General features: G+C 42.4%; 4 protein-coding genes and 5 pseudogenes across 26 annotated transcripts; 5 read left to right on the forward strand and 4 right to left on the reverse strand.

Moving 5' to 3' along the window:
• The first annotated feature begins 10,229 nt into the window (after nt 1-10,229).
• USP28 (ubiquitin specific peptidase 28) lies at nt 10,230-91,340 on the forward strand. 17 transcript variants are annotated; one of them, XM_030918108.1, is made up of 27 exons: nt 10,265-10,357; nt 17,743-17,877; nt 31,789-31,866; nt 33,461-33,593; nt 45,068-45,173; nt 46,077-46,236; nt 52,358-52,444; nt 53,485-53,622; nt 55,036-55,109; nt 56,094-56,173; nt 57,695-57,843; nt 59,700-59,827; nt 63,436-63,531; nt 71,165-71,344; nt 73,923-74,131; nt 75,370-75,440; nt 76,816-77,044; nt 80,169-80,360; nt 80,978-81,117; nt 81,279-81,464; nt 82,827-82,922; nt 84,369-84,547; nt 84,667-84,745; nt 85,532-85,611; nt 86,122-86,245; nt 87,729-87,924; nt 89,780-91,340. In XM_030918108.1, the coding sequence occupies exons 3-27, from the start codon at nt 31,798-31,800 to the stop codon at nt 89,953-89,955; spliced, it is 3,357 nt and encodes a 1,118-aa protein (XP_030773968.1). In that variant the 5' UTR covers nt 10,265-10,357; nt 17,743-17,877; nt 31,789-31,797; the 3' UTR covers nt 89,956-91,340. The 17 variants fall into 17 exon arrangements, 16 of the variants coding, with proteins under 16 accessions (XP_030773977.1, XP_010370684.2, XP_010370682.2 ...); XM_030918107.1 differs by lacking the exon at nt 17,743-17,877 and having other exon boundaries at nt 10,236-10,357; nt 56,097-56,173; XM_010372370.2 differs by lacking the exon at nt 17,743-17,877 and having other exon boundaries at nt 10,238-10,357.
• Nucleotides 26,034-26,128, reverse strand: LOC115893720 (annotated as a pseudogene).
• On the reverse strand, nt 38,977-39,766 carry LOC115893581 (annotated as a pseudogene). The gene has a single exon (XR_004053637.1). The product of XR_004053637.1 is annotated as a cyclin-dependent kinases regulatory subunit 1 pseudogene (transcript).
• On the forward strand, nt 64,882-66,490 carry LOC115893580 (annotated as a pseudogene).
• A 15,736-nt stretch (nt 91,341-107,076) lies between the features above and the next one.
• CLDN25 (claudin 25) lies at nt 107,077-107,766 on the reverse strand. Its single transcript, XM_010372383.1, has one exon. It carries the CDS (start codon nt 107,764-107,766, stop codon nt 107,077-107,079), a length of 690 nt encoding a protein of 229 aa, XP_010370685.1.
• Nucleotides 107,767-112,978: 5,212 nt separating this feature from the next.
• Nucleotides 112,979-154,047, forward strand: ZW10 (zw10 kinetochore protein). Of its 3 annotated transcripts, XM_010372384.2 has the most exons (16): nt 112,979-113,222; nt 117,785-117,919; nt 125,507-125,608; nt 125,833-125,910; nt 126,055-126,214; nt 127,707-127,859; nt 128,575-128,763; nt 137,942-138,105; nt 138,977-139,159; nt 142,592-142,830; nt 145,176-145,247; nt 147,578-147,747; nt 148,575-148,705; nt 149,520-149,651; nt 150,409-150,611; nt 153,417-154,043. In XM_010372384.2, the coding sequence occupies exons 1-16, from the start codon at nt 113,118-113,120 to the stop codon at nt 153,535-153,537; spliced, it is 2,337 nt and encodes a 778-aa protein (XP_010370686.2). In that variant the 5' UTR covers nt 112,979-113,117; the 3' UTR covers nt 153,538-154,043. The 3 variants fall into 3 exon arrangements, with proteins under 3 accessions (XP_010370686.2, XP_030774565.1, XP_030774566.1); XM_030918705.1 differs by lacking the exon at nt 149,520-149,651 and having other exon boundaries at nt 153,417-154,047; XM_030918706.1 differs by lacking the exon at nt 153,417-154,043 and having other exon boundaries at nt 150,458-150,594.
• LOC104669414 lies at nt 116,757-117,094 on the reverse strand (annotated as a pseudogene).
• On the forward strand, nt 128,845-135,463 carry LOC115893540 (annotated as a pseudogene).
• A 29,396-nt stretch (nt 154,048-183,443) lies between the features above and the next one.
• TMPRSS5 (transmembrane serine protease 5) lies at nt 183,444-202,628 on the forward strand. Of its 4 annotated transcripts, XM_010372386.2 has the most exons (13): nt 183,444-183,595; nt 189,673-189,775; nt 190,145-190,243; nt 190,739-190,861; nt 192,316-192,451; nt 192,767-192,880; nt 194,275-194,318; nt 195,094-195,256; nt 196,491-196,669; nt 199,271-199,369; nt 199,829-199,971; nt 200,285-200,437; nt 201,915-202,628. In XM_010372386.2, the coding sequence occupies exons 1-13, from the start codon at nt 183,593-183,595 to the stop codon at nt 201,927-201,929; spliced, it is 1,374 nt and encodes a 457-aa protein (XP_010370688.2). In that variant the 5' UTR covers nt 183,444-183,592; the 3' UTR covers nt 201,930-202,628. The 4 variants fall into 4 exon arrangements, with proteins under 4 accessions (XP_010370688.2, XP_010370689.2, XP_010370690.2 ...); XM_010372387.2 differs by lacking the exon at nt 189,673-189,775 and having other exon boundaries at nt 183,471-183,595; XM_010372388.2 differs by lacking the exons at nt 194,275-194,318; nt 195,094-195,256 and having other exon boundaries at nt 183,509-183,595.
• Nucleotides 202,629-288,358: the final 85,730 nt, after the last annotated feature.

Raw genomic sequence — 288,358 nt, forward strand, 5'->3', positions numbered from 1 at the left:
CCAGTTAGTTATGGTCTAATGTGTATGGAGAAATCTTTGGACTGAGCTTAAAAGTATGTAAGGAGGCAGCTTTAAGCTAAACTTAGCAGTGCTAAAACTCCCATTTTTCCCCTCAGTTTTCCCTATCTTTGTCAACTCAGTTCCAGTGCCACCCCCAGGAGTCTCGCTCTGTCGCCCAGGCTGGAATGCAGTGGTGCAATCTTGGCTCACTGCAACCTCCGCCTCCTGGGTTCAAGTGAGTCTCCTGTCTCAGGCTCCTGAGTAGCTGGGATTATAGGCGCCCACCACCACACCCGGCTACTTTTTGTATTTTTAGCAGTGGCAGGGTTTCAACATGTTGGCCAGGCTAGTCTCGAACTCCTGACCTCAAATGATTCACCCACTTCAGCTTTCCAAGGTGCTGGGATTGCAGGGGTGAGCCACCTTGCCACCTAGCCAGAGAAATCTTTGGAGGCAGTTTTCTCCCTAATTATTCATCTTTCTCAATTAGGATTTCTCTAAACCTGAATCTCCTTAAGAGAGAGCTTAAATGTTTGATTTAGAGTGCTGTTTTAGAAAGACCTTGGGCAAATTACTTAATCTGTTTGTGGTGGTTTCCTCACTTGTAAAGCAGGTACTACTATAATACTAACAGCACTTAGTTTATAGGGTATTGTGAAAATAAAATCAGTTCCTATGTGCAAAGTACTCAGAGAACCACCTGACCTAAGTGCTCGATAATGTTAGCTATTACCTCCTCTAAAAATGTTCTATTTTATTTTATTTACTTTTATAGATGGGGTCTGTCTGTGTCATCCAGGCTGGAGTGCGGTGGCACAATCTTGGCTCACTGTAGCCTTGAACTCCTGTGTTCAAGTGATCCCAGAACTTCAGCCTCCCAATTAAAAATAGTTCTCAAAAAAAAAAAAAAAAAGTTCTCAGGCTGGGTACAGTGACTCACATCTGTAATCCCAGCACTTTGGGAGGCTGAGGTGGGTCGGTGGGGGGGAATCACCTGAGGTTGAGAGTTTGAGACCATCCTGGCCAACATGGAGAAACCCCTCTCTACCAAAAATTCAAAATTAGCTGGGCGTGGTGGCGCATACCTGTAATCCCAGCTACTCTGGAGCCTGAGGCAGGAGAATTGCTTGAACCTGAGAGGCGGAGGGTGCAGTGAGCTGAGATCGTGCCACTGCACTTCAGCCTGGGCAACAAGAGCGAAGGGCATCTCAAAAATAAATAAAGAAATAAACAATAATAATAGTTCTCTTTTCTTCCAGAGTTAAGTACCAGATCAATAAAATTATTATTTTCTTTTTAGAGACAGGGTCTCACCCTGTTACCCAGGCTGGAGTGCAGTGGCATAATCATAGCTCGCTGCTGCCTTGAATTCCTGGGCTCAAGTGATCATCCTGCCTCAGCCTCTGGAGTAGCTGGGACTATAGGTGTGCACCACCCATGCCCAGCTGATTTTTGTAGGTTTTGTAGAGATGGCATCTTGCTATATTGCCTGGACTGGTCTGGAACTCCTAGCCTGAAGTGATCCTCCCACCTCAACCCCCCAAGGTGCCGGAATTATAAATGTCAGCCACGGAGAGTTCATATTTTGAATACCAAAGCCAAATAGAGTCCACATGGTTTTTTTTTTTTTTTTTTTTTTTTTTTTTTTTTTTTTGAGACAGAGTCTCGCTCTGTCGCCCAGGCTGGAGTGCAGTGGCGCGATCTCGGCTCACTACAACCTTCGCCTCCTGGGTTCACGCCATTCTCCTGCCTCAGCCTCCCAAGTAGCTGGGACTACAGGCACCTGTCACCACTCCCGGCTAACTTTTTGTATTTTTAGTAGAGACGGGGTTTCACTGTGTTAACCAGGATGGTCTCGATCTCCTGACCTTGTGATCCACCCGCCTCGGCCTCCCAAAGTGCTGGGATAACAGGCATGAGCCACCACGCCTGGCCGAGAACATGGATTTTAATTGCATGGGTCCACTTATATGCAGATCAAAATACACATGTGCATCAAAAATATTGTATTCAGGCTGGGTGCAGTAGCTCACACTTGTAATCCCAACATTTTGGGAGGCCAAGGTGGGAGGATTGCTTGAGCTCAGGAATTCCAGGCTGCAGTGAGCTGTGATCGTGCCATTGCACCCCAGCCTAGGCAATGGAGAAATACCCTGTCTCAAAAACAAACAACAAACAAACAGTATTCAAGGGTTATGAAACCCAAGTATGTAGAGTTTTCCTATAAGTGGGTTCTGCAGGGTCAACTTCACAATTTGAGTATGTGCAGACTTCATTATGGTAGAGTCAGGTGGAGGTCCTGGAATCAATTCCCTGTGTATACTCGTTAACTGTACTTCTTTTTTTTTTCTTCTTCTTCTTCCTTTTTGAGACACAGTCTTGCTCTGTCACCCAGGATGGAGGATGGAGTGCAGTGGCGCAATCTTGGCTCACTGCAACCTCCTCCACCTCCCAGGTTCAAGTGATTCTCCTGCCTCAAAAAAAAAAAAAAAAAAAAAAAAAGGAAACAAAAGAAAACAGAAGTGAGGGAAGTGAGGTACAGAAATAGCTGGATTGGTTGCAGCTTGGCATTTGCCTTATTTGAACATGATTTGAACAGTTGTCTGCCTGTGATTTCTGGTTGGCTGGGACTATAGGCACACGCCACCACGCCCGGCTAATTTTTGTATTTTTAGTAGAGATGGAGTTTCACCATGTTGGCCAGGATGGTCTCGATCTCCTGACCTCGTGATCCACCTACCTTGGCCTCTCAAAGTGCTGGGATTACAGGCATGAGCCACCACGCCAGCCTAGTTAACTGTACTCCTAAAATGAACTCATTAACTTTACCAAAAGCTATTTCAATTCTCCACACACTACCTTGCCTACGTTACACATTTGGAAATCCATTTATTTTTCAACCAACCATAGATCCTTTTCTGAAGCATTTTCTTAACACCTATAATTTAACCTTAAATAGGTAAACTCTTTAATCTAGGGGTTATTACTGAAATACCTGTATTTTATCCCTCAAAGGCCATTTTCCTAGTTGCTGAGGAGCTGGCCCTGAGGGACATTTCTGACTAGATCACTCCTGGAAAGGAATTCATAGCTTAAAGAGCAGTCACACCTGTCAATCAGTCATAGCCTGCGGCTTTCAAATCCAGTTGCTCAGAAGCCACTGGCAAAAAACATTCAGAGTGAAGCAGAGAAGAAACATGTTTCTTTATTTCTTCTTTTCTCTATTCTTTTCCTAACATTTTCCCTTCATTGTCACTTAGTTCCTCAAGCCACACAAGAATTCAATCAAACGAGATCATTTTATTATAATATAAATTATATTTTGGATTTGCAGTAAATCAGAGGAGAAATCCATTGACTCAAAAAATAACTTACAGGCTGGGTGCAGTGGCTCACGCCTGTAATCCCAGCACTTTGGAAGGCCGAGGCGGGGAGTTCAAGACCAGCCTGGCCAACATGGTAAAACCCCGTCTCTACTAAAAATACAAAAATTAGCTGGGCATGGTGGTGTGTGGCTGTAATCCCAGCTACTTGGGAGGCTGAGACAGGAGAATTGCTTGAACCCGGGAGGCGGAGGTTGCAGTGAGCCGAGATCACGCCACTGCACTTCAGCTCTGGGCAATACAGCAAGACTCTGTCTCGGGAAAAATAAATAAATAAATAAAAATAACTTAGCATTGGGACAAAAGGTTTTCCAGGAAAAGAAAAAAAATCAATTTCCTCTTTAGGAAAATACTCTGCAAATTATTCCCTGTTTAAACACACCGATTGTTTATTATTGCTTCTTATCAATATTACTTTCTCCCCTGGATACTCTTGAAATGATTATTGACTAATAATAGAATTATTCTACAGCCTTCATGTAGAAGCCCTTAAGAGGAATGAGATGGGATTTTCTGTGGTGACGGCACATGTTCTGTGATATCCACTTTTGATATTTGATCACTGTGAGACTTGCCAACTGACGACCAAGCACTGATGTAGACTTGCTCATTAAATGTTGTGGTAGGACAGGGTGTGTCTAGCTGATTACCATGTCCAGCACCAAGTGGAAGTTAAAGGAGGCTAACAGGATTTATCAGATCTAGCCCCATATTATTTATATTTATTAGATCTGGAGCCCTGTTTACAACCATCCAGCAGAAAGAGGTTTAATCAAAACTCAGGGTCTAAATTTACCAAAGGACCTGTACACATCTCTTTCAGAGATAAGGGTATAGGAGGTCTGGTGGTCTTTTTTTTTTTTTTTTTTTTTTTTGAGACAGGGTCTCAATCCATCACCCAGGCTGGAGTACAGTGGTGTGATCTAGGCTCACTGCAGCCTTAACGTCCTGGGCTCAGGTGATTCCCCTCCCTTTGCCTCCCAAGTAGCTGAGACTACAGGCATGAGCCACCGCACCTGGCTAATTTTTTGATATGGTTTGGCTGTACCTTTACCCAACCTCACTTGTTGAATGGCTCTGATGAAAATGCTGATACTGATATGAACAATAAGGTCCAGGCTGAGGTGGTCTTAGATGGAGATGAGGAACTTGTTGGGAACTGGAGCAAAGGTGACTCTTGTAATGTTTTAGCAAAGAGACTGGTGGCATTTTGCCCCTGCCCTAGAGATCTATGGAACTTTGAAATTGAGAGAGATAATTTAGGGTATCTGGTGGAAAAAATTTCTAAGCAGCAAAGCATTCAAAAGGTGACTTGGGTGCTGTTAAAAGCATTCTGTTGGCCGGGCGCGGTGGCTCAAGCCTGTAATCCCAGCACTTTGGAAGGCCGAGACGGGCGGATCACGAGGTCAGGAGATCGAGACCATCCTGGCTAACACAGTGAAACCCCGTCTCTACTAAAAAATACAAAAAACTAGCCGGGCGAGGTGGCGGGCGCCTGTAGTCCCAGCTACTCGGGAGGCTGAGGCAGGAGAATGGCGTAAACCCGGGAGGCGGAGCTTGCAGTGAGCTGAGATCCGGCCACTGCACTCCAGCCTGGGCCACAGAGCGAGACTCCGTTTCCAAAAAAAAAAAAAAAAAAAAAAGGCATTCTGTTTTAAAAAGGAAACACAGCATAAATTTTGGAAAATTTGCACTCTGACAATGTGATAGAAAAGAGAAAAACCTGGTTGAGCACGGTGGCTCATGCCTGTAATCTCAGCACTTGGGGAGGCTGAGGCAGGTGGATCACGAGGTCAAGAGATCAATACCATCCTGGTCAACATGGTGAAACACTGTCTCTACTAAAAATACAAAAATTAACTGGGCGTGGTAGTGGATTCCTGTAGTCCCAGCTACTCAGAAGGCTGAGACAGGAGAATGGCTTGAACCCAGGTGGCGGAGGTTGCAGTGAACCGAGATCGCACCACTGCACTCCAGCCTGGGTAACAGAGCAAGAGCAAGACTCCGCCTCAAAAAAAAAGAAAAGAAAAGAAAAGAAAAAGCCATTTTCTGGGGAGAAATTCATGCCAGCTATAGAAATTTGCATAAGTAGCAAGAAGCCTAATGTGAATCCCCAAGACCATGGGAAAAATGTCTCCAGGCCATGTCGGAGACCTTCACGGTAGCCCCTCCCATCACAAGTCCGGAGGCCCAGGAGGAAAAAGTGGTTTTGTGGGCCAGGCCCAGGGTCCTCATGCAGTACACAGCCTAGGGACTTGTTGCCTTGTGTCCCAGATACTCCAGACATGGCTGAAAGGGGCCAAAGCACAGCTCGGGCTGTGGCTTCAGAGGATGGAAGCCCCAAGCCTTGGCAGCTTCCAGGTTGAACCTGTGGGTACACAGAAGACAAGAATTTAGGTTTGGGAACCTCCGTCTAGATTTCAGAAGATGTATGGAAACACCTGGATGCCCAGGCAAAAGTTTGCCACACAGGTGGGGCGCTCATGGACAACCTCTGCTAGGGCAGTGTGGAAGGGAAATGTGGGGTTGGAGCCCCCACACAGAGTCCCTAATGGGGCACTGCCTAGTGGAGCTGTGAGAAGAGGGTCACTGTCCTCCAGAGCCCAGAATGGTAGGTCCATCGACAGCCCGCACTGTGTGCCTGGAAAAGCTGCAGACACTCAATGCCAGCCCATGAAAGCAGCTGGGAGAGAGACTGTACCCTGCAAAGCCACAGGGGCAGAGCTGCCCAAGACCATGGGAACCCACCTCTTGCGTTAATGTGACCTAGATGTGAGAGGTGGAGTCAAAGGAGATCATTTTAGAGCTTTAAAATTTGACCGCCCCACTGGATTTTGGACTTCCTTTGGCCTTGTAACCCCTTTGTTTTGGCCAATTTCTCCCATATGGAACTGCTGTATTTACCCAATACCTGTACCCCCATTGTATCTAGGAAGTAACTAGCTTGCTTTTGATTTTACAGGCTTATAGGCAGAAAGGACTTGCCTTGTCTCAGAAGAGACTTTGGACTGCGGACTTTTGGGTTAATGCTGAAATGAGTTAAGACTTTGGGGGGCTGCTGGGAAGGCATGATTGGTTTTGAAATGTGAGGACACGCAATTTTGAGGGGCCAGGGGTGGAATGATATGGTTTGACTGTGCCCTCATCCGAATCTCAACTTGAATTTTATCTCCCAGAATTCCCACGTGTTTGTGGGTGGTACTCATGGGGAGGTAATTGAATCATGAGGGCCAGTCTTTCCCGTGCTATTTTTGTGATCATGAATAAGTCTCATGAGATCCAATGGGTTTATCAAAGGTTTCCACTTTTGCTTCTTCATTTTCTCTTGGTGCTGCCATGTAAGAAGTGCCTTTCACCTCCTGCCATGATTCTGAGGCCTTCCCAGTCATGTGGAACTGTGAGTCTAATTAAACCTCTTTCCTCTGTAAATTGCCCAGTCTTGGGTACGTCTCCATCAGCAGCGTGAAAATGGACTAATACTTTTTTTTTTTGTATTTCCTGTATAGATGGGGTTTTGCCACATTGCCCAGGCTAGTCTCCAACTCCTGAGCTCATGTGATCTGCCCACCTCAGCCTCCTAAACTGCTGGGATTACAGGCATGAACCACTGTGATTCGCCTAGGTCTGCAGGTCTTTTAAGAAAATTTTAATGAAGGCTGGGCGTGGTGACTCACGCCTCTAATCCCAGCACTTTGGGAGGCAGAGGCAGGTAGATCACGAGGTCAGGAGTTGGAGACCAGCCTGGCCAACATGGTGAAACCCCGTCTCTACTAAAAATTAGCCAGGCGTGGTGGTGTGTGCTTGTAGTCCCAGGGGAGTCTGACACAGGAGAGTTGCTTGAACCCGGGAGGCAGAGGTTTCAGTGAACTGAGATCATGCCACTGCACTCCAGCCTGGGCGACAGAGTGATACTCCGTCTCAAAAAAAAAAAAAAAAAGAAAGAAAAGAAAGAAAAAGAAAAAAAGAAAATTTTAATGAATAAGGGTAATATGGTTTGGCTCTGTGTCCCCACCCAAATCTCAAGTCAAATTGTAATCCCACTTGCCTGGGGAGGGACCTGGTGGGACATGATTGGATCATGGGGTAGATTTTCCCCATGCATTTCTTGTGATAGTGAGTTCTCATGAGATCTTTGTGTAGCCGGGCGCAGTGGCTCAAGCCTGTAATCCCAGCACTTTGGGAGGCCGAGACGGGCGGATCACGAGGTCAGGAGATCGAAACCATCCTGGCTAACACAGTGAAACCCCGTCTCTACTAAAAAATACAAAAAACTAGCCTGGCGAGGTGGCGGGCGCCTGTAGTCCCAGCTACTTGGGAGGCTGAGGCAGGAGAATGGCCGGAACCCGGGAGGCGGAGCTTGCAGTGAGCTGAGATTGCGCCACTGCACTCCAGCCTGGGCGACAGAGCGAGACTCCGTCTCAGAAAAAAAAAAAAAAGAGATCTTTGTGTGTGTGTGTGTGTGTGTGTGTGTGTGTGTGTGTGTGTGTGTGTCTTCTGCTTTTGTTCTCTCTCTCCTACTCTGCCATGGGAAGACATACCTGCTTCCCCTTTGCCTTCTACCATGATTGTACATTTCCTGAGGCCTCCCAGTCTTGCTTCCTGTTATGCCCCTGAGTCAAACCTCTTTTCTTCATAACTTACCCAGGCTCAGGTAGTTCTTTATAGCAATGTGAGAACAGAGTAATACAAAGGGTTATAGGTTTTGACACCACTTACACACAATAAACATGCAATTTCCTAAAATGCATGTGTAAAGACAAACAAGGGTTGCTCCAGAGACATGGTAAATAAAGCATTCTAGCAGTGTAGAAATAGGCAATGCTGCAAATAAGTGAGACTCAGAAATCAATGTGGGCTGGGTGTGGTGACTCATGTCTGTAATCCCCACATTTTGGGAGGCCAAGGCAGGAGGACTGCTTGAGACCAGAAGTTTGAGACCATCTTGGGCAACATAGTGAGATCCCATCTCCACAAAAAAAGACACAAAAATTAGTTGGGCATGGCACACACATGAAATCCCTGCTGCTTCAGAGGCTGAGGCAGTTGGACCGTTTGAGCCCAGGAATTCAAGGCTGCAGCGAGCCGTGATGTCACCACTGTATTTCAGTCTGGATGACAGAGCGAGACCCTCTCTCAAAAAACAAAAAAACAAAAACAAAACAAAAACAACAACAAAAAAGAAAACCAACATCAATCTGAAATCAACCTGTTCTGCAATGACACCCAGGTTGAGGCCATAAACACAGTCACTCATGAGGAAAAGAAAAATGGCACAGCCACCAACATAAAATGTCCTACAAACCGCAGACACAAACAGCCTGTTGAATGTGGAAGATTCCAAGGTAGTATCACTGCAACCGTGCTAATCTGCCAGTTAATCTGCCAGGGGAAGGGGATCCCTGTATCTCCAGGTGGTGGAAGTAGCAGCAGTCCTAGTCCAGGCCCGAGAGTAATCTGGCCTCTCCTGGGAGCTGCACCTGACCTGTACCTGTTTCCCTTCGTCACAAACTGTGCCCGCATGCAGACTAGTGAGGCCTGCAGGTGAAACATAACAATCCCAGCGATAACAATGCCAGGAGTATAGGAAAGGCCACAGTCTATGTTAAATTCACACTTAAAGTGTAGTTTGAGAGCCAGACCAGACCAGGGCAAGCATGTAAGTGCTACTCTTAAAAGACGCCCTTCCACACTCAGCCTCTACGCAGATTTGGAACACCCAGCAGGCTGTCAAGTGCGTTTGCCATCATGACACATTTGTATCTTAAATGGCTGAGTAATCACAATTCCCATAGTTGTTGAAAATACAATTCAGGCCGGGCGCGGTGGCTCTCGCCTGTAATCCCAGCACTTTGGGAGGCCGAGGCGGGCGGATCACCGGAGGTCAGGAATTCGAGGCCAGCCTGGGCAACATGGTGAAACCCTGGGTGTGGTAGAGCGTGCCTGTAATCCCAGCTACTCAGGAGAATCGCTTGGGAGGCGTAAATTGCAGCGAGCCAAGATTGTGCGGATGCACTCCAGCCTGGGCGACAGAGTGAGACTCCGTCTCAAAAAAACAAAAACAAAAACAAAAAAAACCCCCTAAAACCAACCAACCAAATAAAAAACAATTCAATAGGAGCACGTGGTCTTTTAATATGAAATCGTAAATATCTGCTTCAAACATAACAAAGTAACACAAAATTTTAGTTTGAACTTCTGAAAATCGAAAATGGAAAAACTCTGCAATTTTTCCTATTATGCCCAAGTTAACAGCATCAGGGTTAAGGGCACCACGCGGGGCACCCATGAACCGAGGCTTTGGTCCGTTTGGTTAGCTTTAGACAAGCGACTGCATTCATCCTCCATCTCTCCTTCAAGATAGTGAACACTTTTTCATGTCACTGAGTTGGAAATGGCCACAAAGCTGGTGGGAAATCCTTTATTCCACGGTCATTCGGCAGTTTCCCACGGCGGGGGAGCAGCTTTAATTCGCCCGTGGAGGGAGGGTGGAGCCGGAGGTCAGTCCTAGAAATGAGGTTTTTAGGGCAGAGAGCGGAGAAGACTCAGGACCGCCGCTCCCAGGATTCGCAAATCGAGATCCCGAGCACTAGCAGCGCGGCCTGCAACCTCCACCGGCTGTGAAGCCCACCGAGAGCTACAGGCGGGGCCGGGGTCACGTGACCGACGTCTGGTCAGCCGGGCGTGCGCGGGAGCACGCAGAACTGTTCGGCTCTGGACCGCGCGCGCGCGCATGCTGGGGGCGGGGCATGTGGGCCGGGCCTCCGGCGCGCGCGGCGGGCGGGGGCGGGACGGAGCGGAGTGGAGGGCGGGGGCGGGACGGAGCCGGGTGGAGGGCGGGGGCGGGGTCTAGTCCTGAGAGGCTGGGCAGGCGGTGGCAGCGGCGGGAGACGGGTGACCCGCGGCTGGGCGCCTCGGCCATGACTGCGGAGCTGCAGCAGGACGACGCGGCCGGCGCGGCCGACGGCCACAGCTCGGTGGGCTCCGCGGCGGCGAGCGGGAGCTGGGGGCGGGCTCCAGGCCCTGAGGGGAGCGTGCGGGGCCTGCGGGGCTGCGGGCTGCGGAGGGCGCCCCGGCCGGGCGGGACAGGGGGTGCGCCCGCGAGCGTAGGTGAGAAGGCCGAGGGCTCTGCGGGGCTCGGGCCGCGGAGATTGATGACTGCATTTTCGCGTCCGTGGGCGAGCTGAAGTTGCAGGGGGATTTCCAGATTTTGGAAAACCAAATATAGAGGGCTGGACGTGGGGTTCTCCGCCGCAGGGATCAGTAAGGTGAGCGCTCCTGGGCCCCGACCGGGGTGAGAAACTTCCGAAAGCGGCAGCGTTGGTTGGTTTTGTTTTGTTTTGCTTTGACTTTTAAATCGGTTTTATGGCGGCGTTTTTAAAAGGTTAAAGGAGACCGAAGTTATTTCACTTAAAGTCCGGAATTATCACCGTCTTCTGTAAGACCAGGGGTCCCAGTTACCACCACTTCCTTCCCTCCCCACCCAGCTTTGAAAACAAAACAGCGCAGCCTCCCCAATTATTGCATTCATCACTCTAGATTTTTAAGAAGGGGGAGGAGCAGTGTGATGAATAGAAAGTCTACTGATAATGCTGTCCTGTTCCCAGTGTCTAAGAAGACTGAAATCAATACGAGGACTTCTGAGTTCAGATGGTGAGAGTGAAAGAACCCTGGTTTGGGAGAAAAGCTAATGTCTGTATGAAGAAACTTGGGAAGTGGGCAATTTGAGCTTGTCTTCTAGTGTTACTTCGGAATGTTATAACTTAACACCACCTCCTCACCCCTCAAGTATTACACTTTTTCAAGACAAAATGGGAAATCTGTGCCAGTTATTCAAATACGAGTTTGGAAGTTTATATTTGTCATACAAAGCTGGCAGATAGATGCCTTCAGGTGAGAATCCTTTTATATCTTTTTACTCTTTTGTCTGGAAGGCCAGTAGTAGTTGGCATATACGCACTTTTTTTTTTTTTTTTTTTTGAGACGGAGTCTCCCTCTGTTGCCTAGGCTGGAGTGCAGTGGTGCGAACTCGGCTCACTGCATCCTCCGCCTCAGCCTCCTGAGGAGCTGGGATTACAGGCGCCCGCCGCCGGCCCGGCTAATTTTTGTACTTTACTAGAGTCGGCGTTTCACCATATTGGTCAGGCTGGTCTCAAACTCCCGACCTCAGGTGATTCACCGCCTCGGCCTTCCAAAGTGCTGGGATTACAGGCGTGAGCCACCGGCGCCCAGTCTGGACGCACTTTTTTTTTTTTTTTCAGACATAGTCTCACTTTGTCGCCCAGGCTGGAGTGCAGTGGCGCGATCTCGGCTCACTGCAACTTCCGTCTCCCGGGTTCAAGCGATTCTCCTGCCTCAGCCTCCCGAGTAACTGGGACTACAGGCGCTCGCCGCCACGCCCAGCTAATTTTTTGTATTTTTAGTAGAGATGGGGTTTCACCGTGTTAGGATAGTCTCCATCTCTTGACCTCGTGATCCACCCGCCTTGGCCTCCCAAAGTGCTGGGATTACAGGCGTGAGCCACCGTCCCCAGTCTGGATGCACTTTTTAAAACTCATGTTAGAAAAATATACTTCCAGGTCCTGGACTCCAAAACGAAAGTATCATGCACTGATTTCTAGTGGAAATGTTATTGTTCTATGTTCACAAGTGCCTATTGAAATGTATCAGGATTTTTCTGTTTGGCTTCAGAGATCAGTTCTATTTGTTTTTAGCACAGTGACTTAAAAACATGGGAAAATTTTAGTTTGGAGACCATCATATTGATTTAGAGAAGAGACTATTTTAAGGGAGAGAAGTCATATTTAAATTTGTCGTGGCTCAGTCATTTAAGACCATGTGCCTATTAATCAGTGGCATCTTCATTTACCTCTGCCGCAGTTTGAGTAGTGACCCTATTTCAGCATTCTCCATTTGAGAGTTTGTGTGTGAGCTACTTGATGAGCATTTGTATGTAAGTCATAGCTATTTTGGGAAGGCTTGGAACTCCAGTGGCTGTGGCTGGCTGGAGTACTCTGATTCCTGGCCACCTGCAGAGTGATGACATTTACTGTTCTTCCCAGTGATTTGCCCTATACGGAAGGCTGTTAAGCTTGGAATGCTTGATAATGTTCGCCTCTTTTATTTTTGCTAATAAGCTTAAAGTTATCAGGATAGGTTGAAGGAACTTACAGGAAAAATACCTTTTGCATCTTACAGGAAAGATTTTAATAACTTCTTCCTCATCTTGGTAAGTTTCACGTTAGAATGGATTCTTTATTTTGAACTCTCTGAGGCATTCTACCTTTCCCTTAAAGGATATTTCATTGTTCTAGTTGAGGAGAGCTATCCGTCCCTGACACTCAGAAGCTATTTAAAGCCTAGACTGCTTCCCTTCCCTTATTGGTCAGTTGTACACAGGACAGACAAAACCCTTTATGGCCTCCCAAGAATTTTAGTGAGAGAAATATGTAGTACTCTTGAAATACGCCCTCAGTATGGACTCAAATCTGAGAGTAGACACTTTGTGATTTCACTAAATCCCCCAGACTGCAAACTGGTATTCGAATATCTGAAGAGATTATGTACTGACGGCTTCCTGTATTTCAATCAATTCTTGACTTCTATAGCAGCAAAGTTTACTATTATTACAGGAGAAACAACTTGAAGTCGGTTTGGTTCTTATAAACCTGTCATTCTTGGCAGCTATACTGAGGGTTCATATCACACATTCTTTATGTCAGCTGAAGTTCTATAAAAACCTGCCGGTTTCAGTGAAAATCTAGTGCCCTTTTTGCTTTCTCTGGATTTATTGACCTTTCATGTCCTTTTACTTTGTCTCATTAACTGATTTTTAAAACATCAGTAAGTCAGTGATTGGTTCCACAACTCTCATGCCCCTCTGCCCCCAAATACAAACAGTATTTTTAAGACTTACTGGCAAATAGCATCTTATTGGCAAGATCTCTCTGTGTGTTCTGTTTCATCAAAGAAATTAAATCAGTAGTAAAATGAAGCAAGTGCTTACCAAGGAAGATAATGCTGATAATAGTAATAGCTAATGCTAATTGAGCATGCACTATGTGCCAGACTCTGTGCTCAGAACTTAACGTAGCATTCTCTTAGTACTTACACAACTCCACGAAGTTTCTATGAGAAGGCTTATACTTGCTAAGTAATTTGTCCAAGGTCACCCAGCGAGGATATGGTACAGTTGGAATTGTATCTAGGCAGTTCTGACCCCAAGAGCCCAAGGCGCCCCTTTTCCTATCTCATAGTTGATGGGCCCATTGCTCTGAATCACAGACTTTCCACTACTCTTGTAATGCCTTTTCTAGAACTCTCCTAATGTTTTAAACTTCCAGTCCTCCCTACAGTCTTTCTAAATAGATAATCTTCTTTTCTACTTGACTGAACTTGCTGATGTCTAAAAAGAGCTCCCTGCCTCATGTTTTGTCCCCGTCTCCCTACTCCAGCTCATCTCTTTTCTCTTATTTTGGTGGAAAAGTTTCCCTTCCTCCGCCCCCCCCCCACCCCCACCCCCAACTTTCATTTCTTAGAGATAAACCTAGATTAATGGTTTTTACTAGGGAGAGATTTTGTAATCTAGGAAGCATTTGGCAATGTCTGGAGACTTTCTGATTGTGACTCCAGAGGGAAGATGCTACTGGAATCTAGTGCCTAGAAGCCAGGAACGCTGCTAAACATCCTGCAGTGTACAGGAGTAAGCCCCGCAAAACAGTTATGTGTAAATTGTATAAATAGTACTGAGCTTGACAAACTCTGATCTAGATGATGTCTCCTCTTTCTATTATGTCCTTTCTCCTTAGTCACCTTTACTGTCTTCTCCCTTGCTACTCACATTATGGTCCACAGACTGGCAGCATTCACATCCCCTAGGATTTAGAAATGCAGAGAGTTGAGTGTGCTAGAGCCAGCTTGCTCTGCCTCTCCAGCTGATTTCGTACATCTCTTTCCAGCTCTGTGTTCAGTGACCTCATGTTGATAACTGTGCCAGGGTGGGAATATTTATACCAAGGAAACAAGCCAATACACTGCCAATCAGCATACCACTGCCTGTATCCCCACTCTAGACCTATTCAATTAGTTTCTGCCTTTTGACAAGATTCTTGGGTGATTCATTTGCATATTACATTTTGAAAAGCGTATGGATAGAATTTGCATTTTCCATTTTGCCATGCACTTGTCCTGTATCTTGAAACCAAATAGCAGCAACAAAAGCGTCTACTGCCCAGTCCAGCTGTTGTCTCCACCTTTCTCCTTTTGTTTGCTTCTGGAACAAAGTTTCTAACCCCACCTGTTTCATTTCTAAAACATTTTTCCAGTGACAGTGTATTCAGACTCAATATACAAAACTTGGAAAATACAGACCTGAGCAAGACTAACTCTTAAGCTGACAGGAGATTGAGGGAGGTTGGTTCCCAGATTCTGCTACAGAACTTAAGGTGGCAATAACAGCTTCCTCAAAAGCCCAATAATTAGATGGCTGTGTGGACCAGTCTGGGCTCCAGCAAGTGGCCGAGTGTTCAGAAGCCTGCAGAGGGAGTGACTAGGCAGCAGCAGGTTAGGTTGAAAGGCAGTGAGTGGTTTTATGTAATCAGAATCTGCTCAGCAGCCTACTTTGCCAAGGCAAGATCTCTCCCTCTGTCACCCAACTGGAGTGCAGCGATGTGATTGTAGCTCACTGTGGCCTTGACCTCCTAGGCTCAAGCAATCCTCCCACCTCAGCCTCCTGAGTAGCTGGGACCACAGGCGTGCACCACCGCACTTGGCTGCTTTTTTATTCTTTTTGTAGAGATGAGGTCTTACTATGTTGCCCAGGCTGGTCTTGAACTCCTGGGCTCAAGCAGTCCTCCTGCCTTGGCCCCCCAAAGTGTTGGGAGTACAGGCATGAGCCACCACACCTGGCCCCCTCATACTTTTGTTATTTTATGCTTTTATGATCCCTCATTACCACTTTTTTGCTGATGCTTTTTTTTTTTTTTTTTTTTTTTTGAGACAGAGTTTCGCTCTTGTTGCCCAGGGTGGAATGCATTGGCGCGATCTTGGCTCACCACAACCTCCGCCTCCTGGGTTCAAGCTACTCTCTTGCTTCAGCCTCCTGAGTGGCTGGAATTACAGGCATGCACCACCACTCCCAGCTAATTTTGTATTTTTAGTAGAGACAGGGTTTCTCCATGTTTGTCAGGTTGGTCTCCAACTCCCGACCCCAGGTGATCTGCCCGCCTCAGCCTCCCAAAGTGCTGGGATTACACTCATGAGCCACCGTGCCTGGCTCCAAGTCTGTATTTCTAATCCTGAGTTGCATATGACTTCTATATTGTGTTTCCCCGTGCTTTTTGAACAGTTCTGCTTGAATATCAACCTCCTTGGCTATAAACATTTGCTGCATACTTATTTTCCCAGGGTTGTTATACTAGGCATGGGAATGTACACTTGTATTACTAGTGTCTGCCATATGCTATATGCCACCCTAAGCACTTTTCTGTACATTTTTATTTACAAAAACCCAGCAAGGTGTAAACTATTATCTTATTACTGATAAGGAAACTGAGATGTCTTGTTTGTTTTTTGAGATAGGGTTTCACTCTGTCACCCAGGCTGGAGTGTGGTGACACCATCAAGGCCCAATGCAGACTTGACCTCCTAGACCCAAGCAATCCTCAGACTCTTGAGTAGCTGGGAGCACAGGTATGCACCACCACTCCTGGCTACTTGTATTTTATTTTGTTTTTTGAGACAGATCTCCCTCTGTTGCCCGGGCTGGAGTGCTCACTGTAACCTCCACCTTCTGGGTTCAAGTGATTCTTCTGCCTCTGCCTCTGCCTCCCAAGTAGCTGGGATTACAGGCATATGCCACCATGCCTAATTTTTGTATTTTTAGTAGAGATGTGATTTCACCATGTTGGCCAGGCTGGTCTTGAACTGTTGACCTCAAGTGATCTGCCTGTCTTGGCCTCCCAAAGTGCTGGGATTATAGGCATGAACCACTGCGCCCAGCCTCTGGTTACTTTTAAAAGTTTTTGTAGCAATGGGGTCTCTCTGTGTTGCCCAGGCTGGTCTCAGACTTGTGAACCAAGTCATCCTGCCTCAGCCTTCAGAAGTGCTGGGATTATAGGCATGAGCCACTGTGCCTGACCTCAGATGTTAGTATGCCTTATAAGGGCCTCATGTGAGATTGATTTATTTATTCCTTTTCTTTCTTTTATCTTTTTTTTTTTTTTTTGAGACAAGGTCTTACTCTGTCACCTAGGCAGGAGTAGTGCAGTGGGTCAGTCATGGCTCATGGCAGCCTCAACCTCCTGGGCCCAAGCAATTCTCCTACCTCAGCTTCCTGAGTAGCTGGGACTACAGACATGTGCCACCATGCCTACCTAATATTTTTAGTTTTTGTAGAGATGGGGGTCTCTTTATGTTCCCCGGACTGGTTTTGAACTCCCACGCTCCAGTGATCCTCCCGCCTGAACCTCCCAAAGTATTGGAATTTATAGGCATAAGCCAGGGTACCTAGCTCTTTTTTTTCTTTATTCGTATGAGATTTTAAACTGAAGTCCATTTGCTTCTATCTTACAGATGAGAAATGCAGCTTACAACCGTGATTAAATTACAAGTAGCAGAGCTGTGACTTCAAGCCATTCTGACTTGAAGCATAGCATTTCTCCAACTTTAGTACAAGCCTTTCTAAAACCAAAGTTTCTGACTTACCATTTGACTATGAAGCACTTTAATAACTTTAATAATTTTAACAACTTTTCATTGAACCCTCTTAGGCACTCTATGAAATAAAATTTGGTATGACCAGGAAGTAGAATTTGCAAAGTGACACAGCGAGTAAGTAATAAAACCAAAACTATAACACAGGATATCAGTATTTTTACTGTAAACTCTAGAGGAGTTTAGTTGGGCAGGCAAGTCCCAGTATTTTACATTTCTTCATTTTGCTAATAATTACTGTTTGCAGTACTTCATTTGATAGTCATACAGGGCTGTCAAAGCGTTTGGTGTACTTCATTTTCCATTCTGGAAACTGATGCTAGGAAGATTGAGATTTGCCAGGAGGCTGATGTGTGCTGGAGTCTGGGCTGCATGGCACTATTTCCAGCGTTTAGGCTTTCTACATAAAACAGGGGTCAAAATATCAGACACACAAAACCAAACTAAAGATCTGCCTCAGTAAGTACCAGCTACATGCTACATGATGGCTGGTAGGCACTTTAACCCTAAGAAGGTTTTCTAAACAACATTTTCTTTTTCAATCTTCTTGCCCAAGTTAGTACTTTCTGGTGTCCCCTCCCTCCCTCCCTTCCTTCCTTCCTGTATGGGGTATGTATACAGGTTTCCTTATTCATTTGTTTTTTCGTAGAGTTGGGGTCTTGCTGTATTGCTTAGGCTGGAGTGCAGTGGCTATTCACAGGCATGATCGTGGTGTACCACTGTTTGAAAATCCTGGGCACAAGTGATCCTTCTGCCTCAGCCTGCTGCAGAGCTGCTACTACAGGTGTGTGCCACTGGACCCAGGTGATTTTTTTTTTTTTTTTCCAATTGAGGCAAAATTTATATAACATAAAATTATTTTAAAGTGGGGCTGGGAGCGGTGGCTCACTGAGGTCAGGAGTTCAAGTCCAGCTTGGCCAACATGGTGAAACCCCATCTCTACTAAAAGTACAAAAATTAGCCAGATGTGGTGGTGAGCACCTGTAATTCCAGCTGCTTGGGAGGTTGAGGCTTGAACCTGGGAGGCAGAGGTTGCAGTGAGCCGAGATCGCGCCACTGCACTCCAGCCTGGGTGACAAGAATGAAACTGTGTCTCCAAAAAAAAAAAAAAAAAAAATTAAAGTGTACAAGTTCAGTGACATTTAGTATATTCACAATATTGTGCAATCACCAATTCTGTCTAGTTCTAAAACATTTTCATTACCCTCAAAGAAAACTTTATAACCATTAAGCAGTCACTCCCTATTCCCCACTGCCCTCAACCCCTGGCAGTACCAATCTACTTTCTATCTCTAGATTTACCTACTAGAGAGATTTCATCTAAATGGATCATACACTATGTGATCTATTATGTGTGGCATCTGTCATTTATTGTAATGTTTTTGAGATTTGTTCAAGTTGTAGCATGTATTAGTTCTTCATTTTAATCATGAATAATATTCCACTGTATGTATAGATCATGTTTTGCCTGTCCATTCTTCCATTGATGGACATTTTAGTTATTTACACCTTTTGGTTATTATGAATAGTTCTGCTGTGAATATTCATATACTCATATTTGAGTACCTGTTTTCTGTTCTTCTGGGTATATACCTAGAAGGAATTGTTGACTTATTTACTTCTTGAAGAATTGCCGGACTGTTTTCCAAGGTTGCTGTGGAAGTTTTATATTCCCACCAGCAATACACAAGGGTTCTAGTTTTTCTCTTTCCTCATCAAAACGCTTATTATTTTTTGTTTTTGTTTGATAATAGCCATCCTAATGGGTGTGAAGTGGCATCTCGTTGTGGTTTTGATTTGGCCATGTTAATGTTGTGGCTAATGTTAAGTGTCTTCATAAACTTATCGACTATTTATATATCTTCTTTGGAGAAATACCTTTTTAAGTTCTTTGCCCGTTTTTGAATTGGGTTGTCTGTTTTTTGGTTGTTGACTTAAAGAGAGTTCAAAGAGAGTTCTTTGTATTGTCTAGATGCTAGACCCTTACCAGAAAAAGGATTTAAAAGTATTTTCTCCCATTGTCTTTTCACTTTTTTCATAATTTGTACACTATATATTTCTTTTTTTTTTTTTTTCTCGAGACAGAGTCTGGCTCTGTCACCCAGGCTGGAGTGCAGTGACATGATCTTGGTTCACTGCAACCTCCGCCTCTTGGGTTCAAGTGATTCTCTTGCCTCAGCCTCCCAAGAAGCTGGGATTACAGGCACGCATCACCATGCCTGGCTAATATTTGTATTTTTAGTGGAGACAGGATTTCACCATGTTGGCCAGGCTGGTCTTGAACTCGTGACCTCAGGTGATCCACCTTGGCCTCCTAAAGTGCTTGGATTACAGGCATGAGCCAACCGTACCCGACCAGCACTGTATATTTCTTGTTGTATTTCTTGATGTATGTATTTATTTCTTGAATTTGAACACCGGTTGTCTTTTCACTTTCTTGATAATGCCCTTTGATGAGGAAAAGTACCTCAGCCCACTTTAGTGTCCCAAGTAGCTGGGACTACAAGTGCACACCACTATGCCTGGCTCAAAAGTGTTATTATTTTTTTCTTTCATTGCTTGTGCTTTTGGTGTCATATCTAAGAATCCATTGACACATCCAAGGTCATGAAGACTTAGCTCTGTGTTCTCTTTTAAGAATTTTATAGTTTCAGTTCTTTATTTAGGTTGTCGATCCATTTTGAGTAATTTTGTGTATTGTGTGAGGTAGGGTTCCAGTGTGATCCTTCTGCTGTGGATATCCAGTTGTATCAATACCATTTGTTGAAGACATGGTTTTTCCCCCATCAAATGGTCTTGGCACTCTGTTGAAAATCAGTTGACCATAGATACGAGTTCATTTCTGGATTCTCAGTTCTATTCTGTTGGTCTATATATCTGTCCTTATGCCAGTACTACACTGTTGTGATGACCATAGCTTTGGATTAATACTAAGTTTTGATATAAGAAGTGTGAGTCCTCCAACTTTGTTCTTCTTTCAATATTGTTTTAATTCTTCCAGGTCCTTTGAAATTCTGTATGAATTTGAGGATCAGCTTTTCTATTTCTGCAAGAAAGGCCAAAGCACTGCAGCTTTTAGAATTTGTTAGCAGGTTTTCTGATTTTCACTAGAGGTCCCTCCAGCCCCCTGCCACACGCACACACATAGGGCCTTTGGAATTTTGATAGGGATTACATTGAACTTTTGAATTGCTTTGAGTAGTATTACCACCTTCACAGCATTAAGTCTTTGTGGCCAGACGCAGTGCCTCACGCCTGTAATCCCAGCACTTTGGGAAGAGGCCAAGACGAGCAGATTACTTGAGCTCAGGAGTTCAAGACCAGCCTGGGCAACATGGTGAAACCCCACCTTTACCAAAAATACAAAAAATCTTAGTTGGGCTTGATGGCACACATCTGTGTTCCCACCTACTTGGGAGGCTGAGGAGGGAGGAACGCTTGAGCTCATAGGGTGGAGGTTGAGGTGCACTCTAGCCTGGGTGACAGAGAGAGACCCCATCTCAAAAAAAAATACTGTCTTCGTGATGGTTAAGTTAATGTGTCAATTGATTGGGCCATGAGGTATGCAGACATTTGGTCAAACATTATTCTAGGTGTGTCTATGAGAGTGATTCTGGATGAGATTAACATTGAATCAGTAGACTGTGTAGAGCAGTTTGAATTCTCTAATGTGGGTAGTGGGCCTCATTCAATCAAGACCTGAATAGAACAAAAATGCTAAGAGGAAACTTTGCTTGCCTGACTGCTTGAGCTGGGACATTAATCTTCCTCAGTCCTGGCACTGGAACTTAGACAACCATCAGCTCTCTTGGTTTGCAGGACTTCAGACTCAGACTGGAACTTACACACTCAGCTCTCCTAGTTCTTGGGCCTCAGACTTACACTAAAACTACACCGCTGGTCTCCTGGTTCTCCAGCTTGCTAACTGCAGGATCTTGAGACTTCTCAGTCTCCACAGTCATGTGAGCCAATACCTTGTAATAAATCTCACCGCCTATATTTATCTCCTTTCCCTTCTGTTTCTCTGGGGAACTCTGACTAGTTCAGTTTTCCAGTTCATGAACCTGGGGGTTTTTCAATTTATTTAGGTCTTTAACTTCTTTCATCAATTTTTAAATTTTTTTTTTTTTTTTTGAGGCAGAGTCTCACTCTGTTGCCCAGGCTGGAATGCAGTGGTGAGATCTTGGCTCACTGCAACCTCCACCTCTTGGGTTCAAGTGATTCTCCAGCCTCAGCCTCCCGAGTAGGTGGGACTACAGGCACGTGCCACCATGCTTGGCTAATTTTTTGTATTTTTAGTAGAGATGGGGTTTCACCATGTTGGCCAGGCTGGTCTCAAACTCTTGACCTCAGGTGATCCACCCGCCTCAGCCTCTCAAAGTGCTGAGATTACAGGCATGAGCCACTGTGACCGGCAAATTTTTTTTTTTTTTTTTTTGGAGACAGGGTCTCACTCTTTTGCCAGGCTGGAGTGCGGTGGCACAATGTTGGCTCACTGCAACTTCCATCTTCTGGGCTCAAGCAGTCCTCCCACTTCAACCTTCTGAGAAGCTGGGACTACAGGCACGCACTGCCTCACCTGACTAATTTTTGTGTTTTTTTGTAGAGATGGTGTTTTACCATGTTGCTCAGGCTGGTCTCGAACACTTCAACTCAAGCAATCTGCCTGCCTCGGCCTCCCAAAGTGCTGGGATTACAGGTGTGAGCCATTGCACCCAGCCTCAGCAGTGTTTTATAGTTTTCAGTATACAGGTTTTTCTTCTTTTCTTTTCCTTTTTTTTTTAAAGACAGAGTCTTGTTCTGTTGCCCAGGCTGAAGTGCAGTGGCATAATCTCACTACAACCTCCACCTCCTAGGTTCAAGCGATTCTCCTGCCTCAGTCTCCCAAGTAGCTGGGATTACAGGCACCTGCCACCCCGCCCGGCTAATTTTTGTATTTTTTGTAGAGACGGGGTTTCACCATGTTGGCCAGGCTGGTCTCGATCTCCTGATCTTCTGATCAACCTGCCTCTGCCTCCCAAAGTGCTGGGATTACAGATATAAGCCACCGCACCCAGCCCAGGTTTTTTACCGCTTTGGTCAAATTTGTTCCTAAGTATTTTATTCTTTAGGATGCTATTATAAATGTAATTGTTTTCTTAATTTCCTTTTTGATTTCTTATTGCTGTTTTATAGAAACACAGCTAAATTTTGCCTGTTTATGTTTACCTTGAAGCTGCTGAATTTGTTTACCAGCTGTGGTAACTTTTTTGCAGATTCTTTGGGATTTTGTATATATAGGATCACGTCATTTGTGAATACAGTTTTACTTTTTTATCCCTTGGAATTTAGATACCATTTATTTTTTATTCTTGCCTGATTGCTCTGGCTTAAACTTCCAGTACAGTGTTGAATAGCAGTAGTGAATGTGGGCATCTTTGTCTTGTTCCTGATTTTACAGGTAAAGTTTTCAGTCTTTCACCATTGAATATGATGTTAACTCTTAGTTTTTTATAAAGGCCCTTTATCATGTTGAGGGAATTCCCTTTTGTTCCTAGATTTCTGATGGTTTTTATTATGAATGTGTGTTGGATTTTGTCAAATGTTTTTCTGCATCAATCAAGGTGACCATTGTTTTTTTTTCCTCCTTCATTCTGTTGGGGTGTTATATCACATTTTTGGTTTGCTTCTATCTTATTGGCAAGGGCATTCTCTTAGGCATCCATTGCAAATGTATGACTAAGCTGTCTCTCTTCATTCTTTGAGATGTTCAGAGTATGTCCTACTATGACGTTTTGCCTACCAGCATTCTCTCTCTCTCATCACAGTTAGTTTACTCAGTAGCACTGTAACTCAAGCTTTCTTTTCCTAGTGTCATCCCACGTTGAACCAGTTGTTCACATGGGCTAGATTAATCCACTTAAATGCCTTTTCTTCCTTAATGTATCTTCCCTGCTGAGGAACCTGCAGTGATTATCCATTGCTCATCAGATCAAACCTAAACTCTTCCTGACATTTAGAACCCTTTGTAATCCAATCCCACATCACCTCTCTGATCTCTGTTATTTATTTATTTGAGACAGAGAGTCTTGCTTTTGTCGCCCACACTGGAGTACAGTGGCGCAGTCTTGGCTCACTGCAACCTCTGCTCCTAGGTTCAAGCCCTTCTCCTGCCTCAGCCTCCCAAGTAGCTGGGATTACAGGCGTTCATCACCACATGCAGCTAATTTTTGTATTTTTAGTAGAGATGGGGTTTCACCATGTTGGCCAAGGTGGTCTCGAGCTCCTGACCTTAGGTGATCCACCCACCTCAGCCTCCCAAAGTGCTGGGATTACAGGCGTGAGCCACCATGCCCAGCTATCTCTGTTACTTATTAAAAATAGAAACTATACACGAACACCCACCTAGTAATAACTTAAAATTTTATCATTGCTACATTTCTAAAACTATAAGCATATAAATTTGATTTCTCATATCTTTCCCAGTTTTTCAATTAGCCCTACCAATATGTTGTTAAAAATTGTATTTTCCTTCATTTTTGGTGATGTGTTCGATGTGTTTTTCAGCCTCATTTCTCATATTTAGTTGGGACATGTATTCAAAGAAATGAAAACATATTTTCTTAATATATCCTAAAATAAGCAAAAAGCAAAGCATAGGACATTATGTAGCATATGAAAAAATATATTCATGTGCATAGACAATTTCTGGGAAGATAACAGAAACTGTTAATGGTAGTAGCCCTGGGAAATAGAAGTAGGGTGGGAGGAAGGTGATTTCCTTTTCGTTTTATACCCTTTTGTACTATTGGAATTTCTTAGTACATGTGAAGAAAGAGATGGAAAAAATTAAAAAGTAAATAATGATCGGTTCCTTTTTTTTCTTGTTTTTAAGTCCCAGTTTAAACCCCTTTACCTGATATAACAGTGGCCAAATTTTAAACACTTTTAATGGTTTTTAAAAACTTTAAGCCAATTGATAAACTCAAACAGGTATTTTCATCATGTACTGACATTTGCATCATTCACAAAAATTATTAAGTAGTCTATTTCAGGGAATTTAGCTGTGTCCGCAGAAAGCTGCTGTTTGTCTTTTTCAGACAGCCATATTCTTACAGGCTACTTTAGGTTTCTGTTCCATGAAAAAATTGGATCAGCATGGCATTGTTGCTGGAAGAAAAACTGAAAAAATCCCAGGGCTTTTAAGGGCCATTCCTTGTTTTATGGAGGTTGGAAAGGTTAGCAACTGTCTTTGTTGTTCAGACAGAGGTGTTTTTTCTCTTTTTTTCTTTTTTTTTTTTTTGAGACGTAATCTCGCTCTGTCGCCCAGTCTGGAGTGCAGTGGCGCGATCTCGGCTCACTGCAACCTCTGTCCCTGGGTTCAAGCCATTCTCCTGCCTCAGCCTCCCGAGTAGCCTTGCATCCCAGGTGCCTGCCACCACGCCTGGCTAATTTTGTGTGTTTTTAGTAGAGACGGAGTTTCACCGTGTTAGCCAGAATGGTCTCGATCTCCTAACCTCATGATCTGCCCACCTTGGCCTCCCAAAGTGCTGGGATTACAGGCGTGAGCCACCAAGCCCGGCCTTTTTTGTTGTTGTTTTTGAGACTGGAGACTCGCTCTGTTGCCCAGGCTGGAGTGCAGTGGTGCAATCTTGGCTCACTGCAAGCTCCACCTCCTAAGTTCAAGCAGTTCTCCTGCCTCAGCCTCCTGAGTAGCTGGGACTACAGGTGCTCACCACCATGCCTGGAGAATATATATATATATATATATATATATTTTTTTTTTAGTAGAGACGGGGTTTCACCATATTGACCAGGCTGGTCTTGAACTCCTGACCTTGTAATCCTCCTGCCTCTGCCTCCCAAAGTGCTGGGATCACCGGCATGAGCCACCACACTTGGCCAGAGTTTTTGGGGTTGATGCTATATGTTTTCTTTGACTCTTCAGGTGTTTTGTTTCCTTTTGTTCTTTTTTGGCTTTCCTTGGGTACTTAAGTTTTATTTTATAATTGTGAACCAGATCTTTAGCTTTGGAAGGAATTTTAGTAGGCACACCTTGGTAGTTCTTTGGAGTAAGGGAACATTTATTAATTATTTACTTAGTTGTAAATTTAGAAATGTCTTCGTAAGACTAGACAATTGAGATCAGGAAATATGTGCATCAGAATGATGAAAATAGCATCCCTGTTTGAAGGAATGGAATAACCTATAAAGCGTCTCATCACAATGCTAAATTAGGAGTTTTAACGATTAGTAATGACATATTTTGCATTATTTCATCAGAGAGTTTTAACTTAGTTACTGTAGGATCAGGCCAGGTATTGTTTGTTACAAAAACTTGATAGCTTAATGTTTTTAGTGTCTGAATAATCTTGTTAATTGCTCATTGTGGGTGAGTTATTTTTGCTCTTAAGAAAATCTCCTTTCTGAGAAGTGGGCTGGATTGCATCAAAACCATTGAGTAGCAGTGAGGTCAAAAAGCTTGAGTTCCTTCCTGATAGAGGTTTGTGTTTGCCTGTCTTTCTTTACTGCCTCTGGGCAAGAAAAGGGAGTACTTTTTGTTTTGTGAAAACATTGTGAATTTAACTCAGGAAATGCAAACCTGTTGGCTCTTGCAAGTTATTTGACTTCATTGTGAGAGGAGTACAGGCTTTGTCTTGTCTTCTTGTTGGGTGTGTACTTTACATATTGCAAGGTAGAGTGAAGTTAATATTTAAATCCTCTTTCTGTGAAGTTCAGGAGAAGTGAGTTAGTAATATGGTAGGATCTTGATGGGTTTAGCGTTACTGTAAAATTAATTTATATATATATATAGTACTTACGAAGATTTGGAGTGTGGGTTCTGTTGAGAACTTTAGCTAAATCTTTACAAGACTGGGTCGTGTCATAGCATTTGTGGATGTATATAAATAATGCATGTGAAATTTGTTATTCATACTCTTTACATTTTATTTTTATTTTTAAATTATGGAACACTTCATGAATTTGCATGTTATTCTCGCACAGGGTCCATGCTAATCTCTGTATTGTTCCAATTTTAATGTATTGCTCAAGCAAGCTCTTAGACTTTAAATAGCTATGTGTTTTATAGCTATCTTTGATTTAGCTTTTAATTCTAGTCATTTGATGATAAATAGGTTTTGTAAACCTTAATTTCCTAATGTGTGCAATGCCTACCTTTGTTATTAGGATTACATACATGAAAGGCGCCTGTTTCCTGACCAGTGTTCAGCCAGGTATGGTGATATGTGCCTGTAGTCCCAGCAACCTGGAAGGCTGTGGTGGGAGGAGCCTTTGAGTCCAGCAGTTAGGCCACTTGCGGTCAACATAGCGAGACCCCCATCTCCAAAAAGAAAAAAAAATTAAAGTAGTTACTCAATAAATATTAGTTGTCATTATCATCAGCACTGTCCCATGGATGATTCCAATTAGGCAGTGTATTGCATGATTCTTGCATTAAAGGAGGCAAGAATTTCATATTTAAAACAATTAGAGAACAGGTCTGGCCCCGTGGTTCATGCCTATTATCCCAGCACTTTGGAAGGCCAAGGTGGGTGGATCACTTGAGGTAAGGAGTTTTAAGACTAGCCTGGGTAACATAGTGAAACCTCATCTCTACTAAAATACAAAAATTAAGCTGGACGTGTTAGTGGGCGCCCATAATCCCAGCTGCTCAGGTGACTGGGGCAGGAGAATCGCTTGAACCCTAGAGGTGGAGTTTGCAGCTAGCTGAGATCACACCACTGCGCTCCAGCCTCGGTGACAGCAAGACTCCATCTCAGAATAGAATAGAATAGAATAGAATGGCATGGCATGGCATGGCATGGCATAGCATGGCATAGCATGATGAGGAATGCCAAGTGAAGACAGTGTCCACATTCAGTCACAGGCCTATTCATTTCCTTAACATGGGAGATGAGAAAGGGGAGAGAACAGTATGGGCCAGAGTTCTTAGAAGGGCTTCATATGGAGGAGGTAAGACAAATATAACCCTTGAATGTAGTTGGCATACCATAGTTTAATAATGTAGGTGGTGTTACAAGTGATTCTAGGAGCAACACTCTATGCGTGGGAGAATGAGTTTGCAGTAAGGAACTGAGAGGAGAAAAGGTAGAACAGGCTAAGCGGGGAATCAGGTAATGGTCTTTGAATGGCAAGATGAGGAATTTGGATTTGAATTTCCATGTAGAACATTGTTCTTGGAGCTATACAAAATAATTTTACATAGTTGTCATCTCTACCCAGTAGCCTTTAAAAAAAGGTCACTGGGCCAGGTGCAGTGGCTCACGCCTGTAACCCCAGTACTTTGGGAGGCTGAGACAGGTGGATCACTTGAGGCCAGAAGTTCGAGACCAGCCTGGTCAACATGGAGAAATCCCATCTCTACTTAAAATAGGAAAACTAGCTGGGCGTGGTGGTGGGCACCTGTAGTCCCAACTACTCGGGAGGCTGAGGTGGGAGAGTCACCTGAGCCCGCGATGCCGAGGCTGCAGTGAGCTAAGATCGTACCATGCCACTGTACTCCAGCCTGGGCCACAGAGCGACACCCTGTCTCAAAAAAAAAGGAAACTCAAGAATTTATTTTCCTTTCCTGATTGTGTTATCCCAGATATATTAATGTCCACTGCTACCTATTACAAAATGGAGAAAGATAAATGGAAATATTACAGTATAACTGACTTTAGTCCAAGGCCAAATGTAAATAATTAGTAAATTAGTATTTGAATACTGTATTTCATTGATTCACGTTTATTTGGGATTCTGAGATCTCTGACATCAAGGTGGTCTTAACATTTTTACTATCATCCAAGTAGCAGATGTGATGTTGTCGTTGTCTGCACTTGTATGAACTTGGTCATAGCTGTTACTATTGTTATAACAACAGTTGACAGTCAAGTTATATGTACTGTTAGTAATACATGGTTCACTTGCCATTGCATGTGTCACTTAAAAATTTACACTGTGATTCAACATTGAAATGAAAACAAAACAAAAAAACCAAAAAACCTGTATATGAAGCAAGGCATGGAAGCAGAATGGCAGGGTATAAATTTGATTTTATATGAAGCAAAATATTTACCTTTGGAGGAATGTTTCAGATTTTCTTGCAGAGCTATAGTCCAGTGCTTTATGCAACCCAGAAGGGAAGATACTATAGATGTATTATGCTGTGTTAAGTTTTGTTGCCGAGAAATATGAAAGAATTGCCTATCACATGCCAGGCAGTGCACCTGGAAGCAGGGGAAATTGCTATATTTCTCAATGTAAATGAAAAAGTTCAGAGATTTAAGAAGCTAGTGTGGTATATGTCTCCCAGGACTGCCATTAAGACATTGTGTCATAGTTTAAGTGGCAACAGTTTTCTTTTCTTCATTTGTAACTGATGGCACCTTAGATTTAGTCAAATGTAGTATTTACATCTCTGCTTCTGATGATAGCTGGTTTAGAACAGATTGTACTACTAAGTAATGAAACTTGTGATTATATAAGGACAAGCAAAATTTTAAAATAAACTTGTTAGGGTGCAAAGATCAAGGTCAAAATATAAAAATAGGCTGGGTGTGGTGGCTAACACCTATAATCCTAGCACTTTGGGAGGCTGAGGCAGGAGGAGGCGGAGGTTGAAGTGAGCCACAGATCGCGCCACTGGACTTCAGCCTGGGCAACAGAGTGAGAAGTAAATAAATTAATTAAAAGTAAAAACTGGCCAGGCGCCATGTTCATGCCTGTAATCCCAGCACTTTGGGAGGCTGATTGCCTGAGGTGGATCGCCTGAGGTTGGGAGTTCGAGACCAGCCTGGCCAGCATGGTGAAACCCCGTTTGTACTAAAAATACAAAAAATTAGCCGGGTGTGGTGGCCAGCGCCTGTAGTCCCAGCTACTCAGGAAGCTGAGGCAGGAGAATTGCTCGAACTCAGGAGGCGAAGGTTGCAGTGAGCCGAGATTGCACCGTTGCACTCCAGCCTGGGTGACACAGTGAGACTCTGTCTCAAAAATAAATAAATTAATTAATTAATTAAATAAATAAAATACAAGAATAAGATGTTTGCATTTTTTTGCACTAGATAGGTATTCTTGCCTATCTTTTTGTCTTCTCAAATACAGCATGGCATAGTGCATCCCTTATCAGCAGTAACTGTGTAAAGTTGCTTAACCTCTCTGTGCCTCAGCTTTTTGTAGGATGGGCATAATACCTGTGTCCCAGGTCTGTTACGAGGGTTCAGTGAGTTAAATTAGTTCATACATGCCAAGTGTTTATAGCAGTACCTGGCTAAAAGTAAGCAGTATATGTTAGCTATTACTTTTTACTGGGATTATTTTCTCTGAATCATAAATGTTAATTTTTATACAGAACAATTCCCAATGAAGATGCGATTATCCCATTGTTACCTTCTTGACGCTAGTTTGGTATTAATGTACTACTTATTCCCCCTCTCGATTATTCCACCCTTTTTTGGGTACATTGATGTTGATCTTTTAGAAAATTATGTGTGGGCCGGGCGCGGTGGCTCAAGCCTGTAATCCCAGCACTTTGAGAGGCCGAGACAGGCGGATCACGAGGCCAGGAGATCGAGACCATCCTGGCTAACATGGTGAAACCGGGTCTCTACTAAAAAATGCAAAAAACTAGCCGGGCGAGATAGGAGTCCCAGCTACTCAGGAGGCTGAGGCAGGAGAATGGTGTGAACCCGGGAGGCGGAGCTTGCAGTGAGCTGAGATCGTGCCACTGCACTCCAGCCTGGGCGACAGAGCGAGACTCCGTCTCAAAAAAAAAAAAAAAGAAAAAAAAAAAAAAGAAAATTGTGCGATTTTTGTGAGATACATAGATTCGTACCACTTTTATACAGTAAAATCAAATGGAATTAGAATTAGTTTCAAAAAAACTAGTATTTAATTTTTCTAAAAATTACATGCTTGCGATTTTAGTTTTTGCTTAGGCTGAATCTGGATACCTTTTCGTATGATAATCACTCTCCCAGTGCACAGGCAGTGACTGGATTTGACAAGACTGACAGCGTGAAAGTCTGCTGGTCTCAGCAGGGTAGGGTTCCATTTGTAGCCTATGACTATAGTCTGACTACAGCAGAACGACTGTTGATGCTTCTCCGAGGACTTTGTTTATTTATTTATTTATTGAGACTGAGTTGTGCTCTTGTTGCCCAGGCTGGAATGCAATGGCACGATCTTGGCTCACCGCAACCTCCACCTCCCGGGTTCAAGCAATTCTCCTGCCTCAGCTTCCTGAGTAGCTGGGATTACAGGCATGTGCCACCATGCCCAACTGATGTGTATTTTTAGTAGAGACGGGGCCATGTTGGTCAGGCTGGTCTCGAACTCCCAACCTCAAGTGATCCACCCACCCTGGCCTCCCAAAGTCCTGGGATTACAGGCATGAACCACCAAGCCTGACCTCTTCAGGACTTTAGAGGGATGTTTCAGTTAGTTATTTCTAGTTGTGTAATACTTTAGTGTTGCACTGGGCCCACAGCTCTTGAAGAACATAAGATACTGTTTCTATTATAGCTGGGAGTAAATGTAGACTATCTCTCTGAGACATATTACTAACTTAATTTAAGCGTAATCTTAGGAATGGTATAAATTAGATTTCTTGTTGCTGAATTAATTTCGAACTACTTTGTTTTCAGCATTCGTCTTAAAAGATCATTGTGTCTCAAGTTGGGCCAGCCAGTTGTTTAGATTGAGCTGTACTTGCAAATCGGTGTTTTGTATTTTGTCTTTGTGTAAAGCAGGATAAAATGATAGAGTAGAAGATATTAAGGCTGAAGGGGTTGTAAACTGATTTTGTCTTAGCTGGAAGTTAACAATTTAGGTTTTTCCATGATTTAGGTTAATGAAGAGGAAACATTTCCTACTTTATACCCTTTGAAATTATATAATTTAATCGAGAAAATTCTAGCTTTAGCTGTACTTCTTTTTAAGTAATCAAACACAGAGTTTTAAATATGTTGGTGTTATCATTGGTTAATTACATGATTGGAAACTTATTGTCAGTGAAAAGTGATACACACTAATGGCATGTGCAGGAAAGCTTAAAATAGCACATCTTTATATCCATGCAAATTCTCCGGACTTCTTATATGACCTACTTAATGTACTGCCTACCAAAAGAAAAACCTGGGAAACTTTTAAGTGTCCATTAAGGGTAGAACATTACATTTAAATGTTTTATATATTTGTAATTTTACTATCATCTATTTCTTTCATAAATACCAAAGGTAATTTCCATGATTGAACTTTTAAAAGAGAAATAGATTTGGCATTTCAGAATATTTCTGACAGCCAATACATTGTTACTTGGAGCTTGTTGGTTGTTTAGAGTAAAAAAAATGAAGGGCTGTTTGTGTTGGCCCACACCTGTAGTCCCAGCGGACTTTGGGAGGCCTAGGCGGGTGGGTCACGAGGTCGGGAGATCAAGACCAGCCTGACCAACAAGGTGAAACCCTGTCACTACTAAAAATTAACTGGGCGTGGTGGCATGTGCCTATAATCCCAGCTACTCGGGAGGCTGAGGTAGGAGAATAGCTTGAACCCAGGAGGCAGAGGTTGCAGTGAGCTCATGCCACTGCATTCCAGTCTGGGCAAGCCTCAGGCCTGTTTATCCAAGATGCTTTAAGTTATTCTTTAAATGTACCCAGGTTTACTTTCTGACTGACATATTTGTGGTTTTTTGTTTTGTTTTGTTTTGCAAATATAGAGCTGCCAAATGCTGTTAAATCAACTGAGAGAAATCACAGGCATTCAGGACCCTTCCTTTCTCCATGAAGCTCTGAAGGTTGGTTTCTAGATCTCTGCTAGTCCGGAGGCTTTCAAGCAGCTGTCTATATGATAGTTATGTCAGTTCAAGCTATTTCTGTGCCCAAATTAAAGCGCATATGGGGACAGAACCTCTACAGGTCAAATGACTGACCCAGTATCTTCAACATGTCAATTATAAGGGGCTGAGGGAGATTTGTGGTTTGGGTAACCCTGCAGCGTAAAAGAGATTTAAGAAACATCAAGCAGTTGCACTGTATAAGCCTTATGGTTCCTTATCCAAACCAACAAACTAAATGATACTTGAGTCAGGGAAGTTTGAACTGGTTATCTGATACTGAAAAACCTGTTGTTACTCTTAAGGTGTGACAATAGCTGTTTTTTTTTTTTTTTTTTTTTTGAGATGGAGTCTCACTCTGATGCCCAGGTTGGAGTGCAGTAGCACAATCTTGGCTCACTGCAGCCTCTCCCTCCCGTGTTCAAGTGATTCTCCCACCTCAGTCAGCCTCACGAGTAGCTGGGATTACAGGCATGTGCCACCATACCTGGCTAATTTTTGTATTTTTAGTAGAGACAGAGTTTCACCATATTGGCCAGACTGGTCTTGAACCCCTGACCTCAAGTGATCCACCCGGCCTGGCCTCCCAGAGTGTTGGGATTACAGGTGTGAGCCACCGTGCCCAGCCATGGGTTATATTTTTAAAAGATACATTCTGAAATGTTGACCAGTGATAAGATGGTTAGGATTTGCTTCAGAATATCTAAAACAGTATAGGAGGTTTAGAGAAAATAAGAAAGGTTATGACTAAGTGACTAGGTAATTGTTGAAGATAAGTGATAGGTACATGGGGGTTCTCTTATTCCCTTTCCTGGTATATATGTTAGAAATGTTTCCTCATAAAATGTTAAAAACAAGAAGGATCACCACTGGAAAATAGATAACTGCTTGGCTTTTTTTTTTTTTTTTGAGACAGGAGACAGAATCTCACTCAGTTGCCCAGCCTGCAGTGCAGTGGTATGATCTTGGCTCACTGCAGCCTCTGCCTCCTGGGCTCAAGCGATCCTCCCACCTCAGTAGCTGGGACTCACGCCTGGCTAGTTTTTGTATTTTTAGTAGGGACGGGGCTTTGCCAAGTTGCTCAGGCTGGTCTCCAATTCCTAGGCTCAAGTGATCTGCCTGCTTTGGCCTCCCAATGTGTTGGGATTACAGGCGTGAGCCACTGCGCCTGGCCTGCTTGGCATTTTTGTTGTAGGGCTGACTTCATTTAGAATGTCTGTGTTAATTGCCAACCCCCTTTTTTGACACATCGTGCTTTAGACTATTCAGAGAAATCATGAGTAGTAGTATCTGAAACAATGGGAACAAATCTCCATCGAGATTTCACTTTTGTTGGAGTGTTGTGGGAAATCAGAGCATGGAAACTCCTGTAACGAGGCGTTTGATCGACGCTTCAAGCACATTAGACCTGTCCATTATAGTCTTATAATTCTACCCTAGAATTATGCCTGAAAGTACTCAGTGTGTCACCAGGGTAATAAAGTTAATACTCAAAACTGGTTTTAAATTCTATGATGATTACTTTTGAAATTTCTATTGTCTTTTTCTCCCATAGGCCAGTAATGGTGACATTACTCAGGCAGTCAGCCTTCTCACTGATGAGAGAGTTAAGGAGCCCAGTCAAGACACTGTTGCTACAGAACCATCTGAAGTAGAAGGGAGTGCTGCCAACAAGGAAGTATTAGCAAGTAGGTACCATATATCCTGTCTTGGTCCTTTGCTGAACTAGCAGAAAATAAGAAACCAAGTCTGTGTGAGTTCCCTGTCAATCACATCAGCCTTTTGAAAATAATAGTAATAACAGCTTATTACTGAGCTGTTGCTATGTGGCAGGCACAATTCTAGGCACTTAAAAAGTTTCGGCCGGGCGCGGTGGCTCACGCCTGTAATCCTAGCACTTTGGGAGGCCGAGGCGGGCAGATCACGAGGTCAGGAGATCGAGATCATCCTGGCTAACACTGTGAAACCCCGTCTCTACTAAAAATGCAAAAAATTAGCCAGGCGTGGTGGCGGGCGCCTGTAGTCCCAGCTACTCGGGAGGCTGAGGCAGGAGAATGCCATGAACCCAGGAGGCGGAGCTTGCAGTGAGCTGAGATCCGCCACTGCACTCCAGCCTGGGCGACAGAGCAAGACTCGGTCTCAAAAAAAAAGAAAAAGTTTCATTTGTTCATTTACTCATTGTTTAGCATTTATTTAAATGAGGACCAACTATGTGCCAAACACTCTTGAATCCCTGCCTGCATGTAGTTTATTTTTTAGTGGGAGAAGCTCAACAAGTAAATAAATTATATAATATACTAGAATATGATAAATACCATGGAGAAAAAGGACAGAATGAAAGAAATGAAAAAAAAAAAAAAAAGTGCTGGGGACTGGATTTCCAATGGATGGACTGTGTTTTTTTTTTTTTTTTTTTTTTTAAAGATGGAGTCTCACTTTGTCGCCCAGGCTGTAGTGCAATCGCGCGAACCTCCGCCTCCTGGGTTCAAGCCATTCTCCTGCCTCAACCTCCTGAGTAGCTGAGATTACAGGCACCCGCCACTACACCTGGCTAATTGTTTGTATTTTTAATAGAGACGGAGTCTCACCATGTTGGCCAGGCTGGTCTTGAACTCCTGACGTCAGGTGATCCGCCCACCTCAGCCTCGCAAAGTGCTAGGATTATAGGTGTGAGCCACTGCGCCCAGCCGGGAGGGATTTTTTTTTTTTTTTGAGACGGAGTCTCGCTCTGTCGCGGCCCAGGCTGGAGCGCAGTGGCCAGATCTCAGCTCTCTGCAAGCTCCGCCTCCCGGTTTTACGCTATTCTCCTGCCTCAGCCTCCCGAGTAGCTGGGACTACAGGCGCCCGCCACCTCGCCCGGCTAGTTTTTTGTATTTTTTTTTAGTAGAGACGGGGTTTCACAGTGTTAGCCAGGATGGTCTCGATCTCCTGACCTCGTGACGGGATGGATTTTTAATTAAGAACGTGCAGGGAAGGTGAGGGAGTAAGTCATTTGAAGCCCTAAGATGGGAGTGTACCTTGGCTTGCTCAGGAAACTGCAAGGAGACCGGGGTAAGGCTCGGTGAGTGAGGAGGGCTGAAAGGGATGGGGCCATGGAAAGAGATGGAGGTGGATCATTCAGAACCTTCCTAAGTACTGGCTTTTGCTGTGAGTTAGGTGGGTAGCCTTTGAAGAGTTTGGAGTAAAGGAATGATATAAACTGATTTCCATTTTCCACTCTGACTGTGGTGTTGAGAACGGAATGTGGGGGAGGGGGCAGTGACGAGCATGGGTCAGATCAGGGAGGCCAGGCCAGGCTGCTGTGGTGGAGGGTAAGCAGTGCTGGCATTCCGGCATGTAGTATTTTTAAGGTAAAGGCAGTAGGATTTACTTACTGAGGAGGTAGGGTTGTGAAAGAGGGAGGAGTTAAAGGTGACTCAAAATTGTTTTTTGTAAGCAATTGAAAGGAGTTGCACTTAACCAAGATGGGAATCACTGTAGGTGGAGTAGATTTGGGATGGTAGATGGAGAGATCAGTTTTGGGAATACTAAATTTGAAATGCCTGTTAGACATTCACGGCAGAAGTGTCAGCAAGACGGTGGAGACCTAGGTGCACAGTTCAGAGGAGAGGTCCAGGCTGGAGGTAGGTGGACTTGGAGTCATAACCTGTAAATGCTCTGTAAAGCTGTGCGACTGAGGAGCTCTCCAAGGGCGTGGGTATAGGAGAAATAAAAGGTTCTGCAGCTTAAGCACTGGTTGCTGCCAGTGTTCAGAGGTCTGGGGTGGTGAAGAGTGCCCAGGAAAAGCCAGGAGAACGGGGACTCTGGAAGCCAAGGAGGCTTCTGGGAGGAGAGACCAAGGAGAACCTTCTGGAACCTTCTGGGAGGAAGGCGAGGTGGTGTTAATGGACATTTGGGCTGTTAACAGCTTTGAACTATTCTGAATGATGCTGCAGTGAATATTCTCATGTATTCTCGTATTCTCTTGGTGCACACTGCAACTTTTTTCGGTCAACATTGTTCTTTTTGAGACTTACCCATGTTGAGGGTTACAACTGTAGTTCATTCATTTTCACTGGTGTGTAATATTCCATGGTCTGAATACACCACATTGTATGTATTTGTTGATTGACTTTGGGGTTGTTTTCAAGCTTTTGCTATTCAAGCCTGCTGTGAGCTATACGGATTCATGCTGCTTGTCCTTGTATGCAAGATTTTTTTTAGTGTATATATCTAGTGATGTAGTTGGTAGGTATTAAGATACGCTTATCTTCAACTTTATAGGTAACGACAGTCTTTTCCAAAATAATTTTTTACCTATTTATACTCTGTTTTAACAGGGCTTGAGAGTAACCATTACTCTCAAATTTGTTTTCTTAGATTGGGAAATTGTCATCCTTCCTACTCATGTGAAATGCTACCTCAGCTTCCCCTCATGGGTCTTACAGATGCTAATAAAAACATTAGGTTAATTAACAAAAGAATGGGGAAAGGCAGAGGGGAGAGTCAAAGGGCTCACCCCAGGAAGGTGGAAATTTTTAAGTGGTTCTGTTACAGGTTTTCTTTAGCACTGAAAGCATTTGCATGGTCTGTTGGGATAGTAAAGCCCAGTTCGGAATCAGTGTCTATACCTTTCAGGACCCATTTGTAGTCCCCTAGGGTTACCAGCATTAGTCTCACTGGCCAGCAGTGTTCAGGGCCTTGCCACCATGGAATCTCCCCATAGCTGTCGGCAGTATCAAGTTCTTATTGGCATTTTGTTCTTGAGAGGGTGGAAAAGGAACATGTCCAGACTCAGCCCATCTCTGCACTGCTGCAGTACCCCCATATCAACTCATCTTAAGTGATTTCTTCTGATTGGCATCGACATGTCCTACTTTAATGCAGCCTTCAAATTTCCATAGGGCCTTGCCCCATATGGGCATCCCTTTAATAGGCCAGGTTTCCATTGCTCTCCTGCCTGATCATGTGGCCACTGTCCACTGCTTGTGAGTGAGTAAAAAGCCTAACACGGGGGCTTTTATCACTGTTCAATTCTTCCATCACTGCTAGAAAAACACCATACAATCAACACACGCTGCTGATTTGTTTTTACCTTCTTTGATCCCAGTGGCGACCTTCCTTCCAAATACGATGTTAACCATTCACCTTGGAACTACCATCTGCAAACCAAGCAGCTCTTTGTTGGTCTATTGAGAGGTGTTTGTTGGGAAACTGTGTGGGTTTGTGTGGGTAGGATCCAGCAGCTCCTCACACAATTCCAGAGTCAGTCTTAGGGGCTCTGCTACCTGGGGAATGCAAAGACCTCCTTGCATTTTCCAGGTAGCAAAATCCTGTATAAACCGTTTCCATTTTATCATGGAGCTCTCTTGGGCACTGCCATCCTCATTGAAGTGTTTCTCTGACATCCCCCAACAAGACAGCATGAGTATTTCAGGTTTCAAGATGATTTTGTGTCCTCAGTTATAAGGGTAGCTTCAGTTAATGTCTCATAGCAAGGTAATAAATGCTCCTCAAGTGGTACTTCTCTAGTCCAAAGTCTCAGTGGTCGTCTCTGGGAGGCACTCACAGGCTTTTGCCGTAAGCCCTGGTAAACGCTCCACAATCAGTTTGTCCCTACCAGCACTTCAGCTTCAATTCTCTATTGTGTAGGCTCAGTGAATCTTTCTGGTTCCCATTTAGCATGTCTAATTATTATTGCTTGAAGGACAAGTTTGCATGCCTTCTGTTTTACAGGAGTAGGTAGAGGGAACATTCTCCAGGCTGATACAGTATCCATCCCCATAATACAATCAAGTAGAAAAGATGGAACCACTTCACATTGAAGCAGGTTCAGATATACCAACTCGCCTATACAATTTTGTCCTAATTCCATCAACCCTTACTTTCCTAAGTATAGCCTCCTTTAGGACTTTATCAACAGGCTTTGGAATCACAGTGCATTGTGCTTCTGTGTCACGAAGGCCCAGAAAGGTTTCTACTCCACACCCTGACCCCTTCACCACTGGTATACATAAGGCTTTGGGTCCCCAGCAAGGGATTCAGCCAAAGTACTCTTGGCTGTTTGTCAGTCTTTGTCTTGATTAACCTGCCTCAACATTGCCCCACACAACTGTTGGTCATCTTTCTCTTTGTGGTCTCTGCCTTTCAGCTTATAAAGTTTCTCCAAACTGGGTTAAATACAAAAAACTTGTTTGAACCCCTTTAATGTTGGTTAATCAGCAGAGTTCCCTTTGGTCCAGCCACCTTTGGTAGTGCTGTATTAAAATGTTTAATCAGTATGTTTAATTGAAAGACTGTAATTCTCCACTGATCTGCAGTATCAATTCTGTGTTATCTCAAACTTTCTTTTTCCCCTTAGTTTCACCCCATCAGCGTTTTCTTTGCTCACTTCCTTAATAATCCTTTAAACATTTCCACCTTTGTCCTTGGACTTTCCCATCTGCCTTTCTCCATTTTCCTGTTAATGAACCTGTTGTTTTTTATTAGCATCTGTAAGACCCATGAGAGGAAGTTAAGATAGCAAATCTATTGAGGCTTCCAGAACTGTTTGTTAGTTTTGCTATGGTCATGTTGTATGAGGGGTCCACACTGAAGGGTGTCCTTAACCAGCATGACCTGGGTAATGGGCATTTTCAGTGAGTGAATATCCCTGTCATGATAAAGCCAGTGTCTATTTCACTGAGTATCCGTTTTCAGCTCTTTTGTATATATACCTAGAAATAGAGTTGCTAGGTCATATGATAATTCTATATTTAGCTTTTTGGGTAACATTTCTAAAAGAGAACTGTTTATTTTTCAAAACTGCAACATTATCACACTAAAAATAATCCCTTAATATCATCAAATACCCCATGTAGAAATTTCCCTGGTTATCTCATTAACAGTGTTTGCAGTTTTTGTAAGAACAATGATCCAAATAAATTAGAACATTAAGTGTTTGAAGTGTTTTTTAAGACTCTCTTTATTTATAAAATCCGCTCCCCCTTTTCTTGCAGCTTAATATCCAAAGAAATCAAGTCCTTTGTTATGTCAATTTTCACACATTCTGGAGTTTGGCAATTGTATTACTGTGGTATCTTTCTTTCTTTCTTTTTTTTTTTTTTTTTTTTTAGATTATAAAAACTTCCTTTTTAATCAAGGCTTTTAACATGAACAGATTTCTTGAATAAAATGGAAAGTTTCCAGTACACTGAAACATAAATCCACAAGTCACCATACATACAACACCCGGCAGGAAAAAAACAAAAACAGCAAGTTTACATGATCTCTGTAACAGCCATGGTCTCAAACTCAGATGCTTCCTCCATCTGCCAAGTGTGTTCTGGATACAGAGCACATCATGGCTTCTGGGGTCACACTCAGCTGAGGCTGTGGGTCCACAGAGCACTCATCTGGCTGGGCTATGGTGGTGGTGGCTCTACTCAAGAAGCAAAGCAGTTACCAGCACGTTCAAACAGTGTATTGAACATCTTTTAAATATCAAAGTGAGAAACAAGAAGGCAACATAATAACATTATCAGAAAGATGTTAGGAAGCAAGGACAGCTGTGTAAAGCTTGAGGCTGAAAAGTAGCTTGCCAGCTTCATTTCTCTGGCTTCTTGGGTAGTGGGCGCCGGAACAGCAAGATGTGAGGTTCTGGTTCATGGATCATATAATGGACCCATCCCTGACTCTGCTGAACGCCAAGATTCCTCCATTCAGATTCAGACATCAAATGGGTTTTAGGGACCAGCTTGGCTATGTCCTTGGGCAGCATGACATGACGATACTCAAACTCCTCGTCGTCGTATTTGTCCGAATAGTAAATTTGTTTGTGCGACATGATCGCTCGGTTTGCTAGCCTTCAGCCCCGCGCTGCCAACCTCCAAGCAACTCCCAGCAGCACCTACTGTGGTATCTTTCAATGGATTTTTCTGTCTCATGTCTTTCCTATAAATGCAGATGCTTATCTGGCACAACTGTCTCATAGGTGGTGGTGTGTATATATCTTCTATTTTGTTACATTGAGAAGCATATAATTTCTGGTTGCCCTCTTTGTGTTGTTAAAATCATAACTGTATTTAGGTATTGTCAGCTTAATTCATCTATTATGAAGTTTCTCACTTAGCATTTTCAGCAGCCATTAATGATTGTTACCTAAATGGTAACTATCTAGGTACCATCTAGGTAAAATTACCTATAATTTACCATCTAGGTATAAACCTAGATGGTAATGGAAATAGAATGGTAATATTCTATCATAATTATGATAATTGGAATAGTTGTAGTGATAATTGGATTATTTATTTATTTATTTTTGAGAAGGAGGCTCACTCTGTCGCCCAGGCTGGAATGCAGTGGCATGATCTCAGCTCACTGCAACCTTTGCCTCCCAGGTATAAACTATTCTCCTACCTCAGCCTCCCAAGTAGCTGGGATTACAGGCGCACACCACCACACCCATCTAATTTTTGTACTTTTAGTAGAGATGGGGTTTCACCATGTTGACCAGGCTGGTCTCAAACTCCTGACCTCAAGTGATCTGCCTGCCTTGGCCTCCCAAAGTGCTGGGATTACAGGCATGAGCCACCGTACCCAGCCTGATAATTGGATAATTTATTACTTGAAATTATTATTTTAGTAAAAAACACATTACATAAAATCTAAGGATATCACAAATATTCGATTTTTAAATACTTGATCCATTTTTAAATGTAGAGTTCAGTAGTGTTAAGAATAGTCAAATTGTTGTGAAACAACTTCCAGAATGTTACCATATTGCAAATCTGAACTCCATACCCAGCCGCTGGTAACTACCATTCTGCTTTCTGTTTCTATGAGTTTGACTACTTTAAATACTTCATATAAGTGGACTCATACAGTGGTTGTCTTTTTGTGACTGGCTTATTTCATTTGGCATAATATCTGTCATAAGTTTCATCCATGTTGTAACATGTGACAGTATTTCTTCTTTTTTCCAGTCTTTTTTGGTAAAACATACAGTTTACCATCTTAACTGTTTAAATGTACAGTTCAGAAGTATTAAATAAATTCATATTGTTGTGCAGCTATCACCACCATCCATTCCAGAACATTTCATTTACTTAGTATGCATTGAATAGTAACCCCCATTTTTTCTCTCCTCCATTCTACTCTTTCTCTGAATTTCTAGGAACCTCATATAAGTAGAAATACACTGTCCTTTTGCAGTGGGCTTATTTCACTTAACAGAATGTCTTCAGACTTCATGTTACAGCATGCCTCAAGTTTCTTTCCTTTTTAAGGCTGAGTAATATTCCATTTGTATGTATGTATATGCCATGTTTTGTTTATCCATTCATTAATGGACATTTGGGTTGTTTCTACCTCTTGGCTCTTGTGAATAGTGTTGCTGTGAACTTGGATGTACAGATATCTCTACAAGACCCTGCTTTAGGCTGGGCACCGTAGCTTATACCTGTAATCCCGGCACTTTGGGAGGCTGAGGCAGGTGGATAGTTTGAGCTCAGGAGTTCAAGACCAGCCAGGGCCGCATGGTGAATCCCTGTCTCTACAAAAGATAGAAAAATTAGCCAGGTGTGATGGTGTGTGCCTGTAGTCCCAGCCACCTGGGAGGCTGAAGCAAGTAGATCCCTTGAGCCCTGGAGGTTGAGGCTGCAGTGAGCTGAGATTGTGCCACTGCACTCCAGCACGGGTGACAGAGTGAGACTGTGTCTCAGAAAAAGACCCTGCTTTAGATTCTTTTGGATCTATACCCAGAAGTGGGATTGCTGGGTCATATGGTTGTTCTATTTTTAATTTTTTGAATAGCCTCCGTACTGTTTTCTGCAGTAGTCGCACCATTTATTTTTATTTATTTATTTGTTTGTTTGTTTGTTTATTTATTTGAGACAGGGTCTTGCTCTGTCGCCCAGGTTGGAGCGCAGTGGCACAATCTTGGCTCAATGCAGCCTCCACCTCCCGGGTACAAGTGATTCTCATGCCTCAGCCTCCTGTGTAGCTGGGACTACAGGTGTGTCCCACCATGCCTAGCTAAGTTTTGTATTTTTAGTAGAGACGGTGTTTCACCATGTTGCCCGGGCTGGTCTCGAACTCCTGACCTGAAGTGATCCACCTGCCTCGGCCTCCCTGAGTGTAGAATTACTGGCATGAGCCACCATGCCTGGCCGTATTTTATTTATTTGTTTTGTTTGTTATTTTTTTTTGAGACAGAGTCTCACTGTTACCCAGGCTGGAGTGCAGTTGTGCAAACAGGGCTCACTACAGCCTAGACATCCCAGGCTCAAGTGATCCTCCTGCCCCAGCCTCCCAAGCAAGTGGGACTGTAGGCACATACCACCATGCCCAGCCATTTTTTATTTTTTATTTGTGTTTTGAATTTTTTAGAGACAAGGTTTCGCCACGTTGCCCAGGCTAGCCTTGAACTCCTTAGCGCAAGCCATCTGCCCACCTTGGCCTCTCAAAGTGCTGGGATTACAGGCATGAGCCACTGCCCTGGCCAGTTGCACCATTTTGAAATCCCACCAACAGTGCACAAAGGTTCCAGTTTCTCCATAACCTTGCCAGTCTTCTGTCGCTATGGGTGTGAAAGGATATCTCATTGTAGTTTTGATTTGCATTTTTCTGATGATTAGTGATGTTGAGCATCTTATGCTTATTGGTCATTTATCTAGTATATTCTTTGGAGAAATGTCAATTCAGATTTTCTGCCCATTTTTGAAATCATTCTTTGTGTGTCTTATTCGGTTACAGGAGTTCTTTTTGTATGTTCTGTGTATAGATCTCTTATCAGATGCATGTTTTGCAAATATTTTCTCCCTTTCTGTGAATTGTCTCTTTACTTCTTTTTTTTTTCTTTTTTTTGAGACCAAGTCTCGCACTGTCGCCCAGGCGGGAGTGCGGTGGTGCGATCTCGGCTCACTGCAACCTCTGCCTCCTGGCTCCCATGTTCAAGCAATTCTCCTGCCTCAGCCTCCAGAGTGACTGAGATTACAGGCACCTGCCACCATGCCTAGCTAATTTTTTTGTATTTTTAGTAGAGATGGGGTTTCACTGTTTTTGTCAGGCTGATCTCGAACTCCTGACCTAGTGATCCGCCTGCCTGGGCCTCCCAAAGTCCTGGGATTACAGATGTGAGCCACTGTGCCCAGCAGTCTCTTTACTTCTTGGTGGTGTCTTCTGAAGCCCCAAAGATTTTTTATTCTATTTTTTCTTTGGTTTCTTATGCTCTGGGTGTCATCTTAGATTTTGTGGCCTAATCTAAGGTCATGAAGATTTACACCTGTGTCGTCCTCTAGGAGTTTTATATTTTAGCTCTCATTTTGAGGACTTGATCCATTTTGACTTAATTTTTGTATATGGGGCCAAGTAGGAGTTCAGCTTTATTCGTTTGCATGTGGTGTTCAGTTGTCACAGCACCATTTGTTGAAAAGATACTCTTTCCCTCTTGAGTTGTCTTAGTACTTAGGTTGAAAATCAATTGACCAGGGATGTAAGAGTTTATTTCTGGACTATAAATTCTGTTCCATTGATGTATATGTCTCCTTATGCCAGCAGCACACAGTCTTGATTACTGCAGTTTTGTAATATTTGTGTGTGCTTTTTAATTTAAAAATTTTTTGTTTTGAGATGGAGGTTTTGCTCTTGTTGCCCAGGGGAGAGTGCAATGGCATGACCCTGGGTCACTGTGGCCTCCGCCTCCCAGGTTCAAGCGGTCCTCCTTCCTCAGCCTCCCAAGTAGCTGGGATTACAGGCATGCACCACGGCACCTGGCTAATTTTGTATTTTAAGTAGAGAGGGAGTCTCTCCTTGTTGGTCAGGCTGGTCTTGAACCCCCGACCTCAGGTGATCCACCCACCTTGGCCTCCCAAAGTGCCGGGATTATAGGCGTGAGCCACCGCTTCCAGCCTCTTTTGTTTTTTTAAACTGCTCCTGTGGAACAGGGCTACCGCATAGGCAGTGTGCCCAGAGTAGCTGTGGATTATTTTGGGTTTCCCTTTTAGGTGATTATTATCCGTGAATTATGACAGTTTTGCTTCTTATTTTCCAGCCTTTGTATTCTTAGAGATGGAGTCTCACTCTGTTGTCCAGGCTAGAGTGCAGTGACACAATCTCAACTCACTGCAACCTCCGCCTCCTGGTTTCAAGCGATTCTCCTGCCTCAGCCTCCCAAGTGGCTGGAATTAGAGGCACGTGCAACTACACCCAGCTAATTTTTTGTATTTTTAGTAGAGATGAGGTTCCACCATGTTGGCCAGGTTGGTCTCAAACTCCTGACCTCAGTTGATCCTCCCATCTTGGCCTCCCAAAGTGCTGGGATTACAAGCGTGAGCCACCATGCCCAAAATTTCTTATGCCTGCCTAGAACTTCCAGAACCATGGTGAATAAAAGCAGATGTGTTTGTCTTAGTCTTGATTTTAAAGCAAATGTACTTAACGTTTTTCCATTAAGTATAACAGTTTTCTGTGGGCTTCTCAGGGATACTTTTTCTCAGCCTAAGGATATTTTTCTTTTCCTAGTTGGCTTTCAGTTTTTATCCTGAAAGAAAGTTGAATGTTATCAAATACATTTTCTGTATCTATTAAGATGATCTTTTTTTCTTTTAATTGTTAAGATAGTGAATTTTACTGCTCCATCTTGTATTAACTCAGTTTTTTTTTCCTGCAGTAAACTCAACTTGATCTTAATGGGTAACTTTTTTTTATATATTATTGGGTTCTATTTGCTAATGTTTTGTTTGGGTATTTTGTATCTGTGAGTATTTTGTATCATGTGTGAGTTTCACTTTTTCTTTCTCTTACTGTTCTTAACTAGTTGAGTATGTCCCTTGTTTGTGAAATATTTTGTATGAAATTGAAAATATCTGTTCCCTGGATGTTTGATATTTGACTGATGTTTTGTGATAATAGAGACTATTTAACCCACATGTATGGGATCTACTTTTGACTTTGTGGAGTGAGAATACAGAAGAGGGTATTTGATTCATTTGATTATTGCAGCTTGCTTTTTCTGTACTGTGGGCTAGTCTAAGGTTACAGTGTAGCTGAAGTTACTCATTTGACTATGCAGTAGGGTAATAAAATTGTTACACGTTGAGCAATTGTAATGAAAGCTAGGGAGTATGTCTTTACCTTTTTCTTGTATCACAGAAGGGCAATGTTTCCTATATATAGACTAATTAAATTTCTGTTTATCTTACAGAAGTGATAGACCTTACTCATGATAACAAAGATGATCTTCAGGCTGCCATTGCTTTGAGTCTATTGGAGTCTCCCAAAATTCAAGCTGATGGAAGAGATCTTAACAGGTTATTGATTTAACTTATAATCCTTGCCCCCACATTTGTGTGTATGTCAAAGGCAATAGCTCTGTGAATGCCACTCAGGAATAATTCTGCTAAGCGCCTGAATGAAATTTCTTTTAGGAGAAATTTTGAATTCGTGTTAGCTTACTGTTTGGTTCACTTTTGAAAAAGCCAGACTGAAAGGGGTCTTATTGCAACCTGTGTCTTTGAGTAGAAGCGTGCAAGGTATTTCAGTTCACAGTTGCTAGGGTGAATTAAAAACAACCTAGTCCAGGTATCTGATAAATGTATATTCTCTTTTATAAACTTTGAGGGTTATGCTGTTGCACATTTTTAAATGCGTTATTCAGCTACCCTGTCTCATAAGTGATCAAGGAATCTATTTTTTTGAACTGGTACTAATTGGATGATTGTTTGGTACTGTTCACCAACATCCAGTTCCAGTGGTGGCCTCTCCATTTCTGGACATGTTTATTCCCACACACTGCTGAGATGTTTATTTCAGGGAACATAGCGCTGTGTTTTGTGTCCTGGGCAATTTGGAGGCTTTTATCTTTAGCACAGTGTCTCTCCTGCCCTTTTCAATGGTGAGGTCTTAGATAGATTGACTGTGTTGAAATCTAAAATTTCTAATATGGTAGCCTTAAATAGTCTTGAATTTCAACTCAGTTCTATCATGGACCTTATTAGTAATAATGTCTGTTATGGAAGGATTAACATTTCTATGTTTAAATCTTGCTTTTCAGTTGCGTTGCAATCTTACAGTTCCTTATATAGCTAGGGATTATCCAGTAAATACTTTTTCTGGCATTTTGAATTATCCACAAAAGGTTACAGCATCCTGCATATGCTATATTATTCTTTAACTATTTTCTTTTTTGATGTGTGGCATGCTGCACAATATAGGATGCATGAAGCAACCTCTGCAGAAACTAAACGCTCAAAGAGAAAACGCTGTGAAGTCTGGGGAGAAAACCCCAATCCCAATGACTGGAGGAGAGTTGATGGTTGGCCAGTTGGGCTGAAAAATGTTGGCAATACATGTTGGTTTAGTGCTGTTATTCAGGTATGATATTTTTAAGAGATAGCTGTGTCTTTTGGAAATAACTTTGTAATTTATTAAACTGAAATGTAGAAACATAGCTTTCAAAAAATTAAAACAGATATTTAAAACTGGGGAGTTTTTCTGGCATTATTGTGTTTGGATTTAGATGCTTTGATGTCTAAGTTGAGCAGTACTAAAAAGAAATCTGCTGTGGTTGTAAATATATTGAATAGGTGTTTTGGATAAGCATTTAGTGAATACTATATTATAGCAGTGAGAGTGAATAAGGAGGAATCAGTTGTTGAAGGCTATCATAGCTATCCAGGTAGGCCACAGTGGTGGCCTGGAGTAGAGAAGTGGCAGAAATCATGGAAGGAGAGAAGTGAATGCATTCTTGAGGCGCCGAGGAGATCAAATCTACAGGATTGGTGGGCAGTTGGATACAGGATATGCCTGCAGTAGTTGAGTAAGACTATGAGGTTTCTAGTTCTAGTGGCCAGGTGGATTATAGTACCATTTGACCCTGGAAGAGGAATAATTTGGGTGTGTGTTAAAAGTGGATTTCAGTTCAGGTTTTTTTGTTTGTTTGTTTTGTTTTTCTCTGACACGGCGTCTTGTTCTGTTGCCCAGGCTGGAGTGCAGTGGTGTGATCTCAGCTCACTGCAACCTCTGCCTCCCAGGTTTAAGCAATTCTCCTGCCTCAGCCTCCCGAGTAGCTGGAACTACAGGCACGCACCACCAGGCCTGGCTAATTTTTGTATTTTTAGTAGAGACAGGGTTTCACCATGGTGGTCAGGCTGCTCTCCAACTCCTGACCTCAGGTGATCCGCCTGCCTCGGCCTCCCAAAGTGCTGGGATTTCAGGCATGAGCCACCGTGCCTGGCCCAATGTCTTCATTTTTTAAACTTATTTTTAATATTTATTAGTTATTCATCTAAGACAAGACGGTGCAATCTCAGCTCACTGCAATTTCTGTCTCCCAGGTTCAAGGGATCCTCTTGCCTCAACCTTCCGAGTAGCTGGGACTACAGGCATGCACCACCAGACCTGGCTAATTTTTGTACTTTTAGTAGAGACGGGGTTTCGCCATGTTGGTCAGGCTGATTTCCAACTCCTGACCCCGTGATCTGCCTGCCTTGGCCTCCCAAAGTGCTGGGATTAGAGGCGTGAGTCACCGCGCCCTGCGATCAGCTCAGTTTCAGATATGCCTCGTCTGAGGTGCCTGTGCCTGTGTGTGCTGTGGTCTTAACTACCCTTCATGAAATTCACAGAGTGCCCTTTTGTCCTTTGATCACATACCCAGCAAATCCTCAACTTAAATGAGTTGAGTTTAAGGAGATACCATGTAGGCATACAATTATATGAATTTGTACTTCAGAAAAAGTAGTGGGCTCCAGATATAGTTTTGGAAATCAGCACCTTATAGATAGCAATAAAACCAAGGGAGTGAATAAATAAAACCAAGAGAGTGAGTGAATTCACTAGAGGGTAGTGGCGCTTTAGAAGTATCGATCAGGCATCTTAAACTTACATAGCCCCAAGGCAACCCTTGGCGCTCACCCCTGCAGTCTTCTCCATCATGGTACTACCTAGCTGCTCAAGCTAAAAAATGGAATTCTCCCTTCCTACACATCCACTACATCCAGCTTCTATGTACTGTCTTAGGCTCTGGGGAAACAGCAGGGACTAAAACAAAGCCTGTACTCTCATGGTTTACTTTGGAAAGAGTGGCACAGACAGTAAACAAAACATCAGGAGGTGACAAGTGTAGAGATGAATGAGTGAGTCTGGGGGACTGGACAGGGTTCAGCTGGAGAGGGCAGAGGGTCAGGGATGGCTTTTCTGATGAGGTAGGCATTTGAGCTGAGGTCCGAAGGTGGCCAGGGAATGAGCTATATAATTACATAGGGAACATTTCAGACAATGAACAGCAAATAAGCAGACTGAGGTTCAGGAGCTTGCTTAATGTGTCTGAGAAATAACAAATAGCCAAGATGGAGTGATCCAAAACTGATAGCAGTGGGATAGGAAAGATGGTGGAGTTGGAGTGGGAGAGCTTGTGGTCACGATGAGGATTTGGGAATTCTAGATGAAATAGGAATGTATTGGAAGGTTTGGAGCAGAGAAGTGATATGATCATACTTCCAGTTTAAAAGGATCACTGGCATCTGTGTTGAGAATAGAATGTAGGAAGATAATGTGGAACATGTTAGTTCTTTCCTGTCTGAAAAGAGAGAGAGAGAGAGAAAGAGAACACTCCCTGGATTCACCCCCTTCCTCAGCCTTCACTCCTGTGGAGGGTGGACAAGAGCCAGCAGATGCAGAGGATACCTGAGTAAGGCTCCTGGGACAGCGTGAGCAGACAGCGTAGAAAGTATATCTGAGGGGTTGGCCTTAACAAGGAAAAGGGCAGGAGAGTAATGGGAAGGGAGGAGGAAGAAATGATAACTGCAAATTAGAGCTGAAGTGTAGTGTCTAGTCTTTTTTTTTTCCTTTGTGAAATAAGCAGCTATTTTTTTCAGATTTTAAAGGGAGTAAAAGTTTGAAATAGTTGTTGGAGATGGTGGGAGAACCGATTGGCACCAGAGTACAGTAGTAGGATTTCCAAAAATTTGAAGATCTGCTTGAAATTGTTTACTTTAAATGTATTGTGATACCAGAATGCTCAGTGTCTATCAGGACTTCTCTTGGCAGCACTCTGAACCTCTTACATGGAAAAATCAACTCATTTAAGTTGGAGCATTTGCCAGATATGTGATCGAAGGACAAAAGGACACTCTGTGAATTTAATGAAGGGCAGTTAAGGCCACAGCATCAATGCTAGATGGAGAAAGAAATGACGATAGGAAGGAACTGATTGTTAGGGAGCCAGGAAAGAGATCAATTTGCCTGGGCTCCTGCTGAAGTCAAAGAACAGGTATCTATCCTGCAGGTAATCGGACACAAAGAAGACATGTAATAGTTGCAGAGTGAGCTTTTCTGAATGTGTAATCTGCGAACTGACACCTTTCATGTGTTTGGCGTATTTTGGGTGCAGACTGGGATGTGGGTGTAGATAGAGATGGAGTGGAGGAATATGTCACTAGAGATGGGATGCCCAAGAAGCCGAGAGATCTCCAGGCTGGATGCATGCGAGCTCCCTCAGCAAACGATTGAACACCTGTTCTACGTCTAGCAGTGTTCTAGGCCCTTGATATAGGAGTGAACAAAACAAAGACAGCTGTGCCCACATGGAATGTAAATTCTCATGAGGTGAGATAGAAAATGAACAGTAAACTAAAAACTAACAGAATGATGAACTAGCTAAATAAAATGTGTATAATAATACATTAGACTGTGATTGGTCCAGTGGAAAAAAGAGCAAGGTTACAGAGATTGGAACTGCAGGAGAGGTGGGAACAGGTTGCAGTATTAACTGTGGTGTTGGATGAGCCTCACTGAGGTGGGGAAGGGGGTGAGACTAGCAAGGGAGTGAACCAGGCATCTATTGGGATAAAAAAACATTCCAGGTAGAGGAACACATAGACCAATGGCTTCATGGTGGGAATGGGCATGATGTGTTCAGGGAACATGCTGGAGTCCAAGTAGCTGGATGCTAAGAGCAAAGGGAACGTCACTGGAGAGGAGGTTCTGAGTGGACAGGGAGTCACTGAAGGTCCCCAGTGGCAGACTGATCAACTCTGGCTCAAGTATTAAGAGGCTCCCTCTGGCTCCTATGGTGAGATAAGGATGGAGGGGCAAGGATGCACGGGGAGAGACCCATGGCTGTCATCCATGGAGAGTCATGGTGACTCGGACTGGACTGGTAGCCCTGGAAATAGAAAAGAGTTGGGGTTCTTGATATATTTTCAAGGCAGCACTGACAGGATGTCCTCAGGGATTGACTGAAGTCACCTAGGAGGATGTCAGGACTTGGGAGAGTGAGGAAAGCTGTTCCTAGATGACAGTGTTGAGTGAATCGGGAGCTTTATTTTTGCCATATTAGCGAGGTAATTACAAGGAACTGCGTGGCAGTTGTGAGCAAGTGTGAGTTGGTGAAGGGAAGTTCTGGAAGCAGAGAGACCATGTGCTGTGGTGCAAGTGAGCGGTGATGGGAGTTGGATTAGAGCAGTTGATGGGGCGCCGATAGGGAGAAAGCAGTTAGGTTATAAAGAGCACCCAGAGGCAGAAGCCAAAGGACTTGTTACTTATTAGATGTGAATGGCTAGGAGAAAGATTCAAGGATTTTTCTACAGTTCTAAACTTTGGTGACTAGGGGAGGAGGATGTAATGAAGTGATGCAGAAAACACAGAAGCAGCAGCGGTTGGATAGGGAATAAATTGGGAGATGTGCATAGTATTAGCGCACACTTAATGTGATTTTTTTTTTTTATCTTTTTTGTTTTCGTGTGTGTGTGTGTGTGTTTTTGAGACAGAGTTTCACTCCTGTTGCCCAGGCTGGAGTGCAATGGCACAATCTCAGCTCACCGCAACCTCTGCCTCCCGGGTTCAAGCGATTCTCCTGCCTCAGCCTCCCTAGTAGCTGGGACTACAGGCATGCCACCACACCCGGCTAATTTTGTGTTTTTAGTAGAGATGGGGTTTCTCCATGTTGGTCAGGCTGGTCTCGAACCTGACCTCAGGTGATCCGCCAGCCTCAGCCTTCCAAAGTGTTGGAATTACAGGCATAAGCCACCACTTCCAGCCTAATGTGGTTTTTAAGAGTAATGGCAAAGCCTGATTTTCGTGATGGTGAAGAGGTGGAGTTAAGTGGCTGAGAATGTAAAGCCATTTTTCACTCAGCAGAATAGAAACTCAAGAATATCACAGGGTAGCCAGCAGAGTAGGAATGCAAGTGTGTTAGGTAGACAGGTGAGGTGGAAGAGAAGAGAGTGACTGAGGATAGAGCTCACCAGCCAAGTCCTGGTTCCGGAGAGAACTTTGGTGCAACATGACCTGGGTTTACACTCCAGTCCAGGTGAACACTCACCCTGTTGGCCGAATCCCACCGCAGCTTGTGTTAGAGTGAGGGAAGCCAGAGAGGTGCGCATGGGCTCTAGTCAGGTACCGACACTTGGATTCTTTGGATGACATTAGGAAATATACCTGGGGCTTTTGGAATACCAAGAAGGTGTTTTATTTAGTTCTAATTCCAAAGTTTTGCTTATTATTTACCTAGGATGCTTCTTCAAGAGTTCCACCGTGCAGGCCTGAGAGGGTTTTCATTTGAGGAGCGTGTTGGGATGAGGAGTTATATATTCATACAGGAGATATTTTTAAAGAAAATTAACTTATGAAAGGTATTCCTAGTAGAAAAATGTGATTTGCAAATAATAAAAAGAATCCCTCTCTCCAGTTCTACCATCTGCTGTTAAACTTTAAAAAAATGCAATATGATGACAAGGAGTGGATGATAGTAAACACTGCTATACTAACCACCTGGCTTAAAAAGTTAATGTTACAAATTTCTGTTCTATTGAGTTCCTGTTGTGACATCTTCCCTTTCCCACAGACATAACCACACTTGGATGTATCCCTGAACAATATGTAGTATTGTTTTACATGTTGTTAATATAAGCAGTATAATACTGTTTTTCTGTAAGTTTTTATCACTCAAAATGTAGTTCTGAGGTTTACCCATGTTGATACACATAGCTCTTGTTTTTTTCATTTTCACTTTATATAGTTGGTCATTTTATAAACACCTTTTACAATATTATTTCAATGACTGCTTAATAGTCTATTGTGTAAACACCGTATAGTGTATTTAAACTGCTGCTTTTGGCTGGGCTTGGTGGCTTGTGCCTGTAATCTCAACACTTTGGGAGGCCAAAGGAGCAGATCGCTTGAGCTCAGGAGGTTGAGACCAGCCTGGGCAACATAGGGAGGGAGACCTGGTCTCTACAAAAACAAAACAAAAAACAAAAACTGCTCCTTTTGTTAGACATTAGGTTGTTTCAATTTTTTCCTAAAATATTAATATTCTTTGAGCTAATTTTTTGTGCACAACCATTATTTCTTTAGAAATAACATAAGTCGAATTGTCAGGTTGATAGTTTTACATACTTTTAAATATGAAATAAAATATTTAAAGTGAAAAATACATATGTTGCTGCAGTTATTTTCAGGAAAGGCTGTGAATCCCTTTCTTTCTTTATTTCAGTCTCTCTTTCAATTGCCTGAATTTCGAAGACTCGTTCTCAGTTATAGTCTGCCACAAAATGTACTTGAAAATTGTCGAAGTCACACAGTAAGTTGGTGTCAACGAATTTCTTCACTGTTATTTAGTCCTTTTCATCCCTAAGGCTTCCAGATTTTTGCCTAAAGCTGATACCCGTCATATTCTTTGGCCTGTGCTAATATTTGTTTTCATTTCTAAATGGCTCGTTTTCCTTTTTTGGGATAACATATAAGGGTATGCAAAAATGTAAAATTAAGTAGGAATAAAATGAGAAAAACAGCTCCAAGAATATGTGGGTGGGGAGACCCCAAATACTGTTGTGCTTCTTGTATCCTTTCTCTTCCTGAGCTGCTCAGGTGATGTAATGCTGGAGAGATGCTCTGATGCAGGAGACCTGAGCCTTCTTTGTCGATTTTATTCTGTTTTTGCCAAAGGTTGTAGCCTCCTCCCGGCATTTTAACCCTTCCCAGGATTTCACCTTAGCGTAATGCGTTTTCTCCATGAGAGGAAGGGCAGCAGCTTCAGAAAGTGGACATTTCTGTTTTTCCAACAGTGCTGTCTCTCTGGCTTCTACATAGTTACTCTTCAGTTTAGAGTACAGTCCTTACCAGAGTCCCTGTAACATTATATAGCCCTGTGACTTTGACCTAGATCTAGGTAAATATAAATGAGGGCATGATTATTGAAAACTTTTTTTTCTTAAATGACCACTTTTCCCCTTTCTTTTTTTTCTTTTTTTCTTTTTGAAACGGAGTCTCACTCTGTTGCCCAGGCTGGAGTACCGTGGCCCAATCCGGTTCACTGCAAGCTCCGCCTCCTGGGTTCACGCAATTCTCCTGCCTTAGCCTCCCGAGTAGCTGGGACTACAGGCGTCTGCCACCATGCCCGGCTAATTTTTTTTTGTATTTTTAGTAGAGACGGGGTTTCACTGTGTTAGCCAGGATGGTCTCGATCTCCTGACCTCATGATCCACCTGCCTCGGCCTCCCAAAGTGCTGGGATTACAGGTTTGAGCCACTGCGCCTGGCTCACGAAAACTTTTTTTTTCTTTACACATTCTGATTTTCTAAATGAGATGTTGTAAGAGTACATGTGCTTTGTTTTCTACAGGAAAAGAGAAATATCATGTTTATGCAAGAGCTTCAGTATTTGTTTGCTCTGATGATGGGATCAAATAGAAAATTTGTAGACCCATCTGCAGCCCTGGATCTATTAAAGGGAGCATTCCGATCATCTGAGGAACAGCAGGTACAAAAGAAACCTTATTCTAGAGTTTGAAGTCACGCCTTGTCAATATTAATGTGGTACTGCTTTATTTCAGCTGCGTAACAAGCTGTGAACATGACTAAGCAGGACTGTGGGCACTCGTTTCTGACTTTTATTTTGCCTACAGAACAGGTGGTGAGAGAGAAAGCACGTGAGAGTGTGCGTGTGTTGCATGGGGTCTGGCAGTTCTAAAGAGAAGAAGAAATAGTATTAGAAAGAATGTAGAATTATGCAGGGGCTATTGACGTGCAAAGGAGGAGATTGGAAAATACCTCAATGAACTGTAACAAAAGGGATACCAAGAAAAGTAGTCCTTTGTCTGCACCTTTGTCTTGGAATGGTCCAGATGGAAACTGTAGCTTTAAAACTATCTAAATCTGAGTTCAGGAAGGAGCTTTTCTCAGCAACTTCTCTGTTCTAGACTTTCCTTTCCCTACCTCCTATTAAAAAATAGCTGGGCGTGGTGGTATGTGCCTGTAGTCCCAGCTACTCGGGAGGCTGAGGCAGGAAGATCCCTGAAACCCAGGAGTTTGAGGCTGCAATAAGCTGTGATTGTGCTACTGTACTCCAGCCTGGGTGACAGAGTGAGACCCCGTCTCTGAAAAAATAATTAAAAAACGAAAACAAAGCTGTCACTAATTAGATCAGCTTCTTCCTCATACGATTTTTTTTTCATTCTCTATTTGAAGGTCCTACAGTTCTACAAAATTCTCAAAACGTTAAAGTTTTCTTTCTTTATTCAGATCTCTATATTGTTCTAAAGTTCCTTGGGCCTTTTTCTTAAAAAGTCCTACTTGGAAGATTTTGTTTATTTTTCTTTCTTTGTCATAAATAGATGTGGCTGGAAGTAGTAGAGTTCCAGCTTCCTTCTAGCTACAACTTACAGGTTGCTTAATGCACCTTCTTTTTTATGTACAGTAGCTGGGTTTCAGTGTTCCTATGTTTTCGTGATATTCAGCCCCCAAAAAGAAATGCTTTCAGGCTGGGCGCAGTAGCTGAAGCCTGTAATCCCAGCACTTGTGACGCCGAGGCAGGTGTATCATTTGAGGTCAGGAGTTCAAGACCAACTTGGCCAACATGGTGAAACCCTATCTCTACTAAAAATACAAAAATTAGCCGGCCGTGGTGGTGTGTGCCGGTAATCCCAGCTCCTTGGGAGGCTGAGGCAGGAGAATTGCTTGAACCTGGGAGGCAGAGGCTGCAGTGAGCTGAGATTGTGCCACTGCACTCCAGTCTGGGTGACAGAGAGGGACCCTGTCTCAAAACAAAAAACAAAAAGAAAAAAAGAAATGCTTTTATGGTAGTATAATCTTAATTCATTGGTGGGATAAGGATAAATTTTAATTTCTCTTGGTATTGCATCTAACTTTTATGCAATTTGTGCCTCTCTTATAGCAAGATGTGAGTGAATTCACACACAAGCTCCTGGATTGGCTAGAGGACGCATTCCAGCTAGCTGTTAATGTTAAGTGAGTGTTGAGGGTTTGTTTGTACATCCTTCCAACTCACAGTGGGGCAGTGAGAATTATATGCTGGAAAGTTACTCTCCTTAAGTAGAAATTGCTGGTTTTTAACCACACCTCCTGGGATAACCACTGAGGTAGTCCTCATCGTGTATCCCTGTCACCTTCAGCTTTCCCCTCTGAGGATATAGCAGTCATCTAATCCTGCAGTTTTTTTTTCCCCCCTAACTAAAGGACTATAAGTGTTAACTTTATTAAACTCAGCATGTACTATAAAATGTATTTGTAAAAAGGTCAAATCAACCTCTGTTGCGAACATGATGGTATAATATGGATACTTAAATTTAAGATCCCTTTTGAGGTCTACTTAGAATGTGTAGAGTATAGGCTATAGTCATTTCAGTCACTCAGAGAAGTGAAATTTAGGGCACAATATAGATATCCCTCTGAGAAATCTGTGTTTTAAATGGTTTCAATTCTAGGTAGAAGAATTGTAACTATAAAATGGTTTTGGAAACAGCAACTTAACATAGTTAGCAATTTGAGATGGACTTGTAAGAAGAAACTTTTTATTTCTATTGTATCAGAGAGAAAAAATGTTTTGTATTTGTAAATCTGTGCAACAGAGTTCATTCTTACGTTTATGCTACTTCTACACCTTGCATACATCTATCATTGGATATAGATGTATATACTGAAAGCATACAGATACCTGTATTTGTCTGCATTTGTGACTCCGCTATTAGGCTTTAAGCTCCTTAAGTCCAGGGATTGGCCCTTCTTGTCTTTGTGTCTTCAGAGTTTAGCACAATGCTTAAAAGAAGGTGTTCAAGAAGTGTTTGAACTGAACTAATTGTTACTTATTTAGATCATACCTGGCTCTCTGGGGGTTGATGAAAATGTACTATTTTTGCTTTTGAATGATGCTTGGATTTTATGTAGCACATATCTTAATCCAAACAATCCAGAATTGTCTCCTTTTCCTAAAAGCAGCAGTCCCAGGAACAAATCTGAAAATCCAATGGTGCAGCTGTTCTATGGTACTTTCCTGACTGAAGGGGTTCGTGAAGGTAAATTCTCTGCTCTGAATTTTAATTCTAGACCTGTGATCATATCTTTATTACTGTGTCCCTTTGAGGAGGCAGTACAGTGAAAAGGCTTGAGAGTCAGCAGTACCCAGGTCTGAATATTGTTTCTGCCTCTGTTTAACTGGATAATCTGTGGAAGCTTCTGGATCTTCAGTCTCTTCATCTGTAAAATGTGCACAATCTTTATCTCAGATTTATCATATTAATACTTGCACAGCCCAAATCTGACATGAATGTTAGGTAGTGATTTCACTCAGTTTTCTCTGTGTTGCTTATTCTAATATAATACCGAATCTCAAAAGGTTTTATTGAGTGAGACTGCCCAAAATGTTTTTCTAGACTAGAGGCTTTTCACTCTGGAGGCTTATCTATCTAAGCTGCATGCTAGACACATAATTTATTTTTAATTATGGAGAATTTAGAATACATTCAAATAGAGCAATTTTAAAACCTCCGTGAATACAGCCTTAGCCCACAGCCAGTCATTCCCCATCCCACCCCACTCTTACCAATCTGGTACTCTTTTTAAAACAACCCAGTACCAATATGACTCTGAAAAATAGCATTTTAAACTATCAAATATTTAGTCAGTGTTCAGATTTCCAATTTGTTTTCATAATTTTAAAAAAATAGAAAAATTTATTTTTAGAGTTTGTTTTAATCAGGACCCCAGTGTGTGATTCATTTATGACTGAATATTTGTAGGCGCCCCCTCCATCGTTTTTTCCTTGAAATGTATTTTCTGGAGAGACTGGGTTGTTTGTTCTGCAGCATTTCCACAATCGGAAATTTTGCTGTTTGCATGTCCTCTGATACATATTTAACATATTTTAACATATCCCCATGTTCCTCTCTACTCCTCCTCTTATAAATTGGTAGTTGGATCTAGAGATTTGACTAGAGTTAGATAAGGCTTTTTTTGGCAAGACTGTTCACAGGTGGTGAGAAAACCCTTGATGAGGAAGCACATAATGTCTGGTTGTCTTTCTTTTTGCAGTTTTTTTTTTTTTTTTTTTTTTTTAAAGATAAGTTCTTGCTCTGTTGCCCAGGTTGTAGCACAGTGGCATCATCATAGCTTACTGTAACCTTAGACTTCTGGGCTCAAGAAATCCTCCTACCTTATCCTCCTGAGTAGCCAGGACTTCAGGCATGTGCTACTGCACCTGGATAATTTTTATTTTTTGTAGAGACAGGGGTGCCACTGTGTTTTCCAGGCTGGTCTTAAACTCCTGGCCTCAAGTGATCCTCCCACCTTGGCCTCCCAAAGCGGTGGGATTACAGGCATAAGCCACCACGCCCCTGGCCTTTTTCCAATGTTACTGGTTGTCAGTGTTCAGTGTCTGGACTGACTGGCTCGTTAGAGGTTGCTATAAAGGCTTAAGTGCATTTCTAACAAGCTGTCAGGAAGTTGCTGAATTTAAAATGTTGTCTCTGTGGAGCCAGAAGATAGGCTTTAGATAGTCATAATGATGTCTTTTTAAAAAAGTCTCTCTCTTTGCCTAGGAAAACCCTTTTGTAACAATGAGACCTTTGGCCAGTATCCTCTTCAGGTAAACGGTTATCGCAACTTAGACGAGTGTTTGGAAGGGGCCATGGTGGAGGGTGATGTTGAGCTTCTTCCCTCTGATCACTCGGTGAAGTATGGACAAGAGGTACGTTGGAGATCTTTATTTGCTATGCCAGTGACAAAGCCAGTTAAGTAGGAGTGAGCTTTTGGGCAGACTAGTTTCCCATCACATATTAAGTAACTTTACACTTAGCAGAACTTGAATTTGTCATAAGTCTCTCATCAGTTGATGTGAGTCAGTGAGTATCAGTACTTTGATAAATGAAATTTTTACTAAAACTATGAATTTGAGTTACTCGTGTAAAGGTTGTATGCTGCTTCTGATGTTTTAAGTATGATCAAGTTTCTCTCTTTCTGTTGAAGCCTACCTGTACCTGAGTAGGGAGAACCCACTGCCTCCATATTTTCGGAGGGTAAAAGTACAGTGATTAACTCCTATGGTATGCCATTTAGAATATTTTCCCTGTTATAGTATTTACTGTGCTCAATTGTAAATTCTGCCTTTGCTTTTAACATTTTTAAAATTTAATTTTCATTTGTTTATTTATTTATATATATATATTTTTTTTCTGGGTTGGAAAGAAAGGGGGGAAGTTAAAGGGAGAGCATGGGTAGTTAACATCTCAGTATTCCAGTTGGGTTAAGAATTAGTGAATAGCATTTGTAACATAATTCTTAACACTATACAGTTGGGATTGTTCTCCATTGAGCATACGTTTTGAGACAAAACTGTGGCTTATATGAGTCCAACTCAGTAATTACTATAGGAGAAAGCGGAGCTTTCCTGAATTAAAATAGGGAGCCTAACATGAGCCATATGAAAATACATTCACTGTAGAGCAGTGTTGGAACTCAGAGAGCTACTGCCTCCCTGGCTTTTCAAGGAAATAACTGATTCCTAATGGAGGAATTATGTCATCTGTACCATCTGTGCAAACCTGGTGCATCCTCTTACAAAAGAGGGAATGTTCACCAGCTATACTTAGGCCTGTGAAGACCTGTATTCCAGGATGGGAATTCTATAAAAATTAAACAAAAACAACAAAATCATCATGCTCATTTAGATTTCACCCTGAGGTGGTCTCACAGGCTGTCTGAATTTACCTGATTATGCTGACAGGGTCTCTGAAGGGAATGCTGCTTGCACTTGTGGTAAAGGAAACATTTTAAAGCTGTTGACAGGAACCTCAGACATACAGGTGAATTGAATAGAAAAGCCAAATCTGATTTAGCGTTTTCTCACCTGTGATCCCTGACTGTTAAGTCTTTTTTATGTCAGTGCCTTCCTTCCTTGAAACTCAAGTAACATCGTAGGTTGATTTGACTGACTTCTTTATGAGACCTCTGTAAATTTTTGAAATTCAGAGATTTTTCTTAGAAATTGAGAAATTGTAAAACCATGAGGCTATTTCAAATTTCCTTTGTACACATAAAGGAGATTCAAATTATGGTTAATAGACTAAAACAGCATGTAATACATGTACACATATGAGTCTTTTTAGCTGGCCCATGGAGTTGTCTCTTTAGCTACATGCTGCTTCGATCATAATTTCATATTCTTTAGTTAGGCTAACTGTTTTCTTAAGTTTTTAAATTTCTTTTGAAACTGATGATGTAATGAATGAGTTGTGTAGATGCTTAGTGCAGTTCACATATCCAAGGGTGGTTTATTATGAGGATGATGGTTGAGTAAAATTCTGTTGACTGGCTAGTAAATTTGGAGTCTTGAGGAATGTTGAGCCATATTCTGTAAGAGAATGAGATTCTAAGTGTTCATTCCCTTTAGTGTTTGGGATAAAAAAAAAGTTCTAGTATGAGTTTGCCTTGAGTATAAGTTCTATACCAAAGGAAGAAAGTTTGATTAGGGATATTTTAAATCTGGCTATTGTTATTTACTAAAATTAATTTTTCTTTCTCTCACATTTCTACTCTTGACACTAGCGTTGGTTTACAAAGCTACCTCCAGTGTTGACCTTTGAACTCTCAAGATTTGAGTTTAATCAGTCCCTTGGGCAGCCAGAGAAAATTCACAATAAGCTGGAATTTCCTCAGATTATTTATATGGACAGGTGAGTTCTTGGCTGATTTTTTTTTTTCCTGACGTATTGCAGCAGTAGAGATGAGCATGTACTTAGTATGCATAGGAATCACCTGGGAGTCATGATAATATGCAAATTTGGATTCTGTGGGTCTAGGTTGAGGGTCTTTGCCTTTTTCTAAGACCTCCCAGGGTTGTGCTCATGTTGCTTCTGATCTCCAGACTATGATTTGAGTAGCAAGACTTTAGGTGAAAGCCCTCCTTCTTTTGGGGGTAGGAACTACCTGAATTCCAGGGGTTGGGGGGCTCCTAGCAGACTTACATTATAGAATGTTAATTTTTTTTTTGAGACAGAGTTTTGCTCTTGTTGCCCAGCCTGGAGTGCAACGGTGTGATCTTGGCTCAACATAACCTCCGCCTCCCAGGTTCAAGTGATTCTCTTGCCTCAGCCTCCCGAGTAGCTGGGATTACAGGCATGTGCCACCACGCCCAGCTAATTTTGTATTTTTAGTGCAGACAGGGTTTCTCCATGTTGGTCAGGCTGGTTGCGAACTCCCGACCTCAGGTGATCCGCCCACCTCAGCCTCCCAAAGTGCTGGTATTACAGGTGTGAGCCACCGTGCCCAGCCTAGAATTTTAATTTTATAAAAGTCTGGTTGAGACCACTTGGTGGCTCACATCTGTAATCCTAGCACTTTGGGAGGACAAGGTGAGCAGATAACTTGAGCTCAGGAGTTTTAAGACTAGCCTGGGCAACATGACAAAAATCCTGTCTCTTAAAAATAAAATAAAATTAACTGGGTGTAGTGGTGTGCACCTGTAGTCCCAGGTCCTTGGTGGGACTAAGGCAGGAGAGTTGCTTGAACCTAAGCCTGGGAAGTAGAGGCTGCAGTGAGCCGTGTTTGTGTCACTGCACTCCAGCCTGGGTGACAGAGTGAGACCCTGTCTCAAAAAAAAAAAAAAAAAAGAGAGGTGTGGTGGCTTGAGTTTTTCTTTTCTTTTCTTTTCTTTTCTTTTCTTTTCTTTTCTTTCTTTTTTTGAGACAGAGTCTTGCTGTGTCACCAGGGTGGAGTGCAGTGGCAACATCTCGGCTCACTGCAACCTCTGCCTCCTGGGTTCAAGTGTTTCTCCTGCCTCAGCTTCCAGAATAGCTGGGATTACAGGCACACGCCACCACACCTGGCTAATTTTTGTATTTTTAGTAGAGACGGAGTTTCACCATGTTGGCCAGGATGGTCTGGATCTGCTCACCTCGTGATCTGCCTACCTCCGCCTCCCAAAGTGCTGGGGTTATAGGCATGAGCCACCGTACCTGGCCTCTTTTATTTATTTTTTATGTAGTCATTCTTATCCCATGGTTTATTTTTAGGCATATAACCAGTGAGTTCTAACAAATATACAGTCAAATAACCACCGTCACAGTCAATATGTAGGACATTTCTAGCACCCAAAAGGTTTTCCTTGCCCCATTGTGATCAATGCCCTTCTCTCCATCCCTAGGTCCTGGCAACCACTTACTGTTTTCGGACCCTATAATGTTACCATTTCTAGAATGTGGCATTAGTAACGTTAATATTTAGTAGGTACTCTGTTCTGGTTGTGTCCTTTCTCTAGGATAATGTTTTTGCGATTCACCCATGTTGTTTATATATAAGTAACTTGCTCCTTTTTATTGCTGAGTATTATTCTGTTGTAATATGTACTGCCGTGCTGTTTTTTTTTCATTCACCATTTGGTGATGTATCTAGTTTTAGGCTATTATGAATGAAGCTGCCATGTATAATCTTTGGCATAGATTTTAGTTCTCTTGGGTAAAATATGTACGAGTAGGATTGCTTGGTTCTATGAAAAGTGTATATTTAACATTATAAGAAATTTCCAAACTATTTTCTAAAGTGACTATACAGTTTTCCTTTAGCAATGTGTGAGGGCTTCATTTGCTCTACATCCTTGCCAGTGCTTAGAATTATAAGTGTTTCTAATTTTAGCCGTCTAGTGGGTGTGTAGGACTATCTTATTTTTCCTTTGATTTATATTTCCTTTTCCCCCATTGAATTATCTTGGCACTTTGTCAAAAATTAATTGAACATATACGTGGGGCTCTGTATCTGGAGTCTGTTCTGTCTAATGCCAGTGGTCTAATGCCAGTGCCATATTGTTTTGATTACTATGACTTTATTGTAAATCTTGACATTAGATAGTGTGAATCCTCCAACTTTGTTCTTCTTTTTCAAAATTGTTTTAGGTATTCTGGTCCTTTATGTTTCTATGTAAATTTTTATCAGCTTGTCAATTTCTACCCAGTGGCTATTGGGATTTTGTTTGGTGGTGTTTTGAACTTATGGATCAATTTGGGGAGAATTGACATCCTTTTTTTTTTTTTGGAGACAGTTTCGCTCTTGCTGCCCAGGCTGGAGTGCAGTGGTGTGATATTGGCTCACTGCAACCTCTGCCTCCCGGGTTCAAGTGATTCTCCTGCCTCAGCCTCCCAAGTAGCTGGGATTACAGGCATGGTACCACTACGCCCAGCTAATTTTGTATTTTTAGTAGGGATGGTGTTTCTCCCACATTGGTCAGGCTGGTCTCGAACTCCCGACTTCAGGTGATCCACCCGCCTCAGCCTCCCAAAGTGCTGGGATTACAGGTGTAAGCCACTGCACCTGGTCCGACTTCTTAATAATAATATCAAGTCCTTCAGCCGGACATGGTGGCTCACGCCTGTAATCCCAGCACTTTGGGAGGCTGAGGTGGGTAGATCACCTGAGGTAGGGAGTTCGAGACCAGCCTGACCAGCATGGTGAAACCCCCATCTCTACTAAAAAAAAATACAAAAACTAGCCAGGCGTGGTGGTGGGCACCTGTTAATTCCAGCTACTTGGAAGGCTGAGGCAGGAGGATTGCTTGAACCCGGGAGGTGGAGGTTACAGTGAGCCAAGATCGCGCCATTGCACTCCAGCCTGGGCGACAAGAGTGAGACTCCATCTCAAAAATAATAATAATATTGAGTCCTTCAACCCATGAACAGTGTTTAGCTCCATTTATTAAATAAATTAAGAGATTTATTTAAGTCCTTATTAATACCTCTCAACAATGTTTTGTAATTTTTAGTGTACAGGTCTTGCACATGTTTGATTAAATTTATCTCTAATTCCTGCTTTTAATTTAATTTTTCATTTGTTCTTTACAAGTGTATAGAATAGCAGTTGATTTTTTTTTCTTTTTTTTTAAATTGACTTTGTGTCCTTTGACTTTACTAACTTTACTAACCTCACTTATTAGTTCTGATGTATTTTTTTAGGTTCCTTAAGATTTTCTGCATAGATACTTACATCATGTGGAACTAAAAGGCAGCTTTACTTCATTCTTTACTATCTGCATGCCTTTTGTTTGTTTTTCTTACTTTATTGCATTGGTTATATCTTCAGTTGAATATGTAACAGAAGTAGCAAGAGTGGGTATCCTTGTTCCTGATCTTAGGGGGAATGTATCAGTCTTACCTTTGGGTATAATGTCAGCCATATGTTTTTCATAGGTGCCCTACATCTGATTGAAGAAGTTTCCTTGAATCTTTAGTTTATTGAGACTTTATGTCATTAATGTTTTAAAATATAAATTGTGTTTGTGGGATTATTTACTTAGGTACATGTACAGGAGCAAGGAGCTTATTCGAAATAAGAGAGAGTGTATTCGAAAGTTGAAGGAGGAAATAAAAATTCTGCAGCAAAAATTGGAAAGGTGAGTTTTGGACACCTTCATGCTTAGAAATGTAAAAGACAGTAGAATATTAAAAACAGATACTTTGTTTTTCTTTAAAAATTAACTCAACATTTAAATATTAACTAGAGTATTTTATAAAATAGCTAAGAAAATTTTGTGTCTAAGTGTGAAGCAGTCTTCAAGATCAGCTAGTATTATTCATAGGGGTAAATAGCAGTCCCAGAGTACTTAAGTGACCCAGAGCCACACAGTTACTGCAGTGTACCGAGGAGAACCTGAGTTCTGATTTTATAGCCTTTTTTCCTACTCCCCTTGCCATCTTCTTCACAAACATGAGAGAGGCAAGTGTCACAATGGTCCTGTCCACTTTTGGAAAAGCAGTTTCTGAAGCGTCTAAGAAAGATAAAAAACAGTGCTTTTCTACCTAGAGCAGTGCTGATTAAAAGGGCCAATATTTCTGATGCATACAGAGTTCTTTCTCTTTCTGAGGAATTTTCACGTTTTTGATTGTTGGTTTTACACTATTTCTGTGGAATGATTTTCTGTAATTTCCTTAGGAGTCAATTTAATTTCTTTCTAGTCTAGATAGATCCCGTTGATTTTGCACTTAAGAAAGAGATCACATACACAGTCAATAGCTTCTCCTCCCTTTATCCACTTAACAGTTTTCTTTCTAGGACCACCCCACCTCCACCTACTCCCTTATTAGGCCATTAATTTCCCTGAAGGGCAACACTTTCCATACCAGGCCTAAGATGGACCCTGCACTGTACCCCCACCGCTACCACTGCAGCTTCCACTCTTAACTCCAGAAGAGCTTATACAAGATATATTGTGACTAGTCATTTGTCTTAATAGAGACTTAAGCTGAAAACCGGTTCCTCAAATACTGTACTGGAAGTGATTTTCAGGACTCTTAAGTCTGGCTGTATTTTACTAAACCTTTAAGTTTTAGTGATACTTTGTAAGGCTGGAAATTTTAAATTATTTTTATAGAATCAACCATATCAACTGGATATGGTATCATGTGCCTGTAATCCCAGCTATATGGGAGACTGAGGCAAGAGGATTGCCTGTGCTCAGGAGTTTGAGACCAGCCTGTGCAACTTAGCGAGACTCCTTCTCTCTCTCTCTCTCTCCCTCTCTCTTTTTTTTTTTTTTTGAGATGGAGTCTTGATTTGTCTCCAAGGTTGGAGTGCAGTGGCACGATCTCAGCTCGCTGCAGCCTCCGCCTCCTGGATTCAAGTGATTCTCCTGCCTCAGCCTCCTGAGTAGCTGGGATTATAGGCATGTGCCACCATACCTAGCTAATTTTGTATTTTTAGTAGAGACAAGGTTTCACCATGTTGGCCAGGCTGGTCTTGAACTCCTGACCTCGTGATCCACCTGCCTCGGCCTCCCAAAGTGCTGGGATTACAGGTGTGAGCCACCGCGCCTGGTCCCCATCTCTTCACAACAACATAAGAGACCCCATCTCTTCACAACAACATAAAAGGAACAGTGTTTTATAGTTCAAAAGTACCAATTTACCAGGAGACAACAGGGTATTCTGGATTTCAAAATAAGAGTATGGGAGCATTTTCCTTAGCATGATAATACTTTTGTTTTAAAATAAAATGAGACCTTCGAGTTGTACCTTCATGAGGCCAGAGGGGCCAGGGAACATATTCCCCCACTCCCCCACCCTACCCTCACACCCTTCACCACCCACCGTCCCCATGTCTACCCGACTCCTCAGTCTGGATTTGGTGGAACCTGCTCCCAAAAAGGCATTAGAAGGAACTGCGAAGCACCAGATTTTGTTAAGAAGTGGCAACTTTTGGAACAGAGAGTCTTTCTGAATAAAAAGAATCAGCCCGCTAGCAAGGCACGCAAGTTACACTCAGAACCTCCAAAGAAAGAGGAAACTCCTAGGGTGGATGGCACTTGGAAGACCCTCCCTTCCCAAAAAAGAAGGCAGCTGCCTCCAGCAGTGGGTCAGAAGAGTCCCTGGACAGGAAAGCTGCAGTGTCTTGGCTGTCCCCTGCCGCTTCAAAGAATGCTGATTCTGTTGCAGCTAAGTAGATTTGCTGGAGGTGCCCTTCTAAAGATTAATAGCCACCCAACCCGCTCCCAGAAGAAAGGCCCACAGAACAAATCCTCTCAGGTCAGCGCCCCACAGAACTCTACCCACACTCACTCAGAATAAATGCTTTGGAGCATCCCAGAAGTTGCCAAGGAAGAATAGCAGCAGTTGGCTGTGAGGTACTGGACACAGGACCCAAGGGGCATGTTACTTTCTTGGTTCCATGTAGCACTGTCAGCTACAGTGGAAATGTGCTTCATGATGAGTACATCCTCCCCGGCCATACTGTGAACTGCCAGACCAGGTGGAGTGGTGTCCAGAAGCAGCACATGGTGAATGCCATGCTCTTTCAAGATTGCTCGTGGCATATCTTGAAGATTCAGGGAAGATGGTGGTGGACATGCCATCCATGATGACTTCAAAGCCCTTCAGTACTTTCATCTGAAGTGCCTCACCACTGACAATTCCCATATTCCCCTTCTCCTCCCCAACTGGAAGGCTGATTGCACGGTGAACATCACCGTGTCTTTGAAGCGTCTCATCAAGAATCTGCTGAATTGGGACATCTGGGTTAGGAAAATAGGCATTCCTCTATGGAAGACACCCAGGCCACCATGGATCTATACAAATTGGTTGAACTCAAGTGGGAAGAACAACTTGCCCAGAATTCCCCGAAAGACTGGTGGCAGTGGGGATGTTGGTGACATGGGGAGTCAGAAGCAGTACCAGGAGAAACAGGGAAGTAGACCAATGGACATCTCAACTAGCTCCACATCTTTGCAAGCTAAAAATGTTGGCAAGAGAAAAGTTGTACTTTAGATTTAATATCCATTGAAATTCCATCTCTGGTGTTGTGTCCTGTGTCTGGCTAAGTGTCCCATGGAAGGAGGAAACCTCCATGTCAGAACCAGCCCTGTGCCTTTTACCTCTTACATGGTGCTATCCCCAGGTTCTAGGGTGCTCTGTGCCAGTGAAGCATTTTGACTTTCAAGGGACATGGCATACTGGAAAATGTAGTTTCCCAAAGTACCTGATCACTAGAGTGGCTGTATGGCTCATTTTGTGCTTCTTCTTCTTGAATAATTAACAGCACCTTCTTTCACTCTCAGAAGTATCCTGGTTTGATAATAAATTATGTGGTCCCATTCCTAACACAGCCTCTGCTTTTGGATCACAGTCTGCATCTAGCTTGTTTCAGGACATTGCTCGTTTTTCCTACTTGACTGCCAGAGGTGCCATCGCAGGTGAGGTTTAGTTCTCCTTAGGGTTCTAAGGCAGTGGAGGTAAGACAGTAGCTTGGAAATCAGCTTTTCTGATTTAGGAAAGCAGTCTCTTTCCTAAGGTAATAGAGGATTTATTTCATGTAGGTCCCAGTTGGTAGGTTAAAAAGGAATTTGTAAGGCCCGGTGTGGTGGCTCACACCTGTGATCCCAGCACTTTGGTAGGCCAAGGTGGGCGGATCATGAGGGCAGGAGACGAGACCATCCTGGCTAACACGGTGAAACCCCGTCTCTACTAAAAATACAAAAAATTAGTCGGGTGTGGTGGTGGGCGCCTGTAGTCCCAGCTACACAGGAGGCTGAGGCAGGAGAATGGCGTTAACCCGGCAGGCGGAGCTTGTAGTGAGCTGAGATTGCGCCACTGCACTCCAGCCTGGGCGACAGAGCAGGACTCTGTCTCAAAAAATAAAAAAAAAATAAAAACATAGAATTTGTAAAGGGTTTCTAACTCATTTACGCTGGAGGCTGCAATTTTTTGTGTGTGAAAAATAAGACCTTGGCGATGACCTTGAGCAGTAGGATATAAATAACTCCCACAAGCTTAGCATTCCAGTAATGGAACACTAGGCATAAATGGGTTAATGGTTTTTAGTCTGGCCAAGCGCGGTGGATCACTTGAGATCAGGAGTTCCAGACTGGCCTGACCAACATGGTGAAACCCCATCTCTGCTAAAAATACAAAATTAGCCAAGCGTGGTGGCACATGCCTGTAATCCTAGCTACTCGGGAGGCGGAGGCAGGAGAATCACTTGAACCCGGGAGGCAGAGGTTGCAGTGAGCCGAGATCATGCCATTGCACGCCAGCCTGGGCAACAAGAGCAAAACTCTGTCTCCCAAAAAAAAAAAAAAAAAAAAAAAGTTTTTAGTCTTTATCTTGGTAAACCAAGCCCCTAAAAACTCTGATTATTCCCTTAATACATTTTTATAATGGAAAAAACAAAATGATTGTAAATTTCAGATTTTTTTTTTTTTAAGGTTACACATCCTGGGAAAATATAAAAGAAACTGTTAATGGATACCATCAGGTAGTAGAACTGAGATGGAGGTAGATGACTTTTATGGTCTGTTTTATACTTTTTTGTATTTGAATTTTCATACCAGGTACATGCATTACTTTTACAGTTTAAGAATAAAAATGTTGGCCGGGCACAGTGGCTTACGCCTATAATCCCAGCACTTTGGGAGGCTGGGGTGGGTCGATCACTTGAGGTCAGGAGTTCGAGACCAGCCTGGCCGACATAGCAAAACCCCGTCTCTACTAAAAATACAAAAATTAGCTGGGCATGGCACCACATGCCTGTAGTCCCAGCTACTTGGGAGGCTGAGGCAGGACAATCGCTTGAACCCAGGAGGCAGAGGTTGCGGTGAGCCAAGATTTTGCCATTACACTCCAGCCTGGGTGACAAAATGAGACTGTGTTTCAAAAATAAAAATAAAAATGCTCACTATTTCTTCTTCTTTAAGATAACCTTGATATATTTTTGAAAATTTAATTCTTGTATGTAGTATAGACATCTTTTTTTTTAAAACCACTTTGCTCTTATTCTACTAAACTGATAGAGGTATACATCGTATGAAGTAGTTGGTCCTGAAAGTTGTGTAAAGGAATTCAGTAGATGAACATGAATATGATTGTCTTGTCTTTTTCTTTTTTTTTGCTGGTTTTTTTTTTTTTTTTGAGACAGAGTCTCACTCTGTCACTCAGGCTGGAGCACAGTGGCATGATCTTGGCTCACTGCAGTCTCAACCTCCCAGGCTCAAGCAATCCTCCTGCCTCAGCCTCCCAAGGAGCTGGGACTACAGGAGTATGCCATCATGCCTAGCTCATTTTTTTCATTTTTTGTGGAGACAGGGTTTTGTCATGTTGCCCAGGCTGGTCTTGAACTCCTTGGCCTCAAGCCATCCACCCGCCTTGGCCCTCCCAAGTACTGGGATTACAGGCATGCGTCACCATGCCCAGCTGAAAATTACGATGTCATGAAATTGAAGATAAGTTTCTTAAAGAAAAAATTTTCCTGGGATTTAATGTAAGTATTCTATTAAAATGCAGCAAACCTGGGAAGAATTAAAGTTGTAAAATGATGACTTAAAAGTTGCCAGGTGCAGTGACTCATGCCTGTAATCCCAGCACTTTGGGAGGCTGAGGTGGGCGGATCATGAGGTCAGGAGATCGAGACTATCCTGGCTCACACAGTGAAACCCCCGTCTCTACTAAAAATACAAAAAAATTAGCTGGGTGTGGTGGGAGGCGCCTGTAGTCCCAGCTCCTCAGGAGGCTGAGGCAGGAGAATGGCATGAACCCAGGAGGCAGAGTTTGCAGTGAGCGGAGATAGCACCACCGCATTCCAGCCTGAGCGACAGAAGGGGACTCTGTCTCAAAAAAAAAGTCATGAAATTTGAAAGATCAGAGTTTACATAAGCTGATAATGGGAGAAGTGAAGGCGAGGAGATAGATCTGAAGGGATAAAACAGTTCTTAAGGTTCTTCTACTTTTACACATTTGAGATCCTTTTATTTTTAATTTTTTTAAATTAAAAAAAAAAAAACAAAAAAAAAAAACAGAGACAGGGTCTCACTGTGTTGCCCAGGCCAGCCTCCTGACCTCAAGTGATCCTCCTGCTTCAGCCTCTGAACGTGTTGGGATTACAGGCATGAGATGCTGTGCCCAGCCAAGATCCTTTTAAATGAAAGCCGTGACTCTGCGTAGTTAGCAGATTTGAATTTTCTTTCTTCTTTAAATTAGTGAAGATGAAGTGCCTTTGCTGTCTACCCTCTAACATGTAGTTGACTTTGAGTTGCATTGTGCTTTATTTTCCACTTTCATTTTATAATTTTTTAAAATATAGAAATAGATGGTGTTCTTTCTCTAAATTTTGTACCTGTTTCTTTATTTCACTTTATTTAGAGAAGAAAAATGTGACGTGACCCTCTTCCCTTGTAAAATGGAATCCCAGAAATGTGGGGTTACCTGTATCAACAGGTCAGGTTGATTATCATACCATTTAGACTCTCTACTTTAGTGAACTCTGAAGTTCATTAAACTAAATCTCTTTACTGAGTTTAACATAATGTTCTGGTAATGGTAGAGTATTTGGTATTTATTATTTACTCACTCTAAAGAAATCTTCAGTAATTTATGCCTGGCCCATGCCATTGAATCAGTATATGACTAATAGGGTACTTTGGACCCTGCAGAGGAAAGATTTGTCACTTTCTTAAACTCTGGCCTTTATCAACACCTACTTCCTATTTTTGGCTTGCTTTCTTTCATTTCTTGATTGTAAAGTAGTTAATCTAAAGGGCAGCAAAGAAAAAAACCTTGGATACTAGTTCACTAAAATTATCTTCAGATTTGGGTACTAGTAATACATTTCTTTTCCTTTAAGAAACAATTTATTTTTATGACTAAAGCTGGCCAGGCATGGTGGCTGACACCTGTAATACCAGCACTTTGGGATGCCAAGGCAGGTGGATTACTTGAGGTCAGGAGTTTGAAACCAGCCTGGCCAATATGGTGAGACCCTCTCTCTACTAAAAATACAAAAATTAGGTGGATGAGGTGACAGGCGCCTGTAATTCCAGCTACTTAGGAGGCTGAGGCAGAAGAATTGCTTGAACCTGGGAGGCAGAGGTTGCAGTGAGCTGAGATTGTACCACTGTACTCCTACGTGGGCCACAGAGCGAGACTCCATCTCAAAAATAAATTAAAAAGCCCAGCACTGTGGCTCACGCCTGTAATCCTGGCACTTTGGGAGGCCAAGGCAGACGGATCACGAGGTCAGGAGATCAAGACCATCCTAGCTAACACAGTGAACCCCTGTCTCTACTAAAAATACAAAAACAGTAGCTGGGCGTGATGGCGGGCCGCCTGTAGTCCCAGCTACTCAGGAGGCTGAGGCAGGAGAATGGCATGAACCCGGGAGGCGGAGCTTGCAGTGAGCCGAGATTGTGCCACTGCCCTCCAGCCTGGGCAACAGAGGGAGACTCTGTCTTAAAATGAAAACAAAAAATAAATAAATGATCAAAGCCTGAATGTAATATGACTTCATGAGAAAGTGTAACTGGCATGACTTTGAATGGGAGCCCATTTGAAATGTTTCCTGCCAGATACACAACTTCAGATTGTTGGCAATTTTTACTTTTGTAGTTAAAAGTACCCTATAGATTGAGGACCCTGTTAAATATTGTATAACCTCTAGGAATAAGCTTTTCCATTGACTCCATGTGCTAAACAGATCTTTTGTCAGCGACTCTTAAAATACAAAACAGACTCGGGCAATAGAGTACCAATGTCTTTGCCTCTTAGGTATGTGAAATATGGCTCAGGCCCAACTCGGTTCCCGCTCCCGGACATGCTGAAATATGTTATTGAATTTGCTAGTACAAAACCTGCCTCAGAAAGCTGTCCACCTGAAAGTGACACACACATGACATTACCACTTTCTTCAGTGCACTGCCCGGTTTCTGACCAGACATCCAAGGAAAGGTAATGAAAACAATTTTTTTTAATGGTATGTATTGTTTTTTCTGGTATAATTTAAACTATGCACCATCTTTATACCTGATTCACACTTACCTATAAGAGCTCAGGAGCTGTGACCTCTTTGTCTTAAAGGAAAGGGTTTTGCTGACTATCACTTGGGTGGGAGTGGGCCCACCAGTGCATTTGTCTTATCCATAGGATGGTTGGGTTATTTCAGAGGCTTCTCGAACTGTTCAGGATAGTGTTCAGGCTCCACCCAGTGATGCTTTGTTTTAAACTACAAGCTAGTTGCCGTTAAAGGCCTTTCTCAAAGGAAACTTCAAGCCCTGCTCTTCCAAAACATCTCATGCTCCCACACTTGAAATATGCATGACTAAGAAACATCAAGGAAACGGAGGCTTATTCCTGAATAGAAAATTAATACTTGAAAAAGAACTGGATGGAAATACGAGGACAGCCTAGAGGGGCTTCTCTAGTAAAGACAGAGGGAGGCAAAGTCACAGGAGCCCTCTGATATTATTCCATGCAGCCATGCGCAACAATCTTTATTGCCTCGAGGAGCTATGAAACGTAGCTGGGACATTTGATATGTGTTACCTGACTAATAAAAACACTAATACTCAATAAAAAGTTAGACTTTTTTGTCAAAAAATCTTAACTATTCTCCCCAACAATCCTCCCCTCCCCCACGTATTAATATTTATTCATCCATGTATACATAGAAATGCTTATTTGGATAGAACATACCAAATGTCAAGAATGATTATCTCTAAGGAGTGACATGAGTCTGGGGATAGGAGTGGGGCTGCTCTTTCACTTTTCACTTTTTAAAAAAATAGAATCTTTTTATGTACATTATGAAATGTAAATAGTTTTAATTTTTTTTTTTTTTTGGATGGAGTCTCGCTCTGCCGCCCGGGCTGGAGTGCAGTGGCCGAATCTCAGCTCACTTCAGCTCACTGCAAGCTCCGCCTCCCGGGTTCACGCCATTCTCCTGCCTCAGCCTCCCGAGTAGCTGGGACTACAGGCGCCCACCACCACGCCTGGCTAGTTTTTTGTATTTTTTAGTAGAGACGGGGTTTCACCGTGTTAGCCAGGATAGTCTCGATCTCCTGACCTCGTGATCCACCCGTCTCGGCCTCCCAAAGTGCTGGGATTACAGGCTTGAGCCACCGCGCCCGGCCAATAGTTTTAATTTTTAAAAAGTGGTTTGGCAGGCTATTTAATCAACTAAAATAATAGTACTTGGTATTAGATTTAAAAATTACAGGGAGGTGTATGTGTGTAATCTCCTCTGAAACTGAGATATCTATTCTCTTGTTGGGTATATTTTTCCATAAATATGGACCTTAGGAAAAAGAGATTTCCTCCATTATTTTGTGCATGTGAGAGAGTGAGGAGGAAGTGAGGGTTTTTTGTTTTTGTTTTTTTGAGATGGAGTCTCACTCCGTCGCCAGGCTGGAGTGCAGTAGCATGATCTCAGCTCACTGCAACCTCTGCCTTCTGGGTTCAAGCGATTCTCCCGTCTCAGCCTCCTGAGTAGCTGGGACTACAGGTGCGCTGATTTTTGTATTTTTAGTAGAGACGGGATTTCACCATGTTGGCCAGGATGGTCTTGATCTCTTGACCTTGTGATCCAGCCGCCTCAGCCTCCCAAAGTGCTGGGATTACAGGCATGAGCCACCGCGCCCGGCAGGAGTGAGAGTTTTTTTTAAAGTAAAAAAAGTAAAGGAAGTTTATGTTCTTGAGCTTTGGTATAAAAGATAAACCTAACTACAGTTAGAAACTTACTTTATATTCCTGCTGGTTTGTCGACCTGCAGTTTTACTCTGACAATAGGTTAATAGAGAAATTAGCATTTACTTTGTATGCTTTATTCTCTGTTAGTTTACAATAAAGACATAAAGAATTTAACATTTATATTTTGTAGTTGAGATTTTATTTACCTGAGGCTAAGTACTCTTTTCCTTGGGTATTTAGCTAAAGCAGTAGAGCTAGGATTGTTTGACTTGAAGCCCTTCTCTCAGAACTCCCCAAAATGTCACCTAGTGTGTATTCCTGTGAGTTGTATATTCAGCTGATGCTTCCTTTTTCTTGCTTCTGTGTATTTTGTTCCTGGATGGATAGTGTCACTTTAGTTGGCTTCATCTTGTAAACTCTGTAGTTGATTCTTTGATTCTTGCAGGCCTAGTCTTCTGTTTTCCATTTTCCTTCTCTTCACATCCTCATGAGAAGGAATAATCAGTGGTCAGAGAACATGAGCTAAAGACTCTGGCCGATCTGGCTTTGGATTCCTTTTCGTTACCTTGTACCTTGGTGAACTTGGGCATGTTGCTTAATTTCTTTAAACCTTAGGCTTGCAGTTGGTAAAATAGAGATAGAATAGTATCTGCCTCACAGGCCAGTTGTGGTACATGAGATGATGTATTTAGAGAAAAGGCTTGGCTCCGTACCTTTATAGAGTTAATGCTCACTGAATACCTGTACTTTTTCATGTAGCATCTTGCTTTCGAAAGTACATAATTTAGGCCAAGGTATCTTTTGGAAATTATCATCTGAGCATGATTTTTGTCTTCCTCAGTACAAGTACAGAAAACTCTTCTCTGGATGTTGAAAGTACCTTTTCTTCTCCTGAAGATTCTCTACACAAGTCTAAACCACTGACATCTTCTCGGTCTTCCATGGAAATGCCTGCACAGCCAGCTCCACGAACAGTCACAGATGAGGAGATAAACTTTGTTAAGACCTGTCTTCAGAGGTGGAGGAGTGAGATTGAACAAGATATACAAGGTTGGCTCTTTTAAAACTTGTCAGTTACTCTTTGCCTTTTCTGTTTTTTGACTGTTTGGAGGTTAAGCACCTTGGTGCACTTCCTGACATTACTGTACATGCTACAGAATTCCCCCCCACCCCGCCTCAGATGGAGTCTCGCTCTGTCACCCAGGCTGGAGTGCAGTGGTGCAATCTCAGCTCTCTGCAACCTCCGCCTCCTGGGTTCAGGCGATTTTCATGCCTCAGCCTCCCAAGTAGCTGGGATTATAGGCATGTGCCACCACACCTGGCTGATTGTTTTTTTTTTTTTTTCTTTAGTAGAGACGAGGTTGCACCATGTTGGTCAGGCTGGTCTTAAACTACTGACCTAAACTGATCTGCCCGCCTTGGCTTCCCAAATTGCTGGAACTACAGGTGTGAGCCACCACACCTGGCCCGTGCTTTTGAATTTTGACATGGTAATTGTGACTTCTTTTGCACTTTTAGTGCCCTGTAAGCTTGGCTTACACACCCCTGTTATACAGATGTGGAAGGATCTCCCCCTCAAAATTTCTGGGAAATGATCAACTTTGCCGAGATTTTTCTGCATCTGCTGATTTCTGTCTCTGGTAGTTTATCTGAAGACTCTAGCTTAAGTTGACCCAGATTTAGCATTTAGCTTTTCTGGACTTCTACTCTTCAGTCTTTTCTATATGAAGCATGCTTTTACTGAAGGTTAATGAGGCAGAGTATTTGAGCAGTACGCACAATGTAAAATTGGATTATTCAGCATTGTATTCTTACAAAGCCCTTTGACCTCATTGCCCATATTGCTCAGACTAGCCCCCTTCCTTTCTCCTTTTGTCTAGGGAACAAAAAGATGATGGAAATTCCAGATTGTTCCCAGATTCCTATTCAGAGAAATTTAGCCTTACCCTTTGTTCTGCTTTCTCATTTCAGATCCTGTCTGAGACATACATTTTACAGCGAAGTGACCCATTAAAATCTTTTCCTAAACAGCTTACTCTTTTAGAAATTATGGTGCCAATTATAAAAAATACTTTTTTAAAACCTTAATATAATTATATTGAACTAAAAGGCTTAATAACCGAAAGTTAGGTTTAAAGTTAGCTGCTTTAAAACTGTATACTGCTTCGTGGTTCCTAGAGGGAAACTGAAATCATTAGGACCCTAGCAATATTCTTTGCTTAGTTGAAGTAGCCTGTGTGACATAGAATGAGATCATTTTAATGAAGCTTTTTTCTTTTTCCAAACAGATTTAAAGAATTGTATTGCAAGTACTACTCAGACTATTGAACAGATGTACTGCGATCCTCTCCTTCGTCAGGTAGAATGAAAATTGATGGGAAAGTAGTCAAGGCATGTGCTAATGGTAGATACAAAAATAAAATTTGATAGTTTTCTTTTAAACCCAATGGGAATTCCCCTAAGATACTTAAGAATAAACTTAAGATAGAAATTGATGTTGTTCTGTTTCTTTATTTTAGGCTAAAGAAAGCAATATACCTTTTATCAACAACAGGACCTAATACATACTTGTTTGAATTCTGCCCGTGGAATTTTTTCATATTTTAGAAAGGTTTGCTGTCAGATACTAATAAAAATTACTCACAAAATGGTACTTTAAGTAGTGCAGTGGGAAAAACTGAACTAGAGAACAGTTATCCTTTCTTTACGAAATTTCCATGATTCTTCAAGATCTTTCATTTAACAACATGCTTTCAAGCTTTAATTCTATAATAATAAATTCCAAAAGAGAGGACAGAACTTCTTACTATCCACAGAAATTTTTGTTAGAATAAATTCTGGGAATGGAGGGGAAGAGAGCCTCCAGGAGTGTCTCTGAACCTATTCTAGTTAGGGGCATGGACTTTCATTGTCTTCTGTGTGAATGAATGGAATGGGCAGAATGACTGTAGGAGGAGAGCCCTGTTTCTAGAATGGCATTGAGGCACGGTCCCATTGCTTAACAGGAATGCACCGTGTAAAACTCAGGTTTCACCATTTTTTCTTTTGTGTTAATTCAAAAATCTTCACCAGTAATTAAATTAGATCAAAGTAAGTGTAAATTTAATTTGATTCTGTGACGACTTTCATCTCTTTTACCAGTATTTAGTTAGCATTTAAGCATTGCTTTATTTTCTCCATATTGAAAATATACAAATGTGCTTTTCAAATTTTGTAACAAATAAGTATGTCATTAAAAGGGTCTTCACTCCAGATACTATCAATCAGTGATCACTTAACTCTGAGAAGCATGTGGCTGAGTTAAATATGTTAACTTAAATTTTGGTGCCAAATAAAATAGGCTTGGAACAAAATAGCTGCTAACCTTTTTAGGTCCCAAATATGCTAAGCATTTTCAGCGTGAGTGGTCAAGGTGATTCTGTTTTTAGATAAACAGGGTTTTGAATTAGAAGGATGCATATGTTTAGGTTATATTTGGTTTTAGATCTGAGGAGTTTAGAGTTGAGTCTTCAGAGAGGTCATATAGTTCAACGATCTGGTTTTCAAGATTTGGGAACTGAGACATAATTGATCAATTCCAAGGCTGTGTTTTTGTTGACTTCATCTTGAATCCACAAGATGTTTTAATATGAACCCCACATTAATCACATCATAAGTAGTTATTTCTTAATAACCTAAACTTTATCAGATTACTTTGCTTCACCTGACTGGAGAATGTATATTCTGACTTACAGGTGCCTTATCGCTTGCATGCAGTTCTTGTTCATGAAGGACAAGCAAATGCTGGACACTATTGGGCCTATATCTATAATCAACCCCGACAGAGCTGGCTCAAGTACAATGACATCTCTGTTACTGAATCTTCCTGGGAAGAAGTTGAAAGAGATTCCTATGGGGGCCTGAGAAATGTTAGTGCTTACTGTCTGATGTACATTAATGACAAACTACCCTACTTCAATGCAGGTAAAAATATCTTGGCAGAATCTATAGATTGGGGGAAATCTGTACTGCTCAGGGAGAAGAACAGTCTTGTGCTGCTTTTTAAAAAATTTACAACTTACTATTATATAATAACGCATTTTAAAAATATAGACAGTATAAAAGGGAATGAAAAGGAAAAACAAGTTTGCTTTACTACTTCTTTCCTTGACCACAGGTCCCACTCCCCAGCAAGTATACAATGTTAGGTTTCTTATATAGTCTTCAAGACGCATTGTATACATATGCTAGATTCTATTTATCTGTGTCTGCCCCTCCCCCCTTTCCCCAAAGGGATTATTTTTCCATTCAACTCTGAACCTTTTTCATTAATTGAGTATTTAGCAATCTCTATATTTTTAGAAAAAGGATCTACTCATTCTGTTTAACAACTATGTAATAATTCATTGTGTGGAATATACATATTTTTAAAATTTACTCAACTTTCCTCCCATAGATAGACTTTAATTCTCTAGTTGTTGTTGTGTTTTTAGTGAAAATTTTTTTTTCTTGCCCCATCTTATGGTGCTGATAGTACATATATTTTTGCACCCTTTGGAGAACAACTAAATTTTTTCTTTCTTTTTTTGAGACAGAGTCTTGCTCTGTTGCCCAGCCTGGAGTGCAGTGGCGCAGTCTCGGCTCACTGCAGCCTCTGCCTGCCGGGTTCAAGTGGTTCTCCTGCCTCAGTCTCACAAGTAGCTGGAATTACAGGTGCCCACCACCACGCCCAGCTACTTTTTGTATTTTTAGTAGAAATATTATTTCACCAGGTTGGCCAGGCTGGTCTTGAACTCCTGACCTCAGGTGATCCACCCGCTTCAGCCTCTCAAAGTGCTGGGGTTAGAGTTGTGGGCCACTGAGCCTGGCCCAGAGTAACTAAATTTTACAGGTGTATTTGCCTGAATAGTGTAACAGTTTTCATAGTACTACTGCTCATGCAAAGAGCAATAATAATTATCATTTATATTGGTACTTTACTCCTTAAAGCATGCTTTCAAACTTTTATTTCTCTAAGAACTTACAACTGTATAAAAAGGAGGGAAGGAGTTAGAAAATGTTGTCATCTTCATTTTCCAGCTGGATAACAGGTTCCAAGAGGTTCTAAAGTTGACTAATCACGTAGTCAGTAAATAAATGGCAGTCCCAAGATTCAAATACAATTCTCCAAATTCTGTGGTGTTTTCAATTTACATTATTCTTTCTTTCACATCCTTTATGAGAGGTCTTATGATGAACATTTTACAAGTGAGATAATAGAAAGCTTTTGTTTTTAGTATTCAGACTTTACTGTGTTGCATAAGTAAGGAAACATCGCCCTGGCATGGTGACTCACGCCATTACTTTTACAGGTTAAGAATAAAAGTGTTGGCCGGGTATAGTGGCTCATGCCTGTAATTCCAGCCCTTTGGGAGGCTGAGGCAGGTAGATCCCTTGAGGCCAGGAGTTGAAGACCAACCTGGCCAACATGGTAAAACCCCGTGTCTACTAAAAATACAAAAATTAGCCGGGCATGGTCGTGTACACCTGTAATTCCAGCTACCAGGGAGGCTGAGGCAGGAGAATCCCTTGAACCTGGGAGGCAAAGGTTGCAGTGAGCTGAGATCATGCCACTGCACCCAGCTTGGGCAACAGAGTGAGACTCTGTCTCAAAAAAACAAACACGTAAGATGTTCTGTCCAAGTAGCACATTATCTTTCTGATTTGCTAGTGTGGTTGAGGATTAGGGAATGGAGAGAATGATCATTGAACAGTAAGTGATTGTCACAATTGTGTATTTATGCTGTGAAGGAATGAATAGCTGCTTGAATATACTAGCTGTTGGTGGTATATAGGAGCCTTGTTATTGCATGCATGGTTTATTTTTATATTATAGAAACAAACAAGTGGAAACTGTCATTTGCCTAGTGAAAAGGCTAACTAAGGCAACCAGTATGTGAATGTGTTAATCTGCTATAGGCTTTTTAAAAATTATTATTGTTTTGGTCACAGGGTTAGAAAGTGAAATTTAATATGTTGTTGATATCCTTGCCATTAAAGTCAGGTATTATTGACCATTTCACCATTGTGTCAAATTGCTTTCTCATAATACTTAATTGTGTGAAAGTTAATGGTATAAATGTCTTGCAATTCATCTCCTTTTTGAAATGGACATTCTTATCAACCAAATGCAGTGGTTAAATTGATAAAACTGTTTGGCTTGAAATTTTTATTGACTCTGATGATTTTCTGAATTTCCCTGAAATGATTGGTATATCCAGTGATTGACAGTGACCAGTTTCCAAATCTTTTTTTTTTTTTTTTTTTTTTGAGATGGAGTCTCACTGTCTCTCCCAGGCTGGAGTGCAGTGATGCAACCTCAGCTTACTGCAACCTCTGCCTCCTGGGTTCAAGCGATTCTCCCATGTCAGCCTCCTGAGTACCTGGGATTATAGGCATGTGCCACCATGCTTGGCTAACTTTTGTATTTTTTCTTAGTAGCGACAGGATTTCACCATGTTGGCCAGGCTGGTCTTGAACTCCTACCTCAAGTGATCTGCCTGCCTTGGCCTCTCAAAGTGCTGGGATTACAGGCATGAGCCACTGCACCCGGCCCACTTTCCATATCTTTAATTCTGTATTATTCATTCACTTAGCAGATGTTTAATGAGTGCCTACTAAATGTCATGCACTGTTATCGATTGTTGCCCTTACTTTGTCCATACAGGTTGAGCATGCCACATGTGAATATCCAAAATCCCAAATGCTCCAAAATCCACAAAACTTTATAAGCCTTTTTTATTACATGATACTGAAAGGGAATGCTCATTGGAGCATTTTGAATTTCAGATGTTGGATTTTCGGATTTGGGATGCTCAACTGTAACTAATGGTGCAGATTTTCTAAAATCTGAAAAAAACTTTGAAATCCAAAACGCTTCTAGTCCCAAGCATTTTGGATAAGAGTTACTCAGCCTGCATTTCTGATGGATTATATGTGTATGTGTTTTTAGTTAGGAGTAAGATAAAGATGAAATACACTGCTTTCTTCTTTTCTAAAAAGGATGTTTTGGTTCCTTGTGATCTTTGTTTCCTTGTGATCTTTTAATTTTATCTTTGCTTTTCCTCAGAGGCAGCCCCTAATGAATCAGATCAAATGTCAGAAGTAGAAGCCCTATCTGTGGAACTCAAGCATTACATTCAGGAGGATAACTGGCGGTTTGAGCAGGAAGTAGAGGAGTGGGAAGAAGAGCAGTCTTGCAAAATCCCTCAAATGGAGTCCTCCACCAACTCCTCATCACAGGACTTCTCTACATCGCAAGGTATCTGAGAATGCATTTATGCCAGTGATCCAGTAACGTCTCATGCTGTACTCCCCTAGCCAGCCCTATACCCTTCAGCTGGCTAGGTGATGCCACAGTCCTCACAGTATATTTCATATACAGTTGGTATGCCAGGTACAACCTGATGGAATGAATTGTGGCATTAAAATGTGATTTCTGATGAACAGAAGCAGTATCAGAAAGACTACCTGTGACCTTCACTGTATATATAGTTTTGCTTATTTCCCAGGTTATGGGAGAAACTATGATAGGATTAATAGGTAGGCTTTATGAAAACCATTCTCCAAAGGTGATCTTCCTGAAAGATGCTTGTTTGTAGAAAGTTTTGTTAATGTATACAAATATGACAAAGTTGGGAGTGCATTAAATTTTACAGACTCATCTGTGGGTTCAAAATTTGCAGACTTTATCAGAGTTCTTGCTGAAGTAACCATTTCTTATAGTTATTAATTTCTAGGGAAAATCTGCATAGGCTTTGTAAAAAGCTATGTTAACAGGGTTGTATATTAAACTGTATCCATTCTGCTTGCTTTTTATGTGAGCGTTCTAGACTATTTATTGTCAGATGCTAAGACCTTTGTACAATTCTTTATCAGAGCCTTCAGTAGCCTCTTCTCATGGGGTTCGCTGCTTGTCGTCTGAGCATGCTGTGATTGTAAAGGAGCAAACTGCCCAGGCTATTGCAAACACAGCCCGTGCCTATGAGAAGAGCGGTGTAGAAGCGGCACTGAGTGAGGTGAGAATGACTGGGAAGTCCAAGTTCAGGAGGGCCGGGCTTTCCGCAGCAATGGCCAGTTTCCTCACATTTCTATTATTCTGTGTCTCTGCTGCATTTAACCAACCCCTTTTTATTTCTCCTGTTTTTTCTTACTCTTTCTCCCAACTCTGCTGCCACAGCTTAAAGAAACTGAACCCAAGAAGCCCATGCCCCAGGAAACAAACCTTGCAGAGCAGTCAGAACAGCCCCCAAAGGCTAATGATGCAGAGTCTACTGCCCAGCCTAATTCTGAGGTCTCTGAAGTCGAGATTCCCAGTGTGGGAAGGATTCTGGTTAGATCTGATGCAGATGGATATGATGAGGAGGTACAGAGATGAGTGCAGGATTTAGCTGTTTGTTGTCAGTCTTATATTTCCTTCGCTTGTGATTGTTTTAAGGTATCTGCCAATAGCTGATATTTTCTCATTGCAACAAATGATTGTCAAGAAAGGCTATTTGGTTTTAACCTTAGTTACCATTATTTAAAAGATAGCTGTGTTTCTATTGTATAGCACTCCTAGCATATGTGTATCTACCCAGGCTTATACTTAATGGGGCCACTGCAGAGTCTAGATTGCTCAGAAAAGTAAAATTTACTTCTATTTTTGGTATTATGGATGAAAGATCGCCTTCTAATTTAAAGTAGGGAATCTTTTTTTTCTGGATATTAGTCCATTATTTTACTTCCAGATATAAATTTTTGAGTTGTCCAGTGAGCTGAACGAATGTGGATGAAAGTTATTTTTGATTCTAAAGCTTTAGGAAGAAGCTATAGAACCCCAAGTTATTTGTTGTCTGTCTCCTCTTCAATTGCACTGCAAGTAAACAGTAATGAATTCTGTCTCTCTCAGATTTCTATTTTTTTCCTGTGGGGTATTTAAAAAAAAAAAAAAAAAAAATCATTGACAAGGCCGGGCATGGAGGCGCATGCCTGTAATCCCAGCCCTTTGGGAGGCCAAGGTGGGTGGATCACTTGAGGTCAGGAGTTCAAGACCAGCCTGGCCAACATGGTGAAACCTGTCTACTAAAAATACAAAAATTAACTGGGTGTGGTGGTATGCACCTGTAATCCCAGCTACTTGGGAGGCTGAGGCAGGAGAACCACTTGAATCCAGGAGGTGGAGGTTTCAGTGAGCTGAGATCGCACCATTGCACTCCAGCCTAGGTGACAGAGCGAAAGTCTGTCTCCCCACCCCCGCAAAAAAAAATCCTTGAAAAGTTTTCACTTTATGGAGTCATATTTTTATAGTCCCTAGTTTCCAGACTCTTTTAAATGTATTGTTCATCCTAGTAAAACTAAAGTATTTGTGTGTGTAAGATATACACCTAAAGTACAGAACTAAATTGAAATTCTGACCTTAGACACTTCCCCTCTGAGAACTATAACTTAATTCTTCAGCAGTGCCATATTGGGAGATATTTTTAGGCGTACATCTTTCTTCCTCCTACTAAATTAGAACATATAGTGTAGGAATAGCTTGTCTTGGGCAGGGTGTTGACATATAGAAGGACAGAGGCGGTGGGTGCACATAGGAATGGGTGTGTGAAACTCAGCTTGCAATACATGTTGGCCAAAGAGCACACTGCTCTACTGCCCTTTAGCCCTCTGTTCAGCCTACTTTCATACAGTCTTCTGCTGAACCTTTTTTCTCTCCTTTCTCTCTGTGTTTTGTGCCCCCTTGTGGTAGGTGATGCTGAGCCCTGCCATGCAAGGGGTCATCCTGGCCATAGCTAAAGCCCGTCAGACCTTTGACCGAGATGGGTCTGAAGCAGGGCTGATTAAGGTATCTCTGTTTTTAAAATTCTAATTCTTGCAACACAGGCATCATAATATTGGGGAAATAATTCTATAAGAAGGGAAAAAATGGGATTAAGGCTGGGTGTGGTGGTGTGTGCATATAGTCCCAGCTACTCAGGAAGTTGAAGTAGAGGCTCACTTGAGCCCAGGAGTTGGAGGCTGAAATGTACTGTGATTGCACCACTGCACTCCAGCCTGGGCAACATAACGAGATCCCATCTCTTTAAAAAAAAAAAAAAAAAAAAAAAAAAAAAAAAAAAAAAGGACTGGGCACAGTGGCTCACACCTGTAATTAAGCACTTTGGGAGGCCCAGGAGGAGGCTTGCTTGAAGCCAGGAGTTCAAAACCAGCTTGGTCAACATAGTGAGACCCCCCCCATCTCTACTAAGGAATTTTTTTTTTTAATTAGCTGGGCATGGTAGCACATGCCTGTAGTCCCAGCTAATTTGGAGGCTGAGGCAGGAGGATCACTTAAGCCCAGGTGTTCAAGGCTGCAGTGAACCATGATTGTGCCACTACATTCCAGTCTGGGTGACAGAGTGGGACCCTGTCTCCAAAAAATAAAAAAAAGTCTTCTGTGAAGTGAGATATGAAACTCCCTTTCCTGTCCAACTGATGAACAAGCTGTTCGCTTCTCTTCTCTTGACCCTAACCCAGCCTTGGCTAGCAGTAGCATTCTCTGTGACACCTAGCCTAGAGGGCTTTTCATTGCTGTTGTTAGGAGTTGTCTGTTAGTAACACTGAGTTAGATTGTGCCTTTGTAATTTTGGGGCCATAACAAAGCAGGCCATGTTTTTAAAAATACTTGAGTAAAATTGCATTTGTATAGATGCTTGAAGTTTAAGTCATTGACACGCAAGGATCTTCCTTTTATAAAAATTAAAACCAAATATTTGTTTTTCTGAGAACTTCATGAGAAAACTGAATTTCTTAAGAGTACAGCAGGCTGGGCGCAGTGGCTCATTGCCTGTAATGCTAGCACTTTGGGAGGCCAAGGTGGGTGGATTGCTTGAGCTCAGGAGTTCAAGACCAGCCTGGGCAACATGGCGAAACCCCATCTCTATAAAAAATACAAAAATTAACTGTGCATGGTGATGTATGCCTGTAGTCCCAGCTACTTGGGAGGCTGAGGTGGGAGGATCACCTGAGCCCAGGAGTTCAGGGCTGCAGTGAGCTGTGATCATGCCTCTGCACTCCAGCCTGGGTGACAAAGTGAGACCCTGTCTCACATACAAAAAAAAAAAAAAAGTACAGTATGCTTTTGGTGCCAGAATGCTAAAAGGGTTTCATCCCTTATGAAATGCAAGAAACTTAAAGATTCCATAGTTGCTTTTTTTAGAGTTAAGAGACTGCCTAGCTCCTAAGGCATCAATTTCTGAGTGCAGAAGCCCACAGCACACTATTTTCTAACTATTGATTCTGCCCTTAATAGGCATTCCATGAAGAATACTCCAGGCTTTATCAGCTTGCCAAAGAGACCCCCACCTCTCACAGTGATCCTCGACTTCAACATGTCCTTGTCTACTTTTTCCAAAATGAAGCACCCAAAAGGGTAGTAGAACGAACCCTACTGGAACAGTTTGCAGATAAAAATCTTAGCTATGATGAAAGGTGAGAAGAGAATATTCAGGTGAATCCCTCCTTGGTCTGGGTCAGGCTAGACCGACTCCTCTGTTGGGGAAGTTTTGCCCTGTGCCCTTCCATTGCTTTCTGAATTTTGTCCCACACAGATCAATCAGCATTATGAAGGTGGCTCAAGCGAAACTGAAGGAAATTGGTCCAGATGACATGAATATGGAAGAGTACAAGGTAAAGTCTTTTCTTTTAAGTCTATAGAGCAAAAACCTTAATTCCTGAGGTAAATGGTACCTGAGGCAAAATGAATGATTTTGTGCTATCACTGAACTGACTTGTTCTCCCACTTTCCCCCAAAAATCGTAGTAAAGAATGGATAAATGATATTTTCTTGCCCTCAGAATAGTAGGTCTCTTTATTTTCACTCTTCAGTTAGAGTGAATCAGCACTTCCCTTAAATACCTATTTTAGCCTTGTCCTAGGCAGTAAAATTCTTGAAATCATGCTTTTGGTTTGTTTTAAATGATACGTTTTTTAAAATATGCATTAAAATACATAGCTACACATGTTTTCAATTGCATCCTATGTAAAACAATGTTATGTACCACCCAAGCTGTATTCACCACACTTACTGAACTTGAACATTGCTCTGTATGACTAGAAATGTCCGTGTCCTTCCATATTTTCAGTATCTGGATGGTTTTACCAGTCCTAAAGAGGTCATTCACTTAAGTTAGAGCTGAATATCTTTGACATATCTGTTAGGATAAAATCCAAAGCTCGTGGGAAATAAATACTTCTGTTACTCAAGTGAAAGGAACAGAACATTGAAAATTAAGGTCAATGGTAGACTTTCATATTAAATGTGGAGTAGGTTTTTATCTGAAAGCTTTTGTTTGTTATTTTTGTGGCTAGCCAGATGTGCTCAGTAAATATTTGTAATGAATTTAAAACTTAGATGGAAAGGACACTATCAATTTATTATGATCATAATTATTAATAGTAGTCATTCTTTTTCAGAAGTGGCATGAAGATTATAGTTTGTTCCGAAAAGTGTCTGTGTATCTACTAACAGGCCTAGAACTCTATCAAAAAGGAAAGTATGTTGGCCTTTTATTTTACCAAGGTTATTAGTCAGGATGCTGTTCTCTATAGATGCCTACCTGGGAATACTAAAGAGTCGCAGCCAGGCATAACCTCCCTTGTCACATACAGTGTGCCTCTTCTCTTCCAGTGCTTCGGTTTTGCTCTAAACATCACACATGGTTTTTCATCCTTCACATAATGAGATGTATTAGCTGAGAGATATATTGTGCCAGACTGTCTTTGTGATCAATGAAGATGAACTCAGAAAATGAAATTTTGAGTTGACACGGACCCTAGTGAGCACTCGTTGTTTTGGAGATGGGAAAAGCTGAGGGAAGTCTCATGATTTGCTTTGGACGGCTATAGGCCAATTTGTGGAAGAGCTGAGACTGGCTACAGTCTTTGGCCCTTCACTTTTTCATAATTGCAGCCAAGTAGATTCTTGAAATGGGGAAAAGTGAGGTCTAAGCCCTAGATTTTGGTAAAAGAGCACTCAGCTGTTGTTTTTCTCCCATTTTTCGAAGGTACCAAGAGGCACTTTCCTACCTGGTGTATGCCTACCAGAGCAATGCCGCCCTGCTGATGAAGGGGCCCCGCCGGGGGGTCAAGGAATCCGTGATTGCTCTATACCGAAGAAAATGCCTTCTGGTTTGTACTGTTTGTAAAGCCTTAAGTTTTTTTGTTGTTTACCTCTGCTCCTTGAAGCCAGGAAAAGATGCGGCTTTCAAAACAGAATATCTTCAGCAGGTTGTAGATTCCTCCCCGCCCCCTGCCCAAATTCTCATGAACAGTTTTACATCGGAACAGGTTTTTTCAGTTACTTTTAGTGAACGTCATTCTTCTTCAATGATAAGTGATAGAAGTTAAGGTGAGAATCACGCATCCCTCTGTGTGCCCTTCATGTATGCCTGCATTACAGATTTTATCACATTGCTTTCCTACTAGGTTGTAAATTACTTGAGCACAGATCCTTTTCTCACTCAGCCATTTCCTCTGTGCCTGTCATGTAGGAAGCATGTAATAAATGTGTGTGGAAGGAATGCAGCATTTTTTCCATGTTCACGTTTAAGTTGGTAGGTGAAAGTTTTAGTGACTTCTAAGACACTCCATTTTTTAAAAATAAAGGTAGGAACTGTAAGAATTGGTCCTGCTGTTTTGATAACATCATTGTCATATACTAGTGAAGACTAACTCTCTCCTGGCCTGATTTGCACTGTATAACTACATGGAAAGGCAGACCTACATCCCCTTGCCTCCCCAGGGTTTTATGTGATGTGTGTCCTTCAGAGAACTGTAAAGAGGTGGCCTGCCTTCAGACTGTGGGCTTGTGTGTGTTTTCACCAGTACCCAGCAAATTTGCCCTTCACAGAAGTCAGGGCAATGTTTCTACCACTGCCTTGACCTTGTTCATACTGGATGGGTGAGATTAAGTAATGACATACACTCAATAGCTTTATTTTCTGATTTATACTTTGACATCTGTATTAGTTATAGGTGTGGCAGGGCCACTTTGAAACTGAAAGGGGATCTTGTTGATTTGATGGATCTGAATTTTATTAGAGCCATGTTTTTATATTTTAAGTTGCCAAATAGATTGACATTTTGAATATCCTACTCAGCTTCTGAAGTAATGCAGTAATAGGGATTTAGACTCTTTCCATTATCCCAACCCCTAGTGTGCATCAGGATCATATAGGGAGCTTGCAGACAGTCGTGAAGCTCAGGACTCTCCCTAGACAATTAAACCAGAATCCCTGAGAAGGACCCTGGGCAGCAGTGTGTCTTCTGCAGGTGATTCTGATGCTCAGAGGAGATAGAGAACCAGTGAACGGGTCTTTGGTTGAAACAGGTGTTAAGCATGACCTTGACTTACAAGTTTAGGCCAGTGGGTTATAAACTTTGCTGCACTAGAATCACTTTGGGAGCTTTCATAAAATCCCAATGTCCCGGTCATCTGAACATTCATTAAATCAGCATATCAGGAGTGGGAACCAGGCATCAGTAGTTTTTAAAGATCCCTAAGTACATCCAATGTGCAGTAAAGTTTGGGAACCTCTTGTTTAGGCTGTTATTAAAGAGATATTTATCTTTTTCAGACTTTTTCCCACCTAATTCTACCTTTTATCTGTAGGAGCTGAATGCCAAAGCAGCTTCTCTCTTTGAAACAAATGATGATCACTCTGTAACTGAGGGCATTAATGTGATGAATGAACTGATCATCCCCTGCATTCACCTTATCATTAATAATGACATTTCCAAGGATGACCTGGATGCCATTGAGGTCATGAGAAACCATTGGTGCTCTTACCTTGGGCAAGATATTGCAGGTATATGCTCTTGCTAATAGTATTGTAAGGTTTTGAGAATTCTAGAAATTGCAGTGTTCTCACTTGATAGCACTGGTTACCAACCTTTTTAAGGAATTGGAACCTTCTAGCATATAAGTAAATTAAAAATGGTTCTGCTCTATTGAAACAAGAGGAGGGAGCCTGGGCCTCTGCCCCTCTTAACCTCCCTTTAGCTTCCCCATGACTGCCAAATCACCTCCATGGGCAGCCAACAAGCCTGGTTTGAAAAAAGTCACTGCTCTCCAGGAATGTCAGACTTCCATTACTCTCTCATGTGCCAAAAGGTGAACTCTTTTATAATTGAAAAGTCAAAATCTGACTGGGCACAGTGGCTCACACCTGTAATCCCAGCACTTTGAGAGGCCGAGGTGGGCAGATCACTTGAGGCCAGGAGTTCAAGACCAAGTCTGGCCAACAAGGCGAAACCCTGTCTCTACTAAAAATACAAAAATTAGCCAGGTGTGGTGGCGGGCGCCTGTAATCCCAGCTACTCGGGAGGCTGAGGCAGGAGAATGACGTGAACCTGGGCGGCGGAGTTTGCAGTGAGCCGAGATAGCACCAGTGCAATCCAGCCTGGGCCACGGAATGAGACTCCATTAAAAAAAAAAAAAAAAAAAAATTCATGCAGAGTATGGTTATGGGAGGGAGCCTTGACTAAATTTTTCTGTGGCTTGAAGTTATATAACATATTAACTATGATGACTTCAAAATTAGTTTGTTAGTGGAATATCCTTGCTTGTTTAAAGCATCTTGAGGAGGGAACCTAAAGCTGGTTGTTTTTAGGTGAGTTCAGTAGACTTGGAAAATTGGTATATATTCTGATATGAATCCTCTTTGTTAGTTTCTCAGTGACATAAAGATATTCTATTGATGGGGCTGGGCACAGTGGCTAACGCCTGTAATCCCAGCACTTTGGGAGGCCGAGGTGGGTGGCTCATTTGAGCCCAGGAGTTTGAGACCAGCCTGGGCAACGTAGTGAGAACCTGCCTCTACAAAAAATGAAAACTTAGCTGGGTATAGTGGTATGCACCTGTAAAAATGAAAACTTAGCTGGGTATAGTGGTATGCACCTGTAGTCCTAGCTACTCAGGAGCCTGAGGTGAGAGGATTGTGTGAGTCTGGGAGGCCGAGGCTACAGTGACCCAAGATCATACCACTGCACTCCAGCTTGGGCAATGCAGTGAGACCCTATCTTAAAAATATATATATATATATATTCCATTGACTTGTTCAAGTGTTTAAGTTGATAGTATTTATTTTAAAATTCTGTAATAGCTAGTTGCTATGTTTTTCCCTTTACTATCTTCAGTTTTTATTTAGACTCCAACCTGAAGCCCAAGACAAATTTGTAAACTTTCTTAAAGCATTATGAGTTTTTTTTTTTTTTTTAAGCTCGTCAGCCATTGTTAGTGAGGTTCATGTGTAGCCCAGGGAAGCCAAAAGATTGTACACCCCTGATTTAAAACCATGTGTATACATGGATATATTGTAAACATTTGAAAGAAAATATTACCATCATATCTGTATTAGAGTATCTTATCTACTTCCTTGTATTTTAAGAAGACAATTGGTTAGAAGACCCTTTCATAATTAAGTAATTATATAGTGTTATTTTGCCAGCATCAGGTGGCCTAAAGCAGTGAGCTAAAGTTTGGTTTATTTGCCTTTGCTCCTGGTTTGGCCTGAAGGAATAATCATTTATTAGTAGCTGGCCAGCATAATGCTTTGACGTTTGAGGTTAGGTAAGGGGCTAATAGAAGGCCTTTCAGGCTTGTTCACCTTTACTCAGAGATCTGTTTAGCTGTATATGTAACCATCTGTTTTCCCTCCACAGAAAATCTGCAGCTGTGCCTAGGGGAGTTTCTACCCAGACTTTTAGATCCTTCTGCAGAAATCATCGTCTTGAAGGAGCCTCCAACTATTCGACCCAATTCTCCCTATGACCTATGTAGCCGATTTGCAGCTGTCATGGAGTCAATTCAAGGAGTTTCAACTGTGACAGTGAAATAAGCTCCCACATGTTCAAGGCCATTTTGGTTTCTGGCTTCCTGCCTCTTGCACAGAAGTTCGTTGTCACAGTGCTCACCTTGGGAAGAGCATTAGGTGGGCACATAAGATTCCGATTCAGACCCCAACCATGCTGCATGTGTAAAGAAGGATTGAAAATAAAATTGCACTTTTTAGGTACAAAATTATAAAAGCTATTTCACTAGAAAAGGCAGAAAGCAGTGTATTAAGGTGTTGAATTACGCCAGAAGACCTGAAATGCCTTGTACCTACAACAACGGTTAGGCTTTTCTAAGCCTCTTGCCACTTCTAAAATTATCCTTCGGGCATAAATATTTTGGACAGCAGAATAGAAGAATGATTCATGAGAACCTGAACCAGATGAACATCTACTAGTTATTTTATCAAATACAGATGACATTTAAAAATTCTTAACTGCAAGAGATTAGAAATACAAACCTTGCCTGGCTCTTGACAGGAGATGACAAAATGGGTTGCTGATGAACCGCGCCCTTTTATATGTGGGTAGAATATAAGATCACATGGCAGTAAGATGTTGGAAAGTCAAAAGAGACCTGTCTCTCTCCTTTCTTTTCTATCTTTTAAATAAACCAGAAAACCTCATACTCAGTCCTCAGTGAAAGAAAGGAAAGCATTAAGGACTTTAGACAGAACAGCATTGTGTAACTTGACTGAAGATCATGCATTAATAGTTGTTAGGCATTTAGGTAAAATTTTCTAATACCTAAAAATTGTCAAAAACAGTCGATAAGGCTTCTGCTGGCCCAAAGACTATTTTGGTTCACCTCCTCTTTTTTGCTTTTTTTTTTTTTTCTGAGACAGTCTCACTGTGTCGCCCAGGCTGGCGTTCAGTGGCACAATCTCAGCTCACTGCAAACTCCATCTCCTGGGCTCAAGTGATTCTCGTGCCTCAGTCTCCCGAATAGCTGGAATTACAGGTGTGCGCCACCACACCTGGCTAATTTTTGTATTTTTAGTAGAGATGGGGTTTCACCATATTGGCCAGGCTGATCTCTAACTCCTGGCCTCAAGTGATCTGCCTGCCTCAGCCTCCCAAAGTCTGGGATTGCAGACGAGCCACCGTACCCGGCCTTCTTTTTTGCCCTTAAAAGTAAGGGATGTGGGTTTGTTTAAAAAAAAACAAAAAAACAAAAAAAAGCGAAAGAAAGAAAAAAGCAGCATACATATGCAAAACTATATATATGTATATGTAGAGAAAAATACTTCCCACTGATCATTTTTAAAAGGCTTCTGATTGGATATTGTGTTTTAACCAAATTTTAAAGATTAATGGAATCATGAAAGGGAAGAACTCTTGATACAACTATGCAGATTTTATAAATGTGCAATAAAAGTATTTGTTTTACCTTTGGTGTGCAGTATGGTTTTTATTTAAATATGTATTTTCCATTTGGGAAATGGACGTACTTGGTATTTGTCTTGTTCCAATTTTTCTTCTTTAAAACCAAAAAGCAGATTAAAGGGTTGATAAACTGGATGGGGACTGAAGTGCCAGTGTTTGAAATAAAAGGCAACAGTCAAATCTTGAGCAGTACCTAGTGGTAACTGATACTTTTTAATCTCATTGGCTATTTGCATTACATGTAAGCTCATCTACTTTGTAATTTGTCAAATTTTAGAGTGCAAAAACAGCAATTTTCTTAAAATGGAGTTTCTTATATAGTCATCCCTCAGCAGACACTGGCAATTGCTTCCAGGACCCCTGCATATACCAAAATCCATGCATACTCAAATTCTGTAGTTGGCTTTGCAGAACCTACATACAGGAAAAGTTGAGCCTCCATACGCTTGGGTTTTCACATCCTGTGAATACTCTTGTTTTCGATCTGCATTTGATTGAAAAAAACCTCATGTAAGTGGAGTAAGTGTAACCTCATGTAAGTTTGAACCTCATGTAGTTCAAACCTATGTTTTTCACGGATCAAACTGTACTTTGATTAATGGTAGGCCGTGTTTTACAGATACTCAGAGGTGCTTTAGTGTGTTAAAACTCGTTGCAAAGATTTGTTTCATGGGAAGTTCATCAATTTTCTTACTGATTACCTTTTACAGTTTAATGTTCTGTCTACCTCCATTTGCCTTTCACTTTTTAATCCCTGTCAATATTGAGTCCTGTGTGCAGTGCTTCAGTTATATTATTTTACTTAACCCTGGGATGACGATAGGGACCATGATTTTATCCAAGGTCATAGATCTTTGTAAGTGGTAGAACCAGCACACTAATCCTTGGTGTGTCTGACTTCATAGCCTGTGCTTTTAACAACTGTTCAACTGTCCTTGGTAGTCATGTAAAATATTTTGTGTCTTCTTCACAGTAGTTATTTCCTGGTCAGCTATTGGGAATCTACAGTTGGCCAAGAAAGGAACAGGTGGACATCTGGGGTGTGTGGTGCTGAGTAGTCTGTATCATTTGGATCCACCAGGGGGAGTCCTGAGAACTATTAGTAGTTTCTTACTCCTAACAGTATCTGGCTACCTTTAGGTACAACCAAAGGCCTCCATAAACTAAGGTCTCAGACTGGTTTGTTTGTTTTTTTCACAGCTGTCAGGCTAAGCATTTTTTTTTTTTTTTTTTTTTTTTTTTTTTTTCTTTTCAGACAGGGTCTCACTCTATCCCCCAGGCTGGAGTTGAGTGGCATGATCTCAGCTCACTGCAACCTCCGCCTCCTGGGCTCAAATGATCCTTCCACCTCAACCTCCCAAATAACTGAGACTACAGGTGTGCCACACCCCGGTAATTTTTGTATTTTTAGTGGAGATGGGGTTTTGCTGTGTTGCCCAGGCAGGTCTCAAACTCCTAAGCTCAAGCTATCCCTTCGCCTTGGCCTCCCAAAATGCTGGATTACAGGCATGAGCCACTGTGTCTGGCCTGGTTTTTACCTTTGAGAAGAATAAGGATATGGGGAAGAAGAAACCTATGTGACCCTTATCCAAAATGATTCAAGAGTTTGAGCAGGATACCTCACCTCAGCATAAATTCTCTTGAGACTGGATTTAGACTGGGTTAACTGGAATTGCAATCATCTTCTGTTTGGATTTGTTAGCTCCTTTAAGAACTAGCAGGCATACTAACTCATCTTTACCCTATCCACTTCAAGAACATATGAGGTAGTTAACATGTAACAAAACAATTTAGTGAATAAGAGACAAGGATCAAGTGGAGTGCTGGGAATGTAGCAAGGGTAGGATAGAAGGGATGGTGTCAGAAGTCATGTAGCTGTTTATTCATTTTCCTTGCTCAGGTTATTGGATTTCATTGTATGACCATATTCACCATTTATTGTCCTTTGAGCTCCCCATTTTTGGCTGCTAATGCACAATCCTACCAAGAACATTCATTGTACATGTCTTGTGGCACACATGAATGCATTTCTGTTGGTGTATAACTACAAGTAAAATTACCAGGTCATATAACCAAAATGGTTATACCAGTTTGATCCCACCATCGGTTTATGAGTTCCAGTTGCTCCATATGCTTGTCAACGTTTGGTTTTATCAGTATTTTTAATTGTAGCCATTCAGGAAAGTGCACAGTGATAATCTCGTGGTTTCAGTGTGCACTTCCTGAATACTAACATCGAGTCTCTCTGTGTACTTACTGGCCTTTGGTCATTGTTTTTTTTTTGTAAAATACCTATTTAGGTCTTCTATTCATTTTTGTTGTTGGATTTATTGTCTCTAACCTATTGATTTATAGGAGTTCTTTATATCTTCTAGCTATGGAGCCCTTATTGGTTGTATGCATTGCATGTGTCTTCTTCCACTCTGGCTTTTCACTCTTGGTGTCTTGATGAAAATAAGTTTTTGATATTAATATATTTGAATCTATTCATCTTTTCTTTCATGGTTAGTGCTTATAATGTCCTCTTTAAATTATTACCCAAGGTCATAAAGATATTCCGTTACCTTTGGGAAGTTTCACCTTTTTTTTTTTTTTTTTTTGAGACAGTCTCGCTCTGTCACCCAGGCTGGAGTGCAGTGACACGATCTCGGCTCACTGCAGCCTCTGCCTCCTGGATTCCAGCGATTCTCCTGCCTCAGTCTCCCAGGTAGCTGGGATTATAGGCACGCGCCACTATGCCCAGCAACTTTTTGTATTTTTAGTAGAGACGGGGTTTCACCATGTTGGCTCGGCTGGTCTTGAACTCCTGACCTCAGGTGATCTGCCCGCCTCGGCCTCCCAAAGTGCTAGGATTACAGGTGTGAGCCACCATGCCCAGGCAAGTTTCACCTTTGATAGTTGATTGACCAAGCCCTGTTTATTGAAAATATTGTCCATTTTCCAGTGCCTTGCAATGCTACTAGTTTTGTCATAAATCAGGTGTGTTCACAGGGGTCTGTTTCTGGGCTCTTTTGCCTGTTCCATTATCCTATTTGTCTGCTTGTACAAGTATCACACTTTTTTTTTTTTCAAGGCAGAGTCTTGCTCTGTCACCTAGGCCGAAGTGCAGTGGTGCGATCTCAGCTCACTGTGAGATCTGCCTTAGGGTTCAAGTGATTCTCCTGCTTCAGCCTCCTCAAGTAGTTGAGACTACAGGCACACGCCACCACACCTGGCTAATTTTTGTATTTTTAGTAGAGATGAGGTTTTGCCATTCTGGTCAGGCTGGTCTTGAACTCCTGACCTCAGGTGATCTGCCCACCTTGGCCTCCCAAAGTACTAAGATTACGGGCGTGAGCCACCGTACCCGGCCTTCACACTGTCTTAATTAGTATAGCTTTGTAACAAGTCTTTATGTCTTGATTTCTGGTAAAACAACTTCCCTTCAGTTTTGTACTTCAAGATTGTGTTGGCTGTTCATTTTTTGTTTGTTTGTTTGAACAGGGTCTCGTCACCCAGGCTGGAGTGCAGTGGTGTGATCATGGTTCACTGCAGCCTTGACCTCGCAGATTCAAGTGATCCACCTAGGCCTCTTGAGTAGCTGGGACAACAGTAGCTTGCCACAACACCTGGTTAATTTTTGTATTTTTTGTAGCGATGAGGGTCTTACTATGTTGCCCAGGCTGGTCTTGAACTCCTGGGCTGAAGTGATCCTCCCAGCTAGGCCTCCCAAAGTGCTAGGATTACAGGCGTGAGCCACTGAGCCTGGCCTCTTGGCTATTCTTGATCCTTTGCATTTTGGCATACATTTTAGGATCATTTTGTTTGTTTCACACGTGCACACACAAATCTCTAGCTATTTTTTATTAAGTTTACAGTGACGAGATAATTTGGGAAAAACTGACATCTGCATGGTGTATCTTATTTTTGTTGTTGTTGTTGTTTTGAGATGGAGTCTTGCTCTGTCACCCAGGCTGGAGTGCAGTGGCGCGATCTCGGCTCACTGCAAGCTCCCCCTCCCGGGCCCACGCCATTCTCCTGCCTCAGCCTCCGGAGTAGCTGGGACCACAGGCGCCCGCCACCGCGCCCGGCTAATTTTTTGTATTTTTAGTAGAGATGGGGTTTCACCGTGTTAGCCAGGATGGTCTCGATCTCCTGACCTTGTGATCCGCCCACCTCAGCCTCCCAAAGTGCTGGGATTACAGGCGTGAGCCACCGCGCCCGGCCGGTGTATCTTATTTTTTAAAGCTTTTTCTTAATTTTCATATAAAGGTCTTCCACCTCTTCCAAACGATTTATGCCTGGGATTTTTTTATGTTTTGACATTCTGGTAAATGTCATTTTTTCAGATTGCATTTTTATTCTCATATCTAGAAGTGAATTGATGTTTAATAGTTTATAGACTTCAGAAGATGTTTTTATACATAATTAGGTAATCTGTGAATGATGACTTTTATTTCAAATTGTTACAATTTTTATTTATATTTCTTGCCTGATTACACTTACTAGGACCTTTGGTACAATGCTGAATATATAGCTGGTGAAAAGTGGGCATCTTTGTCCCCTAGTATCTGGTGGTGGGGGGAGTTCAATATTTCACCATTAAGTATGCTATAGGTTTGTTGTAAATTTCACTTACTAGGTAGAAAAAGATTCCTTCTGTTACTAGTTTGCTGAGTTTTTTTAAGCTTGAATTTTTATCAAATGCTTGTATGTATATCAAAATGATTACATAGGTCTCGTTCTTTGTTCTGTTCATGTGTGAATTACATTTCTTGATCTCCAATGTTAAACTAGCCATGTGTTGTCAGAATAAGGTAAATTTGACCATGATATTTTTTATATGTAGATGGATTTTTACATGAATATTCATAAGACAGATTGACCTTGTATTTTCATTTCTTATAATGTGCTTGTTAAGGTGTTGGTGTCAAGATTATTCTGGCCTTATTGAATGCATTGGCAAGTGGTCTCGTTTTCTATGCTCTGGAATAGTGTCGGTAAAATAGGGTTATTTCTTCCTTGATTGGAAGAATTCATTGTTGAAGCCATCTGAGCCTGGAATTGTCATTTTGGTTTGTGGGAATGCTTTTAATTATAGATGTAGTTTCTTTCAGATATGTGGGGTTTTCAGATCTTTCTGGTTGCTTCTTTGTATCAGTTTTGGAAAATTATTAGAAGTGTGTCCATTTTATCTAAAATTAAAATTTTTTTTTTCTTTTTTCTTTTTTTTTTTTTGAGACGGAGTCTCGCTCTGTCGCCCAGGCTGGAGTGCAGTGGCCGGATCTCAGCTCACTGCAAGCTCCGCCTCCCGGGTTCACGCCATTCTCCTGCCTCAGCCTCCCGAGTAGCTGGGACTACAGGCGCCCGCCACCTCGCCTGGCTAGTTTTTTGTATTTTTAGTAGAGACGGGGTTTCACCATGTTAGCCAGGATGGTCTCGATCTCCTGACCTCGTGATCCGCCCGTCTCGGCCTCCCAAAGTGCTGGGATTACAGGCTTGAGCCACCGCGCCCGGCCTTAAAATTAAAATTTTATTTACAGGAAGTTCATAATTTTATCTTGTAACTATTTATTTATTTATTTAGAGACAGAGTCTTGCTCTGTCGCCCATGCTGGAGTGCAGTGTTGCAGTCTTGGCTCATTGCAACCTCTGCCTCCCAGGTTCCAGCGATTCTTCTGCCTCAGCCTCCTAAGCAGCTGGGACTACAGGTGCGCACCACTATTCCCAGTGAATTTTTGTATTTTTAATAGAGACAGAGTTTCACCATGTTGGCCAGGATGGTCTCGATCTCTTGACCTCGAGATCTACCCTCCTCGGCCTCCCACAGTGCTGGGATTACAGGCATAAGCCACCGCACCCGGCCGACTTTTTATTTCTAATTAGGGTCTGTATAGTAATATCTGTCTTTTGTTACTGATACTGGGTGATTTGTATCTTTTTTGCTTTCAGTATTTTGCAGTCAGTCATTTCAGGGGTTTATTAATTAGTCTTTTCAAGTAATTATTAGCTTTGTTTATTTTTGCCTTTTGTAAGTTTTTTTTCCTGCTTTTTAAAATTATTATTGAGATGGAGTCTTGCTCTGTCGCCCAGGCTGGAATGCAGTGGCACGATCTCAACTCACTGCAACCTTCAACTCCCTGGTTCAGGCGATTCTTCTGCCTCAGCCTCCTGAGTAGCTGGGACTACAGGCGTATGCCACCACGCCCAGCTAATTTTTGTATTTTTAGTAGAGACAGGGTTTCACCAGGTTGGCCAGGATGGTCTCGATCTCTTCACCTCGTGATCCACCCGCCTCAGCTTCCCCAGAGTGCTGGGATTATAGGCGTGAGCCACCGCGCCCAGCCCTTTTTCCTGCATTTTTAATAAAAAACTCTTCAGTGGTGGTTGTTAACCTTGGCTTCCAATTCAGAATCAGCTGTGTCACTTTAAAAACTACAGCTGCCAAGGCCTCAACCCTATAGACACTGAGTTGTTAGACTTGGGCTGGGCCATTGACGCTCTTATGGTTTAGAAAGCATCACAGGTGATTCTGATATACAGTCACAGCTGAGACCTACTCATTCATATAACTTTTTTTTTTTCTTTTGTCAAACTGTCTCACTCTGTCACCCAGGCTGGAATGCAGTGGCATGGTCATGGCTCACTACAGCCTCGACCTCCTGGGCTCGAGCGATCCTCCCGCTTCAGCCTCCTAAAAAGCTGGGACTACAGGCATGAGCCACTATACCTGGCCTATAGAACTTTTATACCTACTAAAAACACACACACACACACACAAACAAAAAACGGATTTTACATTATCAACACTATGGTTTTATAAAAGGTCTGTAGAACCTCCTTCAATGATAGATTAAAGGTTACATACTGGCCAGGCGTGGTGGCTCACGCCTGTAATCCCAGCACTTTGGGAGGCCGAGGCAGGTGGATCATGAGGTCAGGAGTCAAGACCAGCCTGGCCAAGATGGTGATACCCCCGTCTCTACTAAAAATACAAAAAAATTAGCTGGGCGTGGTGGCATGCACCTGTAATCCCAGCTACTCTGGAGGCTGAGGCAGAGAATTGCTTAAACCTGGAGGAGCAGAGGTTGCAGTGAGCCGAGATCACGCCTCTGCACTCCAGCCTGGGCAATAGAGCAAGGCTCCATCTCAAAAAAAAAAAAAAAAAAAAAAAAAGATTACATACCTTTTAAATTAATACTTTTTATCTTCTGCACATTCGTCATTTTAAACTTGACTCTAGTGGCGATATAGAAATATATATATAATTTTCTGTACAGCTAGCCTTTCCTTTAATTACCAAAAACTCATCAGTTCCTTAAGGTTTTCTCATAAGTTGAAGTTCTGAGCTAATCAATCATTACATTACTTTTTCCTGAACCTTTAAAAAAATTCTCTACCTTCTTTTTAAGTTGTTGAACAATAAACTGACACATTGATTTACTATAAGTCTGAGTAGAACTGGCTTAAGAGAGATGTGTGTGTGTGTGTCTGTGTATAGTAAAGGTACACAAGCATAGGTGAGAGTTAAGAGATTTTAAGGATGTTACCATGTCTTCCTTTTAGCACCCTTGGTTGGGTGTGATGGCTCATGCCTGTAATCCCATCACTTTGGGAGGCTGAGTCGGGTGGATCACTTGAGGTCAGGAGTTCAAGACCAGTCTGGCCATCACAGTGAAACCCCATCTCTACTAAAAATACAAAAATTAGCCAGGTGTGGTGGTGGGCGCCTGTAATCCCAGTACTTGGGAGGCCGAGGCAGGAGAATCGCTTGAACCTAGGAGGCAGAGGCTGCAGTGAGCCGAGATCACACCACTGCACTCTAGTCGGGACAGAGTGAGACTCTGTCTCAAAGCAAAACAGCACCTTTGATTGCTTCATTGCCCATTAAGTTGTTGGCCAGTTATCATGACCCCTCAATCTCCTTGTTGTGTTATCTGATTGCCATTTATAGACAGGAGAATAGAATCTATTCCAGGAATGGGTCCAACAAGGCACAAACCTGGCCTCTTTCCTTTTCAAAAGAAGATAAGCCTGGGTTGTCCCTGCTATCCCAGCAGGACAAGAAATTACGATAATTAATAAGCAGGAATATTAACTTTGAGTACAAGTAGAGGTTAGAAACCGTCTGAAGAATTTAGATGACTTGGAATTGATAAGCTGGCGCAAAAGTGGTACCCAGGAATGCCAATAGTGAGCTCTCAAAATTAAATATTTGCTGGTCTTGATATGAGTAGAATTCATGGAGGGATGGTTGGTTTTCTATCTAGAGTCCTGGTGATGGGCTAGATGTTTCACTGCATGGTGACGATGATCTTCCCAAATTAGCACTTAGATTTTAACAGCCAGGGCAGAATCCCTAGTGATGACTTGAAAGTAGTATTGTCATTCACAAAGTCATCCCGACTATCTCTACTTATGGAATAGCCAGAGCTCATTCATAGGTTAAGCAGTTCTACAGCTTTCCTGATAAGTCATTACTGAATCAGTATGTCTTATAAGATGTGGTTCCGTGAAAAGAATAGTGACATTGGAATCTGACAGATCTGAGTTCAAATACTGGCTGAACCTTTCTTTCTGGTCTATAAAATGAAAATATTTACCTGGGGGCTGTGTTTTAAGGGTTAAAGAAGAGAATAGACATAGAAATGACTCAGTGTAAAGATGCAGATGCAAATGCAGTTCTCACAGGGAAATTCATCATCCGGGCAAGAATTTTAAGGGTTATCCTGACCTACATAGGGCCCACATGTGGGTTTTAGATAATTGAGGTGTATTATCAAGATATCCAGGGAGCTGTGGGCCTCTGGCAAGTGGATGTGTTCATACTAGCCAGTGTGATGGAAGACAGTGTTATTGAGGGGATTGGGGCTTACACTTGATATAAAAATTGCAGTATTTCAGATCTGGTTGGGCTGAGCGTGATGGTGCATGCTTGTAGTTTGAGCTACACCACAGGATGAGGCAGGAGGATCACTTGAGTCCAGGAGCTCAAGATTGCAGTGAACTATGATCGCATGACTACATTCCAACTAGGCATCACAGTGAGACCCTGTCTCTTAAAAAAAAAAAAAAAAAAAAAAATCCAGATCGACTCATCCTGTTTTAGATATATTTTTCTTTAGTCATCTTATTGAATGGCCTGAACTTGATTGATAGGACATGGTGAGTTGACAGCTTTGTTTTTGTTTTTACTGTTACTTTCTTCTTCTTCTTTCTTCTTCTTTCTTTCTTCTTTCTTTTCTTCTTCTTTCTTCTTCTTCTTCTTCTTGAGTCTTGCTTTGTCACCCAGGCTGGAGTGAGTGCAAAGGTGTGATCTCAGCTCACTGCAACCTCTGCCTCCTGGGTTCAAGCGATTCTCCTGCCTCAGCCTCCTAAGTAGCTGGGACTACAGGTGTCTGCCACCACGTCCAGCTAATTTTTGTATTTTTAGTAGTGACAGGGTTTCATCATGTTGGCCAGGATGGGCCAGGATGGTCTCGATCTCTTGACCTCGTGATCTGCCTGCCTTGGCCTCCCAAAGTGCTGGGATTACAGGTGTGAGCCACTGCGCCTGGCCCACTATTACTTTCAAAATGATCTTTCCCTTCGTTTCTCCTTGATAGCATCTAAAAGATCTCAAAGGTTTATTGTCATGTATGAGTAGGAAAACAGAATGATTTTCATGTATGAAAGAGCCCAGGCTAGTCTCAATCTAAATTCACTCTCATTCATTTCAGTGCTTCTCCCCTGTCCTTAGTTCAGGCCTTAGCCAGTGGTTCCCAGACCAGCAGTAAGGAAGGAGATGTAGGATTTCTTTCACTCTCCCTCCCCCATTCCTTCGGCTAACCCCCAATTTGGTTCCCTCAGAGCCTGGGGGAGGAGAGTTTATAGGAGAAAAAAGCAAAGGGCATTTTTTACTTCTTAAAAAACTGTGGGCCGGGTGCAGTGATCACGCCTCTAATCCCAGCACTTCAGGAGGCCGAGGCAGGCGGATCACGAGGTCAGGAGATTGAGACCATCCTGGCTAACACAGTGAAGCCCTGTCTCTACTAAAAATACAAAAAATTAGCGAGGCGCGGTGACGGGCACCTGTAGTCGCAGCTACTCGGTAGGCTGAGGCAGGAGAATGGTGTGAACGTAGGAGGCGGATCTTGTAGTGAGCCGAGATCGCGCCACTGCACTCCAGCCTGGGCGACTGAGCAAGACTCTATCTCAAAAAAACAAAAAACAAAAAACAAAAACCCTGTCATTGTCTAGATGCAGTGGCTCATGCCTATAATCCCAGCACTTTGGGTTGCTGAAGTGGGAAGATCACTTGAGCCCAGGAGTTCAGTTGCCAGCCTGGGCAACATAGTGAGACCCTGCCTCTATTAAAAAATAAAAATAAAATTTAAAAAAATACTGTCATTTATAATACTCTCTTGAGTCAATGTCCTTTATTATGACAGGAACCCAATTACTAGGTCTTGCAGGGAGCATTTTACGGGCTCTTCGGAGGGTCCTGTAGAAAACCTTCACACGCCATTCATTTCGCTGATACTTCCGGGTTTTCTGACTGACCTCTTACCTCTTTGGTCCTGCCCTGATCATTAACACTTTCCAATGGCACTTTGGAACATCACCCCGATTGCCTTCTCCAGCACCCATTTGGGTATAGGACATTCACCACCTTGTCCTAGTAAAAGGCAGAAGTGCAGGTGCTGCGGCTGTCCCACTCCAACAAGCCGCCTGCCTTCAGGCTGCTTCAGTGGAGGTCACACACCTGCCTCTAGGCCTCTGCCTAGGTTTTCCCAAGAGCTTTCTTGGGCTCCATTCTGGTTGCAGCAGGAGCGGGCCCACGGAGTTTCTGTGGCTCAGCAGGTTTGGGATGGGGGTGTCTCAGATCCAGTCTTCCCTCCTGGGAACAACTTGGACCTGCAAGTGGTTCTCTCAAGGTCCACCTCCATCCCATTCCTCGCTAGGAAGGATAGAGAACATAATAATACTCTAGACTGTTATGAAATCCCTTCCAGGAATCCTCCCTTAATGACTCTGGACTCTTCTCTCCTGTGGGATGTTGGGAGTGAAGGTGGACCAGTTTGGACACCTCTTAGCAGCCCATCTCTTTAGAATATAAGGCACTGTCGCCTATGGGACAGGGCTTTGAGGCTTTACTCAAAACTCTGGGCAACAGAAAAGTTCATTCCACATCCTATAAACGTAGATGAACAACTGGGTTAAAAAATAATAGATCCATCGACTGATGGAGTAGAAAGGGAACTACGTCTTCTTTTAGTTCCCTATGAGACCAGTGACTATAAACAAACATTTTCCTGAGTTTCTTATTGTCCTGATCCTGGCTGCGAGGACACATCTCCTGGCCAGAAGCCCTTGAAACCATTCTGACTTCTTTCCCATCCCCAAATCACGTTCCCTTAGGACTTTTCCCTAGAGCTAATTCAGAAGTTCAGAAGGGTTACGGATGAGTATTTTAATAGAGACCTTCTGGAATGCCTTCACTCCCATTGGTGAAATTTTCAAACCCAAAGACAGTTTGATGGAGAAGATCGCACCAAGTGACTAAACTCCAACTGCATCAAATTTGGTGAGTCCCTGAGTTATTTTCCTCCACTACCTTGCACATAATAAATACTTCTGGCTTGAAATATTGATTGATTAATGTTTCTTTCTCTTTCTGATACATATGACTACACACCTCTCCATGTGTAACCACAATAAAGAAATGTTTTTGATGTGAGAATAATCTGCCACAGATCTATATGAGAAAAAGCCGTGTTGAAGTTATGATTTAATTAGTTCTATTTTTATCTCTCATTATTTGCCCCTTCAAAGCAGGTGGCTAAAACAATGGCAGTTTTAGGTGAACAGCATCTCTTTCCTCAGACTCTCTCTAAATGCGGATTCCCACTAGAATGCAGATCACATTCCCTTTTGGGGAAGGACATGCTGTTGGCCACGTGGCCAGTATGTCATCAAGAGTTTGTGCCCACACCCATTTAAAAAATTCCTTTTGTCCTTTATAAAGAGAGTTGGGAAGACAGAATATTTTCTTAACAAATCGTTAGTGTCCATTTCTCTGCAGAGGAAGCCATAATCACTTGCTGATGAAAAAATGTCATCAGCACCTGCAAATGTGGGATTCAGGTGAGGGCTGCAAACCACCAGCAGGAGCAGGTGAGCCACCTGGCAACAAAGACCCTGTTTAAACCTCAACATAAGCACAAAGGAGGGTTTTATTTTGAAGGTCTTTGGTTTTTCCATCGACTTCAGTGAGAAGTTTTTTATTTTTTTTTGAGACAGAGTCTCGCTCTGTCGCTCAGGCTGGAGTGCAATGGCACGAACGCGGCTCACTGCAACCTCTGCCTCAGCCTCCCAAGTAGCTGGGATTACAGGCACCCACCATCATGCCCAGCTAATTTTTGTATTTTTGTAGAGATGAGGTTTTACCATGTTGGCCAGGGTGGTCTTGAACTCCTGACCGCAGGTGATCTGCCTGCCTCGGCCTCCCAAAGTGCTGGGATTACAGGCATGAGCCACCGCGCCTGGCCTTCAGCGAGAGTTTTTCCTTTGGTCTGGTCGATTGTCTAAGCAACCCATCCCATAAGGTCATAGGACAAAGTGAAGAAAGACTGCCATGGTGCCAAACCCTGGCTTCAAGTCTTGAGTCAGTTAATTACTCACCATGGGCATGTCACCTAAATTCTCGGAATCTCATTTTCCTCAGTAGCAAAACAAATAATATCTGCTCTTCCAAAACGGAAAAAATTTTCAAGATATGTTCAGTAAAACTACCAACATTTACCTGTAAGCCCAACACAACTGTGTGATAAGGAAATTTCATAGAGACAAGTCATTAGAAAAGGGAGAGTGGGTTACTGCTGCCAAGCTCCTGTTCCCGGACCATGTGCTTGGTTTCCCATGTTCCTGAGAATACAGACTATGTTCCTTACTGAGGCCTACAAGGCCCTACAAGGTCTGGCTTCTTCCTACTTTGCCAGCTTCACCTTACGCATCTTCCTCTCCCCTCCTCATCTGGAACTGCTGCCCACCCTTTACTGTTCAGCCAGTTATCGCTTCCTTTGAGTATCGATTCGTGAACCACTGACTAGGTTAAATCCCTCCTATTGCATGATCTTTTTTATGTATATATATTTTTCTCTTTTTTACATTCATAAAAGTTGATTAAACTATTGCATGATGTTATAGAACCATGTACCTTTCCAAATTTGTAAAGGTTGTCAAAGTTACTATTTACATTTATTTGAGTGATTTTACATTAATATTTGTCTCCTGGCTCAGTGCAGTGGCTCACGCCTATAATCCCAGCATTTTGGGAGGCCGAGGCGGGTGGATCACTTGAGGTCAGGAGTTTGAGACCAGCCTGACTGTGGTGAAACCCCGTCTCTACTGAAAATACAAAATTAGCAGGGTGTGGTGGCACACGCCTGTAATCCCAGTTACTTGGGAGGTTGAGGCAGGAGAATTGCTTGAGCCTGGGATGCGGAGTTTGCAGTGAGCCAAGATCGTACCATTGCACTCCAGCCTGGGCAAGAGTGAAACTCTGTCTCAAATCAACAAAAAAAATTGTCTCCCTAATTTGCCTGAATGAGGGACAGGAATATATTTTGTCTTACCATTTTATCCTGGTTCCTAGCACATGGTCAGTGCTCAATAAATGTTTGTTAAGTGAGTGAATAAATGATCAGATGGATGAGTAATGAAATGATTCTTTCATGTAGACACTGGGAGGTCAAGAAAATGCTTAGATAATTGAGCCTCCCCCCTGACTGAAGCTTGGTCCAAAGAGCTTTGAAACTTTGTTGAGAAGGAGTAGCTAATATAATAGGCATTGGAAACCATTTTCTGACCTACCAGACACAGAAAGCCAGGATACACCTTTGATGCAAACTGGCCCTTTGTACTCAGAGCTGTATTTGCCTAGGGATCATTTTGATTTGTGCATGCCAAGTAGACATACATAAAAGGACAGCCATAAAAGGAGAAGGAGCTTTCTGGAGAAACTGTGACTTCCAGAGAAATCTGCTCTGGGTAAGAAGGTAAGAGTTGCAGAAGATGAAGTTGCACCTATGCGGACTCCATTTCTGCAGGGGGGGAAAAAAGGTACTTTTCTAAGGAGGGAACTGTCCTGGGCTACTTTGGCAAATTTGTTTACTCTTGTGTCTGAGTGTGTGTATTCTTGCTTGAGCAATGGCTATCTCGTGATATTGGGGCTATTTTATCAGGAGGTGAGAAGCGTTGTGAGACCTCAGAGTTGAGCTGACAAAGCACAGCACCAGCTTGGGGAGGGAGGAGTGTCCTCTGTACTGTGAGGAATCCAGCATGCCTCTGAACCTGGAGAAGTGACCTACTTGGGGCATTAGGAGCCATCCCCTTTAGCTGCTCTCCTGAGGGAATTGTTGGCAGGGCCAATGGTGATTCTTGAACTGATTACAGGAGTGGAGGACAGGTGGCAGGGAGAGGAACAAGGTGGATGCTGCAGGATGATTGCAGCTGACAAACAGGTTTATGAGCAACAGGAAGCTCCTCCTTCAGGACCTGCAGAAATGCCGGAGGAAGACCTGAGGTGGGGTAGTCAGGAGAGAGCCTGCCATTGCAGGCAGAGCAAGCAAAGGAACTTAGGTTAGGAAGGGACTTGATTTGTAGCCGCAACCTGGGTAGGTCTGCTGACACTCAGGTTAAAATTTAAGGGGAGGCCAGGAGTTTGATACCAGCTGGGCAATATAGCGAGACCCCATTTCTACAAAAAATTTAAAAAATTAGCTGAGCTTGGTGGCTCATGCCTGTAATCCCAGCTACTCGGGAGGCTGAGGCAGGAGGATCCCTTGAGCCTAAGAGTTTGAGGCTGCAGTGAGCTATGATCATGCCACTGCACTCCAGGCTGGGCAACAGAGTGAGACCCTGTCTCAAAAACAAAAACAAACAAAAAAACACAACAAAACAAAAATTCAAGGAGTTATACTGTGATTTTGCACATGGTGAAAGACATTTCTGAGAAGCTACTTCTTTCATATACATGCTCACATTGGGCAGTATTTGGACACAGTCATTCTAAGGTAATCACTGTGTCCCAGTTTGCTTGGGACTTGGCTAGTTTTAGCACTGAAAGTACCTTGTTCTGGGCAAACCAGGAGAGTTGGTCACCCTACCACTCACTTAGACTGACTGTTAACCTTCAGGTGGGGAAGACAGAGTAGACTGCTCATCGCCTCACGATGTGGCAGAAACAAGACTATGTCTCTCCTTTGGGATATTAAGGATCTATAAAACAGCAAAGGTATATTGTGAAGCTCTCTTTCAAATTGTACACCTGAGGCTGAAAATGGACACAAAGATGATTTCTGTCCTAAGATGCTGTTCTGGGCCAATAATTCATTTTCCTTTGCCAAGGCACCTTCTTCAACTTTTTTTTTTTTTAACCTATACAGAACAGTAAGTGCCTATTCACACTAGATTTTCTCTGATGGTTGCAATTTTGTAATATATTTTTCCTTAGTAATGAAAGAATCAAATATGTAATTAAAGTTATGAGTTTTAAAGCATTTTTATATAAATAAAATCTCAAATCAGAAAAACATGTTTGTTAGATACTGTGCCCTGAGTTTTTGTTCTGAAATGAGGACTACCATATCATCAACACAATCACATCCTTGGTAAGTGGGACAGTGACCACCACCCTCAAAATGAAGCAAACAAACCTAGAGTGAGAAAGGATTCTGTGGACATTCCTTTATTCCACAGATCCTTGGCAGAAGCCAGTCCTAGACGACGGGGTTCCTAGGTTTTAGCATGAGGTGGAAGGAGCCATCTGACTCCTCTACTGGAGCACAGGATGGGGGGATGGTGGGACCAACCATCAAAGGAAAAGGCACATCTTCTTTTCCCAGGCAGGATGAGAAGACGAGGAGTAGCCCACCAAGAGCCAGGAAAATACCAGCAGCCCAGCCCAAGTAGAGGGCACCTCCAAACTCCCACTGAGGTATGATGTCAGGGATGCTGTCATCCCAGAAGTCTTGGATTGTGGCATGGGCCACCCAGGAGACGGGAAGGAGGGTAGTGGCTAAAGCAGATGCCTCCAAAGTCCCTCCCAGGAAGCCAAGCCACCTCTTGAATACCCATCTGATCCTGTGAAACTGGAAGCATTCAGACCCAAAGCTGGAGAGCAAAAGCCCCAATAGGCCCAGCCTGTGGGAGGCTACCATGAGGATGCGTGCTACCTGAAGCTCCTGGGGCAGAGACAAGAAGGATTCAAAGGCCTTGCACACAGTGGCAACTTCCTCTCGAACCACGCAGACCTCCCAAATCCCCATGATCCAGGTCTCCATCTCGTTCGGTTCCAGATTAAGAGTCTTCCACTGGGGCAGGATGGTGGTAACACAGGAGCAGACCCAGCCAAGGAGGGAGAGAAGTAGCCCCCCGAGCTGGACTTTCCCACGGAAACTCCAGGCCATAGTCACTCCCACCACAGATGCAGAAAGAAAAGGAGCACGAGTGGGTCAGTGACTGGTTAGCAGGGACTACTTGAGTGGAAGATCTTTCACATTGGGAGAGGGCTCTTGTTTCAGTGTTCTGAGCAGCAGCTGAGGCAGGTGCCAGGAATTGGCAATGTTTGGGTTTAGGGGGTGTGTCCAATATCAGATGTGGTGTGGAGTCTGGGGGAGGGTCCCATGACAGGCAAAAAAGCCATACAGGGAGCCATCAATACATATCTGATGAATAAATTCATAAACTAAAATCACTCCTCAGCTCTGAGATCACAAGAATGATCGATGTTCTGGAAATACACATCGATATAATCTTTTCGAAGGGCAACATGACTTTATGTGTCATACTTTTAAACATATGCATACTTTGACCCAGCACCTTATCTCCAGAAATCTACCTAATGTATCATGGATATGTACAAAGATTTATGAAAATGTCCATTGAAATATTGTTAAGAATTGTCATTTTTTGTTAATACTAGGCAGTCATTTTAAAGTGATTTTATAGAAAAAAATGTAATGATATGAAAAATATTTTTGATATATCGTTAAGTGAGAAAAGCGAGTGACCAAACAGTACATAGAATATATAGAATGCAACCGGGAATGGTAGCTCAGGCCTGTAATCCCAGCACTTTGGGAGGCTGAGGTGGGTGGCAGGCCAGCCTGGGCAACATGGCGAAACCTCACCTCTACTAAGAAAATAAAAAAATTAGCCGGGCATGGTGACACACGCCTGTAGTCCAAGCTGCTTAGGAGGCTGAGGCAGGAGGTTGCAGTGAACCGAGATCACGCCGCTATACTCCAGCCTGGGTGACAGAGTGAGTCCCCATCTCAAAAAAAAGAAAAAGACAAAGAATATATAGAAATATGTGCATGTGTGTGTGTGCATGTGTGTGTTTGTGTAGACCACAAAATGTTAACATGATTATTTTGGTGATAAAATTATGCATAATTTTTATTTCCTTATTTGTGCTTACCTATGTATTTTACATATTTTATAAATTTATCACTTAATATTTTTATTACAAAAGCGCACAAATATTAATTTTACAAAATAATTTTAAATTCCTCAATCCAAGGAACCTACCCAAACCCAGAATATCCCCAGAGGGAGGTGCTCCCTCCCCAGGCTCCCCTTGCTGCTGGGACAGCAGCTATAATAAATGGTAATCATACCAGCTTCCATTCCTGTTTGTTGTTGCTGCCAAGTAGCAGGTTCTGACAGGAAAGGAAGTAATTTGCATTTACTGTGTACGGCTAAATGCCAGACTTTTGGCTAGACGCTTTATCCTTACTTAATTTTCACACGGTCACTGTACGATACACTTTAGGTAACTTGCCAAGGTCCCCCAGCTGGTAAACAACAGATCCAACATGAGCCAGGCAGCTCAAACTTGGACATTTCATGTTCTTGTCCCCAGGCTGCAGAAGCTGCCTCTGCACACTGGTGACACAGCATGTGGGTGAGACTTAGTCTTTATAGCAAGACAGAGAAGAAAACGGATTTATTCTGTTGGAGTCATGAATGTCTGACTCATGTGTTTCCCTATTCACAAATTAACCTACTCCACACTGTGTGGTAGATATGAAGTGAAAGCAAAGGTGTTTCTGAAAGGAAGAGACATATCCTGAGAAAGGAGGATCTTGACTTTGTCTAACTGATGGCTCAACACCTAAGACATCTGGTATACCAGTGTTTATCAGTGGTGTGAGGTTTTGGGGGAAGGCACACAGAATCATTTGAAGTGCTCATTTTTCTTTTATGTTTTATTACAGAAAACTTCAGACATATACAAAAGTAGAATGAATGGTATAAAGAAATCGCATATCGCATCGTTTCACTTCAGAAATTATCCACTCGTCCCAATCTTGCTTCATTTCTACCTGCACCCACTCCTTCCCTTTCATACTATTTTGAAGCAAATGGGCTGCTTTTTCAAATTGTTGGCACCTTATGCTGCTATTATAGCAACATGATTGAAAATACTGTGCAAACTTGGAAATGCTGTCTGCTTATACTGTCCTCTGCCAGAAATAATGCATTCGCTACTTTGCTTCTTGAATACAGGGATGTCATGTGTATGTGAGTCACGATAGGCCAGGAGGAATCCTTTCAGACTTTGCTCCTGACTTCCTTGCCTTATCCTGATGATTTGTGAACATCTGTGAATTGGGAGACATATAAGCCATGATAAATGTGAACTATGAAGAAGGTGAGGTTAATGAGGGAATACAGAACACATGCATGTATTAATTTCTTTTTTAAAATTCAAGTATTCATTCATTGTTGCATGCATTGACTGTGTAGCCATTGCAGTCCATGCTGCGTGCTCTTTCTTCTCCTTTCTCAGCCTAACTCTGGCTCTTCCCTGACTTTTCCTTGGACCTTGAGGAACAGTCTTCACCTTACCCAGTAGTCTCTCTGCTCAGGAAGAAGCAAGAGCTTAGGCAGTTGTGTTTTGTGGGTATGTACAGATAGGTTTTCTGGAGGGAGGTCCCAGAACCTCAATCTCAGAGTAGCACTTCCTTTCATTCTCACTTCAGATTTCTCATTACCGTTGTCGAAAGACAAAATTACAACAAATTTAGTTTAAAGATCTTAATTCACTTTGTGATTCTAGAATCAGGCAACACTTCATTCCATAAAGTAGAATCAGTGTCCTGATGAGCTGAACAGAGGAGGTTGGTTTTATAGAAAGAAAAAGGCTGAAGAAAAGAGAAACAAAGAACATAAAGCAGATTGGCTGTTTCAAATTGAATTTCCTTGTAAGGTGGGAACCAAGAAACAGAACAATACGAAAATAACTGATGGATTGGCAATAGTTTAGTTCAGGTACTTTTTTGTAAGAATTAAAACAGAGGGAACTTCGTCATCACACTGACTGAAACTGGCAGGTTTGGGAATTTAGTGACTATCTCTCATTCTCCTGATTTCTCAGAAGGTCAGATAGACAGCTTCGTTTTGGTGTGGTGAAGCAGAGCTTTAGCATGAGTGACTCCATTTTGGTTTGGTCTGTTGGGCTTAGTGCAGAAACTCAGTCCAAAGCAATGGCCTCCTGTAAATGTTAACATTTTGAAACCTTTCTGATTCAGTCAGAGACTGGGTGCTTCTCCTCCAGTATTTCCTCTGCCATTTGCACCTTCCTCAGGGGCAGATTAAACTTCAGGGCTCGTTACTTTCACAGGTCCCTTCTAAGACTGGCATCTAATTTTGTATTCATTATTTTATATTCTTTTTCTTTTTCTTTTCTTTTCTTTTTTTTTTTTTGAGACGGGGTCTCGCTCTGTCGCCCAGGCTGGAGTGCAGTGGCCGGATCTCAGCTCACTGCAAGCTCCGCCTCCTGGGTTTAAGCCATTCTCCTGCCTCAGCCTCCCGAGTAGCTGGGGCTACAGGCGCCTGCCACCTCGCCCGGCTAGTTTTTTGTATTTTTTAGTAGAGACGGGGTTTCACCGTGTTAGCCAAGAGGGTCTCAATCTCCTGACCTCGTGATCCGCCCGTCTCGGCCTCCCAAAGTGCTGGGATTACAGGCTTGAGCCACCGCGCCCGGCCTATATTCTTTTTCTTAAAGAGTCCTTCCCCTTCCTGCAACTGCGTAAGATTTAGGTTCCACTAAATCTAGATCCATCCCTCATCTACCTACAGATTAGTAATTATCATATTTTTCTGTGATTATATATTCACATGTCGTGGGTCCCCAGACCTAGCACAACGTCTGCTATGTGATAATTGCTTAATAAATATGCAGTACAAAGTTTCAGAATTTTCATCTGTCAGTCATTCTTTGTCATTGGGCATTTATTATTAGTGCAGTTAGAATTCAAAGTAAAGTTGACAGGTCTACCAAAAAGCGATTGATTTGGTTTTCCAAGGAAAGGAGTTTCTCTCGATGTTTTGACTGTTTTCAGAGCTTCCTCTCTCAATCCCAGTTTTGTTTCCTCTCCTTATAGCACATGAATCAGCCCTTGCTTCACTGGGATAAGCAGATTATCTCGCAGACACTTAAAATTGTCAGGGATCTTAGGGTCAGTGCCTATTTGGGGTCAACCCTCACAATATACCTTTTTAAAAAACAAAAAACCTTTTACTTTTAATCAAAGCAGTACATTTGGCTCTTGGTATCCATGGATCCAACCAACCACAGATCAAAAATATCCTGGAAAAACTAATAAAAAATAACAATACAACAACAAAAAATAATGCAAATAAAAATACAATATAACGACTATATAGCATTTAGATTGATTTGTATTCGGTCTTATAAGTATCTACAGAGGATTTAAAGTGTATGGGGAGGATGTGTGCTGATTACTTGTAAACATTACATCATTTTATGTAAGAGACTTGAGCATCCATGGATTTTGCTATGGGGGCAGGGGAGGTTTCTGGAACCAATCCCCCCATACCAAGGGAGGACTGTGTATGTTTACTGCAGAAAAATAGAGAAAGCAAGGGCAGAGAAGAGCATAAACACCATAAATCCACCACCCATAGGATAATTTGATGTCTGTCCTTTACGTACATACTTACCTACTTTTTGTTTTTTGATCAAACAATGGCTATAGACTTGTGTTTTTGAAAAGGAACCATACTATACATAGAATATTGTGAACATCTTTCTATATGCAATGCATTAAAATAAACCATTTCTAAAAGCTTTTGACACACTTACGTATTTATAATCTGACAAAGTACTAAGTATCTTGTTCTTGTTCACACAGGACTAATATTATGTCTATCTAAGTAATATAAATATGTAATGTAGGTAATGTAAATGTGTAATGTATCACGTAGATGTAATATATGTTCACAGATGCAATTACAGGCCTTTTATTTATAATGAGGTGACGCCACTTCTTTACACAACTCCAGAGGGCGCCGTTCATAGCTTCTGGTGCCACAGCGGCCCAATAAAAGTTGAGGAAAAAAGATCGAGATGGGCTCGTTGACTCTTTCAGTTAGGTAATTTTACACGTAAGCCTTTTGAAGTTTAGAAAGATTCAGTTAGACCTGGTCATTAAAAACGTTTAATTTCCTCCAGTGAAAAACGGGCGGGAAGCGACAAACTTTGAAAACAACTAAGGAAGAAAACGCGTCTGCATACAGTTTGCCAACTACGGGACACCGTGGAAATCCCATCCCGGGATTGGAGCGGTGCCTGCTGGGAGTTGTAGTGCGCCCCTCGCCCTCCGGGCGGCGGGCTGAGGCCCTCGAGACTCCGTTTCCCGGCAGGCCGCGCGTCAAGACGGCCGGCGGGACGGGAGCTGCCGCGCTGGCTACGAGAGTGACCCAGTCAGCATTGATTCCCGTCTTGACCATGGCCTCGTTCGTGACAGAAGTTTTGGCACACTCCGGGAGGCTGGAAAAGGAGGATCTGGGGACCCGGATCAGCCGCCTGACCCGGCGGGTGGAGGAGATTAAGGTGAGAGCGGGGCAGCTGTATGCTGACTGGAAGGAGACGCCGGGTCCATGTGTGAAGGGACTGGAGAGAGGAGTTGGGGGCTAAGGGCAGACAGAGTGGGGACCAGCAGAGTGGGGCCTGTCGGGGAGATGTAGTTGTGGGGGCTGAATGAGGAGTGGGGAGGCCCAGCGTGTGTGGATTGAGGAGGGATCTTGGAGGGGAGCCCAGACAGGGGTTGGGAACTGAGGAGGCGAGGAGGCCTGGGGCTGTGGAGACGAAGAGGCGGTGGCTGGAGAGCACTGGGGAGTGGAGTTATGTTGGGGAGGGGTGTGCCGCGGAAATAGGGAGACTGAAGAGACCAGCAGAGCGGGAGGAGCAACTGGAAGCTCCGAGGAAGCTAGGGAGCGAGCGCAGGAGAGAAATAGAAAAGACAGGATCCCCCCTTCCCCTTCTTCCATCGATGAGTGTTTATTTCCTCCACCCACTCCTTGATGTGTTGATGAATAAAATAGCCTGGAGGATTGCACCTTTCTCCTCCCCGACCTTAAAAAAACCCCCAAACTCTTAGTATGTTTTTATTTTTATCTATCTATTTCTCTTTTGAGATGGAGTCTTGCTCTGTTGCCCAGGCTGGAGTGATCTCGGCTCACCGCAACCTCTGCCTCCCGGGTTCAAGCGATTCTCCTGCCTCAGCCTCCTGAATAGCTGGGATTACAGGCGCGCGCCACCACGCCTGGCTAATTTTTTTTCTGTTTGTTTTGTATTTTTAGTAGAGACGGAGTTTCACCATGTTGGCCAGGCTGGTCTCGAACTCTTGACCTCAGGTGATCCACCCGCCTCATCCTCCCAAAGTGTTGGGATTACAGGCGTGAGCCACCGCCTCCAGCCTCTTAATGTGTTTTTAAAACTTCTTCATCTACAAGCACTTGAAGCTGTGCTGAGTGTCAGTGGTACTTAGGTAGACGTTGCTGCTTTGAGGTTGATACAAAAACTGGAAGCAGGTAGCCACACACAGTTTTGCTTTGCACCAGTATTGCTTCCTTGCCAGTATTTGTCCACATCTTCAGTTGCTTTCATTTAAAATTTTGTGTATTTGAGTCAAGTAGGGTTTCAAGGGGGCAAGTTTGGCACACACAATAAAGACACAGGTATAACTCTTCCTAACAGCTCTTGATTTTACAAAAGTAGTTTCCTGAATTTTAAGTAGTCATATCCCTGACATCTCTTCTTTAATATGGCTTTCAGATTTTTCACCACTGTTTAATGTGATGGAAAGAAGACAGATTTTTAAGCTACTGTAGCATGGCAAGCTACCCTAGCTCCTATGTGTTCTGAACCCAACGTGCCTTTCTTTCCTTTCACTAGTTTCCTTTACCAACTTGGATCTTCAGCCAATTGAAAATTACTTTCTCTGCTGTCCCCTCTTTTTTTGATCCCATATTTTGCTTATGTTGCCATTTTTCCATCTTTACCTGTAGTATTTCTACCCATTTTTCAAGTTCCATTTCAAATGTCTCCTGCATAAAAAAAAGTCTTTATCTTCCCTCAGGGAGAGGGGATCTCTTTCTCATTTGTGCCCCTGGAAGGCTTTGTAACTTTGTTGCTGTGTTACATTTCAGTCCTGTATTCTTGTTGCTCAAGTATATGGTATCTTTACTACCTAGGAATTTGAGGGCAAGCAATTCGTTTTTTTCAAATTCATGTATTTATTCCACTGTCAAAAGAAATAATAATTTAACAAACTTAGCCAGGCGTGGTGTTGTGCACCTGTAATCCCAGCTACTCTGGAGGCTGAGGCAGGAGGATTGCTTGAACCTGTGAGGTTGAGGTTGCAGTGAGCCGAGATTGCGCCACTGCGTTCCAGCCTGAGGGACAGAGTGAGACTCCATCTCAAAAAGAGAGAGAAAAAAATCAATTTAAAGTTATAACATTTTTAAAAGATAAAGGAGAATTTGTGGCACAGCTGCATTAACAAAACAAAGACACCAATCTAAAGTGCAACACTAAACAGGTGTTCTCTCTTCCCATGGTGGAATAAATATACACAATTACACGTAAAATTTCACTGAAGATATGAGATGAGGCAAATAACCCTTTGAAATGAACCACCCAAGGAATCGAGGCAGGCTAAAAATTATTTCTTTTAAAATTTTACTGCAAGATGGAACCCCCACTCCCTGTTCTACCCCCTCCCCCCCAGGTGAGTACTGACTCAAACCCCTCATTTTATGTGCATGGCCTTGGCTTCTGTCTTCTTTCCTCAGCCACATCCAAATCCAGAGAGGCTTCTGTACCCTATGCTCAAAAATGCAACCTTGGCTAGGTGCGGTGGCTCACGCCTGTAATCCCAGCACTTTGGGAGGCCAAGGCGGGTAGATAACCTGAGGTCAGGAGTTCCAGATCAGTCTGGCCAACATGGTGAAACTTCTTCTCTACTAAAAATACAAAAATTAGCTGGGTGTGGTGGTGGGCGCCTGTAATCCCAGCTACTGTGGAGGCTGAGGCAGGAGAATCGCTTGAACCCAGGAAGTGGAGGTTGTAGTGATGTGAGATTGCTCCACTGCACTCCAGCCTGGGTGACAGAGTGAGACTCTGTCTCAAAAAAAAAAAAAAAAAAAAAAAATTGCCTCCTCAAGTGCCTGAGGTCTAGAACCTCCAGGGAAATCAGGAGCACAAACACAGAGTGCAGCATCATTTCTTTTTTTTTTTTCTTTTTGAGGTGGTCTCTCTCTTGCTCTGTCGCCCAGGCTGGAGTGCAGTGGTGAGATCTCGGCTCACTGCAATCTCTGCTTTCTGGATTCAAGTGATTCTCCTGCCTCAGCCTCCCAAGTAGCTGGGACTACAGGCACCCACCACCACGCCTGGCTAATTTTTTTGTATTTTAGTAGAGATGGGTTTGCACCATGTTGGCCAGGCTGGTCTTGAACTCCTGACCTCAAGTGATCTACCTGCCTTGGCTTCCCAAAGTGCTGGGATTACAGGTGTGAGCCACAATGCCGGGATGCATCATTTCTTTAAACAATGGCTTTAATTGTTGAATGAGCTCTGACAAGCCATATGCATTTCATAAGCAAGCCAAAATACTGTCTTCATAACTTTCTGTTTTTCTTGGAAACATGTATCATCCAAGTAAAAAAAAAAACAACAACAAAAAAAATTAGGCTGGCCACGGTGGCTCACACCTATAATCCCAGCACTTTCAGAGGCTGAGGTGGATGGATCACCAGAGGTCAGGAGTTCGAGACCAGCCTGGCTAACATGATGAAACCCTGTCTACTAAAAATACAAAAATTAGCTGGGCATGGTGGCGCATGCCTGTTATCCCAGCTACTTGGGAGGCTGAGGCAGAAGAATCGCTTGTACCCGGAAGGTGGAGGTTGCAGTGAGCCAAGATTCCACCACTGTACTCCAGCCTGGATCACAGAACGAGACTCCATCTCAAAAAAAAAAAAAAACAAAAACAAACAAACAAAAAATTAACAGAAACAATGAAAAAGATAATTCAAACGGTTTATGCCAAAAAGCAAACCAGTCCTTATTTGTTTTGGCGCAAGCTCATTTCTTTTGGGGCTGTGAAGCCACGTAGAGGGTGATCAGGCAGTATCCCGCCCATAGTCAGCACCATGGTGGTCCAGTATAGCATTTGGTCAGGGAATCCTCATTTCAGGTGGATGGGCACATCATCAGCTTTCTGGAGAAACTTCTTCAGCTCTGGAACTTTGTTTTTCCTAGCAAAATTATATGCAGTGGAATCAGGTCAGCTTAGTTGGTATGGCAAATATGATAGGTGGTGCTTCTGTGGAAACCACAGGCTTTAATCCCTGTGGGCTATAGGCCTCTGAAATCCATGCTCCCACCAACTTGAACATGAAGCCACTAAATTTGTAGTACATGATGCCTGGAGTCCAGCTTCCCACATCTACTGCCTTCACTACCTCCCCAGAGAAGGAGCCATAATTTATTCTTGTATCTTTCAAGGTATTGAATAATTCAATACACAGTATTCAGTACTTTGTTTAAGTTAGTTTGCGTTAAAGGAGATGATGAAACTCAAATCAATGTAGGGTTTTAAGATCAGGCCATAACATGTTATAGGCAAGAAAATAGAAATTGATTGAGATATATAGATTATGGGTAATTTATCCATTTATTTTCTTTTCTATTAGATTTATCATTAAAATTGGTGACCACAGTCTGATATAGTTCAATATGAGAACTTCTGACTCCACCTTTCTCTTTTCTAGCAATTGTACAACTCTTGGGCACTGTTGGGGTTTGGTGATCATAGTCTTTTTTTTTAATTAATGTTTTAATCGACCAGTGATAGTTGTACATATTCTTGGAGTACATAGTGATGTTTGATATTGTTGTCTTCTTTCACCCGAATAGTGTTATGAGACCCCTCATGGTGGGAGAAATGTGTTTTTGAAAGAAACTCATTGGCTGGAAGGAAAGTGAATGGTTGTGAGCAATTGGCAAGAAGGTTCTAACATGGAAAATGCCTCGTGGAAGATGAATATATTTTTATCAGAGTTTTTTACTCATTTCATTGTCTTTTATTGTAATTCTGTTTTGTATTTTAGGGTGAGGTGTGCAATATGATTAGCAAGAAGTACAGTGAATTCCTGCCTAGCATGCAGAGTGCGCAGGGCCTGATTACCCAGGTGGATAAGCTATCTGAAGACATCGACCTGCTGAAATCCAGGATAGAGAGTGAGGTAAGGATAAGTTGTTACATTGGGTAGGTTTGTAGGGAGGTGGTTCAGCTTCCTGATTCCTAAGACAGCTTAATTGTGTACAACTTTTTAAACCCTCACTTTTCTGTTTGGTAAATGGTGATTGAACTAAATGATTGTAGGGTGACTTCAATTCTGAAATAGAAGTATTTTCCAGAAGTGTAATTTAAATAACTTATTTTTTATGGAAGAAAATTTGACCAGGCCCGGTGCATCACGCCTGTAACCCCAGCACTTTGTGGTGGCCAAAGCGAGTGGATCAGTCTGTTATTTTGCACCTCTGGCACAGTACAAAAAATATCCCCAGAGTGTATTTGTAATTAGTTGATTGATTAGGGAGTCAGTATCAATAGTGCAATATTAGACTGTGCTATTAGAAATGAAGTGTCTGGAACAAGACAGTAATTGGCTTTCTGTACCTTTTGCTGGCCACATCCTGGCTGTTGGAATTCATTTAGTTTTGGTTGTTGTATTTTGAAAGATGGCTGGTCTGGATGAGAAGGTTTAGCCCTGAACACTGTACCATTTGAAGAACTGTGAAATAAACTGGGGATGTAAACATCTTGGGAAGAAACACTTTCAATATTTGAAGCTCTGTCATATGGGAGAAATATTCAAATTTATGGTTGGTAATAGAGAATTTTTTTCAATAGGTGTATGTTAGAAGTTTATTCAGGCATTTGGTGTATTTATTGTGCACTTAAAAGGTGCCGGGTACTGTGATAGTTGCTGAATAAGAATGTTTTTTATTTCAAGGTGTGAATCTCATACCTGATAATAATAGTGTGACATAACAATAAATAGGAGTAATACAGTTAGAGAGAGGAGATATAGCTAAGGATGGCTTACTATAGGAAATGACATCCAAACCAAGACGGGAAGTGATAGGCAACAGGGGAAGGAAGAGTGTTGTAAGTAGCCATAAATGTTAATTGTAGGCAGAGGCATGGAGGTAATGGAGAGAGGTCACTTTTGGGGAGCTACAAGTATTGCATAAGACAAGTGTTTAGAGATTGTGGTGGGAAGGAACATAAGATGAATTAGAAAGGTAAGCAAAGACCTTGCATATCAGGTTAGTAGTAACATGATAAAGTTAGTGTGGACGTTATCTTGATGGCACTGTGGAACCCGTAGAGGTTTTTAAGCAAGAGAGTGACATCAGATTTGAATTTCAGGAATTCTATTCTGCTTGCAGTTTGAAGAAAGAACTTGAGGGAAATGAGTCCAGGATATGAGAAGGCAGTTAAAATATTCAGAGGCAGTTAAAATAATTGAGGAAAAAAAGGGTGGTGATTTGCCCTAAAGTCAGTGGCAGTGGGGATGGAGAAAAATTGATGGATCCTAGTGACATTTCAGAGAGGATATTTGGGACTTGTTGATGTGGGGAGTGAAGGATGTAGGAGTCAAGGATAACTGGGGAACTAGGTCATGGTTTCATTCCATTCACTGAGACAGTCTAGAGAAAGAGCAGGTTTTTGTGAGAGATTTGAGGAGTTTAAATTTAAGGTGCCTATGGGATATCAAATGAACTTTCACAGACAGTTGGATTATATTAAGGTGAAGGCTAGACTGTTGTAAAAAAAAAAACAATAAATAAAAAGAGATACCTTGAAATGCAGTGGCTCAAACAAGATACTTAAAAATCATAGTACTTTAGTAAGCAGGCTGATTCTACAATCTAGGGCCCAGCTATTCTAGCATAGTGTGTGTCAAGAATTGAAGGGGATCTAGGATTTTAACTTTCTTGAAAGTCAGTAAGTTAGCCTGCTAAAGTTTCATGGATTTTGTTTTTACATTTTTTTTGAGACGCACTCTTACTCTGTTGCCCAGGCTGGAGTGCAGTGGTGTGATCTAGGTTCATTGCAACCTCTGGCTCCTGGGTTCAAGCAATTCTCCTGTGTCAGCCTCCTGAGTAGCTGGGATTACAGGCATGTGCCATCATGCCTGGCTAATTTTTGTATTTTTAGTAGAGATAGGGTTTCATCATGTTGGCCAGAGTGGTCTCAAACTCCTGGCCTCAAGTAATCCACCCACCTCTGCCTCTCAAAGTAACTGGGATTACAGGCGTGAGCCACTGCACCCGGCCTCATGGATTTTTTTTTTTTTAATTTTTAAAAATTAAAAAAAAAATTCTTGTTTTTTATTTTTTTGAGACAGTTTCACTCTGTTGCCCATGGCACAGTCATGGCTCACTGCAGCCTCAACCTCCTGGGCTCAGTTGATTATCTCACCCCACCCTCCCGGGTAGCTGGGACTACAGGTACAAGCCACCACGCCCAGCTAAATTTTTTTGTAGAGACAGGGTCTCACAATGTTGCCCAGGCTGGTCTTGAACTTCTGGGCTCAAGCAATTCTCCTTCTTCAGCCTCACAAAGTGCTGGGATTACAGGCTTGAGTCACCATTCCTGGAAAGTTTCATGGATTTTTGTAGAAGACATGAGTCTCCTTGGTGTGAGATGAAGGACAGTTTATTACTTACAGCAGTATCAGCATTTTTGCATCAGTTGCCCAGTCCTGCTTCCTGTAGGACATTGTGCAGTGGATTGCTTTATATTAATAGAAAAGGACTCCTGAGTTTAAGGAACCTGAATCTTTTTAATGGGTAGCAAGCATACCTCCCTTTTGCTTTGGAGGGAGACACCATCTCTGTCTTCCAAGGCTGTTTACTATATAGACGTTCTTGAAAAGATAGCCCAGAACTAAAGACAGTAATTGCCTTGCTTGTAAGATGGTGCAAATATGTGAGAGACCTCTAGAGAATTGTCTTTCAAAAGTCTGTAGAACAGCAGTTTTGGCAGTACCTGATAGCTTATTAGAAATGCAGGATCTCAGGCCTCAATCTAGACCCACTGAATCAGAATCTGCATTTTACTTAGAGTCACTGAGTGATATGTATATGCATTACAGTTTGAGAAGTATTGCTCTTAGGGTTTTGTCATTATTTACGTGATTCAATCTGGTCTCTTCTGGTATCCAGGTCATAGCTGGAGATAAAGGGAAAAGAGAGGGCATGTAGGGGCCACATCTATTTTCTTAGGACTCAGAGTTGGAAATGGTACACATTACTATTGTTAGTAATTGGTAAGATCTTAGACATGGTCTCACCCAACTGTGAAGGAGGCTAAAATATATAATCTGGTTGGGTGCTATTAATATGGAAAAAAGAAGAATGGATTTTAGTGGACAGTTTCCACATCATCTTACCCATGTACATGTTTGGAGGTGAGGAAAATAATGTGGACTTGAGATAGCAGCACTTAGTAATTGAAGCCATGGGAATGGACAAGATTGCCCAGAAAGAGTATATAAAGCAGGGTTTCTCACCCTTGTCACTATTGATGTTTTGGGCTGGATAATTCTTTGTTGTGGAGGTCTGTCCTGTACATCGTATCGTGTTAGCAGTATCCCTGGCCTCTGTTCGCTAGATGTGAATAGAACTCTCTCATGGTGACAACCAGTGGCAGCCACTGTCTTCAGACATTGCCACATGTCCCTGGTTGAGGGTGGGGCAAAATCACTTCCTGTTAAAAACCACTGGTTTGGAATAAGAAGACAATCAGGAAGAAAGGAGTATCAATATATATGGAGTGGTCAGAAAATGAAGCTCCCAAAAGAAAGTGAAAAAGGAAGGGCTAGAGAACTAAGAGGAAAATCGGTAGAGAATGATATCATGGAACTAAGGGAAAGAATGTTTCAGAAGGAAGGAAAGTTAACACAGTACTGTTAAATACATTTCAGTCAACAACAGACCACATATACAAGTGTGGTCCCGTGAGATTATAGTGGAGTTCCTGTCACCTATTGATAATCCTGACTTCATAGGGCTAGGCTAATGTGCGTGTTTGTGCCTTAGTGTTTAACAGGAAAGTTTACAAAGTTAAAACAAAAAATTTAAAATAGAAAAAAGCTTATAGAAGACAAATATAAATAAACTATTTTTACTACAAACCACTGCTCAAGGAAATAAGAGAGGACACAAACAAATGGAAAAACATTCCATTCTCATGGATAGGAAGAATCAGTATCATGAAAATGGCCATAAGCAATTTATAGATTCAATGCTGGTCCATCAAACTACCATTGACATTCTTCACAGAATTAGAAAAAACTGTTTTAGTTTTCATATAGAATCAAAGAAGACCCATATAGACAAAACAATCCTAAACAAAAAGAACAAAGCTGGAGGCATCACACTACCTGACTTCAAACTATATTACAAGGCTACAGTAACCAAAACAGCATGGTACTGATACCAAAACAGACATATAGACCAATGGAGCAGAACGGAGGCCTCAGAAATAACACCACACTTCTACAACCATCTGATCTTTGACAAACCTGACAAAAACAAGCAATGGGGAAAGAATCTCCTATTCAGTAAAATGGTGCTGGGAAAACTGTTTAGCCATATGCAGAAAACTGAAACCAGATCCCTTCCTTATACCTTATACAAAAATTAACTCAAGGTGGATTAAAGACTTAAATGTAAAACCCAAAACCATAAAAACCCCAGAAGAAAACCTGGGCAGTTCCATTCAGGACATAGGCATGGACAAAGACTTTGTGACAAAAATGCCAAAAGCAACTGCAATAAAAGCCAAAATTGACAAATGGGATCTAATTAAACTAAAGAGCTTCTGCACAGCAAAAGAAACTATCATCAGAGTGAACAGGCAGTCTACAGAATGGGAGAAAATTTTTGCAATCTACCCATCTGATAAAGGTCTAATATCCAGAATTTACAAGGAACTTAAACGTATTTATAAGAAAAAAACAACCCCATCAAAAAGTGGGCAAAGGATATGAACAGACACTTCTCAAAAGAAGACATTTATGTGGCCAACAAACATGAAAAAAAGCTCAACATCACTGAATCAGAGAAATGCAAATCAAAACCACAATGAGATACCATCTCATGCAAGTCAGAATAGCGATTATTAAAAAGTCAGGAAACAATAGATGCTGGAGAGGATGTGGAGAAATAGGAACGTTTTTACACTGTTGGTGGAAATGTAAATTAGTTCAGCCATTGTGGAAGACAGTATGCTGATTCCTCAAGGATCTGGAATCAGAAATACCATTTGACCCAGCAGTCCCATTACTGGGTATATACCCAAAGGAATATAAATCATTCTACTATAAAGACACATGCACACATATGTTTATTGCAGCATTGTTTACAATAGCAAAGACATGGAACCAACCCAAATGCCCATCACTGATAGACTGGATAAAGAAAATGTGGTACATATACACCATGGAATACTATGCAGCCATAAAAAGGAATGAGAGCATATCCTTTGCAGGTACATGGATGAAGCTGGAAGCCATCATCCTCAGCAAACTAACACAGGAGCAGAAAACTAGACACTGCATGTTCTCACTCATAAGTGGGAGTTGAACAATGAGAACACATGGACACAAAGAGGGGAACAACACACACCAGGGCCTGTTGGGGGGTGAGGGGTGAGAGTAGGGAACTTAGAAGACGGGTTAATAGGTGCAACAAACCACCATGGCACATCTATACCTGTGTAACAAACCTACATGTTCTGCACATGTATCCCATTTTTTTTTAGAAGAAATAAAAACACACAAAATATTTTTGTACAGCGTATAGTGTGTTTGCATTTTAAGCTGTGTTATTACAAGAGTCAAAATGTTAAAAAGTTTAGCTAGGTGCAGTGGCTCACACCTGTAATCCCAGCACTTTGGGAGGCTGAGGCAGGCAGATCACTTGAAGTCAGGAGTTCGAGACCAGCCTGGCCAACATGATAAAACCCCACCTCTACTGAAAATACAAAAATTAGCTGGGCGTGGTGGTGGACGCCTGTAATCCCAGCTACCTGGGTGGCTGAGGCAGGAGAATTGCTTGAACCCAGGAGGTGGCAGTTGCGGTGAGCCAAGATTGTGCCACTGCACTCCAGCTGGGTGACAGAGTGAGACTCCTCAAAAAAAAGAAAAAAAAGTTAAAAAGTTTGTAAAGTAAAAATGTTATAGTAAGATAATGTTAATTTATTATTGAAGAAAGAAAATTTTTAAAAATAAATTTAGCGTTACCTAAATGTATGTTTATAAAGGTGGCAGTAGAGTACATTAATGTCCTAGGCCTTCACATTACCTCACCACTCACCCACTGACTCACTCAGAGCAACTTCTAGTCCTGCAACCTCCATTCATGGTAAGTGCCCTGTACAGGTGTACCATTTTTATGCTGTATTTTTACTGTGTTTTCTGTGTTTAGATACACAAATATTTACCATTGTGTAAGTGGTACACTGACATGCTGTATGGGTTTATAGCCTGGGAGCAATAGTTTTATGTAGCCTGGGTACATAGTAGGACATACCATCTAGGTTTGTGTAAGTACACTCTATGATGTTTACATGACATCAAAATCACCTAACAATGCATTTCTCAGAATGTGTTCCCATTGTTAAGTGACACACGACTGTACTAGTAATGTATGCTTTGGATTTAGCAATGAGGAGTTTAGTGTTTTTTTGTTTTTTGTTTTTTTGGCAAGAACAGTTAGGAACCAGATCACAGTGAGGTATAGAGTGACTGAGAGGTGAGAATGTAAAGACAGTGAATATAGATCACTCTTTCAGGAAGCTGTTTGTGAGAGGGAGGAGAAAAATAAAGCAGTTGCTGAGCAATAGGGTGGTTGGTGAGGTGGAGGGAAATTTTTCCAAAAGATGGGAGAAATTTTAACATATTCAAATTTGATGGGATAAGCCATACACTTACAGGTATTCGGTCAATATATATTTCACGAATGAGTGAAGATAAATTAGGGAGAGGTTAATTGGAGATTTTAGGAGACAGGGAATAATTGATCATGTAAAGTCATTTGATAAGGTGGGACAGAATGAGAGGTAGATTCTGCCTCAATATTAAATCTTTCTGACAAGGTGCGGTGGCTCATGCCGGCAATCTCAGCACTTTGGGAGGCCAAGGTGGGCAGATTGCTTGAGTCCAGGAGTTCAAGACCAGCCTGGACAACATAGTGAAACTCCATCTTTATCACAAAATACAAAAATTAGCCAGGCATGGTGGTGCGTGCCTGTAGTTCTGGCTACTCAGCAGGGCTAAGGTGGGAGGATCACTTGATTCTAGGGAAGTTGAGGCTGCAGTGAGCTGAGATTGCACCACTGCGCTTCAACCTGGACAACAGAGGTGAGACCCTGTTTCAATTAAAAAAAAAAATCCTAATAGAGCTGTCTGACTCTAAAATGAGTTATCACTTGGCAGTGGGGATACCTTTCTAGTAATCCAGGTGGATGAGCTCTCTGATGAAAGATACCTGTTTAAATTAAGAATAGATGGTGACTTGAGGATATTATGTTGAAAGAAATGGGTATTCTTGCAATAGGATAAAGGTTTGGACTAGTTGGACCTCTAGGGTATCTTCCTACTACATTCTGTGATTTTTATTCCAGTCTTAACTAGCATTTAAATTTCAACATGAATTATGTTGACCTAGTAAAGCTTATTGATTTGCTGAAAATGTTTTATTTCTTAGGTATGGTATAGCTTAAAAGTACTTGTCTTTGGTGTGTGAATTAGGTCTGCCGGGATCTTCATGTGTCAACTGGTGAATTTACAGACTTAAAGCAGCAGTTGGAAAGAGACTCAGTTGTCCTAAGTTTGCTTAAACAGTTGCAGGAGGTCAGTAAACTCAACGTGAACCTTAGTATTTTGGTGGTGGGAAGGTCTCATTATTCAATGGCTATCTCCTGACTATAATGAGTTTTTTTGTCTTCATATTTTCTTTTCTTCTTTTTTTTTTTAGAGGGGGGAGAGGGAGGGAAAGTGGGAGCATTTCTTAATATTTTAAAAGCAAACAGACTTGAAATAATTGGATGTATAAAATGCCATACTTAACTTTTCAGTTTTCCACTGCTATTGAAGAATATAATTGTGCATTAACAGAGAAGAAATATGTCACTGGTGCTCAGCATCTGGAAGAGGTACTAAATGCTTTCCCCAAAGCATGCGCAATAAGTGCTCTTCTTGTTTTCAGTAAATTTTGTATTATTTATCATTATGCAAATATATTCTAATTGCCCTGAGTCCAGATTGAATGTTTAACAGTGATTTCATTTCATTACCAGGCACAGAAATGCTTGAAGTTATTAAAATCCAGAAAATGCTTTGATTTAAAAATATTGAAATCTCTCAGCATGGAGCTCACAATACAAAAACAGAACATACTTTATCACCTTGGAGAAGAGTGGCAGAAGCTGATTGTATGGAAGCTCCCACCATCAAAAGGTGCTGCTGACCTCAGGTGGACTGCTTTGCTTCATCTGCCTGAACCAGTGTAGTGTCTGAATATACTCTACAGTTTTGTATTGGTAGATGAGGGTTCACTCATAATCTTCCATATCTGTATTGAGTGCTCATGTTAGCAAGATGCTTACTTAGGACCAGCTCATCTGAGTCCCTAAAGTGCCCTCACCTTGCTTCCCTTACATCCCTCTTAGCTGTCCCGTTCCCTAGAAATGTGAGAAAAGATGATAGGGTAGTTGGGGTCATGTGGTGAGAGTGTGCTAGAGGAGGTGGTAGCAATTTGCCACCACATTGTTTCCATTGCCTTGTAGGACGTGCTCATTCCTGACAGCCCTAATCCCAGCAGTTTATCTTGGCTGGAAAGTGTAGAGGAGCTATCTACCCTTTCTCTCTCTTGCTTAGGAAAGAAGATGAATCAGTAGGCCTGAGGGTAGAGGAGGGGTTTTGTTCAATTTCTTTCTAGTCCTTGGGGAAAATAATGAGCTAGGGAGTGCTTTGCAAGGTGAAGAAATGGGATTACTTCTGCCTTGGCTTTGATTTATGCTACTTGGCTCTCAGCCTTTCTGCCTGCCTCTGGGTATGAGCCCTCTTTGGTGTGTTGTTTGCCCTTAGAGTAAAACTTCAGAGGCTGTATTTAAAGGACATGCTATTGTACCTGGTGTATTTTCCAACATTGGATTTTGAAATTTAGTGTATTTCAGGAGAAACTGTCTCCCCTGTTCCCTTTCCTATATCCACTTTGGCCTACAAATTCATTATGTACTTATGTGTGTACATAGACACATGTACATATGTGTATGTATATCAGTATTTGAAGGGAGTTATCCGGAAAATTTTAGATTCTGTTCTCAAGTAGAATATTAGTTAAGAGAGGAGGGCAGGTGTGTTGAATTATTTGTTATAACACACCCTACTTGTTAAACTTGTTTGGCAGAAAGAACATAGAAAGTAAGGTCTGTGAAACTAGGACCTCATTTTTTTTTTTGAAACAGGGTCTCGCTCTGTCACCCAGGCTGGAGTGCAGTAGCTCAAGCATAGTTCACTGCAGTCTCAAACTCCCAGGCTGAAGCGATCCTCCTGCCTCAGCCCCACCTACTTCTCCCACCCTGCCCCCAGTAGCTGTGACCACAGGTGCGTGCTACCATGCCTGATGAATTTTTAAATTTTTTATTAGAGACAGGGTCTCACTCCGTTGCTCAGGCTGGTCTTGAACTCCTGGGCTCAAGTGATTCTCCCACCTCGGCCTCCCAATGTGCTGGGATTACAGACATGAGTCCCCTCACCTGACCTCAAAAAGGCATTTCCTTTTTTAAAGTGATGCCAAGGACATGTATGTCATAATTCATATTTGGTTGCATTAGGAGTATATTGTAATAGAACTGCATTGGAAATATCAGAGAATGAACTCTGAGGAATAGAAGTGGGAACATCTCATATTGGTGAGACAGCTGATGTTTTTCTTCCTTTTTCTTAGATACCAGCAGTTTGGAATCTTACCTACAAACTGAACTTCATTTATACACTGAACAATCACACAAAGAGGAGAAGACCCCTATGCCACCCATCAGTTCTGTCCTCTTGGCATTTTCTGTTCTTGGAGAACTACACAGCAAGCTTAAATCATTTGGTAAGGCGTGCTACTTTGTTTCATTTACACAAAATCTCCTAAGGCCCAGTATTAAAGGGAAGACAGAAAAGATGATAAAATATTCTCTGGAGAATATTAATATAGGGTTTGGCCTCTTGATTCATGAAAGGGAATTGTCATAAATATTATCCTTTTTATTAAGGGATTGGGTTTTTTTTTATTTAACTGTTCCTATTTTATTTGGTTTTTGAATAATTTAAATAAAAATCTGTAGACAATCTGGGAAACTTCAGTGGTAAAACCTACACTGCATAATGGTTGGTGTATAATGTCATGGTATATGTATTTTGGTTGTTAGGTTCAAAGATTCATATTTTTTTTTGACAGGTTTACTTTTTAGAAGTTTTTTTTTTTTTTTTTTTAGATGGAGTTTCGCTTTTGTCACCTAGGCTGGACTGCGATGGCATGATCTCAGCTTACTGCAACCTCTACCTCCTGGGTTCAGGCAATTGTCCTGCCTCAGCCTCCCGAGTAGCTGGGATTACAGGCGCCTGCCACCACGCCCGGCTAATTTTTGTATTTTTAGTAGAGATGGGATCTCACCATGTTGGCCAGGCTGGTATTGAACTCCTGGCCTCAGATGATCCACCTGCCTCGGCCTGCCAAAGTGCTGGGATTACAGATGTGAGCCACTGTGCCTGGCCTAGAAGTGTCTTACAGTGATTTTTTGGTGAATGTTCATATGATTTTTCAGGTCAGATGCTGCTGAAGTATATCCTTAGGCCTCTGGCATCTTGTCCATCCCTTCACGCTGTGATAGAAAGCCAGCCTAACATAGTTATTCGTTTTGAATCTATAATGACTAACTTGGAATATCCATCACCATCTGAAGTTTTTACAAAGATCAGACTGGTACTAGAAGTGCTCCAGAAACAGCTTCTAGGTATGTATCTCCAAGGCAGTGTTTTTATATTTTGGAAAAGTAAATACTGTTTTTAAAAGTAAATATTGTTTTTAAGTAGAAATGCCTATAATGTGTGAGAAAGTAGGCTCAGAAGTGGGTAAATTGTGCCATAGGGGCAAAGGAGTCGCTGTCTTGTTTTTTGCCTATTTTGCATTCCTTTTCTGCACTGTATTGACAAGTAGGGCCATCAGTGGTACCCCAGATTCTGTATTTGTATTATTATTTTAGTTGAATTCTAGGATGTACTTCTCTCACTGGACTCCCAGTACCATCACAAATTGGAACTCGTACTTTAATTACAGGAGAAGAAGAGATGAACCAAGTGTTGTTTTACATATTTCCATGGAAACCCCTATTAATCTGATAAAAACAAACTTGGTTTAACATAGGAAGTAAATTGTATTTCAGCCTGTTGATCTTTGTGTATTCACACTAGAAACAGCCAGTTTCTGTATTCCTTAAATCGTGTTTTTGGTTATTGTACCATTAAAAGTGAAGTCTCTCGTGTTTCAGTACTGCTTTTTTTTTTTTTTTAAGTCTATTTGACTTACCTTCTTTGTGCTTTTTTCGGTTGTCATATTGAATAGCCTGGCTAACCATTCCTGCTGTGGGTAAAGTAAAAAAGAAATGCTCCTATTGTTTGTGGGCCTTCCTGGCAGTCATATACTGTATATTTATATATAAATAATTTATATGTAAAGCAAGGACTTTTCTATAGTTTTGATGAGAGCAGAGAAGAAAAAATCCTAAGGCTCGTATAAACTTCGGAAATCCAAGGTAGTTTTTCTTGTTCCCAGATCCTCCCCTTGGGGAGGAATACAATTTTGTTTTCATTAGATATAAATTAAGTTGTAAACAAAGCATCCAAAGATTAGAAGGAATTGGAGAGATGATTTGGTCCAAGTATCTCAGATGCCTGAATCTCCTCTATAATATTCCATCAATTGGTCAGATAGCCAATCTGAACACTTTCAGTGAGAGAGAACTTGAGGCATTTTATCCCGCCCCTGGGCAGTTCTGAGTACCAGGCAGGTTTTTGTTTTGTTTTGTTTTTTAAAACTCACATTTCTTACCTGTACTCTTAAATACTACTAAAAAATGCTAATTTTGCAAATTAAATCTTTAGGGTATTTTAAAAGTTTGTCACAATATGCTACCCTGTAATGTCTACTTTATTGATGCTGTTTTTATAGTGTGGAGACATATAGAGTGAGTCTAATTCCTATTATACATGATGGATTTTCAAATTCTTTACAGTTGCTGTTATTTCCCCTACATCTTATCACCAGTGTAAACATTTTTATTTTTTGAATGACATAGTTTTAAGTTCTCCTGATCTTCATTGCTCTTCTGGTATTGGTAGGTTTGGTGTTTCCTGAAGCCTCTCTTATCTTGCAGATGGCCTTCTTGATGTGTCTTTGCATGGCTTTTTCTCTGCATTTGCATCCTGGTGTCTCTTTCTCTTATGAAGACACCAGTTGTATTGGATCAGGACTCTACCCTTATGATCTCATGTAACCTTAATTACCTCCTTAAAGGGACTACTAGCATACTCAGAGATATTGCGGGTTTGGTTTTCGACCACTGCAATAAAGTAGTATCCCAATAAAGCAAGTCCCACAAATATTTTGGTTTCCCAGTGCATATAAAAGTTATAGTTACACTGTATTGTAGTCTATTAAGTGTGCTATAGCATTATGTCTAAAAAGTGTACATACCTTAATTTAAAAATATATTATTATTAAAAAGTGCTAACGATCATCTGAGCCTTCAGTGAGTCATAATCTTTTTGTTGGTGGAGTGTCTTGCCTCAGTGTTGATGGCTGCTGACTGATCAGGATGGTGGTTGCTGAAGGTTGGATGGCTGTGTCAATTTCTTAAAATAGGACAACAATGAAGCTTGCCTTATCAATTGACTTCCCTTCTTGAAAGATTTCTCAGTAACATGCAGTGCTGTTTGATAGCATTTTACCCCTAGTTGAACTTTTTTCAAAATAGGAGTCATTCTTCTCACCCTGCCACTGCTTTATCAACTAAATTTATGGACTGTTCTAAATCCTTTGTTGTCATTTAAACAATGTTCACAGCATCTTCACCAGCAGTAGAATCTGTCTCAAGAAACCACTTTCTTTGTTCATCCGCTAGAAACAACTCCTCATCTATTCAGGTTTTATCATGAGGTTGCAGCAATTTAGTTATATCTTCAGGCTCTATTACTGATTCTGGCTCTCTTGCCATTTCTAGTATATCGGCAGTTACTTCTTTAACTGAAATCTTAAACCCCTCAAAGTCATGAGGGTTGGAATCAACTTCTTCCAGACTCCTGTTAATTTTGCTATTTTGACCTCCTCCCATGAATTGTGAATGCTTTTAATGACATGTAGAATGGTGAATCCTTTCTAGAAGATTTTCAGTTTACTTTGCTCAGATCCATCAGAGGAATCACTGTGGCAGCTTTAATTTTATTTCTTGAATAATGAGACTTGAAAGTCAAAATTACTCCTTGATTCATAGGCTACAGATGGATGGTGTGTTAGCAGGCATAAAAACAGCATTAATCTCCTTGCTTGTGTCCATCAGAGTTCTTGGGCGACCAGGTGCGTTGCCAGTAAGCAGTAATATTTTGAAAGAAATCTTTTTTTCTGAGCAGTAGGTCTCAACAGAGACCTTAAAATATTCAGTAAACCATGCTATTGGCTGGGCATGGTAGCTCACACTTGTAATCCAAGAGCTTTGGAAGGCCGAGGTAAGAGAATTGCTTGAGGCCAGGAGTTTGAGACTAGGCTGGGGTAACATAGTGATACCTGGCCTCTACTAAAAAAATAAAAAATTAACCAGGCATAGTGGCATGTGCCTGTAGTCCCAGCTACTTGGGAAGCTGAGGCAGGAGGATCAGTTGAGCCCAGTTGGAGGCTGCAGTGAGCTGTGTTCACGTCACTGCACTTCTGGGTAACAGAGCAAGAGTCTGTCTCAAAAAACAAAATAAGACATGCTGTTTTTGAAAAATATCCTGAAAAACCATGCTGTTGTGGATGTGTTGCCATCCAGGCTTTATCCCATCTCTAGAGCACAAGCAGAGTAGATTTAGCATAATTCTTAAGGCCCTGGGAATTTTTTTGAGACAAGTCTCACTCTGTTGCCTAGGCTGGAGTATAGTGGCATGATCTCGGCTCACTGCAACCTCTGCCTCCCGGGTTCAAGCGATTCTCTTGCCTCAGCCTCCTGAGTAGCTGGGATTACAGGTGTGTGCTACCACGCCCAGCTAATTTTTATAATTTTAGTAGAGATGGGGTTTCACTATGTTGCCCAGGCTGGTCTCGAACTCCGGGCCTCAAGCAGTCCACCTGCCTTGGCCTCCCAAAGTGCTAGGATTACAGGTGTGAGCTATCTATCGCACCCAGCCTGGCACTAGGATTTTTGGAATGGTTGATGAACATGGTTTCAACTTAAAGTCACCAGCTGCATTAGTCCCTAGCAAGAGGGTCAGCCTGTTGTTTGAAGCTTTGAAGCCAAGTATTGACTTCTGTCTAGAAATGAAAGTTCAAGATGGCATATCTTCCAATAGAAGGCTAGTTTGTCTACACTAAAAATCTGTTGTTTAGTGTAGAGACCTTTGTCAGTTCTCTTAGCTAGGTCTGCTGGATAACTTGCTGTAGCTTATCCATTGGCACTTGCCGCTTCACCTTGAGCTTTTATATTATGGAGACAGCACTCTCCTAGCTTCATCCTTTTCTTCTGCAGCTTCCTCACCTCTCTGAGCCTTCATAGAATTGAAGAGAGTTAAGGCCTTACTCTGGATTAGGCTTTGGCTTTAAGAAAATGTTGTGGTAGGTTTGAGCTTCTACACAGACCACTCAAACTTTCTCTATAAATTGCCAGCACGGTGGCTCACACCTATAATCCTAGCACTTTGGGAGGCTGGGGCGGACAGATCACTTGAGGTCAGGAGTTCAAGACCAGCCTGGTCAACATAGTGAAACACTGTCTTTACTAAAAATACCAAAATTAGCTGGGCATGGTGGCACGTGCCTGTAATTCCAGCTACTCAGGAGGCTAAGGTGAGAGAATTGCTTGGACCCAGGAGGCAGAGATTGCAGTGAGCTGAGATCGTGCCATCGCACTCCAGCCTGGGTGACAGAGTAAGACTTTATCTCAAAAAAACAAAACAAAACAAAAAACAAAACTTTCTCCATAAATAAGCTTGTTTTACTTTATAATCCATCTGTTCAGTAATATACTTTTAATACACTTCATTTCCTTCAAGAACTTTTCCCACTAACTCAGGAACAGAAAACCAAATACTGCATGTCCTTACTTATAAGCGGGAGCTAAGTGATGAACACACATGGCACATACTGGGGAACAACACACACTGGGGCCTATTGGAGGGTGGAGGGTGGGAGGAGGGCAAGGAACAGGAAAAATAACTAATGGGTACTAGGCCTAATACCTAGGTGATGCAATAATCTTTACAACAAACCCCCATGACAGAAGTTTACCTGTATAACAGACCTGCATATGTACTCCTGAACTTAATATAGAAGTTAAAAAAAAGTAAAGGTAAATAAATAAGGAAATTAAAGCAATGTTAACATAAAAAAAAAAAACCCAGTCTTTTCCTTTGAATTCAAAACTTGGCTAACTGGCACAAGAGGTCCAGTTTTTGACTTACCTGAGCCTTTGACATGCCTTCATCACTAAGTTTGATCATTTCTAACTTTTGATATAAAGTGAGAGGTGTGTGACTCTTTCACTTGAACATGTATAAGCTATTGTAGGGTTATTTGTTGGTCTAATTTCAGTATTGTGTATCAGGGAATAGGGAAACCCTAGGAGATAGAGACGTGAGTGGAAAGGGTAGGGGTATGAGGAAAAGGGGTGACTGGTTAGTGGAGTAGTCAGAACACACACAACATTTGTTAAGTTCACTGTCTTACATGGGTGTGGTTCATGGCATCTCAAAACAATTACAATGGTAACATCAAAAATCATGAAAAAGTTTGAAATATTGTAAGAATTGCCAAAATGTGACAGATATATGAAGTGAGCACATGCTCTTGGACAAAATGGTGCTCATAGACTTGCTTAATGGAGGGTTGCCACAAATCTTCAATTTGAAAACCCCAAAAAACCATTATCTGTGAGGCACATTAAAGCAAAACACAATAAAATGAAGTATGGCTGTATATCCAAATCTAGTCACCTTGGGGGCTAGGACTTCAACGTATGAATTTGGGCAGGAACACAATTTAGTCCATAATAGTTCTGTGTGTATATGTATTTGGCAAATACACACACACACACACACACACACACACACACACATCTTGTTCATGTGCAGTGTGATGTAAGTACGAAAACAAGTTTTTTGCCTTTTTTAATCTTTGATTATTTGAATATTTGGCAAGCATTTCTTTTGTTTTAACAAAGACTTGAAGATAACAATGTAGTAAATCTTTCTAAACCCCTTCCAGATTCAAGTAATGAGCATTGGCAAAGAACATGAGTTCATCAGTTCATCATATTTATTGTCTTCTGTTTCTTTCAACAGTTCCATTAACCAGTAATAATTAATAGTATCTGCGTGTATGTAAACTGAATACTTTTAACAATGTTCATTAAACTTTTTATAGAGTATGTTTCAGAAAAAAACTGAACACAGGTATCTATCACGTGATGGAATGAAGCAATAAGGAAATCATTAGTCTTTTTTTTTTTTTTTTTTTTGAGATGGAGTCTCACTCTGTCACCCAGGCTGGAGTGCAGTGGCGCGATCTTGGCTCACTGCAACCTCCGCCTCCACGGTTCAAGAGATTCTCCTGCCTCAGCCTCCTGAGTAGCTGGGATTACAGGTGCACGCCACCACATCGGGCTAATTTTTGTATTTTTAGTAGAGTCGGGGTTTCACCATGTTGGTCAGACTGGTCTCGAACTTTTGACCTTATGATCTGCCCGCCTTGGCCTCCCAAAGTGGTGGGATTACAGGCATAAGCCACCGTGCTCAGCCAGTCTTTTGTTTTAAAACTCCAATGAATCTGGATTTTTTTCCCCTAACATAGAACTAGAACACTATTCGTTGTAATAAAAATTATTTTTTCATATCTTGCTGAAATTCTTTGAGAAATGTGAAAGGTTAAAAATATCTATGCAAAACAGATAAAAACTGTGCAGTGAGATTGATTTTTTAGGCTGTGAATTGATAATATTTCTTTGCGAATTTGGAAGTCCCTTTAGAAAAAATGTACCCAAAGTATGATTTGCAGCTAAAGAAAAGTATTTGGCCTCTTTACCTCATCGCACTCCTGAGAGCAAGATAGGTCACCAGCAGCTGTACTGGAGCCACTGATGAAAATTCGGCCAGAATTCTTGCTTTTGTCGTGTCTGCTCAAACCAGCATGGTCTGATCTGGAAATATGGCCTCAATATGTGCCACCAGTGTTTCCGTCAGTATGCGAAGGATATTGGTTTCATTAAGTTGGACTAAGTGATCTTCCTTGAAAGGGTTATCCGAGGCATCTACCGAATGCAAAACCATGATGCCTCTTTGTACATAAAATAAACACACACACACACACACAAAAGGAAAGTATTTGCAATTTTCCAGAAATTGAATCAATTGATCTTTGATAAATGTTAGAAAGATATTATATTCTGTGGATTGTTTTCTGTGGTTGCCTCATTGAAGATCTTTTACATTTTAAAAAACATGTCTTTTCCTTATAATTTTTAAGAAAATTAAAAAATCACTTCTTTTGCTAGCTCTCCATTTAAAAAGGGTTTTTTTTTTATACAAGAATCCAAGTTATTGAAAGTTAGAAGTTCAGGTCCTGTTAAAATCACACTTTTTATTGGACATTTAATTCTGATTCTAGGTGACTAATTTTGTCAATTCTTTTTTCACAGGAAGCATCAAATTCCTAATGTATTTGCTGAAAATGTCCCTTAATATTGTTCACTTTATTGTCTTAAAAAATGTTTTGTAGCCAGGTGCGGTGGCTCACGCCTGTAATCCGAGCACTTTGGGAGGCCAAGGCGGGTGGATCACCTGAGGTCAGAAGTTCAAGAGCAGCCTGGTCAACATGGTGAAACCCTGTCTCTACTAAATATACAAAAATGAGCTGGGTGTGGTGGCGGGTGCCTGTAATCCTAGGTACTCGGGAGGCTGAGGAAGGAGAATCGCTTGAACCCGGGAGGCGGAGGTTGCAGTGAGCCGAGATCGCGCCATTGCTCTCCAGCCTGGGCAACAAGAGCGAAACTTCATCTCAAAAAAAAAAAAAAAAAAAGTTTTGTTTACAACAAGCAAGCAGCTTTTTTTGTTTTGCCCTGTTGTAGCAAATTGCAGCTGCCATTGATTGTGAAATTTGTGACATGCTTTCTTCTAGTCTTTTTTACCTTTGCTCTTTCAGTGGTACTACCAGCTTCTCCATCTTTACTTGACTGTATCAATAGTATGCTTTGTTTTAAATTTTAAAATTTGTACATATTTTCTTAATCTAGAAAAAGAATAATATCATAACTAAAATAAGTATTTCAGTTTACCTATTACCATTTATGTGGGTATCACCATAACTTGTGCTCTATGCATAAAATATTCAAATAAACACATTACAGTGTTATATTAGTGCATAGAGGAAAGAAAACTGTGATAGAATCAGTCTGGAGAAAAAATCATGATGGAATCAGTCTGTTGACACTGACTGGTTTGGCAATGTATTATATGAAATACTAGAAATGACATTTGTGCCTGTTGAGTGCTTGACAATACAACAGTAATATTTTATGTGATGCAGTGGTTGCAGTGAAATATAGTTCCATCAAAACAATGAAATTGTGTTTAATGGAAAAGTATTTTACACGGCTGCTTTAAAAATTTTTTTCCATTCAAAAATTACAGGGAGGTCTTGTGCCTCTTTCACTCAATTTTCTACAGTGTTAACATCTTAAATATTATATAGTAATATATAGTGCAGTATAGTGCAATATCAAAACCAGGAAATTAACATTGGTACAATTCATTGAGTTTATTTAGATTTCACCAGTTTTACATGCTCGTGTGTGTGTTTGTGTAGTTCTGTGCAATTTTTTCATATGTAAATTCATGTAACCACCACTACAATCAAGATACAGAACTGTTCCAAAACCACAAGGCTCCTTTGTGCTGCCCCTTTATAAGGACACACCCCTGCTTCTGTTTTTAAACTTAAATTTCAATTAATCAAAACTTGAATTTCTCAGTCACACTGGCCACATTTTAAGTGTTTAGTAGCAAAATGTGGTTGGTGGCTATCATTGGACAATGCAGACTAGACTTTAGATGTTGTGAAGTATCTTAAAGGCTTTGAGATAATATGTTCACTTTCTTCTCAGGTGTGTGTATGTGGGTGTGTGTGTTTGTGTTTAAAAAGACTTGATCTTGCTATGCTGCCCAGGCTGGATTTGAACTCCTAGGCTCAAGTAATCCTTCCAGCTAAGCCTCCGGAATGGCTTTGTCACTGTGCCCTGCTCTTCTAAGGCTCTTAAACCCTTAAGTCTTCCTTTGTGAATCAGAACTAGTTCATAACAGCTAGTCTCTTTTATGAGTCCTCTTCCTTCTACATTGGCCACTTATTCTTAACTATTATTTAATTGATTAATAGGATGTTCTAAACAACATCCTCAATATGTGTTGGAAAAAACCACCATAACATATACTGTAGAGGAGGTATTGAAATACTCTGTTTTATAGACTAGTTATGTTTTACTATAAAGTACAAACACTCAGATTCTATGCATAGATGAAAAAAGTATGTTTATTCATTATTAAATAAGTGAGATTTTATTCTAAACTAGTTTCAAGTTAGAATGCAGAACTTCTGAGTGCTTGTCAAATCAGATCAGCAGCTTAGCACTAGATGATTATAATGTAGATGGCTTAATACCTCATTGTTACAGAGTACAGGCAGTAATATAGTACAGACAAGTCATTTGAGCAGTGAAAATAAAATAATAATAATTGTGTGTCATGATTTGTCCCACGCAGTCAGTTGAGAAGGCTGTAGAATTATCTCTGCTGTTTTCTTCCCCATCATCTTAAAATTAAAGAATTCTAGAAAACCTAAGAATATTCCAGGACTGCAAATGGTTTCTTGTTTAAAACTTCTTTTTTTAAAAAATTCAGATCTGTCACTTGACTCTGACCTGGAAAATGAAAAAACGTCTACTGTCCCGTTGGCTGAGATGCTTGGAGACATGATCTGGGAGGACTTGTCTGAGTGCCTCATCAAAAACTGTTTGGTTTATTCTATTCCAACAAATAGCAGCAAATTACAGCAATATGAAGAGGTAAAGAGTCGCGATAGCACAGAAGGTTTTAAGACACTGTTGATTATTATTGCTGTCTTTTGTTTTTCCTTGGAGATAGTTTGTTCTTTAGTTATACCTTTAAGCAAATTGTTAATAAGGAATAGAGACAAATTCCATATAACTTCGTTTTTCTCCTGGCTTCCTACCTCTTTAACTGCAGAAGCTTGTTTTCTTATTAAATATATTTTCTTTATGTTCATTTATACTTATATTAGCTATAATAGCTATTGTGTGACATTTTACTTTTTTGCTTCTTTTTAGTGTTTCCTTGAGTGCTAAAATAAGTATATTTATTTTAAAGATCTTTGTACTTTTACCAAGTAGAGTCAGACATTTCTATTGAAGATATTCTTTCTAATGAATTTAAGGCTGGAAATATGTATATTTTTATACCCAGTAATTGATGGTCCATTCTAAATCTTTTTTTTTTTTTTTTTTTTTTTTTTTGAGACGGAGTCTTGCTCTGTCGCCCGGGCTGGAGTGCAGTGGCCGGATCTCAGCTCACTGCAAGCTCCGCCTCCCGGGTTTACGCCATTCTCCTGCCTCAGCCTCCGGAGTAGCTGGGACTACAGGCGCCCGCCACCTCGCCCGGCTAGTTTTTTTTTTTGCATTTAGTAGAGACGGGGTTTCACCGTGTTAGCCAGGATGGTCTCGATCTCCTGACCTCGTGATCCGCCCGTCTCGGCCTCCCAAAGTGCTGGGATTACAGGCTTGAGCCACCGCGCCCGGCCCATTCTAAATCTTAAATGAACAGCTTGGTTCTTATTTTTTATACATTGGATTTGAAATTCTAATATTGTAATGAAATATATGTATATGATTCTTTTCTTTTTTTTCTTGTGTATCTCAGATCATACAATCCACTGAAGAATTTGAAAATGCCCTAAAGGAAATGAGATTTTTAAAAGGAGATACTACAGATTTGCTGAAATATGCTCGTAACATCAATTCTCATTTTGCAAACAAGAAGTGCCAGGATGTGATTGTGGCAGCCAGAAATCTAATGACCTCTGAAATTCATAATACTGTGAAGGTATCAGGGTTATATTGCATTGTATATGAAGCATTGTATATGAGAAAGCAACTCATTTTGAGATGCATATAGTAAAGTGGAAAAGAGGATGATGGTTGTTGAGCTGAGTCAAGTTATTAATCTTTTTTACATTGTTTTTGTCCCCGTTAAAGTGGTCCTAATCTCTACCTCTTCCATTGGGTATTGTGAAGTGCAGATAAGATAATGCACATGAAAGCCTTGTAAAAATTGAAAAAGTCTACATACATGTAATGGATTATTATTGTTGAAGTGAGGCAGTAGATTATTCTCATCTTTATTTCTGAAGGTTTTAGGACACAACTTTGTGACAGGTACACTTGGGCTATATTATGTCCAGAAATTATATCCTATTATGAAAATGTTGACTTCATCTAATAGAGGGACTAGTTTTAAAGCTAAAATAATAAAACAGGTAAATAAAAAGATAGGATATAAATAATTACTTGTAAAGGCAGTGGACTCTTAACCTTTTTTGCTTTCTTCATATCTTACATGCATGAAATAATGTATATACCTCGAATTGGGTATAAAGCAAAACATAGATTGAGGCAATCCCTTTACAGACAATTCTTCAGCCATTTTCTGCTATCACTGAGGGAACTAGGCTTTTCTTCTTCATCCCTTCTTTTGCTGTGTCCCATTTTCCTTGGAGTACCCTATTATTGTGTCCACTTCGACAAAATATTTAATTAGCCATTTGAAATGCACAGATATTAACACTTTTTGAAGTAATTGTGGATTGTTAAAGGGAGCAGAAATCTACTCAATACCAAGAACTGGGCTGTGGTTTCTTTTAACATAAATATCAGTTGATTATGTCACTCTTCTGCAGAAAGTCCAGTGGCTTCCCATCTAATTTAGAGAAGACCCAGTAGCCTTACAGTGGACTACAAGGCTTTATCTGATCTGCCTCCTATTGCCTCTCTGACTGTATTTTCTATTGCATTCATCCTTCACTGTGCTGCAGGCACCCTGGACTTATTTCTGTTCCTTGAATGTGCTAGGCCTACTTGGTTTCTGAATCTCTGAACCACTTGTTACCTCTGCATGGAATATTCTTACTGCATATCACATGATTTGCTTTTTAAAAAGTACTTTCTGATCACTTAAAAAAATTTATGACCTCCCCTATTTCCTTCCAGTACCCCCTCCTTGCTGTATTTTTCTTTTTATCATTTTTCATCAACCAACATTTTATATGAATTGTTTATTGTTTCTCCCTCTAGAAAGTAAGCTCCATGAGGGTAGAGTTTTGTGTTTGTTTTTGTTTTTGTTTTTTTTTTTGACTGTTTTGTTTATTGTTTTATCTTTAGCACCAGGAAAATACCTGGTACATACATACTACTAGTATGTACTCGGTGCTCGTGTGCTTACTAAGTACCTTTGGTAAATGAATTCATATATATCTCACAACTCCTTGATGTAAACAGCATTACTACTGAATTGCTCTGTGATTCTGGGCTTAATCTTTTCACCTTGTTGAACCTCATTTTCCTCTTCTGTGCTGTGAGAGAATTGAACTAGATAATCTGAGTTTCCTACTCAAGTAATTTTGAGAGTTTGTAAAACTGCATTTTTCCTGAGTACTCAAGTGCTAATGTAGCTTCTTCTAGGTCAGGATATCTCAGCAGTGGCAGTGTTAACATTTGGGACCAGATAATTCTTTGCTGTGGGGGACTGTCCTATGGGATATTTAGCAGCATCCTGACCTCTATTCCCTAGTTTCCAGTAGCACCTCTTCCAGTTGTGACAAGCAAAAATATCTCCAGATGTTGCCAAATGCCCCCTGGAAGACAGAACTGTCCCTGATTGAGAACCACTGCTTTAGATTCCAGCCTGGTTCTTTCTCTTGACATTTAGTCCCTGGAATTAGATTTTCTAAACTTCCCAACTTTGAAAAAGCTCCTCTTCCCTTTTCTAAAAAACATTTTCAACTTAATTGCTTTTCATGCTCTTTTTTTCAGTTCTCTTTATTCTCCTATGTATACTAACTGTTTTCCCAAAAGATCTATAGTTATGTTTTTTGTTGTTGTTTGGTTTTTACATTTTGTCTTAAGAGACGTCTTATTAGGTCTAACATTCTTCCATCTTAGTTTCCTTTGTCCCTCCTCATGAAGTCACTTTTTCGAATCTTATGTATCCAGGCCCACTATTTTTCAGACAAAGATTAGCATTTTTGATCATCTCTGTAAGTAAATTTTTTCATCATCATTCTGATCTTAGCCATAGTTTTTGACCACCTAGCCACTGATATTTGTATTCTCATTTAAACTTCATAACAGCTCTCTGAAGTAGATATTATTAGACCATTTTACAGATTAGAAAGCCAAGTCCACTGACTTAAATAGTTTTATTAGACTTTGTACCTTTTCTGCCAGAAAATTTCTGTCAAAGTCCAGTATGTGCAAAGCTGTTATTCTTGCAGTGGGAGTAGGGAGCCTGCTGCCTCTACATGCTTAATCTTTTTTTTTTTTTTAACCGCTGAAGCATCTTTGAGAAACAAGTTTCGAAAGCCATTATTAGTATATTATTTATTTTACAATGAGAAAACTGAGATCCAGAGAGGTTAAATGACTTTGTTAAAAGTTAGAGTAAAAAATATTACTGTTTTCACATTCACAGCCTACTGTTCTTTCATTTAGTCCCAACAAAGGAAATTTTTTATTGAAGCTGAAACTTTTTTTTTTTTTTTTATAATGAGAGGATATGCTAGTTTGAATGAGTTATTTCTTAGACTAAGCCAACACATGTGCCTGGTACAAAATAATTTGTTCAAGAATCTAGACAATGGAACCCCAAATTATGCTGCTCTGTAATACTAATAGTCTAGTATGAGACAAATTATTTTTGAAGGTCTTTTTATTTAGCTGAAATCTTAGGCCAGTTGCACAGCTTTGCTATTTCAGGCAAGATTACGAATGCTTGGGGCCGGGTGCGTTTGCTCATGCCTGTAATCCCAGCACTTTGGGAAGCCGAGGAGGGAGAATGACTTGAGCCCAGGAGTTCGAGACCAGCCTGTTCCATATAGCAAGACCTTTTCTCTACTAAAAATAAAAGTAAATTAGCTGGGTGTGGTGGTGCCTGTAGTCCCAGCTACAGGGGAGGTTGAGGCTACAGTGAGCTATGGTTGTGCCACTATACTCCAGCCTGGGTGACAGAGCAAGACCCTATCTCAAAAAGAACACTTAGAAGAATGTCACAGTAAAGGGGATTGTTTATCACTTATGACATGCTTTCATTTAGGATTCAGCAGTCATTAAAATATTATCATAATTATTGAAATCTTCTAATTACTCTGTAGAGCTGTAGCTGTATCATGAAAGCAAGCAGTATCTTATTCTTCACCATGTGCTTATATTTGAATTATTCTGAAAACAATATATTTTCTATATTTCTGTGTTTGAATCTTAGATTATTCCTGATTCTAAGATAAATGTGCCGGAGTTACTCACTCCTGATGAGGATAACAGACTGGAAGTACAGAAAGTGTCCAATACTCAGTACAACGAAGTGGTGAACTTAGAGCCCGAAAATACATTGGACCGACATTCCTTTTCCTTGCCCACATGCCGGATCAGTGAGTCAGTGAAGAAATTAATGGAACTTGCCTATCAGACTTTACTAGAGGCAACAACCAGTAGTGATCAATGGTACGAATTCTGGGTTGTGTGAAAATGGCAATGACTTGGTTAAATGCATACCTAACTAGATGTTTATCAGGAAAATTAGCTGGAATTCTTTGGTTTTTCTTATCCTAGACGTTAATGCTTTTTCTGGAAAAAAACAAAACAAAACCCAGTGCATCACACAGATTTATGTCTATCTCTAACTTTTATTTGCAATAGCGTAGATGTATGAGCAAGGTATAAGAAGTAGGTGCACTTGTATGGATGGACAAATGGATTTTTTTGACATTAAAAATTGTTAATCACTTTTTAACAAAAGCTCTTCAATTGTCGTTGAATTTTTACTTTTACTTTTTATTTGAATTGAATGATATACGAGAAAGCACATGCAAAGAACTTAGACTCTTACCTGGAAAATGATTAATACTTAAATGTTTATTATTGTGGTGGCAGTGGGTAATAGTCATATCTTCTATTCCAGCTTGCTTGGACTCTTTAGTCTAACATTCTTTTTACCTTTTGATACCCAGTCCCTAATTCATTTACATTTTAAGTGTTTATGTTTAAAGCAATAACAATTTGTTAGGCAGCCAAAAGTAGAAGGGAAAGAATGGAACATGCCAGGGATCTGGCTTCACTCTTTCAAGATGACTTCTAATCTATATTGCATTCACGTTACCTTAAGTTCTATTCTATTATCTTATACGGAATCTGTTTTTGTCTAATAAGCTTCTTCCCTACTCCTAGACTAAATTGAGAAGAAAATGGCAGAGCATGGACCAAGTTGATAGCAGCGCAGGTTTATAAAAGCTTCTTTAGTTTGAATCCGTGCTTAGCAATTTCATTCTTCCTATCCTCATAAAGAAAACAGTTTCAGTTGGGGTTTGACCCAATCAAATTGCATCTTTAGATGGACTTCCAGAGTTCAGTTTTTATCTCACATACGAGCAAACCTCTTTATTTTATTCTGCTTTAGAAAGAACATGTCTCCCAAGATACTTCTCTGACTTTAATGAATCATTACATTCACATGTCCATTCAAAGTTCATTGTAAGAAGGAATAAGGCCGGGCGCGGTGGCTCAAGCCTGTAATCCCAGCACTTTGGGAGGCCGAGACGGGCAGATCACGAGGTCAGGAGATCGAGACCATCCTGGCACTAAAAAAAAAAAATACAAAAATACAAAAATCTAGCCGGGCGAGGTGGCGGGCGCCTGTAGTCCCAGCTATTGTGGAGGCTGAGGCAGGAGAATGGCGTAAACCTGGGAGGCGGAGCTTGCAGGGAGCTGAGATCCGGCCACTGCACTCCAGCCCGGGCGACAGAGCGAGACTCCGTCTCAAAAAAAAAAAAAAAAAAAAAAAAGAAGGAATAAAATGAACATAGGAGTGACTGTTGGCAAAATGAATATAGGACAGTTTCTTCACATGGCACTCTTCTGAAATATATCAGACCAGAAGTTAGAGATGCAGGGCAATATTTCTTAAATTTTTTGAGAACACAAGACACCAAATAGTATTTGTATACTGACTATCTATGGACATTCTTTCCACTAAAAGTAATAGTTTTTAACAGGACAAACAAAACCACAGCTACAGTACAACAACCCCCTTTTTCATTATCAAACTCAAACAGCAGCTTCTGCACAAAAATGAAATAATTTAATCAGGTATTATAATAATCAAATAGGAACAGGGTATTTGGGTGTGACTTATTTTCCTAAATATTTATAAAATCGCTGTAAGCTTTTAAGGTACATAGCTTAAGATATTCTTATGTAGAAGTAAGCTACACAAACCTTATGTTTGCCTTTTAAAAGTGCATTTTAATAATAATCTGTAGGTGTTTTAAGGCTAGATTTAAAGGGCAAAATATCTTGAGGACTAGATTCTATCCTAGAAATGTTGATTCACCTCCTTGCATTGAGGAAAGAAGGAGAAAAGGTGAAAGCTGAAAGTCAGACTGATTCTAAAAGAACCAAGTGAGTGCTTTTATTGATACCTTGCCCTTTGCAGAGTGCATCAGTGAGTAGGTGACATTTGCTTGAGGCTTAGCTCCATTTGTTACTGAAGGGATACTCCGGGTACTGGCAGGACAGAAATTGATAAATAGAAAAGAGGCTTTGGGTTGAATGCTGCTCTTCTTACAATTATTAATGGATCCAGGTGTTTAGAATTGTAGTCTAGTTAGTAAATACTGGTTGAGACTATATTTCCATCTAGATTAATGGTGTTTTCCAGCAACCAAGGCAGGTGTTCCCTGCAACTGTAGTTTTAGCTTATGACTCTCACTGAAGATGCACTTAGTTTAATTTTTTTTCTTATTTTTAGTGTATTCTTAGGCATTTCTGTTAAGTCTATGTTTTCTTTTTAGTGCTGTTCAACTTTTCTACTCAGTGAGGAATATCTTCCATTTGTTCCATGATGTTGTACCAACATATCACAAGTAAGTACCACTGTATCTCATTTCTATATAATAATTGTATGTCTAAGATTTGTAAGTTAAGTTGAAACAAATAATTTTATATTCCCACTAAAGATAATTTTGATTACTAACATTCACACTAAAATGCAGTAAATAACTTTAAAATGCATATTTAAAGGATTTGGTCATTTATTACTAAATTAATTAGGATTTTATAATCTTGCAGTGTAGTTAGTGATGCACATTTTAAAACTCAACAGAACTACCTTGTTTTGATGCTAAGCATTTTCAGAACTGCTTTACTTAACTCTAAGCCTCTGGTTCAGTTTTGTTATTTGAATTAAAATGTTTAGATGTTTTTCATAAATATTTTTGATAACATGTCAACAAAGCTATTGCTTAGCCAAGAACTCTGAATTTCAAAGACGAGAATCAGCCAGGCACAGTGGCTCACACTTGTAATCCCAGCACTTTGGAAGGCAGAGGTGGGAGGATTGTTTGAGGCCAGAAGTTCGAGACTAGCTTGAGCAACATAGTGAGACCCTCGTCTCTAATTAAAACAAAAACCAAACAAACAAAGAAAACCCAAAAACTGTTTACTATTTAAAGTATTTTTTAGTTCAGATTTTTGAATAATTGGGATGTTTTTAACTAGGCTCACCTGTTTTTATTACAAAAGCTTATTATGAACCTTATTGGTTTTTTTTGTATTCTCTTTACTGTAGTTTAACATTCTTGCTTCATTTTTTACTTAAGCAAAAGAAAAGAGAAAACATATTTGCATTAGCTAACAGCCTTGTCCTTGGGGTTTCAAAGACAGTTGGCTTAGACATTTCGTGGCTCGGAAACATTTTTCACACAGTTGTGGAGTTAGATTTGCCTCTCTTTCTCCTTTGTATAACCTCAGAACTTTAGTGTGCGTCAGAATCACCTGGAAGTCTTGTTAAAACACAGATTGCTTCATCCGTGCCCAAGGTTTCTGATTCAGTAGGTCTGGAGTGGGGCTTAGAGTTTTAGCAGATTTCCAGGTGATGCTGATGTTGCCTGTCAGGGGACCACATTTTGAGAACCACTGTCCTTAGATAATTTTTCTCAGCTTTGGCAGTATTTTATTTTATGTCATTTTATTTCAGTTCCATTCCATTCATTTAATTCCATATTTTGAGACAGAGTCTAACTCTGTTCCCTAGGCTGGAGTGCAGTGGTGCAATCATAGCTCACTGCAGCCTCAACCTACTGGGCTCAGGCGATCTTCCCATCTTAGCCTCCCAGCTAGTTGGGACCACAGGCACTCAACACCATACTGTCTAATATTATTTATTATTTTTGTAAAGATGGGGTCTGTATATGTTGCCCAGGCTGGTCTTGAACTCCTTGGCTCAAGTGATCCTCCTGCCTTGGCCTCTCAGAATGCTGGTATTACAGTTGTGAGCCACTGCACCGGCCAAGCTTTGGCAGTATTTTAGAATAACTTATGGAGCTTTAAAAATATACATATTTACCCTCTTCCTAGAGCTTTTGATTTATGACTGATGTAAGACCCAGGCATGGTTTGTTTTGTTTTTAAGCCCCACAGGTGATTCTGCTGTGTAGCCTGACATAAGGACTATCTTGATTGTTGGCTTCTGAGTTGTATATCCTTGTTTTATATTGAGTTAGCAAACTAGAAACTGTTAATTGAATGACTGTTAGTGGGTAGATAGCAGAAAATATAAGATTTCTTCCCAAGCTAGGTAGATAAGACTAATATGTGTAGAAGAATTCAAGCAGTGATTTTCAATCCTGGATGAAAATTAAAATCACCTGGGAAAATTTTAAAATATAAATGCTGTGATTTCACTCTTAGAGCTTGTGATTTAATTTATTTGGGGTAAAGTCTAAACATCTACAGATTTTTAAAATTCCGAGATGACTCTAATCTTTAGTTTTTGAAAACTGGTGAATTAGAAAATAATTGAACACTTCATTACGTAAATGAAGTAGGAATTCGGAGAAAGGTGAAGTAAACCTATATTTCCATAGATGTATCCGTGTAAAACTTCAAGGACATTATTATATATAGCTCTGCTAGGTTTTCAGTGCAAAACGTTGACTCAGGCAAACATCTTGACTCCCTTAATCTTTCTTTTTTTGTTAATCACCAGGATAGTTTTATAGGATAAGATCCCATTCAGGCAGAACAGCCTCCCTCTAGGAGTGGGAGTGATGAGATTGTATCTTGTTATGTGTAGCATTTAGAAACTAGACAGTTACTAAAGCCTAGAAATACGTTAGAGAAGTTGTGAGTTTCGTCAACCCCAGCTTCAGTAACAGGTGGTTTCTTTGTTTGTCTGCCTCTCCTTCTGGCCTAGGGAGAACCTTCAAAAACTTCCCCAGTTGGCCGCTATTCATCACAACAACTGTATGTACATTGCTCACCACTTGTTGACCCTCGGGCATCAGTTCAGATTGCGTCTTGCCCCCATTCTTTGTGATGGCGCTGCTACTTTTGTGGATCTTGTACCTGGCTTCAGGAGACTTGGTAACTGATACCTTAAATGTAGGAAAGCATGTGGATTATGCAGCTTGTCAACATAGTATCTTTATAGTTTTTGAATGAGATAATTAGAATGGTGGTCCTGAGCTGTATCGGAAAGTGGGAGGGCATTTAATTTGCAAGTGTTTCCAGTTATTTAATTGTATAAGGTGAGTGTAGTCTTTATGGGAGACTTACTTTTTTGTAAGATGATTTCATGGTACGTTCGAGTTCCACACTGTAGTGCTAGTGTGCATTGAATTTGCCAGATCAGGATTGTCATTAGGATGACACTTAATAGGATTTATATTGTGACAATTCTGTTTATATTGTTGGTAAGAGCTCACCAATGTCAGTGCTAGTTTCTTTTGCAAAACCCCAAGACAGCTCCCCCATCTTACACCTCCCTTAGTTTTACTTGGGATTACTAAAAGGCAAAATAAATGAAATGTGGAGTAAATCAATATGTTGATCATAGCAGAGAATCTATATGGTTCACTTAGTTTTTCAGTTCTTGACTTTTCCCTTAGGTGGTGTAGATATATCAGAATAATACGTAGTTCTTTTTTCTATAGTAATTTTTCTTAGCTGACTCTGGCTCTAAGCAAACTACTGGAAAAGACTTATTATCTGGAGGGTGGGGTTTGAGGAACGGGCTAATGTATTCAAGGTGATTGTTTCTAGTAACTTTAGGGCAGCTTTATGATATTATCTAGCAATTATTTTTATATAGGCAGAACAGATACATGGTTTATACATCTCTTGTCTATCCTGGTTTTGCAGTGTGTAATTGAACAGCTTTTAAAATTTTTTATTCTGTTTTTCCATCACAGGGACAGAATGCTTTTTGGCCCAAATGCGGGCACAGAAAGGTGAACTTCTGGAAAGATTATCAAGTGCTAGGAACTTTTCAAATATGGACGATGAAGAGAATTATTCTGTAGCAAGTAAAGCAGTCCGGCAGGTAGGAGGCTCTTGCTAGCACTGAAATTTGTATCCTATCCTTAGATGCCTTTTTTTTATTTTTTATTTTTTAAGCAGAAACCAATATGTAACAAGTACTCAGTTGATTCCCTGCACCCCCACCTTTGGAAAATCTAGATACCTTTTACAGTCATGTTTAAGAACTTTTTCTTCCCCTCTCCCACCAAGACAACAGGAAACTATCCTTTCATTGACTCAATAATTGCAACTAGTTACCTAGAAAGTCTGTTGTAGCACGTAGTTGATTCCTGAACTTAGATTCGGGTCCTGGCTAACATGGTGAAACCCCGTCTCTACTAAAAAATACAAAAAAAAAACTAGCCGGGCGAGGTGGCGGGGGCCTGTAGTCCCAGCTACTCGGGAGGCTGAGGCAGGAGAATGGCATAAACCCAGGAGGCAGAGCTTGCAGTGAGCTGAGATCCGGCCACAGCACTCCAGCCCGGGCAACAGAGCGAGACTCCGTCTCTAAATAAATAAATAAATAAATAAATAAATAATAAATAAATAAAAAAGATTTGGGAATTTGAAATATTGGCTTTTATCTTAATGCTCCCCTTTCTTAAGTGATATATCTTTTTGCTGCAGTTTTCCTATGCTCAGGTTGATGAATCTGCTTTTCATCTACCAGGGATATCACTATGGTTAAATGTTCAAGAAGCATATATCCTTAGTTACTTTACCTCATTTTGGCATAATGCCACTTTCGCTATAAACTCACAAATGATAAATGTAAATCTGGAAAATATGAGTCACAATAATCTTTCTTCCATGTAAATAGCTATATTCTTCTACAGGTACTGCACCAACTAAAGAGACTTGGAATTGTGTGGCAGGATGTCCTGCCAGTGAATATATATTGTAAGGCTATGGGGACTTTACTCAATACAGCAATTTCTGAGATCATTGGCAAAATTACTGCCCTAGAGGTAAGGGCCATTAGATGCTACCCCAGCCTTGAGATGCAATTCATGTCCCAGATTGTGACTTTGCTGAGAAAGTGATGTTGAAGAAATTGTTCATGTTTCATGTCTAACTCATGCTGTTATTTTTTGTCTTTCAGTTTTGTTTTATTTCTATTTTACTAGAAACTGGTTAATCTCTTTTATACGAAAGTAGGATTTAACTATTTGTCAACATACCATCTTGATTATGAATGAGGAAGTTAGAAACTGGGTAGTGGTCCTGAGATGCATTGCATAGTATAAAGTCATTTAATTTGCAAGTAAACTCAATAATTTGATTTAGTAAAGTGAATGCAGTCTTGTGCAGGTTCCATTTTTCCAACACGCTGTTGCAGTTTAAATTTTACTTGTGATTCTTCAGGAAAATTGGCTGGACTTGGCCAGCTGATGCCTCTAAATCATAGATTGACTAAATCCTTATTTGTAATCACATCCCCTGCTTTGCAACAAGCTGTGCGACATTCTATTGGAGAAACGGGCTCTTTCATGCAGGCAAACTAAATTACTGACAATCTGTTGAAACATATTTTGTGTCATTCTTATATAAAAGTATTGTCAGAGAGCTGATGAAAAGTAGTGTCTAGTAAGTTGTGCTAAATTGGTTGGAAAACATTGTTGTAGCCAACCCACCTGGACAGCATGCATCAAAGATCTGCTGCCCTTTCCCCACTTCTGAGCAGGCCCAATTCTATTCTATTGTCTTTCCTCTGTGCAAAACCAGGACATATCTACTGAAGATGGTGATAGATTATATTCCTTATGCAAAACAGTGATGGATGAAGGACCCCAAGTATTTGCACCTTTATCTGAAGAAAGCAAGAACAAGAAATATCAAGAAGAGGTTCCAGTCTATGTGCCAAAATGGATGCCATTCAAGGAATTGATGATGATGCTACAAGCCAGCTTGCAAGAAATTGGGGATCGGTATGTGTAACCCTTCTATAGAGGCATATAACTCTCCATAGCTACAAAAGAGTAATAGTGCCCTTGATAGCAGGGCTTTTCCCTGTTTGCTGATGTTACTCATGAAAGACTTTCATATTGAGTAGCAGTAGCTGGGCCCTTTTCATGATCTATCATAGTGCAGATCTCATTACCACTTTCCCATATTTGATAACATAAAGACTTCTTATCCATATTATTTTGGTCTTGAATATGTGGTTTTGGCATGCTGTACAAATGATCTGGCAACTGTAAGAATTACAGCCTTCTGACATCTGGATGGAAATTGTTGCTCACTTTAAGGAACAGTGGATGCTTTTTTTTTTTTGATACATGGTCTTACTCTGTCACCCAGGTTGGAGTGCAGTGGCTCAATCATTGCTCACTGCAGACTCAAACTCGTGGGCTCAAGGGATTCTCCCACCTCAGCCTCCTGAGTAGCTGGGATTACAGGTGCCTACCATCACACCTGGCTAATTTATTTTATTTTATCATTTTATTATTTTTTATTTGATTTGATTTGTTTTCTTTTGTTTTGTTTTAGAGATGAGGTTTCTCTGTGTTGCCCAGGCCGGTCTCAAACTCCTGGCCTCCCAAAATGCTGGGATTATAGTAATGAGCCACTGCAGCCAGCCTGGATGAATTTTCAGAATTACTTTAATACATTAACAGAGAAGTGACTTTTATCTGTCTGAAATATTGAGCATCAAACTACTGTTTGATCGCAGTCTTTCTGCAGGGAGTGCAGTAGTTTTAAAGGTTAAGGACCATATACCTAGTAGAGATTCATCTTTTCTTAAATGTAGTGGGTGATGTTTTCTCTCAACACCATCAGTTAATGTTGCTGTGCCCAGTGAGTGTATGCTGTATCATATCATAGTGTGCGGAGGCCATTGCACAAAACAGAATAGATGCGGGTCGGTTACACATTCATGGATGCTTTCATATTGTCTTGGTAGATTATTGGTTGGTATGTATACCTTACATAGAGGCCTCTCTGTAGAGGCCTTAAGGTCATCTCCATCCCTGTAGGTACTTGTCTATCTGCTTTAGCTTGGTTTACTACAGATGTCTGGTTATATTAGACCAGTCATCCTAGATGTGTCTGAGTTGTTTGCTGCAAATATTAGTCATTTGTACAATGTAAACAAGATCTCTACTTGAAAAAAAAATCACGTCAGAATACCTCCAATCACATTTCATAGAAAGTTTAGATTTATTCATTTATTATTTACAAGTCCTTAGTAGGTAACAAAGATGCTTTTAAGTAGTAGGCTCCAGTGGGCAGTAGATAAGAATTTTTCTATGTGTTAAAGGGCCTTCTTGCAGTCTAAGAATGATCATTCATTCCTTGTTATAAGAAGAATAATAACAGTATAACTCAACTTCTTTTTACTGCCTAGGAAATTTTTTTTTCCCCAGAGATTTCTCTAAATATAAGGCTAAAGTTGTAAAATATACATATGAAGGAATACAGTAGATATACTCTGTATTTACAATGTAAAGAAAAAGAATAAATTTCATGTACCTGTTACCCAACTTAAGAAAAATAATACCCGTATTTTGAAAATCCATGTGTACCCTTCTCCAAATGCTCTCCATGAGGGGTAACCACTATCTTGACTTTTATGCTATTTATTTCCTTGCCTTTCTTTATAGTTTTACCACATTTACATGTATTCCTAAATAATATAAAGTTTAGACTTGCCTTTTTTTGAACTTGGTATAAGTAGAATCATCTGTAACTTACTTCTTTTGTTCAATATTATTATTATGTTTTTGAAATTTATTCTTTTTTTTTGAGACGGAGTCTCACTCTGTCACCCAGGCTGGAGTGCAGTGGTGTGATATCGGCTCACTGCAACCTCTGCCTCCCAGGCTCCAGCAATTCTCCTGCCTCAGCCTCCCGTGTAGCTGGGATTAAAGGTGCCCATCACCACACCCGGCTAATTTTGTATTTTCAGTAGAGATGGGGGTTTCACCATGTTGTCTAGGCTGGTCTCGAACTCCTGACCTCATGTGATCTACCTGCCTCAGCCTCCCAAAGTGTTGGGATTACAGGCATGAGCCACCGCGCCCGGCCTGAAATCCATTCTTGATGGTATGTGTAGCTGCAGTTCATTTTCACCACTGTGTCATTCCATTGTACAAATATTTCATAGTTTATTTGTCCTATTTAGTCTCATTTTCACCAGTATTTGGAATTATCAGACTGGAAAATTTCAGCTGATCTAATTGGCATACAATGATAGGTTATTGTCATTTTAATTTGCATTTCCCTAAATTCTAATGATGTTGAGCATGTTTTCATTGGTCATTCATGTTTCTTCTATTATGTAATGCCTGTTCATATTTTTTGCCCTTATTCTAATAGGTTGTTTGTGGTTTCACTATTGATTCATGGGACTTCTTTATATATTTTTACACTAGTCCTTCGTCAGTTAAAATTGGTTGCCTGTGGCTTACTTTGTGGCACAGAGCCTAAGGCATAAGAGTATTACGGTCATAATTATTAGTTCAAAGAGGACTTGGTATAGAATAAGGGAGAACAGTCTCATACTCTTCACTTGGTCTCTTCATCTGGCTGTGCTGATACCAGTTGTAGTGGGTGAGCAAAGAGGTCAAAGACATTGTGGGGTAGTTCTATAAAGAAGAGGAAGGATGCCCAGAATTTGTTTTATTTCTATTTCAAGCAAATAAGCATTTGGATCAAATAGGGCAATTTTTAAGTCTTGCTTATACTTCCGAGACCTAATAGGAAATGAAACTCTATCTTTTGTTTTGCAGGTGGGCAGATGGAAAAGGACCCTTGGCAGCTGCTTTCTCTTCCAGTGAAGTAAAAGCTTTAATTCGTGCCTTGTTTCAGAACACAGAAAGAAGAGCAGCTGCCCTTGCTAAAATTAAATAGCTCCATCTTCTTAAGAAAGCTATGTCTTGAATATGTGGATTCTTCCCTTGGCATAATTACTCCCTTAAAGACTTCTTTGAATTGCCCATTGGTTTTGGTGAACCAGTACATCATGGAAGTTTGACTTTACAGAAGAACATCTTACCTTCTGGCCTGTATGAGGCTTTGTTTAAGAACTGTTTATTAAGATAAATTGTCAAGTAAAGCACCTCAATTCATTGACTTTCTAGCCCATCTTCCTTTGATTAGCTAACAAACTGTCAGGCGGCATTATTTCATGCTGCTTCCAGAGCCGTCTGGGAACATATACATTGTAAATGCAGGCCTTGGCTTTGGAGTGAGGAATCGGGAGATTCCAGGAGTCGGGGTAGAGAATTTCTGAGCAAATGGGTGATATTTGAGGGGTGTGGGGGGAGGGAAGGGAAGAATTGGCACCATATTTGGTCTTGCAGGAATTAAGGAGACTTCCTGTAATATTTCTTTCCAATAAATAATGCTTTTTACAATTAAGGGTGAGTGTCTTTAATAACGTGGGAGCTTTGACAAAAGAGACCGACAAGATTTCTTATGTTCTATGCCATCCTTTTTATTGAGGTTTATGACCGTCACGCAGAACTCACTGACTGGTCATCTTCATTCATCAGAACACTACCTGATAATTTTTCAGAATTCTTGGAACTCCTAGGACTTTCTTTAAGCATACATTTTTGGCACTTTTTTGCTATTTCAACTAAATTTTATTTTCTTGGTTGGACTTTTCTTCCTTCTCAACACTGTTTCTTTATCTTGTCAGATGGCAAAGGTCTTAAATTGCCAATGTTCCTCTGGAATGTGTGTGCCATGACATGCTGACTCTGGTCTTCATAGCCTAATCCTTTATTTGGTGGACATAGGTAAGCCTTCAATTCACCTTTATGTGTTTTTAACTCTTTGCAGCCTTTGGAGGAATATATTAAGGTTATTCTGGACCTGTCTAGGACTCTGGATTGTATTTCTTCCTACTGAAATATAGTTTCCTGTCCTGAAAAGAGGATAAGAGGTATGACCTTTAGGTTCTTTTGAGGTAGGTGCTATCTGAAGAAAGTTGCTAATACAAACCTGGCCAACATAGTGAAACCCCATCTCTACTGAAAATACAAAAATTAGCCAGGCATGGTGGTGGGCATCCGTAGTCCCAGACACTTGGGAGGCTCATGCAGAGGAATTGCTTGAACCTGGGAGGTGGAGGTTGCAGCAAGCCGAGATTGCACCACTGCACTCCAGCCTGGGCAACAGAGTGACACCCTGTCTCCGAAAAAAAAAAAATCGCTAATCCAGTGGGTGTGCTTCCTTAATCCTCAGCCTTGCGGGCAGATGGTCCTCCAATTCCTTGCAGACATGGAACAAACTGTTTTTCCTCCTGCCCTTAACCTTTTTCTTAGTTCTGGCTTCTGGTTGCCTAGTCTTTCTTTTTCCTATTTAAGGGTCATACAAGAACTATTAAGAAAGAAGACTGGTTTTCTTTTTGTGGAAGAATTCATCTGTGGTTAACAAGCTATTTATCTATATTCTGCATGTCCTACTATGAGAACGCAGAAAAGAATTGTCTGAATCAGCTTTGTTTTTTGGGGGAACAAAGAAGTTGGCTTTCTAAGAGAGGAGGAAGGGCACATTTTCACAGGTGAAGAAAATACCCATTTTTGAAAATTCATGTAATTTCAGCTAACATTACTTTTCTCAGCAATTGAGAGAATGGGGAACTAAGGGTAGAACTGAAATAAAGGCATCACAGGGCGATTACACAGAACGGCAGATTTCTTTTCTTCATAGAAGCTATTCCTGACAGGTACAGTAATTTGGAGGTAGGATCTCTTGTAACTGAAAAGCATGCCTTTCACTCCTTCCTCACAGTAACACAGAACACTGCATTGCAGCTCTTAGCCTAAGCAGATGTAGTCCCTCGGGACTGTTTCACCTAATGAATATCTTAGGTTGGTGCAAAAGTAACTGCAATTTTTGCCATTAAAAGTGATGTATGTACTATGGCACATAGAGTAGGCAGACTCTATCCTCTTCCCTGGTCAAGGCTGTTGATAGCTGATGATTAAGTGCATGTTCATTCTGGTTAGAGATGAACCATCTAATTGAGCATGTGGAAGTTTGCATGGCAACTGTTCCGTGACCCTTGAGGGTACCTGTTCTGATGGGGAGCCTGAGAGTTTCTTGGGATCTTGAGGGTATCTATATCACCTGGGAATCAAACCTTTTTTTTAGGAAAAGTGTGTAGATTATGGGAGAAGGGGAACTGTAAGAGGCTTGACTCAGTGGATCTATGGGCCAAGTAGAAGAGACCCCCTTCCTAAAGAGCAACAAGAACTATACAAATGACTTTGAGAGATGAAATTCAAGAAAGGTTTCTCAAAGGAAAGGTTTTATTAAAAAGGCAAGTGTGCAAACAGCATAAATTCATGCAATTATTTGATAATGGTTCCTGTTTCTATGTGGATCCTGACTTGGTGACCTGTTTTACGGTCAGTTTTGCAAACACATTTCTCTCTGAAATGGAGATCCTCCAGATGGCACTCTTACCTCAGCCTGGGAGCCTCACAAGGCATCTAGACCTCATCTGTGGAAATGCAAGCCAGAGAAACCTGACCATTTTACCCTGAGTTTATATTCTGACCTTGGTCAGTTCTGGAAAGGTCATCCGTACTCTGAACAGCATCTGTACTATATGCTGCAGCACATTGCTCAGCAATCACTTGTGGATAGATCAAATAGTATTGTCTTTCATTAATAACACTGTTAAAGGAGTTTTGGATAATCCCTTTCTCATGCTTGCAAATACTTATGCTATCACTTAAGGCAATGATTCCTAGCTTTTTTGGTGTGGGTTTTATTTTATTGTTTATCTGATTTCACAAGATTTTGTCCATCTTCTGAAAGTAGAATGGTCCACACAAATATGTGAGGACGTGTGCATGCGCGCACACACACACACACATAGGATATTTTGTGTCATAAGAAAACCGGCTCAAGAAGGTAATTTGTTCAACTCCATAGCTGGTTTGTGGAGATATGTAGGAGTAAATTCTTAGCCATGGGACATAGCTGTCAATGCAGGGAGGGATAAGCCTATTGGAAATTGTCTCATGTACAAAAAGTCTTGGCACCAGGTAGTTCTAAATTGGGTTTTGATGCCTACATTCTTCCTAATCACAAAATCACAAAACTAATTTTAAACATTTGTTATGTGATAACTTTCTCTTAAAAATATGCATTTTGCCAAAGCCTAAAATTTCCAAAAAACTACACAGTCCTGGTTTTGAGAAGTTTTCCAATTATTTTATAATTTAGACAGAAATTTCTCACTTTATCATGAAGAGCTTGGTTAAGAATTTTGTGATATCACAAGCTATAGCTGGAAATAGCCTTAGATGTCTCAGAATCAAGTTATGAAATCTCTGCCTAGAAGCTGGGGAGGAGGGCAATAATTCACATGAGCTATGTATAAGTTTTTCACTCCTCTTCAGAAATTGGGTGCCCTAGTTTTTTTGTTTAGCGCAGAAGAGTAGGGTGGGAGTAGTTGGGTCTTAGCTCCTCTAGCTATTGAAGAAGACAAGGCCAAAGACACCTACACCCTCCCTTGCCACAGGCTTCTAAGTAGTTCTTAAACTTTCTACATTCATTCTACTTAAATTTATTGGGTGCCAGGCATTCTAGTCACTGAACTACAACCAAGAAAAAAAAACCTCAAAACAAAAATTTCCTGTACTTCTGGTAATTTAAATTCCAGTGATGAAAGATAATAAACATGAAATATATATATATATATATGTTTGAAGATGATAAGTGTTAGGAAAAAGTAAACATAGGGTGATGAGGATTAGGAGTTCCAGAGAAGGTGGAGCAGAGGGGCGAGCTGCAGTTCTCCATAGGCAGGGCAGAGTGCATCTCCTTAAGAAGGTAAGCTTTGTGGATGTCTGAGCGGAGTCAATGCTAGGGAGAGAGACCAACTCTTGCAAAGCCTGGGTGAGAGGAGCATGTCTGGTGAGCTCAGGGAATAGCGGAGAGTGAGGGAGCAGCTAGGCAGCAAGGATGCTAGAGCAGTAACAGGAAGAGGGGGCAAGATTGTGTCAGGTCTTATAGAACAGAATTTATGTTGTTTTTTTTTAAAACCCCGAGTTAAATGGTAAACCCTTAGTAGCGTGGGGAAAAACCACACACACTAAAAAATGAAAACATAAAAGTAGAATAGTAGGGTGAACCCGTGTACCCATTACTCAGCTTACACAATTATTATCACGTGGCCAGTCGTGCTTCATCGTGCCCATCCTGCCTCCCTTCCCCTGAACCCACAAACACAGCGGATTGTTGAAGCAAAGGCAAGGCAGTGTATTTGAAACTCAGGACTCATTCCATAGTCAGAATGTTGTTTCTTGTGCAGTTTTCTCTTGTGGCATCCTTCCTTCAGCTCTTGCCATTCCCCCTTGCCTCTGCTCCCAGGAGCTGTCTTCCTTCCTCCTCTTGCCCCCAGCTGCACTTCTCCACTCAGGCTCATCCTAGTATCTCCACTCCACTCCCATTCCCTGAACATTCAGTATTTTTTTTCTGAGACGGAGTCTCGCTCTGTCGCCCAGGCTGGAGTGCAGTGGCCGGATCTCAGCTCACTGCAAGCTCCGCCTCCCGGGTTTACGCCCTTGTCCTGCCTCAGCCCCCCGAGTAGCTGGGACTACAGGCGCCCGCCACCTAATTTTTTTGTATTTTTTAAGTGGAGACGGGGTTTCACCGTGTTAGCCAGGATGGTCTTGATCTCCTGACCTCGTGATCCGCCCGTCTCGGCCTCCCAAAGTGCTGGGATTACAGGCTTGAGCCACCGCACCCGGCCATTCAGTATTAAATAACAGGCACCCCCAAAGCAGCTGACAGCTGACTCATGCCGCCACTTCCCCTTTGTCTGCTCCTTCCTCTGCCTCAGCCACTTGCTCTAACTAACCCAATCCCATAGCTTCTGGGTGTTCAAAATCTGCATGGGAGGCTTTCCTTTTACTGTTTGTTTCATCAGAGAGTATATCCCTTGTACTCTTAGAACCACTTTATCTGGGGTTACTTTCACAGAGAATCCCAGAAGGCATGGTTACCCAGTTTCACCAACTGAGTCCTAGGACTTGGTGGCGGCTGGAGTCTAGGACTGGCGTGGTTTAAGGCAGAGCTACCCCTTCCCTAAGATCTGTCTGAGTGGAATGGTCGGTAGTGGAGCAGCCACTGGCTGACTTCTGTTTCCCATTCCCCATTCCCTGCTTTAGAAATGATGCTTTAAAAGAATATTAATCATTTCTATTAGTAGGAAGGGTTCCATTTATGCTTGATTGCCATACGGTATGATAAAAATTATGTATAACATTAAGTATGTCATTTTATTATAAATTTCATTTAATTTCAAACTAAGCTCTGTTCCTAAACACAGTCTAGTTTGCCATATCTGTATCTACATTATTGCTTAAAACTAAAAAAAAAAAAAAATGAGAACTTTTGCTCACCAACTATTTGTGTAGTAATCTGCTCTATGATTGTTTGTAAAATTGCCTTCAGTTGCATTGGTCTGAAGTCAAAGTAGATCTTTTGCCCCCTTTTTGAAAGTTAGAGTATTTGCTCATCTCAAGGACTATGTAACATGGTTTTGTTATTGCATTTACAGTTTCTTTTATTTGTAAGTCCTATGGGATATAATTTCTCTGTGTCTGGTATTGTGAACTCACTGAAAACCAAGGTTCTCTTTTCCTTTTTTTTGGTCTCTGTCACCCAGGCTAGAGTGCAGTGGAGCGATCTCGGCTCACTGCAACCTCCGCCTCCTGGGTTCAAGCGATCCTCCTCCCTCAGCCTCCTGAGTAGCTGGGATTACAGGCACGTACCACCACATCCAGCTCATTTTTGTATTTTTAGTACAGACAGGGTTTCACCATGTTGGTCAGGCTGGTCTTGAACACCTGACCTCGTGTTCTGCCCATCTCAGCCTCCCAAAGTTCTGGGATTACAGGCGTGAGCCACCGTGCCCGGCTTCTTTTCCTATCTTTTCACTTATGTTCGGCTTCATTTTCCTCTCAACTACATTTGTTCTAGGTTTTTCAGGTTGAAGGTCATTCTTGATAGAGAATATAAAAGCACAATAGTGCTTGAGCCTTTCAACTTTCTGTCATTAAAATTTTTTATTTAATTTAAAACTTTTTTTGTAGAGCTGGGGTCTTGCTTTGTTGCTCAGCTGATCTTGAAGTCCTGGCTTCAATCAATCTTCCCATCTCAACCTCCCAAAGTGCTGGGATAACAGGCAGTGAGCCACTCTACCAGGCCTCTGGCATCTTTTTTTTTTTTTTTTAACTCAAGTCATCAACTTCAGGCATAATCTTTTTCTTGTTCCTCTTCTTTCACTGACCATACCCCCTTCTCCTACCCCAAATTCCTTGAAATAATGCTTTTCTGGCCTTTGATTATCCTGTCATTATTTTTCCATGTTCAGGCTATTCTTATGGTTTTGCTGACGAAGAGACTGTTTGTTGTCTTGTTTATATTGTCATAGAATGTTATAGAATTTATTGCTGGCTTCCATCTGCAGCTGCACTCCTGCTTTTCATTGTATTATTTTATTTTATGGTCATATTTTACATCTGAAAACCTCCCTCCTTACTCCGCTATTTTGGTTAACTGCCCACACCACTTAGAAGTTACCCTATTGGAACTGAAGCCTAACTTTTAAAGAATTAGAATTAGAACCTATTGAGGTTCTCAATTTTTTGGTTTTTATTTGGCTTTTTTTTTTTTTTTTTTTTTTTTTTTACTAATTTCTGCCAGCAAAGCAGTAAGAAGGAAAGAAAGAATAGTTCATAGTTCATTTAGGAGGAGAAGCAGACCTATATGACAGCGTTTTTGTTTTTGTTTTTTTTAAAATAAAGACAAAGTTATGGTCTCATTGAGAGACAATGTTATTCTTTCAATGAAGCAAAGATAGCAAACACCTTCTTTTTAAATTTGTGGTGAAGTTTGCTTCAGAGTATAAGAAAAGGGCTCCTGAGAAGCCCTTATTCTTAGTTCTCTGTTTTTTAAAAATCTAATCTTGGGAGAGACTGGTAGGAGCTGTGGGTGGAATATGTGGGGATCAAAAAAGGAAGGGGGAAAAAAGGCATAAAAGAGCTTGTTCTGATCCTTTGTAGGATTTTTGCTGTGGCCACCTGCTCTACAGGACTTAGATAAGCAGACAGGTGAAAGAGGCAGTGTTAGGGGGGTGAAGCAGGCTATGGGGTCGTGTTGACTGGGGTTTCATACCTAAGTTGACATTTACTTAGCTCTGTGACCTTTGACCAGTTACATATTCTCTGTCAAGACTCAGAATCTTCATTTGTAAAGTGAGGATAATAATATGACTCAGAATATGAGCTGATTAAGTGAGGTAATCTATGTAAAACATGCAGCACAGGGTAGGGATCATAAAAGTCAACTCTGTTCAGCACTTCAAGCTCAGCGCACACAATGCAGAATTTAATAACATAGGCAGTTCTCCAACTCAATTAGAGCTCCTTGGAAGGCAGGAGTAGCATCTAATGTTTCTCTTTTTGTGGAGCTGGGAAGAGAAGCTTAATAAATATGGGCTGATTTGAGGTGAGCTCCATACAATGTGTGGCAATGCAGCCTGAATAAAGAGAAAAGAATGGGGGTCCCTTTGTGGTGTGAGCCGGGGCATCCTTGAAAGTAACCCAAGAGAGCTCCAACATGAAAAGGATTTGATTTTGGGTCCCAGGAGAGCTTCCCTTGGCTGTATGGATATTTGTATTTGCATATCTATTTAAAAACCTGCTTTTTAAAGAATTCATACCACCAGGAGGCACAAATCACCTCCAGTTTTTGTTATTAGAACACTTCAGCAATAACCGAAGCCCTGACAGTGTCCCCAAAACACCATCAAATTCTGCAAGACCATTGAAGAACCAAGTAAAGATCCAGCCATCCCAGCCTCTTGGCATTTGGTGTATTTGATTTACATTCTAATTCTTTAAAAGTTAGGCTTCAGTTCCAATAGGGTAACTTCTAAGTGGTGTGGGCAGTTAACCAAAATAGCCAATTTCCCCACAATTCTGAACGAAATAGGGCTTTATTGTCACTGGAGGTATTTTCCATTTGGTTTTATTAGGATTATTACCATTTCTGAGTGCAAATAGGAAAGCTTAAGTAATAACCTTTTTTTTTTTTTAACCAGACAGTGCAAAAAGACAGAAGTGCAGTTTTTGTCTCAAAGTCTATATGGCTGTCTACAAGAGTGAGCATAAGAGTGAGGTGGTGAGAGGCAGGCCTTGAGGGCTGCTGAATGGACCATCCCCTCCTGGCCCAAGTTTGGCAGGAGAAATGGTGAAGAGGGACTCCTAAGCATAAAACTGAGGTCTGCAGTCAGAGAGACAGAGCACGTGATAAATTAAGTGGAGCAGAAAGAGCTGAGAATGGAAGTTTTCATCATAACATGTACAGAATCCCCTAGAGGGCATGGCAGCCTCAGGCCAGTGTGTGTTTTGTAGTTATTTTACAAAAGTGACTCACGCTCCTTATTGTCAGTATTTGGTAGGTGGTCAGAATTTACAGTGGTGACTATAACTGGTTGTGAGGGGCCTTATGGGACCTGGATCTACATAAGCCAAAGACTGTAGTTTTCACGTTTTTATTTTTCACGTTTTATTCTAAGAACACCCCTGTGAGGAAAATGTTATCCCTATTTTACAGATGAGAAATTAAGGCACGGAGAGATTAGGTGTCTTGACACTGTGGGTAACAGCAAGGTCGGGGTCTCAACGCGGGTTTGTTTGCTTCTAGAATTAATGCTCTTTTCATTGTTCTCACAAAAAGTCTTCCTTCTCCAGGGCTCTTTCTGCCTCTTGTTTATCTCCAGATGTTGGTTTGCTAGGCTGCTGTAACAAAATACCATAAAGTGGGTGGCATAAACAACAGAAATGTATTGTCTTACAGTTCTGGAGGCTACAAGTTCAAAACAAGGTCTCTGAAGGATGGGTTCCTTGTGAGGGCTCAAAGGGAAGGCTTTGCTCCAGGCCTCTCTTTTTGGCTGATAGATGTTCATCTTCTCTGTGTGTCTGTTCACGTGGTCTTCCCCCTGTCTCTGTCTCTGTGTCCAGATTTCCTCTTGTTATGAGAATACTGGTCACTCTGGATTTGGGGCCCATCCTCATGACCTTTTCTTTTTTTCTTTTCTTTTTTTTTTTTTTGAGACGGAGTCTCGCTCTGTCACCCAGGCTGGAGTGCAGTGGTGAGATCTTGGCTCACTGCAAGCTCCGTCCCCCGGGTTCACGCCATTCTCCTGCCTCAGCCTCCTGAAAAGCTGGGACTACAGGCACCGGCCACCACGCCTGGCTGACTTTTTGTATTTTTAGTAGAGATGGGGTTTCACCATGTTAGCCAGGATGGTCTTGATCTCCTGACCTTGTGATCTGCCCGCCTCGGCCTCCCAAAGTGCTGGGATTACAGGCATGAGCCACGGCATCCGGCCGACCTTTTTTTTTTTAAAACTTGGTTACCTCTGTGAAGTCCCTACCTCCAAATAAGGTACCGTCTGAGATACTGGATTGAGATCGCTGACATATGAATTTTGAGGGGCAGAATTCAACCCACAATACCAAATAAATCTCCTATAGGTCACACGCTCTGGCAGCTGTGCTTTAGACACTGTGTTTACACTGAAGAGACTTTTCCGATGGTGCCTTATTGTTTTTGTCCATGTTGTTTAATCTGTGAACTAACAGCCTTGAATTTAGTCACCTTCAAAGTGGGCCTGCTCACTGGAATGAGCGTCAGGTCAATAAAGCATTCAGTGGGCTCTAATTTAATTAGCCAAGTTACTGTGACAGCTGCCTTGTAACTGTGATTCACAGACGGGCAGAGAACAGAGAGGGGACTGGCAGAGTTCATTGTTGATTCCAGGCATTGCTGATGCCGCCCCAGGCCCTAGGAACTTTGCTCCTGTTCTGGCAGGAAAACAGAGGGATGCTGAAGGGGCATTTAGGATTTTTCTGTCCTGGATGTGTCTTTTGAAATTAAGTGGAAAATAGACTAAAAGTCAAGGCCCTGCAGCTTCATTCCCCTCTTTCCTCATCTTGCCGTGTATCAACTCAGCTCTCCCATAATTTAAAAGTGTCCTGAAAATTTCCTTCACTACAAACCATGGCCCGTACACTAGATTTGTCAGCTGCTTCCATCCCACCCATTCAAGCTGGCAGAGTTCCTTCAACCTCTCCCTGCCTCCTTCTTCTAAAACCCAGTCCTTGACTCACCTCTGAGTCCCAGGAGCACTGACCTTATCAATCTATCACTGTTCTTCCCACAGGAGGGGAGAGAGCCTTAGGTGTGCATTCAGAAGAACTAGATTTCATTTTTGGTCTGTCACTTACTGACCAGTGTCAACTTGGACAAACCATTTAGCCTCTCTGCCCTCAGTGTGGTCACTAATCAAATGGACACAGACATCCCTGGCTTGCTTACCTCTCAGGATGGTCGTGAAGACAGAGTAAACCTCAACGGAGCTGTCCCTAGCACGAGCTGATGGAAAAACGAAGTAAACGGATTTTGCTTGTATTGTGTTTACCATATGACTGGGATCACTTTGATGTCTGTATGCTCTGCATGTATATGTCTGAGTCAGACTGTTAATTCCAGGAGTGCAGAGCACTTTGTCCGAGGTCTAGCCTGCACTGTATGCAAACAGGCATAAAAGACTTGGAATGATTGATGAAAGCCAGTCTTGGAGAATAAAGAAAAGACCATTGGGTGAAAAGGGGGGTATCAAAAAAAGATTGCACATGGAGTGACTTATTTTATGGGAGTCACAAAGGGTTTACACTTAGACCAGTCATTAAACATTGATTTAAAGTATTAGATAGCTATTTACCAAGAGCAGATGTTTAGGAAGTTATTTTTAATCAACTGCATGATTAATATTTTTTTGCTGCTGCTTTGTGTCTTAATTAAAGCAGATGAAAAATGTCTTGTGTGTTTGATATTGACACCACTGATTCTGGGGATTTGTTCTCATAGTCCGTAGTCAGCTGAGTATTTTATAAGCTTAAGTCTTTAAATATAAACTTGAAAGGCTCCCAGAGTAAATGGTTTTTAAACAAAGTAAAAAACTGCTTTATAAAATGAGCAATTTGGGGGAGGGGCATTTTAATTTATAGTATATAAATTATAAACTTCATATTTTATCTCTGAGCTAGAAAAAATAGTCTAGAAACAATGGATGGTTCTTTGTAGGCTTAGAAATAATTTCCTAGAATACAACTTGGGTCATTTTTTGTCTGTATATTGTAACAAGGGAAGCCTTGTGTTCCCTTTCCTCCTGGGAATGCACGCTCCTGCGTGGGAGGAGAAAGCTGCTTTCCCATTTCTCCCACTCTTTGTGGCTGCCATGGTGGCTGGTGCAGGGAGACTGCAGCACAGGGACAGAATGGGGCTTTTGTTTTTTGTTTTTTAATTTGAGAACTATGATGTGCCATTTACACACCTAGGAAAGGTGCTAGGAATAAATATACCTGTACAAACAGAAGCTACTAATTCTGGATTTGGGGAATGAGAGGAGAGGCTTTAGATGGGTTGGTGTTTCAGCTGTATCTTGAGGCACCAGTAATTTTCTAATTAGGGAAGTGTAAGGGAAGAACATTCTAGACTGAGAGCACAGCCTAAGCAAAGGCATGGAGGTGGGAGTGGGTGTTTGACTTGAGGAATATTCTAGAGCTTTTTTGCAGTTGGAACATAGAGTACAGGGAAGAAAGAGTGCAATGAAACATGAGGCCAAGAAGATAAGTTTGGGATTGGGTCATGAATGCGTTGGATAATTAGCCTGAAGAATTTGAATTTGATCCTGCCAGCAATGGCGAAATCAGTGAAGGCTCATGTAAGGATTAGAGTGGCCTGCTCTGACCTATTTAGGAAGGAAACCCGGTTGCCACATGGGGGATGGGTGGTGTTGGGGAGAGAAGGGAGGCAGGGAGACTGTTGGCAATGGGGTGAGGGGTTGGGGATGGAACTTTCGAGCAGGAAGAGAGGGGAGAAAAAATTTAAAACAGACCAGCATCCGCACATATCAGTTGATTGATTCAATGAACCTTTATGGAACACTTGCCACATTCTAGGCACTGTGTGCAGTTGAGGTTACAAAGATAAAGAGGATAGGATGTCCGCTCTTGAGAACTTACCACTGACTGAGTCAAATACAGTTAACCCTCACCATGTACCATGACATGGTGTGTGCTTTTCCAGAGGGGGCTATACAGTGCGAGGGTTGCCTCGGGCACTGGGGAAGGGAGAGGGACATTTAACCTGGGTCTTAAAGGATAGTGGTGAGCAGATTATGTCTTTAGGTTGCTTATTAAAAATGGTTTCCATTCCTCTGGGGACAAAGACTGATCTTTACTGTGGCACTAAAGCCCCTGCTTGTCCTGGCCCATTCGTTGCCCCAGCCTCCGTTCCACAATCTCTTCTTTGCTGTCCTGCTCTGCTGCTTCCAATCCCTTGGAGGCACCACACTCTCTCCTGACACAGAAAATTTGCCTTTGCCTTTGTCTGGAGCTCACTGTCCTCTCCCAAATTCTGGCTGAATCTGCCTTCCTTGAGGAAGTCTTTCCTGAGTCTTCAGACTCAGTCAGACTTCTGGTATGTACTCTCTTTAGCACCTCGTACTTTTCATAGCACTTTATCAAAGTCATAAATTTGCATTTATGTGGTCCTTTGTTTCACGAATGTCTCTGCTCACCATTCTGTCTTCAGTGTTGCACAGTACCTGGCACATAGAATGTTCTCAATAAATATATATTGACTGACTGCTGGAGTAAAATAACTAAAGAAGGAATGTGATATGGTTTGGCTCTGTGTCTGCACCCAAATCTCATGTCGAATTATAATCCCCAGTGTTGGAGGTAAGGCCTAGTGGGAGGTGATTGGATTATGAGGATAGTTTCTAATGGTTTAGCACCATCCCCCTAGTGCTGTCTCGAGATAAAAGTTCTCAAGAAATCTCGTCGTTTAAAAGTGTTTAACACCTCATTCTTCACTCTCTCTTCCTCCTTCTCTGGCCATGTAAGATGCGCCTGCTTCTCCTTCACTTTCCACCATGATTGTAAGTTTCCTGAGGCCTCCCCAGCCATGCTGCCTGTACAGCCTGCAGAACTGTGAGTAAATTAAACTTCTTTTCTGTGTAAATTACCCAGTCTCAAGTAGTTCTTTATGGCAATGTGAGAACAACTAATACAGAAGGGTATTTCAGAAATAGGGAACAGCATGAGCAAAGGAGCTGTGGCTTATTTTGGAGATATTCTGGGAACAACAAGTGGCTGGCTTATGGAGGGGGGCTAAAGATGAGGACAAAAGATAAGGCTGGAAAAGTATGTTGGGTACCTAGAAAGAACCTTCCATGCCATGCTAAGGACACCTTGTTCTTCTCCCATTAGAGACTGCACTAGAATTGTTGGCTTGACTGAGTTAGACTATAAGCTCCTTGAGGGTAGGTGATGGGTGCACCAAAATCTCAGAAATCCCCACTAAAGAACTTGTCCATGTAACCAAAAACACTTGCTCCCAAAACTATAAAAAAAAAAAAAAAGAATGCAATATGCTACTGAAGGCAGCTGACTACTATATAAGACCACACAGTTTTTCTTTTCATTTTAAATATACTTTTATCCATTTTTTTTTTTTTTTGGTATTTAAAGCAAGTAAAATGGCAACAGTCACTTGGGGTTTGTTCACTGCCTATAAATATGCAGTAATGGTCTGGATCTGGAATAAGTAAACTGGATGGAATATTTTCCTAATTTTTCGTTCCTTAAAGCTTTTCTCTTATTGGACTTCTGAATCATTCATTTCTTCATTGAGAAAACCACTCTCCAGAAGGCAGGATGGAAAGAGCATATGGTCGGGCCCCATTAGGCTGTGGGATGACAGCAGAGGGTCTGGTGGCTTAAACTAACCCAAGCGGGATGACACAAACTGAACTTGAAGGGGCTGGGGACTTGTTTGACAGAACTGGGGATATTGTGGATGCAGGAGGACCTTGCTACAGATAGAGACTAGATGAGATTGAGGGACACATTATTGACAGAGACAAAGACAAATGGGGAAATGGCATGGGACCAAGGGTGATGTACAGTGCTTTCCGATTCTCAAGTTTTCATCTCTTCAGACCCATGCTCTCTCATCACCACCACCTGGAGCACCAACCTCCAACATTTCCAGAGAGAGAGAGAGAAAGAGAGAGAGAGATTACAAGAGGTTCATGTGATTATGGGGACTGTCTAAGCAAGTCAGAAATTCACAGTGCAGGGAATCAGGATGGAGAAGGTCATGGGCAACCTTGAATCCACAGACAAGGGCTGAAGTTGTTGTCCACTGACAGATAGGAAGAGAAGATCATGAGCAGGATGGAACTCCATAGGCATTGGCCAGAGCTGTGGTCCACAGGTGGAATTTCTTCTCTTCCAGCCTGCCTATTCAGTGAATACATGACTTATGTGGCATGTGTGGGATGAAAACAGGAAAAGATCCTGGACAGGAGTCAGGAGACCTGGACTTGAATTGCCTCCACATTTCTGTGGCATATTCACCTATTGTGGCCTCATTTTCTCTGATAGGAGAAGTGGTGGATTCAATGGTCTCTATCAACAAATTTTCCAAATCTGATAATTCTGCATGAACTAGAAGAACTTGGGTATTTCCGCTTGGGTGGAAGAGAAAGAGATTGTGACCTGTCTAAAGGTGGCAGGATCCATCTGAAGGACAGTTGAGAAAAAGCCTTAATGTTTTCAAAAATATCAAAACAGTGACTGAAGGAGGAGAGGAAACAAGAATTTCAAAGCTCATCCACAGATGGGCCTGGTGGGACAGGGAGTCATCAGTAGGAGAAGGCAGGGGAGCAGGGCCAGGACTAGAGTGAAGCTACATCCACATCACCAGGGTGACAATACAGACCCCAAGGCCCCCATTCAGAGGAGTTATGCTTTGGTAAGTTTCAGATAGGGCACTCTAGGGCACACAATTTAAGGAGGCCTCACTCTTAGACTATTCAAGTGCTGGCAGTCCACTTGCTAGTGAGTACCTCCTTTAATTCTGCATCTAGGCTCCTGCCTTATCCTAGAGTGGTTATTCTGCACAAACCAGAGAAATGGCTAGGGCAAACCAGAATAGATTATCTAGAATAGAAGGGCATAGCAGTGAGAAAGAGAAAAGAAACTTTTTTTTAAAATTATACTTTAAGTTCTGGGATACATGTGCAGAATGTGGACGTTTGTTACATAGGTATACATGTGCCATGGTGGTTTGCTGCACCCATTAACCTATCATCTACATTAGGTATTCTCTGAATGCTATCCCTCCTCTAGCCCCCCACCCCCCAACAGGCCCCAGCGTGTGATGTTCCCATCCCTGTGTCCATGTGTTCTCATTGTTCAACTCCCTCTTACGAGTGAGAATCCATGGTGGTTGGTTTTCTGTTCCTGTGTTAGTTTGCTGAGAATGATGATTTCCAGCTTCATCCATGTCCCTGCAAAGGACATGAGCTCATCCTTTTTTATGGCTGCATAGTATTCCATGGTGTACATGTGCCACATTTTCTTTATCCAGTCTATCATTGATGGGCATTTCAGTTGGTTCCAAGTCTTTGCTATAGTGAATAGTGCTGCAATAAACATACATGTGCATGTGTCTTTATAGTAGAACAATTTATCACCCTTTGGGTATATACCCAGTAGTGGGATTGCTGGGTCAATGGTATTTCTAGTTCTAGATCCTTGAGGAATCACCACACTGTCTTCCACAATGGTTGAAATAATTTACACTCCCACTAACACTGTAAAAGCGTTCCTATTTCTCCACATCCTCTCCAGCACCTGTTGTTTCCTGACTTTTTAATGATCGCCATTCTAACTGGTGTGAGATGGTATCCCATTGTGGTTTTGATTTGTATTTCTCTAATGACCTGTGATGATGAGCATTTTTTCATGTTTGTTGGCTGCATTGATGTCTTCTTTTAAGAAGTGTCTGTTCATATCCTTCACCCACCTTTTGATGGGGTTGTTTTTTTCTTGTAAATTTGTTTAAGTTCCTTGTAGATTCTGGATATTAGCCCTTTGTCAGATGGGTAGATTGCAAAAATTTTCTCCCATTCTGTAGGTTGCCTGTTCACTCTGATGGTAGTTTCTTCTGCTGTGCAGAAGCTCTTTAGTTTAATTGGATCCCATATGTCAATTTTGGCTTTTGTTGCCCTTGATTTTGGCATTTTAGTCATGAAGGCTTTGTCCATGCCTATGTCCTGAATGCTATTGCCTAGGTTTTCTTCTAGGTTTTTTATGGTTTTGGGTACATTTAAGTCTTTAATCCACCTTGAGTTAATTTTTGTATAAGGTGTGAGGAAGGGGTCCAGTTTCAGTTTTCTGCATATGGCTAGCCAGTTTTCCCAACACCATTTATTAAATAGGGAATCTTTTCCTCATTTCTTGTTTTTGACAGGTTTGTCAAAGATCAGATGGTTGTAGATGTGTGATGTTATTTCTGAGGCCTCTGTTCTGTTCCATCAGTCTATATATCTGTTTTGGTACCAGTAACATGCTGTTTTGGTTACTGCAGCCTTGTAGTATAGTTTGAAATCAGGTAGTGTGATGCCTCCAGCTTTGTTATTTTTGCTTAGGATTTTCTTGGCTATGTGGGCTCTTTTTTGGTTCCATATGAAATTTAAAGTCATTTTTTCTAATTCTGTGAAGAAAGTCAATGGTAGCTTGATAGGGATAGCATTGAATTGGGTAGTCAGGAAGAAAGAAACCACCTCTGGTTAATCTAAAATCTGCTCTTGAAGGAGAGCAGAGCTGGTTTCAGCAGCTCCTGATCTCCCTGTAATTGTGAGTATTTCACTGTCACGCAACACCAGAGTCATCTCTCACACTATTCAAACATGACTTACAGAGGCTCAGGGCAACTGAGCTACCTTTTTCCAGAAGTGGGACTCTTGCAGAGAGAAGAGGGCCAGCGAGAGTCCCTAGGAGCTGTGCCAACCAGGGTGACGGAAAAGATGGAGAGCTGTGTGCTCAATCATTTAGTCCTGCTTTCACTTACCTCTTTCTTATCCCAGGGGGAAAAAATGTCATTGTGGGGTAAAGGTGTACTTAATGATCTTGTCTTGTAAAGTGATTTCTACTCATCTGTTATTTTATTTTATAAATATTTATTGAATATCCAATGTGGTAGTTACTAGTGCTCTTCACCAAGTATTTCTGGCTCTGTGCTTCATTGCATATTGTAGAATTGCATTTTCATGTTCTCCTCATGGTTGGGCAGAGGCATGTAACATCTTGGGCTAATGAACTGTAAGTGACCAGAGCATTTAATTTCCAGTGTGAAGCCCTCAAGAACCCTCTTTCTTTCAGCCATTGTGACCAGTAACATTTCAGATGGAAGCTACTCTATTGTCTTGGGTTCTTAATTGAGGATATGTGGACAAAAGTCCCCAGCTTGATCCCTGTGAACCTGAAGCATAAGTAAGAAATAAACCTTTGTTGTTTTAAGCCACTGCAACCTGGGAGGTGCTCCCTGCTGCAGCATAACCTGGCCTATCCTGGCCTATATGCCTACTATGTACCGGATTGTGCTGGACACTGGGGACACAATGCCTCACTCCAACACAATGGATCTCTTTGGGTAGAATTTTGGCTATATGGCAGCTGATGGAGAAACACAGTTCTTTTGCAAAGATGACGTGTCTGTCCAAGGTGATGGCATGCCATGTACCATGGAAAGGTACTCAGGGTAACTGATGATTTTAAAAATAGCTATTTTGTGACACAACTTTCCCTCCTCCAATTCGTGCTGCTACTACTAGGCCTAAAGAAGACTGAGAGGCTTAGCTGAGATAGTGCTTCCCCAGAATCACCAGGGTAAAAACAGACACAAGGACCCCCATTTAGAGGGGTGATGTTTCAGGGAGTTTCAGATAGGGCCAAGGGATGAGTGTTTTAGTAACAAGCTTCCTAGGGGATTCCAGTGAACCACCCAGGGTTAAGAGCGATTGGCCTGGGGGCCAAAACTGTGAGGAAAAAGATCAGACATGTTGCCTGATGCTTTCTTGGGTATCTTCAATAGGAAAAACCAAGTCCAGAGCAAACTCAGGGTTCACTGGTGAGGGCTTGCCCTGGAAAATTTGGAAATAAGCTTGTCTCAGCCTTCCTTTCCCTGGTGAGCTTCTGTCATTCCTCTGCCAGCCCTTTCCAAACCCTGTCCCACCAGCAGAACCTGACTTCTGAGCCACTCCTTCAGGGCCTGGTTAGGTACTATCAGCCTGCAGATTCTACCATACGCTATTCCCGGGGTTAGTGTTTCAATATGGTCACTGTAAACCATGACCTCAGCATGACATTGTGGAACTCAGGGCTGCTGATTCTACTTGGGCCCACACTATCTACTTTTACCACCTATCCTCTCAGGTCACTCCTGTTGGTGTATTTGTTTGTCATCTCAACTGGATTATAAACTCCTTTGAGAGCAGGGACTATAATGTATTCATATTTGCCATGTCTTTATTCATCTCTGGATAATTGACAGTTAGCTGTACTTTGTTTTAATCATTGTTTTGGAGTCTTTAGTGATCTCTTTCCATTTTTATTATCCAGGTTAATAGAGATTAATAGGATAACTTATGTTATACTAGAAACCAAAGGTCTGAATAGAGCCTCCTCCAGAATGATTAAATCACAGCCAGCCTGATGGGGATGAGAATGGCCAGGGCTGGTGACTGAGTTAGGGAGTATGCTGGCTGCCAAGACTTGCGTAAAAGTGATATGAGCTCTCCCCACTAAGCACCTAAGGCACTACCAGCCTTCTTGAGGGAGAATCTAGATGAAAGGGGCAGATAGGAGGACCAAACTGGTCAAGAACTAAGCTGCTATATTCTCTCTCCATTCCAAGATGTCTGAATAGGAACAGCTCCGGTCTGCAGCTCCCAGTGTGATCGATGCAGAAGATGGGTGATTTCTGCTTTTCCAACTGAGGTACCTGGTTCATATTACTGAGACTGGTTGGACAGTGGGTGCAGCCCATGGAGGGTGAATCAAAGCAGGGCAGGGCATTGCCTTACCCGGGAAGCACAAGGGGTCAGGGGATTTCCCTTTCCTAGCCAAGGGAAGCTATGACAGACTGTACCTGGAAAAATGGGGCAGTCCTGCCCAAATACTGCACTTTTCCAACTATCTTAGCAAACGGCACACCAGGAGATTATATCCCATGCCTGACTCGGTGGGTCCCACGCCCACGAAGCCTTGCTCACTGCAAGCGCAGCAGTCTGAGATCAACCTGTGAGGCAGCAGGCTGGCAGGGGGAGGGGCATCTGCCATTGCTGAGGCTTGAGTAGCTAAACAAAGCAGCCAGGGAATCTTGAACTGGGTGGAGCCAACTGCAGCTCACCAAGGCCTGCTGCCTCTGTAGACTCCACCTCTTGGAGCAGGGCATAGCTGAACAAAAGGCAGCAGAAACTTCTGCAGACTTAAACATCCCTGTCTGACAGCTCTGAAGAGAGGAGTGGTTCTCCCAGCATGGTGTTTGAGCTCTGAGAATGGACAGACTGCCTCCTCACATGGGTCCCTGACCCCCGTGTAGCCTAATTGAGAGATACCTCCCAGTAGGGGCCGACTGATACCTCATACAGGCAGGTGCCCCTCTGGGATGAAGCATCCAGAGGAAGGATCAGGCAGCAATATTTGCTGTTCTGTAGCCTCTGCTGGGGATACGCAGGCAAACAGGGTCTGGAGTGGCCCTCCAGCAAACTCCAACAGACCTGCAGCTGAGGGACTTGACTGTTAGAAGGAAAACTAACAAATAGAAAGAAATAGCATCAACATCAACATCAACATCAACATCAACAAAAAGGACATCCACACCAAAACCCCATCTATAGGTCAAAGACCAAATGTAGATAAAAACACAAAGATGGGGAGAAACCAGAGCAGAAAAGCTGAAAATTCTAAAAACCAGAGCACCTCTTCTACTCCACAGGATCACAGATCCTCACCAGCAATGGAACAAAGCTGGATGGAGAACGACTTTGACAAGTTGACAGAAGTAGGCTTTAGAAGGTTGGTAATAAGAAACTTCTCTGAGCTAAAGGAGAATGTTCAAACCCATCACAAGGAAGCTAAAAACCTTGATAAAAGATTAGATGAATGGCTAACTAGAATAAGCAGTGTAGAGAAGACCATAAATGACCTGATGGAGCTGAAAACCGTGGCACGAGAACTACGTGATGCATGCACAAGCTTCAATAGCCAATTTGATCAAGTGGAAGAAAGGATATCAGTGATTGAAGATCAAATTAATGAAATGAAGTGAGAAGAGAAGTTTAGAGAAAAAAGAGTAAAAATAAATGAACAAAGCCTCCAAGAAATATGGGACTATATGAAAAGACAAAATCTACATTTGATTGGTGTAGCTGAAAGTGATGGGGAGAAAAGAACCAAGTTGGAAAACACTCATCAGGATATTATCCAGGAGAACTTCCCCAACCTAGCAAGGCAGGCCAACATTCAAATTTAGGAAATACAGAGAACACCACAAAGACACTCCTCAAGAAGAGCAACCCCACGACACATAATTGTCAGATTTACCAAGGTTGAAATGAAGGAAAAAATGTTAAGGGCAGCCAGAGAGAAATGTTGGGTTACCCACAAAGGGAAACCTATCAGACTAACAGCAGCTCTCTCTGCAGAAACTGTACAAGCCAGAAGAGAGTGGGAGCCAATATTCAACATTCTTAAAGAAAAGAATTTTCAACTCAGAATTTCGTATCCAGTCAAACTAAGCTTCATAAGTGAAGGAGAAATAAAATCCTTTACAGACAAGCAAATGCTGAGAGATTTTGTCACCACTAGGCCTGCCCTACAAGAGTTCCTGAAGGAAGCACTAAACATGGAAAGGAACAACTTGTACCAGCCACTGCAAAAACATGCCAAATTGTAAAGACCATCAATACTAGGAAGAAACTGCATCAACTAATGGGCAAAATAACCAGCTAACATCATAATGACAGGATCAGATTCACACATAACAATATTGACCTTAAATGTAAATGGACTAAATACCCCAATTAAAAGACACAGACTGGCAAATTGGATAAAGAGTCAAGACCCCATCGTGTGCGGTATTCAGGAGACCTGTCTCACATGCAGAGACACACATAGGCTCAAAATAAAGGGATGGAGGAAGATCTACCAAGCAAATGGAAAGCAAACAACAACAACAACAACAACAACAAAAAACAGGGGTTGCAATCCTAGTCTCTGATAAAACATACTTTAAACCAAGAAAGATCAAAAGAGACAAAGCCATTACATAACAGTAAAGGGATCAATTCAACAAGAAGAGTTAACTATCCTAAATATATATACACCCAATACAGGAGCACCCAGATTCATAAAGCAAGTCCTTAGAGACCTACAAAGAGACTTAGACTCACACACAATAATAATGGGAGACTTTAACACCCTACTGTCAATATTAGAGACAGCAAGGAAACAGAAGGTTAACAAGGACATCCAGGACTCGAACTCAGCTCTGCACCAAGCAGACCTAATAGATATCTACAGAACTCTCCACCCCAAATCAACAGAATATACATTCTTCTCAGCACCACATTGCACTTATTCCAAAATTGACCACATGGTTGGTAGTAAAGCACTCCTCAGCAAATGTAAAAGAGCAGAAATCAAAACAAACTGTCTCTCAGACCACAGTACAATCTAATTAGAACTCAGGATCAAGAAATTCACTCAAAACCACACAACTACATGGGAACTGAACAACCTGCTCCTGATTGACTACTGGGTACATAACAAAATGAAGGCAGAAATAAAAAGTGTTCTTTGAAACCAATGAGAACAAAGACACAATGTACCAGAATCTCTGGGACACATTTAAAACAGTGTGTAGAGGGAAATTAATAACACTAAATGCCCACAAGAGAAAGCAGGAAAGATCTAAGATCTAAAATCGATACCCTAACATCACAATTAAAAGAACTAGAGAAGCAAGAGCAAACATATTCAAAAGCTAGCAGAAGGCAAGAAATAACTAAGATCAGAGCAGAACTGAAGGAGATAGAGACACAAAAAACCCTTCAAAAAAATCAATGACTCCAGGAGCTAGTTTTTTGAAAAGATCAACAAAATTGATAGACCGCTAGCAAGACTAATAAAGAAGAAAAGAGAGAAGAATAAAATAGATGCAATAAAAAACAATAAAGGGGATATTACCACTGATCCCACAAAAATACAAACTACCATCGGAGAATGCTATAAACACCTCTATGTAAATAAACTAGAAAATCTAGAAGAAATGGATAAATTCCTGGACACATACACCCACCCAACACTAAACAAGGAAGAAGTTGAATCCCTGAATAGACTAATAACAGGCCCTGAAATTGAGGCAATAATTAATAGCCTACCAACCAGAAAAGTCCAGACGGATTCACAGCCAAATTCTACCAGAGATACAAAGAGGAACTGGTACCATTTCTTTTGAAACTATTCCAATTAATGGAAAAAGAGGGAATCCTCCCTCACTCATTTTATGAGGCCAGCATCATCCTGATACCAAAGTCTGGCAGAGACACAACAAAAAAAGAGAATTTTAGACCAATATCCTTGATGAACATCGATGCGAAAATACTCAATAAAATACAGGCAAACCGAATCCAGCAGCACATCAAAAAACTTATCCACCACGATCAAGTGGGCTTCATCCCTGGGATGCAAGGCTGGTTCAACATACGCAAATCAATAAATGTAATCCATCATATAAACAGAACCAAAGACAAAAACCACATGATTATCTCAATAGATGCAGAAAAGGCCTTCGACAAAATTCAACAGCCCTTCATGCTAAAAACTCTCAATAAACTAGGTATTGTTGGAACGTACCTCAAAATAATGAGTTATTTATGACAAATCCACAGCCAATATAACACTGAATGGGCAAAAACTGGAAGCATTCCCTTTGAAAACTGGCACAAGACAGGGATGCCTCTCTCACTACTCCTATTCAACATAGTGTTGGAAGTTCTGACCAGGGCAATGAGGCAAGAGAAAGAAATAAAGGGTATTCAATCAGGAAAGAGGAAGTCAAATTGTTCCCTGTTTGCAAATGACATCATTGTATATTTAGAAAACCCCATTATCTCAGCCCAAAATCTCCTTAAGCTGATAAGCAACTTCAGCAAAGACTCAGGATACAAAATCAATGTGCAGAAGTCACAAGCATTCCTATACACCAATAACAGAAAAACAGAGAGCCAAATCATGAGTGAACTCTCATTCACAATTGCTAGAAAGAGAATACCTAGGAATCCAACTTACAAGGGATGTGAAGGACCTCTTCAAGGAGAACTACAGACCACTGCTCAACAAAATAAAAGACGACACAAACAAATGGAAGAACATTCCATGCTCATGGATAGAAAGAATCAATATCGTGAAAATGGCCATACTGCCCAAGGTAATTTATAGATTCAATGCCATCCCCATCAAGCTACCAATGACTTTCTTCACAGAATTGGAAAAAACTACTTTAAAGTTCATATGGAACCAAAAAAGAGCCCACATAGCCAAGACAATCATAAGCAAAAATAACAGCTGGAGGCATCATGCTACCTGACTTCAAACTATACTACAAGGCTACAGTAACCAAAACAGCATGGTACTGGTACCAAAATAGAGATACAGACCAATGGAACAGGATAGAGGACTCAGAAATAATACCACTCATCTACAACCATCTGATCTTTGACAAACCTGACAAAAACAAGAAATGGGGAAAGGATTCCCTATTTAATAAATGGTGCTGGGAAAACTGGCTAGTCCTGTGTAGAAAGCTGAAACTGGATCCCTTCCTTACACCTTATACAAAAATTAATTCAAGATGGATTAAAGATTGAAATGTTAGACCTAAAACCATAAAAACCCTGGAAGAAAACCTAGGCAATACCATTCAGGACATAGGCATGGTCAAGGACTTCATGACTAAAACACCAAAAGCCATGGCAACAAAAGCCAAAATTGACAAATGGGATCTAATTAAACTAAAGAGCTTCTGCACAGCAGAAGAAACTACCATCAGAGTGAACAGGCAACCTACATAATGGGAGAAAATTTTTGCAATCTACCCATCTGACAAAGGGCTAATATCCAGAATCTACATAGAACTTAAACACATTTACAAGAAAAAATAAACAACCCCATCAAAAAGCGGGTGAAAGATATGAATAGACACTTCTCAAAAGAAGACATTTATGCAGCCAACAGACACATGAAAAAATGCTCATCATCACTGGTCATCAGAGAAATGCAAATCAAAAGCACAATGAGATACCATCTCATACCAGTTAGAATGGTGATCATTAAAAAGTCAGGAAACAACAGATGCTGGAAAGGATGTGGAGAAATAGGAACGCTTTTACACTGTTGGTGGGAGTGTAAACTAGTTCAACCATTGTGGAAGACAGTGTCATGATTCCTTAACGATCTAGAACTAGAAATACCATTTGACCCAGCAATCCCTTTACTGGGTGTATACCCAAAGGATTATAATTCATGCCACTACAAAGACACATGCACATGTATGTTTATTGTGGCACTATTCACAACAGCAAAGTCTTGGAACCAACCCAAATGTCCATCAATGATAGACTGGATTAAGAAAATGTGGCACATACACACCATGGAATACTATGCAGCCACAAAAAAGGATGAGTTCATGTCCCTTTGCAGGGACATGGATGCAGCTGAAAACCATCATTCTGAGCAAACTATCACAAGGACAGAAAACCAAACACTGCATGTTCTCACTCATAGATGGGAATCGAACAGTGAGAACACTTGGACACAGGGCAGGGAACATCACACACTGGGGCCTGTCGTTGGATGGGGGGTCTGGGAGGGAATAGCATTAGGAGAAATACCTAATGTAAATGACGAGTTAATGGGTGCAGCAAACCAACATAGCACATGTATACCTATGTAACAAACTTGCACGTTGTGCACATGTACCCTAGAACTTAAAGTATAATTAAAAAAAAAAAAAGAAATAAGCTGCTATATCCAAGGAGTAGGCAGTTGCACGTGGTCACCTTGGCCTTGGTCACCATGGCCATGACCTGGGCCAACTCATGATGAGTAAGAGGATGGCAAGTTGAGGCAAGCTGGGCAGCCCTGGGTAGGTTGTTCTATCCATTATTGTGGGGTTTGAAGTATCCAACTATTATTGTTGAATTGTCTGTTTTTCCCTGACAGTTTCTGCTTTATATATTTTGGGGCTCTGTTAGGTGCAGGTGCATATATTTATAATTATTATATATTCTTAAGGGATTGACTTTTTTTTTTTTTTTTTTCAAGATGGAGTCTATCTCTGTCACCTAGGATGGAGTGTAGTGGTGTGATCTTAGCTCACTGCAAACTCCGCCTCCTGGGCTGAAGCGATTCTCCCACCTCAGCCTCCTGAGTAGCTGGGATTTCAGGCGCATGCCACCATGCCTGACTAATTTTTGTATATTTAGTAGAGAAGGGGTTTCATCATATTGGTCAGGCTGGTCTTGAGCTCCTGACATCAAGTGATTCACCCACCTTCACTAGCATTTTTTATTTCTTAATATGGATTAATTTACTGTCTTGTATCTTTTTATTTCAGCCTTAAGGACTCCCTTTAGTATAGTCATGCATCTCTTAATGTTGGAGATACATTCTGAGAACTGTGTTGTTATGCGGTTTTTCACTGTGTGAAATAGAGTGTACTTACAGAAACCTAGATGGTATAGCCTACTACACGCCTAGGCTGTGTGGCATAGCCTATTGCTCTGAGGCTACAAACCTGGATAGCATATTACCATACTGAATACTGAAGGCAGTTGTAACACAATACTAAGTATTTATGTATCTAAACATAGAAAAGATACATTAAAAATACAGTATAAAAACTTCATTATAATCTTGTGGGATCACTGTTGAATATGTGGCACATGACTGTATTTCTTGTAGGACAGGTTCACTAGCAATGAATTCTCTCAGTTTTTGTCTACCTGAGATTATCTTAATTACTTTTTCACTTTTGAAGGATAGTTTTGCTAGATACAGAATTTTGGTTGACAATCTTTTTCTTTAAGGAATTTGAATGTGCCATTCTGGCTTCCATGGTTTCTGATGAGAAGCCAACTCTTAACTGTTAAACTGTTGATTGAGGATCGCTTTGTATGTGATAAGTTGCTTTCCTCATGCTGCTTCCAAGAATCTTTCTTGTCTTTGGCCTTAAACAATTTGATTATGATGTGTTTATGTGTGGATCTCTTTGATATATCCCACTTGGAGTTTATTGAGTTTCTTTCCATGTGCAGATTGATATTTTTCATCAAATTTGGAAAGTTTTTGGTCATTATTTTTTCAAATATTATTTCTGCTTCTCTCTTTCTTGGATGCTCATTACACACACACACACACACACACACACACACACACACACACACAGAGTACATTTTTGATGTTATCTCAAATGTCTCTGAATCTTTGTTCATTTTTCTCCATTATTTTTTCCTTTCTATCCCTTAGACTGTATAATATCAATTCACATATCTTTAATGCACAGATTCTTTCTTCTGCCTGTTCAGATCTGCTTTTGAGCCCCTCTAGTAAATTTTTCCTTTCAGTTATCGTACTACTCAACTCTAGAATTTATATTTGATTCTTTAAAAAATACATAATTTCGATCTCCTTATTGATATTCGTTTCCTGATAAGATTATTCTCACACCTTTTTCTAGTTCTTTGGATATGATTTTCTTTAGTTCTTTGAATGTATATAGAATAGATGATTTAAAGTGCTTCCTCAGGGACAGTTTTTATCAATTATTTTTTTCCCCCTGTGTATGTGCCTTACTTTCTTGTTTCTTTGTGTGCCTCATAATTTCTTACTGAAAGCTGCATTTTAAATAACATAATATGATACAGCAACTTTGGAAATAAGATTCTTGCCCTTCCTCGGGGTTTGTTGTTGTTGATGTTGCTTCTTTGTGGGTTTAGCGACTTTTCTGAGCTAATCCTGCAAAGTCTGTATTTTTGTCATGTGTGGCCACTGAAATTTCTGCTTAGTGTTTAGCTAATAATTTGACAGAGGGTGCCTTGATGTTTGGAACCAATAAGTCACCTTGTTTTTGCAGAGCGGCTCTGTGCATATGTTGGAACGTGCCTTCAACACTCAGACAGGACATTTTGACAACTCCACCTTAGCATTCCTGCTTGGGCAGAGCCTTAAGCTTAGCCCAGGTTGAGAGCTCAGGACCTTCCTTAGTTTTTTCCTGCAAATGTGCACAGCCCTAGGCATGTGCACCCTCCTGTGCGTACATATGGCTTTCTATATTCCTAGGAATATTTCAGAGCCTTTCAAGGCTCAAGGCCCTTTATAGATATTTTATTCCCCCAGATTTTCTTTTTAAGGTTTTTGGTTAGCCTGTTTTTTTTTGTTTTTGTTTTTTTTGTTTTTTTTTGTTTTTTTTGCCTCAACTGTCATCCATTGTTTTAGGCAACCACAAAGTCCAACAATTGTCTCCAGTTGTTTTCAACAAATACCCTTGAAGAAAAAGCTGTTCACTCCAGGCAAGTTTTGAGACAGATGAAATAAAGACAGTCTTGCAAATGGTATCTTCCAGGGAACCACTAGACAGGTCAAATAATTACAACTCTCTGGGGATGAGGATTTGAAGGAACTCCAAGGCTGTTCTACCACTTCTTGTAGCTGCCAGGCTGCTGGTTTCCATGGTGATTGTGGTTTGTTGGTTATCAAGGCTACTGCAGAGTTGGGGTGAGGGGGCTGGAATTGTAACAAGTTAAAATGCCACAAGGCTCACTCTTCTTACTAAAATTATGTCATTTTTTTTTTTCTTGAACGAAGACTTCCCAGATTGCTATAAACTTTTGATTAATTTCCAGAGTTCTGAAAAATTTGATTCTCACCATTTTTGCCATTTTTCTCATTGCTTTTAGGGAGGAGGGAATTTTCAGAGGATTTTACTCCTACCATTTTCATTGACATTACCTGCAATATATTTTAAATGTCCTTCTCTGTGATTGCTTTGTCACTTCTCAAAACTCAGTTCAAATGTCTCCTCCATTGCGAAGCCCTCTTCTTTGTATCCTCAGGGCAGCTATTCCTCTATTCTCTTATACCTCTGGGTTTATGCCTTTGTTATTTCACTTTTCATAGTAACAATTAGTTACATCTGTTTCTATCCCTTTTTTCAGTCTGTAAGCACCCAGTCTTTGACTTGTTCATCCCCCATGCCCAGGCTAGTTTCTGACACACAGTAGATACTCAGGTTTGTAGTCTGAAGAATATTCTCTCCTTCTTCTATAATTCACAGCTGACCTCTGTCTCTTCATTGTCTTATGTGTGCCCTGGTGTGATGACCATAAGTTCAGAGTTGACACACTGAGTGTATGATATAGTTTGGATCTGTGTCCCAACCCAAATCTCATGTCAAATTATAATCCTCAGTGTTAAAAGTGGCCCCTGATGGGAGGTGATTTGATCATGGGGGTGGATCCTTCATGATCAAGAAACCTTCATGATTCATCATCCACTTGGTGCTATTCTCGTGAGAGTTCTCATGGGATCTGGTTGTTTAAAAGTGTGTGGCACCTCCCCCGTCTCTCTCATGCTGTTGCTCCTGCCATGTTAGAGGCCTTACTCCCCCTTTGTCTTTCACCATGATTGGAAGCTTCCTGAGGCCTCCCCAGAAGCAGAAGTCACTGCTTCCTGTACAGCCTGTGGAACCGTAAGTCAATTAAACTTCTTTTCCCCAGAAATTATCCAGTCTCAGGTATTTATTTACAACAGTGCAAGAACTGACTAATACAGTGTATGAGGAAAATAGGGAGCAAAAAGTTAAATCCTGTGTGGGTGATATTCAGCAACAACAACAACAACAATAACAATAGCAGCTACAGTTTGCTGAATACAGTCTGTGCTAGACACCAGGCTATGGGCTTTATAGGCAATATCTCAATGAATTGTAACATCAACCTATGAGGTAAATACTATTATCCTCATTTTACAGGTGAGGCTGAGTAAGGGAAGTGGGAGAATTGAGGTTGGATGAAGGCCTTTTCTCTAAAGCCTATATTCTTAACTTTCCCATCTGAGGGGTTTTTGAGCAGCCAGTTGGAGGAAAGGAAGCCCCACCTGTGTTTACCTTCCCTAGGACCTATTCTGCCTCCTTGTCTAAAGAGATGTGCCTGCTCCCAGGTGTGTTTAGGCCTGTGTGGGCTCAGCTGGGTCACCTTGTGCTTTGAAAGAAGAAAGCACTGAGGGGCTCCTGCTTCAACTGGCTCCCAGGGCAGACAGGGGCAGAGGCCCCACTTCCCTGGTATTGGAGTGACAGATGTGGCCCTGGAGCAAGAGGTGACAAAGATCTTCTATCATCACCCCAACAATTCCAACATAGTGACAGCCTCAGCCTGCTAGAAAAGCCAACCCAAATGGAGGCGAGATAAAATTCAGAGGGCTCAGAAATGTTTCAACAAATGCTAGTATCAGTCTCCCCAATACAGCTCTGTCAGCAGGAAGGGAGAATTCTGCCAGCATGCCTGGGGCACACTTTTTGGCACAAGGGACCTTGTTGCTAAGCAACAGTAGTTGGCCTCCCCTCCTCCCCATAACCTTTTCCTCTGTTTCTGCGTTTCCAGTTAGCACATGGGAGGGGCTGGGGTTGCCTAGCCCAGCCCAGCCCTTGTGCTCCTTTCCTGCAACAAGGGGCCTATTCATGGGTCCTGAGCAGCGTTCATTGTCTCTGTGGCGCGTGTCTGTGTGAGTGTTGGAGTAGGGATACAGGGAGGGGCCATGTGTGAACCAGGGAGACCTCATCTTCCAACCAAGCTTGCTGGGCTAGCTTTAATCAATGCTGGCCTGAGAACAGGAGCAGAACGCTGCCTAGTAGACCCTGAGGCTTTACAACAGTGTCACTGACCCTTATGGTAAGGCTATGCCTCTGTGCCACCCCTGCTGTGGCCTGTCTCCCTTTCTTTCTCTCTCCCTTCTCTGCCCTTGGCATTCTAGGCTGGTGGAAAGAGCCTCCTGAGGCAGCTCTGGTACAGGGGCTGGATCCTAACAGGGGCACTGTGCGGCCAATTTCCTGTTTCCTCCCCAAGGACTGCCTTTTATTCTCCTCTTTTGTCCCTCTTAGACCTATCAAGTGCTTTGCACATACGTGGTGCTCAACAAATCATTATTACTTTGAACTTCCACTCAAAAAGAGGAACAAGGAGTCCTATAATTTTAAAGGCCTTTTTTTTTTTTTAGGCTAGCACATGAGCTTGGGCAGTTGAATTTTGAGGTGGAGCAGTACATGAGGTGAGGCCAGTTTGTTCAGAGGCTGGCTTTAAAGCCAAGCTTCCTTGGTACTGAGGCAGGAGAAAAGACTGGCCATGCCCTGGAATTCTCTAGATCAGGCCTGCCTCTCCACTCAGAGGGACATCAGCTCAAGGGCAATCACACAACCCCAGAGAAGAAATCCAAACCTCATCCTCTGTTGCTGCTTCTCTACTCTCTTATGGGTGCTTGACTGGCTCTCCCAAGCCTGCTGTCCTCCAGCTTCGCTGCCTGTGTCATGTGAGTCTCATCTCTAGGCACAAGAAAGAATGTGTGTGGTATGATAGAAACCATGACCTCTGTTTCTCCTGGAAAAGCAAGGCCTGCAGCTCTTGGGAGGTCCAGTCCTATAGGTTCTGGGCTGTGGCTGGTGTGGGGAATAGGGAGGTGGGGCTGGTAGCTCCTTCTATAGGCAAGGTGCTGGGGCTGCTGCCCTGGCTGTGAGCTGAACTGGTATGGGTGCTTTGGGTCCAGTGGAATGATTTTCAGGACAATTTGGAGGTGACTGACCTACGTGAGTCTGACAAAGGCTTTCCTTCCTTCTGCCAGAGGGTTAGGAAGACTAGATCAGTGGAGTACGAAGGCATGACTGGGGAGGTTTTGGTGTGAAAAGAACATTTCATGCGACACATGAAAATCACATTTAAGCCAATGCTGTCTTGGAGTCAGCGTTTCAGGCTTTTCTTCTCATTGGGTACAACCCTATGTGTTGATAGGGAAAGACGCAGGGGAGACGGGAGTCTGCAGGGGAAATGGGAGTTGCTTCAGTTTTGAGAGATCTTATCTACCTTACTGGATTATAAATTTTGGGGGGAAGGATCCACAGCTTATGTGTAGTTCTTATTAATATTATTATACTTAACATTTGTATTGGGCTTTACAATTTATAAAGCCATGTTAATTCACGTTTTCTTATTTGTACTTCCCTCTCTCTCTCCATCCCTGTTTCCCATCTTTCCTTCCCTCCTTTAATATACTTTAACTGAATTCCCACTTTGTGCCAGGCCCTGTGCTTAGCCCTGGGATGCAAAAACCAGTGAGGAAGGAGAGAAAAGGAAGTAAATGAGCACAATATAGGGCCCAACAGGTGCTGTATGCATTGAAGGAAGCTTCCTGGAGAAGTGACGTCTGTGCTGAGTCTTGAAGGGTCAGTAGGAGTCAGTTACATGGGGAAGGGGAGAGCAGGTGCAAAGTCTCTCTGTTGTGAGAGTGACTGAAGGTACTGAGGTATGGCATGTATGTCAGTGTGACCCCAAATTTTGCTGTGGAGGGAGCAAGTGCTGACAGTGAGGATGGAGAGGTGAGGCAGGGCGAGATCATGGAGGACCTTGTGAGCCATGCCACGGAGATCTGGTTTGATCCTGAAGGCCACAAAGACTCATAGGGTAGAGATGGGGCTCACATGCTCACATGTGCATTTTAGAAAGATTACTCTGACTTTATGGCGTGGAGAATAACTGAGGGAGACAAGATACTCGAGGAGGGAGATTATTCCTGGGAAGAAGGAGTTATTACTCTTATTTTACAAATGAGACAATTGAAATTTGAAGAGATGGCCTGAGTTGTCCACGTTCACACAGTAGGTTGTAGACCTAGCTTTGAACTGTCTGGTGTTTTTTTTAAGATCTTATTTTCATTACTCCTCTTCATGACTCATGAGCTTCAGGCACACATATGACTTACTCTGCTCTATGCTTTCTTATCCCCATGCCTTTGCTAATCCAATACTCTTTGTCTGGACTACCCAATGCCCATGTATAGAAGCTGAAACCCTCTTCATCCCTGTGGGCCTCAGAGGCTGCTTTTTCTAGGAAGCCTTCTGTGATCACCTCAATGAGAAGTAAGCTCTTATTCTTTTGGATGATGATGGTAGTGTATTAGTCTGTTCTCACACTGCTATGAAGAACTGTCTGAGACTGGGTAATTTATAAAGGAAAGAGGTTTAATTGACTCATAGTTCTGCATAGCTGGGGAAGCCTCAGGAAACTTACAATCATGGGGAAGGGGAAGTAAACACACTCTTCTTCACACGGTGGCAGGAGAAAGAAGGGCAGAGGAAAGGGGCAAAGCCCCTTATAAAACCATCAGATCTTGTGAGAACTCACTATCATGAGAACAGCATAGGGGAACTGCCCCATGATCCAATCACCTATTACGAGGACCCTCCCCCAGTGCATGGTAATTACAATTCAAAATTACAATTCAAAATGAGATTTTGGGTGAAGGGAGAGCCAAATCATATCATTCTATCCTGATCCCTCCCAAATCTCATGTCCTCATTTCAAACACAATCATGCCTTTCCAGCAGTCCCCCAAAGTCTTAACTCATTCCAGCATTAACCCAAAAGTCCAAGTCCAAAGTCTTATCTGAGACAAGGCAAGTCTCTTCTGCCTATGAGCCTGTAAAATCAAAAGCAAGGTAGTTACTTCCTAGATACAATGGGATACAGGCATTGGGTAAATACACCTATTCCAAATGGGAGAAATTGGCCAAAACAAAGGGGTTACAGTCCCCATGCAAGTCTGAAATCCAATAGGGCAATCGTTAAACCTTAAAGTTCCAAAATTATCTCCTTTGACTACATGTCATACATCCAGGTGACACTGATATAAGAGGTGGGCTCCCATGACCTTGGGCAGCTCTGTCTTTGTGGCTTCGCAGGGCACAGCCCCACTCCTGGCTGCTTTCATGGGCTGGTGTTGAGTGCCTGCGGCTTTTCCAGGCTCACAGTGCAAGCAGTTGGTGGATCTACCATTCTGGGGTCTGGAAGACGATGGCCTTCTTTTCACAGCTCCACTAGGCAGTGCCCCAGTGGGGACTCTGTGTGGGAGCTCCAACCCTGCATTTCCCTTCCATCCTGCCCTAGCAGAGGATCTCCATGAGGGCTCCACCCCTGCAGCAAACTTCTGCGTGGGCATCCAGGTGTTTCCATACATCCTCTGAAATCTAGGTGGAGGTTTTCAAACCTCAGTTCTTAACTTCTATGCACCCACAGGTTCAATACCACGTGGAAGCTGCCAAGGCTTGGGCTTGCACCCTCTGAAGCAATAACCTGAGCTGTACCTAGGCCCCTTTTAGCCACAGCTGGAGCTGATGCAGCTGGGACACAGGGTACTATGTGCCAGGCTGCACAGAACAGGGGGGTCCTGGCCTGGGCCACAAAACCATTTTTTCTCTCCTGGGCCTCTGGGCCTGTGATGGAAAGGACTGCTGTGCAGTCTCTGACATGCCCTAGAGAGATTTTTCTCATTGTCTTAGTGATTAACATTTAGCTCCTCATTACTTATGCAAATTTCTGCAGCAGGTTTGAATTTCTTCTCAGAAAATGGGTTTTCCTTTTCTATCACATCATCAAGCTACACATTTTCCAAACTTTTATGCTCTGTTTCCTCTTGAACACTTTGCTGCTTAGAAATTTCTTCTGCCAGATACCCTAAATCATCTCTCTCAAGTCCAAAGATCCACAGATCTCAAGAAAGTGTGGTGATTCCTCAAGGATCTAGAACCAGAAATACCATTTGATCCAGCAGTCCCATTACTGGGTGTATACTGAATGGATTATGAATCATCCTACTATAAAGACACGTGCACACTTATGTTTACTGCAGCACTATTTACAATAGCAAAAACTTGGAACCAACTCAAATGCCCATCAATGATAGACTAGATAAAGAAAATGTGGCACATATATACCATGGAATACTATGCAGTCATAAAAAAGAATGAGATCATGTCCCTTGCAGAGATATGGATGAAGCTGGAAGCCATCATTCTCAGCAAACTAACACAGAAACAGAAAACCAAACCACATGTTCTCACTCATAAGTGGGAGCTGAAGAATGAGAACACATGGACATGGGGAGCGGAACAACACACCCCGGTGCCTGTCTGGGACTGGGGACAAGGGGAGGGAGAGCATTAGGACAAATATCTAATGCATATGGGGCTTAAAACCTAGATGACAGGTTGAAAGGTGCAGCAAACCACCATGGCACATGTATACCTATGTAACAAACCTGCACGTTCTGCGCATGTATCCTGGAAGTTAAAGTAAAATAAAAAAATAGACTATATGTCACATGGTTTCATTTATATGAAACTATAAAAAAGGGAACTCTAATATACAGTGAGAGAAACAGATCAGTGATTTTCCAGGGCTGTGGGTTGGGGAGGAGTTAACTGCAAAAAGGCAGAAGGAAAATTTCTGGGGTGACCTTAATGTCCTATATTTTGACTGTGTTGATCATGTGGGTTATATCTTTGTCAAAGTTATTGATCTGAGAACTTAAAATGTATGCAATATTTTGAATGTGGATTATGCCTCAATAAAGTTGAACAAAACACTCCCTGCTCCCTGCCCCCCAAAAAAGAAAAACAAACAAAAAACAACCAAAGTTCCACAGATCTCTAGGGCAGGGGCAAAATGCCTCCAGTTTTTTGCTAAAGCATAGCAAGAGTCACCTTTCCTCCAGTTTCCAAGAAGTTCCTCATCTCCATCTGAGACCACCTCAGCCTGAACTTCATTGTCCACATCACTATCAGTGTTTTGGTCAAAACCATTTAACAAGTCTCTAGGAAGTTCTAAACTTTCCCACATCTTCCTGTCTTCTTCTGAGCCCTCCAAACTATTCCAACCTCTACCTGTTACCCAGTTCTAAAGTTACTTCCACATATTTAGGTATCTTTACAGCAGCACCAATTTACTGTATTAATTTGTTCTCACACTGCTATAAAGGACTACTAGAGACTGAGTAATTTATAAAACAAGAGGTTTGACTCACAGTTCCGCATGGCTGGGAGGCCTCAGGAAACTTACAATCATGGCAGAAGGGGAAGCAAACATGTCCTTCTTCACATGGTTACAGGAGAGAGAAGTGCAGAGTGGAGAGGGGAAAAGCTCCATGTAAAACCATCAGATCTCGTGAGAACTCACTCACTATCATGAGAACAACATTTGGGAACTGCCTCCATGATTTAATCACCTCCCACGAGGTCCCTACCCCAACACATGGGGATTCCAATTTGGATTGCAATTCAAGATGAGATTTTGGGTGGGACACAGCTAAACTGTATCAGGTAGTTTAGCTGAACTCTTCTTCTGTCATTTAACATATTGTGCTTTACATGACTTATCTTTAGGACCAGACTACAGGTTCTTTGATGCAGTCAGAGTGGGGAGTGGTCTGCGCTGGTTTATTCTGAACTCCCAGTAGTGTCCCTTATGGTGACCTGTGCACTTGGATCAAATATCTATGGAATGAATGAATGGGTGGGTGGGTGATTTGTGGAGGGGCACTTCTTCTGAGATAGGAGGGAATGAAGAAGGGTGGGATCTTAAAGCTGAAGGAGGGTATTAAGGGACTTTAGCAGATTCCTTCAATGTTTATGGAAGATGAAGGAGTGGCTAAGAGTACGGGCTTTGGAGTGGGCCAAATCTGCATTCAAGTGTTTGCTACTGGCCATGTGAGAGTAAGGACAGTGGGGTTAGGGGCCCCAGGAGGGCACAGGGGGCCTGGCAAGGTATTTGTGGGAATATACAGGGAGTCCCCAAGATGAATAGAGGTTTACAAGTGGCAATGGAAGCACGACTGGGGTTAAAGAATGGGGAATTGGACTTGGCTGTGACTTCTCTCAGCAATCCTTGATGTGGGAATCCTGGGTGTCTGACACTTACTTCCCCAGAGCCTGACGCTGGATGACCAAGCCCCTGTGGAGGCCCAGTATGCAGAGGAGGGCCCAGGATCTGGGATCTTCAGAGCAGAGCCTGGAGACCAGCAGCATCCCAGTAGGCCAGACTGGGTCATAAGGGAATGACAGGGTGGGGACAGTGGAGGGCAATCATCCTACATTTCCTGGATCCTCCTTGGGGTCAGCCCCACATGATTGGTGAGAGGCTGTCTCACTCTTTATCCCCAGACCTGCTTTTGCTTCCCATTTCCCACTTTAGGGATTGAGTGGGATTTGTGGGCTTCAGTGATCAGGCCCTCTCCATCCTCCCCTGCCCCCACCCCCTCCTTAATCTGGGCTGATGGGACAGGAGGAGGTGTCCTGTTGGAGTTCTGTGGGTACCTAGCCCCATGGTGGTGACTTAGGGTGAAGTAAGGCTGGCTGGCAGGAGCAGAGGACCCAGATACCCCTCTGTCCTTTCCCACAGTTTCTCAGGCGGTGTGCTGGCACTCCATGCGACGAGGCTGTGCAGTGCTGGGAGCCCTGGGGCTGCTGGCCGGTGTGGGTGTTGGCTCCTGGCTCCTAGGTCAGTGCTGGGGTCCTTTCCCTGGTGTGGGGGAGGTTGGAAGGGAGAAGCAGGTGCTGAGCAGGCATTAAAGGTAAACAGGACAAGTGTCTTCCTCATCTACTCTGCGCAGACAAGGGGAGAAAGGGTGAAATCGCAGCAGGAGGGATCTAGGCTCTACATAAAGAAGAACAAAGTGTATGATCCAAGGAGGCCTTAGTCAGACTTTTTCTGGAACTCTTTCCCAGTGAGAGAGATAGAGAGAGAACACACACAGAGAAAGACAGAGACATACTGAGAGACAGAGAGAATGAGAGGGAGGGAGAGAGAGAGAGATTGAGAAGGGAGAGTCAAAGAGGCAGAGATAGATGCTGAGGCCAAGAGAGATGGAGCGCTGTGCCCCTCCTCAGTGGGTTGGTTGGGGACCTGCCTGAGAGCAAGGTGGCTGATGAGGAGGTCAGCACCTTGACCCCCTCCTTTGGAAATCAGACCCTTTCTCTTTGTTCTTCTCTGAAGTGCTGTACCTGTGTCCTGTGGCCTCTCAGCCCATTTCTGGAACCTTGCAGGATGAGGAGATAACTTTGAGCTGCTCCGAGGCTAGTGGTGAGGAAGCTCTGCTCCCTGCACTTCCCAAAACAGGTGGGCTGCACCCCTGAGGCTACGGGCCTCCCTCCCTAGCAGGGACCTGTCACAGCTGGGGGCAAGAGAACCGACTCTGAAGGGCCATCTGTTCACTGCCAACCATATGTATTTCCCTCCTCTAGTGTGAGGGTGGTGACAAGGCGTCACCTTGCAGAGGTGATCTCTGATTTGGGGCTTTCAGCACTCTCTGAGGACTGTCCTGATCTCTAGCTGGGGCAAGGTCCAGAGACTAGGCTGGCAGGAGGGATTGAAACTTGCCATTTGGGGCAGAGTGAGTCAGGGATGTGGGGGAGGAGGGGTCAGGTGTGTGTGGGAGCCAATGTGTGACCAGCAGGGCCACCTATGGGTCTGGGAACATTAGCCCACCTTGTCCCCTCTCCTCCACGTAAGAGTTGAGGATCAGAAGGTACAATGCTGCCCAGAGGCTAGGGGTTAGAATAACCTCATTAGAATAAGGTTGGAGTCTGTCTTTGTGTGGCTTTGGGCACATTACTTATTGTAGCTTCTGTTTCCTTCTCCATAAAATGAAAATACAAATATTTACTGCATAAATTTTTTAAGGATAAAACAAACTAATCTAGGAAAAGATATTAGCACAGAACTTGTGTAGTAGTCTGTTTGGTTTGCCATGACTAAGTACCACAGACTGGGTGGCTTAAACCACATTTATTTTCTCACAGTTCTGGAGGCTAGAAGTCCAAAATCAAGGTGCTATGAAATTTAGTTTCTGGAGAGAGCTCTTTTCCTGGTTTGTAGATGGCTGTCTTCTGCCTGTGTCCTCCCCGGCCCTTTCCTCTGCTCTTGAGGAGAGAGGGAGCTCTCTGGTGTCTCTTTCTCTTATAAGAACATTGACTCTGTTGGATCAGGGCCTCACCCTCGTGACCTCATTTAACCTTAATCACCTTCTTAAAGGCCCTGTCTCCAAATCCAGTCACATTGAGGGTTGGGGCTTTAACATATGAATGTGTGTGTGTGTGTGAGGGGTGGGGTGGGGACACAAGTCAGTCCATAAGAGCCTGGAAGAAGCATACACTCAACAACCGGTAACTATTATTATCACAAGATTTGAAATCAGAAGACCTGGACTTAAGTCCTGGATCCATCACTTCCTGACCCTGTGATCTTGGGGAAGGTGCTTAAACTCCAAGGCTTAGTTCTCCTTCTGCAGAATGGAGAGGATGGCAGTACTCATTGCACAGGGCTGCTGTGACAGTAAGTGGCAGAGCACGCTTAAAAGCACTTGGTTAAAATAGAAAACGGAAATGCTCTACCGGTAGGGGTGAGATTGCTCTTGGGACTGGTCTCACTCCCCGGCAGCAGGGAACTTGGCACTGGGTGACCCAGATACTGTAATTAAAGCCTCTTCAAGTACTACAGAGTCCTAGGTCCAGCTCTTCCTGTCCCACCCTACCACCATCCTTCCCCATGTGGTTTTCATGCTGTGATTTCAGTATCTTTCAGAATAAACAGCAAAGACTTCTTGCTGGAAGTGCAAGTGAGGGATCGGCCACACTGGCTTCTGGTCTGCCATGAGGGCTGGAGCCCCACCCTGGGGCTACAGGTCTGCTGGAGCCTTGGGCATCTCAGGTAACAGGAGTCAGGTGTGGGTCCTGTGAAGGGGGAGGCCTGGCTGGCTGGTGAAGGATGGGAGTTGGAGACCTCTATCTGCCCATCACTGGTCAATGCGCTCAGGAAATGTCAAGAGGTCTTTTTGGCCGTCTTTTGGCCTCTGGGCACAATGGTACCCCAGCCCATTTCTCTGTTTGGAGTATTACTGCTTTTTAATAAGGATAAATCCCAGCAGTAGTCATTATCACAGTCTTGCAGTCACTATACTAGTATTATATCTCGTACACATTCCAGTTATGATTTCTTCCTGTTCTATTCCCTTCCTCTGCCAAGACTCACTCACCACAAGGGAGTAAACCTCACTGACATCAAACTCAACAGCTCCCAGGAGTTTGCTCAGCTCTCTCCTAGACTGGAAGGCTTTCTGGAGGAGGTGTGGCAGCCCAGGTAGGACTACTGAGGCAGTTAGGTGAGTGGGTTCCCTTACTTCCTGGTGGTCAGTCCAGCAAAAATCTCCTTTCTTGGGATCCTGGTGGTGAGGACACTGGTGGCCTAAGATGGGAGGACAAAGAGAAACATTTCCTAATCAGAAATTAACAAACTCAGTTCACATGAGCCCTGTCTGTCACCACTTCACATCTGCTATTTGCCCTTCACAGGAAATGTAGGGTTGGTTATTACTGTCACAAGATTTGAAATGGTACTCGTCGCCATTTTACAGGTTAGGAAGCTGAGGCTTAATAAGGTTAAAGGGTCTTGTCCAAGGTCACATAAGTAATAAGCAGCCAAGTCAAGCCTTGAAACCAGGCTCCTGTCTCCAAGCTCAGTGCTCTCTGAATCCTGTCACACATTATTTGGATAATTTGGATATTTCAGGAGAGAGATGGTTGAGTTGCTCTGGCTAAGAGTTGCTTGTAGTCTGGAGAGTCTCCCAGAGAAGAGGGCTGTGGAATGGAGCAACCCCTTCCCCAGATCCTGGGGATGGTCTGGTGTGACTGGGGCACAAGCAGAGAGGGTCTTTGCACCTTCCTAGGCTTCCTCAAGCTGCCTATCAGCCTCCTGGGATAGATTGGTGGGCACCCCCATTACCACATTTCCAAATTGAACTGTTCCTTCAGGCCCCTCCTGTCCAGCTCCTGTGCTCAGGAATGTGGCTGGAGATGGGAAGGTTCTGACTGGGTTCTTGTCTTGGATACCTGAATGGGAAAATGGAAGTAGGGGTGGGGCTGACTCCTCCAGGAGAGCCAGGAGGGCTGTGTATTTGGGAAAGTAGGAGACACTAAGAGGGTCTAGACATTGGGCTGCTAGGGGCAAGAGGTGAATAAATAAAGAGAAAAGAGTTTGGGTCAAAAAAGGAACTAAGAGCTAAGAGGGAAAAGGGGAAAGAGGAGAGCAAGAATATGAATATGCAAGGCCCAGGCAGAGGGACCAGGGTGGAGAATACAGCACACCTAGGAAGGAGCATGGGGTGAAGAACCCTAGTCACGCACGCACTCACCTATCCGTTCATTCATTCATTGAGTGTGTATTTATTCAGACACTTAGTGGTAACAGTTGATCAATGTCCCAGTTGATCTGCAAGGACCATGAAGTCCTTCTGTTGCCCTCTGGGAGATTAGGCAGGAGGTGTGCTGCTGTCCTGGGGACCAGTGATGAGGAGGGGTCTGAGTGTTTGGGTGGGGGCAGGAAGGAAATGGTGGTATTCTTCAGGCTGTGGCTACATGACAGCCTTAAGAACTGTCCACCACTTCCACCAACCTCCCCCATTCTTCACATCCTTGGATGTGTGTGGCCGCAGGGTGGGCCCTGCCCAGCTTCTTGCTGGCACCTCTGTTTTGCAGGAACAACTGCACTTCTGGTCGAGTTGTTTCCCTCAGATGCTCTGGTGAGTCATGTCTTGGTTCCGGGGAGGTGGCAGTGGGAGGAAGGGGTGTTCCCCCTGCTTCAGGTGTGGAAGAGCCCTATGGTGAGGCTCTGCTGGGTCTGGGGTGGGGGTCCTTGCCCACCTGCCCATCTGCCTGCCAGGCCCCTTGTTGCAGTTGCTGTTCTGCCCCAGCAGAGCCCTTTCTAAGCCTCCATCATGTCCCTCACCAGCCACAGATCTGGGCTGATGATCTCCTTCCTTCACTACCTGCCACTCTCTTCCTTGACCTCTGACCCCCACTCCACCTTTTTTCTGGAGAGCCCCAGAGGTGAAATTATTATTGGCTATTGAGTGACCCGTTAGCACCTTCAGGAAACTAAGGGCAGGTGGTGAATTAGGTACCAAACAGGAAGCAATCTGTGGAGTTCCTTTCATTGGTCTTCCCATTCATCTATCCATCTCTTCATCTGTCCATTCAGACATCCTTCCACACACCAACACTTCGACCTCTACTACAGGACCGGCATTGTGTTAGGCACCGGGGCTTCATACCTAACACAGGGCTCCATGCAGACACAGTTTCTGCTCTCAGCAGGCCCACAGCTGGATGGGGCAGGCAGGGGTGAAATCAACACTTCTACCTTCCCATCCCCCACACTTAGGACCAGGAATAAGAAAGGAGAGCTGTCCACACTGGCTGTCTGGGGCTTGGCACTGGGTCACGTTCCCTGAGAGTTAGGACCATGCTGACGCTCACCTCTCTCTCTCTTTCTGTCTCACCCATCTCTGTTGGCAGAGTGTGGAGCGAGGCCCCTGGCTTCCCGGATAGTCGGCGGGCAGGCTGTGGCTCCTGGGCGGTGGCCGTGGCAGGCCAGTGTGGCCCTGGGCTCCCGGCACACGTGTGCGGGCTCTGTGCTAGCGCCACACTGGGTGGTGACTGCTGCACACTGTATGCACAGGCAAGTCTCTGCGGCTGCTGAGGACAGAGAGCCTCAGTTTCCCTTTCTGTTTGGCTGTTGGTGTGTCCTGTGTCAAATGTTCATGTCCAACCATCTCCAGCTTTTTGCTCCAAGAGGGTAAGGTGTTTGTGAAGTTCTCTCCATTCAGTATCAAGAACAGATCTGCACAAATAACAGTAAGAATATGAAGATTTGTTCTTTATATTCATCAGCTTTTTTTTTTTTTTTTTTTTTTTTTGAGACAGAGTCTCACTTTGTTGCCCAGGCTGGAGTGCAGTGGCACAATCTTGGCTCACTGCAACCTTCGCCTCCTGGGTTCAGGCAATTCTTGTTGCCTCAGCCAGGTGCCACCATGCTCAGCTAATTTTTTTGTATTTTTAGTAGAGATGGGGTTTTGCCATGTTGGACAGGCAGGTCTTGAACTCCTGACCTCAGGTGATCTGCCTGCCTCGGCCTCCCAAAGTGCTGGGATAACAGGCATGAGCCACCGCGCCTGGCCTCATTAGCTTTTAAGTGTTAAAAATACTTTCACATTCACAGCACCCTGTGTTTCCTCAGGTTTATCTTTGGTTCAATCATTTTCCATGTAATTATTTGGTTAATATCTTTATTCCCCTTTAGACTGGAATCTCTGCAGGAGCAGGGACTCTCGGTCTTATTTACCACTAAATCTCTTTGTAGATTTATCCACTGCTGTGTCCCCAGGGTCTAGAACAGTCCCTGGAATATAGTAGGTGCTTAATAAATATGACTTGGAGGAATGAATGAATGATGAGTGAATAGCTCTTTGATCTTCTCTTGGTGCCGAACAGGGCAGAGAGTGTCATCCCCATTTTACCAAGGCTGGGAGGGAGAAGTGCCTCTCTCACGATCACACATAGTAAGTTGAGAGACAGGACCCGGGGAAGTTTTTCCGACACAAGGCCCTCTATGTGTTTGCTATAAAACTTGGAGGGAAGTTATGCAGGAAAGAGGGAGTGATGGTTGCAGATGACCCATAGTCTTCTCCATCCATCAGTCCTGGAGCATTTATTAAGCACCTACTGCATGCCCAGTGTCTTGCTAGCTGCTGGGGTGATACTAAGAGGCATGGTCCATGGGGCTTGCAAGCTCACTGCCCGCTGATGGTACTCCCACCAATGGCCGCTCTGGCCAGCTTCCTTCACCTGCTACTTGACTTAGGAACACCTCTTCTGCCCCTTCCTTCCCCACTCAGCATGGCCCCTGTGTGCAGTTTCAGGCTGTCCCGCCTGTCCAGCTGGCGGGTTTATGCGGGGCTGGTCAGCCACAGTGCCGTCAGGCCCCACCAGGGGGCTGTGGTGGAGAGGATTATCCCACACCCCCTCTACAGCGCCCAGAATCATGACTACGACGTCGCCCTCCTGCGGCTCCGGACCCCTCTCAACTTCTCAGGTGCGGCGCTGGCTTGAGGGTGGGCAGGCTGGAGACTATGTCCAGAGAGGGTGGGGGCTGGGCGGAAGAGTGGTGAGCTGATTTCTGAAGTTTCCTCTGAACACCGTAAACCTTAAAACATTTTATTTATTTGGGGACTGTAGTGAATTTTGGCATCACCTGGATGTGAAATTGTTATCAACTCTTGTACAGGCTCTTTTGGGAAAAAAGGTTCAGGCCCTTTTCATGGCTGGGCTGCAGGTGGGCTTTGCCTTGAGGTCCCAAGCAGCTGCTCCATTCACCAATAGGCTGCTCCACTCCTGTCCCCAGGCCAGTCTTGGGTCCTAGCCATTTAGTGCCATGTTACAGTTTATGAGATATATATTTTTTTCAAATATCTTCTCTTTCAGTCCTCATAATGACCCTGATAGGTAGATGAAACAGGTAGACACAGACAAGGGCACTGCGGTGTAGGGAGGGAAGCGACTGTCTTCAAGGTCATGTGGCAAACAGTTCCTAAGCCTGATGCCAGGGCTATTCCTGCTGTTGCACCTGCCCTAGAAGGTGAGCCCAGGCTGCAGCCATACCAGCAACCAATTTCCCCCAACACACACGTACACGTGGACATTCACCTACAAACACACACACACATGCACTCACACAGTCACGTGCACATAGACTCACACGCATTCACACATGCTCACACATATGTGCTCACATGAACACACCTGCACACACACACACCACACACACTCACAAACATGCACACTGTGCACACACATATACATTCACATGTACTCAACACTCCTTCCTGTCATCACCTGTAGCCTTAAGTTTCCCAAATAACAGTCATTGCCATACACATTTCACAAATTTTATCACATATGTGAACTATATTCAACAGATAATATTTCTAAGGCTGGGCGTGGTGGCTCATGCCTGTAATCCCAGTACTTTGGGAGGCCAAGGTGGGCAGATCACTTGAGGTCAGGAGTTCAAGGCCAGCCTGGCCAACACAGTGAAACCCCATCTCTACTGAAAATACAAAAATGAACTGGGCATGGTGGTACGCGCCTGTAGTCCCAGCTACTCGGGAGGCTGAGGCAGGAGGATCACTTGAACCTGGGAGGCGGAGGTTGCAGTGAGCTGAGATCGTGCCACTGCACTCCGGCCTGGGTGACAAAGCAAGATTCTGTCTCAAAAAAAAAAAAAGAAAGAAAAATTCTTAGTATATTTAAAAGAGAAATACTACTATATTAGTATCTAAGTAGTAGATACTACATAGATATCTAATGTAGTAGTATATTAGTATCTACTATATTAGTATATATTAGTACTATATTAGTATCTAAGTAGTAGATACTACATAGATATCTAATGTAGTAGTATATTAGTATCTACTATATTAGTATATATTAGTACTATATTAGTATCTAAGTAGTAGATACTACATAGATATCTAATGTAGTAGTATATTAGTATCTACTATATTAGTATATATTAGTACTATATTAGTATCTAAGTAGTAGATACTACATAGATATCTAATGTAGTAGTATATTAGTATATATTAGTACTATATTAGTATCTAAGTAGTAGATACTACATAGATATCTAATGTAGTAGTATATTAGTATCTACTATATTAGTATATATTAGTACTATATTAGTATCTAAGTAGTAGATACTACATAGATATCTAATGTAGTAGTATATTAGTATCTACTATATTAGTATATATTAGTACTATATTAGTATCTAAGTAGTAGATACTACATAGATATCTAATGTAGTAGTATTTCTCTTTTAAATATACTTATTTTGTTATAGTAAATAGTACATTTACTATATAGTCTAGTAAGTAAATAGCATATTTACTATTTAAATATACAAAATAGATATAGTAAATAGATAATAATTAGTATCTCTAGTTAGAAGACCTATATTACTTACATAACTAGAGAGCCTATACCTAACTACAGAACCTGTGTTAGTTACAGTAAATAGATACTAACCACAAAAATATGTAGCATGAAAAGAAATCAGTATGGAAGTTCTAGGTAGCCGAGTCTGCTGCAGATGTTGCTGCACCTGGGCATGCTGTCTCCTGTTTGGATGGGAGGTTGGCAGGCTATAAGAAAGGCACAGACCAGCCCCAAATGAAGTCTTTCTCTGTGATGCAGTTAGAGTGACTGAAAGAGAATTGAAGGACATGGCATTCTCCCCAAGTGGATGTTTACTCAATGGCATGCCTATGTACTACCTAAAATCATGTATGGCTGCACCCATCAGATATGTCACATGTTTTTGGAAACACTGTCCTCATTAGAAGTTGGGTACCCATGGCCTGAAAGAATTTTCACCCCTACTCCATCCCCAGGTGTGGGGAGGGGGCAGCATGGGCTGCAGTTTGCATGCTGTCCTCTGTGACAGGGGACCCCTAAGATGGGACAGTATACCACTTGCATAGCCATCTAGGAGGCCTGGCTGGTGGAACCCAGGAACCAGGACTGTTTCAGAAGGGGGGTGAGGAGGACCTGCCAGTCCTGGGTCCTTCGCCCAGGCTCCGCAATGGGGGAAGCCGAGCCTGACTGGGGACCAGGATCACGTGCCTCTCTGCAGACACCGTGGGTGCTGTGTGCCTGCCAGCCAAGGAGCGGCATTTTCCGAAGGGCTCGCAGTGCTGGGTGTCTGGCTGGGGCCACACCGACTCCAGCCATAGTGAGTCAGCTCCCTGGGCCCTCGGTGCAGGAGCGGGTGTGGGAGGCATTCTTCCCCAGGGTGAGGCATGGCCACATCCCTTGGCCACATGACAGTGCCAGCCCTGTTTTTCCCTGACATCACCCTTGGCCACGACTGGGGGCTCCAGTCTCCCCTGCCTGGGCCTTTCTGGGGCGAACATCTACTGAAAGTTTTCCCCAAACTCAGACCCTTTTACGCCACCTCCCCTTGTCCCAGGAGCGCCATGGTCTCACATTTGGTGTATATGTGAGTCCTCCTCCTCTTCCCACTCCCAGCCCCCAAGTCTGATAGCCTCCTGCTTCCTTGCTCAGGGTCCACAGCTCCCACCCTAGGCTCGCCTCTGTGGGTCTCCTGGGACTCTAATTACCTCCCCTCTTGCTGTTCTGCCTGCCTGGGTCTTGCTTTATGCCCTGCAGTTTTTCTCGGTGTCTCTCATAGCTTACAGCTCGGACATGCTCCAGGACACGGTGGTGCCCCTGCTCAGCACTCAGCTCTGCAACAGCTCTTGTGTGTACAGCGGAGCCCTCACCCCCCGCATGCTTTGTGCTGGCTACCTGGACGGAAGAGCTGATGCATGCCAGGTGTGGCCTGTGGTGGCTGGGGTGAGGGTGGGGGTGGAGGTGGGGGTGGGAGGACAGGGGTCCTGCTGTGACTTGGACCCCTGCCCTGGTCAGAGCTTGTCGATGGTGTGAGACAGCCTCTCTAGAAGGAGGGGCATCTAGGCAAGTCTGGAGCTCATACTAAGGGTTTAAGGAGGGTTGAAGCCAATAGGTACCTCAGCTAGAAGCAGGAGGGGCCCAGTAAGGAGATTCCACTTGTCATAGTGGTCTGGTGCTCTCCATCAGGAAGAACTAACTGGCTGTTTCTCTGTGTCTCCATGCCTGGATCCCATAGGGAGATAGCGGGGGCCCCCTGGTGTGCCCAGATGGGGACACTTGGCGCCTGGTGGGGGTGGTCAGCTGGGGGCTTGGCTGCGCAGAGCCCAATCACCCAGGTGTCTACGCCAAGGTAGCTGAGTTTCTGGACTGGATCCATGACACTGTTCAGGTGAGTGTGGGGGCAGGAGTAGGACAGGGAGGTTTCTAAAGGACCTGCCCCTCCAATGCAAGGAACCTTACCCCTTAGGCCCAGGTCCTGCTGGGGGCTGGGGAGGGGACTAGGACATGTTCTCCAGAGTGGGTGGAGGAAGAAGTGAAGCTTAAACATTGAATCCACTGGATTTCTATCAATTTAAGGATAAACTGAGTAAGAGTAGCCCTGAGTTTGTATCCTAGATCTACTTTTTCCTGTGTCGACCTTTGGCAAGTTTCTAACTTTGGTAAACCTTAGTTTCCTGATGATAACCATCATGGCTGCTTATATGCTATTGTTATATGCTATTAAATAAGACCCGTACAATGCCTAGCACAGTGCTAGGCTTACAGTGAGTGATCTGTAGTACTTTTTGTTTTCTTGAGATGGAGTTTTGCTCTTGTTTCCCAGGCAGGAGTACAACGGTGCAATCTCAGCTCACTGCAACCTCCACCTCCTGGATTCAAGTGATTCCCCTGCCTTAGCCTCCCAAGTAGTTGGGATTACAGGCATTCGCCACCACGCCTGGCTAATTTTTTGTATTTACTAGAGACAAGGTTTCATTATATTGGTCAGGCTGGTCTTGAACTCCTGAGCTCAGGTGATCCACCCGCCTTGGCCTCCCAAAGTGCTGGGATTATAGGCATGCACCACTGTGCCAGGCCTGTCATGTTATTTATGTGTATATCCGTTACTGTCACTCATCCCTGGTCTCTAAGGCAGTTACTAGTGGCCACATTCCCTGCACTGTGGAGAGAGCTCAGCATTTAGCAGTTTGGGTTCTGCATCGACGTAAATTGTGTGACTCCGGGCAAGCCACTCCCCTTCATCTGTTCAATGGGAAGGCCAAGTGAGACAAGGGGTATAAAAACACATTAGTGGCTGGGCGGGGTGGCTCATGCCTATAATCCTAGCACTTTGGGCGGCTGAGGAGGGTGGATCACGAGGTCAGGAGTTCGAGGCCAGCCTGGACAACATGGTGAAACCCCGTCTCTACTAAAAATACAAAAATTAGCTGGACATGGTGGCATGTACCCAACTACTTGGGAGGTTGAGGCAGAAGAATCACTTGAACCTGGGAGGCGGAGGTTGCAGTGAGCTGAGATCTTGCCACTGCCCTCCAGCCTGGGTGACAGAGCAAGACTCTGTCTCAAAAACAAAACAAAACAAAACATTATTTACATAAAGTATTTTACAAATTTAGGGCATGATCATGAAAAGCATCTTCCTCTCAGGTTGGGCAGGGGTGGGGGTTGGTAGATAATACAGGGAATGTATGTATCGATCCTCTCATAGAAATCTTACAAAAAATCTCCAGCAGCAGATAATTTTAGCCCCATTTGATAGAAGTGAAAATCAAGGCCCTGCATGGTTAAGTGATTTACTAAAATAAATGTCGCTTGGCTAGTGTAGAGCCATGCTGTGAATCCAGTTCCTTTCCCTTTTGGTCTAGGACTCCCTCCTCTGAGTCCGGCTGTTTCCTCCGGTCTCACTGCACACTGCCGCCTCATGCTTCCTGGGGCCTCTAGCAGCTCCACTAACAGAGGAGAGTCAGCAGCCTCCGATGCGGAACTCATGGACCTCCTACTACTATGTTTGAGAAACAGTCACCACCCACCGGCCAGCCACCCAGCCGCCAGGTCTCTCCTCTTGGGCCCTGATTTCAGAGTCCTCTTTCTCACTAGAGACTCAATGACAGAAGAGAGGCTGGGGCTGGGTTGGGAGTACTGTGGTTGCTGAGGGATGAGTGGGAGGAGGAGAGAGGCTGCTGGAAGCAGCAGGAAGCCTACCTTTTTTCTGCCCTCTCCCCTCCCTGCCCTTGTGTGAGTCTTTTGGGAGGGTGCTGGGAGGTGCCCCAGTCCTGCCTTTTCCCTGTGCTCTCAGGTGGGCTAAATGCCTCCCTAGAGGACTCCATGGCTGAGAGGCTCCTGGGAAGATGGGGTCAAGGCTGGGCCAGCCCAGATGAAGCCTACAGGAGTCAGGACCCTCTCCACTCTCCCTCTCCACTCCCCTTCCTGTTCTCACCTGGCTCTGGCTGGCCCTGTATGGGGTGGGTGCACTGGAAAACAAGAAGGTTGGAGTTGGTCTAGGACATTGGTTTTAAATGACAGTTCTATGAACTGGTCCAAGGAGTTCTGTTATTAAAGTGATATATGGTCTTGGCCCAGTTTTCTCTGTCTGCCTCTCTCTCACTCGCACAGACAGACAGCAGACAGACAGACACAAACACACACCCGCCCACCCACAAAAGCACATACTGCAGGGTAGAATTACAATGTTCCTGCTATCTTCTATACATGCTGAAGCTTTGGTGCTGACTCCTGCTTATCTACTCTAGAATTTTGGTTTGTGCTTGTTTTGCCCAGGCTGGAGTGCAGTGGCACCATCTCAGCTCACTGCAGCCTTGATGCTGTGTGCTCAGTGGATCCTCCCACCTCAGCCTCCCTGGTAGCTGGGACTACAGGTGCACGCCACCACACACGACTAATTCTTCTTTTGTATTTTTTGTAGAAATGGGGTTGGCCAGTTGCAGTGGCTCACGCCTGTAATCCCAGCACTTTGGGAGGCCGAGGCGGGTGGATCACGAGATCAGGAGATCGAGACCACCCTGGCTAACATGGTGAAAGCCCGTCTCTACTAAAAATACAAAAAAATTAGCCCAGTGTGGTGGCGGGTGCCTGTAGTCCTAGCTACTTGAGAGGCGGAGGCAGGAGAATGGTGTGAACCCGGGAGGCAGAGCTGGCAGTAAGCCGAGATCACGCCACTGTACTCCAGCCTGGGCGACAGAGTAAGACTCCATCTCAAAAAAAAAAAAAAAAAAAAAAAAAAAAAATCTATGTGTCATGATCTGCAATGAAAAGCCTTAGCCATCCAGGTGCTCTGAGGTTTTGAGTTTGAGAACCACCTAAGTCAATGCTCTCTTGGGAAGGTTTCGTTTCCCTGCAAGGTCCATCTCTCCTTCTCTTTTTTTTTTTTTTTTTTTTTTTTTTGAGACAGAGTCTTGCTCTGTCACTCAGGCTGGAGTGCAGTGGCGCCATCTTGGCTCACTGCAACCTCTGCCTCCTGGGTTCAGGCAATTCTCCTCCCTCAGCCTCCTGAGTAGCTGGGATTAAAGGCACACTACAGCCACCATGCCTGCTTAATTTTTTGTATTTTTAGTAGAGACAGGGGTTTCACCATGTTAGCCAGGTTGGTCTCGAACTCCTGACCTCAGGTGATCCACCTGCCTCGCCCTTCCAAAGTGCTGTATTACAGGTGTAAGCCATTGCACCTGGCCCCATCTCGCCTTCTTAGCTCTTGTTTTGGAACTGGGCCTTTTGACTTGGCCTCTCTTTCAGAGTTTATGCCCAGTTAGCATTTCCTTGGTTAAGCCTCTCCCCTACTCTCTCCTCTCTAGCACTTAAAATGTAATTGGCATCTTGTTTCTAAAAACTGCAACAAATTTTTTTACGGTGCTTACCCAAAGAAATGCAATCAGTGTTTAGCAATAACAGAACTTTGTGAGTTTATCAGCATATTTTGTGAGGAGTTGTACAAATGATTACTCATTTCTAGAGGGTCTGCTCCCTTTACATGAAGTGCACTAAAAAATGAAGGTTTCAATTTATTGCCAGTTTATTAACCAGGGAAATAGTTGCTGGGAGTCTGCTGTCAAATTGTAGAAGCAACGTGGGAGAAGTTCTGCTGAATGGCAAAATAGCCTCGCCCTATGTCCCTGGAGGTCAAACCTTCAGCCTTTACCCTGAGATCAACATTTACTGCCCAGCTCCCTTAAGTCCCTGTCTCAGGAGGCACTGATGGGGTAGTGGATCCCCCTGGGCAGGGGATAAGTTAACAGCAAATCCAGCAGCTGTGATTTTTTTTGTGTTTCTGATGTCAATCATAATCATTTACATATTTAAAGGGAAGTTTAAAAAAATTACAGCCATCAAGGTCTTTCAATAATCACTAACATTTGAATAGTGTTTTTCAGTTTAGAAAACATGCCCATATGTGGGAGCTCACATCTGTATGGTGCAGATATTATTATTATTGTCCTCATTTTCCAGATAAAAAAATTCAGAGAGATTAAGTGACTCCCCCAAGACCACCCAGCTGGTAAGCACCAAAGCCAGGATGTCAACCATGGGTCTTTTTACTCTAAATCGACATCACTGTCATGCACATGGATGAATGAGATGGTCCAGTATTGCACAGCAGAACAGAATTGGAAGGTACTTGCTCAGGTCACCTGGTCTAAGTCACCTGCTTACAGTAATGCATTGGCACACCTACCTGTTTTTTTGTTTTGTTTTGTTTTTTTTGGACAGAGTGTTACTCTGTCAGCTAGGCTACAGTGCAGTGGCACAATCTTGGCTCACTGCAATTTCCACCTCCCAGGTTCAAGCGATTCTCGTGCCTCAGCCTCCTGAGTGACTGAGATGACAGGTGTGCACCCCCAAGCCTGGCTAATTTTTTTTGTACTTTTCTTTTTTTAGTACAGATAGGGTTTTGCCATGTTGGCCAGGCTGGTCTCGAAATCCTGGCCTCAAGTGATCCACCTGCCTTGGTCTCCCAAAGTGCTGGGATTACAGCTGTAAGCCACTACACCTGGCCTCCCACACCTACTTTTTTATAGATGAAGGAACCAAAACCCAGGAATTTAAGAGGCTCCTGCCAAAGACCCTTCTCAGGAAGTATTCTTAGAAATTCCCAGTTCTCCCTGAGATTCATGGTCTGACTAAAACTTACAAATTAATATCTCCTATAGGAGAGCTATAAAGGGTACCCTAATTAGAGAATTTGCTAATAATGATTCCTTGCTTACCTGTACAGAAGCTCCTGTTCTCTTTGGCCAGGCAGTCAGATCTGCGGATGCAGGAGCTCTCACTGTCCTTGTTAGCATCTGCCAGTCCAGCTCTTTAGAAAGGGAAAGGAAGCGAGTGGCCTGGCCAGCTCTGTTCCCCTGAGCCTACTCCTGGAATGAAGGGGTGGAGGTGGGACCAGGAAGGATGGGAAGATTCGGGTTCAGAAGGGCTTTAATGAGGACCAGCTGGGTTCCTAGCGCTCTTAAGCGCTGCAGGGAATTCGGAGGTAGAAAAGCCGACTGTCTTATTGGAGAAATGACTTATTTGCAATAAATTACTAGTAGCCAGCCAGGCGCAGAGCTGAGTGGGGAAGTAGTAATTGCTCAGTGAGTTCCAAGAGCGTATTGTTATAGAAGTCAGAGCAATGCTGTATGTGCGAAACCTCTACCTTCTTCCAGTAGGATTCAGCATCACACCTGCTTGGGCAGAGATTTCCAGCCTCCTGAGATGTTCCAAGAGGGTCATTCCTGGCTGCCACGATGGGTGTAGATCCCTTCCCTCTTCTTCTATATGCTTGTAGGGTCTCAAGGACTCTAGAGGGTTCAGTATCCCTCTAACATCAGATGCAGGTTCTCCCCTCCTGACACCTTCTGTGGAGTCGTGCTTTTCCTGAAAGGGTTTCTGGGAACAAGGGGCGGCCCTGCCATTCCTCAGGAACATTTCTCAGGCTCTTTCTTATATTTTCTTTTTGGAGGTGCTTGGCTCACCCACAATAGGACAAAACTGGAAATGCTATAAATGCCTAGAGCCGGTTTGGTAGCTGTCAGATGTTTTCCCAAGTCCCTCTGATGCTTCTTCTCTCCTCTCTCCTCTGCCGTCTCCTGGCCATGCTCTCAGGACCCTCTTGCTGCTCCATGGCTACTCAAAGGAAAACCTGCTTTCACCTGCTCCCACTTTCCAGTCCAGCATCCTGGGTCTGAGCCCTGTCTCTACCTCCCCTGTAGACATGCCACAGCAAACACTCAGGGTGTGCCCCACCCTCAGGACTCTGTGTCCTACTAAACTGATCAGAGCCAGGTGTTGTTAATGACTCTTTCAACTCTGTGTTAAATCCTTCCATCCCTAGGCAGGTTCATAAGGAAGTAGGTAGGCAGCAGCTTCCTACTCTTGAGGGCTGAGACTGGTCTTTCTCACACATTCAAGGCTGGGAAAGAGAGAGGCCAAGCAGGGGTCTCCCCAGGATGGAGCACTCCAGGTGGGTTTGTGGAGGTTTTCACCTGGAGGTGGTGCTGGAGGGAACCAAGCTGGGGAATCAAACAGAATGGAGAGAGAAGTCGTGGCTGCAGAGGCACAGAGCCCTTGCTACTTAGCATCTCCCTGAACAGCACGTGGGCTCCAGGAAGGCAGAGACTTGCAAAGGGCTGGCTCATCTTGGAGCTTTCTCCCTTCTAAGGAACCTCTGGCTATAGCATCTGATAGTAGGAAACAATGGTTCTAGATGCAGAGTTCCATCACATCCCACATGGGAATGTGTTCTCCAGCAGGTGACTCAGTCTCCCTGGATGTTGTTCTCTCATCTGTCAACTTAGACGTCTGGCGAGATGGTCTCCACTGGGATCTGCCTTGTCAGACCAGCTTTCACTCAAACTTCTTTTGCCTCTTGAGATGTGTGCCCACCACTTCCAGTCTGGATAACCTTTAGGAGGAGCCTGTTCCCTGGGACAGATCTATAGAAGTCAGCTTGCTGTGGCTTCACAACACTGCCAGGCTCCTGTCCCTGGGAGCCCTCTGCATCCATGGGAGCAATAGAAACTGGGTAAAAGACTTGGAAGGCAGCTTTCACCATGTTGCTGTACCCAACATTTGTACCCTGGGCAAGGATTCAAGGAAAGGTTGAGCCCCTCAACCTGGCAGCTTTTTAGGTGCTCCCCAACTCACTTTCTGATACCCCAGACTCTGTCTGAAGCCTTATGGGCCCCAGCTCCCCAAAGGCAGCCACAGACGGTGAATGCTTTCCTTCTTTCTGTTTTCCTTGACAGCTCCTAAGCTGGCCATGAGGACCCACTCCTTCCTCCAGCCTTTTTCTTCATGCCTAGAATAGTGAGGAAAGCTGTGGGTTAGCAGAACCACTAGAAGACATCTGGGAACCAAGCCCTGCTCTGGACTCAGCCACGTGCCAGGCTCAGGGAGGGAGGATCGCTTTTCCCACAGCCCCTCTGTTAGGCTGACACATCTTCCCAGTTGGCCCAGGACTGTCCTGATTTTAGCACTGAAAGACTTATGTCCTGGGAAACTTTTCAGTTCTGGATAAACTAGGACCATGGCTCACCCTAAGTCCAGTGCCTCTCTTCTGTATAAATGGAGTTCTGCAAAATTCGGTGCACCCCCCACTCCTACTATCCTTCCTCAGTTTGATTGAGCTTAATGGAAGCACTCCTTGTTGCCCAGAGTTGGAGGAGGAAGATCCTGGGAATTCTCAAGGTCTGAACTGTTTTGCAAAGGCTGTGACACCAGCAGATGCTGCCTTGCCCTTGAGGCTCTTATGGAGACAGCCCCTCCTTCCTCAGGGCCCTCAGCTGCCCTGGTTGCCACTTCTTCCCTGTGGTAGCTTCTGAGCCGGCAGCCAGGGCAGCCCTCCCTCACCTCACCTAATGTTTTGAGCAAACAGCCTGGCCCTCCCAGGCCCAGAAGCTCTCTGGCAATTTGCAGGAGGCTAGGAAGGTGAGGCAGGTGTAATGTTACTCCGGCAAGCCATGCATGTCGATGTCCCAGTTTCCCCAGGTCACTCTGATTTCTGGTCCCCAGAACCTGGTGTGGGCTCAGCATGTTACAGGTGCTGGCTTCGAGTGGTTGAGCCCACTCAGGAGGAGGAGGAGAAGGGCCTGCCGCCCCTACAGGAGCTGGATGGGCTTCTCCTGGCCTCTTGTCTTCCAAAGATCGTCAGAGAGGAGCAAAGAAGAGACTGCCAGACTGCCAGAGCCCACAGGGATTTTGTGAGGTTTGTTTTTTCTCAGCACTCTCTGCAGAGGTGAGGACATGAATAAAAGAATGAGGGAAGATTTATTGTTCCACATCTTGGCAGTGAGCCTGTGTTTGTATAGCGGATCCAGGAGGGGGCTGGAACAGTTGAGAGGACTGCTGAGGCCCAGGCAGAAAGTCAGACCTTGCAAGGTTTTCTGGAGGGACCCAGGTGGGTGGTGGAGGGCGAAGGTGAGGCTGGGAGGAGTGGATTTAGACCAACTCCTCCCCAACTATCAGGGGCCAGAGTGTCCCCACCAGCCACCAGCCTTTTCCCACACATGAGGTGGGAGAGTGAACAAAGTTTTGGACTAGCAGAACCATTGGCAGGCAGCTGGGGTCCAAGAATCTCCAAACCCAGCGGCACGTGATGGGTCTGACAGGGTGTGTTACCAAGGAGGATCCCAGAAGAAAAGGCTCCAGCCGGGCTTCTCTGTCACTCCTGCTCCTAATAACGAACACAATCCAGAAATGACTTTTATGGCCTAGCCCGCCTGGGGCTGGGTGGGCCTGGGTGGGGGCTGAGACTTGGGACTCAGAACCTTGCAGCTGAAGATGATCTTGCATATATGTTACGCCTGCATGTGTGTCTAAGGCTGTATAGCCCATGTTTTATTGACATTGTACTGTCCCTGGGGCCACCAAAACGTGGGCCTCGTTTTGCATCATGTCAATCCTAATGGGTCAAAACTGGTGGCGGAAGGTAGCAGGAGAGTGGAAAGCCTGGGGGGACTTGGGAGGCTCTGGGAGATCACAGGATCCATGTGCACGCATGTGTGTTGATTTTGTGGGAAGCTTGAAGGGCCTGAAGGAAGCAGAGAAAGGGAGGGCCTCGAACTTCTGACCTCAAATGATCCGCTTGCCTCGGCCTCCCAATGTGCTGGGATTACAGGTGTGAGTCATTGTGCTCGGCTGAAGGGAGGAAGTGTAAGGACACTGAAGTAAGACTCTGCAGAGCTTCTCCCCTAATTGTGAGAGAGGCAGATCTGATTCCAGCCACTTTCCACATGCAGGGCCCCACCCCGTTTAGCTGCCTCTTTCATGGACAAAGAAACTGTCCACTGTCGGGGAAATTGTCATGCAAACGACCATGCTGCATCCTCAGCAAAAATGGCCTCATCCTTCATGAGTGACCATGTTAAGCCTATGCCCTCATACACATGCTCACATACCACCTTGACACTTTACCTGGCAGGCAGGATCATAAATCAGGACAAAGAATTAATTGCAATGGTCCTATACAAGAAATAGAGACCTATAGTAGTTGGTGTGTGTGGAGGGGTCATTTCTCCACAGAGTCTTCTGAAGTTTAGGTCATCCTCTCTCAAGACTCCTCCAGGCTCACATTTGTGGGGTCCAGACAAGAGTGTGGATAGAGGCCCATATAAATAGTTCAAAGTAGTACATCACCCTAACACATTGTTAAACTAAAAACGTTCTGTCTTCTTACCATAAAAAATAGACCATATAAAATTATGGAAGGTCAGATCCAAATTTTGAATTCTTGAAGTTTTGGATTCTGTCCTGGAGCTTGGCTGATGAAGAGAGTAGGCTTCTGGCCACCTTTTCTTCCCACGCCCTCAGCCAGGGCCGTCTGCTAAGGGCTGTCTGCACAGCCGTGCAGACACTCCATCCTGCTTAGGGGTATGCCCAGCAGTGGCACCTGTGCAGCCTCTGGAGGCGGGCTCAGGGACCTTGGGAATTTCATGATCTAGAGAGACAGACAGGTCTGGGTAGGCACAGGACATCAACATTGCAAATTCTGCCCTTAGGGTGGGTCTGGTCAAAGAAGGCCCGGGCCACAGGGCTGGGACTAGGGCGAGGCAGGTGATGTGCCTCAGTGCAGAATTTAAGGAGGCATCACTCTCAGGGTCACACAAAGGCAGGCCGGCTCCTGCCTCGCTCTGGTCTTGGCCCTGCAGGGGGCGGGTCCTTTAAGGTGAGCAGCTCGGAGCAGGGAGGGCTTCTCCCATCTGGTCTCCATGGGTATTGATGGTTACTCCTAACCTTCAGAGTGAGACAAAAAGGCAGGATGACAGAAATAGACGTCTCTCCTGTGAGTCCTCACTTCCCTAAAGTACCATAAAGCATCCCCTGATTACCTTTCAGGGAGCTCCACATCCGCATCAGCCCAGCCCCCATGGTGGTCCCTGGGCTCATTCTCTGCGGAAAAGTACCCAGAGTGATTCATTATCATCCCCACTCACATGGCCTCCTAGAAATTACTGTCAATAAACACCGAGAAAAACTCTAGTGTACAAATACACTGTACTCCAGGACTCTGGCAGGGCAGACTTCAGTGAAAACTAAGGTAAGCTGAAGCTAATTAGGAAAAAAGGGACATGCAGTGTCAAGGAAAAGCTGTGAAAGAGAAGCTGGGGTGCGAGTCCAGATGCATTTTGGAGAGGTCTGCATTAAACTGAATCACCACAGAGGATGCTCATGAAACAGCAGAGAAGGTATGGGAGTCAGCTGCGGGTGTTCTGGAGCCTGTTGAGCAGGTACTTGCTGCTCAATGTGTGGAGGCATTGGGCGGGGTGGGGTGGGGTGGGGTGGGGTGCAGTGGGGCGGGGGCTGGGTGGGGAGGAGGGGAAGGTGTTGGCCCAGGAGCTGGCATTCCAGTGCTTGTTGACCAGCCCAGCTAAGTCACTGGACTTTGCTGAATTTCTATTTTGTCCTCCGTATAATGCGACTAATAATATGTCCCCTGTTTAACTTGTGGAAAAGATGGGAAGACCAAGTCAAGTAGCAGGAAGGCTTTGAAGGTTGTGTAGAGCTAGGCCAGTGTAAAAGGTTGTGGTTAACCTGTATTGGCAAGACTGACAGTTGTCTTGTTTATCCAATCAAACCCCATTTATTGAATGTGTCCTTGGTGCCATTCGCTATCTAATCCTTGAGCACCCAGAGATGAATGAAATATCACTGCCTTCAAGGAGCTTACCATCTAGTTGGAGACAGATGCTGAAAAGTAGCTATATTTGTTCGCTGTTAATGCACAAATATGGAGTATTTTGAAAGAGTTTGCTACAATTACTTTACAACCATTTATAGATAGACACTTGTTGACAAGAAAGAATTGATGTGGTAAATGTAAAAATTTCTCATCTACTATCAGCATGTAACGTTTTAAGAACACCAATAGAGGCAAATCGTGTTTTGATTGCAACCTCAGAAGCATGGTTTCCATACCAACCTATCTGCACAGAATAAAAAGCCCAAGGCAAAATGCTGCTTCTAATTCACAAAATGGTAGCTTTGGCTGAATCATCTCTTTAATAGAAAAGACTAAGCCACGTCCCTCCCACCACAGTGCCCTAGCAAAGTGTGCATACTTACACACATGTACATATGAACTGAACACACAGGGATGGGTAAACTGGGCCCCTAGGGGAATTAGACCAGGGCCTTGGCAGAATTCTGGCCCATCACCTTATGTCTCTGGTCTCAGTTACCTCATCTGTCTAATAGGAGTAACACTGCTTCACAAGTGTTATTCAGTGTTATGACGCTGAAATGGAATCAAAGGTATTATTATCTTGAAAGAGCAGGGAAAAGAGTAAGCACGCAGGTAGTCCAGGAACACAGCTTAATATGGAAGGGCTATTTCTGTGCTCCTGGGAGGTGGGCAGGTGTGGCATGAGAAGCTTGGCTGTCACTTCCTCCCCTTCTGTCCTCCCTTCTGTCCTCTTCCCTCTTCCCTCTTTCTCCTCCCTCTCTTCCTTCTACTTTATTTTACACCTGTGTGTGCCAGAATATAAAGATAAATACATCACTACATCAGCAGAAGCTCTCAGTCAGGTGGGGAACGTGGAGATGCATGCTGATGATTTCACTATAGAGCCAGGTATAAGGCACTACAGGGGCACCAATGAGCCATGGGCAGCTTAAGGAGATGCTGCTTGAGTTGGGTCCTGACGGATGAATTTCAGAACTGAGTTGGAGTGAGGGGAGGTGGCCGGGAGCGGGAGAGAGATAAGGGCGTTTGGGGCCAAGGGAATAGTATGAAAATACCTGACATTTCCTAGGAAATACCAAGCAGTTCTGTGCATCTGGAGCAGGGACTGATGCCAGGGAACAAGAGATGCCAGTGAACAGTGTGTGGGAATGAGAGTGCTATGCCCTTGTCTTCCAAGCCGAGGAGTCCTCACTTTGTCTTATGGGGAATGGGAGGAGCCGCTGAAAGTTTTCAAGTAGGAGAGAGTCACAGTCATAGGCGTATAATGGAGAGATTGCATTGCTCTGGGAGAGGCATGGAGGAGGGTTTTGAGGGACACTGGAATACCATTATAACAATTATAGTGGGATTTCAAACTTCTTCCAATAATAAAATATTTATTTGGAACCCTTAAACATAAAAGAGATGAGAGCAGTATTTTATGCCCATGCATGTATTTTGTAATTGGTAATACCTACTCTGTATCGATGTGAATGATGTTGTTTTGATGAGCACAGAAAATTGAAATCAGGGCCTATGCATCAAATTGCAGAGTTGTATCAGTCTTGGCATCCAGTTTCTCTCTAGATTTTGGTTTGGGTTGCATAGCGCCAAGAAATCCTGATTTATACAGTTGAGTAGTTGCAAATAGCAATAGCCTTTTCACAGCTTGATTCTTAGGGTACTTTTTAATTAAAACGAGAAAACTTCATTCAGAGGCCTGCATAAAAATAAGTTAATTTGGTATCCTGAGCTAATGGGCTGGTGGCCTCTAGGTATCAAAATTGGGTATATACCACATTTTCATTATGGTTTGTTTAGATGGTTAAAATACATTTTAAATGAAATTTAAATAAAATGTTTGAGAACCCCCCTAGCCATATATGAGAACTGAAGCTATATGAAATTATTCCTACCTTGAGAGTGAAGGGTATTTTGTGACTTATTTGTGTCAGTCTTTCACTAGGAGACCACAATTGGCCTTCACCATGGCTGACGCTCGACTGTTGGGGTTGCATTGATAAAGACTTCTTTCCTGTGGTAGTTGAGGAGCTTCTCTCAAAAATATTGGAAAGCGGGGGTGGGATGGCTACACTGGGCTCATCTTTCTTATAGATAGTGTGTGAAATTTGCATAATCTTGGTTATTGTCTGAACCATGATTGTGGACATTGGAGAACCCATACAAAATGTTGTTTATGTCAGGATTTTGAAAGACCCCACATCCATCTGGAAACTCCAGCCTGTGTACTCCCAGGGAGGCCCCAGGCAGTATAAAAGTCCAGCAAGAGGAGATTGGAGAGTGCTGCTTTTACTGAGCACTTACTATCTGCCGGGTGCTGTTTTATGCCCTTTAATATGTACTGACACTTTTATTCTTCACAGCATCCCTACAAGTTGATGGCTATTATTATTTCTATTTTACAAATGAGGAAATTGAAGCACAGAAGAGGTTAAACATCTTGCCCAAGTCACACAGCTAGCAAGTGGCAGAGCTTGGATTTGAATCCAGTAGTTTGGCACTAGAACCTGAATCTCTAATTACTCTGCTCTAGTGTGCTTCTTTAAGGAAAGAATTCATATTGGACCTTTGAAGTCAAATCTCTTCTAACTGGGAATGAACACTGCATTTGTGCTTCAATTGTTCCTAATCATGCCCCCAGTGCTAGTCAGAGAATGTGGGTTCTATGATGATGTTCTTATGATGATGTTCAGGTTGAGGTTTCAGTGAAATTGTACAATATGCAACACCAGTGGGGAGGGGGTAGTTTACATATATTTGACATTTTTTGAAATGTACTCTCTGGAGCTGGGCTTGAGCCAGGCATTCATGATACTCTCGGGTGCCATGAAGTCAGTAAATCATCCTCAGGGTCTGTGAGCTAGGCAGTCTCTGCTTTCTCTTTTAATTGTGGGACCCAAGGTACCAAAAGGATGGAACAGACTCAGAACACCTGCCAATCAGTGCGCCCCTGCCAATCAGGCTCCGGGTAAGGTGTGGTCCAGGCCCCTGAATCCTCCTCGAACCCACCCTTATCTGGCATTGGTCCTTCCAAGTAAAGAGAAGCTGCCCATTTAAGCCTCCACTGTGACAGGAGGCTGAAAAATGTAAGAGAAGGCTGGAGTGAAAGTGAATTGCCAAAGCAAATAAACTGAGAGGAAACACCAGGTTGGCAGTAGCTACTGCAACAAAACCAGTCTATTAATGGAAGGTCCTAAGGGACCAGGCTGGATTTTCTCAAGAATGAACGCTAAGCCAAGCTGACTGAATAAATGAAGACATGTCCATCAGGGGCGCACTGATTGGCAGGAGCAACATGCTGTAAAATCAAGTCATGGTCAGGGTTGAAGCTGACATGTTTGCTGAGTCTCGAAGTGGCCACCACTCCTTAAAGCTGGAAAAAATTTATTTCAGGATTTACGAAAGAAATCTCCTGCTGGGGACAATTTTATGGCACTCCTTACTCTGATGTTCGAGCCACAGAATGAAAATAGCATCAAGAAAGGATTTAATGAGTTCTTGGAGAATGAAGACAGAAAGGGTTTATTAAGGAAAATCAAGGAGGCCCAAAGAATTTGCCCAACTGCGTGGGAGAGCCACTGTGAAGTTCTGCATGCCTCCCCTGACCCCTCTGATGCCACTGCACACCCAAGTGTTCTTAAGTCATGATCTCCAAGTGTCCCTCAAGGGTTCTGCTCAGGCGCCAGCATGCTGCGCTCACCCCCAACTTCACATTCAGGGTTTTGTGTGAGCATCATGCTGGAAAATCTCATACCCCTTAGTCATAGCCCGTAAACCTCAAACTTTCAGCTCCTGGGGATCCTGTCCAGCTCAGGACTCAGAATGAGTATGTGGCCCCTTTCCATGTGGCCAAACTGTTGTCCCAGCATGGAAGAACAGGGAGAACCAGCAGTTTTTGCACAGCTACTTTGTATCAGGCACTAAGCCAGGCGTGTTATTAAAGTTGGTTCTCTGAGTCTCTACAACAACCCTGTGAGGAGTAGCCTGTTCTTCTCTGGGTAAGAGGAGATGGAGCCTCAGATATATTAAGTAACACACTTAAGGTCACACAGCTGGTGAGGGGTAGGAACAGATTCAAGTCTACATTTTTTGGCTCCAAAATCTGTGCTCTTCTACTATTCCTGCCTCCTGAACTTAAGACAAGAAGCTCCCCTCTTTGCCCTGAAGTTTAGAAGCAGTGTCTCCCAGCAGGGATGAGGCCAGAATAGTCCGCAGGGGAGTTAAAAGCTCTTAGTTCTTGCCTTGACCTTGGGCAAGTTATTTGACCTTTCTGAGTTTCAGTTTCCCGCATGGATAAAATAGGAATAATATACTCCCTCACCTCTTTGCAGAATTGTGATCTAAGATAAAAGCAAATGTGCAGAAGCACTTGGCCACTGTCAAGCTTGCATTTGATTGTAGAATAACTCTTGTTAAATGCTGTGAGTTTACCCTCTTCGTCCCACATCACGATTCATCCAGGTTTGCTGAGTGAATGTTGATCCGCAAACCTTCTGGGCTTGAGCTGATCAAGATCTCAATACTCAGCTAAGCAAATAGTCATTTGCTATTCCTTTCAGAGTCTGGTCATTGTGGGGAAGAATGGGGAAAAAAGTCCATCTAAGGGGCAAAACTTTCTTTTGTCCCAGCACAGGAAAGAAAGTAACTTTTGGATTTAAGGCCTGGCAGCCAGCCAAGCTCCAGAGAACAATGGAAGGTGCCCAGGCACCAGGCAAGAGGGGAGGGCAGGTGATGAGTCTGTTACCTGGGATGAGGATGGCCACTCCAGCCAGTTTCACAGGCATTTCAGGACTGTCAAGAGTTAGACTGGGGAGGGGGTAGTGATGGAAATTCAGGAGGTGATGTCTGTAGACCCTGGGAAGGACCGTGGCTCACCTGGGCTCAGCGATATAAGGAGGAGCCCTTGTGACGTCTGGAGCCCTCCTGATCTCCAGCTGTCCCACTTGTCTGTCATGGTGGGGTCCTACTGAGATTGCCTCTCTCTCAAAATACTTCCTTCATCCTCCATGAGAACTTCCCTTCCTACTACCTGTCCCTCGAGTCTTGTTGTCTGCTGCCTGTCAGGGATGGAAAACAGTGTGATGAACACCTCCCACTCCGACCCTTGTGTGTCTCCCGAGACATAACTGCTTTTTCTGTGCTGCTCTTCTAAGTCTTTTCTGTGAGCAACCACTGAACCATCTGCTATGGCCAGGCACTGCGCTGCAGGCGGGAGGAGATGGATAAATAAATCAGCACTGACTTCATCATGTCTTTTTATTTTCTATATTTTTTGATGTTTTGACATCTGGGGCCTGGCTGATTCTGGAGGGACTGCCCCTCCTAGGGCTTAGTCAATTCCTGGATATAGAAAGGACTCAGTTGCAAGTGTGCCTTTCACATGCAGACCAACCAATCCAAAGCTCATACCCCCAGCCACCCCTTTTATTGGGCTCTCACAGGGTACTCACGCTCTGGGCCACTCTTACTAAAAAAAAACAAAACAAAACCAAAAAACAAAAAACCCCACAAAACGCTGTAGATACTGATGGGGAAGAGAATGCCTTGAGATGACTTCAGGTCAGAGTAAAAGAGTAATCTGAGTGTTTGTCCCTAGGACACCACTTTCAGGGCTGAGAGAGGTACCTAGGGGCCGAGGAAGTCCTTGAAGGATGGTCCTAACCACCAAACAGAAATTCTGAGATACTAGGATTCTGTTATGTCGTCTTGACGGCTCTGATACAGTGAGTGATCTGGCCTAAGATCGCCCTGTGGAGAGCAGATCAGTGAAAGAAGCAGAAAGGACAGGAAACAGGACTGGGCCGGTTTGATAAGGGATGTGCTTGTGTGTATGTGTGTATGTGTGTATGTATGTGTGTGTGTATTGGAGGTCTTTAGGAGAAGAGAAGCATGGAGGGACAGCATCAACACCTGGCATAGAAACCAGGCTTTGGCACTGGTGGTAGTGGGGAGGAAAGGGGGGTTATGGGGCACGCACTCACCCTTACTCCTTGGGACACTCATCATTCTCCAGACATTGCTTGCCTGTTACATTTCCATGGCAGGGGTGAGACGTGATGCTGACGGGGGCAGTAGAATAGGGCTTAAGAGCAGGACCTTTAAGGTTGCACAGACCTGCAACTTCAGCTTCAACTTTTACTGTGCCCTTGGACAAGCTACTGATCCTTTCTGTGTGGTTTTCTTTTTCATTCTTTTTCTTTCTTTCTTTCTTTTTTTTTTTTGACAGAATCTTGCTCTGTCACTCAGGTTGGAGTGCAGTGGTGCGATCTCTGCTCACTGCAACCTCTGCCTCCTGGGTTCAAGTGATTCTCCTGCCTCAGCCTCCTGAGTAGCTGGAACTACAGGAATGCACCACCATGCCTGGAAAATTTTGTATTTTTAGTAGAGATGGGGTTTTACCTTGTTGGCCAGGCTGGTCTTGAACTTCTGACCTCAAGTGATCCACCTGCCTCAGCCTCCCAAAGTGCTGGGATTACAGCCGTGAACCACTGCATCTGGCCTACTGATCCTTTCTGAACAGTGGAAAATGGGGATAATACCTTGCTTAAAGGGTTGTGTGAGAATAAAGTTCAGTGATGTCTGCAAGGAGCTTAGCACATGGTAGGCACAGTTATACTCTAGGGTAATCCTCCACTGCTTGAATTGTTCTTTCCCCGGATGTCTGCAGGGCTACTTCCTCTTTCCGACTTAAGTCTCTGCCATTCTAAAAAGAGCAAATCCTCCCTAGTCCTGGGGAATTCCTGGTCTTATTCTCCGCTTTATTTTTTCCCATAGTCCTTGTCACCATTTAACATAGCATATATTTTACTAATTTGTTATTCCCCTCACTAGAATGTAAGCTTCATGAAGGCAGGAATTTTTGTCTACTTATTATATCTTGAATGTCTGACATGTAATAAGCATGCCATAGATATTTGTTGAATGATTGGCTCACAAAATATATCATTAAATTTTAATTATACATAGTAGTTGTTGGACACTTTTGCCATGTCATAGCCTTAGAATAATTAAGTCTCATGAACCTCCTTACCAAGAGTCCAGGTCTCATTATCAAAGGGGACCCTCCTTCCCTTAAGCATTAGAGACCAGACAGAAGGAAGATGGGATTCACACAAAAACTTTAATCCTCAGTAGTTCTCAACCCTGGCTGCATGTTACAATCACCTTGGTGGCTTTCTGAAAATAGCAATGATTGAACCACTTCTAGAAATTCTGATTTAACTGCTCTGGGATGCGGCTGGCACTTAAAGTTTCTTTTTAAGCTGCCCTGTTGATACTACTGTTGAGGATCAATAAACTATGTGCACTCAAAGCTGCTGAAGGCTAGAGAATGAGGGTCTTGCACAACAGCCTGCATTAAGGTTGGAGGAGACGTTGTTTCCAGACCATACTGAGGGTCGGGCTGCTTATTCTTACAGCCCAATGTGGAGATGCTGATGAACTAGGAAAGAAGAGAGTTATTTTTGTAACTGGGTACAGGGAGAAGACCTGCAAAAAACTGCCAGACCAATTCAAAATTACAAAGTTTTCCAGAGCTCACACACCTCCTAAGCTATACGTCTATGTGTAAGTATGCATGCATCTAAAGACATAAGTGATTAACTTCTTCTAATCTGTAACCAAGGTCTGAGTCCTGAAGGCAGTCCTCTGGAGCCTCTGTAAATTTACTTCATCTACATGGGTCCAGGTGCTGGGATGATTACCCTTATCTTGTCTCCTGCTAAATCATGGAGATTTTGGGAGTTCAGACCCCCAAACCTTCAGGCCCCCAATAAACTTGTTTGTGGAGGTCTGGAGAGTCTCTTCAGACTTCCAATAAAAACCTGTTTAATCCTAAACGGTTAAGAATTCCTTCATTATCTTGTCATGCTTCAAGGCCCAGGAAAGGCCTAGGCAAAACTCTTGGTGGGCTTTTGTTACATTCTAGCCTTTGTATCAGGGGACTCTTTCAGCTTTTAATGTTTAACCACTCAGATAGTGCTGAAACAGTTGTTACAGAGGCCTGCCTGATCAGCCATTAGTGACATCTCGTCTGCCACAAGGTAGAACAGTCTCTGGATTGACCAGGGCACTCTAACCCTTTCGCCACAGGAAGATGGAACATCCCAACAACTAATTAAGAAAACAAGAGACATATCCTGAAGGAGGACTTGTTCTCCTGCATTTATAATTTTGAGTTTAGGTTTAAATCAGCACAGTTCAGTTCCAAGTGGCTGTAAAACTCAAGTGGAGGTTTGAACCTACAATAATGTGAATATCAGTCTGGATGTAGGATATTCTGGATCCCTCCTCTCATTAGGGTGAGCAGAGGTCACTGCTTTTGCTACACACAATGCTCCCCCTCTTGTCTCCTTTCTGCACTCTTCTACACTTAGCCAGTGGTGGGGATGCAGGAGACTTCTGCGACCTAGAGTGAGGCTTCTTCACTACTAGCCACGTGCAAGTGGGCTCCATAAGGGGTGAATAATCCCACCGTGCCCAGCTCTGTGCATATGTTGCTCCTAATTTGTGCCTGGGCTTCTCCCTGCTGAGTCCAAGCAAAGGCCTGCTTTCTCTGCTAGACAGAGCTGTGGTTCTTTAGCATACATCAGAATCACCTGGAGGGATCATTAAAACACAAACTGCTGGGACCCTCCACCGAAGTTTCTGATTCTGCAGATCTGTAGTGGGGGCTGTGAATTTGCATTTCTTTTTTTTTTTTTTTTGAGATGGAGTCTCCCTCTGTTGCCCAGACTGGAGTGTCGTGGGACAATCTCAGCTCACTGCAACCTCCGCCTCCTGGGTTCAAGCAATTTCCGGCTTATTTTTGTATTTTTAGTAGAGACAGGGTTTCACCATGTTGGCCTCTGGAGCCTCTGGAGCCAGTTCAGACTGCTCTCGAACTCCTGACCTCAAGTGATCTGCCCACCTCGGCCTCCCAAAGTGCTGGGATTACAGGGATGAGCTATCTTGCCTGACCATGAATTTGCATTTCTAACAAGTTCCCAGTTGGTGCTGATACAGCTCGTCTGGGGACCACACTTTGAGAATTTCTGCTTTAAAGAAATAAGATCCTTTCAGTCTGGATTCTCTGGGTATTAACCCAGTTTAGGGAACCAAACCCTGGGCACATTCCTGGCAATGCAGGATATAAAGCTGTGTACTTTGTTCTTTCTACACAGAAACCACTTAAGCAACCTGTTTTTAGTCTTATTGACTGGTTCTTTTCTCCTAGTTCTCAGCCTTTTCTTCTATTTTGGATTGAAGTTTTCATCTTTTCATGCATTCCAGGCTGTTTTATGACTTGCCTGTGCCTGGAATGCCCTTTCCCTTTCTCTGTCTGGCTATTTTATTTGTCTCTTTTGGCTAGAAGGAATAGGCACTCACTCAAATTACAGTCATCCCTTGGAAGACGTGGGTGGATTGGTTCCAGGACACCCCATGGATACCAAAATTTGTGCATACTTGAGTCTCGCAGTCAACTCTGTGAGACCCGTGTATACGAGAAGTCAGCCTGAAATATACACAGGCTTTGTATTTCATGAATATTGTATTTTCGATCCCTGTTTGGTTGAAAAGTATCTGTGTATACGTGGACTTGTGCAGTTCAAACTGTGTTGTTCAAGGAGATCAACTTACTTCATTTCATTTTAAAGATCCCCAAAGAAGCTGAACAGATCACAGGAAGAGCAGGAACACGTACATGGTTCTGATTTCAAGGTGGCAGAATGGGCAGGAGGAGCAGAAGAAATCTGTGTGTCTTTCTTTCATCACTAGAAGTCCAATGTGCTATCCATTGTGCCACAGAGCCACCTATTTGTCTGTATTTCTTCTATTGTTTGACCACTAAGTGAATCAGCAGCTCTGTGTGTCTGCTCCTTACTTGGCTCTCTGCCAATACCTTATACTTCCCCAGTACTCTATTTTTGTTGACTTTATAGCTTCTGCTTACTCTTCCTCATCTTATTTATCATTTCTGTTTCCTTATAACTTCGGCTGCCAAGGCTCAAGTTTTATCTCATTGACATTCTTTCAGATAGAGCCACCACTAGGGTTTTAGGGCCCTGTTTATATAAACAATTTAAAGCACTCTGGAATGGTCAGGTGAGAACCTCTTAAAATCTTTTCCTTCATAAAAGCGACAGGAACTCTAGAAAAAAAAGTAGTCAATTCTGGAAATTAACCAAAAACTTGCAATAGTTTGAAAACGTTTTATTTAAGAAATAACTGAATGTTAGTAAGAACAGCACATTTTTGTAGCATTTAAACTTGTCCTATCCCTTCTCCTTCTTACCAGCTACTCACTAATCTTGGAAACCAGCTAGCCTCAGAACTGTGCTATGAAAACCAGCAGCCTAGTGGCCACTGAAGAGAACAGAATGAGTTTGGAGCTCTTCAGAAAGCCTCACACCCAGAAAAGGGTTACTATTTGACCTGTCTGGCAGATCCCTGGAGAAGATCCATTCTCAAAGCTTGTCTTTATTATAGCCAACTCAGAGCTTAGACTTGTAGGAAATCATCAAGTTACCGACACAGCATATATTCTGGGAGTCCCAGAAGAAGAATAATGAGAGAAAAGGACAGAAAGAATATTTGAAGGAATAATGACTAAAATCTTTCCAAATTCAATAAAAGCATTAATTTACACACATCAGAATGTCAGCAAACTGATAGCAGGATAAACCTAAAGAGATCCATACCTAGACACATTATAGTCAAAATACCAAAAGCCAAAGCCAAACCGGGAATCTTGAAAGCAGCAGGAGAGAAGTAACTCATCACCTACAAAGGATCCTCAATAAGATTACTATCTGACTCTCATGTAGGCTAGAAGGCATTAGGATAATGTGTTCAGAATCCTGAAAGAAAAAATTATGAACCCAAAAAACTAAATCCAGCAAAACTATCCTTAAAGAAATGAAAGTAAAATTTAGACAGTTCCAGATAAGCAAAAACTGAGAGAATATCTTGTTAGAAGACCCGCTACAAGAAACACTGAAGGGAGTCCTTCAGGATAAAAAGAAGGGTACTAGACAAAAACTTGCATCCACACAAGGAAATAAAGAGCACTGACAAAGGGAACTACATAGGTTAATATAAAAAACAGTATAAATATTTTATATCTGTAACTCTTTTTCTTTCCATTTGATTTAAAAGACAACTGCATACGGTAATAATTACAAAACTGTATTAACATGGTTATAATGTATAAAAATGTAATTTTTATTACAATAAAAGTAAAAGAGAGGGAAAATGGAACAGAACTATATTGGAGTAAAGATTTTGTAGGCCAGGTGCGGTGGTTCACGCCTATAGTCCCAGCACGTTGGGAGGCCGAGGGAGGTGGATCACGAGGTCAGGAGATCGAGAGCATCCTGGCTAACATGGTAAAACCCCGTCTCCACTAAAAATACAAAAACTTAGCTGGGCGTGGTGGCAGGTGCCTGTAGTCCCAGCCACTCAGGACGCTGAGGCAGGAGAATGGCATGAACCTGGGAGGCTGAGCTTGCAGTGAGCCGAGATCACATCACTGCACTCCAGCCTGGGCGAAAGAGTGAGACTCCGTCTCAAAAAAGAAGAAAAAAAAAAAAAAGATTTTGTTTACTATTTTGAAAGTATTTGTATACTATTTTGAAATTATTTGTATTTTGAAATTAAGTTGGCTTTAATCCAAACTAGATTGTTTTAAGTTAAGTTGTATGTTTTAACCCCTAAGGCAATCACTAGAAAAATAACTCAAAAAATATTGTAAAAGAAACAAAGGAATTAAAATGGTATACTAGAAAATATCTATTTAGTACAAAAGAAGGCAGTAATAAAGGAATAGAGCATCAGAAAACACATGAAATATAGAAAACAAATAGCAAAATGGCAGAAGTATATCCTACCTTACTGGTAATTACATTAAATGTAAATGGCCTAAAGACTCCAATCGAAAGGGAGAGATTGGACACAAAACCATAATCCAACTACATGCTGTTTATAATACAGATATTTTAGCTTCAAAGACACAAAGAAATTGAAGGTAAAAATATTGGAAAAGGTATGCAATGTGAAGAGAAACCAAAAAAGAGCTGGAATGGCTACATTAATATCAACAAAATAGACTTTAAGACAGAAATTATTACTAGACAAAGAAGGACACTTTAGGCCAGGCACAGTGGCTCATGCCTGTAAACTTAGTACTTTCAGAGGCCAAGGCAGGAGGATCATTTGAGCCCAGAGGTTCAAGACCAGCCTGGACAACATAGTGAAACCTTATCTCTATTTAAAAAATCATTAGAAAAGAGAAGAACATTTTATAATAACAAGGTGCAATTTATCAGGAAGACATAACAATCAAGCATATACACATCTAACAAAAGGGTTCTATGTGGATTGAAGAAACAAAAGGCAACTCAATAATAGTTGAGGACTTCAATACCTACTTTCAATAATGACTGAAAATCAGTAAGGAAATAGTGACAGCACTATCAACCAACTAGACCCAACAGACATCTACAGAACACTCCACCCAACAATACAGAGTACACTTTCTTCACAAGTGCACAAGTGCATATGGAACATTCTCCAGTATAGACCATAGTCCATAAAACAAATTATTATAAAAAAGACAGACAATAACAAGTTTGGTGAGTATGTAAAGAAATTGGAACTCACATATATTGCTGGTGGGAATGTAAAATGGTGCCAGTGACTTTGGATAACAGTTTGGCAGTTCTTCAAAAGGCTAAACACAGAGTCACCGTATGACCCGAAAATCCCACTTGTAGGTATATACTTAAGAGAAGTAAAGACATATGTCCATAAAAGTGTCTTTACATGAATATTTATTTCAGCATTACTTATAGTAGGCAAAAAGCAGAAGCAACCCAATATATCCAACAATTAATGAATGAATAAACAAAATAGGATATATGTATAAGCATACAATGGAATATTATTTGGCAATAAAACTGAATAAAGTACTGATATATGCCATAACATGGATGAACCTTGAAAACATTATGCTAAGTGAAAGAAGCCAGAAACAAGACTACCTGTTGTATGGTTTAATTTATATAAAATGTTAGGAGTAGGCAAATCCATTGAGGCAAAAAGTAGATTAGTAGTTGCCAGGGTCTGGGAATGGGAAGTGACTGCTCGTGGGTACAAGGTGTTGGAAGTAAAGCTTGGAGTCACAAAGAAAACAAGTACTCAAACAAAAGATTTTTCAATAAGGCAAATTTACTTCTGTAGAAGGGTGTTTTTTGTAGGACTGGTTGTCACCAGAGTACATCGAACAAAGGAGGGAAAGAGTTTTTATTTTTTTATTTTTTATTTATTTTATTTTATTATTATTTTTTTTTTGAGACGGAGTCTCGCTCTGTCACCCAGGCTGGAGTGCTGTGGCCTGATCTCAGCTCACTGCAAGCTCCACCTCCCAGGGTTCACACCATTCTCCTGTCTCAGCCTCCCGGGTAGCTGGGACTACAGGTGCCGCCACGTCGCCCGGCTAATTTTTTATAGTTTTTAGTAGAGACGGGGTTTCACCGTGTTAGCCAGGATGGTCTCGATCTCCTGACCTCGTGATCCGCCCATCTCGGCCTCCCAAAGTGCTGGGATTACAGGCTTGAGCCACCGCGCCCGGCCAGAGTTTTTATTTTTAATGCAGTTTGTCCCTATTACTGTGCCCTGTTTCTGTTGGCTGGAGTTAGACTGCACAATCTAAACCGAACCCGATTGACTAACTTGAAAGACAGCTTTGGCAGGAAGAGCCATTACAGCGGGAGGGGTAAATGACAGAGTAAGTAGCAGATGTGGGCTCTGTAGATAAGGACTGGCGGGAGAGTTGTTTACTGGAACCAGGGGCAGGGAGGCACAAAGGATAAGGAAGTTGGACCTTGAAAGTAGAGAACAAAGAAACTAAACAAACTAAACCTTTGAAGAGGAACTTCTCTTGGATCCGACAAAGGTTTCTTTGAGGATGTTTTGCAGAGAGCAGGTAAATGCAAACCTACCCCAGACGAATCCAATTTCTCAGAGAGAAACATTTAATATGGACTTACAAATAGAAGCAATGTCTCAGGCAACTGTGAGACAGTGGATGCCCACACCCACCCTCCAGAAAATATTCTTTATATAGTAAGCTTTTTTGATAAAACACTTGTATCTGTCATGCCTCAGACTTTCTTGAGAATGCTCATGACCACTGAGGCGGTTAGATAAACATCTATATGAGGGATCCTCTGAGCTACTTGAGCACTTTGGTATGCAGGAGTCAAACGTCGGTCATCACGGAAGTTTTGCTTCAAGGTGGCATCACTCTTACCATGCAACAGGTTGTTTTCCTACAAGGGTGGTGAAAATGCTTGACAATTAGGTAGTTATCATGGCTGTGCATCTCTGTGAATATGCTAAAAACCACTGAATTGTACACTTTAAAAGGATGGATTTTATGGTATATGAATTATAGCTCAATAAAGCTGTTATAAAAATGAATGATAAAATCCATAGGTGCATGTGAAGCACAGTAATTTATCAGTAAAGATTTAGAATAATGGGTAGAGAAGGGATACTTGTGTATTTGTTTATCATCTTATCTGGGCCTGTGCTCTTTCTTCATAGTGTCTAGGCATCGGCTGTTCCTAGGAGCCATCACCTCATGGTCTTCATTGTTAAATTTACAGTTTCTGGCTAATCTTATACCTCCCACCGAGAAAAAAGCAGAAATGTTGTTATTATGCACAATACCATGGCTCTTAGAAATGTGTTTTTTATTGAAATGGTATAATCTTTTTGCCACTGTAGTTCCCTAATACGATGCATTTAAGACTGGTTCCATCATGACTCATGACCCTGTATCATGTGTCACACCACCTGTGAGTGCTGACTTCTAATGACTCTCTCAAAGGTTGTTACTATGCTTCTTTGTTGAGGATGACCACCAATACAAGTGTTTTTTTTTTTTTTTTTTTTTTTTTTTTGTGACCGAGTCTCCCTCTGTCGCCCATGCTGGCGTGCAGTGGCGGGATCTCTGCTCACTTCAAGCTCTGCCTCCTGGGTTCAAGCCATTCTCCTGCTTCAGCCTCCCGAGTAGCTGGGACTACAGGCGCCCACCACCACGCCCGGCTAATTTTTTGTATTTTTAGAAGAGACAAAGTTTCACCATGTTAGCCAGGATGGTCTTGATCTCCTGACCTCGTGATCCTCCCGCCTCAGCCTCCCGAAGTGCTGGGATTATAGGCGTGAGCCACCACGCATGGCCAAATACAAGTCTTAACCAGAGGATACAAAAAAAATGTGACCAATCCTTTGTACTATGGTCACATTAAATTCATCTTTTGGAATTTTGTAGCATAAACATTGAACAACACATTTTACAACCATGTCTTCTTTTGACTTCTTTAGGGACTTAAGAATATGATTTTTTCCAGTGTTGACTGCCCTCTGGTCTTTTGCACACTGCCAGCTGCAGAGAAGATAGATGAGGGAAACACAGGTGGAGGGATAAGGGCAGTCTCTTGTCTGGGATGGCTTAAGACTAATCTAGAAGAACATGATGTCACCACTTCAGCTGAAATCAAGAGAGGGCATCCATCAGAAGGGCCTGTTGGCACTGTGGAGCAATGACGTCTAAAGACCTTGGAGGGGATGATTCAGCTTCCCCAGGCAACTGCCTGACATGTGGCACAGAGCATGGATGTGGGGTGGGAGTGCATGTGCACCCCTATTGCCTTTGGGTACTGTCAACTGAAGGTGGCACCATGATTGGAACACAGATGGATGAGAGCTGATGCATGCCCCTCCACTCTACAGTTTAAGCCTAAGGATGGGTAGTGGATTTCTGATAGCCTAGAGTTATGGACTCATCTTGTGTCTGACAAGACTGTCACCAAAAGTGTGGTAACACCGCTTTGGCAGCCCAATCTTTTGCAATCCCATGAAAGAAATACTGCAGAAGCCAGCAGAAAAAATCCACTTGCCAAGCTGCCCTCCTGGAACCAGGGTCCACCCATGAGAGCCTACGACAACCACATCAGCCCTTGTGCTCCTTGGGGCATCTGGTCAATCTCCTGTGTGGGACAGAGGCTCTGGGAATACCCCAAAGGTGAGAAGCAGAGAAGAGGGCCTATGCCCTTCCTTGTCCAGGCTTGGAGTGCCTCACCTGGATGATACTGCTAGCCCCAACAGGTCCCAGACATCAGAGAGGAAGTGTGGTCTCCCTGAGGTTTGGGGCCCAGGACAGGGGTTCTGCTTGCTCGATCTAAAAGCAGTCCTGTTCCTAGGTTTACTACTCACTACTAACTACCTTATTTTGTGCTTCTTGGTTTAAAAATTCCAGAGAAAATGGTTGTCTTAGCTGATCAGTTTTGCTCTGAGCCAATGGTATTCAACGCATGGCCTGTGGACCTCTAGTGGGTCTCCAAGACCCTCTCAGGGGTCTATACAGTTAAAACTATTTTTTTCGTGATAATATTAAGATGTCATTTGCTTTTTTCACTATGTTGACACTTTCAATGATGGTACAAAAACTATGCTGAATAAAATGCTGGCACCTAAAAAGCAAGGCCGCCAACCATTCTAATAGTTTTGTTTTTTTTTTTTTAACCATCATGCACTTGAAGTAAAAAAAGAGTCCTTGATGAATAAAGATTATTAATTTTATTAAATTGTGACTCTTGAGTACATGTCTTATTAAAGTCTGTGTGAAGGGTGTGTACAGCATTTCTGCCGTATACTAAAGTACAATGGGAGTATCTTCGAAAAGCACTTACATGACTGCATTGCAAGCTGAACTAGCCACTTTTCCCTCTTTTTGAGACAGAATCTCACTTTGTTGCCTAGGCTGGAGTGCAGTGGCGTGATCTCGGCTCACTGCAACCTCCACCTCCCGGGTTCAAGAGATTCTCCTGCTTCAGCCTTCTGAGTAGCTGGGATTACAAGTGTCCACCACCATACCTGGCTAATTTTTTTTTGTATTTTTAGTGGAGATGGGGTTCCACTCTGTTGGCCAGGCTGGTCTTGAACTCCCAACTTCAGGTGATCTGCCCACCTCAGCCTCCCAAAGTGCTGGGATTACAGGTGTGAGCCACAGCGCCCAGCCCCACTTTGTTCATAAACGTCATATTACTCGTGCGAACAACTGACAGAAAAACTATGGTTATTCAGATTTGATTTTTAGCAGACATTTTCTTGAACATGATTGGAGTGAACCTGCCACCTCAAGGAAAACAACTGACAGTGTTGATGATGAAATGTGATGTTACAAGTGAACCACAAGGATACGCAATGAACTGGAGAGATTTCTAGTTCTTTTTTTTTTTTTTTTTGAGATGGAGTCTCGCTCTGTTGCGCCCAGGCTGGAGTGCTGTGGCGCAATCTCGGCTCACTGCAAGTTCCGCCTCCCGGGTTCGTGCCATTCTCCTGCCTCAGCCTCCCGAGTAGCTGGGACTACAGGCGCCCACCACCAAGCCTGGCTAATTTTTTGTGTTTTTAGTAGAGATGGGGTTTCATCGTGTTAGCCAGGATGGTCTCGATCTCCTGACCTCGTGATTCACCTGCCTCAGCCTCCCATCGTGCCAGGATTACAGGCATGAGCCACCATGCCTGGCCACAGAGATGTCTGGTTCTTAAGACTCTTCTGATGAGATTGGTGGTGATATTAATCAATGTGATGTTTGAAATATTCTATAATAAAATGTGTCATTTGAAAAGTCTACATAATTCAGTAAACCATTTTTTTTTTTTTTTGAGACAGAGTCTCACTCTGTCATCCAGGCTGGAGTGCAGTGGCACAATCTCGGCTCACTACAACCTCCTCTGCCCCCTGGGCTCAAGCGATTCTCCTGCCTCAGCCTCCTGGGTAGCTGGGACTACAGGTATGCACCACCACACCCAGCTAATTTTTGTATTTTTAGTAGAGACAAGGTTTCACCATGTTGACCAGGCTGGTGTCAAACTCCTGACTTCAAATGATCTTCCCGGCAGTGAGCCACTGCGCCCAGCCAGGAACCGATATTTTCTAAATGACCGAGACATGGATGTTACATCATTGTTCAACAGTGAAGGATCCAGTTAAAGTCTGGGATACACCGGAAGATTTTAATAAAATAGAGTATACAAAATTTGCCAATATGGTTTCTGGTACTCCATTTAGGAATCTACCCCTTGTCAAGTCTTGATGTAGTATCAAGGAAGAACAGCCACGATTATCTGAGATGGCTATTCAAGTTACTCCCACCTTTTCCAACTATATATCTGTGTGCGGCTGGATTTTCTTCATGTGTCAACCCAAACAACATATAATGGATTGACTGCAGAAGCAGATATAAGAATCTGGCTGTCTTCTATTAAGCCAGGCACTAAGCAAATTTGCAAAACAGTGTATTCTTCTCACTAAAATATTTGTTTTGAAAAATTTAGTTGTCATAAAAATATGTTGTTTATGGGCCAGGCGCAGTGACTCATGCCTGTAATCCAAGCACTTTGGGAGGCCAAGGCGGGCGGATCACGAGGTCAGGAGTTCGAGACCAGCCTGGCCAACATAGTGAAACCCTGTCTCTACTAAAAATGCAAAAACTCAGCTGGGTGTGGTGGTGGGCACCTGTAATCCCAGCTACTCGGGAGGCTGAGGTGGGAGTATTGCTTGAATCTGGGCGGCAGAGGTTGCAGTGAGCTGAGATCCTGTGATTGCACTCCAGCCCCGGGTGACAGTGTGAGACTCTGTCTAAAAATAAAAATAAAAATAAAAAATAAAAATAAAAAGTTTATGTTAGGATATAATAGGTTTTCTATTTATTTTTAAATGAACTCCTGAATGAATGTTTTTAGAGTTAAAAATATGGTAACATTGATCGATATGTGGTGTTGCGTAAAACATATGTTTAATATTAGTAGATATAAGCCCACATAAACAAAAGTTTTCTGTAGTTCTCAGAATTTTTAAGCATAAAAGATGTTCTGAGCCCCCAGAATTTGAGCACTGCTGCTCTATGCCATGCTAGAAAGCCTGGGGATTGGTTGCCCTCAGTCAGGCACCCCCCTATTATGAAATCAGCTGTGTCAGGGAGCAGAAGGTCTGGTGGGTAGGTCTGGGGTAAAGGCATGGCCATGACTACCCATTCCTCAGGTCAAGGTGAGGCAGCCATCCCTTAGAAGGAGCTGTAGGAGCAGCAGGTGCCATGATCAAATGGCCAAATGGCGGGCACACTGGTGGGGTTTGGCTCATTGTTTAGATGCTCAGACTCCAGGAAGCTGGTGTTCTCTTGGGCTCATGTGGCTATGCCCTAGACCTTGCTAAACTTCAAAGCCTTGTGATTTGGTTTGGCTCTGCATCCCCACCCAAATCTCATTTTGAATTGTAATCCCCACATGTCGAGGGAGGGAAATGATTGGATTATGGGAGTGGTTTCTCCCATCCTGTTCTCATGATAGCGAGTGAGTTCTCATGAGATCTGATGGTTTCACAAATGTCTGGCATTTCCTCTGCTTGCGCTTCTCTGTCCTGTTGCCATGGGAAGAAGGTCTTGCATCCCCTTCTGCCATGATTGTAAGTTTCCTGAGGCTTCCCCAGCCATGCGGAACTGTGAGTCAATTAAACCTCTTTCCTTTGTAAATTACCCAGTGTCAGGTAGTATCTTTATAGCAGTGTGAGAATGGACTAATACACCTTGACACCTTAGATGTTCAGTTAGAATGTCTTGTTCATAGATGTGTCTTTAGCATGAGAGTACAGTTCCTCGATGAGAAAGACTCATTCATATTTGTGACTCCAAGTTGTAATATAGGGGCAAAGAAACACATGACCCCTGCCATCCTGGAGCTTATAGTCTGATGAGGAAGACTTAAACATAATATTGCATGAATAATTATATAATTACAAACTATGGAGTAGAAGTATAGGGTACCATGAGAGAATAAAACAGCAGAACTAAATCTAGATTAGGGTGGTCAGGGAAGGCCTTTGCTAATGTGAATTTTAAGCAGACTTGAAGGATAGCTGGAACTAGCCAAGGAAGGAATGAGCATGGGCACACAGGTATCAGTGTTTTCTTCTAGACACAAGGGCCAGAGTGTGCTGAGGGACTTGGGATATTTGAGGACTGTGATTGGCAAGGAGGGGTAAGAGTGTAGTGTATCCTGGGAGAAGGTTCAAGTGGTGGTGGTCGGGGTGAGATCATGAAAGGTCGTAGAGTCATGTAAGGGACTTGTGATATTTCTTTTTTTCTTAGTACCATTGGAAAGTTTTAAGCAGAGGAATCATGTGATCAGATTTGGTTTGGGTGGCTCTGGCTACAGTGTGGAGGATAGACTGAAAGGGAACAGTGTGAGAACTGAGACACTAGTGAGTGATCTACTTGAGAGGTAGATGATGGTGTCCCCAGGCTAGTGTCATGGCAGTGAAGGAGAGAAGTGGATGGCTTGTAAGATATTTTGGAGATAAAATATTCTGGGCTTGGTGAAAGAATGAATAGAGGAGAGGCAGGGGAAAGGAAGATGCCAAAAATGTATCCTGGCTTTGTAGCTTGAGCACCTGGAGATTGAGAGTGCCCTTCTTCAAAGGGGAAGATTGTGGGAAGGGTGGAACCAAGGGAAGAGCAAGCCTTTCCATCTGGACTTGCTGGGTGTGAGGAGCTTTCATTATGGAAGCCAGTCTCAGGAAAAGGACTGGAACTCAGGCTCTGGGAGCTGGAATGGGTGAGGCTGAAATGTTCCTCGTGTCGGGTGGGCACTGCCTGAGGACACACTGGTGGTCTGTACCCTGTGTAGAACTGTGTGGGCTGTTTCTTCACATGGACTGAGTTTCTTTGGAAATTTATTTGTATCATCCAGCATGGTGATGGCTTGGGAGAGGCTGGCAGTTGAGGCTGGGCTCAACTACCTCCTTCTTCTAAGCTGACCACACTCCTCTTGGAGACTCTGGGAATCCTGGAAGGTGACATCTGAGACCCAAGGGAGAGAAGGGAGCATGGATAGACATACTTCATAGCCCTATAACAATGCTAAAAATAATCAGACTGTGCCCAGTTCTGTATTCCAAGTCATGGATAGAAGTCAGGTAGACTCTGTAGCATATACGATACTGTGTTTTTCAGAAATCCCAATCAAATCCTAGGTATTACTGCACAAACACCCTGTGCATAAATGCAGGGGAAGACAAATAAGTCTGAAGCTCTGGCAGAGTAGCTGAGACCAATAAAGTAAGGGAGAGAGAGCTGGAAAAACATCAAAGTAAAGCCAGTTTTCTTCCAATGAGTTCCAAATGCAGCAATCAAATATGTGAAGGAATGGAGAATTTCTCCTGGGCTGGGGTTGTGATGAAAGGTCCCCTTTGATAGAAGTGTTCTTGTTTAACCCTTTCTACATGTTCCTGCCACTGGGTGAGGTGGCACACAGCTTAAACTGGTGGTCACAACCCCTATGTCTACACCAGGTTAGGCAGCTGGAATTTGGTCACTATTTGTGGCATTGTGCTGTGAACTGCTTTGTGGGAATAATGTAGAGGCGATAAAGAAACTCCAGGCTGGGAGGAGGAAGGGGCCACAAGAAGAATCAGCAGAGGAGGCCGGGAAGCCCCCAGAAGGCTTGTTGAAGAAGGTGAGCCTATTGGAAAAGGGGTGGGGAGTGGGAGGAATGTTGGACAGAATGAGAGGACAAGGACTGACAAAGAAGAGCAGAGAGAGGGATGGGAGATTCCTGATGGAGACCAAAATGCAGGGGGAAATGGATGTCCTGGGCAGCCTTCTGTAGGTCAGAAGGAGAAGTAGAGATGGCAGTTCCCAGGCCTAGGCTCCTCTGGTTGCCAAGTGCTTGGATGGAGGCATATGAAACTAGAGTGGAGACTGCATCTTGAGCTGGCAATTTTGCCAGCAGGGTCACTCAGCAAACCATGGATCTAGAGACCTTTCTTAGCAAGTGATATGGTTTGGATTGTGTCCCCACCCAAATCTCATGTGGAATTGTAATCCCCTATGTTGGAGGAGGGGTCTGGTGGGAGGTAATTGGATCATGGGGACAGACTTCTGCCTTGCTGTTCTCATGAAAGTGAGTTCTCACGAGATTTGGTTGCTTAAAACTGTAGCACCGCCCACTTTGCCCTCTCTTCCTCCTGCTCTGGCCACATAAGACGTGCCAGCTTCCCCTTCTCTTTCCACCATGATAGTAAGTTTCCTGAGGCCTCCCCAGAAGCAGAAGCCTGTATGGCCTGTGGAATCATGAGCCAATTAAACCTCTTTTCTTAATAAATTATCCAGTCTCAAGTAGTTCTTCATAGCACTGCGGGAATGCACTAACACAGCAAGTATCCCCAGATGCCTCTGCCATCATGCCATTTCTCAACTCAGTGACTCTCCTATACCTGTAGCTTTAAGTCTAACCTTCATTCATCCATCTATTTACTCATTAATTAATTTAAAACACATTTATTGAATGCATTTTATACAACGGACACATGGTGGGTACAAGGGTTACAATGCTATAGTCAGTCTCAAAGTGCGGTCCCTGGACCAGCTACATCAGCATCATTTGGTGTACTAGCTATCTGCAGCTATATAACAAATCGCCCAAAAACTTAGTGGCCTAAAACAACAGTAACCATTTATTGTGTCTCATAGTTTCTGTAGATTCTAGGTTAGGGTCTACCATGAAGTAGCAGCCACAAATTGGCTGAGGCTGCAGTCATTTTCACATTTGATAGGGACTGGAGGATCTGTTTCCAAGGTAGCTCATTCACCCAGCTGGCAAACTGGGGTTGGTTGTCAGTGGGAAGCTTTAGCTTCTCCCATGTGACCTCTCCACAAGGCTGCTTGAGTATCCTTTCAACATGGCAGCTGGCTTCCCCCATAATAAACAATCCAAGAGAATAAGTTGAAAGCTGCAATGTCTTTTATAAGCTATTCTTCAAAGTCATATACCATCACTTCCACAATGCCCTGTTGGTCACATAAATAAACCCTATTCAAAGCAGGAGGAAACTCCACAGGAATATGAATATCAGAAAACAGGAATCACCAGGGCCAACTGTGAGATGTGGAATTTGTTAGAGATGCAAATTTGCAGACTTACCTGAAGACCTACTAAATCAGAAACTCTGGGGACGGGGGCCTATAACTGGAGTTTTCACAAGTTGTCCCTGTGATTCTGATGCACACTAAGGTTTTGAGACCATTGCAGTGATGTGTGAAGCGATCTCTGCTTTCCAGCTGCCCATAGCCTGGCTTTTAAGTTACTAAGAAGTTATGACACAATGCTGTAGCAAGCACATGGGAAGGTGTCAGGGAAAGTTTCTTAGCCTGGAATTTAAGGTCTGTCCTAACCTGAGCTGCTCTGATCCATTTGTTTTCATTTTTTTCCGACTTGGGTCCCCTGCTATAGTCTGATCATTCTCCTGTCCCCACAGAGCGAGGGAATAAACACCTTGTAGGTGAGTGAGCTGCTAATGACAGCATCTGGCATGGTCCCACCATATAACAGTTGCTCAATAAATGCTTCCTCTTTTCCATTTCCTTTGCTCCAGATTTTACATTTGGAAGACTCAGCTCCAGACTCTACCTAACCAAATTCTAACCTTTCTTCAAGGTTCAATGCAGGGTCCCAGTTCCACGAAGCATCTGACTTCATCTCCCCTGGTCTCTCCCTTCCCCTCTCTGAATCTCTGAGCATTAAGAGTTTGACTCATACAGCCTAGCCTGTGATTCTACTGATGCATTCTTCCTTGCATTTTTTTCTCTAAGATTTTCCATTTGTGATGATCTTTCAGGCTCTTGTAACTGTGTGAAATTGCCTTATCATTCTCTATCACCACCACCTATGATGCATCCCCTACCTCCACCGCCTCCTCCCTGTGAAAGAACAGCCTCCAGTAGAACCTCTAAGTTGAGTTGTTTTAGGTAATGAGCTCCTACCATGCACATGGCCTCAAGTTAGGTCCTGGAATAACAGAGTTCCCTTTTACATTCTATTACCCTTGAAGCATCCATAGCTCAGGAAAGGCAGCTCCTGTGGTTGAAAGAGTGTGAGACCCCAGGTGAAAGACCTGTAGGATGCTTGGCTTTTCCAGCTCCCAGCCCGGTCATCCCAGGCAATTCGCCTTCACTGATTCAAACTTCAGTTTTCTCATCTATGAAACGGTGCTCCCAGCTGCCAACATCTGAAGGTATGAAATGGTGCTCCCAGCTGCCAACATCTGAAGGGTCGTAGATACCTAAGTAAAGAACAGGTGTGAGATGGAATTAAACTAGAAAATTGCAGGTGGAAATAAAATGGTAGTATTTAAGAGTTTTTGGTCACTTAACACATTTATTAATGTTTAGTATGCATCAGGACCTGTATCAGACCCTGGTTAGAAAATGGTGAAAGAGGTCCCTTCGTTATCACTTGAGATTTTGCAAGTTATTAGAAAGAACTAAGCAGAGTTAGGCAGATGCCTTTGAAGAAGGGGGCGGAGACTGTGTGTGGGAGAGGACTGTGTGTGGGTGGAGACTGTGTGTGGACAGGACTGTGTGAGGGGGCTAAAAGAGGGACAGGGACCCTGAGGAGGTGCAGGGTAGGGTCTAGAGTCAAATGGTGCTTGTTCACAAGTAGTTCCCTAAGTTCTTCAACTTCCTTTCTTCACCCCATTGAGGGCCCCAGTCACTTGCTGCAGCACATAGTTGACCTGTAACTTGGAGGGTGTGAGGAGGAAGAGCTTTTAAAAAAAGGGGAGGTGGGGTCTCTGTGGATTCCTCTGAGTTTGGTTTCATTGGAAGAGGCCCCTTGGAGAGCCTTGCCCAGTGGTCAGTATCTCTCCCCTAAGGCCATTCTTCAAGCCCCATGCTCCTGTTTTTTTTTTTTTTTTGAGACGGAGTCTCACTCTGATGCTGAGGCTGGAGTGCAGTGGCACAGTGTCGGCTCACTGCAACCTCTATCTCCTGGATTCAAGTAATTCTCCTGCCTCAGCCTCCCAAGTAGCTGGGATTACAGGTACCCACCACCATGCCTGGCTAGTTTTTATATCTTTAGTAGAGACAGGGTTTCACCATGTTGGCCAAACTGGTCTCAAACTCCTGACCTCAGGTGCTCCACCCACCTTGGCCTCCCAAAGTACTGGGATTACAGGTGTGAGCCATCGTGCCTGGCCTTTTTTTTTTTTTTTTTTTTTTTTTTTTAATGTGGCAGCTGAACTGACTCACTTAAATATTCCTCAGATTGTTTTCATTTTTAAAAGCAGTTGTCAGTTCTGTCTCTAGCATGAATTCCCCTGTCCAGCTGGCTTAATTGCAGACATCAACATGCTTGACAACATTGTTTCATTTGAAAAGCCAGCCTAGAGACGGTGATTGTGGGGGCTGAAGAAGAGCTGCTTTGACTGGTGTCTGCTGGAGGGTGGCTATGCTCCAGTGGCTGGGTTCTAATAAGGGACTGTACTTGGCCCTCTTTTGCTAAGTGATGCTCTTCCAGTCCCTCTCGCCTGATTGGGAAGAAAGCAGTCATCTGCTGGCCTCTAATGAATTTGTGTTCAGAGACGATGATAGCCGGATGTAGTGGAAGGATCATTGAAATGGAGCCAGGAGACCATGCTTTGTTGCAGCCCTGTCACTAACTAGCTGGTATCCATGGCCAAGTCACAGAGCCTCTTTGGACCTTGTGTCCTCATCTGTTAGAAGAGTGGGAAGGATAACGGTGATTCCTCAAGTCCCTTCCTGCCATATGATCCAACCTTGTTTCATGCCCTATCAGTTTATGGATTCTGGCCAGTTACTTCTCAACACCTCTCTCTTTCCTCATCACAAGCTGGAATTTCTTTGCATGCCAAGTTTTCCTGCAGACAGGAATTCAGTATTTATTGTGCAAAAGATAAGAGATGAATGTTGTAATACTACGAATACCTGGCAGCCTACATGTAACACTTTATGTTCTGTACCTAAGAAAAGTTCAAAGGAAACACTAGAAAGGCAATCTCCGGGGAGTGTCCAGTCTTAGATTTCACACCTAGGCTAAATTTGGGTCTGTGTCAGTGCCCATGCTTAAATTGCCATCTCTACAGCCCAGTGTTCCTAAATAAGCCTATGATCTCCTACATTAATTATTATTGAAATGGTTCACACTGGTTTATCCTTGGTCATTTGCCAAATAGCTAACAGCACCTATCATGTGCAAAACTCTATGGCAGATAGTGTAGGCAACAGTAAGGACAGAACACTCTTCCCTGGGGACATAATTTTACAGAATGTGTATTTTATCCACTGATTGTACAAGGGGATCCTCTCATGTTTTGAGCCTCTTAAGATCTTAGCACATTGCCTTCAAAATAATAGCAATAACACATTTTTAAATTAATGCAGAACTATGTGCTAGACCCCGTACTAAGCAGTGTAGGTGTTTTCTCATTTGGTCTGCACAATAACCCTGTTCTATGATGTGGAAACTGAGGCCCAGAGACTTCAAGGTAACTTGTCAAAGTCATGTAAATGTTAATGACAGAATAGAGACTCAAACCAGGTCTGCCTGTCTTTCAAACTCATGTTTATCCCGTGAATGGTCTGCTTTGTGTAAAGTTGACAATCCATAAATATTGGTTGAGTAATTGAGTAAGTGAACAGTGAGTGCTTGAAAGAATGAATAAACAGAATTTTGGCTCGAGGGAGCTGTATGCTGTGCCTTTTACCCTGCTGAATGGGGCCCAGGCCCTATAGCTGGGTATGGTCCTCAGGTCCTTTTTGTCCTTGTCTGATCTTGCCTTGTAAAGGATCCAACCTCACCCGTAGCACACCTTCACCCATGTCTACCTTTTAATTTGAGTGGCACCTCTGCTTTGAGTCAACCAGGTAATTTCTTTTCATTTTGCCTCCCCCAACCACTCACCTCCACCCCAGGCCTCCTTCCACCTCAGCTATCACACAGTCCATTTCCTGGCCTGAGATCCTGAGATACTCTGGGAGATACTCAGAATAATTTGCTTATCTTCTTTCCAGATTCCCAGAATGGAGACCAGGCAGAGGAGCAGGGAGACATCTGATTTGTTGCTGCTCTCAGCCTCCTCTCAGCACCCTTGTCTACCACGCAGGGGTTCTGCCAAGCTGAGCTGAACCAGCTGCCCACTTGGGAGAGACCCAGGAGCTGGGAGGCCCTGGCCAGTGGTAGTAGCCCTTCCAATGGGACCTCCAAATTCATAACCACAGGAGTGGAGAAGCCCTGCTTGATGCCCTCTGGTGTCAGCTCCTGAAGGTTCTGAGGGGAGGGATGCCTCGGAGTACTGACCAGGAAGTCTGTAAACTCACTCCAGACCATACAGGGAAAGGGAGGTGCCACGGGTTTGCTTTTTCTGCCCTTCCTGACTGGTGCTACCTTTGTATTCACATCAGGAATCCAGTGGATTATGATGTCTTGGCCTCCCTGCAAATCTCAACCCTGCCTCAAGAAAGGGTGAAAGCGTCATTCCTACTGAAGCGGAGATGTCAAGGCCACCTAGAGATGGGATGAAGGAAAGGAGGAGAAGAGGGAGTGGAGTGTGCAGGCCAGTCTGAGGCAAAATACTGTGGGAGTGGGAAGGAGCTGGCCTGCAGATTGCATGTTGACCCCAGCAAGGCTGACCCTCAATGTCAACTGAGGGAGAGAAGGGCAGGCGGGGATCAGGTTTATTGAGAGCTTGCTACTGTGTGCCAGGGGTGTTACCAGGTAGTTGGGTTGACTACTCCCGTCCTACAGATGAGGAAGCTGAATCTCGAGAGGCTAAGTGACCATATGCTCACAGCAAGTGCTGGAACCTGAATCTGCAGCCAGGTGTGTGTGACCTCAAAGCCCACGCCACTCCCGCAGGAGTGGTGTTTCCCACCTGGCCCTTTTCATGCCAATGCGGCGTGGACCCCTCTCTTCCCTCCTGCTTCCTGGCTGCCTCGCTGCAGTTGGCTCAGATTGCTGCCGCTAGCGTTGGACAGTGAAGCCCATGCTTGTGTGCATGTTTGTGTGTGCATGCATACGTGTGCACACGTGTGTGCCTATGTGTGCTCACACACAGCACACACATACAGTGGGGAAGTGCAGAGAGGAGGAAGAAGGCTTATCATTCTCGGATCTGTGGCAGAGACTGCGGAGATGCCCCCTTCCTCCTCACTACCGGCTCCTGTTTCTGCCCAAGCTCTTTTCTCTCCCCTGAGCTCAGACTCCTTGGACAGCCTTCCCTCGGCTGCCTCAGGGCTTTGAGGGTGGGGGATGCTACTGTGTTACTGGCTTTAGTCTCTCCCTGCTGGGGGCAATTGCAGAAGACTCACATGTGGTGCAGTGTCAAACCAACTTCCCTCCTCTTTATGAAAAGCTTTAGGGGAAAAAAGGTTCTTCCAGAAAATTACACCCTGCATCTTCCTTTCTGCTACTCCTAGGAAGTCATTTAAGATGGAAATTAGAGCCCATTATTGCACATTTAATTACCCACCCAATGAATGGCATATTCAATAGAAATGGCAAAATCCTCCAACATGTGTAAGATTTCTAGTTCATGCCTCTCCAGACGCGTTGCAAAATAATTCATTAACTAAAGACATGTGGTTGCTGGGGCTGCCTCAGGGGAAAAGCGGAGCCAGAAATTGGGGCCAAGGATGTGTGAGGTGATTAGCCCCCTGGGACTGAGGTAATACAGACTTTGCTCCTAATGAGCTCTGAGGTGGAGGTTGCCCTCCTCATGAGGGGCAGGGCGTGGAGGCCGGTACTGGGGGCACAGGGTCTTGAGTAGGCTGGTCCTTGGCTGAGTGGGGAGAAGAGGGAGAGGCTGGTGCATCTCCAGCCCTTCTTCCTACCACAGGTTCCTGTATCACCTGTGAGCACCAGGACGGATGAAGAAGAACTTCAGAAATGGCAGGGACAAGGGGACAATTTCTGAGGCAGTTACCGTGGAGGAGGTAAGATCTGTCACCCCCTCTCTCTGACCGGTGCTCTAGCTATGTCTTTTCGGCTCTGACTCCAGACTGTTGTTACATTTTGGGAATGTTTGTTCATTTACTCAGCCAACCAACATTTATGGAACATCTGCTATTTATGGAAAATCTGCTTGTTAATTGAACCGTGCAACCAATCAACCTTCTTACTTAATACCTGTTATTCATTCTTTTTCTCATTCACTCACTTGTTTTATGCAACGAACTAACCAGACAGCATGTATTGAATACCTACTGATTCACGTATTTGTGCAAAACAGCAGCATTTACAAAGTACCTACATTTGACCACCCATCCACTTATCCCTTCATTCACTCATTCACCCACCCAGATATTCACTGAATTCTAAATGACTATGCATTGAGGCTATCAACAAATATATACTGAGCACCAATCAATATCAAGAATTGTGTATACACTAGGGAAACAAAGGCTAAGACACAGGTCTTGCCTTTTTAGGAACTTAAAGTGATATTATTAATAGCTAACATTTATTCAGCATTTAATATATATGGCAACACTATGCTAAGGGCTTTACACATATAAACTCATTTCCTATGGTGAGTAAAATGAAGAAACAAGCATAGGCATTTCTCAATGTTGCACAGCTTTTGAGTAATATAGAGTCTCAGAGTTTGAACTCAGGCAGACAGGCTGCAGCGTGTGTACTCCTAACTAGGACACTGACTCCCTGGGTGGGAAAGGGGTGGGGGGATAGAGACACATTTACAGTCCTCTGGCAGGAGAAAGGGGGAGATAAATTGCTATGCTTGGAGGAAATAGAGGAGTTGGCATTTGAGCTGGATCATAGAGAAGGCACAGGAGTCTGTGAGCCAGGGAAAGGAGGTGGAGGTGTCGTAAACCAACACAATGTTGGGAATTGGCTGGGCAATGGAAGGACGTAAAATACATGGTTTCTATCCTCAAGGAGCTTTCAATCTCATAGAGGAGGTAATACATGGATACAAATGACGTCACCACAGGGAGAGGTGGGGATTGATGGCAGGTGTAAGGTGGGCCTTGGTGAATCATACAAGTGGTACAAATGCAATCTCTAGACAGGGGCCGAGGGAGAGGAGGATCTTTCTCAGTTGGAGGTTATTAGAGATGCCCTCATAGACAGACCTTGAATTGAGGCTGAGAAGGTTCTCCTAAGAGAAAAGGGGCTGGGCAGAGCACACCTGCAGGTGGAATGGCAGAAGACTCAATGGGCCAGGAAACACATGGTGCTGACCGACTACCATTGCAGCTACAGTTGTGTTAGCAGTGAGTGGAAGAAGAGTGTGGAAAGATGGTGCAGATTATAAAGGGGCTTGAACCTTCAGTTATGGAGATTAGACTTTATTTAGTAGGCAGTGGAGAGTCTCTGGGAGCTTTGGAGAAGGGGAGAGTGCTAATTATTCTGTTTGTCCCCTTGTGTTTATGTGACGGGAGAATGAGCCCCCAAGTTGCATGCTGTTTTGCTGGCCAGCTCCTGGTTCGGCTCAGTCAATGGGGGCGTGGCAGCAGCTTGGAGTATGGGCAGAGACAGAGGTCAAAAGACCTCTTTCCTGCTGGTGATAGCTGAGTGTCACCAGAAGTCTGTATTTTAGCAATCACTCCAGGTAATTCCAATATTCAGGCAGGTCTGGAATCATTGATCTATGCTGTTTACCAATCACCTTTTCATTCAATCTTGTAACCCTTAACAATATTCTTACCTCTATTTTATAGTTGAGAAAACTAAGGCTTAAAAGAGTTGTGACATGTCCAAACTCACGAAATTTTAAGCAGAATAGCTAGGATTAAAATCAACATTTCTGACTCCATATTCAGCTTCTTGGGGGAAACTCTGGGTCAGGAAGTCTAGTTAGAAGGCCTTTGTAATAATTGAGGCATCATGCTATCCTCTCTGACTTGCTTCCTCTAATCTTTGCATTGCCAAATATTGCCCATTTACTCTCTGATGCCATATACATATATACACACATGTACACACACACACACATACACACACGTAATATTTTTGAGATAGGGTGTCACTCTGTCACCCAGGTTGGAGTGCAGTGGCATGATCACGACTCACTGCAGCCTCTACCTCCCAGTCTTATGCAATTCTCTCATCTAAGCCTCCCAAGTAGCTGGGACTACAGGTGTGCACCACCATACTTGGCTAATTTTTGTATATTTTTTAGGGATGAGGTCCCATTACGTTGCCCAAGCTGTCTCAAACTCCTGGGCTCAAGTGATCCTCCCGCATTGGCCTCCCAAAGTACTGGGATTACAGGGAAGAGCCACCGAGCTGGGCCATGATGCCCATTTTAAGTAGCATATGCTCCACACAGCCCTCTGTGGGTTCCCCAGCTAATCATCATCTCGCAATCCTGAGGTTACCCAAGCTTTGCATGTGCATGTCTTCTCTTTCCAGTTGTCTCTAAGCCTTTTAAAATAGGCAGTATTGTATAGCAGGTAGTGCATGGCTTCTGGGATCTTTGATCTCCTGGGCTCAAAAATCTCACTGATGCCTTCACTCAAACCTTACACATTGTCATCAGCTAGCATGGCTTCACTTCTGAAACTCTAGGACATCATCTCACCCATGGCTTTAGTCCATTCCCTACCCAGCTGGGAGTTCTCTGTAACAGATGCAATCACCAGTCACAGACAACCCTCTTCCCGTATCTCACCTTAATGCTCTCCACCTGAACCACCTTAATCCTCTCCACTGACCCACCCTAACCCCCCTCCTCATCTCACCCTAACCCTCTCCACCTGACCTACCTAAGCCTCTCCACTGACCCACCCTAACTCTCTCCACTTGACCCACTTAACCCTCTCCACCTGACCTACCCTCTCCTCATCTCACCCTAACCCTCTCCACCTGACCCATCTTAACCCTATCCTCTGACCCACCCTAACTCTCTCCACCTGACCCTCCTAACCCTCTCCGGTGACCCACCCTAACCCTCTCTTCATCTCACCCTAACCCTCTCCACCTGACCTATCTTAACCCTCTCCACCTGACCTATCTTAACCCTCTCCACCTGACCTGTCCAAACCCTCTCCACCTGTCTTACCCTAACTTTCTCCCCATCCTACCCTAAACCTCTCCACCTGAGTCACCTTAACCCTCTCCACCTGACCCACCTTAACCCCTTCTCTCATCCCATAGATCTCTAACCATTTACCATTATCGTTCCTGTACTTAAACGTTGTAGAAAATCACAGAGCCGTGTAAGTTGGATCTACTGCAAACACATGGCTTCCAATCTCAGCAAGGCACTTCAGTGTCCCCCAACCCATGTGCATCTACTCTGTTCCTCATCCTCCACGTACCCCTGGTGACCAAGCCATGTAAGTACTGTATCCTTAATAGCATGTGTGTTCCTTCTTTTCTCTCCCTCTTTTTGCAGTTGCTTTAGTTCAGGTCCTGGTCATCTCTTGCTCAGGCTATTTGCAATATTCTCCCATATAGCCCTCCACCTCCAGTTTCTCTCCCGTCTCATTCATTCTCTATGTAACAATAAAGGTGATCTATCTGAAAGTGATTTAGTCTTTACTACACTCTCACGAGTTTGTATTTCTATTTTATTTTACTGAAAAAAGAAAGCTCAGGGAGGTAGAGTATATTTCTCTAGGTCCCCCAACTTGTAACAGTGAAGCCAAGGCTTGAGTTCACATCTGTGTGACACAGAAGCCTATGCTCTCCCTGCCACACCCCTCCCCTCTGACACACGAGTGATCAGACAAAAAGACTGGAGGCAGAGACACCAGAGCTGGGCAGCAGGTCTCAGGACCCCAGCTATGCTCAGGGATCTCAGCGCATCTTCAAGCTTCCAGGCACACCCTCTCTCCCCTCTGCTTTTGCGCACCAGCTGATTTCTCCAAAGAAGCCCCTGGTAATGACTCAGCTGGGAGCTGTCCTGCCCCACCTTCCAGACCTAGCAGGAGAGACTTCTGAGGTAGATAATGTCTTTTAAAATGTAATTTACTTTAATGCACTGCTGTATTGTTACTAACATGTGCCCTATTGTGTGTGCCTCTGAGGCAGCTGATTACAGAAACGTTCCTAAAGAAAATGTCTAAACCCAGGCAACTGTTACTTTTCTGAATGGGATGGGGTTTAAACCATCTGGCCAGGGGCTGGCATTTGTGGCTTCAGTGCCTGTAGTTTGGACCCCAGGCTTCCAAGAAAGTGTCGGGAAGCCAATCCCTAATCCTGCAGGAGTGGTGTGGAAGACCTTCTGTGTCACGGATCCCTCTGTTTTCATGCTTTCTGCACCTGACAGCCTTGCCATGGTGGAACAAAGCTGCCAACATCTGCATGGGAATTTCTGTATGCATGTGGGCCGAATTTGTCATGTTATTAAAAGGACAGCTCAGAAGAAAACAAAAAAGGAGACAGGTAATAAGTATTCTTCAGGCTAAGTGACTAGGGAGTCTTGTAACAGATTGCTAGCATCTGGGGACAGTAGGTCAAGTCACAACTCAACTCTCATCTGACTGCTATGCAGAGAAAATACTTAATATGCTTAGGTAGGAGCTCCACTTACTGTCTTCCAGTTTCTGACATTCATCTACCCTTCTCTTCCCTCCCACGCCAAAGCTGTCACTGAGGGGTTCCACTGGGTTCCCTGCAGGGAGCCACCCTCCCTCCTCCTCTCTGTCACTCAAGCCTCACTTCAGTGTTCCTGCTCCAAAGGCGAGCATGTGACCCACCTCTGCCCTGTCACACTGGTTTGTAGCCCCATGTGCCTTTGAGATTTCTAAGGGCCACAAACCAAATCTTAAGGCAGCTTCCTCATTTTTTAATATGATCATGGGGGAAAATCAATCTACATATCAGATGTTAAGAAATTCTCTCGGTTGGGCACAGTGACTCACGCCTGTAATCCCAGCACTTTGGTGGGCAGATCACTTGAGGCCAGGAGTTCAAGACCAGCCTGGCTAACAGAGTGAAATCCTGTCTCTACTAAAAATACAAAAGTTAGGTAAGCATGGTGGTACATGCCTGTGATCCCAGTTACTCAGGAGGCTGAGATGGGAGAGTCACTTGAGCCAAGGACACAGATGTTACAGTGAGCTGAGATTGTGCCACTGCACTCCAGGATGGGCAAGAGAGCGAGACTCTGTCAAGAAAGAGAGAGAGAGAGAGAGACAGAAAGAAAGAAAGAAAGAAGGAAAGAAGGAAGGAAGGAAGGAAGGAAGGAAGGAAAGAAGGAAGGAACTTTCTCTTTTAGCTTGTTGGCTTGGAGAGGTCCTTCTGGGACATGGAAGTCAAGGGCCTTGGTGCTGTTGTGTGATGTGAGGCCTTTGGAGTGTGTGTGTCTATGTGAAGTGACTAGTGCATTTAAGAAGCATTGTATGAAAGAAAATAAATAGTTTTACCAAAAAGACACATGCACATATGTTCATCATAGCACTTTACTATTTGTTATATTCACAATAGCAAAAGCATGGAATCAGCCAAGGTGCCCATTAATGGTGGATTGGATAAGGAAAATGTGGTACATATATAGCATGGAATATTATGCAGCCATAAAAAAGAATGAAATAATTTCCTTTGCAGCAACATGAATAAAGCTAGAGGCCATTACCCTAAGCAAATTAACACAGGGACGGAAAACCAAATATCTCATGTTCTCATTTACAAGTGGGAGTTAAACATGGGGTACTCATGGACATAAAGATGGCAGCAATAGAAACTGGCGACTACCAGAGTGGGGAGGAAGGGAGTGGGCAAGGGTTGGAAAACTATCAGGTACCATGCTCAGTACCTGCGTGACAGGATCATTTGTGCCCCAAACTTCAGCATCATGTAATATACTCAGGTAACAAATCAGCACATGTGCCCCTTGAATCTAAAAATAAAGTTGAAATTATAAAAAATAAAAATAAAAATAAAAAAAGAAGTAGTGGATAGACAGGGGGAGTCCTTGCTTTCCTCAGGAGGGGCACACAGAGCAGAGAGAGCACTGGGCCTTGCCTGGGTCCTAGTCTCTACCTTGCTGGCCCTGATCTTCTGCGACTAGGGATTCAGAAGAAGAATATCATATCCTTGGTGGAGGCCAGAGATCGTTTTGCTTTAGGTCCAGTGTGATATCCAGGATCTTCCCATCCATCATCAATCCTTCAGTCCGTCTTTCTATCCATCTGGACTTATACCTTTTCCAAGTTAGTAAAAAAGGCCATCCTCAGGAGAGTCTGAACTTTGATGAAAGTTGTAAGGCTCTTTGGCCCACCCCCTCCAGCCTTGTCTCTGCTGACTGTCTTCTTCGTGGTCTCCACCCTGTTGAAAAGGCCATGTTATCACCTCCCCAGTGAGGCATATGGTAACCTGCCACCTCACACTCCCCTCTACCTTGACCCCTCTACTGCGCCCATCTCCCACTGACTATGTCCAGGTCAATGTCCCTTTTCATCTGTGCTTCCTTAGCATCTTTAGTTTACCCCAGGAGGATACCTGTCACCCTCTAGGTAAGGCTATGAGTGTCATCTCAGATTAGACAGGTCTGTTCATGGTCCATGTCCCTGGGTTTTAGCAGTTAAAGAAAAAAAATACACAAAATGCTTGTCCAAAATGGCAAGAAAGACTTTATTCAAGACTATTGCAACACGCAAGAGAGAGTAAACTCAACTCCAAATGCAAAAGGGACAAGTGGGGATTTATACCAACGAGAGGGCGAGGAAGTAGATGGAAAATCACTAAGAGGAACTTGCTTAGGTATCCAGAGTATGGGGAAGAGGATGATATCTAGGTGGGGGGATTCTCAGTAAACTGGCTCAGCAGGATTCTTTGCTAAAACTTTTGCTAAAGTTGGCCAGGGATGGGGGCTCATCGGAGTAATGAGTAATGTTTGGTCCAGGAGGAAGTCCTTGTCACGGATGGGGCAGGAAGCGGGTGCTGTGCCTGAGGCCAGCCCTCGGCCTCCATCATGGGGCCATCCAGGTGGCTGGAACCTCCTGCACAATCCTGCTCAGTGGGTCTCCCTAAAAATAGCACCCTCTGCCCATGCAGAAGCCTCACACACAGATCCGTGTTGGTTGTGGGTACCACAGCTGTTCTGGGGTGAATATGTTTATTTTTCCTTCATGCATCAGTTGAGCCTGTCTTCGTGGCCAACCGACTCCTGTCAGAGCTCTGCATTCAGGCAGGGTTGGGGGAGTCAGACAGCCCTTATCCAGACATTCTGCAAGTCTAGGCTTCCTTCCTAATGGGGAATGGTGTGAAAGTGGGAAATCCCAAGGAGGTATTTTGGGAAGGGTTATGGAGAGAGAGGCAGACGAAACTACACCCGATGGCCTGTATGTTCAGTGGGAAATGTGCTGTCTCATTACATGTTTCCTAGGCCTTGGAGCTTATCTCTTCTGTCCAGGTGGGATTTCAAAGCCTGCTGGAGAATGGAATCCCGGGACAGAGGCAGGAACATGTCATATGTTTTTATGGCAGAGTCATCCTTGGAATTTTAATTACCTTCTCATCATCACACTATTATATATTTACCTATCCTAATGATAAGATTACACATTCAATTAGTATGTAATTACTAGTTCTATTACTTAAAGAAAAATACTTGGGGATAATTACACAATTATGAAATACAATTAGAAAATGACATATTAAATTTAGAAAAGCGTTTGAAACACTCCTCCAACCCTCCCACCCCACCCTCCTGTACAAAAGATTTCTTGTATTTATTCTCTCTCGTCTTTCTCCTCTTCAAGTACAAGTGCAGCCCAGTCTGGTCCAGTGTGATTAAGGGGTGGGTATTTCCCTGGAGACCACAGGACATTGACATTGTATCTTAGAGATGCAACAGCCTCTTGCGGATTTAGGGGCAGCTCAACTTTGGAGACTCTGCCTGAGGTTCTGGAACCACAGGGCATTTTTGCAGGCCCTAGGTGGTAGCTGTTCAACCTTCCCTGCTACCCCATCTGCTGGGAGTCCAGAAAGGGAGGGAGCAGGGCGGGGCTGACAATTCCAGGGGCTGAATGTTACAGGCTGGGCTCTCAAGAGGCCCCAGAGGCAGGCACATTGTCAGAGGCTGTCTCGCACATGGCTACAGTGTTTCACCATTTTGGTAACAATTTCACATTTCCCAGCTCCTTTAATCCTCAACACCATCTAATGAGAGGGGAGATGGTTAAGTGTTCTTGTTCCCCTTCTTGGACACTTCCTCTTCCTTTAATCTCTGTCTCCACTCTGATTTTTGTCTTTAGTTCTGATTTACCCATCTTAACCTTCTTTGTGGCTTCTTTTTATCCTTGGCTTACAGATTGTTTTATTGCTCTCCAGAGTTCCATCCTCTTCTGTTTTTTGTTTGTTTGTTTGTTTGTTTTCTCTCTCTCTCGGGCAGTTCAAATGGGATGGAGGGGCTCTCCCAGGCTTCACCACTGCTGTGTATGGCATATGATTACGGGCTGAAGTAAGGCACTCTGCTGCCAGGCTTGAGCCATAAGGCTCCCCTCTCACTGCTTCCCTGTCTCTTTGCCCATGTGCAGGCTGTATGTTGCTGTCCAGGACAACCTTTGAAATGGCTTCGAAGCAGACAGGGACCCTGCCATCTCCGGAGCAGAGTGCTCATTGTCACTCACCTTGCCACTGTTTAGAGTGTATCTGAGTAAGGAAAACTTCATTGTATTAAATCACGAAATATTCTTACGTTTACCTGATACAGCAGCTCCTCATAAATGAAAACAGCCTTACTGGTAGGAAATACATTCTGGACCATAAGATTTGAATTGGTAGTGTTTTTGTGCTTTCCTCTGGCAGGTCCAAATAGGAAGCCAACTTATATCCAGAAGGTAGTAAAGCTGGTTAGTCTAGTGGATGTCATGGTGGCCTCTCTGACATCCACTTCCCCTTCTCCTGGTGATTATTGCCGTTTTGCCCAAGCCTTGCCCACACAGGCCCTGTAATTGAGGGGCTACTGCTACCCTCAGCTCTGAGGTTGGGCCTAAAGGGCCTAAGAGTAACCGCACTCCCTTGGCTTTTGGAATCCAGGCCAATGTGAATCAGTCCTGGCCTCAGAACTAGTTCAGGAAAAGCTATGACCCAATTTGGTCTAATGAGACAAGAGGCCGAAGAGACTTCTTCACTCTTAAGGGAGCCATAGAAACTATGTTGCAGATGAGTCCAGAATTCTGAAAACAGAAAGCAAAGATCCAGATCCTGTCCAAGCAGAAAGCATGGGGAACACGCCCTGACCCTCAGACTCAAGTACCCTGGTCCCTGGAGAGGTGCATTCCTACTGGGACTTATTCACTTCCTCCGCTTGCTGTGCTTCCAAGCTCACTGAGTGTACCACCCTAGCATGCTTTTGGCTGCAATGATCAGAAAATCTGACCCAACTCAACTGCAAACAATAACAGGAATTTATTTGATTGTATAACCAAAAAAGGCCAGGGTTGGAACATGGTTTAGACTTGGCCCTGGCTTGGTTTATTTGAGATGCTCTCAGCCTATTGTCTCTTCTTTAGGCTGCTGTTAAGATAGCTGCAGCAATGCCAGCCTCCTTGCCAAAGACTAGGTCCACAGCCAGGAGGTTACAGCAAGCCATGCTGATGGACATTTTAAGCCTTCTCAAATTCCTTAGGCACAGACATCTCATTTTACTCCCACAATGGGCTCCTCACATCCATTGTGTCTGTATAATACTATTTAGTTCTTAGGGGGATGACTGTGTTTTTCTATTTTTAAGTTCTTGGGTGGAATGAGCATCTTGCTGTTGCTTCCATGCATGGCCAACATAGGTTAGATTCTCACTCTGACTGATCTCATCCTCTCCCATGGCTTAAGCTATATCACTTGTCCATTGATGGCCCTAGACCTACAACACCAGGGTGGACTCCTTCTCAGGCTCTTTCCAGTCTGCTCTGGTTCAACAGCTATTGGATAGCTTCCTGTGCACACTGAGCAAAAACTTCAAACACAGAGTGTCCAAGTGGGGGACTTCTCATTTGCTCTCACGCCAGCATTTTCTAACTTGGTTAGTGGGGCTTCTGTTTATCCAGTCACACAAGCTTAAGTCGTTGACATCATCTTTGCCTCTTTCCTTGTTTTTCCCGACATGTTTAGTAGCTTACAAAGTTCTCTGATGACATTTCCTAAATACATTTCTAATCTGTCTCCTCTTCAAGATCTCAGTGGTCATAATCTAAGCTCAACCTCTTCTTATATTTTACCTGGATTATGGAAATAGTTTCCTAGCTTGTCTCTCTGCCTCCAGTCTTGCTTTTCTCAATGCCATTTTGCTGAAAGTCCATAAGATCGGCCTTCCAATGATACAAATATTCTTTCTTTGGCTCACAATCTCTTCACTGGCTCTGCATTTCTGCTAGAGAATAAGATCCAAATTCCTTAGTCTGACATTCAAAGTTGTTCACATCTGGCCCTGGCTCCAATCTGTTCTTCCACCACGATGTCCCTGACACTCTACTTCCCAGCCATACTGAGTCAGTCACTCTTCTCTGAGTACCTGCTACTGCATCAAGACTGCCGACTTTTCTGCACGCTTAACTTCCTGCCTAAGAGATTCTTTCTCCACTCTCTTTAACTCATGTCCTTCTCCGAAGTCTTTAAGCCTTTATAAATGGGTCGGTGCATATTTTTTACCTCCTCAGTGCACCCTCCCTCACCCTTCCTCTTGCAGTGAGCAACTTCTTATTCCACTCCCCACCACCACACAACAATACATACCTTCCATAGCACTCACTTCACTCCTATTGCCATTATTTGCTTATATGTCTGTTTCCTACACTGGACAGTAAATACCTTTCAGTCATTCTATCAGCTTGTATTTATGAAACACCTAGCATGTGCCAGACACTGTGCGGGTGCTGGGGACAAAGAGATAAACCATACTAGTTAACACTCATATGCTACTTACTACATGCTAGGCACTACCCAAAGTTCTTTGCACACATTAACTTAAAGGACAATAATTTGTGGGGAGTCTTGAGATAATGTTACCTGTGTTAACCACATATGGGGGCAAGAATAAGGTGCCCATTCTTTTCATAAGAACTTGAAAATAATGGAAATATAGTCACACTTTTAAGAATTAAATATAATATACAGACACAATTATTTTTGCAATCTAGTTGGTGGGAGAGGCAGGGCTTGAATTTGGGTCTTTAGATTCTAAATCTTATGTCCTTTCTGCTATGTCACACCTGTTTCACTCAACCTCCTTCCAGTTTCCTCACCTGTCACAAGGTAGTAGTAATGATACATTGCTTTTTTACCTCATTTGGTTTGTGAAGAAGATCCAATATGATGGTGATAAAGCCTTGCAAACTAGAAAAGCTCCATACAAATGAGAATTGTCTATACACGAATCTATACATGTATACATACATCTATACATGCATCGAGGGAGCCCTATTTAACATCTATTTTTGCCTGAAATAAGACATCTCTTAACATCACCAACCTCTAGTGTTCCGAATTGCACAAGAAAATGCTATTCCCCCATGGAGTGGAGAGTCTTTGGTCATTGTCTGATTCCTCTTGTCATCTGAGGCTTAGATCATTTATAATTAAGTGGGTCATTTGGACCTGCCTTCCCTGGAAGAGTTTTGGTCTCCTCTTTACTCTCTCACCATTGTATGCACCTCCAAGCCTTTCCATCTCTTCTTCAGGCGAAATGATGCCAAATACCCCATTTCTGATTCTTTCCATGGGAGCAGAAAGAGGAGCTGAGACCTGCTGGAGACTGACCAGAAGGCCCTTCCTAGGGCTTCACCTATAGCTGGTTCCTCCTGACTTCCACTCACACTCTCAGCCCTGGGGTAGAAAACTCTTTAGGGTCGAAGGGAGAACCCTGCCTTCCCCAGGTGGCAGACCAAGGCAGGAGGCAGGTCTGCTGGGTTCCTTGTCCCTGTAGGAAAGGCATCAACTTCAGTGACAGCCCAGTAGTCTGGGGGCCACTGTACCCCATAAAGGCTCCTAGAGCAACCCCAAACTGAGGGCAGAGAGATGGGCTCATCTCTTGGGATTGGCAGAGGGTGGGGTGGAGGGGGTGTAGCTGTATAGAGAGGGGCTCTTCTCGTCTTTTACAAACACAGACTCAGTCTCATCTGATGCAGTTCAGTTGGCTGCAAAATGATGGAGATTTTAACAAACTCAGCCTGGGGGCAGCGAAGAGGGAGACCAGGCTGTGTGCAGCATCGCCCCTTTCCTCCAGGGCAGGCTGGGGGGCCAGATCTTTCCCTGGCTTTGGAGGAGCGGAGGACATACTTTTGGCTATGGATTCTAGACAGCTTCTGACCCTGTGGTCTTTAGGCTGGCTTCCCATAGTGACCCTCAGAGTTATTAAGGGAGTTCTTCCATCTTCCATTTTCTACCTTCAGATTTTCATTTTCTTAAAGTTTTATTTTTTAACAATTGCCATGACAGCAGCTCTGAGTGTGTCAAAGACAACAAAGAGTCCGAGGGCACGGTGCTCCTTGGAAGAGAAATCATCCTAAATTGCAGATCCAATCCCATCATTTGCTCCTCTCCTCCTCCTCCCGTGCTGCGGACTCTCCAGATACCTTTAGGAGATGTCCAAACTCCTTATGGTGCCTGCAATCCAGCACCCAGCTATGGCCTCCTTTTCCAGTCTCTTCACTCTCTAGCCCTCCCTCCTGTCCTCTGTTCCAGCTAAACGGAACTTCTTTCAATGGCATAGAATATGGGAAAGTTTGTCCCTCCTAGTGCGTAAGGCAAGCTGCCAGGACACCTATTCCTTCATCCGGTCCCCTGGCCAGATCTTCTTCCTTCTGTTCAGATATGACTTTCCTCAGGAACCGCCTCCTGCCTTGGGCATCGGGTCTTCCCTGCTCTCTGTGCATGCTCAACACCTCAACTTGAGTGTGGCTGAGAAAACTTACCAGGTGTTGTAAGATCACAAATTTGCTTATTTATTTCCCTATCAAAACAGTTCTAATAGGACAGGGGCTGCTGAAACACTTGAGGCCTATTATTAAATGCTGAATGAATGGAAACCTGTTCACTTTGGAGCTATCTGGGCTTTTGGGGGAGCCACAGGGTGGTGATTACTAACATCTGTACTTTCTATTGGGGTGGTGCTTAGATTTCACCCCCGTTTCCTCTGATATTCAACTCCTATAATTGCTTTGCACACACAAAGTCACCGTGCTGTTGGAGGGCACTCCAGCCTCTTCAGGGGCCTTTGGAAGCTCTGAAATTGAGCTTTTTTTTTTTTTTGTCTCTCAGTATTGTGCAAACAAGGCACTCTGGGGAGGGCATTGCTTCTAGGCTTCAGAATAATGGCTTGCAGAGACTCCCTAGGGCAGGCTTCAAAGAGAACAACTCACTTGACTTTTTTCCTACCTGATGTTTTTCTGCTTCCTAGCCAGCGTTGATGAAACCTTTCCAGTTCTGCTGTGAGATCTGTGGGGAGAGTAGTCCTGTGGCTACCCAAAGGTTATTCCGTTGGCAGAGCTTCTGAGCAGGGAGGGGGTGGGCTGAGAGGACACAGGACTGGCTCTGTAGCTCACAGACCTTCTGCTGGGATGGGGGTGGTAGCAGGTGTGGGGATGAAACAGCTTGGCAAGTTTGGGAAATTTTATTTTATTAACACTGTTGATATTATGGTGCAGACCAAGATGAGAGGCCATTGTGGAAATTTCAAAGTCAGACTCTGAAGGAGGTGGGACGGTAGGCATAGGGTGGCAGCTACTTGAAGCAACTGATCCCCTGAAACTCATGGTGCTGGCCTCCCCAACTCGTGTTCCTTAGGATGTTAAAGTGGTTAACTTTTAGCCCTAGGCCCTTACAGGCTGCAAGATTACCATTTGCTTGCATTTGAACTGAAAAGTCTAGTGTTGTGATTGAAGTCTGGTGGAAAAACTACTGAACATATAAAGATTTGTTTGCTTGCTTTCTTTTCTTTTTCTTTTTCTTTTTTTTTTTTTTTTTTTTGAGACTGGAGTATAGTGGCATGATCTTGGCTCACTGCAACCTCTGCCTCCTGGGTTCAAGTGATTCTTCTGCCTCAGCCTCCCAAGTAGCTTGGATTACAGGCGCCCATCACCACACCTGGCTGGTTTTTGTACTTTTAGTAGAGACGAGGTTTCACTATGTTGGCCAGGCTGGTCTCGAACTCTTGACCTCAGGTGATCCACCCACCTCGGCCTCCCAAAGTATTTGGGATTACAGTCATGAGCACCCAGGCTGTTTGCTTTTTTTTTTTTTTTAAATCAAGAAAGGATTTTATTATGGCATGATGTGACTTCTGTATATATAATCAGTGTCTTCAAATGCCAAATATAAACTGTAGTGGTAATGGTTGCCAATTTGCTGTCCATCTCTGTCTTTTTGGTTTGGCGTGCACATATTTTATCAAGAGTGATTGGTATTTTTTTTTATTGTTGGGAACCATCTGTCACCTCTAACAGGAAAGGCATAAAAACCCTACAGCAAATTCTTCCTTCTAATAATCACTTTCTGGTGATAGTGGGACGTGTGAATTCCAAATGCTGATATTTAGAGCCAAGTATTTGTTGTGCTTTGCTAGGAATGTCCTCTATGTATCTTTATTAAATAATAATAAAGTTAATTACTGGTGAGGAAACAAGAGATGAGTAAAGGAATAGATAATTCTGCTCTGTCTCCTTCAGGGGAGAGAAAAGAGCTCTGGGCCTGGGAATTAGAATTGGGGAGTTCTGACTGGAGGCAGAGATCTGCAAGAGGCAGTGAAGACTTGGTTTAAGGGATGAGTAAGATCAGCTTTGGAGAGAGGCCTTTGGAGGAAGGAGAAGAGGGCAAAACAGGCCTAGATTGGGAGAAGAAGATGCAATGATTTTCTAAGCAGGGAAATAAGGACAAGATGGAGATCTTAGAGACGCGATTCCCCGGCTCAACAAACTTAATGCTATGGCTAGGATATTAGAGTCAAGACTGGCCTGCCTTTCTTCTTTTCTTCCTTCTTTCCCTCCCTCCCTCCCTCCCTCCCTTCTTTCCTTCCTTCCTTCCTTCCTTCCTTCCTTCCTTCCTTCCTTCCTTCCTTCCTTCCTTCCTTCCTTCCTTCCTTCCTTCCTTCCTTCCCTCCTTCCCTCCTTCGCTCCCTCCTCCCCACCTCTCTCTTTCTTTTTTCTTTTTGTTCCTTCTTTCCAGAGGAGGAAACAAGCCTAGAAACTTGAAGAGCAGCCTGAAGTCACACAGCTGATTAGTGAAAGTCAGCAGAAAGCTGACTGTGTCTCTGATGAGGCTGTGAGTAGGGCTGGGTGAGAGGATGGTTTCGGGAAGCCTCAAAGAGTGACACTGGGCTTGGTGGAGAATGTCCAGGCAGGCAGAAGAAAAGCAGGGCTTTTCGGATGAGGAATGGTGTTGCTTCCTTCTAGCATCTTGGCCTCCCTTCAGTTCTGGGGTTTTCTAGAAACGATGAAAATACTTCTTGCTGTTGGTAACTTGGCAAGTTTTCTTAAGAATCTTAAGAAGGGCAACTTAAGCAACTCTGAAGAGGGGGGAAAAAAAGGCCTCTCAAGATGGGCTCAAAGGAATACATTTAGAGCTAGGTTTATACAGGTTACAGGAGCTACATGCCCTATCATGCATGTCTGGAGGCCTAGTGGGTTGAATGGTGATCCCCAACTGGAAAACACATATTCAGGTCCAAATTCCTGGAAACTGTGAATGTGACTTTATTCAGACAAGGGGTCTTTGCACACATAGTTAACTTAAGGATCTCTAGATGAGATCATTCTGAATATAGGGCGGTTCCTGAATCTAATGACAGATGTCCCTAGAAGAGAAAGACAGAGGAAGACTGGAGACACAGGCACATAGAAGAAGGCAAAGATGGGAACAGGGATTGAAGTGATGCTAACAGAAATCAAGTGGTACCTTGAGCTACCAGAAGCTGGAAGAGGCAAGGGAAGGTCCTCCTCCTTGATTTTGGCCTTCTAACCTCCAGAACTGTGAGAGGAATATATATATATATATATAATTTTTTAGAGACAGGATCTCACTTTGTCACCCAGGCTGGAGTACAGTGGCATGATCATAGCTCACTGTAACCTCAAACTCCTGGGCTCAAGCAATCTTCCCACCTCAGTCTCTTGAGTAGCTAAGTAGCTACAGGCATGAGCTACTATGCCTGGCTAAGTTTTAAAAAATTTTTCTGTAGAGATGGGGGGGGGGGGGGGAGGGTCTCACTATGTTGCCCAGGCTGGTCTCGAACTCTTGGCCTCCCAAAGCACTGGGGTTACAGGCATAAGTCTCTGTGCCTGGCCTAAATTTCTGTTGTCTTCAGCCATCAAGATCTCCTGTATTTATTTCCTAGGACTGCCATCTGCAGCCCTAGAAATGGCAGCTATAAGAAATAAATATAAGAGGGGACCATTTATTTTCCTGTATTTCCACTTTGAATTATTCTTCTTTCTCTTATTCCTGTTTCAGGATCACCATGTCTAAATCAAATCCTCTCTGACCACCCAGATTCTCTGGAGTAAAGATCCAGCATCTCAGGAGGCAGCAATAAATAGCAGTAAGGAGTGCAGGTTCTGAAGTTACATTGTGCAATATTGGGCAAGTTATTTATTCTGTGCCTTGATTTCTTTTCAAATATAAAATGGGAACATTAATTTTGCTTAACTTCCCAGAGTGTTGGTGAGGATTGAAAATATATGTGTGTCTACAGACACATACACACACACACACACACACACACACACACACACAATTAATGCTCAATAAAAAATAATTTAAAAATTACATACTCAACATACATTCCATATCATTATTTCTCCTTTGACAATATCAGATTACTGCTAGGGTCACCACATAACTTATTAGCCAAACTGAAACAGTTTTGGGAGTGAAAGAGAGGCTATAATTACACTGGGAACAGACTCCTAAGGCAACAGGGAGATGGGGTCACCCTTGAGAGGGCCCATATTTTACATGTTGGGGTGTAGAGGACAGCATTGGATTATCAGAAAACCACAAAAGGCTTTTATGTAGACAACTACTAAGAACTTTTTGAAACAACTCACTGGAAGTAAAAAAAAAAAAAAAAAAAGGAAAATGTACTTGTGTAAATTTGGCTATTCAAGTTCTGCTTTGAGGTAATGGTAAATCACCCAAATCAAATGGTAAGGAAGTTCCCATTTGCCTGTATGGTTCACTCCTTTCTGTTTGAATATTAAACCATCATAACCTTAATACCTATTGCTAGGGGCTCAATGTTTATGTCCCTCCAGAATTCCTATGTTGAAAATTCCCAAGTTGATGGTAGTAGGAGGTGGGGCCTTTGGAGATGATTAGGTAATGAGGATGGAGCCCTCATGAATGGGATTAGTGTCCTTATAAAAGAGACCCCCAAGAACTGTCTTGCCCCTTCCACCAAGTGAGGGCATAGTGGGAAGGTGTTATCTATGAACCAGAAAGTGAGCCCTCTTCAGATGTCAAATCTGCAGGAGCCTTGACCTGGGACTTCCCAGCTCCCAGAACTGTAAGAAATAAATTTCTGTGGTTTCTAAGCCGCCAGATTATGGTATTTTGTTATAGCTGTCTGAGCAGACTAAGACATCGATTCACAAGCAGCACGGGCAAAGGCTGGAGGGTTAGCGAATGTGCAACCCTCTAGAGCAGGAGCTGGGACTGAGGAGGAGAAGCAGGTAGGTGCCCTGGGTCACCCTCAGAGCACTCCTCTGTCCCCACCACCACCTGCAGTCTCCTTAGGGATGCTCTTCCTCCAGCCATGGGCCCTTCAGACAAGAAGCGTGCTGCTGCCATCCTTCCACCCACCATTTCTCTTCAAGAAGTGCCCAGAGAGCTCCAAGTGTTGAAAGGCAAGCATCCTGTGGAGGTATCCTCTGGACCCCTGGCTGCTTTTCAAAACATATATGAAAAGACTCTCATACATTTAACTTTGAATATTTAGCTAAACATCCCAAAATTCTGATTCTTACTGGCTGCTCTGAAGTGCTTGGTCCACAGTGAGCCATTTTCCATACTCAGTGAGTGCAGGTGCTGGACAGGCTGTTTCCATGAACCAAGCTGACAGCCCTTATAAGAGCAAAAGGCATGGGTCCCTGTCTGCCTGTTGAAACCTTCTTACAAAGACCACTGGGAAACAATGCTCCCTCTTTCATGGCATGTTTAATAATGCTCAAAACAATGCTCCTTCTTTCACGGCTTGAGGGAGCATTGTTTTGACAGAGATTCAGTGGTGGCTCAAAATGGGGAAGTTAATGGGTTTTTGTGACAGAGTGGTTGTAGGGTAGAAATTTGTAAGCGAGGTCTGGACTGGGGCTGGTCAGAATTTGTAAACAAAGTGAACTTCTGGAATAGTCAGGGAGCTTGTCTCTAGAACCTGAGTCTAGAGTCACTGCTGAATCCTTCTTCTCGTGGTCTTGGCATCAAGCCTCTGTGCATACAACACACCAATGTGCCGGTCTTAAAGTAGTTTGATCTTTGCTGGTGTTGCAAGATATGGTTTGATACAATTAATCTATTTTGCAGGTCATAATATAGTTTTGCAGTTTGTAATTTCAGTTGTATTTCTTACTTCTGAGGAAAGGAGAATTAATCTCCAAAGAGCTGCCTCTCCTCTTATTTAGTCCAGGAACAAATCCCTAATGGAAGCAAGAATGAAGACTTGTTTCCACTGGGAGTGTCCCATTCACTGCGTCCTCATGCATCACCAAAGTCTCAATCTTCTTGCTGAGTCAAGGATCTTCAACAACCTGGCCTCCACCACCCACCACCCCCAATCATCACTTACCACCTCCATTAACATAACCCAGCCTCCATCACCATCACCCTCCATCACCCTGCCCACTTCCATGGCCCACCCCATCACCATCCCCACCACTCCCAACCAGTACCACTTACTAAACAAGCACTGTGTGCCAGGAACTGTGCTATGTGGGTTTGCCATACTCATTTTATTTAATCTCCACTCCAGCTTTTTGATGGAGATTAGTGGTTCTCAACTAGAAAGATATTGATGCCTGGCTTCTCACCCAGAAGTACTGAATCAGAAGTTCTTGAATTAGGGCACAGGAATCTGTATCTTACAAATATTTCAAATGATTTTGATGCATAGATAACATTTGAGAACCACAGATGTAAACAATATTATCTTTGTTATACAGATGGGCCAAGGGAGAGGAGATTAAAAATGATTTCCCTTGTGATTCTAAGAATGGCTGTTTTGAAGATGTTTGGGGAATAGTCTTGAAGGACCAAGAACAGCGCTGGGCACAGTGGCTCATGCCTATAATCCCAGCAATTTGGGAGGCCAAGGCGGGAGGATTGCTTGAGCCCAGGAGTTCAAGACCAGTCTTGGCAACATGGTGCAACCCCACCTCTACCAAAAAGATGAAAATTGGCCGGTCTCAAAAGCCAGTCTCAAAATAAATAAATAAGTGATTAAATTTTAAAAATAAAAAATATATTAAAAAAAGAATCAAGAAGAAATAATTACTTCCGTTTAGTGAACACTGAATCTATTGTTGATTTGATTTTATAGAGGAGTAAACTGAAGCCCCAGAAAGGTTTGATCAATTTCCTAAGGTCCCATAGCTCATAAGGGGAGAACCTGGGTTCAGAAGCAGATCCTCCTGACCCCACAGGCTGTGCTCTTTACTGGATACCACGGTGGTCTCCAGGAAGCCCCTCTCAGGGTGGCGTATGTGTTTCTTTGTTTTACAGACATACTGACCATATTTCAGCTTCTACACCTTGGAAACACAGTTTTCCCACCAAGAATGATGTCCTCTCTGCTGTCCTGGCTTTTTCAAACATGGAGTGTCATTGTCACCTTCCTTCTTCCCCAGCAGCTCCTCTTAACACCCCAACAGGCCTCTGTCCTCCCTGGTACCCAGGTGTAAGATGTCAATATATTTTCTCTTTTTTCCCTTTTCTCCAGCTATCACCTCCTTTTTCAATATATTTATTTCCCCTGTCTTTCTCCAATTTTCATTGCTGTTGTTCCAGGTCCTCACACTCTCTGAATCTTTGTAAAGCCCTCTAACTGGCTTATTGGCACCTCCAGTTTCTTCCCCATGTTATCCACTCTGCACTTAATAAAATATTTATCTTCTAAAAGTGCTTTTGCTGTCATTCCCGGCTCCAAAACCCTATGAAGCCCTAACTGTTCATCCAAAGCCCTCCCCAGGAGGGCCAAGTCGACAGATTTATTAAAAATCAAATAAATTGTAACAAACCTGATTTTGTTTTAAAATTCCTGCACAAACAGCTAAGCAATTCTGACATTCTACTCAATATTTGGACTCTTACTGAAACACTAATGGATTGTCTTCAACACATGTCAGTGTTAATAAAAATCAGAGTGAATGTGGACATAAACACATGCTCTAATTTTGTATAACACAACACATAATATTTATTGTTTCCTTTCTTAGAAATCAATTTCTATGTAATTTCTATGATTTTTGTAATATCTAGTTCAAGATCTAGCTCTCAAAAGTATCTTTTATGTGAGCTCTTTGCTGTTTCAAGAAATAGTTTTTTACTTTATGTCCCACTTGAGATAAGATATCTAACCTAGTACAATCACATGTACTGAGAAAGCTATAACCAGCATTTATACATTTATGTAAAAAGGAATCTTTAACTGGTTCAAGAAATATCTAAATACTGAATATATCACTAACACTCCCCCCAACCCTTGCAAATAATTGTTGGATTACATTAACAATTCTCTAATTTCAGATATGATTTTCATTTCTATTATAATACAGGACTTTAATTCACCACTTGTTAAATTAGTTTAAAAACATAGTGTAAAAACCAACACTGCTTTAAATGCTATTTTCTGACAGAATGCCATTCTGTGCATCAGAGTGACCCTGAGTAATATACAAGCAATTACTCATCACTCACTCTTCTCTCAAATGCTCAGAAAGTCTCACCTTTTTTACTTCCTGGGCTGAATTCCAGCCTGGAGTATGTGTTAGGGACAGTTATCTAGCCACTGAGATGAACAACCCTCAAATCTCAGTGGTTCATCAACACAAAATTTTTGTTAATAGGATGTATCTTATTCTACTGGGCAGCTTCACTCCAGGTGGTGTCTCAGGGACCCAGCCAGGCTCCTTCTTCCTTATGGCTCTGCTAACTGTTCAGGTGGGACATCTATTGTGGGACTTGCTGGGGAACAGGCCCAGAAGTGACACACATCACTTTCTCCTGTATCCTACAAGCCAGGACTCCAAAGCTTGGCCAACCTATGGCAAAGGATCTGGGAAATGTTGAGAAGCACACAGATTCAGGTGAGGACTACTAACTTCTGAAATAGAGCAGACAAATTCACCTCTGAAGTGGCTTGAGAGAGTTGAGTATCATAGAATTAGGAAGACTTGGGAGCTAAGCTGGGAAGGTTTTACTTTCTAAGTCCTTTTTTTTTTCTCTCTTAGAGACAGGGTTTCTCTTTGTCATTGAGGCTGGAGTGTAGTAGTGTGATCATAACTCACTGTAGCCTCCACCTCCTAGGTTCAAGCGATCCTCCCATCTCAGCCTCCTGGGTAGGTTGGACTACAAGCATGTGCCACCATACTTGGCTAATTTTTAAATATTTTGTAGAAATGGGGTTTCCCTATGATTCCCGGCCTGGTCTCAAGCTCTCGGCCTTGAGTAATACTTCTGCCCTGGCATCTCAAAGTGCTGGGATTACAGGCATGAGCCACCATGCCTGGCCCATCTTCTAAGTCTTAACTAGAAGACTAAATTCCTTGGAGGTTCAAATAGGATACCAGAAACCTGACTATCCAATCTGCAACCCATGGACCAAATGAAGTCTACCTGAGGGTTTTTGCCAAACTTTATTTTATTGAATTAATAAATACAATACTCCCTAACAGAAAGAATAGTAGGGTACGATGCTATGCTAGGAGGCTTAGATCAATTAGGAATTGGATTTTAAATTGTATATGAGGGAACTTGAAACATTTTGTGAAAAAATGAAATTAAAAGATAAAAATTTAAAAAATATACTTTTTTAAAAACATAAACTGCTTCAAGATTAAGATATTTTTATAAGACATGATACCAGCCATTTTGTCTATCCCTAAAGAACTGAGGGTCCAGATAATTTATCCATGCTAATGTAATCTTTTTCACATTGTTAATTGAAGAAAAATGAGTGCCCTTTAAATATCTTTTAAGATTAGGAAACAAAAACAAGTCAGAAGGAGCCGAAGCAGGACGGTAAGGTGGATGCCTAATGATTTCCCATAGGAACTTAAGATTGCTTTTGTTTGATGAGAGAAATGAGCAGGAGCATTGTCATGGTGGAGAAGGGCTCTCTAGTGAATCTTTCCTGGGCATTTTTCTGCTAAAGCATTGGCTAACTTTCTCAAAACACTCTCATAATAAGCAGATGTCATCATTCTTTGGCCTTCCAGAAAGTCAACAAGAAAAATGCCTTGAGCATTCCAAAAAACTGTTGCCATGACCTTTGCTCTTGACCAGTCTGCTTTTACTTTGACTGGACCACTTGCCCCTCTTGGTAGCCATTGCTTTGATTGTGCTTTGTCTTCAGGATGGTACTGGTAAAGCCATGTTTCACCTTCTGTTGCAACTTTTCGAAGAAATGCTTTAGGATCTCAATCCTACTTGTTTGAAATTTCCACTGAAAGCTCTGCTCTTGTCTGCAGCTGATATGGACACATAAGTTTTTGTACCTATTGAGTGGAAATGCTCAACTTTAACTTTTCAGTCAGAATTGTATAAGTTGAACCATTGAGTTGGCTATGGTGTTGGCTATTGTTTTTGCTGTCAATTATTAGTCCTCTTTATTTAGGGAATGAACAAGATTAATTTTTTCCTTGCAAATTAACATGGATGGTCTGCTGCTTCAGGCTTTGTTTTCAACATTTATTTGGTCCCTTCTTAAAAAGAATTATTCATTTGTAAATGGCTGATTTCTTTGGGGCCATTGTCCCTATAAACTTTTCATAGAGCATCAGTGATTTCATCATTCTTCCACCCAAGCTTCACTATAAATTTGATGTTTCTTCTTGCTTCCCTTTTAGCAGAATTTATGTTGTTTTGATAGGAGCTATTTTCAGACTGATGTCTTATTTTTCTTAGTACCTCCAAATAGATCCTGTTCAGACACATTATAACAAGTTAGTGCAAGTTTATTTTGATGCAAAAGTTTGAAATTCATGCATACTTTTTTCATAAATTGCATTTTCCATGAATTTTGGGGGACTCCTTGTATAATCAATTATAATATTTTGAACTCTTCATGTTTTAATTTACTAAGGCTGTTTTTCCCTAACTTTAATTCGCATAAGAACCACCTGGATTTCTTGTTAAAGCATGGATCTTGACTGATTCATAAGTCCTCAGGTTCTGCATGTTTAACAAGCTCCCAGGTGATGCCCATGCTGCTGGTTTGAGGACCAAGCCAAGCAGCAAGGCATCAAAGTAGAAACCAAAGTGATGCATTATAAAAGATGATTGACAAAGAGTAAATAGTTATGAATGTTCTTGACTCACCTTTGAGTCAGGTTCAATTTTAGTACATATGTGGTTGCTAATAGAGATACTGTAGAGATACAATATTAACATCATGTATAAAAGTAAGTGCCCTGGAATTAATAAAACTTGGGTGTAAATCTTGACCCTGTCATTTATGGGCTATGTGGTCTTGAGTGAGTAATTCCATCCTCTGAGTCTTTCTATGAAGGATAAACAATACTCATATCAAACGATTGTTGTGAGATTTGAATGAAAGCCTTGGCAGAATCTCTGCCATAGAACTGGCACTGAACAAGTGGACGCTGTAATTCTTAGCTCATCTTTGACATCAATGAAACAATCCTATGACTGGCATGCAGAAGAATTTCTGGCCCTGGCCCTAGACTGAAAAAACAATGTTGTGCCTGACCAGAGTTGCCGGTTACTTCCACATTATTTGGGCATCAGAGTTGACTTTCCCCATCACCAGAATACAGGATTTTGCCTCGAGTTCTAGGACAGATTTCAATGGAAGCATCTAGAATCTTTGGGTCTTTGGGTTTGTCTCCTTCAGTCTGAGAGTCACGTTAATTTTTCACACATTGTATTCCACTGACTGCTATCTCTTTTTTTGTTTATTTGTTTTCTTTTTAAGGCAGAGTCTTGCTCTGTTGCCCAGGCTGGAGTGCAGTGGCTGGATCTCGGCTCATTGCAACTTTGCCTCCGAGGTTCAAGCAATTTCCTGCCTCAGCCTCCTGAGTAGCTGGGATTACAGGCACCTGCCACCTTGCCTGGCTAATTTTTGTATTTTTAGTAGGGATGGGGTTTCACCATGTTGGCCAGGCTGGTCTCGAACTCCCGGCCTCAAGTGATCTGCCTGCCTCAGCCTCCCAAAGTGCTGGGATTTACAGATGTGAGACACTGAGCCGGGCCTGCTGTATCTCTTTGCACAGTCACTGGAATCCCTTTTCTGGGGCCACATCAAACAAGCTGATTGCTTTGTATACAAGACTCCATGTGATCACTCCTTGGGTGTTTTTTTGTTTGTTTGTTTGTTTGTTTGTTTTTTGAGACAGAGTCTCGCTCTGTCACCCAGGCTGGAGTGCAGTGGTGCATCTTCGCTCACTGCAAGCTTCACCTCCCGGGTTCATGCCATTCTCCTGCCTCAGTCTCCTGAGTAGCTGGGACTACGGGTGCCGGGCACCACACCTGGCTAATTTGTTTTTGTATTTTAAGTCGAGATGGGGTTTCACCGTGTTAGCCAGGATGACCTCAATCTCCTGACCTCGTGATCCACCCGCCTGGGCCTCCCAAAGTGCTGGAATTACACCACGCCTGGCCTACTCCTTGGGTTTTATAATCCACTTGTCTAATTTTAACTTTTTATTTTTTGTTTCTAAAGTAACGTAAATATATTTTTCTTAAAAAAATAATGAATGCTGCTTAAAAGGCTAAAGTCCCCTCAACCTTATTCTTTCTCCCCTAACTCCCTGCCCTAAAGTAACCACGGTTACGAGTTTAATCTCCTTCCCTTCAGTTTTGAAGACAACTTTTTGTAATCTGAAGTTCTGTAAACCTTTAAAAGTGTTTGTTGTGAATATAAGGTTTGTTCTATTGTTTGCTTCTCTTCAATCTAAATGTATGTCCTGGGCAATCTCATCTAAACTTACAACTTCCACTGCTACCAATGATAACTTCAGAATTTATGTCTTTAGCTCATATCTCTCTCTTGAGCTCTAGAACAATATATCGAAGTGTCCCCTGGATGTCTCCATCTGGAAATTCCACAAGCACCTTACACACAATCTGTCTCGATCTGAACTTGTAAGCTTCTTCCTAAACCAGTTCCTCTTCCTGGTTTTCGCCTCATAGTTAGACATCTTGATGTACCCTATCGTGCAGGGCAAAAGGAAATTGAAAAAAATATATAGTGATATTGACTACATGCAAAGTAAATGTTATTATGGATATGACCATATTGAAAAAATTGTATTCTTTGTTCTCTCTTCAAGGTAAACATTTACATACATGTCATTTCCCCTATGGTGAATGTTTTGGATTGTTGTCTTAGGCTGGGATCCTAGAAAAGGAATTACTAGATCAAAGTAAATGACCTCTTCTATGGCTCATGTCACATTTGTGCCATTGCACTTGCTAAATTGTTTTCCCAAAGAATTGTAGCAATCTTCAATGCCATGTGTTTCACTATCCCTGCCAACATTAGATCTTTTAAAAAATTAAAATACACATTTTTCTGAACCTGCAGAAAGTAGATGCAAGGTTACCAAGGGCTAGAGAGTGGGAATGGGGGGTTATTATTTAATGGCAACAGAGTTTCTTTTTGAGGTGATGAAAAAGTTTTGGAAATAGTAGTGACGGTTGCACAACATTGTGAATGTAATTAATGCCACTGAATTGTACACTTAAAATGGTGAAAGTGGCAAATTTTATGTTATTTACATGTCATTTTTATTGTAGTAAAATTTTTTTTAATATAAAAAAGATCACAGTCCTAAAAGATGGGAGACTTCTACTAAATTAATATTAATGCTGGGTGTGATGGCTTACATCTGTAATCCCAGCACTTTGGGGGGCTGAGGTGGGAAGATCACTTGAGGTCAGAAGTTTGAGGTTGCAGTACGCTATGACCACACCGCTGTAGTACAGCCTAGGTGACAGAGTGAAATCCAATCAGTGTTGGCAGGGATAGTGAAACACGTGGCATTGAAGATTGGTGCAATTCTTTAGGAATGCAATTTAGCAAGTGCAATGGCACAAATATGACATGAGCCATAGAAAAGCTCATTTACTTTGCTCTAGTAATTCCTTCTGTAGGATTCCAGCCTAAGACAACAACCCAAAACATAGAAGAAACGTATGTATATAAATGTTTACCTTGATATTAGTAATAAGAGGGAAAAACAATTTTTTCAATAACAGGTAACATTTATTGAGTGTTTGCTATTTATTAGACTCCGGGCTAAGTGCTATACATATATTAGCTACTTTTTTCCTTACAGCAAACTTTTGAGTTAAATACTATTTCCATACCCATTTTAGAAAGTAGGAAACTAATGTCTAGTGAGTTTAAGTCTCTTGCACAAGGTCATGTAGCTAGTAAGTTACATAGTTGGGATCTGAATTCAGTTCTGGTTTCATGCCTGAGCTTTCAACTACTACTACTAAACGGAGAAGGCACTTGATTGAGTAAATGATGTCATCCTCTTAATGAAGCATTATGCAGCTGTTAAAGATGATAGATGTAAAGGTTATGAGGCAGCATGAACATATAACTCATTTATTCCATAAATATTTGTTTCTAAATACATTCATTTGCTGAATGAATAAAATGTTAAGCCAACAAAACAGAATGGAAAATGGCATGTATGTATATTTCTCTGTGTGTGTATACACACACATACACTGTAAATATATATTTATATGTAAATGTATATAATTTGTAGGAATTATAATATTTATAAAAATATGTAGGAAAAAATACTAGAAGGAAATATAACAAATTATTAACTCTGTAACCCTGTTCTTCTTAGAATGGTGAAATTATTGATTTTTCTCTCGAATTTTCTCCTTTTAATAATGATTTCTATGACTTTTAAAATTGTTTTTACCTTTTTTTTGTTATAAGAAAAGCTTGGGACCATAACGTCCTTCCCTCAACCCCCAAACTGGGAAAGTGCTGAGAGACCAAAGAATGCTTTGGACAAGGCTCCGGGCAGCAGCGGGACAGCACTAGAGATCCATGTTGTTCCCGCCCCTCTTCCTGTCTCTAAACTGCTGTTAAGCTAGTTTGCAAGCTCTTTGCCTACTGTGTTTGAGCGATGGGACTGGTTTCTTCAGAGGGTTCTCAGATACTCTCCATGATGTTTGGGTTCTCAGGGACACTTGCTCTTTGGTTGGGCACCACAACCTTGGCTCACTCCCAGCCTTCAGGGTTCAGGCAGTGGACATATACCCTTGAAGAACCTGGTGGGGGACCCATCACACTACATTTATTATAGAAAAATTTAAACATATACAGAAGTGGAGAGAATGGTATAATGAACGTCACGTACTCATCATCATGTTTTACCGGTAATTGGCTTACAGCGAATCTCATTTCATAACACAGTTATCCCTCCTCATCCATGGGGGATTGGTTCTAGGACCTCCCACTGAGAGCAACATTTTGGAATGCTCAATTCCCTGATACAAAGTGGCATAGCATTTATATGTAACCTATGCACATCCTCCCATATAGTTTAAATCACCTCCAGTTTACTTGTAATACCTAATACAATGTAAATGCTATGTATGTAGTTGTTATACTTCATTGTTTAGGAAAAAATGACAAGAAAAAAGTTTGTACATGTTAAGTACAGAGGCAATTTTTCCCCCAGGTATTTTTGATTTGTAGTTGGTTGAATCCATGGATGTGAAATCCACAGACAGGAAGGGCTGACTAAATCTCTGCTTAAAAAATGTTTTAAATTATTTATTTTATCTTCCATTCTCCTTTCCACAGGTATTGATATCCCCACTCTTGTCCCTCCATCTTCTAAATTGTTTTGAAGCAAATCTCAGAAATCTTAACATTTTATTTTTAAATATTTCTATATATATATTTAAAGATAAGCAATTTTAAAAAATAACTACAATACCACTACCTAAATTATTAGTAATTCCTTTATGTAACCAGATATCCAGTTAGTGTTCAAGTTGATTTTATTGTATGCTAATTTATTTCTCTTTATAGTTTGTTTGAACCAAGATCCAAATAAGGTCCATACTTTGTAACCAGTTGGTATGTTTTAAAATCTCTTTTCATTTTCTGGTTTCCTCTCCCTCTTTTTGTTCCCCCTTTGCGACTCATCTGTTGAACAAACAGGATCCTTTGTTTGTAGACTTTCCTGTTTTCTGGATTTTGCTGGTTGTATGTCAATGGTGTCATTTACTTTGTTTCTCTGCTGTCTGTATTTACTGCAATTTGGTAGCAAGACATAAAATCCTGATAGATTCAGGGTCCATTTTTTTGGTAAGAATATTTCCGAGATGGTGTTTGTACTCCTATTAGGAGGCATACGCTATCTGGTTAGCTGTCATTTGGTATTGCTAGTAGCCATTAGTGCTTAGTGCTTAGATCTGTGCTGTCCAACAAAAATATAATGCAAGCCACATATGTCATTTAAAATTTCTGGTAGCCATTACCAAAAATAAAAGCAAATGAAGTTAAAATTTTAAGAGTTTATTGTGCATCAACAACCCTCAAAAGTCTCCTGGTTTGGTAAGCAGGAGAGATGATGCCAAAAATGGTGAGCAGCTGGGCTCACAGCAGTCACAGTGCAGCTTCAAAAGCCTAAATGAGGAAGTGCATTGATCTTTGTTGTGATTGGCTATTAAAACTTACATTCCTTTTAGGACACGTAGGGTTGTATAAGCTTATTTGTCTGTAGCTGATTGGCTCAGAATTCCGAAAGAAAAACCTAAGTTGTGTTTGTGGTTAGAGCTAATATTTCAGGAAAATCATGATAGCTTAAGTTTCAGTGATGTGGCTACAGGCAGTTGGCCTAGCGGTCTATCGAAACGGTGACCTCAAGTTTGAATTTTCCTTAACATCAGGTTTTTAGAAAGTAGAAACACACACACACACACACACACACACACACACACACACACACACAGAAAAAGAAAAACAGCTAAAATTAATTTTAAACATTGATGTATGTCTTTACTTAATTTTTAAACATTGACTAGCATTTTATGTTTTTTAAGTGTATAACATATTTTGAAGTTTATATACCTTGTGGAGTGTTTAAATCTAGCTAATTAACGAATGCATTACCCCACACAGTTACCATTTTTGTGGTGAGAATACATAACATCCATTCTCTTTACATTTTTCAAGAATACAATATATTGTCATTAATTATAGTCACCTTGCTGCATAACAGATCTCTTGAAATTTATTCTTCCTATCTACTGTAATTTTTAAAAATGAAATTAATTAAATTTATAAAAAGTTGTTTTTAACCCAATGTATTTCCCATACTATCATTTCAACACATAATCAATATAAATGTTATTAATGAGATATTTTTCATTTTCATACATGAAGTCTTTGAAATTCAGTGTGCATTTGACACTTACAGAACATATCAACTCAATCTGCTACATTTCAAGTGCTCAATAGTCACATGTGGCTAGGGGTTGCCATATTGAACTGTGCAGAACTAAATCCATTCTGTCATTTGGAGGCTACAAAATACTGATATTCAAATTCTATCATTCCTTTCTCATTTATTAGCTAACACACGTTTATTTTAAAAAGGTTTCTCTCATCAACTACTTACTTTTTAAGATTGATCTTGATTCTTTTTCTTATTTGCCAATTTCCAAATAATGAGTTGATTCCTCAGCATGCTCCAAAGATGACCAGTGAGGTTTTTTTTTTTTTAATGTAACATATATTCATGATTTAAACATACTTTTAAAATGTTTAAATCATCATGTTCTTATTAATGCTCAGATTTTCCTGTCCTTGGCCTGTAGGAACCTCTCAAGTTGGCTCTTAAGTTTTCTTGACATGACCCCAGTTATCTTTGATAGGTTTCCGATAAGATAAAGTGTCCTAGGTATAGCTTGCAAAAGTTCTGGCCAAGAGTTAGAATCAGCCATTTTTCCTCAGAGCCCTGGTTTATTTTGGCTTTAAAAGAAATGGCTTTAAAGACCACAATCTAGGTACTAGAAGTGCTCGTTGCTACTGGCTTTTTTTAGTCATTGTTTTTAGACCTTTTTAAAGCTAGAAAATGTTTTTTAAAAATATATTATTAGTTTATTCTGATACTCCCAATTCAAATTCAGGACTGTAAGGTTTTTACTTAAATGTTTTGATGTTACATTTGCATCCCCTTTCCTCCATGCAGAAAATACTCGTTCTCAAAGATAGCAACAAAATTATTCATTTGCTTTATCCCACAACAGTCGACCAAATATGCTAACATTTCTACCAACAATATGATTATTAAAAACATTTAAGCTTTTTCTACACATTGAATGCAAAGTGCATCATGCCCCCTCCCAAATTTATATGTTGAAGCCCTAATATGCAATGAGATGGTATTTAGAGATGGAGTCTAGTGTTAGACGAGGTCATGGTAGGAGTTGGCTGGGAAAGAGGTTGTGTGGGAGGTGGTCATGATGGCATTAGCTCCGTTATAAGAAGAGATGCCAGACAGCTTTCTTTCTTTCCCTCTGCCATGTGAGGACACAGCAAGAAGGAGGCTATTTGCAAGCTAGAAAGAGAGCCTTGGTGGGGCGCAGTGCCTTACTCCTGTAATCCCAGCACTTTGGAAGGCCCAGGCAGGTGGATCATGAGGTCACAAGACCGTGACCATCCTGACCAACATGGTGAAACCCATCTCTACTAAAAATACAAAAATTAGCCGGGCATGGTGGCACACGCCTGTAGTCCCAGCAACTTGGGAGGCTGAGGCAGGAGAATCACTTGAACCTGGGAGGTGGAGCTGGCAGTGAGCCGGGATGGCGCCACTGCACTCCAGCCTGGGCGACAGAGTGAGACTCCGTCTCAAAAAAGAAAAAAAAAAAAAAAAAAAGAAAAAGAAAAGAAAGAGAGCCTTCACCAGAAAGGGAACCCTGCTGGACTTTAATCTTGGTCGAGGTGGGTGGATCACTTGAGGTCAGGAGTTCAAGACCAGCCTGGCCAACATGGTGAAACCCCATCTCTACTAACTAAACATACAAAAATTTAACTGACTATGGTGGTGCTCGCCTGTAATACCAGCTGCTTGGGAGGCTGAGGCAGGAGAATTGCCTGAACCTGGGAGGTGGAGGTTGCAGTGAGCTGATATCGCACCACTGCTTCCAGCCTGGGCAACAGAGTGAGAGTCTGTTTAAAAAAACAAAAAAAGCCGGGCATGGTGGCTCCTGCCTGTAATCCAGCACTTTGGGAGGCCAAGGTGGGCGGATCACAAGGTCAGGAGATCGAGACCATCCTGGCTAACACAGTGAAACCCCGTCTGTACTACAAATACAAAAAATTAGATGGGTGTGGTGGTGCGTGCCTGTGGTCCCAGCTACTCGGGAGGCTGAGGCGGGAGAATGGCGTGAACCCGGGAGGCGGAACTTGCAGTGAGCCAAGATCGTGCCACTGCACTCCAGCCTGGGGACAGAGTGAGACTCCATCTCAAAAAAAAAAAAAAAAAAAAAAAAAAAAAACCCCACACACGAAAAACTAAAACAAGAAAAAACTGTTTTGTTATGGCAGCCCCAGCAGACTAATACACCTGTTCTTTTTGTCCTTAGGGTATATTCTTGTCTTTGGATATCATATAGCCTAGGGTATATTTTTAAAGTAAATTTTAAAAGGGGAAAACAAAAACTAGAGGTTTTAATGGATTTTATTTTATTTTTATACCCAAATTCAGCAGTGGTGAGGGGGTTATATACCAACTTTAATGACACTAATGTTAATAAGTAATGGATTTTAAAGGTTAAAATTTTTTCTGACTTTCAGACATTGCCTTAAAGATAAGTTCAGTTTATTGTAAGTTGAAAATTAATTTCTGTTACCTATGGGATAAAATATGAAACATTTGAAATGTAAATTTCTTGTAAGATTATAGCTTACAACATAAGTTGTTGCAAATGTTCCAAAATTATTTTTGTGATTTGAGTTGGGAAATTATGAAGACAAAAACAGTATGTAAAATTTAGAGCAATTTACTAATAGACTCTTGCTTTTTCAGAGTCTCCCAGAATGTTACTGTGGACATTCAGTAAGGTGATGTGTGTGTGTATTTGTGGGTAGGGAGGGTGTTCAGGGGAAAGGTACATACACATGTATATATAAGCATATACAAACACATGAACACATATATTTTATTAGCCTAGTCTTTAAGGAGTAATCATGCCACTGGTGTCTATTCCTATAACTAAAGAATGAGAGTAAGTTAACTAAAGAAATTTATTCATTTAACTACATACATTTATTAATTTTCACACATTTCTTTCATTGTGAGACAGTTTCAGTGGTTGATATTCTAGCTGAAATATTTAGGTCTCTAAAAACCCCAATTAATTTGGAAATCCTAGTCTGAAGACAGACCTAAATGAAAAAGGTTTTAAATCTAGAATCAATTTTTTGTAGATACCCAAATCATTTCAACAAATCTAAAGAATATTTCCGCCAATAATTTTTGTCATTTCAATTTATTTTTGATCCATGCAATATAAATGAAGAACTGAATTGCAGTACTGTGTTTTGCAAATAAGAATACTTCAACATTTCCAATTTCCAATTCAACCTATAGCTACTAGTTGGAAAACTAAAGTATTTTAAATTTATTCACATATTGCAATTCTAGAAAAGAGCAAATAGCCAAGATAACCAGACCATAAACTCACGTGGGCACTCTTTAGGGCACAGAACATCCTTCTGGGTAAATCTGGAAGGAGTGTACTCATTAACAGCCCAGGGTCAGAGTTTGCACCCTCTTTATTTTCTTGCTGGACATTGTTTAAAGCCTTGGCACCCAGACCCATAGGATGTTAGGGCCAAAGGGCACTTAGAGATCCAGTCCAACCCTTTTCTTGAAAGATGAAGAAACTGAGGTCTCAAAGTATGATGAAAATTTCCAGAAATTATAAAGTTAGCTACTTTTGGAACTTAGATTTATAACATCAAAAACAAAAAGTTTATACAATTGAAAATATTAGCATTCATGTGCTCTTAGGCAGAATTAATATAAGGCTTATAGAGTTGAAACTGTGAAGTACTACAGTTGGATTTATGATTTAAAACTCATAATTTAGAAAGAAATAAGGGACTTAGGATTTAGGAAGGAAATCTATAGAATAGTTCTCTCTTGTTTCTGAAATAGTACTTGAATTCTATTGATGAGATGAAGTGATACTGTTCTGTAACCCGAATGTAACATGGTGAAACCCATCTCTCCTAAAAATACAAAAATTAGCCAGGCATGGTGGTGTGGGTCTGTAGTCCCAGCAACTCGGGAGGCTAAGGCAGGAGAATCACTTGAACCCGGGAGGTGGAGCTTCAGCCGCTATCAGCAAAGTCAGTTCAATTCCCCTGGGTGTACAAAAGCTGGGGCTCTCTTCTGATTGTGAGCGTGACTTCTCCCCAAAATGAACTACAAATTAAATACATGTGGGATAACCATCATTTCTATAAAAATCTTGGGATATATGTGGGCTGCCATTTTACTTTTATAAAAAGGAAACCCAATATCTGAAATAGCTGATATAACTAGTTGAGTGAGGATGAAGGGGCAGGACTGGGGGTCTGTTGGTATTATTTCCTAATAGGTAAGTCTTTTATAGGAGAGATAACTGGGGAGAGTTGGAGGTGTGTTATATCTGAAAGTGATATGCATCTAGTTTTTTCATATCCAAAGTGATAACCCTAAATATAAAATAATAAATACTAAACTTGGAAATTGTAGTACATCCCTGACAGCAATAGTTCCACCCATCTGGTAGCCAAGTCAGTGCCTAGTTAGCTTCAGTTTAGTTATACTATGAAACTTGGAGGGAGCCTCATAGGGAGAGGTACACAAGGGAGGTGACACTATTCTTATTGGTGAGATTGGGCCATGTCTAGTAACAAACTCGGTTTATACAGACTCCGGGATAGGAAGAGCCTCAAATTACAAAGCCTGGGAGTGCAGTATTCAGGATGATGGCGATAAGTGGGTTAAGACTATAATCCCCAAATCAGGCAAATACAGATCAGATATGACATTTATCTCAAATTCTTAGGGTTCCTTTTTACTGGACACATGAGACTTCCAAAAAACAGGTAGAAATGTGGGGGAAGATGCAGCTTGCTGCAGGTGCAAACACCAAGAGAAGGGGGAATTCCAAGCAGTGTTAAGTGCTTCAGGCAGGTCAAGACAGCAGAATAATTTCAAATTATTGAAAATGAAAATTATTAAAAAGCATTAAGAAGCAATTTCTGTAATGTAGTAATTCTTAAACTCTAGACTTCTAGTCCCCATCTCCAGAAATTCTGATTCTTTGATCAAATAGTGTTCAGAGATGTGCATTTTAAATACACCTCAAGTAATTCTTAGCAGATTATTAGAGGCGTTTTCCTTAACCTGACCAAAGATACTCCTAACAGATTTACAGACAGCAAACAATATATTTAATGGTGATATTGCAGAAATATTCCCATTAAAGACAGGAATAAGAAGGGCAACTACCATCGATTCCATAGCCAATGCAATAAAACAAGAAAAAGAAATAAGAAGTAAAAGATTGGAAAGAAACATATAAGCTGCTGTTATTTGTAGATGCTATGACTGTCTACACCAAAAATCCAAAAGAATCTACAAAATATGAGAACCAATAAAAGTTTTAGGCATTTTGGCTGGATACCAAATCAACATACAAAGACAATCGCATTCCTACACAAAACAACCAATCAGAAACATAATTAGAAAAAAAAATCTCATTTGTAGTACCAAAGAAGCAATAAGACACTTATACATAAACCTATAAAAAGACGTGCAAGTATTCTGTGAAGAAAATTTTTGAGTGAAAGGTTCCATCTCTTTCATGTTTTGTCTCCTTCTCTTTCTTGTTCCCCCTGTTCCTTCTCGTCTAGTGGCTTCCATCTCCTCCCAGCTTACTTGGTCCCTCCTCCAGAACCAAGTCTTGTAATAGTTACTCAGAGTTCTCCCCGCAGGGAATGGTGGGTTGTCACAGATCCCAGACCCTGGTCTGAGATCGTGTCTCTGGACTCCCACATCTGTAGACTGAAGCTTGCAAAGATGTATACCCTTAGACAATAATTGTCAGTAATACTTTCTAGCTTCCTTTTACCACCTAAGAGAAGAGTAAGGTGGTAAAAACTACTGACTCAAGTTCCTTATTTCCTGTGAAGTATTTTAAGTTCCTTTCTCCCCAGGATCTGAACTCTTAGCTACCATTCTCTCCGCCTGGGCCCAGAGCCCAGCAAGCTCACAGCTCCATTCAGGATCACTTTTTAAAATTATTTTATCTTTTCATTTTTATTGTTATACTTTAAGTTCTAGGGTACATGTGCACAACGTGCAGGTTTGTTACACAGGTATACATGTGCCATGTTGGCTTGCTGCACCTATCAACTCGTCATTTACATTAGGTATTTCTCCTACTGCTATCCCTCCTCTAACAGCCAGCCCCTGACAGGCCCCGGTGTGTGATGTTTCCCACCCTGTGTCCATGTGTTCTCATGGTTCAATCCCCACCTGTGAGTGAAAACATGCGGTATTTAGTTTTCTGTCCTTGTGATAGTTTGCTGAGAATGATGGTTTCCAACTTCATCCATGTCCCTGCAAAGGACATGAACTCATTCAGGATCACTTTTTAATATTTTGTTCTGTTTCTAATCAATGCAGATGCTTATTTCATATTAGAACCTTGTTATTTTGTGATTGTGTTTTCACTTTGCAGTTCATTGCTATGTTGTTTGGAGTAGCAGGAGTTATCAAGCATGAACTCACTGCCTATCTTGACCAGAGAGACTTCATTCCTTTTCTTGGAGAACAAAGGGAAGTAGAGGATGAGAAAAGGTCAGTTGAGAAGGAATGAAGGAAGGGGAGACCTGGGAGCTTTGGAGCTGGGCAAACAGGCAGGGAATGAAAAGAAAACCCTGCCTATGAGCACCTGCTTCTCTTTGGGCATCTTGAACGTTGTCCTTTTTCTTCAGTATGGACAAGAATCTTTCTCCTATTTCTCCTGCTCTTCAGCTTCCTCATTCATTCTCTTCTTTCTCCTAAGAAAGGGAGGTTGAGGGCTGTGATTTCCTTTTTCTCCTTTCCTCATGGATTCTCACACAGCAGAAGCCCAAAGATGCTCCCAGGGTTCAGTCAGGACCTTCCCTTTGTTCCTGAGTACCCATCTGCAAGTCAAGAAATTAATCAGAAACACAATTCTCCTCAGAGCTCAGTTCAAGACTTGCACTGATAAACTCTTACTTTCTTTCTCTTGTATTATTATTTTTGAATGCCTACTATGTGCCAGGCTCAGAGAACCCAAAGGAAGAGTCACAGGTAAGAAATGAAAAATGACATTGAGCAATCACCTACTCTGAAGCCATTCTTGATCATGGAGACTCCCCTTGATTTCTGAACACCTCTTCCAGCTTCTTATTTCTTTTCCCCACCCTGCTACCAAGAAAAAAAGAGCCAGCTCTCTGGTTAAAGAGCTAAGGTCCCTACTTATTTCTGGGTCTTTTGTTTCACAGTGAGGACCCTGGCTCTGGAAGCATCTCTTCTTTGGCTCCTGGCCATTCTCTGATGAGGTCACCTGAAGAGGCCAGTGCTGTCACTGTGGCCACCACCAGTCTGCCAGGGCCTGTCCTGGGGCTCATCCAAGCCACTCCAAGAGGCAAACTGCAGATGTTTCTTCTATTTTTAGGTGCTGGGATGTTGCCCATGAACGAGCCAGTGACCTGGAAAAGCCAATTCTCCCTCCAATCTCTGTCTCTGACTCGCTCATTTCCCTTCATTGTTCTACCAGGTTTTTCCTCTGACTATGGAACTGACATGAAATGACCTAGTGTTAACTGAGCTAGACCTTGGTCTGGGGACACAGATCTTGACTTCTCCTGTACCTAGTAGGACTGTGGTCACCAAGACTGGTTTTAGGGATAAGAGACTGAACTCTTTGTTACATTAGGGATCTCCAAAAATTTCCATCATGCTTTCTTATCAGTAAAACATTTTTGAGCACCCATCCTAGTTTTTGCTTATGTATTTATTTGTAAATTTGATACAAGTACATTTGTACTAATATATGTTATAAAGTTTATACAGAAAGTAGATGTATAGGCTGAAACAGTTCTAAGGGATTAGGAGTTCTCACATTCTTTTCTTGTGCCCAATGGGTCTTCTGGCACCCCCTCTGTGGAAATCACTGCTCTGCATAGCTAAATGAGAAAATGTTCTTTGGAAACACTTTTTAATTTTTTTTTGAGCTGCATGCTAGCTATTGTTGATTTGGGGAATAAAGGAAAGCTTTTTGTTGGCTAAAGTATTGTCTCTTTTCCAATAAACAGCGAGATCTGAAATTTCTCTATTAGAGAAGTCGTAACTTTGAGTTAAGCATTGCCTTCTCTCTGAGGTCTCTTAAATCACAAATCCTTTCAAAAGAAGTTGGAGAAGAAGCGTGTTGTATCTCCAGTCCTTTAGGTCAGTACCTAAATTGGGCTGCTTTCCTCAGAGCCCTGGATACCCAGCATAGAGTCTGGCACAGAGTAAGAGCTCAATATACACATTTGTTGAATTAGTGAATGAGTGTGGACAATTCAGAAAAGGGAAAGATCAAGAAGAGCAGGAAGGAAGCTAAGGTACTGGAAGGTAAAGTGAAGCTGAGTTTTCTCCTCTTTCTAATTTTCCTCAGGGCCGGAGAGGTTTCTTCTCTTCCTTGGAGTAGTCATTCAGCACAGTGTGATACCTTCCGGGGCAGGGCTTCTCTTGGTCTGAGATTTTTATTTTCCAGGAATGCAGGGATAACTGGGTTGCTCCAGAGTAGAGAATGGACCCTCTACAATCTGGCCGTCTGGAAAGAGGACTAATCTATTCCTGCCTTTCTGAATAAGCCAAGCAGAGTCACTGTTCTCTTCCTTGCCACCTTCACTCTGTTCTTAGAGCAGCCTATGATGAGGGTCAGACGTCTATATCCACAGGTGGCTGCAGAGTATTTGTGGTTTGCAAAGAGGAATCTGGTGCCTTTTGGTATCCTCAAGACATTTTTGTAGGCAATAGAAGGAGATTTCTTTTCCCAGAGAAGAGATACATGTTGAAATAGATTCTACCCATCTAGTCAGCCTTGGACAGGATTTTGTTGCTTTTTTGATCTCCCCCAACCCCCTGCTAAAAAAGGGGTGTGTGTGTGTGTGTGTGTGTGTGTGTGTGTGTGTTAAGCAGAACCAATTTAGTTGGAATTGTACTGAATTTATACATTTATTCAGGGAAAATTGACATCTTTGTAATATTGAACTACTACACATTTGGGTAAGTACTATGTTTCTATGTCTCCATTTATTCAGGTCTTTTTTAATGCATCTCAGCCACCCAGTTATCATCTTGTAAGTCAGTTGAGTTTTTATTTGTTGAATCCCAGGAATTTTACATTTTGTTTTATTATTGTGTGCTAGTTACTCTTAATTGATATCTGCAAGTTGGCATCTTTAGTTTTCTAAACAAATTGTTAAGGATTGTTTTATTAAGTTCCTGAAAATTTCAGCTAGTATTTTGTTTGGAATTGCATAGATTTGATAGATTAGTTTCGGAAAAATTAGAGCTCTACCTTTACTTTTACTCATTTTCTTCATTATTTTAAACAAGCTTAAAAGCTTTAGTAGAGTTCTAAAGTTCTAAAGCTCTCTCCTTAGAAGAATGTGCATTCTTTATTAACTTATTTCCTAGATGTTAGAGGTTTTGTTGCTATTGTGAATAATGTCTTATTTTCTGTGTTTTAATGTTTGTAAGTCTGTAAAAATGCTATTGATTTTTGTAGATTGGTTTATTTTTTAAAAAGTTTTTGCAGAGATGAAATCTTGCTATGATACCCAGGCCGGTCTTGAACTCTTGGCATCAAGCAATCTTCCTGCCTGGGCTTCCCAAAGTGCTGGGATTACAGGTGGGAGCCACCATGCCTAGCCTTATGTAGACTGATTTTGTGTCTAGCTCCCTTGTTGAACACTTAATAGAGCTTTCAGTTTGTCTTTAGATCTATTGAGATTTCGCATACATGAGCAGATAACTTGAAAACGATAGAAACGTTATCATTTCCCTTTCAATTCTTAAAAACTCTTATTGCTGTTGTTATTATTATTAGTTTTATGCAGGATTAGGCAGGATATCCAGAAATGGTAATAGTAGACATCTTTTGTGTTATTTCTGATCTTATCTATTTAGTGGGATGCTTACTGTATATTTTGGGCATAGCTCCTCTACTAACTTAATGGAATTCTTATTTTACTAAGGGTTTTATTATATATATCTGAAATTTCTATAAAATATTTTTTTCTGAATCTATTGAGAAATCATTTGATTTTTCTCCCTTGGTCTAGTGTATGGCTTGTATTAACAGATTTCTGTTTTTAAATTACCTCAAGATTACTGCAATAAATCTTATTTAATCATGATTTTTTAAAATGTGCTGTTGAATTCAGTTTGCTTGTATTCTATTTTGGATCTGTAAGTAAAAAAGAACTACTGCTTTTCCCCCTCCTCTATTCTTATTAGGTTTTAGAATTAATCTAATAGAATGAGTTGTGCTGCTTTTATTTTTTTTCTTACTTTCTGGAACAAATTTTCCAGAGAGGAATACTTTGTTTTTTGAAATATCATTTGTAAACTTACCTAGCCTAGGATCAATTTTAAAAAATATTATTATTATTATTTTGCTTAGAGATGGGGTAGGGGTGTCTTCTCTGTTGTATTTAACCATTTCAATATTTTGTTATTGATTGGTTCAAATTTCTGATTTTTCTTGGGCTCATTTTAAATTTTATGTTTTTCTATAAATATATCTATTTTGTCTTAGTTTTCGTTTTATAAGTGAATGGTTATTTTTTATAATTATTTTAATCTCTTTGGTATCTGGAGATTTTTTTTCCTTTTGATTTTATATTTTTGCTGCTTCTTTCTGATCAGCTTTTGCTGCACGTCGGTAAAGCCTGGCAATCACTTCAAAGGTTCAGCTTTTGTTTTAATTATTTTTATCGATTTTGTAGTTGCTGCTGCTGCTATAGTCACTCTTTTATTGAATTCTGCCTTTATCTTTATTTTCTTTCTTACTTTTTGTGTTCAGTCAACTGTTCTTTCTCTAATCTTTTCAGTTAAAACCTTAGTTCATTTGTTTTCAACAGCCTTTTTTTCCCCTAGTGAATGTACTAAGAACTATAAATTTCATTCTTAAGTCTGCTTTTGCTGTGTCTCTGAAATTCTGGCATGTATTTTCCCTCATTATCATTTGGTTCCAAGTATTTTATAATTTCTTTTATATTTTCCTGTTAACCCAAACATTATTATGTTACTACTTAACAGAAGTACAAAACTTTAAAGTTATTTTATTCATAATTTATAATTTTATTCCATTGTGTTAAGATAACAATGTGAATGATGATGATTTGGGGAGAATGTATTGAGGCTCCTTTTGTGATCTGGTAAATGTTAAATTTTTTGAATATTTTATGTGTGCTCAAAAATGTTCTCTCTTCTTATTGTTGGTTGTAAAGTTCTCATATAATTAGTATTTCAAGTTTATGAATCATACTATTCAGATCTCCTCTATAATTGCTTATTTTTTTGTCTGCGTATCCCACCAGTTTCTCAGATGACTACAAAAAACGTGTCTAACTATAATTGTTATATGGTTCTCTCTTTAGTTCTGCTGGTTGTTGCATTTCATACATTGAAGCTATGTTTTTAAGCAGATACATGTTCACAATTGTTATCTGTTTCTGATCATATTTTCTTCTATTGTTTGACATTAAATTTGCTCCCCAGTTTTATTTGGTTCAAAATTGCATCATATACCTTTTCCATCATTTTATTTGTGACCTCTCTGTCACCTTTTGTTTTAGAAACATTCCTTTCAGAAAACTTATTGCTAGATATTGCTTCAAAAAAACCCAAAAAACAAAACAAAACAAAACCCCAATTTGCAAGTGCCTGTCTTTTGATTAGTGAGCTTAATCTGTTTGTAAATTGCGTTAGTTTCCTAAGGCTGCCATGACAAAATAGTTCACAGTGAGGAGTAGTTTAAAACAGCAGTAGCTTATTGCCTCATAGTTCTGGAGGACAGAAATCTGAAATGAGGTGTTGGCAGGGCTATGCTCCCACTGAAATATTTAGGGGAATTCTTCTTTGCTTTTTCCTAGCTTCCAGCGGTTTGCTGCAATCTTTGGTGTTCCTTGGCATGCAGCTGCACAGTTCCAGTCTCTGCCCTCATTGCAACATGACATCTCCTGTGTGTCTCTCTCCATATGGCATTTTCCTCTTCCTATAAGGACACCAGTCCTCTTAGATTATGGGCTCACCCTACTCCAGCATGACTTCTTCTTAACGTAACTAAGGGCATCTGCAACAACCCTATTCCAAATAACGTTACAATACGAGGCACTGAGGGTTAGAACATTAACAAATCTTTTTACGGGAGACACGATTCATTCCATAAAACAAATTATGTAATTAATCATATATTAGGACTTATTTCAGACATCTTATTTCTAATTTATATTTAAATATCTTTTACTTTCCCCTCCCTTTTTCCTTTCTCATCTTTCATTGAATAGAATTTTCTTCTGAGGGCTCGAAAAGTTTGAATTCCATTCTCTATACTGGGTAGTTACATTTAGCTTTAAAAACCATATTTATGTTTATTCTTCTCATCAATTCTCAAGAGCATTTGTGTCATTCTCTATAACAAAATAATCTCTCACTTTCCACTGGTCTCTCTTTGCAGCCTCCATTTGTTTGTTCACTGCCTACTAGTCACGTTGGTGTTGACCCAGATTTTATTTCAAGGTGGTTAGGAATGTTTTTGGATACTCTCTCTCCCTCGCCCTCTCTCTCTACTGTTTTATACGTGAATTAACTTTTCTATGTTAGGTATCCACACTTGTCTCCTTTTTATCTCATAGTAGTCTCATGGATTTATTTCTCTTCTAACTGGGATACATTCTCTGAGAAGATTTTAGAAGAGAATTTTCTGTGTTAACTTCCTTAGGCCTTTTATGCCTGAGATTATTTTTATGACATCCTCTTATTTAATTTTTTTGAATATAGATTTGAGGCTTGAAGTTCTTTAGTGCTTTAAAAATATTATGTACCTGTCTTTTTGCCTCTACTGTCATTGTTGAACAGAAGTTAGATATCAATCAGATTCTTATTCCTTCATGGGTAATCATCTCTTTTTCTTTAGCAGCTTTTAGAATTTTGACTTCGTGTTTTTAAATTTCCTTATAAAGTATCAAGGTTTTAAATCATATTGATCTTATTAGACGTTCCATAAACTCTTTCAGTCTGAAGTCTTTAATCTTTGTTTAATACTAGAAAATCCTTGGTTATTTTTTTCTTTGACACTTCTCTCTCTTCATTTTTTCCTTCAAAACTTCCTATTACACAGATGACGACACTTTTATTTTATCCTTCACAGCTTCTAATTCTGTTATATTTTCCAACTCTTTGTTTTTTCTCAGTGCCTCCCGGGAGAGTCCATCAACCTGGTCATCTGGCTCACTTATCCCAGCAGAATCCATCTTTATTATTTATGTCATTTACTAGATTTTTTATTTCAATCATTAAATGTTTGGCATCCAATGTTTCTGTGTGGTTCTTCTTTATAACTGCTTTATGTTACCATTATCTTTCCTTTTCTTTATTTATTATGCTTATTTTAAATTATTAATCTGTGTGGTTTCATTAGTTCTAATTTATCTTCTATAGGTTGTACAGTTTGTTTTCTCTCTAACAGTGATGTTTCTCAGATGTCTGGTGGTTTTTGCTTGGGGTTCATTTTCCCCTGGGGGCGGGTTATTAGCTTTTTGGCTTAAATAGTTACTGGGAAGGAGGCCCAAACTGAGGTCACAGCATGTGCTACTCCTGTGGCCTTTAAGAAGGGAGTGTGGGCCGGGCGCAGTGGCTCACGCCCCTAATCCCAGCACTTTGGGAGGCTGAGGCGGGCCGATCACGAGGTCAGGAGATCGAGACCATCCTGGCTAACACGGTGAAACCTTGTCTCTACTAAAAATACAAAAAATTAGCTGGGCGTGGTGGCGGGTGCCTGTGGTCCCAGCTACTCGGGAGGCTGAGGCAGGAGAATGGCGTGAACCCGGGAGGCGTACGTTGGGGTGAGCCGAGGTTGTGCCACTGCGCTCCAGCCTGGGCGACAGACCAAGACTCCGTCTCAAAAAGAAAAAAAAAAAAAAGAAAGGAGTGTGGCCATGAGAGGTGCTCACACCTCTGCTTGCCCTCCAGCCTTTGCTAACTGCTTAATGGGGACCCTGCTTGCTGGGGCAAGGGGAGAATTCCGAGCACTATGGTGTTCTGAGGACTGTGTCTGCCTTGGTCCTAACTGGCAAGCCCAATGATGTGGAGGAGTGTGGGGAGGAGAGAGCTTCCAGGGGCTTGCTGGTGTCCCGCACCTGCTGTCTCCTGCTTTCTGGATCAGTTTCAGTCGCTTCCTCGGCACTTCTCCCACTCCTTCTGTGGTGCCCTCTGGAGCTGTTGTTTTTTCTATCCTGTAGGGGCTGATGGGGGCCATGATCCACCCAGGGCAGTTTGGGGCCAAACACAGCTCAGAGACCCTCCCCCAACAGTGGTGCCTGGTGCTTTTCTGCTCTGAGTCGCTCTTTCCTCCCCATCCTCAGATCAGAACCACCCTCTGTCTCCCTAGTGTTCCTCACAGTCTTTACTTAGGTTCTTCGAATCTGTACTTTTCCATTTACTTTTGAGGTATCCCCAGGGTTGGAATAGAGGATGAAACTTGCAACCCCTTTGCAGCTCCACACCTCCACTTACTGCACCGCCTTTTACTTCTGAGTCTTCTGTTCCACCCTTACCACCTCTCCAGGGAAACCTTCACATCTCACAGTTGCCTCTTGAGGCAACAAGGCTGTGTTTTCCCTATTCTGCTTAATTAGTCACTGCTTCTTCTCATACCTTCCATCTTCAAAACAGTTTTAAAATTTCTAGTCTACTATTGACTCTTCTCTATATTATCTAGATGATATTTGTATCAATATACAAAATATTGATCAATAAATGTTTTTCTTCTGCTTTACTTTCATATTTGTAGGATTTTATAAAGTAGAGAAATGGTACGTTTAAATAGAAGTCCTCCAGTGGGAAATATTTACACGACTAAACAAACTGATTCTCAAGTTAATCTGGAAGAAAAAATGTGAAAGAATATGAAAGAATACACAAGAAAATTTTGAAAAAGAGAAAGAGATTAACTTATTAAAACATACAATAGAGATATAGGAAATAAAACAGTATAGCACTGGCATGAGGAAAATAGATTATTAGACTAGAATATAGATCTGAGGAGGAGATGCACGTATTTAGTTCATGGACACGAGTAAGCATTTCAAGTCTGTAGGAACAACTTTTCAATATCCATTGCTGGAATAACTAGTTGTCGGTTTGAAAATAAAATTAATGCGGACCCCTGTAATGGGTTGAATTTAAAACCAAATCTACCTGTACATATTTAAAAAGATATGAACCTGATACCTATGAATGTGACTGTGATGGTTAATTTTATGTGTCAACTTGGTTAGACTTTGTTACCCAGTAAATAGTTATTCAAACACTAGTGTAGGTGTTGCTGTGAAGGTATTTTGTAGGTGTGATTAACACTGCAATCAGTTGACTTTAAGTGTAACAGTTTACTGTCCATAATGTGGGTGGGTCTCATCCAATCAGTTGAAGGTTTTAAGAGCAAACACTGAGATTTTTCTAGAAAAGAAGGAAGTCTGCCTCAAGAGTGTAACAGAGAAATCCTCCCTGAGTTTTCAGCCTGCCAATATGTCTACAGATTTTGGATTTAGAACTGCAACATCAGCTCTTACCTGAATTTCCAGTCTGCTAGATTTTGGACTTACCAGACCCCACAACTGCTTGAGCCAATTCCTTTCTCTTTCTTTCTCTCTATAATATTTCTCTCTCTCTCTATGTATAATATGATGAATGAAAATAGCATATTATACACACACATACACACACATGTATATATTATATAAAGTATAATTTCCCTCTCTTTATATATATTATTATATACCAATATACTATTGTTCTATTTCTCTGGAGAACCCTGAGTGATACAGTGATTTGAGCCCAGATCTAGTATTCTTGGTGTTCTTTTAAGAAGAGGAAAACAGGCCAGGCACGGTGGCCCACGCCTGTAATCCCAGCACTTTGGGAAGCCGAGGCGGGCAGATCACGAGGTCAGGCGATCAAGACCATCCTGGCTAACACGGTGAAACTCCATCTCTACTAAAAATACAAAAAATTAGCCAGGCGTGGGTGGCAGGCGCCTGTAGTCCCAGCTACTTGGGAGGCTGAGGCAGGAGAATGGCCTGAACCCAGGAGGCGGAGCTTGCAGTGAGCTGATATCGCCCCACTGCGCTCTAGCCTGGGCGATAGAGCGAGTCTTCGTCTCAATAAATAAATAAATAAAATGAAAAGAAAGAGGAAAACCACCATGTGATGACAGAGACACAGAAAACATGACATGTGATGACAGGCAGATATTGGAGATACAGCTGCAAGCCAAGGAAACCAAGGATTGGTGGCTATCTAGGAAGATGCAAGGAAGAATTCTGCTCAGGGTCTCAGAGGGAGCACAGCTCTGCTGACACCTTAATTTTAGACTTCTAGCTTCCAGAACTGTGAGACAATAAATTTGTGTTGTTTAATTCATCCAGTTTGTGATATTTGTTAGAGCAGCCTTAGGAAACAAATGTAACCCTTTATTTAATGCCACCCATAAAAATACATTCCAGAGGGATTAAACATATTAAGTACAATAAGAATAATATACAAAATATTGATCACTAAATGCCAGGCAAAGTGCCTAGTGCTTTACACATGATCATTGTCTCTGTTTTGCAGATGAACAAACAATCCTGGAGTCAGCAAAAGGCAGCATCAAGATTAGAACCCCTGACGCCTGAATTCAGACTCTGTAAAAAAAAAAAAAGTTGGCAAAGGAAGGGTTCTGCTATGAAAGATACAAAACCAATAACCAAAAACAAAATGAAAAAACCAAAGCAAGAAAAAATCAACAGCTTAACTATGGGAACATTTAAACAATTGAGTATGACAAAAACATCAAAAATAAGAGACTGGGAGAAAATATTTTCAATATGCAGTCATCCCTTGGTATCTTGAGGGACTGGTTCCAGGACCTCCCAAGGATACCAAAATCCATGGATGCTAAAGTCCCTGATATAAAATGGGGCAGTATTTGCATATAACCTATGTACATCCTCCAGTATACTTTAAATCATCTCTAGATTACTTCTAATACCTAATATGATGTAAATGGTATGTAAATAGCTGTTAGACTGCATTGTTTAGGGAATAATGACAAGGGAGAAAAAGGCTGTGCACGTTCAGTACAAATGCATTATCTTCTGAAATGTTTTTGATCTGAAGTAGGTTGAATTCATGGATGTGGAACCCATGAATATGGAAGGCTGACTGTATCTGACAGACAAAGGAAATAGCTACTATAAATCAAACGAGAGAAATCAAATAACCTAAGAAACAATGACGAACGGCATGCTTAGATAATAAAGAGAATACAAGTACCATGAACAAAAAACATATGAAGTGATGTTGAGCCTCAGTAATAATCAGGGGAATCCAAATCCAAATGACATGTCACTTTTGCTTTTTAATTTGGCAAGGAGTTACAGGGGTGATCGCGCTCAGTTTTAGAAGGGGTGCTCTCCTACACTTTGGTAGGATTATAACTCGGTAAAGGCTTTTTTGGTACTTAATATCACAATGTGAATAAAAGTAAAAAATGCACATTCCCTTCAATCCAGCAATTCCCCCACCCCCACATACACACTAGGTTTCTATATCAGTCAGGGCTTATGGTTGCAAAAAGCAGAAGTGGGTTCTGACTAACTTAAGCAGAAAATAAATGGTACTGGAAAAATATCTGGTAGTTGAGAGGGTGGATGAAAAGCCTTGGTACCTTGGTTGCACAATCTTGCAGGAGCCAGTGGAAACGGGCGCCAAAGACCCAACAAAGCTCATGCCTCAGGAGCGGTCGAATTTTTTGTGACCACTGACTCTTTCACCGCTGGGACTGTGGCCACCACCACTCCCTCTCCATTCTGTCACCACTACTGCTGCCACCAGTGATTTCTGTCTTTGAGCCTTTGTCTCACTCTCTGCAGATTCACAACACAAGTGAGTTCTGATTGGCCAAACCCAGGCGGCACATTCTGACCATAGGACCAAGGGCAAACTGAGGGGACAGAGGCTTCTTTTGGCTTTTAAAGTGGACGTGAGGGTCCTGCCACCCAGGTAGACTTCCGACTTACACCCCAAGTGGAAAGGGTATTTGTATAAAGAGTAGCCAAAGCCAATACACACCTATAAATGGATCCACTATTGTGGCTACCCAAGATTTATGTACATTCTTATATTTTCACGGACCTCTTCCTGTCAGAAAAAATCCTGTTACCATTTTGTAAGTATCCCATGTACAAAACGAAGGACTCGCCTTCTCTCTAAAGGGAGACAGCCCAGGGTCTTATCAATGACCACACCCAGACCTTGAGTCCTGTGCATCCCATCTCTAACTCTCGCAATTCCATTTCTATATTCTGTAAACTGTAGTGATGTGCTGAAGCCGGCTCCTACCAGACATTCTGCGAACTGGCTATTAAACACAGCAATTGTTAACAATCAAATTATATATGCTTACGATGAAATGAATTATATCAAAAGCAAAAGTAGTAAATCCTAAAAGCTCATCACTTCCTAATTATTTTACTGCATTTTACCATTCTCTATGCTCTTGAGGTTATTAATATATATTGGATTATATGGTGGAAATTGTGTATTATGATTTATACTGAATACTTCATCTCAACTCTGTGTTTAGTGATGTCATGTTAATGGCAGGAAATTGGCCACAGTGGGAGTATTTATAGAAAAATGAGCAAAAACACTACAAATTAAGGCTTGTTTCTTTTTCAGGATGATTGTCTAGACTTAAGAAAATGATGGAGAAAATGTTAGTAATGACGATTAAACTTAAAAATACATTATGTCAGCAGGG

This window comes from Rhinopithecus roxellana, chromosome 15 (genome assembly GCF_007565055.1).
Source record: "Rhinopithecus roxellana isolate Shanxi Qingling chromosome 15, ASM756505v1, whole genome shotgun sequence".
NCBI classification, from domain to species: Eukaryota; Metazoa; Chordata; class Mammalia; order Primates; family Cercopithecidae; genus Rhinopithecus; species Rhinopithecus roxellana.

Bases quoted from the DNA above. Each gene is read 5' to 3' on its own strand.
- USP28 (XM_010372370.2), top strand. From the start codon at position 10,301: ATGACTGCGGAGCTGCAGCAGGACGACGCGGCCGGCGCGGCCGACGGC. The intron at 53,623-55,035 runs GTACAAAAGAAA...CCTCTCTTATAG, and splicing joins GATCATCTGAGGAACAGCAG to CAAGATGTGAGTGAATTCAC. The intron at 85,612-86,121 runs GTATGTTGGCCT...CATTTTTCGAAG, and splicing joins GAACTCTATCAAAAAGGAAA to GTACCAAGAGGCACTTTCCT.
- CLDN25 (XM_010372383.1), bottom strand. From the start codon at position 107,766: ATGGCCTGGAGTTTCCGTGGGAAAGTCCAGCTCGGGGGGCTACTTCTC.
- ZW10 (XM_010372384.2), top strand. From the start codon at position 113,118: ATGGCCTCGTTCGTGACAGAAGTTTTGGCACACTCCGGGAGGCTGGAA. The intron at 127,860-128,574 runs GTAAGGCGTGCT...ATGATTTTTCAG, and splicing joins CAGCAAGCTTAAATCATTTG to GTCAGATGCTGCTGAAGTAT. The intron at 145,248-147,577 runs GTAAGTACCACT...CTTCTGGCCTAG, and splicing joins GTTGTACCAACATATCACAA to GGAGAACCTTCAAAAACTTC.
- TMPRSS5 (XM_010372386.2), top strand. The intron at 194,319-195,093 runs GTGAGTCATGTC...CTCTGTTGGCAG, and splicing joins TGTTTCCCTCAGATGCTCTG to AGTGTGGAGCGAGGCCCCTG. The intron at 196,670-199,270 runs GTGCGGCGCTGG...GCCTCTCTGCAG, and splicing joins GACCCCTCTCAACTTCTCAG to ACACCGTGGGTGCTGTGTGC.